This window comes from Camarhynchus parvulus, chromosome 10, assembly GCF_901933205.1.
Source record: "Camarhynchus parvulus chromosome 10, STF_HiC, whole genome shotgun sequence".
Lineage (NCBI taxonomy): Eukaryota > Metazoa > Chordata > Aves > Passeriformes > Thraupidae > Camarhynchus > Camarhynchus parvulus.
In genome coordinates, this window is record NC_044580.1 from 6,438,160 (window position 1) to 6,644,390 (window position 206,231).

The 206,231-nt window shown below is 38.9% G+C and overlaps 4 protein-coding genes across 4 annotated transcripts; 2 read left to right on the forward strand and 2 right to left on the reverse strand.

Annotated features, from left to right (window-relative positions):
• Window positions 1-6,642: 6,642 nt before the first annotated feature.
• On the forward strand, window positions 6,643-30,596 carry SLTM (SAFB like transcription modulator). Its single transcript, XM_030955651.1, is given in 22 exon segments — window positions 6,643-6,676; window positions 6,679-6,824; window positions 7,461-7,548; window positions 14,147-14,220; window positions 14,513-14,698; window positions 15,257-15,304; window positions 16,316-16,343; window positions 17,669-18,137; window positions 18,699-18,748; window positions 20,896-21,014; window positions 22,609-22,758; window positions 22,851-22,960; window positions 23,048-23,208; window positions 23,526-23,617; window positions 23,841-24,004; window positions 25,089-25,263; window positions 25,850-25,974; window positions 26,493-26,663; window positions 27,429-27,743; window positions 28,164-28,302; window positions 29,470-29,627; window positions 29,947-30,596. Coding segments are annotated over 22 exon segments (3,111 nt in total). The 3' UTR covers window positions 30,056-30,596.
• Window positions 30,597-32,134: 1,538 nt separating this feature from the next.
• On the reverse strand, window positions 32,135-64,215 carry MINDY2 (MINDY lysine 48 deubiquitinase 2). Its single transcript, XM_030955652.1, has 9 exons — window positions 63,476-64,215; window positions 56,353-56,410; window positions 54,091-54,155; window positions 51,400-51,558; window positions 50,457-50,559; window positions 49,763-49,905; window positions 42,232-42,405; window positions 41,149-41,322; window positions 32,135-39,751 (listed from the first exon to the last, which is right to left on the reverse strand). Exons 1-9 carry the CDS (start codon window positions 64,133-64,135, stop codon window positions 39,632-39,634), a joined length of 1,656 nt encoding a protein of 551 aa, XP_030811512.1. The 5' UTR covers window positions 64,136-64,215; the 3' UTR covers window positions 32,135-39,631.
• Window positions 64,216-65,660: 1,445 nt separating this feature from the next.
• On the forward strand, window positions 65,661-108,341 carry ADAM10 (ADAM metallopeptidase domain 10). The gene is made up of 16 exons (XM_030955022.1): window positions 65,661-65,972; window positions 74,176-74,326; window positions 85,999-86,117; window positions 87,319-87,477; window positions 94,373-94,476; window positions 96,317-96,466; window positions 97,540-97,632; window positions 98,238-98,421; window positions 100,124-100,287; window positions 101,312-101,495; window positions 102,376-102,526; window positions 102,837-103,020; window positions 104,168-104,276; window positions 104,554-104,774; window positions 105,476-105,602; window positions 106,074-108,341. Exons 1-16 carry the CDS (start codon window positions 65,918-65,920, stop codon window positions 106,166-106,168), a joined length of 2,250 nt encoding a protein of 749 aa, XP_030810882.1. The 5' UTR covers window positions 65,661-65,917; the 3' UTR covers window positions 106,169-108,341.
• Window positions 108,342-112,488: 4,147 nt separating this feature from the next.
• LIPC (lipase C, hepatic type) lies at window positions 112,489-127,239 on the reverse strand. The gene is made up of 9 exons (XM_030955464.1): window positions 127,227-127,239; window positions 126,675-126,862; window positions 124,928-125,107; window positions 122,418-122,535; window positions 120,665-120,898; window positions 119,081-119,323; window positions 115,715-115,835; window positions 114,802-115,020; window positions 112,489-112,619 (listed from the first exon to the last, which is right to left on the reverse strand). Exons 1-9 carry the CDS (start codon window positions 127,237-127,239, stop codon window positions 112,514-112,516), a joined length of 1,422 nt encoding a protein of 473 aa, XP_030811324.1. The 3' UTR covers window positions 112,489-112,513.
• Between the last annotated feature and the right edge of the window lie 78,992 nt (window positions 127,240-206,231).

The following is a 206,231-nucleotide window of genomic DNA, read 5'->3' on the forward strand; positions in this document are numbered from 1 at the left end:
CCACACCAACTAGTTACGTATTTGCCTATTTATGTAATAATTGGTTTGAACTCTTGTGTCAAAGGTGACAGAAAGGTAGTTCTTGGTAGAGAAAATGTAGAGTCACTCTCTGCTCACCAACTGAAAGACATACAAAAGATCATTTCAAAAACAAAACCAGGTGGCTAAAGTTTTCAGTTCACAAGTTAAAAAGCAAATGCAGGCAGTCTTGATTTTCTCCCAGTGAGAAGCCACAGCAGCCAAATGATCTGTAAATGTTCTGTGTATAATTCTGTAGAACTTTCTGTAACATAAGGCAGAATTTCTAGTATCTTTATTGGCTAAGATTTCCTAACACCTATTTCAATATGGACCAGCAGCTGATAAGAATCTAGTAATTTGTGGGCCAGTCACCCTTAAACTCTTGATAAAAATTAGTTTGTCCATTATTGACTGGTTATTAATGTAATTTTAAAAGAAAGGTGATGTAGAAAATACTTCAGTGCCCAGAATGATTCACTATTTTTAAAAAAACAACCTTCTATCTGCGCCCTTTCATGGAAGTTTTTTCTGCCATTATCTTAGTATCTTGCAGAGACAGACAGTTGTCTTGAAATTAGATTACTGATTCCTTGGAACAAGCCAAAACATTCTCCTTCTCACACTTCTTAGGTACAGAATACCAAAAGATTAAATGCAGTAATTCTAAATCACTAATGCAAATTGCAGAATGGCTTTCAGGCTATGGTATCATCAGTTCCTACTGAACTCTTCAACTTCTTCTAACTACAGCTGAACAAAACCATTTATATGCACACCCCAGGGCCTGGCAGAACTAAAGACATGGAGAAGAAACGATTTTATCCCAGATCAAAACATGCCAGCCAGCAGGAGATTGCACTTTACATTTTTGGCAAAAGACAAAAAAAAGTAACCCCCTTATCCTGAGGTACCTGCAGCAGGTTACTTTTTTTTTGGACACAGCTCTGTTCAGAGCTTTTGTCTCAGACACAGCTCAGTGCAGGGCTGTTGGAGCAGTTTGCTGGCCCAGAATGAAAGCAAGGCACAGCTTTTTCCAGGGCTGAGCAGCAGCTTCTGGAACAGCCCCACGGGCACGGGGCCAAGGGCCGAGCTGCACAATCACAGAGGGCTGGCTCTGCTCTGGGCCCTGCTGGCTGAAACCTGGCGCTGGCCAGGACAGGTTGGAAGGTGCCCACCTCTAAAACTCTGCCTGTAGCCAGGGGTGTGGCTCTGTCACTCACAGCCAGGAGTGTGGCTCTGTCACTGCTGGGGGAGCTGCCACTTACACCAGGGTATTCATCGGGCCGTCCTTGGCATTTACATCAGATGTACTTCTGTAGACTTAACATGGACCACACTCAAGCATACATTTAAATATTTGCACAAATTAAGTCAACTTACAATTATTAGTAATATTAATAAAATGTAAAGCCCCTTGTAATATGTTGTGGGATGATACAGAAAACCAGATAGTACAGAAACATTTCTGTGTTAGGTCACAAAAACTCTGGGATTGATACTTGGATGATAAATAGTCACAGTTCCAGTTAGCCCAGATGAAGATCTTAACAATGAAAATTGGAGAAATAGGGAAAAGATAAAAAATCCTGAAACATTTATGTTATGAAAAATTGCTACTAGGAAACAAGAATGATCATTTGCAGAATCAGAAATAAAACCTGATGGCTGTCTGTGCTATATATTTTCTGATGGAAATTTTCAAATGGGATTAATCAAAGAGTTTTCAAAAGCTCTGGAAAATAACATGCAGCACTCAGGTAATTTATATTTTCAAGATATATGGAAAACCAAAATACCCTGCATTACATATAATATATACACATAGTATATACATATATAATGTTGATATAGAAATGACCCACCAGTCACTCATTGGATTTCATGCTGTACAGCCTGATAGGGCTCTGTAAGGTTGGAAACAGCACCTTCATAACACATGACTTCAGAAATTATGCAAATCCCTACTAAGGTCCCACAGTATGTTTCTGAGATTATCTGATAGCTTAAGTATTTAAGTTGCCATATAATTAAGAAGGTGTGGTGCATATAATTACTTGGAAATAGCTAGTTTGTTGACAGTATTTTTAATAGTTCTTTTTCTTATTCAAAAACAAGTATGTCACCAAGCTCTTAGTAGAAAGATCACGATATTCCTATTTATTCTTTCAGTGCTTGTACAATAATGGGGCCAAATATATTTTTGTGTTTTAATGATGCATCAGTGGCTATTTTTAGAGCAATTAGGTTAAAAACAAACAAAAGCATCCTGCATTTAATGATCTGACTTTGTACTAAGAAATTCAATAGCCATTTCCTAGCCTGTATGTATGGTTTCAGTGGTAAAATATAAGATGTTTGTGTTTGATTTACAATTGGATTGATGTTCTTTTCCTTGCTGTTCTCTGGAAAAATTATAATGAGAGCAATTGAGAGATCAGAAATTCATTTTTACAACCTCCTCTGACTGCTCATCATGCAATGCATCAATAATACATCAAAAAGAAAACTATACATTCAGAGTGGGAAAAGCTATTTTTTATAGCAGTGATAGATATTAAATTATCAGTGATTTTTATCTCAAAGTGTATCTATTGTCAGGCATTCACTGAAATGTCCCAAATAGTTGCTCTGTCTGCAGTCCAGAAAAATAGTGCAGTTTAAAATTGTAGCAACCAGTCAATTTAACATGAGAACTGGGACAAGACTCAGTGTCTTTCAAAGGAAAAAGGATCCTTCCTGCTATTTCAGTTAGACCAGTATCAGCCTAGCCTCACTTTTTAAAAGGCTTAGACTGAAAAAGGAACTGAGTCACTGCATCATATATTCCTGTAATAACTAGCTTTCATGTAGTCAGCCCCCAAAGTAGATCCAAAAATCTGTACTAGAAACTTGGATTTCAGAAGCAAACAAAGAAAAGTTTTAGAGTTGTTAACTAAAGAGTAAAAACACAGACTGCAAAGTCAGTTTTTAAAGAAGCAATATGTTAAGCAGAGAAATACATAGATATTTGCAATAAAAAAGAGACATATGTTTCAAATGAGACAGGGTTCTGTTTAACTGTGGAGACTGTATTTGGAGGTGACCTTGCAGCACCCCAAACCCCTCCCCTTTTCCTGAACCAACATCTCTTTTTCTTAGAAGGGAATATGGACAAATGGGTGGCTGTGTGAAGAGAAGGAAACTGGGACAGCCTGTCGATTCTAGCTGAATGCTCTAGCCAGGCTTCCTTACAGAGAAGAGGCAAGAACCACTTCTCTATGTTTAAAAACACTGAATACCCCTTTATTTTTACAGAGCACACACTAACACACTAAAACTGCAGTTTTAATTAATTTTAAAATTCAGGTACTAACTGTATTAAGCCATTAAAGAGATGAGGAAGCTGGTGTTTGCTCCTGCATTGTGCTTCTGTGTCAGGCTGGGAATGGACTGGGCACAGAAGCTGGAACTGGGATAATTTACACAGAAAAACCCCACCAAGGAACAAAGCCCAGGGGAAAATGTGACAAATCTAAGGATATTCACAGCTTCCAGCTGTCTCACATACAAAGTAGACAAAAACCAATTTACAGGAGCACAGGTCTGTACTTGTTTAAATACTAATATATGGGCCAAACATTTCTCCTCTTTGGAAGTCTATTACCATTTCCTAATCAAACCTTTCCACAAATTTCAGAACCTAATGGTAGAAAACAACACGTATTTTGAAAACTGGCAGATGTGTCAAGAGACTAGTACAGGACAGAGTTTAGAAAAAAAACCAAAACAACAGAACAATCAAACAAACAGGAAATTAGAATCCAGTCAACTTGACTAAAATTCCCAGATGAATTCAAAAATATTTGTAGATACCTGAAAAGTAACAAAGTTATAAATACCAACCAACATGATTTGTTCATAGCAGTCTATCAAACCAACCTAGTTTTCTATGTCTGGTTCTACAAACATAAATAAATTGAAGATCTTCACTTCAGCAAGGCTCTTCTGTTTCACTGACATTTTTGTAAGAAATATGGAGATTTGATCTGGACAGAAAATCCACCAATTTGATGCAAAACTGGTTGTACTTTAAGGACCACTATTACCAGTTTATATCAAAATGGATAAATACTAAATTTCCATCAAACAAAATTCCTTGTACACTTCTATATTGTAATCTGTTTGCAAAAGGCTTAGAGACCACACTTACAAACCTGGAGCTGACCCCTGGCTGGGAGGTGCTGCAAAGAGGAGAAGCAAGAGTAGAGTTTGAAATCATTGCAACAGGGGGATGATGATTCTACAAACACTCAGCAAGAAACCAACTGCACAGAGAAGAGTAATTGTTGTCATGAACTTGCAGAAAAGAAACCAGTGGGCAGAGTGGATCCCAAGCAGAACACAGCAAGTTCATGAGGCTGGAGAAGGCATCCACAGGCTGAGATCAGAAGAGTGTCCACCAAGATAACTTTGGGAAGTTGTGAAAAGATTGGGTGGGAGCTAAAGGGGTACAGCACCAAAAAGTCTTGTATTTCAGAACTGATTAAAAGAAAATATATAATTTGTGCTTTTAATAAAAACAACCCAAAAGAGAAAGACTGAACAAAAATATGGTAACAGTCTCAATTTGTGCAAAAGGGTGCTGCAAAAAGAGAACATTGTCCATATTCACTTGGAATAAATCAGCTAAACTGCAGCAAAAGGTATTTAATCCAGACATTGGAAAAAAGAGTGTTAAGGACTAGACTAGACTGCCTGAGGAATGAGTGGAATCTCTGTTTAGGGCTTTAAGAACAGGTTATGCAAACATCCTTTGAGGTTGTTTTTATAATAGTTTATTGTGCCTTGAGGCAGGAGGATGACTGAGAATCCAGGTAAGGTCACTTTTGGCTCCCTTGGTTGCTTTTTATTTGGGGAGGGGATGTGTTAAGTGCAAAGCTTTAACATCTCCATGACCTCAACCAACAAGCACTGAGGTTTAGGTATGCCAAGAAATCCCTAAAAACCACTGCAGGTGCTGTATTTGTTATCCCTCTCATCTTCCTTCCAGAAATGAGACACACTGAATTTGCCTTCACTAATTCTGGAACCCACACAGTGGGTTTTGGGTGTATTTGTACAAGTTTACCACAGCAAACCTGACAGCCCTGATTAAAATTTTGTTGCAGTGCTGAATTCAAGGTTAGGTGAAAATAATATAGGTTTTTTCCATACACCCACCAAAATGTTTCTGTAGTCTTAAGTTAAGCTTGCGTTCATCTATTAACCTCAAAGTCAATCCTGTTATATTTTATGCTAATAAAAGTGTTGTCACAAAAGACAGTATAATCAAAAATATATAGTTTTATTTAAGATTGTTCTTTTAATAAAAATCTTGGTATCAACTGCAACAGCAGCATAACATAACTTAGACATGCACGCAATTACCAGTCCAAAGTGTGCTTTAAGGCTTCTGTGCATGTCTACTTCTTACTTTTAAATACATAGATTTTACCCTTTGTCAACTGATAACTACTTAATGAAAGTATTACTTCAGGTAATTTTGAAGTGCACTTCCAAGTGCACTTTGAAAAAAAAAAAAGAGAATGGTGTAACAAATCTTTTAGGATTCAGAACTTAATTTGCACAAAAGGTTGTTCAACAAAGATTTGTTAAATAACACGAGCATTCATTTTTTCATTTTTATCTATATGTAATTTCTGAATGAAGACATCGAATAAGGGGACTGTTGTGACTTCAATTTATAGGTACTTAAATTCTGCCTCATTTGAAGATTTAGTAGGAGTTTAACATCTGTTGTTGACAAAATAACTTCAAGCGTTTCCTACAGAAAATGAATGAAAGGGAACCCAGAGGTAACATTTTCCATTACCTGGTACAAGTACAGCTTAATAAATCATAAGAGGTACTTTGGTAAAAATTTAAAACATTAGTATCGTACATCCGGAATACTTCCAATAACAAACCGTTGCACAAAGAGATAAATTGTTCATTTCCTAAACTGTGACAAGTCAGTGGCCAGAACACGCAGGAATCACATTTGTACTTAGGCTGGAAAAGACCTCTGAGATCATCGAGTCCACCCTGCGGCTGAAATCAATGTCAGCAGGACCACGGCACCGAGTGCCACGTCCAGTCCTCCCCTAAACACCTTCAAGGACAGTGACGCCATCACCCCCCGGGCAGCCCGTTCCGGTGTCCAATCACCTTTTCGGTGAAAAAAATTCTTCCTAAAGTCAAACCTAAACCTCCCCTGGTGCAGCTTGAGGCCGCGTCCTCCCGTCCTGTCGCTGTTCCCTGGGAGAAGGGACGGACTCCCGCCCGGCTACACCCTCCTGGCAGGGAGTTGTAGAGTGATAAGGTCACCCCTGAGCCTTCTCTGCTCCAGGCTGAGCTCCTCAGCCGCTCCTCACAGCACAGGCGCTCCAGACCCTGCCCAGCCCCGGGGCTGTCCCCGCACACGGCGGGGCCGGGACGGGGCACCCCCGCTCCCCTCACGGGCACGGCGGGCCCCGGGCGGGGCGGGCGCTCCGGGCCAGGTGCGCCGCTCCGCGCCTGCGCAGAGGCGCGCGCCGGCCGCGCTCCATCCGGGCACCGCGCTCATTGTGCGCGCGGCCGCCGCGCTCGCCCGCCCGCTCTAAAATGGCCGCCGCCGCCTCCGCTCCCGCCGCCGCTGCTGCGGGGCTCCCGCGGCTCCCGCGGCGCCGCCCACCGAGAGCAAGAGGATCAGCGACCTGCGCGTCATCGACCTCAAGTCGGAGCTGAAGCGGCGCAACCTGGACATCACCGGCGTGAAGACGGTGCTCATCGCCCGGCTCAAGCAGGTGAGCGGCAGGCGCAGGCCCGGCCCGGCCCGCCCCGGCGGCCGCTGCTGCCGCCCGGCTCCGGCTCCGGGGGCGGGGCGCCGGCGGCCCTGCCGCTGGCCCGGTGCGGGGGCGGGACCCGTCCCCCCGCGCCGCCGGTGCCCGGGCCGGGGTCCGCCCCGCCGAGCCCCCGGCGCTGTGCGGCCGCTCCGGGCCGGGCGGGGCGCGGTGTCCCGGCTGGCGGAGCTCCCCGGGCCGGCTGTTGGAGCTCGCCCCGCGGCCTGGCGGCCCGCCCACCGCTCGGCGGGCGAGCCCCGGGGCAGGCTGTGGCTGAAGGGTGTCCGTGCTCTCGCTGCCCTGTTTTTGAGCTGCCCTTAGTGCCATTATGGATGGCGGTGTGGCCTTCTGGTGTTACGTTTCCAAAGAGAAACGTGCGGGTCCTTGATATCCCGTACTTCCAAAGTGGCATTTTAACAGCTGAAACTCTGCCGTCGTCCTTACTGTTCCCTTGCTCTTCTCCAGCTTTAACACAGAGTGTTTTGCTAAATATTTTTGAGATGCCGAAAGAACTGTTTGGCTTACAGACTTCTGCTGAAGTCAAACTGTCCAGCTTTCCACCGAAAGCCATTAAAAACTGTAATTTTTTTTCTTATTTAGGCTATTGAAGAGGAAGGAGGTGATCCAGATAATATTGAAATAAGTGTTTCAGCTGACACACCCACCAAGAAGCCAACTAAAAGCAAAGGTTAGGATCTGTTGATATACTTAATATTCTTACATAGGGGTATTTTTGCATGTATCATCTTAAAGAAGAACTGTTGTCTATATTTTGGGTGCAGTTGTAGCTTCTGTCATATAAGAAGTCCTTTGCCTTGCATGTCTTGTCAGTCACTGTATGTAGACAGTGTATGGGCATGCTGGAGAAATGTATATTGAGAGAGCTATAGCTAGATAGAAAATGGCTGGGTTAGGAGATGTGTGTTCTGAGGTATTGGCTGTAGTGCCCCCAGCTCCTGGAGGGCTGTGCTGTGTGTGCTCAGTGCTGTAGGTGAGCTGGGAGGGGTTTGGTGTGTGCTGTGCTTGGAGATCCTGAACGTGGGGTGCTCCAGGTGTGGGTCCTGGCCACGAGGATCTGTGTGACAGCAAGGTTCTTCAGCCATGAGCAGGTGCTGGACCTGGCTGGGGATGAGGGCACAGCAATAGGTGATGGGGGGTCACTCCCTGAAGAGGGCTGTGTAGTGTGGGTGTGTTAGCATGCTCTCTACCGAAGACAGGATTTATAAACATGAATTTTCCGAATATGCATTGAAACCTCACAGTGGAATGCCTAATTAAGAGATTTTAGTGTTTCTATTATGAGAAGTGAATGTTTAGATTTTGTGCTGATCTGTTTGGCAGAGATTTGTTTCAGATTTTTCAGCTCTGTTTTCTTTTGCCTGAGAATTTAAATACTGTTTTGTGAGTTTGGAGTCTGGGGGATTTTAGTTTGTGTTTTCAGTTGTTCTGGGAGCATCTGTGGTCTGTTAGTACTGGGAAAGAACCTGTCTGCTTTATGCACAGCATTTTTCATTGAACAGACACACTGAGAATGTTCACACATGTGCTGCAGGGGCCTGAACAATCTTATAGCACTGTCTCTTGTCATGGCCTAAGTTTTGTGGTGAAAGTGATTATTCAGTCAGTCTGGTGCTGTGAATGGTGAAATTAGTAAGAAAATCCGTCTGCTTAGAAAGTTTGAATAACTTCTTTGCACTTTTTACACATTAGAGAAGTGAAAGGAAATAAACTTTCAAATGTGGTTTCATTTTTTTTCAATCACATTACTTTATTCCCTGCTCTAGAGAGGTAGGTGCTGATTAGGATAACTACATGGAAGCTAAATAAGGAAACTCTTCCACAGTTTTTCATGCAGAGATCTCAATGGCTCCATGTTCTGCTGTGACAAACACTTCTCATATCTGCTGCTTTTTATCCTCCTAGTCTCCAAACTAATATCATGATATGCATCGTGTTCTTGAACTGGTTTCTTGGGCAGTTAGGCTGTTTTGTTTCTGCAGAGGTAGTTTGCCAACCAGTGCTGCTGCTGCCTGGGGCAGGGCTTCAGTAGCTCTTCCTGCCACCTCTCCTGTGCCCCAGATCCTGATGCATGCATATGACATGTGTGATCTTGGTAAACCTCAAAGGAAAACACAGTTTGTGAAGTTCTTATCAGTTCACTTTGCAGGCTCAGGAGTTTCTCCTCATTACTTTTTAGATTACAAAAGTCTTATGAACAAATTTTGTGCCAAATGTATGGGAAGCTCGTGGTGGAACATGAAAAATTTCACTGTTTAGTCTAGGGGAAGTGGTTTTTTTATGGTATTGGTTTATTTCTAACTGTATGAGATAATACATTGTTTGATTTTTAACTACTCACTGTGAGGTGTTTTTCCTCCTTACTAATTTTGCTGACAGATTGATCCAGGCCTTTTTGCTAGTGCTTGTTGTCCCCCCACCCTACAGCTTCAGACGAATACTGATGGGTCTTTAATTATTTTAATACTGGACAGCAGTAAAATTAATGACATTACTAGTTCTGTAGTATTTTTCCTTGTGCTGTTATTGCTGTACAAGGGAGAGTAGGAGTATTAGGTATTCATTTACAAGGAAAATACATCTTCAGGAAGGGCCAGGGAGTGGAAGTGATGATTAAACCTCTACAGAGCAGCCAGAAGGGGAGGCCAGTGGGAGGGAAGGAAGCAGGTTGTCCTTCCAGAAAGTCAGAGTGTGTCTGGTGCCTGTAGGGTTTAGATGTGAAAGTGTTCTGTAACCAGTTTTACTGGAGCTCTTGAGGTCTGTGGAAAAAGTGTGATTCTGGTTCTCTGGCACTGTCTGTTCAGTAACCTGGTCTGGAATATTGATAGAGACCAAATTAGAGTGGGAATGGGGTGTGTGTATTGGGGAGGGAATGATACATTTGTCTTTCCTTGCTTTTTTTTCCTTTTTTTTGGTGTGTATGTTTACTAAAAGGGAGGACAGTACTCAGAAGATTAGGAGTGAGACTTTATTTCATACAACTTAAAAATGCTTGCAGAAGGATTCTGTAATCCAGCAAGAATCCTTGATCAGTCCTCATGCAAAGTTAGTAGAACTTTAACACTTTTTCCAGATGCTACTTTAATTAAATAATTAGGGTAAAGAACTGCAGAGCAGCTGATCAGGAGATTATACAGGTATGTAGGTAAGATCAGTTGGTTTTGCCAATTAAAGTTTGAAAGGAACAAATGCCAAGTGTTCCTTTTTTAAGTGCCTCAACTGTGCCTCTCCACCCTAGCATTTAAAAGCTATGGAGAAATTTCTCTTTTTATAAAAAGATGACCGTTTTTGGGAAAAGCTCATCTTTTCAAGCCTGACCATTCTGCTGCCTAGTCTGGTGTCTAGAGGAAGTTACCTTACTACTAATATGAAATATTTTTCAAATGCTTCTGATGTGAATGCTCCTTTGAAGGATCTGCAGTCAAAAATGCTGTTGAATATTGGAATATTAAAGTTGGTCATTGAAAGTTACTCTCCTGATGAGTTTTGGAATTAGTGTGGGTGAAGAACAGATTTTAGGCTGATAATATTTAACTTTGGGGAATTAATGTGAGCAGAGATGTTTATTTGCCTCTCTACAAGCTTCTGAGGCCAGTTATATACTTGTTAGTTTGTATCTCAAGTACCCCTCTAGTTTGCAACTGAATTTCCAGTTTGACAATACTGTTTCTTGGATCAAAAGCTGACAGCTGACAGTGGCTGGCTTGTACTGTTGCACAAATAACTTTGACTTCTATATTAAAACTGTTTAGTTTCTTAAATATAAGAACAAAAACTAAGTCAACTAAGTTGTACACTTGGTTTTCACAGACCTTTCTTTCTGAAAGCAATGAATGACTAACAACTGTATTTTTTAGACACAGCAGAAGACTTAAATATTCCTGTACCTCATGGTACCATTTCAAAATTAGAAAAGGCTTGTTTACTTTTGTTAATATTGTGGCAAATGATACTTTTCAAGTTGCACTGGACCTCTTAATGCTATAGAGGGTTTATTCCATTGTAAGGATTTATCTCCTCGTTCCCTCTTATCCCGTTTTTGATGAATCTTTAGCATTAGTGTGACCAAACCCTGTTGGGATTTGCAGCAGGAATACCAGGAGAAATACAAACACTAATTCTTCCAAAATTTTCTGATAAGTATGTGTCACTCTGCTTCTGCCTGAGATGCAAATACCTACTTCAAGAGTTGTCCAGAATACACCCTTCTGTAATTCTGTAAACACTCAGCCTGAATTTCTCACATGGAGGAACATGAATAGGTAGAATAATCTTGTGCTACTGTAAGGCTTGTAAATGAAATGAAAGCTAAATCTGCATAATGTAAAACCAACAAAGATGTTCTAATTCTTCTACTTACTTATAAGGAGAGTATTTGTTCTCTGTGTAAGAGTCTGTTGCAATTTTATGGTGTGTAGCAATTGCTGTTGCCAGAAAAGGGTTTGAGCATGGCTTGTAAAGGAGTGCCATCACTGCAAGGTAAATGAGTGTTTGTGTTGTTGAGCCCCCAGATCTGTGGTGAATGCTGCATACACACTGACATTTTCAACAGCCACTGCTTGGATAAACCTGTACAGAAACTTGGGTGTTGACAACTTGTGTGACTGGAGACCAGCTGTGCCTCTTGTCTGCAGAAGGCTCAGCTGCTCTGGCTCTGTTTATTAACTTACCCTTCAATCAGGCCAGCACTGGTCTCAAATAAGTTCAGAGCAACAGTAGTTTTCTGCAAGGTGTGTGTTGCAATCTGATTTTAGTTATGAGAATTTAATAGCCAAGCCTTTGAGCAGCCCACTGTAAATGAGTGTCAGTCAGACAAGTGTTGAATTTTTTGTGGATGCTGGCTTTTTGGCAAGTTACTGTACCAACATCTGAGAACTGTCTGTATCAGGACCTTGAAATGCCACTTTTGAGTGGCATGGTGTAACTCTAACTGAAGCAAAGTAACCTGAAGCACAGAACTTGAGAGGGAGAGCAAACTTAGACCACTTTCTGGCTTCAAGCTGAAAAGTGAAGGTCGTTGTTCAGGTCTCATGCCTTGGAATACCTCTGGTACTCAGAGTGAATGGGACTTGCTACAAAGACAACAGACATAGTATAAAAGGGCTAATGAAATCATTACTTCATCTAGTAGCAAATAAAAGATAAAACAGCTTCATTACTGAATGCTGTTACTTGCTGTTGATGAGGAGCAGTCAATAAAACACAGTTCTCTAGCTGCTATTGCATAATGGTGGGGATAACTTGAGGCAGCTTTGCCATTGGTTTGGTTTCCTTTTCTGTTCCGTATAAAGTCTTAGTTTTAGTCCACCAGCCATACCTCCTCAGGCAAAATGATATAAATGATTAAATGATTTAAATAGCTTTCATGATAGTCTATGCTAGAGAGTTGCTAAATGTGTTGGGCATCTGCCCTGTGTGCTTGCCTGTCTCTGTGTATGCTTACCTGGATATGGGATTCAGGAGAAACTTGGTCTTTCAGGTTTAACAAACAAACTGAAATGTGAGAGGGTAAAACAGAAAGCAGTGGAATTTGTGTAGAAATCCTTGCTGTTTCTCATTGCTTTTTGTGTTGAAGATGTCTGGGATCTGTAGATTCTATCACAGAATGCTAAAAAACTAGCACAAAATTTGAGTTAGTCTTTGTTTCAGGCATCAGCTGTGATGCACATCAGAAACTGTCCACTGACCTCTTCCTGTGAAGAGCTGGCTTCCCTTAGCATACCTGTGCAGGGGGCTTTTTGCACCAAAATCTCACAAATCTATTGCATTACAAGTATAAAACAAGACTTTTTGGGGGTTCTGGGGTTGTTTGTTTGTTTGTTTGAAGTGAAGTAGAAACAGTGACACTGACTTTAGATTTGGAAGTTTAAATCTCATGTTTTGCAGTCACAGAAATAGCTTCTGCCATGTGCCTTTTCCTGGAGATCAGTGTGTGCCTGTACTGAAAACAGCAATGTGCTTTTTCTAGGAGTATGGTCAGAGTGCTGCCTTTCAGGGAAATGAGTAAAAGCAACTGGAATCCGAGCAAACCCAAAACAATAGTGTTGCTTCTTGCCCTGTAGTTCAGTACTTTCCAGCTTTGAAGTGCATTTAAGAACTGCATATGAAAGACCACAGAAATTAATGGCTGTAAAAATTGAGTATTTCAGCTAGCAGAGATGTCCATACTGTGTAGAACTTTGCCTTCTGGTTTTCTTTTATATCCCTTTGTAATAACTATAAAATTGGTTTAGCCATTCATTAGAGGTTGAAGGGAGGAGGGAAGATTCTATGCCAAAAAATGAAGCATTAAGTGTAAATTATGACTGCCATCTCATTTGCATTTGAATTGACACTGAGTTTCAGTAGAAGATACAGTAAAGACACTTCCTAACAGAGCTGCTTTTGTACCTTGTGCACTGAAAACTGTTGCATAGGCTAATCTTTGATAGACTGAATCAAAGAGACAGAATGTTCTTCAAAGGCTGTGTTTGTGTGGAGATGTTTCTGTCTAGTGTTCTTAGGTCTTGTTTTTAGAAGAGTAAGGAAATGCAGTGGGTTCCAAAGGGAACTGTGTCTAGTCATCACCCCCACAGAGACATCTCTAATAGAGAAAAGTGTGCCTGTGCTGGAAGAGCAGAATTCCTCAATGGAGCAGGCACTTAATACAGTAAAGCATATGTAGAAAGCAGAAGTGCTGCACCTATTCAATTCTTCTGCCTCGCTTCATCCTCTACTGAAAAAGGTGGCTTGGAGAGGCTTGTAATTGCCATGCTTGTGGATATTCAAGGATGCAGCTAAATAAAGCCCTGGGACATTCTGTTGTCCTTGGAACTTCACTGTAATTTTCAGCAGGCAGTTGGGTGGGCTGGATGACCTTTAGAGGTTTGTTCTAACCTAATTTCTCAGTGATGTTAGTTACCCTCTAAAGCAAGACCTTTCCAAAGTCATAATGTCTAGTTAACCTCAGTAATTCTGGAAATGATTCGTTTCTAGTTCAATGTTCTCCTGAATTCCATTATCACTCAAAGTAGGAGGATAGGTATTAAGATCACGAACTTAGATGTAACCACTTGTTTATTGAACAGCACTGATTGTTCATTCTTACTCAGCTGACATTTTATCTCCTTATCTTAAAAATTACTCAGTTTTTGGAGGGCTATATTACAGTGAACAATCCAGCTAAACTAGAACAAGTAGAGAATACTGAAGTAAGGCCAAACACATAATCAGTATTAAAAGTGTGCTCTACATAGCAGGTCTAGCCACAGCATATCCCATCATTTCAGGTAAAAAGCAGGAAGCTGATGAATTGACTGGTGATGCTTCAGTGGAAGAGGACTCCTTTGTCAAGGTAATAAAAGTATGTAAAAACTTTTCCCATTTTGTATTTAAGGCCAGTGTTTGACTTCAGTTAATGAAAAAGCTTCCATTTTCTTTGTGGGAATTTCTGTGGAAATTTGGATCATTGCTTTTACTGTATTCACAGTGTGATGCTTAAGGGTATGAAGCTGGGGGGTTTTTAAAACATGATATGAATTTTATTGTGCATGTGAGACACAGATCCAGCAGTGAAACACTGACTCTACCAGTGATTTTTTTAGAATAAAGCTAATACTTTTAGTTATAGTAAGTATTTGTGTTCACACCAAAAGGAAAGTGAATTGGAGACTCAAGATGCAAGTGATCAAGATGGAAATGATGAATTGAAAGACTTCAAAGAATCTGTTGAAGATGAGAACTTGAATTCTAAAGAACTACCATCTTCAGAAAAGCAAAGATACCATGACCTGGAGCCAGTGGAGACAACAGAAGATGTGGAGAAAGATTCTGAAAGTCAGGTACTTGGCTATATTTTACATGAACTTTTATCAGCAAAATGTACATATTTCTTAGTGTTTGTTACTAGGAAGTCAGAACTAGTTTTGCAGTTTGTCTTGCTTACTCTAGAAGATAGGGTTTTTTCTTTCTACTCTACTCTACTCTACTCTACTCTACTCTACTCTACTCTACTCTACTCTACTCTACTCTACTCTACTCTACTCTACTCTACTCTACTCTACTCTACTCTACTCTACTCTACTCTACTCTACTCTTTTCTACTTGCCTTGATTTGTATTTGAATAGTCCTGAAACAAATGTGGCACTGATTGATAAAATTGTGCCAGAGTCCATCCAGAGTTAGTTCCTAAGGGATCCTTTTCCCTTGTACTGGCAGTGAGTTGTGCCTTTCAGTTCAGTGTTCAGATCCTTACATCAGGAGAACTGCTCATGGATGTTCACATTGATGAGAGTGTATCCACTTAAATGTTTACTGATATAATGGAATCTCTTGACCTCTGAATGTTTGAGTGTCTTGTAAATAGTTTGCTTATCTTGTCCCTTTTCTATTTCTTTAGGAAAATGAAGGTCCAGACATAGAAGATTACACTTTTCCAGCTGTCCATGTGAGTTCTAAATCCATTCTCTTAAGCTGATTTTCGTCTCTGTTTAGTTGGAAAAGATCACTTTAGACTGGTTTTTCTGTTCCAGCGTGCATGTTAGAGTCAGATGATGTAAGACTATAAAGGTAAAACTGTGTGGGAAGCTTTCATTCAAACATTTAGTAATGCAGATTATTGTGATACCAACAAAGTATACCTATTTTAAGACATAATTCACGTCTACAATTTAGGAATTATTCAGTGCGTAGACTTCACAAAGAATATGTTTCACACTCCCTTAAAAACATACCAGAGGGCTATGCCAGATGCTGTTGTAGTGTGCACAGTCTGTACAGGAGTTTAGAACTTCCATTTAATGTAGAAGTTTGCCCGTGGAAAAATTGGGGAGTGTGGAATGGGGCATGGTTGTTTAGGGATACTTTTGGTGTTAATACTGATATCTGATATCTCTAAGTTCAGAAATTCATTCTGAGTTCCATGGAACTGATGTCTGGAAAGTGACATCTCATACGGCATCTCTTGCTCTTTAAAGCTAATGAGAAATAAGTAAATACCCATCAAAATCAGAGTTTCATTTTTAAGTAGTTACTGGAGGGAGGCTGCCTAGTTTCTGACTTCTCTTTTGAGCTTTTAAAGCTAATGATGGACTGCTTGCATTTCTCTGAAAGCAGTAATCAGCAGCTTGGCATCCATTCTGAAGGCTTTGGTAAGACATGGAATAGTTTAGAAATGTCCCACTGAGTTGAGGGGGTAAGACAATTATCTGCATGTCCCAACCAACTGCAAACTGCAAGCATTGCAGATAAATGCCAGGTTGTTTCATAAAGAAGTTTCATAATGTTTTTTAGTGATTTGACAAGGGAGGTGCATGAGTTTGGTTCCTGGATAATCTTTGGACACAGTTTTCATTTCAGCGTTTGCCTTCATACAATAGAAATGTTATGAAAAATACAAACTGTTCTTCTTAAAGTTTCAAAATAGGAGACATTTAGTGTTGGCTTCCTTTTCTTGCAGGATGGGGAAGATGAAGAAAATGAGAAAGGTATGTCTAAAGTTTAATAGAGTTCAGAGGTCTTAGTAGAGCAGGCAACTTTCTCTTGTAACATTCAATCTCTACTAATACTAGGCTTATCTCCAGCACTAAGTATCAGTTGTCTCCTCATTGAGTTCAGCACCTGGAATCACTGCAGTCAGTTTATTTCACTCCTAAGAGTTACTTTACTCTTAAGAGTTATTATAGTACTTATCAGTTACTGTGGTGGATGTATAATCTAGTTGCAATACTATGATTCTTAATAAAAGCCATAGTATTCAAGGACTGATTTTAGTACACGGTAAGTGTTGATGCCAAAGCCTCCAACTTGCACTGCAGTAACTGATGTTGAGTGAAATGCTGCACTCTCACACTGAAGTTGAGCACCCCACAAATGTATGGACCATCATATGCTTGGCTTACTGTCACTTAGAAATACCACTTGTACATAGGATGGTAAAAGGTGTTTGAAAACCTGTGGAGTGGCTACCATTTTTTATGCTCTGCTCATTAGTGAAACTATAGAAGGAATCTAATGCATTTGGGCAAACAGACTTCCTGGACAGAAGTCATAAGGATTCTACATTTTGTGGACTCGAAAGGACATGGGACACCATCACTTTCCACAAGGTGGAATGAACACATTACTACAGGATAAAACTACAGACTCCATGTTTACGAGGGACCCCATGGCCGAAGTGTCTCACCCGTGCAAATCCAAGAAGATGGAGATGTCTCTGTGGGACTGAGATGGAAAATCTTTCCAGTGGATGAAGATTGAGACGATTTATCTACGGACTCTGGATTAAGGCTCACCCATCCATGCTCTGCAGCAGCCTTGTACAACTCACTTGACTGCCAAGCAACTGCTTGGGAAGGAAAAGAACAGCGAACACCGACGTGGAAGACTGGCTGGAATTCTCCAAGACTGTGATTCTTTCGGATTTGGGAAGGTTAGAAGTTCTGGAACCAGGAAGATTCAAAGACAGATTAAATCAAACTGTGAACATCCAAAGCAACTATGTTCTTCTGGAATGCTCAATCCTAAACTGGAAAATGGATACTTCTTATGAAGAACGGGTATCTCCAGGATGGAACCGTATTCTCCCTCCTAATGTTTTGGTATTTGTCTCTAGAAAATGTGTTTTGCCATGAAGAATAAGTGATCCTGGGTAAAGGATTTATATTTGTGTTAATACACCTTGTGTTTTTTTCTAACCTTCCATCAGTGCTAATAACTGGCTTTGTATTTTCTAGGTCCTATTCTAGCTTATGCATATGAAATTGTTTAAACTTCTTGTTTTGCCATATTTATTCCTGTTAAATCCTCTTAGATAAAGCAGGTTCTGGTGATGGTACACAAGAAGTATCTAAACCTCTTCCTTCAGAAGAAAGCCTAGCTGAGGCTGATCACACGGCTCATGAAGAGATGGAAGCTAACACCTCTGTGAAAGAAGCTGAGGATGATAACATATCGGTTACAATCCAGGCTGAAGATGCCATCACTCTGGATTTTGATGGTGATGACCTCCTAGAAACAGGTAAAAATGTGAAAATTACAGATTCTGAAGCAAGTAAGCCAAAGGATGTGCAGGATACCATTTCACAGAGCCTGGAGAAGGAAAGCAAGGACTATGAGGTGACTGAGAACCATAAAGATGGTAAGAAGGAAGACTGCGTGAAGGGTGATCCCGTCAAGAAGGAAGCCAGAGAAAGTTCAAAGAAAGCAGAATCTGGAGACAAAGAAAAGGATACTTTGAAGAAAGGTCCCTCGTCTACTGGGGCCTCTGGTCAAGCAAAGAGGTTTGTTTTTCTATGTCAGTTCTTTACGATACTGAGTACCAGCATTCAATAAGATCACTCTACATTAAGGGGGTAGCAGCAAGAATCTTATAATTAGTATCCTATGCTCCTGCCTGTAGGTTTTTTGACCGCCATAAGTTACTTTTTAAAATTCAAGATCTTCGTATAGACACTATGTCCTACTGATTGCATTGTCGAATTGTCAGCATTTATTTATTTTTTTCAAATTGACGATTTTTTTAAATGTCCTTGTGATGATGGTAATGAACAGCTATCAGTTCTAAGAACACAAAATGAAGTCAAGTCCCCGTCCTGAAATCTGGAGAAGATTGCCATATATCCACTGAATAGAGTTGTCAGAAAATCTAGATCTTCAGGCATCTTGGGGAAAATCAGTGCAAGAATCCATAAGGGAATCATTTGTTCAAATATACAGTCTGGCCCTTTTTCATTTTTATTTTTTGAAATGTTAACTTGTCTGTTAGTACTAGTAGTATAAAATGCAACACCAAATTCTGTAGTTTCAACTTTCTTCTGATTTTTTTAAATTTGCTTCTCTAGCTCTACTAAGGAATCTAAAGAAAGCAAGACGACATCAAAGGATGATAAAGGTAACTATTCTGAATTAGAGTAGTATTTCTTGAACTAAATGCTTTCCTGCCTGAGAAATTGCTTGCCACGTAATAAAATGGTTTATGTGATTGAACTCAGCCATCTCTAGTAAATTGTGCTAGAGGTACAGTAGTCATTTGCTATATGTATGGGTCCATATATTTTGTTTCTCCTTATGCTAGGTTTGTCATAAGATTAAAAATACTTATTGTAAAGACTTGATCAAAATATATTCTTCTATTGCAAAATACTTTTGGGAGCAAATTCATTTAATGTTTCCCAAGTCTTTGTTTTGATGAGAAGCTATAATTTTCAGATAAGCCTGCTGTAACTGACAGCAAAACAAGCAAAAAATAATTGCAAGTACTTAAATATAATGCCAATTAATTTTTTTGTCTTGTTTGTAATTCTAGCTCCGTTTTAAATAAACTGAACTCTCAAACAAGTACTATAGCTGAGATGCCAGCTTGCAAAATTGCACTTGTGGCTGTCTAATGTATTAAATTTGAACCTATTTTTTTGCCTTGGAATTTCCACCTGTTTCCATAAAACACTGTGTTAAGATTACAAATTGAAGAGTGGAGCTCGAGAGCACATTAATGTCACCAGCTATACTGATGCTTCATGGTTGAACAGATGCATTTGTGTGACGTCATGTGTCTCCTTATTTTACCTGGTTCCCTTCTGCCAAAAACCTTTGTCAGAATCTCTGGCATAACACTAAGGAACGAATGAAACTTTACCTGATAAATGAATTTGCGAGGAAATTTTTGTGGCAGACATAATTGGGTCTTCTGTAGATGCTTACAATGAAACTGAAAGCAGATTTGCTGTGTCCTCATTTGTGTAGCATGTGTGATAACTGTGATAGTAACTGTTGTAAGGCTTTCTTAATATACACCGCCAAAGCCAGGATAGTGGCTGATTCATGGTATTTATTGGTGGTCTAAGTGTATCATAGAACCATAGAGTATTATGGGTTGGAAGGGACCTTAAAGATCATCTTGTTCCAATGACCTGCTGTGGGCAGGGGTGCCTTCCACTATCCCAGGTTGCTCCAAGCCTTGTCCAGCCTGGCCTTGGACACTTCCAGGGATGGGGCAGCCACAGCTTCTCTGGGCAGCCCATGCCAGGGCCCACAGGGAAGAATTTCTTCCTTATATATCTAAACTAATATCAAGATAACTTTAGTATGACCTCAACTGAGAGATTGCCTTTTGCTCTTAGTTAATCTTGATGCATTGAAGAAACAAAGCTATCCTTTTTTTCTCAAGATGGGTAAATTATGTTTTAAAACTCTTCATATCACCAGATTTTCCAGCTGTCAAGATGGAGACTAGTTCTGGTCTTGCCTGTAGGACTGGCTACATTTTAACATATCCCAAAGCAGTTCATTTATTTAGCAGCAAACAACAACAAGCTGAGCTACATAACTGAGGACTGAAAGATACTGGGAATGAGATGACATGAATCTCTTTTGAGTTCTAATTGCTATGTTGTTGCAAAAATACCTAATATATGGGGTGAGGGGAGTATTTAAGGCACATAGCGTTTTTCCAGCTTTTATTTAGTATTTTCTTTAGTATGTGGGAAATAATTTTGGTGGGTTGTATCTAGTTCTGCATCCAGTAGTATTTTTAAAAAACTGCTCTGGATGAAGCCAATGCTCTGAAGTTGTGGAAATTGACCACATTATTTTGGAGGCTGGGATTATCCAAGTCTCCTGTATTTGCCTTTCTGCTGTCTCTGGTAAATTGAGCACTGTACAGACATCATGATGGAGAGCAAATACTGTGTGCAAAAAAAACCTTTTTGTGGATGGTAGCTAATGATAACAGCCAGATGTTGAAGCTAAATGTACATACCCAAATGAAGAGTAAAGCATGCCTTTAACAAAGATTTGTATTATTTTTCTGTCTCTGTCCTTTGGGTACAAGCTAACCAAGCTCTTGGTGTCAGTGGTTAAATGAATAAAATCTTATGGCATATATTTTTTTTTCTATAGAAATCTTTTCAAGAAAGGTAACCAGATAAACAATTACTTAGAGGTAACAGGCTAAGTTTCTCTTTTCAGCAACACTTTAGTAAAATATTCATGGTACCTTTGTCTCCTTAATTTTTTGGCTGTTTGTAAAACTTGTTGCAGGAAGCACGAGCAGTGTTAGTGGTAGCAGTGGAAGTTCAACTAGAAACCTCTGGGTTAGCGGACTGTCTTCCAACACAAAAGCTGCTGACTTGAAAAATCTCTTTGGCAAATATGGAAAGGTATTTTATGGGGTGTGATACCATGTGTGTGGCGTGTGTCTATTCCCCCTCCTCTATTCAGTTACAGAAATAAATCCTTGATTTAAATAAAGGTTTGAGAGGAAATGTCTGACCAGTGCAATCTAAAACCCCATGCTGCAGCAGTAAGAGTGTATGCTTACAGGAAGAGCCATCTATTAATTTTATAAGAAGTTTTTCTTCCTGTGGAGGTAAGATAAGTACAAAAGAAATTTCACAAATACTTGAATATTCTGGTCAGAATTGGCTTTTAAAATAATGATGGCTATGTTCCTTTGTAGCAACTGTATTTAACCATGAGTGCAAGACAGTGTACTAACTGATAAAATTGTAACACAAATAGTGTTTCTAGAACGTCCTGCTTTGGGAGATTGTTTTTAAAATGTGTTCTGAAGGCTTATGAATAGGAAGAATTGGTAAAAAGATGTCACATTTAATGTATGATGCTTTAGGGACTCTTTCAATGACTTGATATTTTTTTTTACAGTCTGCCTAAATTAGGTCTCTTTTCCCAATTTTGATTAATTGAAACTTACAAATTCCATAGAACAATGTGGAAATCTTGAAAGCTAAGCAGTCTTCTAAACACAGAGTTCTCATTTCCCCAAAGGAGTTGCTGAAAACTCTGAATTTGTAGTGTTAGTGTAAGTCTGTGCAGGTATGGCACTATTGTATCTTGGGAACTAGTTAGAACCTGAGCACTGTGACTATCAAATATGTGTATTGATTTTGGCATATCTGATGTTTCCAATGAATTTAGTAGGTGATTTTATTTAATGCATTCACAAGTGTGGACACCTGAGAGTGTATTTTGTTGAAACTTACAGTTACTTGGCTGTTTTCACTGTAAAGCTGGTTGGTACTTACTTTTATGTAACTTCCCAGTTTTAAAATTGATTGGGAAATACTTCATGACTGTACCATGACAGTCTAGACAGCTAGAAAGATAAAACCGATGACAGCTAGAGAGATAAATTATTGCCTTTAAAGCATGACTATGGCAAAAAGACTGGTTCCAGTGGCTGTAGAAATTCTAGCAAGGAGGAGCACAAAGGTTAATACCTGCTCAAGAAGCAGATGTCAGAGCTGACTGCTAAAATGGCTTAACTGACACACTTGCTAGATGACTTTGAAGAGTTGGCTCCTTATTAAGTCACTACATAATACTGCTTATACGTTCCTGCCATTAATTGGCAGCTGCTGACTTTTTTTGTAGGGGCTCATCTGTCAGAGATGAACCATCAAATTCAGGTCAGTGGTGTTTCTGTGAATGAATTTTGCCAATAACTGAAGAAAAGCATTTAGATAATGGGCATGAGGAGGTGACTGGTCAAAACAGGATGCAAGCAATAATATGCCTTGATGTACAAGCTGGGATAAAGTTCTCAAAGCTTTTGAGAATTCGGGAGTGTCAGTCAATCTTTCTAGCAGGGTCGGAGTTATGTTGCTGGTGAATTGGGGGGGTTGGGGTGAATTTGTTTTGTTTTCTTATATACTAGGGTAAAAAACTTATTGCAATACCATACCTTCCTTAGAAATGTCTCTCTCAGAACCTGAATTCTTCCTGTTTGCATAGGTACTCGGTGCAAAGGTGGTCACAAATGCACGAAGCCCGGGGGCAAAATGCTACGGCATAGTAACAATGTCCTCTAGCACAGAAGTGGCCCGGTGTATCGCACACCTGCACCGCACAGAGCTGCACGGACAGCAGATCTCTGTGGAGAAAGTAGGTTTCATTCCATGAAGACTTTACCCAAAATAGACCATCTTTTACAAGAATCTGTATTAACCTATTTGCTTTTGGGAAAAAAAAAATAGGTGAAAGGTGATCCCTCCAAAAAAGAATTGAAGAAGGAAAGTGATGAGAAATCTAGTTCGGGTAGGAGCGTAGGAGATAAGAAGACTGCATCAAGTGACAAAGCCAGCAAGTAAGGAATTTCACATCTTCTGAAATTGTGAAAATCCTCTAAGCTGAATTTCCTTAATTGGATTTTTGTGTTCTTTTTCCTAATAAGAACTCCGTCAACCAAAAAAGAAGAAAAGAAATCAGAGAAATCTGAAAAAAAAGAAAGTAAAGAAACCAAGAAAACAGAAGGTAAAGATGAGAAGAGTGATAATGGAACAAGTGGCCCTAATCAAGAATCCACTAAAAAAACTGAAGAAAAGAAAAGAATAAGTATGCCATATAGCCATATTTCCTCCTGTTGAATCTGTGTGTCTGACTTGTCTTGGGGGCATGTTCTTGCTCTTACTGGAAACCAGACAATTAAACAACTGTTCTTTTTTAGACTCCAGTAACACATTTATTACTTCCATACTTTATACTAATCTTTAATTACAGGCATGTGCTGGTATGTTTCTCCTACCAGTACCAGTTCACTTCAGAGATTTAGAAATTTCACTAAGGAGAATTTTTAATAGGCAAATAGAGATAGCTGTTTGTGTGTTTTTAAACCTTCTTTTATTTTTTTTTTTGTTTCCCCCCTCCACTAGGTGGTAAAAGCCCAGGTCAAGTTGTAGTTTTAGACCAAACAAAAGGAGACCAAGGCCACACTAGGACAGTTAGAAGGGGAAGGTTTGATAAAGTAAGTATCTATAGATTTGATGCAATCCTTACCTGATTTGATCCTGCCTTGCAGTTGATATTTGCACTGAAGAGTCAATAAACTATCACTAACTGTTAAGCTTAGATAGAAGCTTTGTATGCTTTGGGATTGCTAAGTCATTAATCATACTTGAACGTAGCATCCAGAAATCTCCCTAAATGAATGAGACTTCTGAAATAACCATTGTAATCTCTATCTATAGCCACAGATATTGAGGAACAAAGAGCGTATTATTCAAGAGAAAGTGAAATTCAGGGAATACAGGGGTAGAAAGGATATCTTGCCTTTTGAAAAGATGAAGGAACAGAGATTGCGAGAACACATGGTTCGGTTGGAAAGGATACGACGAGCTGTTGAACTGCGAAGGTAGTAATTCAACTTTTTGCTAAAGGCTATTGTATACATTAATTGATCAAATACTATATTTAGAAATCTAATCAGAATGCATTCTGCCAAGCCTTCTAACCAGATGTTAAAGTCTGGGACTCTGTCTAACAGCATCTTTATGGGAATTAACAACTCCAAAATTTTTTTCTAATCTTTTAATAGCTGTATATGTACACACACAGCTTAGAGTTTGTTACAGTGGGGGGTGTATCTCATAAGTGTTACTGCATGCCAGTTCTTTTTGGAAAGGTGAGAAGTAGACTAAGAGACAGGGCTAAAAGTAGTGTTTGGTATTTGCTTGTTTGTTTTCACACTGAGAATGTTGTATGTCTAAATGACAAATCAAGCCTAATACAATCTTGACACTTTAAATAGAAAGACCAAATGGCTACACTGTTCTGTTCTGCTGTTTTCATATGGCCAAAGCTTGCAAAGAGCAATTAAATGAGCTGTGTTGTTAGCTGGGTTTTCCAAAACAATGGGAAAGAATTCCTAAACAAAGGAATTCCCAGCAAGCATAAAGCTTAAAGGACAAAATGCCTTTTGTGCTTCCTTATGGCAGTATTATGGGAGGTAAAAAGAAGAAAGCAAAATGAAGCTGTTCATGAGTCTACTAACCAGTGCAACTCAGAGTGGTCATGATTGGCTGTCTGTCTTAATTTTTTGGACAGAAAACCCAAAGTAAATGTTTTGAAGAAGACTTAGCTTGAAGAAGATAAGACCTAAAATAGCATTTATTTTTTAGGTCAAATCATATTCTTGGCGACTGAATACTGTTGTTACTGTGTGCCACATAACAAATGAGAAATCCAAATTAAGAATAAAATACATCAATAAATGATTCTTGAAATAACTTTACCTATCAGTTGTCTGCTAATGGTTCCGTAGATAAGCTAAAACCACTTTGGCTACTTGGGGCTAAAAGGAGTAGACTTGTGGTGCAAGGGCTTCTGTGAAGAGCTTACTCTGAATTAATTTTTGAATGTCTATGTTTAAGGTGATGTTAGTTTTGGATGACAAAATTTTTCAGATGAATTTCTGCTCCCTCTTTTTTTTCCTTCAGGCGAAGAGAAATTGCGGAGCGAGAGCGGCGTGAGCGAGAGCGGATCCGGATAATGCACGAGCGAGAAGAGTGCCTGCAGAGGGAAAGGGAGAGACTGGAAATTGAGAGGCAGAAGCTGGAGAGGGAGAGGATGGAACGGGAGCGCTTGGAGAGAGAGCGTGTTCGGATTGAACAGGTGGGCAGAGCTGTGCTCTGGACTGTGCAGGAGCTGTTTGGGGCATGGCCCAGTTTGCTCTTGCAGGGAATTTTGCTCTTCACTCTTCTACCCGATCCTTTTTGTTTCCTAAAACCCAGCCAAACATTACATAATTCACACTGTACAACAACGGGAATCTTCATCTTGTTTGCTTGGGAGTAATTTGTTGTAAAATGCTCACTACTGTAGCAGCTATACAAGTCAGTCTCCAAACATGAAGTACAATAGAACACTTTGTCTATACCACCCTTCCATAATTTACTGGATTTTTCCTATAGAATACCACTGCAAACTTGAAGAAGTGTTTCTGGGCAATAAATACAGTAGTAATACAAGAAATTACCTGGAGACATTTCTATGTAACAGCCAATAGCATCTTCAGATCTGTTGTCTACTTTTCTAGAGAAATATTCCCTATGCTCTTTAATCTTAGATGCTACCCAAGGATGAATTTTATCAGATAACCTTTAGCAGAAAACTGACAAGGGATAGGTCTGTATCCTTGCTAACTGTTCTCTGGGTATCTCTAGTAAGACCTGCTCTGGTTTTGTTCCTTTGGTGGCAGGAACGTCGGAAAGAAGCGGAGCGAATCGCACGGGAGAGGGAGGAGCTGCGGCGGCAGCAGCAGCAGCTCCGCTATGAGCAGGAGAAGAGGAATTCTTTGAAACGGCCACGGGATGTAGATCACAGGTAATTCTCTAATTGGTTATTTGCAGTGCATAATAAAAAGAAAGAGCTGCAAGCCTTGTATCAGATTTGAAAATGCATTTGGACCTGAAGCAGCTCTTCTTCACAGAAGAACTGGATTTCTGGTATTGGTTTGGTTTGACATTAGTTTAAGACAAACATGAAACACTCCTTATCTGTTGGAGGGAGCTTTGAAATTAGAGAAGCATCCCATGAATTAATTCTTATTTTGTGTGGAAAAAGCCACAATCTAGAGCATTTGCTGAGAAAAGCTGTTTTGCCTTAATGGTTGAAGCTTCTACTTTAGGAATTCATATTTCTGCTAAATGGATGGTTAGTTTTGGGTGTGTTCTTAAATGATTTTGTCTACTACTCTTTAAAGAGTCTACCTTTGTCAGTGGCTTTCCAAAGGTCAAATGAGCATCTCCTTAAATAGACAACTGACTCTCAACAATTTTCTGCATATTAGGCCTTGATTTGGCTACACATGACTGATGAGGGTTCCTTTGTTTTGGCTAAAGGAGAGATGATCCTTACTGGAATGAGAGTAAGAAGATGGCTCTTGATACAGATGCACGTTTTGGCCACGGCTCAGATTACAGCCGCCAGCAGAACAGGTTCAATGACTTTGATCACAGAGAACGAGGCCGATACCCAGAAGGTTCTTCTGTTCCATCCTCTTCTTTTGATAGGTAAGTTTAGATAATGGAGCAGGTATTTGTGTGCCAGCATCTCTGTGGATTACACTCCTGACTGTTCAAAACTGAACATGGTGCTAAAGGCTTTACACAGTTCTGATATAATAGAATTGCAGTACTGTCCTGACATTTGTTTGTTTCTTCAGGACTGGCCACTTTTATCATGGAATCTAATCTGCTTTTCTCTGAGGACTTTAAATTAGCTACCTGGTGGCCTTTTTTGTGAGACATTTCAAAAGAATTTTTGCAATTATTCCTTCCTCTTTAACATATAGTCACAAGTTCCTGTGGATTACCTGTGTAATTTACTGTGCAGTAAATGCTGGTTCCAGATGGAATGTCATGGTTCCAGTAATCACTAGTAAAGCTAAGACCACATAATTGTGCCTTCTGGAATTCTGCTTTTAGGTTGCAGTGAAGTAGAATTGTACTGCAATTCTGACTTGAGAAATACAGCATTCCCCATTTCACAGTGGGCAAAAAGGTGGCCCTGTAGTTGCTTAAATTACGCTGACCAAAATGGGAACAAATAAATGCATAAAGAAATGTTAAACTGGCTGTTAGAACTCAAGCTCAAAATTATAATTGTAGAAATAAATACAGTTTGGGGTGGGAAGGATTTCTGTTCCACATATATAGTAACAAGCAACTAATGCAAAGATGGGTGATATTTTATATCCTCATGCATGTGCTTACATGTGCAGAGAAAGGTGAAAACGGGAAACAAGCAAATGATTCTTTCCTACTTTAACAACTTAGGCGAGATCGTTTTGTAAATCAAGGTGAGGCAAAAAAGACTCGCCCAACAGCACGAAGAGAAGAGCCAGGCTTTGAGAGATACCCCAAGACCTTCAGTGAGTCCAGAAGAAATGAACCACCACAGGCAAGAAGCGAACTGCGGGACACGGACAGGCGCGAGGTGCGGGGAGACAGAGATGAGAGGAGGACGGTGATCATTCACGACAGACCAGAAATCCCTCACGGCCGACACCCCAGAGAAACCGCTTCCAACCCACCCCGGCAAACCAACTGGAAGGGCGAGGGAGGCATCAGCACAGACAAACGGGATGGCAGGTAAATGTGCTAACTGACCAGGGAAAGTAGTGATTCATGTAGAATTCATCTATAATTCCTCAAGAATTAGTGTGTAAAGAGAGAATAGACCCTCTTCTCCTAAAGAAATGCATTGGAAGAAATATGTAGAATATCAAATGCTAAATCTCATCTAGGAACTAGTTGCTGACTCCCAGCAGTCTGCTCTTAATCATGAATACTGACACAGAGTTAAGGAGGCTTTTGTGTAGAATGCAGATGTAAACCAGTAGCACGTGAGCTTGAATTATTTAAAAAGCCACACAGATCTAAAGGAATGTTTCTAAGAAGTCACTGCAGGTTACTAGGAACTACAGGAATTTCTGCTGTCTATATGTGCTGTGATGTGGTACCAATTCAACGATACTGAAACCAAAATTTTGATGAAAGCAATTTTTACAGAGGCGAGCGGCCGGAGCGGTCGGGAAGGGAAGTGTCCGGCCACGTGAGGGGAGCGCCTCCCGGGAGCCGCAGCAGCGCCTCCGGCTACGGGGGCAGGGAAGGAGAACGGGGCGTGATGGGAGACAGAGGTGGAGGACAAGTGAGTCACCTTCTTGTGTTTGTGTGTGTGAAGGAGAGGCTGGAAAATGCAGGCTCATGCTGGAAAAATGACCACATAACATCATCAGAGTGATTCAAAAGTATTCTGCCTATTTTCAACTTAGTTTTCTTTATGTTAAAGGCTCGTTTTTAATAACACAAAAAATTACAGAAAAATTACCCTATTCTTCTTGTCTGGCATCTTTATGTTACCATAAAGATAACTTTATGTTATCTTTATGATAACATACATATTGTTCATTATTCTTATGAACAATACCTGAGAGAGTAGATGATTAAGCTTTTGAGAATTTGTTGTCACTTTTTCAGGGTTTTAACCATACACTCACTGCCTGCTATTTTCAGTGCAGTTTGTAATTGTAATTTGTAGTGTGATACAGAGTGAAAATCCTTCTGCAAGACTTGTCTTTGAAGACTACAGATTAACTCACTCCTGCTGGTAACTCCTGAAGTATTAAAAAGTATTAATGTGTGACCGTGTTCACAGGGGTCTTAGGATGAGGGAAGAGATGAGGATCTGACTCTGTTTCAGAAGGTTTGATTTATTTTTTTATGATATATATTATATTAAAACTATACTAAAAGAATACAAGAAAGGATTTCATCAGAAGGCTAGCTAAGAATAGAAAAAAAAGGAATGAATAACAAAGGCTGTGGCTTGGACAGAGAGTCTGAGCCAGCTGACTGTGATTGGCCATTAATTAGAAACAACCACATGAGACCAATCACAGATGCACCTGTTGCATTCCACAGCAGCAGATAACCATTGTTTACATTTTGTTCCTGAGGCCTCTCAGCTTCTCAGGAGAAAAATCCTAAGGAAAGGATTTTTCATAAAATGTGTCTGTGACATTAATCTTCTTCATCCTGAGTTTTATGCCAGTGATAATGAGTTCAGGGCAGAATTGGGAGTAAAATATGCGTTTGTGGAACCTCACTCACTGCATACCCACACAATTGTCATTAAGTTTGTTACCTAGAATTCACAGGAATATTGTAAACGTGTGTGAGCAGCCTGTGGACTGAAATCTTGAAAGACTTATGTTTATTCTATCAGCTGTAAGCTTATCTTTCTGCACAGGCCTGTTCCTTGTAGGTAAAAGAGCCCATTCTTTGTGAGAATGACCTTGTGTCACTTTCTCCCCAGCACTACAACGAGGACAGACACGTCGTAGAACGCCACAGTCGTGAAGCTGGACCAAGGAAAGAGTGGCATGGACCTAGTTCTCAAGGAAGTGGCTATCATGACACAAGGAGAATGGGAGATGGCCGTGGAGGAGGGGGCATGATGGCTCCACATACAAGGTACAGAAACCTCTCCTTCCTCTCCATTCCCTACTGAGCCCCTGTGAGCTGTGGTGTCCTTAGGAGGTGCAGCAGTGTGGGGAGCAGCAGGGTGACCCCGTGGCACAGCCCCAGCCCCACCTGCCTGGCCAGTACAGGGCTCCCCAGGGGTGCTGCACAGCACTGAGGGACTTCTTCCTAAGTCTCTGCTCCTGCATGTTCTCAAATCTCTTTTGAGACTTACAGTTTAACAGTTGATAGGAGATGTAAGAATGTTATTACCTGTGCACCAGGAGTTTAGGTATGTATCATAACACTTTTTTACAACTTCTGTTTCCAGTAACTCTTCACCCATTAATAGAGTTGTACAGATCACAGGCAATTCCATGCAGAGGGGAAGTGGCTCAGGATTTAAGCCATTTAAAGGTGGACCTCCACGAAGATTCTAAGATCTACAGCTGCTTGGTTTCAAGATAACTTATTGAAATTTCTTGTAAACTTTCTCTGATTAAGAACAGGAAATCTTGTCTGGAAATCCTGGTTAAATTTTTTTAATTTAACATGATTATTTTCCTCTCAATTTTGGAGGCATTTTCATAGTTACGTTGTAATTTTGGATAGTTTTTGTGTATCTTTGATAAGCATTTTCCCTGAGGCACTAGAGCTGTGTAAAAAGAAATTGGAACCAAAATATTTGTTAATTCTGTACAAAAGGATAGTTTGCAGCTGTGTGCTAGTAGTTTGATTTGCCAACATTAGCTCTGTGGTGTCATGCTTTAAGGTTAGCTACTTCTCACAACATCCACAATAACCTCCATTTTGAAGGTTGTCCAGACTATTATCTCTGCTTTTTAATTTGTAGAGAAATAAGATTTGTTCTTTCATTTCTGGGTATTATGTAACCTATTTTTGCAGAAGGTACTGTTACATTGAGTGCATTTACGTGTATTCTTGCAAATGTATTCTTTTGAAATAAACCTTCATATTCTGTATAGCTTCTAGTAAGTCTTTAAAGCAGTCTTTGGGGAAGGCAGGCAGAATTAAACAGACAAGTTGGTATAGCCAATCAAAGCATGGGTGCCATTAGGTTCTAATTAAAACTTGTCTCCTTCACTGTTACTGAATTGAAAAACTTGAAGCACATTTGCTCACAGAAGAAAGATTAGAACCAAAAAATAACAAAATACTCAAGCAAGGCCCAAAGAAATAATATTAGTTTGCTCTTTGTGTTCAGCAGAGCTCTGTGGAAGTTTGAAACAGCTGGGGTTTGACACCAGAAATCACAAACTCTGCTTACAGGGCTCTGGGACTCCTGCAGCTGCTCCTGATGTGGCCCTGAGCAGAAGGCTGCATCTTGTTAAACTTTTGGCTTGGGTCAGGATGGAAGGGTCTGTGTTAAACCAGGCCCAAAGAGAAATGCCAGGCAGCCAGGCCTGGACTCATTTATCACCCAGCCAGGGTAAGGGTATAACTACAACCCTGCTCTTCAGCAAGGGAGAAAAGAAATGAATCCCACTTGGGAAAGCTGGGTGCTGGATGGTTACAGGGCACTCCTAGCAGAACAGAAGAGCTTAGAAATAGTCCTTGAATAGGAGCTGGAAGGGTTCTAATCCAGATTGCCTGTGAAAGAAGGATTTCAGTTACATTTTTTAAGGCATGAGGCAGTAAGAAGGTGCTGATTTCTGCTTGCTGTGTGGAAGAACTGCTAAGCACCTGCAGTATTCTAGAGGAATCAAGAGCAGAGAATGAATTCAACTAAACTGGTTTTGAAATAAGCAGCCTTTCAGGAAAGATGGAGAGAGAAACTGAGAAACCTGCTGTGCAACAGCATTGTCTCTAATTAATCCTGTATGGATATTCACATCTGACAAATACTTAGGTTTAAACAAAAGAAATGCACTGTCTCAGCAAATGTGTCACTTACCTTGATATATTAATACATCTTATTCAATTCTTAAAAATCTAGGAAGTTCAATTTACTGAGTTTTGTTGCAGGAGTTTTGAAGAGAAAGTACAAATTCCCAGTGCATTTTCCAAAGTACTTGTGCATTTGGCTGCAGTCTGTGCTTCATCAGGTGTGACAACACACACAAAACAAATACCTGCTCCAAAATGAATTAATAGTGGCTAATGGATCAAATGGGCAATTTCAAAGTTTATAACCTTAAAAGACAAAGCTATAGAGAATTACAAAAGTAAAACTTGAGATGTGCTTGGTTCCCTGTAAAAGTCTAGATATGCATTCCAACAGTTACTTAATTAAATTAAAAATGTGATTGTGCAGGTGGAATCATTTCACTTAAAATACTAAAACTGAGACAATGGGGAAAAAAACTGTTTTAAAACAAATTGCTGAAACCTTTGAATGTATCAAAAGCTGACAAGCACCAGAAGTCTATCCTTTTTTTCCAGAGTGAGTTTTTGTTGGGTTATTGTTTTTTGGGTTTTTAAGTGTATTTTTTAAAGTATATCATCCAACCTTTATCATTAGGAAAGAACTTAAATATCTAAATGAAATATTTATTTAAGTTTGCTCACTTAAATTTATTTACATACAATGAGTTTCAGAAGACTGTTAACCAAAATAAATCTCAGTTGGGTAAAGACCTTGAACTAGAGAGAGGCTGATAGCAGGAGACACTATTTAAAAGGTAACAGATTTTAACAGCTTTGTGGTACACAAACAAAAAGGGGTATTAAGATACAGAACTGGATTTCTCTGAAAACTATTTGTGTTCAAAATTATTTTAACAATTTACAAGGAAATGTTATTTCCTTATAGTCTTTAAAAACACATTAATACAATATAAACAATTAAGGCTTTTAAAATGCAAAACATTCAGTAGTTGAACTTGTAGATGCCATTACAGTGCTGGATAATGGTGTCACATGATGAAAAGTATTTCATTCACATACATTGGTACAAATGATACTGCATGACGAGATTTAATTGTGTCATGCACCTCTAGAACACAAGTTAAAAAATTTAACTTCTCCCCTCTCTTGATAAATCCAGAGTCACTTGCATCAGCTTTACTTTGCATTTCCTTTTAAGAGAGATCAAGTAATCATGGGGTGACTAACAGACTCACAGCTAAACTGCTGATTTAACACAGGAATTGCACAATTCTGATGGCATCTTGAAGACATTACTAATCTGGAAGTATTTTGGAACTTTTCTAAAATATGTCAGGTTTTGTGGGGGAGGCTTTTTAAAGAAACATTTCATTGTAAAAACACCCAGTCAAGGCAGTTAAGACAACAAATATTTGACTTAGCACTGGAGAACTTGGGGCAACTTCTGTAGGATTCATTTTTGTATGTTCCATCAGTCATTTCTTCACTAAGCTTACATGTGTGTGTAAAAGGTGATTATCACAAGTTGTACAAATAAGGGCTGTGCAGCTGGTGACCAGATAAAAGGATAATTGAAAATTATTTTAAAAACCCAAACTTTGGTAAGAACTTGTTTTGCTGAAAGCTGTAATATAATGTTAAATGGCAGAGTTTTGGTTTAAAGCTCTATCACTGACACTATTTCTCACTCCCTTATAAAGAAGTTGCTGTAAGGAATTTAACATAATACTGAGCAAGATGTAACAGATTTAGAATAGATTTCTGTGGCACAACTATTTGATACTTCTGTAGTTCTGAGAACTGCCATCAAAGTTGTAAACTGTGACTACACGCTGCAGAAACACAGGGAAAAGCTATTCACAGGTGCTGTGACCTGTCCAGTCCAATCTGATAGCAAGCTGCATTAACTGGGGATGTTTTTTGAGGTACAGAGCCTATCCAAACCAGAACCTGCTTATTTCATCAATGTCTGCACTGTAACTCCCTCACCAATCACACTTTTCAGCAGAATGTTACAGCACTGGTCATTTCAAGAGTTAGCAAAATACAAGTGAAGAAACCCTTGCTACAACAGGTTTGTCTCTTGGAATCATTGTACCTGTGATCACTTTTTTAAGGGGTTCTCTAAAATTATTTTTGCTTGCCAATCCCTAAAAGAAAGCATGTAAGAAATCCAGAAATGCAAGCATACCTGCTGTAACCCAAGTATATGGAATGCAAACATGTAATTATTGCAACTATTCATGATGAAAAATGCAAAAGCTGGATTACAAATAGTTTAAAGTCCACAAGCAGGTTCCTTGGTTCAGTTGAAGATACCACCTACTACTATGCTTTTCCAGGCAATGGAAGGATTTTATTTCTACAGCAATACTTTTTTTTCTGTATTTAACAGAATCACTGGTAATATATACCCATGCAATTGGCCAAAATGCCCATACTGTTACTTCACAGAGAACCTGGTTTCAAACTTTCAGTGTGAAGGGCTTCACTAAAACTCAGTTGTGAACACAACAGTAACTAGGATAAACCAGTTTCTGGCTCTGGTTAATCTGCAGTTACAAAAGCCCTCAAATTAACAGACCTATTGCTGGCCTGACACCAAAATACTGGAGAGAAAATTGTCTGTTTTTGTAAATATTTTGGAGTCCCCCAAAACAAGAGATGAGCAAACCCAAGGGTGTTCCCATTAGTCAGTTGATTTAAGTTTTTAAAGTGATTTAAGACACACTGGTGTTTCTTTTAATTGCAGCTTTGACATTTTCCTTGGCATGTGCTAATAAGCAGGAACAAAAGCCATCACAGGGCTTCTGACAAAAATACAAGTTAACCCAGCTTTTTTGGAAACACATTCAGAAGAAATCTAAAAATGTTAAACTCAGGTAAAATTTTCAAAACTGCTTAGCATAAACTTAACTTTCAAAAGTTACAGCTGAAGTTTTAACTTAAAAAGCCCATCCAAATTTTCCTAAAGGCTTCAACAAGAGAACATGAACTTCAAGACAGCCAAGTACCCCATTATTTCATCCAGCTCTGTGATGGAGAACCTCAGTTTGTCTCAGCCAAAGGCTTTGGCTCATGAGACACTATTAGATCAATTCCCCATGTGCTTCACAACAGGTGTCACTTATGGTGTATGGGACCTAAACTCAAATTGGGTCAGCACTAAAAGAAGTTCAAGAGAGTAATTAAAAAAAAAATAATAAAATTTAGCTGAGTTTGTGTCCCTGTGCACCCCCAAGGTGTCTGTACATTTGGCTGAGAGTTTGACTCTATCAAACATCCCCCATTTCACTCACTGCCTGTTGAGGAGGGCAGCACAGGCAGTGCCTCAGCTCTGACCAGAGCAGCAGCTGCCTTGGATTCCAGCAGTAGACTGAGCTGGCAACATTTCAGTTCCTCTGAGTGCTAAAACTTCATCTGAATCATTCCCCAGGATTTCCCAAAAATAACACTATTTTGGTGCATGTTTTTCTATGCTGTTGAGACAAACATGGGATCTTGACTTTCTAATGATAATTAACTGAGTATTTAAAGGTTTTAACCTTGAAAAACAAGGAATTGCCCATTTCAGCACATAAAGCTTCTCCATGAACACAAGTAATCCCACAAAGCAGAAAAGGAATGAGGAAGGCAGATTTCAGCAAGTTCTCTAGACAGCTCTCCAGCAAAGACAGCTCAGAGTGATTGGAGCTGACATTGACCAAAACTGAACAGTAGGCAACTGACATTTAATAAGAATATTTGGAGCTATCAGAGGATCAGCACAGCTAGTCCTGACTTTAAAGCACAGTGAGAGTGAAGAGCAGTGTGTCCAGGGACAGACACTGCCAACCTGCCAGGAAATTAACCTGCTGGGCATTACCTAGGTGAGAAAATGTGGCCACTGCACGCTGTGCCACAGCTATTTGTGTCCAAAATAACAGCAAAATTAAGGACAAAGCCTTAAACAATCTCTAGAGGTAGCACGGGGACTTTTTTGCGTTCCAGCCTCTCTTTCCTCCTTAGCATTCCCCTGTGGCACTTCTTCCCCATCAAAGCAGATCACAGCTGAGCTTGCAGCCACTGCTTTCCTACTGGGCAATCTGAAAAGAGGGAGCTGTACAGGAGCACTGAACATCAGACAGACTCTGTCCATGCCATGGTGTGAGAAGGTGTCACTCACCTCTTCCCCTTTTCCAACTCAGCACTAACAGTCTGGCTAGTTATGCTTGATAAAAAAAGATGTGCATTTGTCAAGATGAAATGCCATTTTCAGGCCTTGCACATGACATTTGCTATCCCTAGACTGAATTAACATTTTTGAGAGTTGGATTTTTCTTGCTCCCAAGGTGTTCATCATAGCACAGACGGAACAAATGGGAGCATTCTACTGCAACCAAACTACAGCTTGTTATTTTTGCTTTTCTGTAATATGCTTTCTAAGGAGGATTCTCCATCAATTAATGTGCATTTCCTGAGTCACCTGTTCAATGCTGCAACCTTTAAAAATCTACTTTTATATAAAATAAGCTCTCAATTCAGTATGTTGTATTGAAGGATGCACTTTGTATAGATTCTGTAATAAGCATCCTAATGCAAAGAGCTGATCCAAGCAATGAGCTGTTACAGAACTAGTGGAGCAGGAATGAAGAATGGTTCAGTTAAAAATACATCAGCTTTACCTTTCACTTTAGTATTTCCTGCTGAATGCACAAGAAAATTCATTTCAAGAACTCAAAACTGCCTTTTATTACATACTGGAAAGTTTTTTTCAAGAGCTTGTGTGTACAAGTTTGAAGAAACATGACAATAATGTGCCCTACCAAGTGAGTCAGAGCCTGCCTGGCAATGGCAGCAGAGCCTGTGCTTCCCCTGGAGCTCGTGTGACCTCCTGGGAGCCACAAGAGCAGCTCTGCACAGAAACTCTGAACACTTCATTTCTTATATGAACAACATGGACAGCTAACAAAATGTAGTTTTTGCATTGTGTTTAAGTGAATTTTCAGGAATGCTAATTTCATTCTCTGGTGTCACAACCCTCTGGATCTGCTTTGCTGGCTTGCAGATTCCATGAGTGTCACAAGAAAACTGGTGGAGTTGAGCATTTACAAAGTGCCTTATAGAAAAACATTTATCTCTACGGCAGTGCTCTGGTTTTTACTAATCTTAATAATACTTGTATGTAGCTTTTTTTATGTCACAACTATAATGCAACAACAAAAATTCTATGATTCTGTTTTCTGTGCTAGCATTTATCTAGTGGAAAACAAGTTCTACTCTACTTTTCTGGACACTTTCATATATATTATGTAGGTATTTGGAGCATGTACATGCTAAATTGTATAAATAGATTTAAAGTATAAATCTATACCCTTTTGCCAGAACATGAGCTGGAGGAAAAAAAAAAAAAGAAAAAAAAAGGCAAATTAAGCAAACAGAAGTAGATATTGTCTTCCTGGTACTCCAAGACTAAATTGTGCAATACTGTTTTCCAAGCTCACTTCATATAGATAAAAGCAATTCTGTTCAGGTTTTTTGATCCTCAGATACTGTCACCAGCTGTGACAGGTGCTTTTGGAATGGTTACTCCCAGTAGGGCATAAATTAAGCTTCCAGGTAAATTTCATTTTGGGTATTAGGAAGCTCAACTGCTTATAACTTTTGCCACTAACAAGTTCAACTCATGCAGCCCTAGATTTCAGGAATTCTTTACCTTTTTTCCAAAGCTTCAAGACCTGTAAAGAAAAAAGGACATTAACAGAGGACTGTTTTCATAGCATGCCTTCCATCTCAAATACTCTGAAGCCTTTACTCCTCTATTGAAAGAAACTGAATTATCTGGGAGTTGCGTCTTCATAATGAGCATCGCATTTAAATCTTCTTCCTCTGTGACCAAATGACCATAATTCCTCTAACTACAGTATATTAAGTTTCAGGCACATCTTTCTGAATCTGGAAATGTTACATGAATTCTTCTAATATGAACAAGTATCTTAGGCAAAGAGATAAACTCCACAGCCACAATAGCTAGATTCCTTCCAAAAGGAGTTAAAGTGGCAATACCGTCACTGAAAATAATAACAAACACTTCGCTTGACATATTTATTTTCCAAGGTCAATAAATAAATGTAAATACACAAAATTTGGAAAAATCTTAGTAACAGAATGTTTTTAAACAACATTCTGGCTTAAAGTCTCTGTTATTGACACTATTGGAATATTTTCTCATCTACTTAAAGTAGCTAAGTCATTATGTTGGTGATCCTCCATCACATTAATTTTTGAAGTTAGGCTGCTGCAAAGGAAAAAAAGACATCAACCTTTGCTTTGACATAGAAAATTATCTGAACTGCATACATTAAGTATTAAAATTACTTCTCTGGGCATGACTTTTCTAGAGAAGATATTTTTAAATTTACAGTTTACATATTAGAGACCTCCTACTGTTCATTACTTCATCATTATAAAAGGGAAATCGTAACAAAAATGGGAAAAAAAAAACAAAGAGGAAAAGGCATGGAAGAAAAGTGATACAAATTGGCCCTTTAGTTGGTAAGACATTCTTCCTTTATCTCATTTTCATTCTAGGTTGGTAACAGATGTGTGTGATGACTGGTTGCCAGCAGTGCAGCCAGTGCAGCTTGAAATAATTGTGAAGTGGCTTTTTACCAGTGGACTTGTGTTAGACACCCACTTTTGCAGACATTCTCCAAACACCTGGAAGCAGGAATGTCATATTCCACCTCTTGCCCAGGTTATTCTGTGTGAACACTAAGGCTTAGAGCACAGATACAGAACTTGTCCAGGAGAAGCAGCCTTTTTCAAAAGTATCTACAAATCGCTAAATAGAAATTGTTATCAAAAGGTTCAGCAAGAACTAATTGTTACTGATTTAATGAAAGTGGAGGAAGATTTGTGGTTCCCTCAAAATTCATCAAGTGTTCTGTTTCTGCATTCTACAAATACTACAAGATGCAACATGTTTATTTGGTTCCCATAAATTAGAAAAATCTGGTTTCCAAAAATTCTAAATTAGTGATTTAAAAAAACAAAATATTACATCTGACCACCTTTCAAACCATCTCAAGAGAGGGAGCTTCACTCCTCTCTCACCCCTTCAGAAGTGTGCTTTTTTAAGAATACATGATTTATAAAACAAAAAAGTGTGTTTTTAACTGCAGTACACTTGCTTAAATATACAAGTGGACATGTTAACGTCATGTTGAAGTTCAAGGTACTTCTGGATAAAAGGCAGATAGTTAGTTATTTTAACTCTGCATTCTTATATAGAATAACGATTATTATAGACTTTAGTTCCCTCTCATCATTCCTCTATCATATGGAGAGGTCAATAAATAAAAGCTTATCTGGTCCAGTTTACCTACAAGAGAAAAAAATGATAAAAGAAAAAGAAGTTACCTATAAAATTACTTGTTTAACCCTGATAACATCTGAGTTGCCATACCCAGTTTGTAGTTGCAAGAAAAGCAAACAATATTCATCTTGCTTTTTAATAAATGCCCCATTTTCTTCATGACAATTTTCGTATGCTGCCTATCAAGTCACATATTCTTGGGGCAAGAAAGCTGGCCAGGAGATGCAGTGATAGCAGTAACAAGTATAAATCTGGGTTCAAAAAAAGAACATACCAGATCCAGAAGCAAAGAAATCTGGACACACTGAGGAGGCAGTGCCCAGCTGTTATGTGGGCTCTTGTGTCATGGAGACTATACCCAGCCTAAGATATAGTTTCATACTAAGGAAGTAACACAGAACTCCATTGTGCTCGTGTACAGACTTCAGGAAAAAGCCTTACACAAAATGAATTACCTTTGTTTAGAGTAGAAGATAAAATAGCTTACTAACTGATATAATGAGTAATGGATGTCACTATGACACAGGACTTGCCATGAGTTGTGTGTTCAGCTACAAGGTGCAATATTTCTTATGACTAACTCAAAGCACAGCCGCATCCAACTGTGGTTTGGAATTCCCTCTTGAGCAGCTCGCGCTATGACTTTGAAGGAAGTCTGATTGGTACAAAGCCATCCATCCTCTCTTGGAACGTGAACAAAATCCATGGGGTAATCAGGCACAGGCGGCATGTAACAGGTTTGTCTTCCTTTCTACTCCTTGTTTTTGCTTCTGAGGACATGCACTTGGCTCCAGATGGAATCCATGCTCTGTTACAAGAGAACACAGCTGTTCTTCTCTTTCTCCCTCTCCTTCTCTCGTGGCTCTTTGCGTTTGCGTTCGTTACTCCCGGATTGTCTTGTGCTGGCTGGAGAGGCAGCACCTTGTACCTGCTGTGTAGGGAAAATAACATGGGAAATAAACCCAGCACCACTGCACATACAGCCTGAACTCCTCCTGTGTGCTCAAGTTCAAAACAAAAAGTTTAAGTATTATGCAAACCAGTAGAGTTCGGGTAGGGTTTTTAGTATACCTACTCCAGGACCTCCACAAAGTTGTGTATTTCTTGAAAATTAACTCAGCTGAAAATATATTTCAAGTTTCATGTGTCCCTTTTGTTGTGTCCACATATACAGATCAGTAGTTTCAATAAAATACGGTTTCAAGCATTTTCTGGCACTTCTGTATTATTGCACTGGAATTTTTTCTTGGTTTCTCTTATAAGTACATAATCCACGTTTCACTATTTGCAGAATCAAAGTGCTGGTATGGACAGCAAGATAATGGTAAAGCAGCAGCTTTTTGTGACTACAAACTGTTTAATAACTTGGCAAGGGGGTTGGTATACAAAGGCAACATAAGTTTTGTTAATTCATCATCTATTCCCGCTGTTACCCATTCACAGCTGCAAACGAGCAGGCTCTCAATCCTGTTCAGCAGGTTCCTCAGTTCCTTCTGCCTTTGGCAGGTATGAATCTGTGTCTTAACTAGGTAGTGCTGGTTCTATTAAAGCAACAAACAGTGCAAATAACACAACCTTTACCTGTCAAATTTCTTTTTTCATGCTTAACAAACTTAGCAGTTAATGGTTCTGAATTACTTCAGGCCGAAGATGTAGACTTTATATAGATTATTTCTTATATATATTTGTAAATAAAAGCAGTTCTGAAAACCCTCAGTGGTTAAAAACTCTCTTAAATCCAAAACACCACCTTAAATAAATATTGTCTCTGGCACAGAAGGTTCAGTTAAATTGCATTTTTTGATAGACATGTGCATGAATCACATTTTCAGAAGATTTTGAAATCAGCTGTTTATGGGTATGGGATAGAAAGGTGTACTGGGAGAAATTGTGAATTGCCTAATTTGGAACAAAATAATAGATTCACATGAGACCACAGTCTGAATCACCTAAAAATGTACAGTAACAAACTTCTGCAACATAAAATAAGGATAAAGCTTCAACTATTATCAAAAAGGTTAGCTCAATGGTCTTCTGCAAGTAATGTAAAATACTAGCTAATACCATCTTTGTAACCTGACATATTAATTCATACTATAATTCCAAATCAAGTATAAATGAAACCCTAATTTAGAAGGCTAAGCCTGCTTTAAAGTATTTAAATGTCTGCAGTTTTCATATCTACATGCATACTCCAACAACTGTAGTGTATTCCTAAAGATTCCTATATTCACCTCGGGCTGAAATATGTACAGGCACAGATGTATCTATGCAATTATTCATACTTTCTAAAATTGATGATCATATTCTGTAGTACTGTTTTCTTACCTGGACCTGAGCAGCTGCTTGTTCTTGTTCCTGATAGTACTGAGAAGCTCTCCTGTCCTCCTCTTCCTGGAGCTTCTTTGCTAGCTCCAGATCACTGATTCCTTCTGGGATCTGTTCCCAGTTAATCTCTTGATTCTGCTGCTCTTGTTGTAGAGACAACGCCATCAGGTAATCCTAAAGAGTAAACCTGTGAATTAATGCTCTTTCACAGAGAAAAGAGTCATGTCATACCAAGGGAATTTTTCAGCATGTAAGCTACACTGTACCATCACTTTTCTCCCAGCCTTATCTTCAAATGGAGATCAGGAATTTGTTTCAGAACCTGGGCATAACCTCAACTGCAGGAAGGCTGACAACAGTTACTTTACATGTCTGCTTTCACAATGACTAAGCTGTAGCACAGAAGACACAAAAACTAATTAAAAAATGTTGCTTTCAGGTTTAAATTCTATTACCTAGACACCAGCAAATTATCTTGTCAGATTTTTATTCTGAGAGAATGATTAGTTTTCTCTCAGTATTTAAAAAAAATTAATGGTGATGACTATAAACTTTATAGATTTTCAAGGAACTTAGTCTTGCTCTGCATTTGTGCATTACCTGGTACAACTCAGCCCCACCTCAGACATGACTTCTGCAAACTCTGTGTCTCAACAGGAATAACAAACACCCACCAGACACACAATCTGCTGTGGGGTCTGTCCTGCATTCAGCCAAGTGGGCAGCAGAAGGCAAAGTTAAGCTATGACAATCTTAATTAGCTGAAGGGAGATTGTTGTGTAGGAAGAAATTCCACAGTCTGCTTCTGTTTCCATACACAAAACAGAGTGAGGACTTGCCAGAAGTGGATTCTGAGAGATTAAAATCCCATTTTCCAAAATACTCAGTCTGTCTTACTTTTCCTCCCTCAAAACCATATTAATACATTCAAGTGGCACTTTTGGGAACCCTAATCTAATTACCTAAAGGAGTTTTATAGTCCCAGATATGCATGAGTATACACACATACACATCTGTGGAATTACACATAAATATGACTAAAAATCAGTACTAACTCACAAAGGAAAGGCAGAAATCCAATACCTGATCTATTTGATCCTGCTGCCCTCTGTAGACAGTTTCAGGGTCTGATGGAGGCCTCAGGTGGAATTCAGAGTCACAGAAATTCCCATCACCATCCACATTGTGTAAACTTTCCCACACAACCTTCTCTTCTGTAAGAAAGCCCTGGTCTGTCACCAGCAGGTAAAGCTGACCCTATACAGAAGAACAAGGAAAACTTGTAAAACTAAAAAAAAATACTTTTTACGATATAAGTAGCAGAAATGATACAAATGTTGCTTTCCAATAAAACATTCATTTAGAGTTTTTAGCACATTAAGCAATTAAATAAATCAGCATACAGCATTAAACCACCAGATACTAATATTCACTGCTAAATTAACAACCACACCATTTCTGTATGCCATCTTGCAACTATTCATTCTTAATGGAAGTTCATATTGACTAGAAATTAACATATATACATGAATGAATATATCAATATATATCAATCTGTATTGGCAATACCTTGACAGCTTTTTAGAAACATACCTAAGAAGTAGTCTTAAAACCTGGCAACAAAAACTTTAAATCCTAGGAATAATCACATTAAATTCCAAAGGCAAGGTATGGAGACAAAGGTGACCTTTCCAAACAATCCAAAAGGCATTACCTCAAAATGGCCACATCTCACACTTCATCTTTCATAATGAGTTTTGATAGAATTTGAGGTCTGTGTCAATTGAAAGCTCTAAATTTAAGATTCTTGCTATCACTTGTTATCAGTAATTACTTTTGTTGGCATTTTAGTAATTTTACAGTTCCATAAGGCCAATTTTCTTGATTTCAAAGTCTGAAATTATAAAATGGGCTGGTCTGGAGTGAAGGAGACAATGCTAACAAGGGCAGATACCAAGGTGGAAGGATGAAAGGCAAGCTTAGGATGAGGGAGTGGGAGAGGAGCTGAAATCAAAGGGAAATAACTGAAGTAGGCACCAAGTGAAAGGAGATGGTGCTGCATGTCTGAGGGACAGCAAAGCAGCACAAAATACCTGTTTAAATTTCCATTTTAATTAAATCAATTTATTTAATCCTACCTTTTTTATCATGTTTTTAGGATTATACTCCAAATCAAGAATGTTGTTACTGACCATAGAGCATTTTAAGACTGAAGCTCCCATTACTATGACTGAATGTACCAGATCAAGACACTCAATACAAAACTTGTAGCAGTGGTTTAGCCATAAAAATTAAGACAGTTTATTGTGACATCCACAAAAAATTGGTATTTGTATTCCAGCAGCACACAAAGGGTTCTCAAAGATTGCTGTGCTGAAGTTGTACCAAAGCAAGAGGCAGATCCTGTTCTAATGATTTCTAAGGCTAAACAGGCAAGAAATGGAAACTCTGTCCATACTCAACACATACAGAAGGAGTTCCGACTCCTCTGAAGTCATGAAATAACTCTAAGGGAGATGTTGAAATTCCACTCACGTCTTGTCAATCCCACTCTGTTTACAGCCGCCCCTGCTGGGGCTGGGAGGTCACTTGATGTAACAAAAATATTATTTGAAGACTCACATACAGTAATTATTCCAATATTACCTAATACCATAACATGCACTTATACACAAGGCCAAACAGAGTGGATAAAAAACCCAAACCAAAACCAAGCAGGTAACACTACAGTATGTTCAAGCTTTGGAATGGGAGTTAACCAGCACAGGAGGGCTTCACAGACATAAATACAAGTGTCAGCAACAAGTCTGATCACATTACATGATCTAAAAAATCATCTGTCCTTTGGAAACCTCCCTAAGAACTGAATGATACTCCTGACACTTAAAATTGCCTGAAGAAAATAAAAGGAAGTAATTTCACAACGTTTCCAGTTTGCACAAAATACCTATTTCACAACTTTTTGTATACAAGAAGTCTTCAAAAATATATTAAAAAATATCCCAGAATTTTAAATAAAAAATGTATTTGGACTTTTAAGTTTTATTTTTAACACTACATTGACTCAAGCAAAACCTAAAAAAGGGGGTGGTTTGTGTGTCTCCAAGGTTTTCCTCTATTATGCCATACATTTTAATTACAGCCCATAAACTGTGCAGCTTAGTAATACTGAAATTGTGAAAGTACTAGCTTTCCTATCTCCAAACTATTATAAGCTTAATTTTTCCACACACAGATATTAAGGTATATAATTGCCTTCATGCAATTAGAATCTAGCATCCAAGCATGGATTAAAGCTAACAATTGCTTGAAATGGAGACTTGTTTCAAACCTTAAATTCATATTCTTTGTAAGAATTTCTCAGCTGAACACTGATTGTAACAATGTCACATTAGAGTAAATAATACAAAAGAAATGTAACACAGCTCCCTAATGAAAGACAATAAACTGCATTACATATCACCACATTAGCTGAACACCACCACTGCAATTCCAATACCAACTGCATACCTTCAAACATTCTGCTTCAATTGAACAAAGCTTAGCAAACCAACAAACACGGGCTCCCTAGGACCTGATAAGGTACCTGATAAGGGACAGAGTTCCTGGTCACATTATTGGAATGAAAGGAAAATGGGAAATCACAGATCAGAGATCCAAAGTCATCTTTCCCTTGTTTTTAACCAACTTCTCTGATCTTTACATCATATTAGTATGATTAAATTGGATTCCCCAAAAAAAAAACCCAACCAAGGACCTCACAATATTGCTAATATTCATGGAACCTTTGGCAATAATTTCATATAAAGTAAGAGAAGGTGGCTCTTTTGCTGAGAGCTGTACATAGCCTCTCATCATGGGTTTATTCCTCACTTGCAACGAGAAAATAGAGGCCCTATCTAGACTGGCTCTGCGGGCACAGTTTTAATGCCAGGCACGTTCTCTTCCCCACGCTAAAGGCACAGGCCACACTCGGTGGCACACCCCGGCCCCAGCAAGGGCTGCCTGTGAGCCGACAGAAGCTTTTACCTTCCGACCTCCGCGCTGCCCCGAGCCGGCCCGCACCGAGCCGGGCGGGCGGCCAGGAAGGAGCCGCCCTTCCCAGGCACTTCCACAGCCGGGCCGGGGCTGCCTGAGAGGGACAGGGACACGGCCCCGGGGCCTGGGGAACGGGGACGCGGCCCCGGCGGTGGGGGGGGAACGGGGACACGGCCCCGGGGCCTGGGGAACGGGGACACGGCCCCGGCGGTGGGGGGGGAACGGGGACACGGCCCCGGCACAGCTGACCAGGCCGAGCTCGGGACACTAAGGTAGCCAATACACACAAAAATGGCTTTCAAATACCCCTCACTCTCTAAGAACAGCTGTCTGCTTTACAAAATGCTTCTACCCTCAGAAAAATCTTAACTGGCCATTTCTAGAGCACTACCAGATTATCTTTTAGATTTGTTTTCAAATGTGGGGTTTTTTTAACAAATACCCAGTCTCATAGGTTAACACTGGCCACAAAATACCAGCACATAATAGACAGCACAAGTATCTACTACAAACTATAGTCAATAGGGAGTAAAACAGTGAAAGTCCCAAGTGCATAACTACTGTAAACACAATTTACTTTAACAGAGTAATGACTAATTATTTATCCTAAGAATCGATATTTAGATATTGTAGACCAATGCCCAGATTTTATAGTTTCACATATAAAAACCTTGAAATAAAGCTGAGGATAAAGCAATATTATTCTCCCAAACAGGGATCTTTCAGTCTTCTGGTTTACACAAAAAAAAAAAAAACCTCTCTGAAATGCACAAATATAGGCTACAGGGGATGTTACTAGATCTCCTTTCCTTAGATAATTTCATAATCAGATTAAATAATTAATGTTTTTAAACTACTTGTTCTAATGCCAATTACCAAGTTTCCAGCAATTCAGAAAACAGAAAAAGAAAACCAAACACCTGTCCAATAGCATTGTACAGTAAAGACATTTTAAGCCTTAAGTTTTGAATAGTATGTAAATATTCTCTTGGGCTTCTGGATCAGATCCCTTTGTTTTTGTGAAGGTGTTTTAAGTGGATAAATGAATGTTGTTTTAATTTTCTCTGTTGAAAATTAAATTAAAATTTCAGAAAATTCAACTAAAAATTCAGTTGAAACATTCAGATATACTAACATTAAAAAGATGTTTTTAAAGGAAGTATGTACTACTGAATTCAGAGTAACCCTCAGCATAAGAACTGTATACTTACTAAGAAATTAAAAAATAAACATTTTTAAAGCAGTTATATTCATTGCCTCTACTGTGCCGATCTGAAATGCTCAAGGAAAAATGTGCAATTACGGTTATAAAATACACTTGGTATTGGAATGAAAGTATCTGTTGAGTTCTGAAGCAGAAACACAACATCTATAAAGTAGAAAACACACATACTTAAAAATCCAGACAGGTAAGTGTCTTGATACTTTTCAGTAAAGAACACAGGTTCTGTTACAAACACGTCTGTGGGAAAAACGTTCCAACTGAACTAAGATCTTACCAAACTGATCCCCTCTTTACAGTCCTGTTTTTCCTTGATCTAGGGAATTATCATTTGATGTACTTATTATCTGCATAATGAAAAGCAAAGGCAAAAAAAAAAATCACATTTTTAACTGTTGAAAATTATTACTGTATAATCACATGAGCCAAGACTATTAGTATGCAATGAAAGGGAAAGGAAGTAGAAAAAACTATTACTTGGGCAAATGGACAAGGTTTGGAAATCCAAGTCCTTTCACTAAAATATCAGCCTTAAAAAACCCACACTGCACTTAAAAATATCCCCAGTGTACAGGTCCTTGTATCAGCTGCACATTAAAGCTGCCAAATAAAAGTTTAAGCATTAGCTTAATTAGAATAATAATTGCTAATTACTTAAGCTGTGTTTCTAAAAATACACTGATTTTATTACACGGACAACTTAATAAATGTGTAATTCCCTTTTGATTAACTTTATAGCTGCTTTATTTATACATTTCCATGTATTGGTTTGGAGGGGAAAGAAATAAAGGCAGTATTAGAGAAAGAGAAAAAATAATTGCATCATTCTTGCCCTAGAAGTTCTATACCTCCATTTTTCCTGGCATATGTTGTATCTCCAGTTTTCCCAATGGACAGACTTTTCTCCATAGTCCAGCTCCTGCTGACTACTGCTCAAACTGTGAGCAAACTCCATCTGCAGAGTGAGCATTAAACCCAGGAGACGGAAAGAGTGGAACAGTTGAAAAACATCTCAACTCTTCAGCAACAATGCATGTGGCACTCACAGGAGTATCCTGGAGGGCCAAAAGATTCTGGAGAGCTGATCTTGGCTAAAAGCCCAAGTTAAGTCTATTTTTGACTTGATGCAAAAGACCCCCTAAAAGCACAGCTACTGCAAACAGCTGGGTAGGTAGGAGCCAAAAGAGTTACTGCTGGTCTTTAAACATCAATTTAAAACTTAACTTCTGTCTTTATTTAAAAGTTTCTTGGTATCTCAAATTCTGCCATGTACCACTCAACAGAAATCCAAATCAAAATGGACACTGTTTACAAGCTATAACCTCAGGAACTAAAACAGGTAAATAACATGGAAATTAGACACTAACTACAAGGTCATTCCCCATAATGACTGTAAAAACAAGAATAATGGCCTGTATTTCAATATTTAGCATTTCAGAATTCTAAGAATTTTCAAAAAGCACACGATTAAAACCACTGTGACTTAGCAGCAACAAACCTTAAATATACAAACCACACTCATTTTCAAATATTTTAACTTAATATTTCTTAGGACTTGTATTTAGTTCTTATAGATAAAAGTCAAGACATTTTTACTCACTGCCTTAACCTGTTCTGTATTATTAATATTGGCTGAGGATATTTAACTCATTGAAGTATTGCATTTTATTTCTATAAGGAAAAAGGATCTCAACTGAGAAGTAAATAAATGTTTACAAGTATGAAGCAGCTAAAGTACAGACACACACCAGTTTCTACCCTTTAATGTAATACTGGGCTGCAAAAGACTACAAAGAGACTATGTTTTACAAAACTAATCTGTATTTATAATTCACAGGTCAAAGTGATACTCACTGACTGTATTCAATACAAATAATATTTTAAAGGATTTAATAATAGCACAAAAATGTGTTATTTCCAGGAGGATTCATGTGTTTTATCTGGAATTGCCTTTAAAGAAAGTAAAAGAGCAGCTGCACCTCTAGATACCATTTGTACCCACAAAGTACAGCTGTACTTTTACTATTTTCTTTTTTAAAATCAAACCCTACTCCATGTAACAAGTGTAAAACAGTGTACAGGCTTGCTTCATGAGCTGCCACCAGCTAATCCAAGAACTAAACTTAGAAAAGCAGAGAGGGGAAAAACTATACTCAAAATTATGATTTAAATGAGCTGCATCAGGTAATATTTGACCACACACAGATTTATGTCATAGCTCTGGGTTATTTAAATGGAAGAAGGGAGGAGAAAGAGCCTTTTGCTTGCTCTACTGCTTTAAGTGAGTGGCATTGTATACACAGATTTAAACCAGGTCTCAGATGTACTCTAATCAGAAAACCAAACGTGTTACCTGCTTGTAGAGTCAATCATTATTTATCAGGACTGTTCAGACCTTTAGCTCAGCTTATGAGCAATTATTCAAAATGCCAAAGATTAGCACTGACAGTCAAGATTAACAGAGCAATGGAAGTGTCATTCACATGAGGTAGATGACATCATATAATGGCAAAACCAGGGGTTTCTTAACTTTTTTGCATGTTACACAGCTCTTCCTTTTTTTGCTTTTATTACCATTATTCATAAGCACAAGTGTACATGAAATTAAAGTCTTATTAAAGAACAGATAACCAAAACATAATTTTAAGAGTTCTATACAAGGGTAAAAATCACACACTACCTCCCAGCAAAAGTAAAGTTGTTTTAGCATGAAGATGCTCCATAAATGAATGTAAACTTTCCAAACCAGATTCTCCATTCCATGGAGGAAGGAGTCCCAGAAGCACTAACCAAGCTGACATTTGCTTTTTGTATCCTGGAATATTCCTTTCACAACTGCTGCCATATTGCTTCCCCAGATACATATAAATAATAATTAAAAGAAATTCTCTTCCCTAACAAAGGGAACCAATATTGTAGCCCATTTCAACTTCTCAAAACATTTGGGATTTTGCATATGGACCTATTCATCTACTAGCCCAACTGTAATGCAAACTTTTAGATACTCAGAAACAAGAAATTAAAGTAATCTTATCATGCCAACCACAAACTGCAAGAAAATTTAAGACATGTAAGAAGTGTACATAACTATACCTAGCCACAAAGAGTTAACACAGGGAGTAAACTGAACATAAAGGGAAAGGCTACAAAAAGATTTAAAGTAGTAATGGATCCCAGTGACTAAACCACTGTAATCAATAATTCCTAAGTAACATTTGCTACAGACCTTACATTCACTGTAAGCCATATTTATATATAACAACCTGGAATTTAATTCTATTTCAAGACAGTAAAAAAGTGTGACTTGCTTTGAAACACAAAACACAACAATAAAGACAAAAATGCTAGATGTACCTTGTATTTGGTCATGGTGCTAAAATGGTTGTTCCTGAAGAACACACAAAGCTCTCCCTCCTGGACAGCTGAAGTCAACTCACACAGTCCATGGTATGTCAATTGTGTAGCTGTGTTATTTAGGAACTGCTCAGCTACGAACCCTACAAAAGCAAAACATACTGTTATGTGTGTCTATTACACACTTGCTAATATAACACCTGGAAACAACAGTAGTATTTTTCCTATCTTCCCCCTATGTCCCCATACTGCCACAAGCCTTAGGGAACACATAAAAAGAGGGGACAACAAGTTTTAAAGTTCTAAAACCACAGCACTGCAAACAAACCTTCCCATGTTCAGAAATGCTATATCCACTTCTAATATTTCTCATATTTTCCCTTGTTGTAATAGAGTATATAATCGATATTCTAATTACAGGAGATAATACATAGCTAAGTTGAAAACTGAATGCTGCCGCAATAGGGGAAGTTCTTAGCAGCTTTTTAAAAAGTATTGAACAGATCAAGAGCATGCATGAGAGAAGTTGAGAAGACAAGCACAGTGCTGTGTGCCTGCCCAGGGAAAGCAGCTCAGCGCACAGAATGCAGCTCTTCCCACTTGTATCTCTACTCAGCATCACCCACATGGAAAATATCTAACTTAGACTGGGCAGGACACATACTTTGATAAAATACAGAAAAACATGACTTACCTTCACTAACCAGTTCACTGTTTTCTGACTGTTTACAAGAAATTATCTTCTCCACCAGCTGATTGTAACTGCAGTTACCAACTGCTTTTACTATGTCAGCAACCTGCAGCAGGAAGGAACAACATGGAGAATTTACCTTTGAGAAGAACAGAACACAGCTGCAAGCCAGTGGCAATTATTGATAAGACAATAAAAATTCAATAAAGAGAGGATGTTATCCCCTAAAAAAATGTAGGCCAAAACACTTTTGCCCAGAGTGTTACACATTTTGCTATTTCAGATCCTATTTTAAATCCTTCAGTTAACCCTTAGCACCAAAAGCTAAGGCAGATGGAGAACACTGCATGAGTTGGATCAGCTGGGCCAGGGGAAGAGAACACCAACTCTCACCAACAAGGCATGAAAAGAAAAACTCTTAGGCATTATTATTGCAGCCAAACTCACCAGTTTCCCCCTCAGCAAACAATACCACTTTAGTGTTTATTAAATAATATAATTAAAAATAAATTACATGTTTGCTAAAGCTGCAGTTCTCTCCAACCAGTTCCACCATCCTCATTTCTCAATAGCAGTGACTAAGAAATCAGAATTAAAAGGAAGAGGAAAGTAACTTTGTATGCCTTCCAAGTGTTCTCTAATAAGCTTTCAAAAATGATGACTGGGACACTGTATCTGGGGCAACTTGCTACTTCCCTCAGAAAAACAATTCTCCCTTACAGAGTCATAGAAGGCTTTTAAAGTGGTTTGACTATAGACCCAGGCTCCGCAAAGTTCCTGCACTAAAAAGAACACACAGTCTGTATTCACTCAATTTTTCTGACTAGATTTAAAAACTTCATTACCGTATTCATTATTGACTTGTTAAAATTCAGAAATACCTCCCCTCCCACCAATAACATTCAGGATAACATTTTTTTTAAATAATTGAAACAAAATAGGTTACCTGAGGGTCCACTAACCATCCATGGTACAAGGGAATATCAAGCAGATCAAACACTATGCATTCAGGAGTGTATTCAAATACTCGGACACCTGTGAACTTCACATTGACATCCAGACCCGTCTGCAACTTATGCAGAATTGCCATTGCATCACTCATATTCTGACAACAGAAAGAAAAGAACAGAACAGATCATCCAACACAGCTTTGGACACTTGGTGGTTACTCTTGTAAACTATTCATCATTTAGTACTCATCGACTTAACACTTAAAAAAAATAATTTAAAGGGTAAATTACCTAAACAAATGTTTCAATGCACATTTACTTCACATATTGTGCCAGGAGATAACATGAAAAAAAAGAATCTCCCTCCAATCACCTCTTCTACACCCATAAACTACTTTCACGCAGTTCTGACTGCTTTGAGGTCTATTTCCCAAAGCCACAAGCCAGATGTTTGCAAGAAAACTGAATTATAAAGGAATCTTCAAGGGACTTTTCTTGAGGTTTCTTCTCCCCTTTTAAGCCTTCCCTTACAAGTTAGGCTGAAGTACTTGTCACTACATAATGAATGAACAGTAAGATGTACACAGACCCACTTGCCAACTCTAATTTCATGGTTCAGTACTGAGAATCAGAGTCTTTAATTGTTCACCACTTTTTTTCTTTAATAAAAAAACATTTTCTATCTTATTTTGGGCATACCTTTAAATGGCTTGTAGATTCTACTGTTAAGTCATGAAAGTAGCAATTATTATAGTAGAGATTCCAATGGAATCCTAAGGAGAATTATCGAGTTATGAAGTTCCAATCACAGAAAGGAAAGATGAGCCAAAGAAAACGTGCTTTGTGAGACAGTTTTCTTGAACCAACAGATAAAAAAATTCCTGACTTGCAGGAAGAAGAATTTCCCATTAAGTGAGAAAAGTCCACAAGAATATGGTCAGAAAGTCCCGTGCAAAAGATTTGGGGAAACTGAGGCACTTTGGTTTTTTTTACGGGTTTTTGGGTTTTGCAATATTCTGTTGTTTAAGAGGATTTTGGGCTTACAGCAATGGGTAAGTAGCACGACAAAGACCAGAAATACAGACTGGACAGGAGATGGAGACAGCAAAGACTTACAGACCAAAACTACTGATGGTTAAAGACAGCTGCTTCTGCTGTCCTCTGATGAGAATGTGCACTTGAGCATGGCTGCTACAAATGAGGGTTTTAATGCTTGTAGCCCTTTAACCACCCTGTTCTGTCAAATTTCCATGATCAGGAATGGAACAGCTCCCACTGCCTTACTAAAAGTTGCTTCATCTTACTGACAACTTTGCTGTCATAAGGTTTAGAATTTAGCAAGATTTGGAAGCAATTCTCAAGACTGGCTTCACTTTTTAAGTTTTTATCATTTTAAAAGCAAACCAAGCCACCTTAACAAGAGCATGTCATTAGGAGGGGTCAGACATCAAATACAAAAACCTGTCTGTTTTGAAAGAAATTTTGCCATAACTTTACTCTGCTGAATGAATAAGAAGTCCACAGTAAGTCAGCACTAGCCATCCACAAATTCAAACCATACATCTACAGACAATAGCTGCATTTATTTTGTTAATGTTTACTTTGCAAACAAAGCAGGATTACATCAAACAGACCAGAAAACCACAGAAGTTTCTTGCTGCAATTTCAACATTGTAAGTTCGACTTTAACTACTTACGTACCTTCAAAGCAACTTAGAAGATTTCTAGAACAGAAAGCTTCTTTGAAATTACATGATTAAAAACTTCAGGTATGTGACATTTATGTTCTAAATCCATATATCTGAGCATAAGAAAGCTATAGAGGTTGTACTTTCACCAGGCATAATAGTTTTCATCACCCTCCTACAAGTTGATTATAGCTATAACCTCCTACAACACAGAATTGTATGGAAAAAAATAGCCAATTTCATTATTACAAAAGTAATTCCTATGATTTGATAAAAAAATCAATCTCAAGTTACTCGATTTGGCTTTCAACACTGAATGAGAACAAGAAAAAATGACCTAAGAATAAACAGAACTACCTGAAACCTTATACCTATTAAAAAATTCAAATTCACTTTTCCATGAGCAACCAAAAAACCAGCTATGACTACAGACAGAGCTCAGAAAACATATACTAAATCAACAATTTTTAAATCTAATAGCATTATCTTCCATACAGAAAGAATTCTGTGATGACATATAAATAGTGGCCAGTGCAAATAACATTGCCTTTCATAACATGGGATCAACCTCTTTTTGTCCATCATGATTAAGAACACAGATCACTCTTACTCAGTTTATATCCTCAGAGAAACTGTGGCAGGCACCACTGAACAGAGCAACTGAAGGACATGCAACACAGGACTTCAAAGAGCAACCACCCTGTTACATACTTTTATTAGTACCTCTGCGTTACACTTCCTCAATAAAACCTGTTTTACTTCATTACTGTTATTTCATAACAGGGGAAAAAAAAGTGTCTTCTGTTAATAAATACCGAGTTTTTCTTCACTAATAGCACATATATAAAATTATTACTCTACATCAAGCCCAGACAAAAACAAACTACAAACAATGGTCTGTATGGTTCTGGTTTTTAACAAGGTGACAAACCCTAGGTGAGAAAAATAGTTTTAGTTTCTTCAGACATAAGTAACTATGTCTTAGGAGCAGCTCCTTACCTGCTCATAATTAAGTCGCTGAATTTCAGATATCTCTTTAGGTTTTGCGTCAAGAATGTAGTCTCCTAAAAGAAAGCAAAAACGAAAATAAATTTGTTCTACAATCAAAGATTCAACATTTCTATGAATGTTTCTGACTGAACCTGACTGATAATGAATACCACAACTGAAGTTTTCTACCAAATTAATGAGATCACATTGTTTTATAACCTGAATTAAAATTATGGAGTAAAATATGAATACAAAAACTTAGTAAGAGCATATTAGGAAATAAAATTCAAATGGTCAACTATTACTAAAGCAACACTTCATAATCTCTTGCGGTATCGTACCAATCTCTTCAATATTCAAAAATTAACCTCCCTCTGTGCCTCAGGTTCAAAATATAAAAAGGTCAAACTGTTCACAGTAAAGTATGTAATTCTGTACACAATTTTAAAAAAAGACAACCACTTCTCCTGACTGATACTGTGAAAGTTTTGCCATATTTTATACATCAATAAGTCTATAAAACTTGTTGCGCTGGTTTTGACTGGAATATAGCTCACTCTCTTCACAGTGGCTGGTGTGGGGCTGTGCTCTGGGTTTGTGCTCAACACAAGGCTGATAACACAGAGATGTTTTTGTTATTGCTCAGCAGGGCTCACTCAGAGCCAAGGCCCTTCCTGCTTTTCCCAGGGCCACAGGAGGCTGTGAGGAGACACAGCCAGCACAGGTGATCCCCAATGAGCACAGGGATGTTCCAGCCAGGTGACAACATGCCCCAGTATATAAAGTGGGGGGTAGAAGGGAGAAGGGGAACACTTGGAGTGCTGGATGGTGTTTTTCTTCCCAAGTGACCACGTATGACAGGGTGCTGCTCTCCTGGGGATGGCTGAACACTTGCCTGCCCGTGGGAAGCAGTGAATTAATTCCCTGTTTTGCTCCGCTTTCCTTATATTGAGTCTTTAACTCAGCCCACAGGTTTTCTGGTTTTTACCCTCCCCATTCTCTACCTGATCTCACTGGTAGGGGAGTGAGCAAGGGGCTGCCTGGGCTTAAACCACAGCACTTGTATTCTACCTTTGTCTACAATGCAAAGGTAATAAATTAGTTAATAGTTAATCAACACACTGAGGTTCAAGACTTATAACATCTTTAGAGACTAATATCCACCTTCCAGATTTTATTTCAATGTTTTTGTACTTATTCCCTTGATCCATTACTAAACTCAGAAAAATATCATTATAAATTTCCTAATTTATATCCTTTAACTTGAAAGTGGTTGAAGGCTGTTCTGCTGGTTTTGGCTTTTTTTTTTCAGCTGTAGAAGAACTGCTAATCCTGTTGAGTGAATTGGAACCTAAATAATTTGAACACAGTTTTATTATTCAATTTAGTAAGATAATTCCAGAAGCTAAAATACGCCTTCAAGAAAGAATACACATTTAGACAACTGGAATTATGTAGTGACTTCAGACAGTCTTGTGTCATCAATGCAATTAAGAAACACAGGGAGCAAGATTTCTTAGTTTTTGGAGAAAATTGTGTAGGTAACTTTTTTCTTCAACCAGAAGACTCAGCAATTTGCTTCTGAAAAGAACAAGCTACGTTCTTTACAAGCAAAAATAAAGAAAATATTGTAAGGGTTTTTTCCTCCTGCTTAAGAAAAATCAAACCTAGGCTACTAAGTTCAAACATTCTATATTTGTCAGGCTACAAGGGAAGGAAAAGTGGTACATATAGCGTAAGTACTATCACAACTGCACTTTTAACACCTGGATCATCAGGGTTATTAAAGTTCCAGCCCTGTCAGATACACAGAGCTGCAGTTTTGTTGAAGACTGAATATGATACCAGAGTAGTGCCTGCAAATGGGACCCCAATCACTGTGAGGACTACATTAATTTTTCTTGTTATTTTAATTGGGTCATACTTCCAAGGATTAGAGGTACTATAGACAATTAAAGACAGAGTTGACTTACTACATTCTGTCAACTATAATAAAATAACACTTTAAGAGACATGAATAATTTTAAATCTGTGAATGTGCTGGTGCACTGAGCCATACCAGTGGCATGAACTAGACCAATCACTTTGGAAACCAGTGCAGAAAACTTCTAAAAACAGTTAAGCAAAAGCATGAGTAGTTGAATACTTTAAGCAGTTTTCTGGAATCAAATAAAAAGCTGAATAAAATAGTAAATACATAAAACAGGTCTATGTTGCTATGCACTACAAAGTAGAACATACAAGTGAAAGGGATTTATTGCAGTTACTAACCTAAGTATTCCATCAGCTGTTCAGCCGTTATGATTTCCATCATCGGTGGCAGTTTAATCTGTCAAAGAAAAAGTATATTCTCTTTAAAACACCAAAACACCACAATTTAAAAAGTATTGTATTTCTAGACAGAAGACTTCTAATTACATTTCCCCCACCAGTTTATAAGGCCATTAGCATACTGGACCTCTACTAAATAGCAGCCACAAGAAGAGATTAAAAAGGCACTTTGGTTTTTGAGAAACCACACGCATGCAGCACTTTCTCCCAGGTGCACATCTGTATAGTGCTCCCTTCTGCCACCAAAACATTTCTCCAGCACCCCCTCCACTTCACAGGAACCCACACCACTTACTGCAGTGGCTCAACTACAAGCACTCAGAATTAACAGACTGGGAACTGTTAAGAAAACTTCCCTCAAGTCTTTTACTCCCTACCTTCACTAAAGTTCTTAACTGAGTATTGAGTATTAAGAGTAGTCACTTTGAGTATTAGCTCAAAAAGTTCCTGTGTACAAAGTCTCTAAAGGATCTAGTGTCAGTAGCTGCTGGGACAGGGAAGACAAAGGTGCAGGTGCAAGGAAACGACCTCCCAGCCTCTCATCCCATGTTCACATTCTAAGGTTTAACATTTGATTTAACCTCACACAGAGCAGACTAGACACACAGAACTCTGTGGTGAATATTCTATTCCCCTCTTCCCTGATCTATTCCCACCATCATCATGGCTAAAACCAACCACCCTGGCAGAGCTAAAAGCTTCCTGCATTCTCACCTCTTCCAGCATCCTGGGTAAACAGTTTGGTTGAGCACTTTGATTTACTGCAGGAAGCAATAGGCAAAGCACAAACACATACAAGGACATGCTTCTGGCAATCTGAAGAAATACCACAGGAGGATGCGGACCTTTTCTCTGCAAAAATGTGAATTTTATTTTTCTAGGGTTTGGGGTTGGTTTGTCTTGGGTTTGATTTTTAAGCTCTCTTCAGTTTTAAATTTTCTCATCCTATCTCCCTCCAACATATTGCCATTCAAAGTCTACAAGAGGTATTTATTCTATCAGGAATTTTTTAATCAAGTTCCTCAATACTGATCACTGCTGTCCTTGACACATATAGAAAGACATGACATGAGACTGTTAACTCATGGTTGAGATTTAATAGGTTCCACCTACTTTTCTGGTTGTGGAGAAGGAAGAAGTAGAAAACCAGAGGATGGAAGAGCCATCTACATCTACAGCAAGCCTTTGACGCAGCACCCCAAACTCAAATATACAGTATAGCAACACACCACTTTGTTTGCACTGTGATGGAGAGGGTTTTCAGTATGAAAACTGAGCTATTTTAATAACTTTGCAGGGAAAATGAGGTGTGATTTGGCTACATCTGTCTTATCAATTTTAATTATATTTGACAAAAGGTAAATGTGTTAAATATATGTAGTCACAAGAAATTTCATTAAATGTGGAAGAAGAAAGAGACCCAAGTTTATATAGCTTTCTTATTTACACTCTAAGAAATATGTCCCTACTTAGGTTAGAGTTGACATTTGCCACACATTGATCAATGCAGAGATGGTGGGCTTATAAAGAAGCTGGTAGTACTGGGATCTGGGAAAGGAATTAAAGAAGAAAAATCAGGCATGCATGGGTACATGGTTTGTTTAAAATATTAAATGAATGACAACTGATTGTAACTTACAGAACTTCCCAACTCACCAACTCTAAAGCTCAATTACATAGCTTACCTCTACTTAGGCTCTATATATAGAGCTTAAAACAGCACAACATATTATTCATATCACTTGTTAACAAATGGAACTTTCCCTCACAATTGTAAAGCTAACCATTTATTTTTTTTACTGCAGAAAAAGCAAAGTGGTTTTACTCATATTTCCAGGATCTCTCAAAGCTGGATATTTTAGCAAGCTACATCTCAAAATTAACTGCTTGATTAAATGCTAAGCAAAGTTAATTGGTTACTTCATGGTGTAATTTTAGGGCTGGCATGTGTAGTGGGACCTTGATCACACCTTTGAAGTGGGCTAATGGGGTTCTAACACATTCTAAGTACTTCTGAACAGGGCTGACTTAGGGATATACAGAGAACATGACATTTCCCAGCTGTTCAGAGCTTCATTGCAAGCACTTAAGCAACAGGAAATGCACAGTGAAGAGGAAATGGGAGAGAAAAATACCTTAGGAATTAAGGGAGAGCAAAACATCGTACAGAACCACAGTCATTATCCAGATAAATCAACAGAAGAAAATAATGTAAGCAACAGTAGTAGAAGCTGCTGTTGTCCATAGCAATCTATTATTTTGAGGGACATATTTTTGTGATAGGTATCAACATTTAGTTGCTAGATTTCACATCAATTCCACATTTTAGGAAAAATGCATTTCCTCAACTCCCACCCACTTCCGGTACCCCTCTACTGCAGTTTCCTGGTCCTTTGCCCTGATGGCCCTTTCTAACTCTAGCTACATTTTACTTCCTACACTCAGGAGTGGGAAACTTAGTCCTTCTCACACGACTACAGCATGACATACAGTTGAGGCATACTTTAATTAAAAGACAAGAGCGGTAAAGAAATTTTCATAATAAATAAATAATAATAAATAAATAATAAATAAAACTTACACAGTTTGTATGAATTAGACTATAAACCCCAAAACTACATAATACTAATTTTCCACTGTATTCTTCCACACTACAGAAGAGCTTAAAAAAAAAGTGATATAGTCACACACAGAGGATAACACTTCTGAAAATACTATGAATATCAAAAGGGTCCAAGAAAATTTCTAATAGCTTATATAATAAGTCTTATATAAGACTTAAAGTCTCAAAACATGTTTATCTAAAACATGCAACTCCTCTGAACACAATGTTCCAGAGAGGTATGGGTAGATTCAAGCAGCTTTGACAAAAAAACAATTAATATTCTCTGCAAATAAGCACCCCTGGCCTGGCAGTAACAGCTTCATGAACCTGTGACAGGTCAGTGTGTGCTGCCACTCCGTTTCCTCCGCGTCTCCCTTTAGCCAGGTCACCTCCAGCCCCTGGGAGTGGGCTCGTTGCTGTGCTGGGCACGGCTCCAGCTGCACCTGCGGGCTCAGCTCATCCCACAGGTGCCGGAGGAAGGGAGGCTGCCAAGCCCCGCTGAGCAATCTGTGCCAGCTCCGGCCGGGCAGAGCGACAGCGACAGGGACAGCACATCACGTGTGAGTGAAGGGCCAGGGCCAGCCCCCGGAGCGGGCAGAGCCACTGCAGCCTCTGACAACCGAGTGGGATCAGCGGGAGGGTCTGAGCTCAGCTCCTCCCAAAAGGGCCATTTTAATGAAAACCTAACATTAAGAATTTCTAAGTAGAATTTTCTATTCTATCTCTTATCTGAACAGTCAGTTTGGATACATCTAAGCAAGAAAATGGTTATATAACATTTACTTACATAATTGTTATGATACCTAAATAGGTAATTCATACAGTTCTAAAAGTTTCCAAAATTTCAGTAGAACTAGGTGTGTAGGGAACATAGCTCCTTCCATTTGTTGAGAGGATTATGACACAAAAAACTTTCAAAGACATTTTCAAATATGCAGCATCACTGTTCTACATAAGGACACACACTTCTCAAGACAATATTAATATTATTTATATTCTAATTGTATAATGTTTTCCCTTTGCTTATTTTATGTTTCACAATCTTCCCTGGACATTTCAGATATGTAATTTCTGTGCAACACATTAAGGTACAAGGTTCTTCAGGTACAAGACATCATATCCTACCTAAGAAGCACAGAGCAGAATCACATGGCACCCTCACTAAGCTTTCAGCATCTGATGATTGCCACATTCCCCCTGTCCCAAATTACATCTAATGAAATGCCAGAAGTTATCAGAAAGTGTAGCATGAACTACATCTAACAAAGATCACAAAAGGCACTTAGGAAAGCCAACTTTGCATTGCTAAGCTTAACCACATAGTGAGCCACAGGCCTGAGCTAAAACTGAGCAATCTCCAGATTTAAATAAGCTGAAAAACAGCATGCTACACTAATACACATCAGAGGACATAACTCATGCTTGTACGTACATTTAAAAATGCTTGTTTCAATCTCTACTTCTGCTTCATTTCCATCACACAAGTCTAAGTAGTTACGACACTGTTTTGCACAACAGCTGTTCTGCACAGCAGCTACTTTTCCAAGTTGATATCATGCTTTTGTTTTTCTTCTTACAACATTTCTCTAACGCTCCTGTAGCAGAACTCCTTGGCTCTCCCGCCTATAAGCTAAACTGCAAGTTACACTTAGACAGGCAGACTGCAAAAACACTTCAAAAGAAAAGTAATTTCATAATTTTAATATTTAAAATACAGCTTCTGCAATCTGCCACCTCAAAGTATTTTGTATCCTTTGAAAGTGGTGGATAAAAGAGAGGCAGCAGTTTTATCACAAGCTTAGTTCCAAAACCTGGTATTTTCAAAATGGAATTTGAACAGTCACAGTGGGTGCTACTATTTCAGAATTTCCAAAACCCCAGCTGCCAAACCAGTACTGCAATTAAGCTGGCTGAGACCAGATCTATCTACAGGATGACCAGAACTCTCAACCCTGTCAGGAAAGAGTTCTAAAAAGGAAAAATGGTGTCTGATACAGAGAATAGAACCCAAAGCATAACTATTTAACTTGTTATTCCCTGCTGTGATTCTGGGTTTTCCTCCTCATCTCCTTCTTATGCTCTTTTTTCCCCATTACATGTAGCTTCTTTTCACCTAGTATGTACTATGGTATTCTCAGTCTACTTTTTCCTCTTTCATCTTTCAGTCTGCCTTCTTGTTCCCAAATTAAAATTACTTGACCCAGCCTAGTGTTCATGCTGGTTCAGGAGGAGTGAGAAAGTGGATGTCCATCCTCAGCCCTCACACGTGGCAAGCTTGTCAGTAATGTACACATGAGCTGCCGCCCCAACCGCTGTGAACGTGGTTCTTGACTATGAACTGGGGAAAAGAAAGGCCAATTTGTAGAGGCAGTAATTAGGAAAATCAATTACAAGCAACTACAATATATAACCAAATAACAGGAAAACCCTCAAGCCTATAAATAATAACTTGTGATGACAGTTTCACCAGTTTAGCTGCTTGTCTGCAACTCATGTAAATTCTGCTAGGGTTTTACATAGACAGAACTATAGAAAACTTCCTGTAATATGAGCAATAAGAAACAGTAGGGCACTCCCAAGGGGTATTTTGGTTTTTGCCTATTTATAAAAATGGGTATTACCTTAATTCTCACTAATGTAATATTTGATCCCAGCAGAATGTCAGTTAAAATTCTGGTTGGAGAGCAGCAGCACAGGGAAAAGGAAAAATGTTAAGGAACAAAACCTCCAAAAACTTGAATTCAAACAACAGGGCCAGTGCTGTCCCATTTACATCTTTCATTAAATCAACGATTAAAAAGTAAGATCCTGTAACTAACAGTTTCTTTTAAAATGTCCCCCCCCCAAAATGATAAGGAATGGCAAGTTTTTCAAGTCACCCCCAGATGCTAAAGAGAGAGCAAAGAAAGCAAATGTTCAATACTGAAGCCTGTGACAACATTCACACCCTCCTGAGGATAGTAGAACCTACATAAGGCAATACCTTAAAGTCACACCCAACTTCCCTCTACTGCTTTTACTGATGCTTAAACACCAACATCACTGCACCCAGAATTTTCTTTCTGATGTCTGAGCTATTCTGCTCAGAAAAATGTGTACAAATTGTAACTCAAACAAGAGCATTAATCTTCTGCAGTTACCTGCATCTAAACAAATTTCTTCTCATAATATATTTCCATTTTGACCTTTTCCTAAGTCACCTGTCACACTGCAAACAACCTCTTACTCTTCCAATACCAAATTTCTTCCCCTTGCTACTACAACATAAAAGCTATTCCTGTAAAGCTTTCCTATTTCAGGACTCTGTTCTATCAGCTCTTCAGTCTCCGGGGCTGAATTGCCAGCATTTCCTGAGACGTGCCCCTCATCCCTGTTTTGCAATGCACACAACCTTACAGCTCTCCTCCAACAGATACTCCTTTCACAGACACATGTTAATAACTACATTATGGCTCAAATTTTAATTACTTAAAAGATTGGGAAAAAAATTACTTTAAGACTATGGGAAGCCCACATCCACAATGGCTATAAAGAACAAGAACTTCCAGGTCTCAAAGGTACACTTGATCACTACCTGATTTATTCATTAATTTAAATACAATCTATACTGCATAACTGTATGAATGTGTCCCTATTACTCAGGCAGCTACTCGTACAAATCCATATTTTGTACAATTCTGCATTTCGCACAACTCTACATACGCTTTATTATATGAAACTAACCTATTTTCCAAAAATATCACTTATGTGCTCAGTGCTATAAATAGTAATCTTTACTTACTAGAAACCTGTACACATTAGTAAACTATTATATGTTATATATTGTTCAGGTCATCATCGAGATATTTTATTTCTGTTTTAAGACAACAACGAAGTATGTCTATACATGACAGCAGCATCTAAGTAGTATACTGGCAACATACTGCACGGCAGTACTTGTTTTCCAAGTTCTATATGTGAGACATGTGCTTAACAGCAGAAATAAGCTTGAAGTGTTTACTGAAAGAATCACGGAATGGTTTGGGCTGAAAGATACCCGAAAGATCATCAGGTTCCAGACCCTCTGCCATGGGTAGGGACACCTTTTAGTAAATCATGTCGCCCAGAGACCCAACGAGCCTGGCCTTGGACACTGGTAGGGATAGAGCATCCACAGATTGCCCGGGTAACCTATGCCAGTGCCTCACCACCCTCACGGGGCAGAATTTTTTCCTTGTATCTAAACTTGCCCTCTGCTAGTTTAAAGCCATTCCCCCTTGTCCTATCGCCGCATGCCCTTCTCAGAAGTTCCTCTCCAGCGTTCTCGACAACGTCTCCCGTTTGTCCTACACAGCACAAACTTCCCGCGGTGCCCTCACGCCGCGATCGCTCGGGAGCCGCGAACGCCGCCGGCGCCACACGAGCCGCCCGAGCGGCACCGCCCGCCCGGCCCCGCCATGGCGCCCGCCCGCCCCGTACCTTCCAGGCCAGGAGCAGCACGTTCATGATGGCCAGCAATGGGCAGGGGCCGTTCTCGTTCTGGGTGATGACGGGCGTGTTCTCCTCCTTCCAGCGGACCCACTTGATGTGATAGACCGACTGGCCCGGGAAGCGTTCCTTGGAAGCGGAGAGGAGCTGGGAGCCCGCCGCCGGCCTGTCCCCTTCGGGCTCCGGGGCCGGGCCCCCCGAGGAGGCCCCCGCCACTACCGCCTCGTCGGCGTCGCTGTTGAGCTCGGAGCTGCTCGGGCAGCAGGAGTGCAGGTTGGAGAAGGACTCCAGCGAGTCCAGGCTGCGGGACTCCTCCCCCGGCGGGCTGGGAGCGCCGCTGCTCCCGGAGCCGGCTCCCGCGGGACCGCTCTCCGAGGCGGGCGCCGCTCCGGGACTCTCCGACACGGCCAGCCCCGCGCCTTCCGCCGCCGCAGCTCCCTCCGCGGCCCGGGAGGGGGACGCGGTCTGAGGGGCCGCGGCGGGAGCGGGGGCCGGTGGAGGGGAAGGGCTGCGCCGCCCGCCGCCCTCCTCGGCCTCCCTGCAGCCGCCCTCGCCCGCCGCCGCCTCTCCCAGGCGGAGCCGGCTGGCAGCGCCCCCGCCGCCCGTCTGCAGCGAGCCCGGGGGCGGCGGGGGCTGCGCCAGGCTCTCCATGCCCGGCCCGGCCGCTCCGCTCTCTATTGGCACCGCAGCGGCTGCGCCTCCGCCCGCAACGCCCGCGACGCCATCACAGCAGCGGCGGCAGCTCCGCCCCGCCGGGGACGTGCGGGCGGGGGAGCGGCCGCGGGTCACGGCGGGGCCCGGGCGGGGGGGCCCTGGGGCGGGGCGGGGCGGGGCGGGCCGCGGGAAGGGGAGGGAAACAGGTGAGCCCGGCTGTCCCGAGCGTGCTCGGCAGTGCTTTTCCTTGCGGTTTCTTAGACAGTCGTACTACAAAAAACACGGCTGTGGCGAGTATAATAGATAACTTCAACAATTTGATTGTATAGACTAATTGAAAGAGAGGAAATTTAGGTTAGGTATTCGGAAAATATTCTTTACTGTGAGGGTGGTGAGGCACTGGCACAGGTTGCATAGAGAGGCTGCAGATGCCCCATCCCTGGAAGCGTTCAAGTCCGTGTTGGATAAGGTCTTGAGCAACCTAGTTTGGTGGGAGTCGTCCCTGTCCATGGCAGGGGGCTGGAACTAAATGTTCCTAAGATCCATTCCAACCCTTTAACATTCTGTGATTCTGTAAGATTTAATGTGGGTGTATTACTCAGACTTTACCCCAAGGAACCTCTCTTCTCCCTACAGAAATCTTCAGCTTTTAATAACAAATTTTAAATACTCTTGGGATAATAAGGATTTACCCTGTCATTTTATTCTCAGCAGGTCTCTAATTTGAAGTCTGTAAACACTTGCATCAGCTTCTGCAGCCTCACCTGAGGTACATTAACTGTAATTTTACATTCTATGTGCATTTCCATAACACCTTCTCTCACCTGTATCAGTGACAGATGGAAGTTGTTTTTTATTCTGACACGACAATAGGAAAGGAAAAGCACAAATATAAAGGGCTGACAGTAAATTGAGAAACTTGGCATAAACTCTAATATAAAAAATAAATCTTTGAGATGGCACAGTTGATAGAAGAATCAGCATAAGGACAAACAAGAGGAAACATTTTGCTCAGATGTCTCACATTTGTATTTCTACGGGAAGATTTTCCTGTACCCTTGAATTGTGAAGAGACAGTTTCAGAATGCCACGTCCCTGTTCAGTGGGGACACTGCAACACTTCAAACATGTAGAGCATCGGGAGAAGTCGGTGATGTAAAATAAAACTCTGAAAGTACGTAAATTAGTTCGTGCAAGGAAACAATGTGTATCTGGTAAGGGGATGAAGGAAACCAAAGCAAAACTCTAAAAGTGAATTAGTCCTCTGCAGGGAAAAGCCATGTATCCGGTGAGGGGACAAAGGACAGCATCCCGCGCACTCTCTCAGTCTGTCCGTACTCCGGGGCGGTGAAGGCTCCGTAGCGCCGGCCCCGGAAGCGGCGGGAGAGGCCCCGCCCCTCGCGTGGCCCCGCCCCAGGGCGTGTTCACACGGCCCCGCCCCTTCCGCCGAGCCCCGCCTCCTCGCCCGTGGGCGGGGCGGGGCGTTCCGCGCGCTTTGGGCGTGTCCCGAGGCTCCGCCCCGCCGGCGGCGTCTGGCGCGCGCGCGGGCGGAGGGAGCGGCGGCGCGCGGAGCGGAGGGAGGGGTGGCCCCGCTGCCGGAGAGCCGTCGATCCTCCCGGGCGATCCGCGGCCGTTCCGTGGGCGGGAACAGTCCTCGGGAGCGGCGGGGGACAAAGCGGAGGGAGGCGCCCAGCTCGCCCCTCCCCATCCCGCCCGGCGCCGGTCTGGGGCGGATGTGCCGTGGGTAGGCGGCGGCGGCGGGGCCTGCGCCCGGTGGAGATGGATCTGGCGGGGACGATAATCCTGCTGTGCTCCTGCGCGGCGGGCGCTGGAGGTGAGGAGCCGCCTGGCCTCGCGGGGCCCTGCTTTGGGGCTGTCTCCCTTCCTCTCTCCTTCTTCCTCCTCTCTCTCTCCCCCATCTCCGGTGCTCGGGGCCGGGGGCGGCGGGCCCCGCTTTCCGGGGCGCCCCGGCGCCAGGGCCGCGGCTGGGCCGCCAGCCGGGCTCCCCGTTCCGCCCGCCGCTTCAGCCCGCCCGGGCCTCTCCCCCGCCGCCCGGGGCCGGCCTGGCGCCCCACGCCTTCCCCGGGACTTTCCCCGCCGAGGAGCGGGTCAGTTGTCCTCCGCTCTTCTTCCCCCTCGGGTCCTTCTCTCTGCGCTCGGCTGTGTTTGTTTGTTTTCCCCTCCCGGCTCCGCTTCCGTCCCTCAGGACTTCCCTCCCGGTCCCGGTGGCCGCTTCCCGGCTCCCTGCCCTCACGGCCGCTTCTCTCTCCCCGAATCCGGGAAGGACGGGCAGGCGGAAAGTTCAGCTTAAGGAAATAAAGAGGAGCCCGGGTTCTTCCCGAAGTGTGATCGTGACTTCCAGGAGGGTCTCCGCTCTGCCAGGCCGGGGCGAAACACGCTTGTGTGTATGGGGACGTGTAACTGTATCGGCTCCCGTTAGGAGTTGTTCCTCGGCGTTTGGAACTGGGCAGTTTCTCCACTGCGCCTGGTAATGTTTAATTGATCAAATCATGGCAGGGAAAATAGTTTCGACTTTGTACAGAGAAAGAGTTTCGGGAAGTGTGGACTTGGGAGGGTGTTTCTAGAGAACTGTGGGTGGAACAACTGATAAAGACTTGTTTCCTCTGTTCCATTTGGCACCTCTCTGATTTTTCTGGGCTCTGCCTCTGTGTGCATCAATATGTAGGTTTTTTAACAAAGAAGCTAGCGCTAAATGCTGGTCTTCCACACATTCTCAAAAAGTAACATCAAACTATGGGAAACTTCGGTAGCTTGTACTTGTGGCTAAGCCGTGAGAAAAGAAAGCAGGGTGATTTGCGTGGTCAGAAGCCATCCTGTTATTTGTATGATTAGGAGTGGGATGCACCAAAAAATTTACGTTTTTCTTCGTGGATTTTTGTAAGCTATCGAGATATTTCAGACTTAATTGTTGGCATGCTTTCAAGGCGTCTTTGTTTTCTCATCTAAATGGTGCTGGCACAGAACTAACTCAAAATAATTAATTAACCAGGGTTAATTTTTGAGGGTTTTTTTCACTCTTTAGTTCCAGGCAGGCAGTTGTGCCTTAAAAATTGTAGTAAAAATGTGAGGTGCAGTCCTCTGGATATATAGATGAAACATATTTCAGAAATTCCTGTTAATTTTTTTCTTTGAGAGAAGAACAGGCATCGTCAACATTTCTGGGCACTAGGAAGCACACCTCACTATTAGTTGGTAGAAGTGCATGGCTTTGGTGTGTAACAGTGCAGGTAAATCTTTAAAGAAAGATTGATAATGCTGGATAGAAATCTAGTGATAGTTCCCATACACATCTCTAAAATATCCAGTAGAACGTTTTTGGTAAAATTCTGAATGTAATTATGAAAGATTCACCATAGTTCTGTGTTAAATTAAAATTAGACTTTTAAGTTTAGGAAGGTCTATTTTACCTGTGTTCACATTTCTAGAGTTTAATATATGCTGCGAATATTTTTATTTATTGAAAAATAGGTTCTTCATTTGCATATTTTTCCTTCTAGGCAGGCACTAATATCTGTGTGGAAAGGGCAAGTTCATGATTTTTAAAGAAGTTACTGTGAAAACAGTGCAAAGGAAAGGCCTGATGAGAACCCAACAATTTACATTTCATTTGTGTGCAGTGCATCTGGTCTCATTAATCTTACACAGATCTTGAAGCTAAGTTTCATTTATCTGTAAAGTTGTCTGGTTTTAAGCCACATAGGTATTACATAGTAATCATGCTGGAAATTTTATTAATCTGCACTTTAAGAATAATTAGGGGTATGTATGTTTGGTCTAAGATTGGAGTATTTTTGTGGGATACCCAAGTTTGAACTCTTTCAGAATTACACAAGGCCTTGTGCCTGTGTACTGTGCAGGCACTCTACATATTCTAGATATAAAGGTATAGATTAACAGAACCAACTGTAGCATTAGCTCACAGCTAAGTATGAACCATAACATCAGCTTCTAAACAATGGTGCAGCATAATTTGGATGGTTTATTTGAAAAGGTTCAGTGAAATCTCTTTGTTTTCTTAAAAAAAATATTTTCAGTTGTCATTTATATTGTTCTTAAAATTATGAGAGGGGAATGCAATCAAAAGCAATCAGTAGTGCTGCTGCGCTGTGAAATGTACTGCAGAGTCTGTCTTGGGCTGCTTCATGGTTTTGGTAGGTTGTGTCTGTGTGGTTAAAGCAGACACGTTATCAGAAGTTTGGCCTAAAAGGCCCAGAAACATTCTTGATCATATTCTGGTATTAGGTCACTTCTAGTGTTTTCTTCTGCTTTCTTTGCTTCCACTGCATCAGTATCACCTTCATAAAACCAAAGGTCCAGCAGGTCAGTTTGAATACTGTTTAAATAGTATAAGAAGGAAAAGCCACACCATTTATTTTGTTTTCTTTCTGTTAGTAATTAGGGAGAGCTAGAGTTTAGTCTCTGGTATATGGTGTCTACTTGAGATAGGGTATACGTACCTTGACTTTTAAGAATTCTTTTTTTAAAAGTGAATCTCAGCATCTTCCCAACACCCCTGGAACTGCTTGGCTTAAGGCATCTCTTCACTCACTGCTGCTGTCATGAATTTTGATGTGTGTGGAGTGGTGCTTCAGTTGGGTGATATTATTGGCAGCTTTTTGCAGCATGCTTTGTTGCATGTGATGAAGATGCATGCAGGTATATTAATCAGTACTTAATTATCCATACATAATGATGTTCGTAGAGGAGTGGAAATAGCTAATTTAACCTCTCCTTCTACCTAAGGGTCATTTAAAAAAAATAAAAAGGGAAAAAGCAATAGCAAACACAAAGGAGAACTGTTGAGGTCTCTGACAAGCTTGGATTTAATAAGAGTGACCATGCTTTGGCTAGACTGATGAAATGCTGGATATCATTGCAAATCTATGATAAATAGTTTCTTGTCACTGGTACAACATGCTCTTTTTATATTGCTAGGATTTCCAAGTTGTATCTTAGTGTCTTGTGCTGCTGGATGTTGAACTGCCTATTTCCCAGTGAGCATGGGAGAAATTCTGCTTTTTTTCTGGACACATGGGGGAGTTGTGGGAAGGCATTTATGAGCTATCAGCATCTGAGTGATTTAGTTGTGTTCTTATTATAAATTGAGAAGAACAGTAGCCTTCATAAATATGGCAGCATTCAGCCTCCAGCATTTATTTGGAGTTGAAAATAAAAATATTATGGCTGAGATAGTGCCTAGTCAAGACAGCTGTCAGATGGTTGTTTCAGAAATGTCTGTGGTAATTAAAAATAAATAAAATCAGGTGTTTAGGTGATTGCTTTGAAATACTGTTACCCAAAAGCCTCAGAGTGCAGTTTGTTTATACTTTTAAAAGATGCAAAGGTTCATTTTGCAGTATGGCAGAGCTGCTGTACTGAGTTACTGCTGTCTGGTGGTCCTGCCCTGCACTCCCACCTCTCCTCCTGGCATGAGAAGTCAATCCAAAGAAAAAAAATTCATCAGTTCCTGCCAGATGTGTAACTAGAGTTACTTTATTGAGCAAAGCCAGGGCTGATGGGGAAGAAGAGCTGGGACTTTGACAGGGTGGAGGGGAAGAAGGTCAATAAAAAGCAGACATCTGCTGCCACTGCTGCTGCCATACTGTCTGACCATGCCCTAAATGGAGGCCTCAGTGAAGGGAAATGATCCTGACTTGACTTCTTGATTACATGTTTTTCTTTCACCAAAAACTCACTTGACCAGAAAAGAGAGAATATTTTCGTCAGCTGAACCTAGTGCCAGTGCAAGGGAAGAATGGAAACAGAGTAGATGTAAAAGGGCAGCAGGGCCTGCCCTTCTGCTGGCAGTTTGGAAACAACAGTGTGGATAAATTCTTCAGAGAAATCCGAGTCAGGAGGTACACAGTAGAATTTCTGCCTTGCTGAATCCAAATGCAGTGTACATTCTTTAATGTCCCATGTAAATGGAGCTTTTTTGTAAGATAGATAATGTTGAAAATAACTTGAAGCAAAAGTTGCTTTGATTATCTTAATTGAAATTATAATAATAATTCTCTACAAGATGTTTATCACATGCTGGCATTTTAAATCTGCAAGTTAGTGATGATGCTTGCAGTAATAAGACTTGTCTGGTGAGTTAGCTTGGCTTCTGAACAATTTCTGATACTCTGTCAAGTTGTATTCTGTGCTTTTTTCCACCCCACTAACAAACTTGAGTTGTGCTTGAGCTATTTGCATTTGTCATGCAAGTCTTAATCTGAGTGGTTTAATGCAAACTTCATCTTTTAGAACAGTGCATGGTTGATTTATCCTCTTATGGGAAGTTAAATGTTGTTCTGTTTTATAATGATGTGTATCAAATTAATAGATATTTATATTTACATGGGTAAACTTTCAGTACTGTTTATTACTAGTCATTTTTTTGTGCATGGAGCTAGCTTCCATAAAAATGTCCTCCAGAATCTTCACAGACACTGAGATTAGTCTGACCAGCCTGTAATTCTTCAGGCTCTGCTCCTTGAAGATGGGGATGACATTTGTCAGGCGTTCCCCTCTATAACAGGAACTTTTTAGACAGGTGATGGAAGCCTTGAAGTGGTGTCAGGCAGCCCCCTCAGCACTCCTGGATGCATCCCTTCTGATCCCGTGGGCTTGTGGATATCCAGGTGGCTGAAGTGTTCCCTTGCTCATGTCATCTGCTGCAGGTGCAGGCTGGGAAGGGTTTATCTGGGGGGAAAAGCTCTTCATGGTTTTCTCTGGGAAAATAATTGACCAGGGAATCATTGAGCACACACCACCAGAGAACTGCTACATGTGTTTGCTCACCTTGTCACAGGAAGCTTACAGCTAAAATCACATGGATGATCCAATTTAGCCTTTGCATAAGGCTGGTTAGAAGGTGAGAGTACATGTCTCAGACTCCATACCGGTCCAGTGGGATTTGTTTGTTCACGACAACAACAACAACTGTAGATGCTTCACAGCTCTCTAGGGATCCTGAAGAGTTGTATATCCTCACACACAAAACATCTTGCACAGGGACAGGCACACTGAGACATTTGCCTAAATGCTCTGCTGGATTCTGCTTTAAGTCCTTCCCAGTGTTTGGTTCTAAGCTGGTGAGAGGAAAGCTTCGTTCCTGCAGGGAATTTGTCACAGGAAATGCCACATCTAGTTTAGCAAGTCTTTGGAAGACTATACTGTCAAGTTCAAAAGCCATCCCCTTGTCAGTCTCTGATGTCTGTATCCTAAAGGGTTTCTGTCTCCTAGCTTAGTGTTTAGGTGGAGTGTAATGTTGTTTTATTCCACCAGATTGCCTGAAAGGCATCACACTGTTTTGTTTTGTTGATGGCAACATGACACATGGAATTTGTAGAGCAGTTCCCATAAACTACATTTAGGTGTTCATGGTTCAGTGTTTCTTACTGTGGGCTTCCTGAGTGTATCCTTAATTGAAAAGATCTTGGTCATGTAGTCTTTGTTAAAAACCCCAAACCCCTAGTTTTTCATTTACAGAAAACAGCAGCAGTAATTTGTAACAGAGGTTGGGATCTGGTGTGTGCTATTGTAGTGATTTCTTGGGGTGTGCCGCTTCCAAATTCTGTGAAAGACTTCTTCCTTTTTGATGCAGTCTTATAATTACAGAAACTGGAGCCAGCAGTTCTCACTGCCTCATGTACCTCAGTTTAATGAACTTTTGCCTCAGAATCCTCTGTAGATTCTTGTGTTACTATGGTTGAGCTACTTATTCAGCTACCTTTGCAAAGAAGATAATCCCTTTTGATAGGTAGCTGGTTTGACTACCAGGAGAGTGTGATCAGTTGCAGACTTTGAATGCTGTAGCAATGTTGATGTTATAGAGGTTTCTGGAAGTGAAACTGTTAATTCTGAAGCATTAAGTCCCTTTTTGGAGAAGCCATAATGCTCTAGGTGCTGTGCAGCTGCTCTGCTTAAGCAACAAGAGAGCAGCAGGAGTGTTTGTGTTAAGTGTTTGCTATCAGAGTACTTAAAACATAAGGAGTTCTTTAAGTTTTGGAGAAAGGGAAGAGAAAGTGTTGTTTCCCTGTGTGATCATACCAAGTGTATTAATTTTTTGTTGTTGTTGTTAAGAAGAAATATCTTTGCTTAAAACCCTCTGCTTTTCCTTAGCAGAGAGAACAGTTATAAAACTTCTAATGTCAGTAGTCTTTTGCTGTCTTGTCACAGTAGTTAGCACTTAAAAACTATTCTTTGTGGCTCAGTTAAACACTGTCTCTCATCTTTTCATGTGATCATGAGACCTGGATCGAGTGCCAAGTGTTATTGGGTCTTCAGTAAGTTGTCACACTTCAATTTTTTTTTCCTGGGTGCCTGAAGCTGTTCAAAGTGTATCTTGCAAAACTGAGAAGAAAAATGGTCTGTCACATTTTAAGGAGTGCATTATTACAAGCTTCCTACCACAGAAAATTTAAAGATGATTCTGTAGCACAGAAGTTTACACATTCTGCAGTGTACTTACTCTCTAGTTTTGATCAAGTTCTTAAAGCAAGTTTTTAATATAATATTCTAGATTCAGGTTAATTTAACAATTAAAACTTTTAAGTTTTAGCCTATATCAATTAATTTTGAAGCTTGTCTTCTTAAATGTTGACACTTCTGGGTTATACACCTGGAATTGGACAGCATGTATCTGTAGTCAGGCACATGTATATATTGTGCATGATCTCAGGCCAATTTGATTTGGTACCCAGAAGTTCTTGGGTTATAGGAGGCTCATTTTGGAGGGGTTATGTTAGAAGTGATGAGAGAAACAACAAACACAAACAACTTTCTGCATCCTCACAACTCCTGCTAGTTACTGAAACTTTGTAATGATTCTGTGTCTTACTGGGATTAGAATTAATGTAGACTTTCTTGAACCACACATTGTAAACATTTTAAGGCGCCTAAGACACTTTCCTTTCTGAAAAGCTGAGTGAGAATGAACATGTATTTTGAGACTAAGAGTGAGAGGAAATTAGAATGAAGTTTTGTTATTGGAATGTATTTGCAGTTAACAATGAAGAGTCAACATTTGCAGAAGCCTACAGTACTGTGAGTAAATTTGAATGGGATTTCTCAGCAGTATAGCATTAATTGAATTTTAAACAGATACAGCAATATCATCTTGTGCACATGGCTGCTAAATGCAAGCAATGCACTTGAAAGTATTAATTTACTTGGCCATCTTTTTAGATCTCTGAAGAAAAATACCACATGTAGTGCCTGAGAACTAACATTTAGATTGGTTTGAAGTTAAATTGATTATGAGATAGTATTGTTTCTTCTTGCATAATTCAGAGTTCTTCTGGTTTTCTCCACAAGTTGTATTTTGGGGCTCTTTTAGTGATTAGTGTCTCTTCCTCCATCAGGATAGGAGGGTAAAAATCTTTGCCCTTTTCTGCCATGAACTCATTTTAACATAAGGCATAAATATTACCCTAGAAGGAATTGTACAAAATAGACTGAACTGAATCTACATCTCTGGAGATAGATTTTAATAAAACTTTTCCATGTGGTAGAACATTCCATGTGATAGAAAATCTGTTGCTAGGTGTTATGATTTGGTCTTAATTTCCCTGGATATTTCACATGTAGACTACAAACATTCTGAGCAGATAGTGTGGTGTCATGATTGCAGAGTGAAGTTGGAAGCACAATTTCAGGAAACCTGAAGAGAGATATTCAGCTGTTGCAGTTCTTATTTTGAATCAGGAGTGCTTTTCTAAAACATCTCTCAAGCATTTCTGTTGACAGCGATATAGTTTGCATTGTGGGGTAGTTTTGGAGTAAATGAACTATACTTGGATTGAAATTCAAGTAGAAGATGCTTTCCAAGGCCCATCTGATGCACTTGTAGCTGCAGATTTTGTGTCCTGTCTGTGGGACTAGAGTAGAATGAATCTGATGTGTACAAAGGAGAAAAAGAAGTTAAAATGATATAATGTGGAATTTGGGTCCTTGTTACCAACTGCTTTGCACCACGGGTCTGCCATGCCTGGTAGTATGGTTATAACCTGGTTGTCTCTGTTTTCCAGGCCAGTATGGAAATCCTCTAAACAAGTACATTAGACACTATGAGGGGCTGTCCTACGACGTGGATTTGTTACACCAAAAACACCAGCGTGCCAAAAGAGCAGTGTCACATGAAGAGCAGTTCTTGCGCCTGGATTTCCATGCTCATGGAAGGTTAGTGATATCTTAAAAGGTGTTTGCTTTAAATATTTTATTCATGTGTTTTAATTGGAGTGAAATGGAAAGGATGAAATGCAACCACCAAAATAACATCAGCTAGAATGCACCACATTGCACTGTGTGCAGTTTCTGTGAAGTATTTTTTCTCATGTTCAGTTTAGGTATGAAATTGTTACTTGCAAGCACTTCTTCAAACATCTGATGGTAACTGTTAATGCACTCTGAAGCTTAAATAATGGAATCATACTCAAAACAGAATGGGAATTGATTCTGAGTTTATAATGCAATTTTGTGTTGCATATATAATTGGTTTTTTCTTCTTTCTTTTTTTCCAAGAATGGTGCCAAACTGCCTGAGAAAATGTAATTGAGAAAAAGTAACATTTCAAATTGCATTTGAAGCTGCAAGATAGGCCAAAAATTCTGTTATGTGTGTACTCGTGTTGTCTGATTTTTTTGTGCTATTGGGAAATTTAGAAATTATTTGACATGGGGAAAGATGGTTACTGTTATAAGACATGCTTTGCCTTGCATTTAACATGTAAGATCCAGTATGAAGTTAGATATTCAGTGTGACCAACTGAAGTATAATTTCTGGGTTTTCACTTATGAAGATCTCCTTGCAATTTGGAATTGCCTGCTTTTTATATAACCCAGGATAACAGAAAGAAAGTTATAATATTTGTGTCTGAGTCTTAGTTTCTGTGACTCTCTCCTTCGCAGCACCACTCTCTTAATATATTTCAGGAATGTGTAATGCCCTTCTTTTCCTTGTTATTTCAGTTACAATTGAAGTATTTAGAACTTGATAAATAATTGTTAACCATATGTGAAAACAAAAGTAGTTTAACAGAGAAATGTAAACCTGGGTCTCCTGAATCTGTTTGGGATATTGTTTTTTGAGTAAGTGTTTTGGTTTTGAGCCAGCTTGTCATTTCTTCAGGGAATGAAGTGTTGTTCCTGGAGGTTTCTGATGTAATGACGGAATTTCAGTACATGCTCCCGGAAGGTCAACATTAGGGCTGTATTTCTAAATGCTGTGAAACTACAACCCAAATCCTGATATTGAAGGCCTGTCCTTAAAACCATGTTTTCAAGTGTGATTTTTAGTCCAAGGATTTTTATTGTTTAAAGAAGAGTCAGTCACAGTGCTGCTGTCTCTGCTGTAACCTCACTGGCAGTGTCTGGTTTTCCCTTTTAAATTGTTCTAATAAACAAGCCTGCAGAGTAGAATGCTCCAGAGGCTCCCCACAGTGTAAACTTTGCTACTTTTAAATCTCCAGCAAAGTTGCAAGGCAGTGAAGTTCAGTTTGAGCCTAATGCTGCCACTTCTAAGCTGCGGGCTGGTTGATAATTTAAGCTCACTGAAGTGTGCACTGCTGCAGAGAGAAACAGGCCTAACCACATTCCCAGCATCATCCTTGTGCTAGCACTGCTAGTGTTAAAGCTATGCAAGGAATAGCATCTGGACACTAATCTGTCTAAAAATTATTTGGGGAAAAAAATACCAGTGTAACTTGAAGGAGTGATGGAAGAAGGATGGAACCACTCTTGCTGGGACCAGGCCACATTTCAGGCCACTTGAGCAGTTTCATCTTCTCATTGATAAATATCCCATAATAATCTTCTGTAAGATAGAGCTGCTAGCTTAGGCTCTGAGTTCTCTTTGTGGTGAGAGGGGGGGTAGAAAATCCTTATCCTGTAAAAATGGGAGTTGCACATAGGATAATGTCTAAAAAAACTTTCCTCTCTTACTTCACAGAGGAAGACCATGCTTTAGTCAATTGGTAACAATTGGTAACACCTACTGTTACTCATGAAGAAAAATGTTGGTGTTTATACGTGGAATTGATCATAAATCCCTTTGGTTTGGGGCACAAATCCATCATTAACTGAGGAGGCTGATTGGAAACTGACTGTAAGGTCAAACCAGTCCATAATCTAGGAGTTGGGTAGTTTCCTGTGGCACATCTAATGCTTCCTACCAAAGAGAGGGTAGTTGACAGGATGTAAATTTAGTCCAAAGTTCCTGTTTATTAATTTGGATGTGTTCTTACAAAATATTTTCATTTTGCTTTAAATATGAATTAGGAAGGATCAAGTGAATTGGTTTTACTTCACAGAGTTTGTTTATTTGCTTTGAAGGTATGTAGCAGTTTGAGAAGCTGTATAAATAGGATTGGTTTTTTGCAGTTGCAGCTGGTTTATTGGGAATAACTAAGTGATTTATGTCATCACTGAGAAGGACAAAAGTAAAACCTTTCTATCAAGCATTGGAGTTACTTTGTGTGAAGGTAGGAAATAAAGCTTTTGCAGAACACTTGAATGATGAAGATATAGGCTGTGGGCTTTTAAAGTGCTGTGGCATTTAGATGGTGAAACTTAAAGGCATTCAGTCAACATGAGAGTTGATATTCTGAAAACTTTTACCTGATATTTTTAATGGCCTTTTACCAAATGGATTGTTAAGGTTTGTCCAGGTGTGGTGGTTTATTGGCACACAGCTGCCCAACTTGCATCCCCTTAACTTAATAAATATAGTAAACAGCTTCTGCTTATAAGGACTGAAATGACAGTCTTGTATTTTGATTTGGATTCTGGTGAAATGGCTGTGTTTTGTAGCCAGGAAACAATGGAAAAGCTGTCCTAATATTTACTGCTGTTCTCTGCTGGCAGCAGCAAGTGAAGCTGGGCAACAGTGGTTCTCAGGCTGTGTCTCTGTGAGCAGTTGGAACTTCTAAACTTCATCTTTTGGTGTGTGCCAAAGGAAGCACCTGCTGCTCATGTGGCCAGTCAAGATGGGAAAGTGATTTGGCTGCTTATTTTTCACTGAGGTTAATTGGTTCTTCTGTTCAGTGTAGAGGCAAATTTGCTTTAAGGAGAAGGAGTGCAGAACTAAGCAGCAGTGGTGAGAGGGAGGATGCAGTACCAGCCTTTTCAGTGGCAGTGCTGACATATGCCAGATAAGCATTCATCAGACTTACAGTTTCATTGTCCAGAAAATAGCTGGCAGCTACCAGTATTTTAGGATTGTGTTAGTAGCATCTGTTCTTTTCAGTGGGCTGTTTAGATTTAAGAACTATATCTCATAGTATCCTTCTGTTGAAAAAGGAAAAAATAAAACCACAACTTAAATATTACATATTTGTACCAAATGAAAGGGACCATTTAACTATGGGCTAATAGTTAAATAATGAAATAGATACTGAAATTATTGAATTAAACCCAAAGCTACCTTTTTTCATACCACATTTAGTAATTCTACAAATGAATGCCATTTGTATAATATGCCATCACTCAGAAACCTTCTCTGTTTAACTTTTATCTGAAAGTTAGATGCCACACAATATACTGCTCAGAATAGAAGTTTTTCAAAATCATTGTTGTTTGGTAATATAAAATACAACTTCTTATGGTAGGTGCGATGAACTAGACTGAACCAGCCACACTCTTCAATGCTGAAATACTAACTTAGCAGGACAATTAAAATTGCTGAAACTGAGCTACAAATCCTTATTAATTCTTTTTTATAATAAACCGTGTATTAGATTAATCAGCATTATTGCTTCCCCAGTGGTGTAAAATGTGTTTATTTCTGTAATGCTTCAACTTGGAAGGAATATGAAGGTTTGAAATGATCCTGGGTGTGTATCAGAGCTCTTCCACCTGCCAGTTCATATTGAGTGTTCTAGTGTGATTTAATTTAAGGCGCCCTTTGAGTCCAGGAAAGGCTCACACAAAGTTAATGAATGCCCAGTATTAATACCAGGAACTTGGTTAATATAAAACAGTTTTTGAACCCATCTCACAGCCCTTCCCCCCAAAAAAAGCAAAATAAAGCACAGACTCCCCAAAATACATGGATTGATTCAAAGAAGTGCCTTTGGCACTGCCTTGAGATACAGTGAAGCATTTAAAATAGAGTAACTTCCTTTTGCATGTCAAGGTAACATCAGTAGCTTCAAAAAGGAAGTTGGGACATCACTCAAACTGACATTAGATTTTATACAGTTTGCACCTGATCACAAAATGTGCACTTGCTATGGTTCATTTCTGGACACAACGCTTCCCCTGCTGAGAAACTGAAAAGTTTTCTTCCCTTTTTCAGTAGAAATATTTGCAATATATTAATCGTAGAATATCTTGACCTGAATTTCTATCCATTGTAGAATGTCAGAAATATGCTGAATGCTTCATAGTGATTTTGAGGACAGAGCTTGAAAAACTTGGATGATGTCTGATATTCTAACACTGCTTTTTACCTAGTGACAGAACTGGGAATTCCTGAGATGCTAATGCATTCAGAAGGGAAAAATGATGTCTGTATTGTTCAACTTTGTTTTCATTGAGCTTTTTATTTAATACGTTGCTAATAACTTATGCTTTCTAATTCTTTGCTTGATCCTGTTAATTGTCCATCCACACCCACTTTCAACACTCCTAGATTAGTTAATGACTCTTGCTTGGGAAAAGTGCCCACACAACTTGAGTGAACAGTTGAATTTTCAAGTGGTACTTGAACACATGATAACACCTGCTTATTATTAAATTAAGGATATGTCAATAATTTCTTTAAGATGTTTTACAGTTTAGCTACATTTTTTCTGTAGATTTTACCTAAAATTCTATTTTTTGAGAAATACTGTAAGTTGTTCACACATGTTTGTAGGAATGTATGGTCTGTACATGGTCCTTATAGGAAAAGTGTGGACCACAAAATTTCAGTTCTTATTTAAGTCTGAGAGTTTTTTTTAAATTCTTGATTCTGTAGTAATCTGTAATCCTTCATATTGCCCTCATTACTGAGAACTGGTAAATGTGTTTAAACAACATAATTGTTGGCCATATTTGAGTAGTTTATGAAAACAAAGGAGGATACCTGCAGAGAAATAATACTTGATAAGCTGATTTTAGAAGTGGTGTTCTAAGCGTGCTGCCATGCTGAGATGGACTGAAGTTACTGAGCCAGTTACTGTTGCATTAAAGAGGACTTTTTATTGTCAATCTAAGGTTTTTATTACACTAGATGTTCTTTTTATGGCTTTTAATTTAAGTACTTTTTAAAATGTCCATACAGCACAGTGCTCAATTCATAAAATGGATCTGCCTTCTATGTTCTATGAGCCTGTCAGAACAAAAAGCAGATTCAGTATTACTGGACTAATCTGAAAATATATGTTGTGTCTCTTTCAATTCCATGTGCACTTAAACACACCCCTGAACAGCTCAACTGCTTAAGTAGGTTGGTTCAGCAGTAATCAAATAGAGCCTACTGGTTGGCTGTGTGAGACTTAGGAGAATTATTTTCATGAATTTTACCAAGTGAATTTTTTTGCAAGATTCACTTACTACAACTCATTTTAGGCTGTCCAGAATTTGAAAAGGAAAAAAAGATATCTTTAGTTCTTACTGTAGTCTTCTTAGTATTATTCACTGCTCTGTGGTAATTTTTCAATCATTACCTATCTATTGGACCTTTTAAGTTATATACCTTGACAGATAGCTTGTCAGACAAGACACCTGTGAATCAGGTGTCACTTCCTACACCTGTTTGGTCAAAAAACCCCCAAAACCAAACCCACCCTATGCTGATGCTTGTAGGTAAAGCAGTTTGATCTTGCAGAGAATTGGGAAGCAGGGTCCTAAGTTCTTACACATTTTTAGCTGAAATGAAGTTAAAAAATTCTGGGGGCTGAATCTGTGGGTTAAATGTCTTGTATTTTATGAATTTAAATACAATGAGCTGGATTATGTGTAGCCCTCAGGAAAAAAAGGCATTTGATGTTTGACTTGGGTTTGTCTGGGAGACACGTGGTACAGTAGTGTTGGACTGGTTGGACAGCTTGGCTGAGGTGCAGCATTTCCAGTGTACTGCTTAAATTGGTATTAATGGTTTACAGCTCTGCTCCCTGGCCAACACATTTCGGTAGACACAGCCCAGCTCTGAGAAAGTCATGTTCTTAAAATGTATATTTAAATGAATGTACCTAAGCTATGTGCTCTTATTATCAGCTAGTGGGTTTATCTTCTGTGTCTTTACTTGTTTAAGTAAGAAAGCTTCTTTCCTAACTACGTCCATAGTTTGAATTAATGTAGTAACTTTGCTTGTGCTTGTATTCTAGTACATCTTTACCTGTTTTCTGATTTTTGATACCTTGTTTTCGTTAGAACATGGCATTGCATATGAATAGCCAACTTCATGTAAATACAAATGGGAAGGTTATTTTCACTAAACAGGAAACCTGGACGTCAGCTCTGTGCTGAACTTCCCAAAGTTTTACTGAAAGGAGGGGGGAAAAAAGTCAACCTTGGGTAAAGGCTGTTCTGCCTTTAAAATCTGTACACTGTCCTCTTCAGGACAGAGAGATACTTTTCTCGGAGTGTAACTTAGCAAACATGTAGCTTCTTGTAATCCTACTTGGATGGTTTCTGTTATCTGAGCTAGCTTGTGTTTGCAGCTATGCATATCAAGAGTAATCAGCGGCAAATGGTTTGGAAAGAAGGCTGCATCCTCACTCTAGTGTTCTAGAATACCAAGTTTAGCAAGTCTGACTTCTGAAGGTTGGGAAAGACATCTGAATAACCACAAGTGTCATCCTAGAGATGCTAATAGAAAACAAACATAAGTTGCAGGCATTCTAGCTGAGATGGCTGAGTGTTGAAATACTGTAGAGATTGGGATTTACATAAACACTTACTAGGGGATGATTTTGTGTGCATCTAGGTGGATCAAAGAAAGAGTGATAAACCTGGAGGCCCTATCATGTGCTGCTTCAAAGATAAGTTTTCTTTAGTGTAACTAGCAGGACTGTGGGAATTATCAATTAAGTGATAAAGTATGTGATGTGGGTTTAATTGCGAGTTAAAACAATGAAAAAATCTTCAAGTGTGATGGTTCTGTAGAATTGTGGGTAGTATAAATCCAGTATTAGGTTGTTAAGCTGCCTTCTATTTACTACAGTTCAGAGCTGGAATGAGTCTGACAGTCTTGTGGGAACTGAGTGGATTGTGGCATGCCTCATGGAAGCAGTTAGAAAGAAGAACTCAAGTTATTATCCCTGTCCATTTATAGGCCCCCCTTCCATTTTTCCAAGAAGAGAGTCTGAGTTCTTAGATAGGAAAAGTGAGGATAAAAGACTTGCACCTCAAGCAGAACAGTATTTTCTAGATGCTGACTTGTGAAGAGGGTGATGAAGCCACGGCTGTGAGGATTTTTCTGGTTCCTACTGGGAGGAAAAGACTGTGAACCTAAAAATGAACTCTCCTTGTACTGAAGTCATGTTACATACTGCTGCCAACTAATCCCCTTCAGTTTCCTTTCTCCAGCCACTTCTTTCAGCTGTGGAATAACTTCTCCATCTCCTTTTTCCCCTTTCCCTTTTCTCAACAACCTCCTCTGGTCACTTAATGATTCTGTGGGCCTGTCACCAGTTACAGCAATTTGGCTGAGGAAAGGCAGAAAAGGGATAGCACCAAGTGCCCTTTTTGTATGCCAGATAACAGATTTTTCTGCCACTTGTGTGCAAGTCTGCAGACTTGGTACCAGTTACCCAATATACTGGACATTGCTTTGTGGTGAAAACACTGATCTTAGAAGGTAACTCATATTAAAAAGAAATGGAATAATAGGTTATGCATTAACTCTTGCATGTAAGTCTTTATATACCCTTTACCAAATGTTGGCAGTATATAAACATGGCTTGTTTGTTTTTTGGTTTTTTCTCTCGAGTACCTGCTCTGATTAGAGCTTAGGATAACATAACTTGAGCCCATGGCAAGGTACTGGGTCTTAGCGAAGTGTGATGCTCTCAACTATAATTTTTTCTTTAATTATGACTGAATTGCTGTGTTACTCACAAACTGGACATAGTCTCTCTGAGTTAAGCTATAGAGAAATAAAAATCTACCTCTTGATAGTCTTTTGGGTGCTACCATTAATATATAAGATGTAGTTTATTATCAAAGCAGATTATATAATTTTATATGTGTGTAAAGTTTTTGTCAAAATTCGATCTACAACCAAGTGGGCAGCCATACAGTAACTAATATCAGTTTTCAGATCTGTGGAAAACAGAAGCAGTAATAAATAAGCAAGGTCAAAACTGGGTCTTAATTGATTTAATTCTGTTCTAGAGATTGCTACTGCTGGGAAGTGTTTTTTGTGAGGTAGAAAGTGTGTAAATAAAAGAGGCATTATTTTTCTGAAATTAGTTAATCTTCTGCCTGGTGTGTTTCTAGGCTAAGGAATAGCTTAGCTTGCACTAAGAATTTGGTGCATGTTGTACAAATTGTAATTGTCAAAAGGCTTATTTGAAGCTTCTTGTTTCTTCCATTGTGGCTAATTTAGAAACCATATTCAATAATTGTATAGACAGATTCATTTAACTTCCTCAGTGTTTCCTGTCCTCAGAAGAATCATGAAGTTACTGAGTTTAAGCCAGCGTAGAATTTATGTTTGAAGTTTGGTGATGTGCTAAAGTTGTTAATTATTGGAAGTAGAGATGAATAGATGCTTGTTTAGTCCTCCACCCTCCCCAGCCCTTTTCCTCCCCACAGTCCCAAGTTGTCTCTTCCCTCCTTTGGTGGGGGAGAAGTAAAGGAGTATTTGTCAATTTTTCATTATTAAGAAGGTGAACAGTTTGTACAGATTATCCTGTTCTCATCAAGCATGCTTGAATGACGAAGAAAAGACCTGTTTAAAAATAGCTGAGAGATGATCAGGTTATCTAATAGTTTAACTAAGTTAAGAAATCAAATAGAGAATTGCTAGTGTGAAGCACAGCTGAGTTTTTTGTATTTGTAATAGTTCTCTAATCCAGCATATAGAGCTCATTTTATTAAAAGATAGATAATCAGCAGCACGGGTTAGAATCTTTAGCGTTTATTATGTAGCAATGTAGAAAGCAAGGAGAGGGTAAAAATTAAAGGAGAATAAATAGAGGCTTCCTAAATTTTAAACTGGTGACACTTTTATTTTGCTACATATAACTTTTAACAGTCCATTTTGAAGGACCTACAGATGATGTTGATGGAAAGGTACCCCAGAGAAGGAACAGTCATTCCCAGCTTCATTAAGCTCCCTGTTTCCCCCCAAAAGCAAGCCCTGGATGTGTATGCAAAGCTCAAGGCTGGCCCTAAAGCGTGGCCAGGTGGCCACCAAGGGTAGCCCATGACTGCACCACAATTGTCCTGCTGGTCTGTAAGGGTGAGAGCAGCAAACTCAGGATTCCCTGGCTGCCTGCGTAAATCAGGCCTGGGGCTCATCCGTCCGTGGTTTTGGGGTTACACCAAGCTAAGCTTGTTAAATTACCAACTGTCAGGCTGAGATCAGGTCCTGGGTTTTTCCCCCCACTTTGCCAGTATAGATGGGAGTTAATAGAGCAGAGGTCCTGCATTCTGTTGCACTGTGTACTTCAAAGCCATACGAAATTGCTGGTGCAGTTGAGTGTTAGAGACAGCTTCTACTCAGTTTTATTTGCAACATACACGAATACAACCAGAAAAATGTCATTTTAAAGAAATTATGTATACACTTCTGAAAGGAAAGTGCTATATAGGGTGAGGATTTTTTCCCAAAAAACTTTCTTTCATGAGGAAAGGTAAGAAGTCTTCTATCAAATACTAGAGAAGTGAGGAGAGATTCTAATGGGTCCCAGATCTCTTGCCATTTAACTTCTGGTTCAAATGCACTGAGAGTCTGATCCATCCTTGAGTGTGACAACTCAGTCACAGGGAAAGCTCAAACTAAAATGGAGCTCAAATCTGTGTAACACCCTGGGCAGTGTATTACATCCATAGAGAGTATAACTTTTTCAAGTACTTAAATAAAGTTTGTCATATTCTCATCACTGTTGGTTTTAATTTCTTTCTACCTGTTCATTTTTAACTTCTGCCCAGGAGAGCCACATAAAGTGGCTGCAAGTCTCCATAGTGCCCACCACCCCACCCTCAAAAAGCTTGTTGGGTAATCTTGTAGCATTCAGTCTTACCGGGTGTCTCTGGGTTGCTTGTTCGTGTTATTTCCTCTTCCTCATGAACTTCTGGGTTGAAAAAGGACTGTTGTGGCAGAGGTAGTAAAAATATGATTTTATTATTATAATTCTTATTTCTTGTCTGAGTGATGCCAGTATCCGGGTGCACAGTGAACTGTTCCTTCCTTTGTAACAGGAGGATCTTCCTCATAAAATACATCTCTGCTGAGCTGTGGTAGGAGCACTGCTGGCCTTGGCACAAAGCCTGAGTCTCAGGGAGTTGCAGAAGTTAAACCTTCCCCATCCACCAGCCACATCTCAGTTTCATAACCTCGTGGTAGATACCTGCGATGCATTCCCAGAGCAGGGTACTTTCTTTGAAGCTTTATTAACACTGTGGCAGTAATAATAAATACAGTTTGATTGTGAAATGCTGTTTGCATTACAGAATAGTCAACATGAGTCACTATAGCCCTTCCCAGGCTTTAAGTGTAGGCAAGACTTTTTTTTGACCTTGAAGTTTGCATCTTAATGTTTCAAAATACTTATAACTATGGTGTCATATTTAATGTGCAGGTGGAAACTGAAGATACACTTTGTGTATGCTTCACTCATTAGTAAAAAGTAACTAGATTTAATCAACTTTACACTATGGCTCTTAATTGCCTGGGTAATTTTGTTGGTTGCATACTTGGATACTCACTTTCACTGTGAAGGTCAGCTCTGCTGGGTGTGGTTTTTAGATGACTCATATCCAAAAGTACTCGACTTACCAGAGTTACTTTTTGTGTAACAAATTGGTGACATAACTATAATATTCCTTCAATTTCATCATTGTGCGGAGAAGGAAAATATAGGAAGAAAATCAAGACTAAAATTGGAATGGCTGAAGTTTCAATAACTTTTTGATCTGTATTTGCACAAATGTTTGTACAAAAGTTAAACGAATACCAAATGAAATTTTAAACAAGCTAATGGTTGTCGCAGGTATGAATTCATATAATGTCAGGTATTTTAAAACACTCCAGTTATGTTGCTTGCTTGAATGCAACTCCTGATGGAGTTGCAAGGAAGGAAACTGTTTCATATAAAGATTGGCAGTAGGATTTGCATTAAAGTATGTAGGGCTGCAACTGAGCCCAAACAGAGTTGTTTCCATAGCTGTTCATGTAACTCTACCAGTTTGGGTATATTTATTAGATGTTGTTGGCCATCTTACTTTTTGAGTTTCAGTTGAAACATTCATTAACTCACCTACATTTCATTTAAGTTATTTAAATCTTAGGTGTCATCAAAAAAAGTAAAAGAAGTGAAAGCTGTTTTAATCTGTTCTACTTCACAGTGCTGTAAAGTAAAATAGTTGCATTTTTTCTAAACTACTCGAGTGTCTTCTGAAGGACTGGGAACAAGTGTGTAGTCCAAGTCAGCACTTCAGAATTAAGTGTTTAAGTCTAATGTGTTTTCTGGCTTAAACCTTGTAAGCATAGCTATTTATATAAAAAGCATCTGAAGAGTCTTGCTTTAAAAATCCTTCTAGGCTCTGATCTAATTCTTGTACAGTAAAAGCATTTTCTACAGATAAATTTTACAAGGTCTGCAGATTGTTCGCGCAAAAATGTCGTTCTGAAGTACTTTATTTAGTGCTCTTGTAGCTGAAGCTCAAAGCCAATTTACTATCTTGTTTTATTCATTTTAGACAATTCAACCTTCGAATGAAGAGAGATACCTCTCTTTTTAGTGATGACTTTAAAGTAGAAATATCGAACCAAGTCATTGATTATGATACCTCCCACATTTACACTGGACACATTTATGGTAAGTATAACACTTTAAAATGGATGAAAGTGCAGCAATTTTAAACAGGAATTTTCTAATAGTATGTGGAAAAAATAGTATCAGTATTATTAGATTATTGTTAAACTTTAATAGTGCATCTATCATATTTGAGCTCCCATCTGCTTTTATAGTAGTCACACTTAAATGAGTATTTTATCTAATAATTTTCATACCCATAAAACTTGAATTTCAAATCTGTTTATAAACATAGTCTTCACAGAAGTCTAATGCATTAAAAAAAAGATAGAAAAGTTGTATACATTGAAGAAAAAAGAAATCAGGTGCCATTTTTACTTTAAAGGAGTAAAAGGAATAGAGAGTTACTGTCACTAAGGGTAATATATCTGATTTTAATAAATACAATGGATAAAATTGATTAAAAATGAAGAAGAATTACAGAATTAAAAGCAGATGGAAAGAAGAACTGGATTAAGATTTACTCTGCCTCTCTTTGTACTGTTTGTTTGGCTTTCTTGAAGGTCTTTCTTAACCATGTTCTGCAGTCTTGAAGTGAGCATTTTCAATTTTGAAAACTAATAAACACAGGGCTTCATATGCATCTAGGCAGACCAATTTGCCACTTAGTTTGAGTAGGTGAGAAAGCTTTTTGATAGTGTGATTCTGAATTTTCCTCAATGGAGGAGTATATAAATATTGTTTTAGCAGAGTAATCTTTCATCCTTTATATAGGAAGGGCTGTGGGGATGCTGCATGTTGTAGCAGTCAGTGATTAAAATTTGACAGTTTGTACTTTCCCTGATTGTCACTGTTTCAAATACAAATTCATTTTATGCAGATTTAAACCTAGCTACAGTTTTAAGAGGATTATGCTTGAAGAGACCAATGGATGTCTTGAATATAGGGAAGTCCTTCTTTGAAAGCTTTCAAAGTTCTGTATATGCTCTGTTTTATTGTTTATTATTTCTAATTGTATGAAGGGATGTGTAAGGACAGGATTTGACTATAGAACTGCATGCTGTGTATGGACCAACTCTAAAATACAGAGTTGAATTCTGCATTATATGGTTTTTAAACATTTCATTTATGCACCTGATTGGGAACTGCTGAACTTAGTGACTGTCATTTTGCTGTAACTGTTTGTCTTAGTGATGGATAATCTTAGTCTTAAAAAGGATTTTTGAAGGATATAAAAAAGCTAATACGCTTTGTCCCTTCACAGGTGAGCAGGGAAGTTTTACTCATGGGTCTGTTATTGATGGAAAGTTTGAAGGATTCATCCAAACTCACAGTGGGACCTTTTATATTGAGCCAGCAGAGAGATACATAAAGGACAGAAACCTACCATTCCACTCTGTCATTTATCATGAAGATGATATCAGTGAGTACTTCCATTTTGTGCTACAGATGAAATATTTCTTTTATTAAATGTCAAAACCTGTATGCCATTTGTAAGCATCAAATGAGACTTTGGCTTGTGTATGACACTGTAAATCATGCTGTCCTCAAGTGATTCATATACAGTTAAGGTGTGAGAGAGATTTATGGCAAACCAAAGTCAGCTTTTATTCTGCCATTTTAAGAAATCCTTAGCAGTCAGGCTTTAGTGGGCAAGCAGTGCATTTCCTACCCAATTGATGCATGTTTCTTTCAAAAATACCTTCTTAAAATGATCTATACTGATTGCTCTTCCATGTGACCTGGAAAATAAAAGATAATTAAAGTTCAAGTCACTCAATGATTACATACATCTTATGAGGGTGACATTTGTGTGAAATAAAAGCTTCCCTGCCTGTGTCTCTCACATGTGCATTCAGAGAGCTCTTAAGAGATGGTGGCACGCAGTAAGTCCCATTTTACACAATAGCTGATGGAAGGCTACAGAGAATTTAATTTGACAAGTATAGCCTCAGAAATCTGGCTTCAGTTTCAAATGCTCAGAAGGATGAAAAAGTACCATGAAATACTTCTGTGTCTTCAGAACTGATGCACCAGAGTTCTCCTGCACTTTACCTGCCTATTTATCTATGATCAGTCTTCAGATGTAATACAAATCAGTTTTGTTTGATGCTTAAGTTATATTGAACCTCAATAGTACTGCAATAAAGTTGTGATTCCAAGTTTGAATCCTTCAAGGATCAAGGAGGTATCAAAGGTAAATGTTAGCAGAGTCAGTTTAAGACTTAACTTTTGGTTATTGAAGCTAACAAAGTGTCTATCCAGCTGACTTCAGGATGTCAGTCTTGCTTAAAAATCTATTTAAACCATAACTTCATTTAAAAACATGTCCCATCAGGCCACTGTGCAAGCCCTAGAAGACTTGACTTTGAAATCTCATTTGGAATTGCATGAGGAGGCTTGGATTAAATCACTAGAAATTACTTGAACCACTCTGTTAATGATATATGTATAAACCATTTTCAAAGTATGTCATAATGAGACTACATTGTGAAAAGAAGTGTCAAAGAATTGGAAGTTAGATGAGGTAAATTTCTGATTGTGACTTTGTATATTATAATTTTCTCGGTGCTGTAAGCCAGTGAAAAAAACAGGGTTACTGCATATTGCTCTCCTTGATTACTTCTCTTGTGTGAATGCAGTGAAATGATCTTTCTCCACTAAAAACTCAGCAAATTTGGGTGGGATTTTTGTATTTTACTTTCAGTGGCAGTATGTGTGCTGTCTCTGAGTATATTAAAATTGCTGTGAGCTGGCAAATATGTTTGTCATTCCTGTTATCTCATTCTGTAAATATGATTACTAACCCAAAAGCAAATAGAATTTCCATAATTTCAAAGAGCTTGTGAACGAAAGCGTTTACTGGATTTGTGAACAGTATTTGTTTTCTGACTAAGTGTATATTTTCCTGGTGCTTACAAGACTCATGCTTAAGAATAATTTTACGGGATAACATTCCATATTTTTGATTCTCAGAGACAAGCTGCAGCATGAGCTACATTTTCATCTCTACAGAGCAATGCTGGTCAGTTTAGCTGGGGGAATCAGTTCAAAGGGGAGAAGGCAGTTTTCCCTGTTAGCTGCAGTTGGAGTATTACTGGCTTTGCTGCTGTAGCAGGAAAGTAGTGAGGGAAAAGTAATAGAAAAGTTACAAAAGTCTGGTGTGGAACTGTAAGATACATCTTTCATAACATTTCTGTGAATAATTCACACGTACTTCTAAGTTTTGTGTTGCATCTTACAGGTCTCATGAACAGTTCACTGCTTGATAGTGGGAATGTTGGGCTTCCACTTATGTAGGACTTTGTGTAAATAAGTCACTGTCAGCTTCATAAAGGGTTTTATTAACTAACCCTGTTGTTGAAAAGAGGGGGAGGAGGAAAGTAAGCAACATAAGGTAGTGATGTGCCCAGTTTTCAAAGGTTGAGACAAGTAAGAAGATTGTCTCATGTCCCAGTTCCTTATGCTGTAAATAGTGAGTGACTAAAAATACTCTTCACTGTTATTGAATACTGACAGAAATAGAACTGTGCCTTAAAGAAGCAGATAAATTGATTTTATGAAAGTTACTGTTGCTGTTTTGTAGGAGTGATCTTTGTTGGAAGAGTAAATGGAATGCTTTGGGAACTGGAGAAAGTAATGTTGAAATTGGTTCTTACTAATGTCTTATAAAGTGAATGGGAGCAGGGTATGTTGGGGTGTTTTTAATTATTCAGGTATGGGAATGGTTTATATAATTTTTCCTCTTGAATCTAGTGCATCAAACCCATGAATTAGAAACAAAATCAGATTGTCAGAGGGGAGAGTCTAAATCTGTTCTGATGAGGCACATTAAAGCAGCAGTACAGTATGGCTTCCAAGTCACCAAGTGAGTGAACATTGCTGCTTGCTCAGCAGGGTTGAAAATAGCCCATCCTGGAGCAAAGTCTAAGCAGCACTATTTAAAAACACATCACTCCTCTTGGCTGCTGCCAGAGCAGTCTGATGTGCCTGTGTTCTGATTGTATAGAATCACTTCAGTCATTAGGATCATAGATGCCTCTAGGATTTCTGTTGTCTGAAATATCTGGAGTATACAACTGCTTCTGTCTCTTTCTGACGAGTGCTTTCGAAGCTAAATGATTTTTGTCTTTCGTGAGACCTATTTTTGCATTGAACTGCAGCTCCAAAAAAACCCCACCAACTCAGAAAAGCTAAGCTTTGTAGTAGATTTGTTGTTAATTTGTTACTGCTCTAATCTAAAGCTAGCACTCATGAAACAGAGTCAGACTGTCCCACTGTCTTATGTAGGACAAAAGCAACAAAAATGGTCACATTTCTGACTCGGGAGAGACTGAGGAAAAAAGTCATCTTTGCTTTAATTTGGGTATTTTTTTGGTCACCCATGTTTCAGCCTTTTGAAACAATATGCTTTTTAGTGCTTTTCAGAAACCACAATGCAACATATGATTAGCATCTCAATGAGTTCTTTCTCAGTAGTTAAACAAAAGTTGTTTTGTAAATGGGGATTATATTGTCAACTTTATAAGGCAGCTTTTGTCTCTTACAGTGGATCTGGTGACCAGTGGAAGGCAGCCTTCTATTCATGACTTGAAACACAAGTTGAATGATTTTAGTTTCTAAACCAGTCTTGATCAAACTGTTTATAATTTACAGTTAGAAAGATGCAAATTGCTGTTTACATTGAGATATTTAGGAAACATTTCTTTAAGGATGAGGATATATTTACTTTATTGAAATCATATTTGCTTCAAGTGTATCCCTGAGTTCATACTGTAAAATACAAAATCAGTGTTTCTTCAGATCAACAGTATACAAGAAAATCCTCTTCAGACCTTCCAGAAAATTAACATGGTCACTTAATTGTGTTTATGATCCTGGAAGGGGCATACAACTAAGAACAGAAAGTGAAGCGGTTTGTAATTTTGCAAAGCCCTATCTGCTGAATAAGGCTGACCATTGCAAACTGTGTCATTAATGAGAACCTGGTTTCTTTTTCATCACACTGTGATTACAGTTGTCATGGCAGTACAGCATCACAGAGTGCTGTAAATTAAATCTGTAATAAGGATTTCTTTAATTCTTTTTTGTATCTGCTTATATTTGAGTTTTGTTCTGCCATTATTGCTTTTGCTAGTATTGGGCAAACTTCTGTGGCTCTTAAAGAATTGATTTTTCATCATTTGTAATGGAAGTTTGATGTCATCCTTGCCCAAGATGCCTAAATTCAGTAATTATTAAGTAGTTAACCTAAATGCTTAACAGATCATACTATTAACTGATAAGTAGAAGAAGAAAAACCAAATGTTCAGGAATGTCTGTGGAAGGTGGTAGTGCATCTTCTTGAAAGGAAAAAAATCTTATTTTGAGCATCTGGAGTATATATCATTAAAAATCATCTGCCATCTAGTTAGAGTAAGACATTGTAGTCAGAAGGTATGAAATGACAAGATTTTGCAGGTGGTTTTTAGATTCATTGTTATATTTTTCTACTCTCTATTATTTCTTAACATTCTGCCTGGATATACAATAGCTGAAAGTGGACAGTACTGGAAAGGAAAAAGTTGGGGATTTTTTTGCCTAATGATTATTCTAGTTAGAAAATTGAACCTGTTAGTAACCTCTTCTACAGCAGCTCTGTTGGAAAATAGTCTTCTGTTTTCTCAACTCTGCATTCACTGTAAGCAATCATTTCATGGTGAACGCAGGTTTTTTCCTTTTTACTTCTCAGGGTTGTGGTAGGGATAGGCTAAGAAGCTCTTGATCCCAAAGGCTGCACAGAAAGCTGGCACATCTCAGAGCATTGAAAAGCCTCACAAGAGCATGGACCAGACTTGTGTCTTGTGGGTCAAAACTGGCCAAGTCATCTGGCACCATGCAGTTCTTGCTTAGTTTCAGGCATTTAAAACTGGAACTGCTGCAGGGGATGATGGAAATAGGAAGTCTCAAAAGATGACAAGGGAATGGTGCCTTCACAGTTTGGAGGTAGTTCAGCATTTAGCAAATAAAAACTTCATATGCAACTTCCCCTGGAAGTTAGAAATGGTTCCAAAGTGAACTATCCTGTATTACCTGTCTCTGTGATTAGCAGGGTGGTTTCAAATCTGCCTCTGGGGAAATTGTCTTTTCCAGCACATGCAAAATCTTGGCAATTGCTATTACAGGCTGTTTTGTGTTCATTTTTTTTGTAATTTTAACTGTCATGGCTTTGAAGTGTTTCTTACTAGATTATTACCTTTGAAGTGAGAAATATTTGAATTGCAGGCAGTCAGTATAAAAAAATGTGTTAAGGGATTTCCTAACATCTTTGTGAAATAAGATAGAAAGAGAGATAATTTTGTGTAATAAACTGAGAGCATTTATTTCCAGTCCTGTTCTGTCAGTTGTCGTAATGCTTCAGAGTGGGGCTCCTGCAGGAGTTTCTTTCAGGGTACAGTGGTTTCTGCAGGGGCAGTGTGTGGGGGAAAGGCAGATTGGGCCATTGCTGTGCCCCTGGGTAACCTGCTCTTGTTGCAGAGATAAACTCTTGGTGCTGTGAAGTCAGGTAGTAGGTGATGAAAGTTTGCATTAGAATAAATACAGTAGAATTTTCTATACTATAGAGAGAGGAAAAAAGGGTGGTGAAGATGGAGACGGGAAGGATCATATCCACAGTCCTTTGCTCATAACTCCAATCTAGTGATATTAAACAGGATCCCCAAAAGTAGAAGGTGACTCCAAGAGTGGTGCCTTTTGTTTAATATTGGTTGTAGCCAAATCAGCATTCCACTACCACGCTGGAGCAAATTGTGTGAGGTGACTTGCAGTAAAAGCATATTTTTCTCTTTTTCTCTCCATTCTTCTGGCACTGTACTAGGGCTAATTGTGCTGGGAGGAATGTGATGAGATAGCAGTTCAAAAATGGTATTTGTGTGGTGGTGGAAACTGAAATGAGGGAAACCAGTATGTAGAAAGTAATGAAATAAACTTAGAAGGTAAGCTGTATATTGAAATAGTTTAGCAGTATCATGCAGTATGACTGTAAGAAACAGCCATAAGAGTCAAAGATAAATGAAGGCAGCTGTCAGATGAAACCATACAGAGCCCACACTCCAAGGGAGCACATCTGCTGCGCTCCAGCTACTGCCAAGCCTTGACTCCACAGCCCAGACTAGAGCTAGGCCAGGGCAAAATCACCTGAAATGCATAGAATGTGGGCATCAGGTCCTTGGTGCCCAGGCTTTACAATTCTACTCTTACATAGCTGTTCTATTTACTCTGTGAATTAGGATCTCCACTCTTTAAAAAATAAAGTCCCCTCACCAAACAGAAATAAAAAGACAAATGAATCAACCAAAAAATCCCAAAACACAACAAACCTTGGAAAAGGTTGTAGATTTCTGACAAAAGTGGCACGCTCTTGAGATGATGCTGAAACTGTGGTTTGCCCTACAGAAACTGACATGTTAAGTATTCAGATCTGTATTCCATTATTTCTTACTTGGGCATCAATTTATGATGGGGTTGATGCAAAGAAATCAAAGGGAGAAGTGTTCAGTATTTCTCATCTCTAGAGGAAGTTTCTGCAAATACAGGTTAGAAATCTGCAGTAGGTACTGCCAGTAAAAGCTGAGCACGTGTGTCTGAAACACATTCCCTTGTGCAGTGAGGTCTGCACTGGCAACTATTGCAGGAGTTGGCCTTGATAAACAGGTGATTGTGGGATATTCTCACTAGTTTGGATCTCCAGCATTTTTAACTAACATGTAGTGGTTAACTAAACCATGGTTCTATTCATTAGCATTTCCCTTCTTATGTCTTGGTAGTTATGTAGCATAATGTGAAAACTTCCAAAAAATCAGTGGAAGATGAATAAAATAATAAAATCCTGTTAGAATGTTGGCAAGGTTTTTTAGTTTGTTTACCAAGTAGCATAAAAACCCTTTCTCTTACCCAAGCAGTCTTTAGTATACTTGATATCCAATAACTTTCCATTGTGATGTCATATTTTGAAGGCTGCTTTTAGCTGAAGTAAGTTGGTACAGATGTGTAAATAAAAGCTCTTGTTCTTAAGTTAGGCACTGCTCATCTTATTTTCTTGTGCTGCCTGAGAAAATAATGTTAAGAAGCAAATGTCAGTTTTGTTCTGTTTGTGAAACTAAGAATGTGTTAGTAGAAATGTTAAATGAAAAAAAGCTGCATAGACCTTGCATCTTCTAATGCTTCCCTCAAACCACATGCACAACATTGGACACCAACTGAGTAAGTTGCACTGATGCAGCCATATTTTGGACTTGTACTTGGAATTTGAAAACTCAACCTGGGCTTCCTCTTTTTAGAATATCCACATAAATATGGACCACAAGGAGGTTGTGCAGATCATTCAGTATTTGAAAGAATGCAGAAGTACCAGATGACTGGTATAGAAGAACCAACAACAGAGGTACAACAAAGGCTAATGGATTATGTTGATTAGTACTTAGTGTGATAACTTCCTATTTCTTGTATGTTGTCTCTTTTACTTTTGGTGAGCTATCATCCCTCCACATTGTGAGATACTTAAATAATTGCTGGAAGTTTCTTTTTAACATAATTTTTCTAAATTCTTTTTCTCGTTGCTTCTGTAGCCCAGATGTGCTGCTTATAGTCTTAATGAATCCTAAGTGATCTCAAATTTTTCAACAGTTAGAATTATAGATGGATGTGGAAATCAAGCTTGAAATGAGGAATATACTTTACTGCAATTGAGAAGGAAGAGTTTCAAGATCCCTTGATCTCCAAGTAATACATTAGTTCTAAAGAGTAATAACTTCTAGATGTTCAAGTTATGTTAATATAACACACTTGGGATATCTGAGTGCTTTCAGTGGAAAATTAAGTGATATTGGTGGGAGGGTCTTCGTAACAAGCCTGAAAGCTTGTGGGGGTTACAGCATGTTGCACATTGGCTGCTGTGAGAGGTAAGTGTCCTGTGGCAGGAACTTGTGTACCTGAGTGGGGTCCCACAGTGGGTTTGCGCTCAGGTTTGCACCACATGTCACAAAATATTTTTTTTTCAACAGCAAGTTACTGAGTTTCTTTTAGACTTAGTTGTGTTCTGAGCTGTTCCAAGTCTTGGCATAATTTTGTGGTGTCAGCTAAATATATACCCAGAAAAGGGTGCAATATGCCTTGTTAAATAGCATCAGCAACTTAGTTTATTTATGTTGTGACTCCAGAAATTGTCAACATTAATACCCTTTTCCACCTCGGTAACAATAGCATGCTTTCCCAGAAATGTGCTTGTAAAACTTCATGGGGAGAGAGAGAGAGGGTCAGCAGCCAGTGAGTGCTGTAGGGCCAGGGTGCTGCTGCTGCCTTGAGAGGCTGCCTGGGGCAGAGGCCAGACAGTGTTACGGGAATAAAGTAGGGATTTGGTAAAAGGCCTTTAAAGGATACACCTTGGGCAGTACAAGAACTCAGCTGTGGCTCTACCCAAGATGGACTTTGAGTTTTCACACTTTTATAAGTTTTGGTCCATTTCCATACTGGGGTTAATTGTCCAATTACAGCTTCGGGTTACTAAGTCCCATCCTCTGTTTGCTCTCCTCAATTCACTGTTTACGCTTTTTGGGCCCGAAGCTGCAATGCTGTCCCTGGTTCTCAGGCTGGAAAAGGATGGTTTTGTCTGACTAAACTGTGAAGAGAACTTGCTAACATTTTATATGAATTCAGAGTTACATATTAATGCAGTACAGATTCTGGAAAATACGGAAGCTAAAACTTAAGGCATCACTACCAGATACCACTCTGCCTAACCAGTGTTCCTTTAGCTTCTTGTTCAGTGCCCCATTTGTTCCATGCTGAAGTGCTTAAACATTTGTTTGCTGAGGTAGCTGACTAAGGTAATAACAGTTTGAAATAACTGGTGTTAGGGAAGGTGCAGCCAAGTCTCACCAGTGCTGATTTTTTTCCTAACCTACCGTTTGTTTAGCTTAGAAAAGGATCATAAAGAAGAAAAATTCCAAAGATCACATGAATAAAAAAATCTATGTAATGTTGACTGCCTTTTGTAATATAAAATGAAGTGCAGAGAGAGCTTTTGCTAAGATTACATTCAAAGTATTCGAAAACTGAACATAATGTACTTAATTCAAGATTCATCAAACTTTGCAAGTTAAAGAAAAAGAATGAAAATCTGTTTGTATTAGTGGAGTATGTTTAGAACCATTGTTATTTTTAGGTAATCTAGTGCAGCGTGTAGAACTACAAAATTAATGTATTTCTTGCCTATGCATGTGTAGAAACCTGTTGAAGAGCCTAAGAAGGATGATCCACAGCTTTTGAGGAAAAAGCGTGCCACTCAGGCTGAAAAAAACACGTGCCAGCTGTATATCCAGACTGATCATTTATTCTACAAGCATTATGGAACCAGAGAAGCTGTGATTGCACAGGTATTTCCAGTCTCTTTGTTTTTAATTGCCTGCGTTCACTTTGGTAGTCCTGATAAATTTCATGTAACTTTTCTTTTTGTTTTACTTTTTAATGGCTTGTTTCCTTTGTTAAAATGGTCTTGACATAATTGAAACAGCATTTTATACTTTGCTAAAAAGATGCTGTTTCTGTGACAAAAGTCCTGGGCACTTGTGCCTCTTTAATGGCAGCTGTGGTGTGTTTAGCACCTCTGAGCAGGACTTGCAATCTGACTGTTCTCAGTTCTTACTCAGAAAAAGAGTATTTCCTGAGGAGTTCTGTCCTGTTTGACAGCCTGCCAAGCCTCTGTTTTAACACTTGCATAGGCTTCCCTTTGAAATTCTAGCTCAAAACATCATGAGCTAATAATGCTGAGATCTATTCCTGTAGTATCTAATAGAGTGGATGGTAAAAAAAGCAGTGGCAGGTAAAGGCAGATGCTTTTCATTTGTCAATATACTATTAACTGAGAAAAGGGTTGATATGATTTGCTAAAAATATCTAGCATTTTAACATACTTCTAGTGAAGTCTGAAGTTTCACTGCCACTTGCAGGTCTGAATTTTACTATTTATCACGCTGTATGTAGGCAATTCAATGTAAGTAGCATTTTTCAAAGCTCTGAAGTCACCTTTTAGTCACCTTTAGCTTTTTAGTGAGTTAACATTTCTGTGTACTCATATAAAAGGTAAATGATTAGTTTTCCCACATTTGTGTTCTACCAGAAATGAAAGAATAAATCTGTAACAAGTAATTTTTTTTTCTGAAAAAGCAATACAGTGCTTTGAATACATAGCAGTGAATAAGGGAATATTGTAAACAGCTATCTGAAAGTTGATAGAATTGTGTTAATAAAAATCAAATGGCAAAATCCTCTGGTGGTATCTGGCATGGTGATGATGCAGGTATTGATTTTAATTCAAAAGGCCTGTTAAAAGTTCCTACAGCACAATATCACATATTGTGGGAGTGTAGGCATCGCAGCTATTGCTGTTAAGATAAGCTGTGGTGTAGTGCATGGATCTCTGAACTGTAGCTACTTTTGTTTTTGACAGATTTCCAGCCATGTTAAAGCAATTGACACCATTTACCAGTCAACAGATTTTTCAGGGATCCGTAACATCAGCTTCATGGTGAAACGAATCCGAGTAAGTTGGGTTGGAAAGGCTTTCAGCTTCACTGATGCTGCTGGGAGGCTGTGTTCTTCAAATGTGCTGCTCCTGTTCACTTGTACCCATTTATTGTTTTATAACAGTTCTTTAGCAGAAGTGTCTCTGCAGGAAATGGTGCCCTAAACCATTTATCTGAATTGGTTTTAGTGATTATTGTCAAAAGCCCACTCCTGCTGTTATTGAGCTGTGGTCAGTTTTTCTATAGGAATCAACTTACTTTGTTTCAGCACTGTTGTTGTGTGGTGAATAGATTGTTGCTATTCTCCAGTAACTTTAATACTACAATAGAGAATGACTATCCAGGTAGGGACTCCCTTGTAAAAGTTTAAATTTAGGAGGATAAATACAAATTTTTGGGTACTCATGGAAAAAAAAGAGAAGGAAATAAGAGAATGGGGATTTACTACACAAATGCAATTCTTCATTTATTGTAGTGCTTTGTTTTCCAATTATTGGGGTGGTAATTTACGGTCAAGGCTTTTAAATTTTAAACATTTTTAACTATGCAACAGTGAGCCTCCTAGCTGGCATGTGCAAGTGGAAATGATCCTGTCTTACATTTTGTTTCAATCTCCTTTTAGATTAACACGACCGTAGATGAGAAGGACTCTTCCAATCCCTTTAGATTTCCTAACATTGGTGTGGAAAAGTTTCTGGAGCTGAACTCAGAACAGAACCATGATGATTATTGCTTGGCCTATGTGTTTACAGACCGTGATTTTGATGATGGAGTCCTTGGTCTGGCTTGGGTTGGAGCCCCTTCAGGTAATTCTATACAAGCCTTCAGTGCTGTGAGATAAAGTAGGTAGGCACTAGAAAAAAGGTAGAAACCACATTTTAAACTGACAGCAAATGCACAAAAATCTCCTAGCTTTTTACTATTTTGGTTCAGTATGGTTTAATTTTATTTTTAGTATATTGTGCCATTTCAATTAATCTTTCTGTATTTCTGATGAGCAGGATATGAACAGTAAAGAAAACATATTTATTTTGGTATACAAAGGTGATATTACTTGGATTGCTTTTTATTTATGGTAGGTGTGAGTGACCAGGAAAGTGACAGGTGAAACAAGTATTTCTGCTCCATATAAACAGAGCTTACAGCTATGAAAACTACACTGCAGAACCTTTAGGTTTTCTAGGTGGTATTGAAAGAATTTTTTTTTTTTTTTTTTTAAATCAGTGAGATCTTGTTCTGGGAGATAACAGAATAATTGGGATGACTCTTCTTGAACTGCTTCTCATTAGTTTCAGTCTAGTTGTGTATTTTGGGTCTAAAGTATGTCCTTTGATGGAAAAAAAATCTCAATCAGTGAGACATTGCAAGAGACAGGATACCTTAATGAGAACATAATTGAGAGCTTTAACAGAATTGAGTAATGGTGGAAGAAACATGAAGCTGTTCATATAAGAGGTAAGAGATCAACAGACCCATGACTGCAGTTGGTATGTTAGAGGACCAAATTTAGTGACTGTGGCAGAACCATAGGAAAAGTAATGCCCAGAAGGTGAATAGAAATGAGAAATTGGGTCTGTGATGACTATTCTAGTGTACACACTGAGCAAGGACAGGAGGAATTGGAATGTGCAGTCCATAAACTGCTTTCAAAACTGAATTTAATGGAGAAAAATGATGATCTTTGAGATTGTCATCCTTAACACACATACTGACATATATTAAATGGGATATGTCACTAAATCAAAATTCTACTTGAGACAGGAAAACTTCTTTAGACTGGTCTTTAGACACCATTTACATTAGCAGTAAAATAGCTGGATTTTAGAACATGAATAATGCTTCAGTAGAAACTCAAATTATGGAAAAAAAATTGGTGAAATTAAAGTCAAAATTTTGGGAATTTTCCAAACAGGAAGTATGATGCGCTTGACTGCCAACCTTCTAAACATGGGTCTCATTGGCCACCACATCAAAAGCATTTTCAGCTTTAGATTGGTTTTTTTCTGACAATGAGATACACACACACACACACACACACACACACACACACACACACACACACACACATATATATATGTACTTATTCTGACAAGGACATTTTATATAAATGCTCTTGCTGTGAGAGAGGATCTCCAAATTTACCATGTCCTTTTTAACTTGGTAAAATCGAAATAAGATATAGATTGAGGCTGCTTCTGTTGGGCATTGCACCCTGCTAGTCTTGTACTACAGGTATGGTGAAACAAGGGCTCATCCATTCAGGGAGTGCCCAAAATAGCTCTCAAAAGCTATTCTAAACAAGCTGACTTCTTGTGTGAATGTATCCAATCAGTGTTGAGAGCATTTGTGTGAATAAATCTAATCTACTTTCAAGGTTGTGTTCATATTAATTATAGAGAGCTCTTAGTCTGTAAACCTGCAGAGGCAAACTGATTGTTGCTCTGGATGTCAATAGACAACACAACAATTTTCCCTAAATGTGTGACTTGTACTTTTGTCTGAATGCAGGGAGCTCTGGTGGAATATGTGAGAAAAGCAAATTGTATTCAGATGGTAAGAAGAAGTCTCTGAACACTGGAATCATCACTGTCCAGAACTATGGCTCTCACGTGCCCCCCAAGGTTTCTCACATTACTTTTGCACATGAGGTTGGGCATAACTTTGGTTCCCCTGTAAGTATTACTGGTGATCTGTTAATTCACTCTCAGCCATTTTATAGGGAGTGATTTACAAATAGAGGCTTTACTCCTTGTAAACAAGGACAGCAGAATCCTGACTCCATGTGCGTATGTGCACATACGTTTATACAAACAAAGGGATGGCAAGTGTGCATTTTGTGAATTGTTTACTTATATTAGTTCAATCCCTTACAAAGGTACTTTATTATTGTTCCCTAAATACTTCCCTGACTTTATGAAGAGTAGGGTCACACACATCTTGTTAAATGTATTGTACTTTATCCTGGAGAGGAGGAGGAAGCACTGCAAAATTGATTAAGATGACACTTTATTCAGCAACTGGCTCACATTTGTTAGATGATTTATACTTACAAGTTGATCTAAGAAAATAGTGGAGGGAATTAGGATTCCAAGAAGAATGTCTTTGAGCAGGACTGTTTCACAGCCATTTAGGGAAGCAACTTGTTTGTGGTAAGCTTGAAAGCATGAGGCTTTTTGTTTTGCCAGTGTGTAATGCATTTCATTCCTCATGCTGGATATTGTAGATGTAATCACTGGCTGATTCCTGCTCTGTTTTGAAGTTCTCTTTGTACCTCCCTCAAAGCAAACAAGAAGAATGGACTGTGGTTTCTGTTAACTCCTCCTGCTTTTATTCCACAGAATGCTGATTACCCTTTTGTGAGCATAAAGCCACTCTTTTTAGGAGATGGCAGCTTGTCCAAGTCAGTATTTATTCCAGGACATGCACTTGGGGGTAAATTACCAAGAATGCAAAGATTAAACTTAAGGAATTAGATCCTTGCTACTGTTGTCTTGGGGGAAACAAAAACAACAACAGAACAAAGATAATTCAAAACCATACGTTGGGTTTATATACACAGTTTTTGTATTGCAAAGAACCTGAGAGTGTAAGATGGTGGTTTATTTTTATTTTATTTATTCTGTGTTAAGGCTACCAAATCCAGGTTACTTTTGCACCCGCCATCATTGAGATAGTTGTAAAATATTTGTTTTGCAGCATGATTCTGGAATGGAGTGCACTCCTGGGGAGTCCAAGAACTTGGGGCAGAAGGAAAATGGCAATTACATCATGTATGCAAGAGCTACATCTGGGGACAAACTTAACAACAATAAGTTCTCTATCTGTAGCATTCGAAATATCAGCCAAGTTCTTGACAAGAAGAGAAATAATTGTTTTGTTGGTATGTATTTCATCCTCCTGAAAGCCAAATAGCTAAAATATTACCACAATGCTTAATTTTAAAAAAATTATTTATTTTTGTTTATCTTATTTTTTAAAATTTACTGAAAGATTCTGCAAGTAAAGAATTGAATTTGATATCTCCAGTACGTGTCAAGTTCTGGGCTGGCCAGCACAGAAACAGCAGGACACACTGGATTCAGTCCAGCAAAGGGCCAGAAGGATTATTAAGGGATTGGAGCTTCTGACATAGAAGGAGAGTCCAAGAGAACCTGTTTAGTGTGGAGCAGAGAAGGCTGGGGAGGCTCTTCTCTGTCTTTGTACATGCCTGGTGGGAGGGAGTAAGCAAACAGGGTCAGACTGGTTTCAGTCATGCTCATTGTGAAAGGACTAGAGGTAAGGAGCCCACATTAAACTGCAGGGAAATCCTATTTAGACATGAAAAAGAATTTTGCATGATTTTTTCTTTCTGGAGTCTGATGTATGAGCGCTCACAAATTTTGTGAGCTCACATAGGTTTGCACATCTGCTCAGTAGGTTTGGATTTTGGAGTAGTTGACCCCAGTACCATCAGTCTTTGCCTCAAGGTCCTCTGACTGTTAAAGGAAAGGATGCAGCTCCCTGGGAGACTGAGCAGAAAGCTTGTTCTTATACTCCCACTCTTATACATCAAAACCTTTTACTCAGAGGCTTAAAATTCTATGAATTTTGGGAATGACTAAGCTGGGTGTCAAGCAGTAATGAAAGTGACTTGAGCCCTAGTCTAAAGTCCAGTTTGACCAGGCTCTTTCAGTCATGATTAGCTGGATGCTTGTTAAGGTTTATAAGTATTTGCATATTCTTTGTACTGCTTTGTACATAGATATACTGGCATTTTTCAGAGTCTGGGCAGCCCATCTGTGGTAATGGACTGGTTGAACAAGGAGAACAGTGTGATTGTGGATACAGTGACCAGTGTAAAGATGACTGCTGTTATGATGCAAACCAACCAGAAGATAAAAAGTGCAAGTTAAGACCAGGAAAAAAGTGCAGGTATTGTGCATGTGTTACACTACACTTTAATTTTGGGCATTTATTGGGAACTTTAATGGGGATTGCAGAATCTGAATCTGCTTACCTGCATCTTTATAAAAGTACTGATTTTTTTTAAACAACAACTTGTTTAAACAACAAGTGAGACGTACATAAGCATAATTATGTTATGGGAAAAATTCTTTTCAAGTCACACTTGATTGGGACAAATCAGAAATTTGTTGAGTGCTTGAGTAGGCTTCAGGATGAATAGTCTGTTTGGAATGGTTCATGCTTTTTGTTGGCATCCACAATCTGTGTTTGTTTGCAGCCCCAGCCAAGGCCCGTGCTGCACTGCGCAGTGTGATTTCAAATCCAGGACAGATAAGTGTCGGAATGATTCTGACTGTGCGAAGGAAGGAATGTGCAATGGTGTCAGTGCTCTCTGCCCAATATCTGAACCCAAAGAGAACTTCACAGTGTGCAACAGGAACACACAAGTTTGCATAAAGGGGGTATGGTTTTTACAGCCTTATGTAACTGCTAATTATTGTGAATTGACGGTTTCTGTACTTACTGCACAGGAGTGCAAGCTCAGTCTCTTTTTCTGTGTAGATGTTTGATTTATTGATGTCAGTCAAAATAACATCTTAATCCTTGATGAAGGTACATCAAGGATTAAAAGTACATATCAAATCCCAAGGTAGCAGTACTGTCTGAGAAAGTTACTCTTAGTTTTTTTGTAAAAGTCAGGATTATGAAAGTGTTTTATTTTCTAGTGCCACCTTTTCACTTTTCTTCAGTCTTGGTCAATAATTCTGTTGCCTTAGAAAACTGGATATACTGTCAATAGAGGTTGAATTTGGTTTATTGGCAATACACAGTTTCTCCAAACATGTACATATAGCACGGATGTGCAAACATATGGAATTAGAATGATTCTGAACTGCAATTAGTTTCCTGGGCTAAAGAGAACGTGGCAGTTGCCATGAAATATTGATGGGAAGCCTCTTATAAATTGATCTCTGTTTGCTTGGAAGCAAACACAAGCAAAAATCATCCTCTTTAAGACCTGTAACTTTTTGTGCTGTTCGTTTTCCACAGTCCAGTGTTTTAATCAACTACTGCTTGTAATATTTTTCAGCTAATTTATAGCCATCTTAAAGGTGGAATGGTCTTCATATAGTTACTGATTTTGAAACAAAATTATAAATAAACTGAACTTGTTTGAAGGATCCTGACACAGTGAAATTAAATGCAGAATCTTTTCTGCCATTAATTTTTATTTTCCAAGAGAAATAGTTGTGTGTACATGTGTTAGATTTATTTTTTTAACCGTGATTTTGAGTAGTCGTGTTTCAGTGTGAACTGTGATGCTGTGGGTGTTTTGCAGGTTATAAAAGGGTTTAAAAGAAGATACTGTGTTAAAAAATAAAATCACCTTCTAAAAAACTACATAATATGCCAAAATATTGACATTGAATAACTGTAATAATTTTTTGCTTATAAGGTTTGGAAAAAAATTGAAGCAGTTGATTTATTGATCAGCATCTTTAGAGCTATAATTATGCTTTCAGATATTAATTGTTAATATCTTTCCTAATGTCAGTGTAGTTGAAAGTGAAATTGATTTTTGTGTTGCTGTGCTTTTGTCTCCCACAGCAATGTGCTGGCTCTATCTGTGAGAAGCATGGCTTGGAGGAGTGTACATGTGCTAGTTCAGATGGCAAGGATGATAGAGAACTGTGCCATGTCTGCTGCATGAGAAAAAGTAAGATTTACCTGAAACATAAGTGTAAATAGAGCAGGAGAGGTCTGAGGAACCTGCTCATGGTGTTTGCACTTGAGTTTTTGTTAACTTTGAGAGCATTTTGTTCAAACATAGTTTCAGACAGACATTGCATTGTATTGTGTAGGAAATAAACAATACACTCTGCATTTTAACAGATTATTAGAGAAGCATTTTGAACCATGAAATACTAGAGTGGGTATTCATGCATGCATGTTTTAATACCATAATGGTTTGATGAATTTGTATTCACTTTCAGTGGACCCAGCTACTTGTGCAAGCACAGGCTCGAGCCGATGGCAGGAATACTTTCACCTTGAAACCATCACTTTGCAACCTGGATCTCCCTGCAATGACTTCAAAGGCTACTGTGATGTGTTTATGAGGTGTCGGCTGGTGGATGCTGATGGCCCTCTAGCTAGACTAAAGAAAGCAATTTTTAATCCAGAACTATATGAAAATATTGCAGAATGGATTGTGGTAAGTATATTTTTATATTACAAGTCTAACATGAAATGTTCTTGGTAATCAAGATTCACAGTTGATAAGTGTTTATATGCAGACTGCTTCAGCATTCTTCAAAGTACAATTAGCCCTTGTTTTACTAGATTTTCTGTAAGCACCCTGTGTGCAACAAATAAGTTTGCTAGATGGAAGGAAATTGAAACAAACAAATAAATAGGATCTGTTAATACTTCTATCCATTCACATTTTTAATTTACTGGTTTTTTCATGTTTTGAGTCTTCATATTTGAATGCTCTGACTTCTTTTAAGGAACTAAATATTTTGATCTTTAGTATTCATCATTTTTGTTGTGCTAGGTGTCACTTTAAGAATAATAATAATAATATACTGAAGAGGAGCTAGAGTGAAACACCCTTAGAGAGCTGCATAGGCAATTTTGTGTAAGCTGTTGATTGTTTGAGGCTTACACTGCTCTGCTGGAGTGCATCTTGTGTGAAGTACCCTTCTGATTCTAGAATGGAAATATTGGGGCTTTTCTGTGGAAGGCCTTTGGGGACATTTCTTTCAAATGTTAGGCTGGATATTCTTGGTGATGTTTCAGAAAGCTTTTTGATGACTTCTGGAACACAGTGAAAAGCCATATTCAGTGTCCTCTGTCTCTTGTGCATGTGTGCCAGCCCCCTCACAATCTTGTTGTTGTGGTTTGGTTTTTTAGGCTTATTGGTGGGCAGTGTTGCTTATGGGAATTGCATTGATCATGTTAATGGCTGGCTTCATTAAGATATGCAGTGTTCATACTCCAAGCAGTAATCCAAAGTTGCCTCCTCATAAACCACTTCCAGGTGAGTAATGCAGCTAATTATAGAGATAGGTTTTCTCCACAGCTGTTTAGTTCTAAAGAGAAATTTCAGGTGTTTCAACCTACAGTTCTTAGGCTGGCACTGTGAAACTACAAATGGAATTAATGCCGGTGAAAAAATTAATGAAAATCTAATTCTTGTCTGATTTTCCTATAACATAATATGCAATCAAAATAAAGCTTTAAGGACTTTCTCCAGCATCAGAGTTTCTTTTATTTCCTATTCCATGCTACATTTTGTAAGAATTGGCCTGTTTAAGTGCTGTTGAGGTACTGAAATATATTCTGTGTGTCCTGCATGCAGTTACTCATCTAGTTAAAACTTTGCAGGTCTAAATCCAAAGTCTTCCAGACCAATAGTTGTATTTAATTTGCATGGCCAGGGCAACTCTTTTGGGAATAACTTGAGTTTTTAAAAATTAATTTTAATAATGGCTACTTTTCTTTGAAACAGGCACTTTAAAAAGGAGGAGACCACCACAAACCGCTCAGCCCCCACAGCGGCAAAGGCCCCGAGAGAGTTATCAGATGGGACATATGAGACGCTGACTGCAGCTTTTTGCCTTGGTTCTTCCTAGTGCCTACAATGGGAAAACTCACTCCAAAGAAAACCTAATAAGTCATTGTCCCCAGTCTAACTCTCAAAAATTGAAGAGGAAAAAAAATAGCATGATATGCCCTCAAAACAAGTGGAAGTGGTTAATTTTTAATGAGAGAATCTTCCAGCTCAAAAAGAAGAAAAGTGTTTTTCTTGAATATTTTTAATTTAGTGGCACAAAGTCCTAGCATATCATGGTTCTTTCCCCCTTCTGTGCTCTTCATTGCTGCATTTTCTTCACTTGCAGGCAAATATGGCTGTAGTAAAACTTTTACTCAAGAATTGAGAAAAAGATCTATTTTTCAACTGCCAGACAAGGCTAGGAAGCTAGACCACCTCAGCATTGGAGACATTACTTGTCAATGTATATACATTGTTATATGCAGACATGTATTTCTAACGTACACCCGTACTTGTGTGCAATTGTAAACAAGAGAATTGCAATATGGATGTTTCTTTGTATTATAAAACTTTTCCGCTATTAATGAAGAAATTACTGTTTAATTGACATACTCAGGATAACAGAGGATGATGGTGTGTAGTGGTCAAGGGTCCTGTGATGCTTTACACAGCAATTTTGAATCCAATCACACTTTTTTTATCATTATCAAAGTTGTTTCAAGCACTCATTTCATCTTTATCCAACAGCTGTTAAAATACAGCATACAAGCCTGGATGGTCTTAGACAGATTTAACAGGTGTTCTGCAAACTTTGCAAATGTCAGAATGTTTCAAAAATGTTTTATGTGTCTTCCTTGTAGCTCAGCATAAATATTTTTAATTTGTCTGATTATTCAGTGAAATAATGAATAGTTAGATCCACTATTTCCATGCTTTATTAGAAAAATTTGCCTGTTATTCAACTTGTTTTAAAAATTGCAACCACTTTATTTGGGCTGTTCAGATATTCTTACAGTTTGGTAATCAAGTTCATGTTCTAAGGGATGTGGAAAGAAAAAAAAAGCTGTAGTTTTTTATTTTATTTTTTAATTTATCAGGTGTTTGGATAACTTTTCAGCATGATACTGTTGATTGATAACCACTAAAGTAGAGTGATTTGCCTGGCTACTGTGGCAGAGTTAAAACTGTAGTTAGGACTACCAGTTTTCCCACATTTATACCAGTAGTGAAGTTCAACAGCACAATGTCCCATTCCAGAGTTTTTATTATGAATGTAAATAATTGGCATTTTTGAAGATGAATAAAAGATGTCTTAAGGTGCTTACTGCTATGCAGGAGATGAAAGGGGGCATTACAAAATGTTTAAGCTTGTGATGTATTTATTGCTTGTTTTCCAAAAGCACCAAGCTAATTAGAGATGCAAATGGCTATAATTTTCCTGGCTTTGCTTAGGAGAAAATTTACTAAGGGTTGGACAGGCTTCCTTTGTTTGGTTTTTTTTTTTGGTTTTGTTTTCTTTTTTAAGAGTATAAGGTTTACACAATCATTCTCATAATGTGACGCAAGCCAGCAAGGCCAAAAATGTTACAGAATATAATGGGATCTCTTCCTTGTAAACTTGTACAGTATGTGGTAACTTTTTCAAAATACAGCTTTTTGTACATGGTTTAGAGACAAATTTTGTACATGAAACCCCAAGTCCAATAGACTATATAAATAATTCTAAATGATCTTAACTAGTTAGAAGTGTATGTAGTTGCTTTTGAGTCATTTTAAATACATTTGTTTTAAGACTGTGCAAAGATTGGAAGTGGGTTTGCATTTCTAAAATGGTGACTTTTATTCAGCAAGAGTTCTTAGTAACTTCTTGAGTGTGGTAGACTTTGGAACATGTAAATTTTTTGCCTGTAATGTTATCCTGTGGTAGGATTTTGGCAGACAAATGCTGCCCTATTTTATTTTGAGTCTAAGTTAAATGTTTTTTGAAAACAGAAATGTGCACTGAACTCTCCACTGCAAGTCAAGATGTGGTAAAGCCGAAAGGAAGTTCAAGACAATGAAACAGAAATACTACTGTCGATTTCATGTCCACTGTGTTTTATACAGTCTCTTTTTTGTTCACTTTGGAAATTTTTACTAAAAAATGCAAAAAATAAAGTATTGTGCAAAGATATGTAAGGTTTTTTGAAACTTGAAATGCATTAATAAATAGACTTGATGAAATCATCTTCTGAAGATCCATTTACTTGTTGAGCCCTGAAAGCAAAGAGGAATACACACATTCCACTTTGCTTGATTTCTGGCTTTTACTGTCATGCCAAACTGTAGTTGTACTATGTCTGTCAAAGTGTCCCTCTCAGTTTTAACATCCTGCAGTTATATATAAGAATAAATGTGTGTAACCTGTTTAGAGAAAGCCATGAAATTAAATTACTTACATGATCACAGGAATAAAACTTTTCTTACCTCCAAAATGAAAAACTAGTTGCTGGTGGGATGTTCAAGCCTGGCATCATTGTTACTGATGGATACCTTTGGAAATATATTTCGAGAGGAATATTGGAATTAATATGCAATATTCTGAATACACAGTTGGTGGATGAGACAGAAGGAGCAAATGTGCTTTTTGCAAGGCTAAGCTGGGTCGCTGGGTTTTTGTGTGTGTTGCATGGCTGATTTAAGGGATAAGACTGCTTTTCAAAGCCAGGTCCTGCAAGTCTTCCATTCTTCAGGCTGTTTGTTGAGAGTGGCTGCCTGGACATCTGTTTCCCGAAGGGAGCAGGGTGGACTTTGATGTTATCAAAGCACACTCAGAGTTCCTTCCTCACAAAGCTCCCCCCACCACCCCCAGGACTTTTTATAGAAGTGCTTCTCCCTGGAGCTAAATAGCACTGTCTGTGCAAAGGGCATTAAAAGAAAATCCCTTGGAGCAGAGCTCTTCTGCAAATCCTCATAGAGGTGGTGGTGGCTGTGTTTAAATCTCTGTAAGAACACAGCCCAGAGGAGTGGAATAATGCCTAAGCAGCTCAAATGCAAGTTTTCATGTATATTTTAAAGTATAAGTGAAACAAACCAGTACATAATTTTTTCTAGCTAATATTTGACATAGTTTTATTTGTACCTATTAATTTATTCATCTTGCATTTTTTAATGTATACATTTACCTCATGTAGAACCATATATAGAGTAGTCAGAATGGTGTGAGCATGACAAAGGCATCAAAGTCCTCTTAAGCAATGAAACTTTATACCATACAATACCATTGATATAATTTGGGTTTTAATTAGTGTTCCAATATTTCTTTCAGGAAAAACACAAAAAGAGGAAGGAAGAGGCTTTTATTTCTGAACATTGGAAGTTCATTATTACAGAGAGGTGATGAAAAGGACAGCAGCCATTCTGTCACTGAGCTGGGTGTGCTCTGACAGGAGTAAGCACCTGGTGGCTTCCAAGGTCTCAGGTCAGCTGTATGGAGAGAGACAGGAGTAATTCCCATGAGCACAGAGTAAGGCACCGCCTTAGGCACTGGAGATTGTAGGTATGACTTCAGTTTTATGTTCAGGCACGGTGAGACTGAATGTATTACAGCTTGGGCTTTATTCCATGTTATATCAGAAATTAGTGTAACGGCTGTCAAAACAGGGACAGAATTTGTTTGGTATGATTTGTGAAAAATGGCATCAGAAGTATCTTCATATCTGCAGGAGTTCACATACTGACTGTTCTTTTAATTTTCCTACTTGGCTTTTTAAAACCTTTCAAATTGTCTTATCTGAGGATATACCATCTTCACTTAGTTGAGAACTGGAGAATGCTTTTTCACAAACACTAGAAGTCATCCAACACCCACTTCTTGGGTTTTAGCACAATATAGATAACTCTAAACCTTCTTCCACCTGCTTTTCCTGAAGTAATGCCTGCTTCTCCTGAAGTTTAGATCCCTTTATCAGCCTCCTTACCAAGAAAGTGATAGTCATTTGCAAGAAGTGCCAATTTTGATGTCTGAAATGTTTCTAAGAGTGTAGTTTCTGTACTGTTGGAGTACAGCCCAATTCTTTTTAGCCTTTCTCTTGCTTTGTCATCCTTCAACTTCTTCTGAAAAAAGATTTTTTTTGAGGAGTAGGGGTAGGATTCTGTTCAGAAAGCTTACAAAATTCATAGCTTAGAAAGTTGGTGATAACTGATGTAAATGCAATTTCAGTGACAGTATTAAATTCTCTAAATAGACAAGAATTTTATGAAAAAAGAAAACCCTGAAACAGAAGCAAGTCTTTAGCAGCTTTTTGCAAAAGCAACAATTCAATTCTAGAAACAATCTAAAGAGATGCCTAATTTGAGTTAGCCACACATACTTCTCTCTCTGTTTACTTTCATTTTCCATTGTGCTTTGGAACACTAAAATGGCCACATTGTCATTTGTTCCTTGCCTGTCATTCTGCAGGACGTGGTTCATTGTAACTTCATGCCCCTAAAAATGCTCTCACTAGGTCTCTAGCAATTGAGTCCCTCCAGTGGATTATAGCTACTGCAAATGTAAAAAATCAACCAAACAAAAGGCCTTGGTGCCTACCTAACTCGCTCACATACTTTTGGCTGAAGTTTCCTTCTGTGTACGTTCCTGATTGGACTCAGCTACTGATTTTTACACAGACACAGAATGTATTACAGAGCTCTCATAAAGTAATTATGTTGCAAAATTTAAATATTCAAGGTAGCAACCTGAAGCATGAAATTAATCACTTAAATTGTAATTTTTGACACAGAAGGTGGAAATACTTTTGTGTTTAAAAAACCAGTTTGCTTCATTGAACAGAAGCTTTCAAAGCACAGACCTTTATTTTCACTGAGGAACAAGGATCTTTTTGCATGGAATTTGTATTTAAATAGGTAAATATTGATCTAATCATGATACTACTCCTAGGAGCCATTTTAAATATTGGAACAGCTTCTGACATGTACACCTCAGGATGGACAACAATTCTCATTTGAGATCTAAGTATGCTTCAGGTCCTGTTGTAGTTTGTGAGCCTTTCTGATTCTGTATTGAGGAGTATTCCTGTTTGTTTAAAGGGATGATAGTTATTGAAAACAGCGTGTAAAAGGAGTTAATATTCTGAAGGGTTGGCAGAGAGACCTGCATTCCACATCTGATCACTGTTCACTGCATGCAGGATCTGCTCAGCTTCTTCATTTGTTGGGCAATCTAAATAAATCCCACTTTATTCCTGATAACATCTGGATATTTTGATTAAAAATTCCCTGAAGTATCTTGGTATTAAAAAATATGCTTTGCTTTAAGTCTTAGCACTTTCTTGCACATTTTTTTACCACTTAGAGAACATTTAACACAAATTACATTCCAAATTCAGAGTTCAAGAAACCTTAATTTTTAATTAATCTTGTGCTCAGCATTTTAGTGACAAATGAATACGTATACATTGATTTCTGTTTCAGTCTGCACAAACCATAGAATAAAAGCAATCTGAGACAATAATGTTCCTTTCTGTTGTTTATATTCTGACAGAGGAAACAAGGGAATTGTATATGTTTGACCTTACAAAGTTTGTTTATATGCTCTGAAGTTTTTTGAAGGTTTAACCATTTTCATTTGTTCTGGTAGTTTCAAGTCATGCCAAAATCTGGTATACAGAGATTTAGAATATAAAAATCTCAAACCTTACCTGAATGGCTAAATATGCTTTAAATGCAAAAAATTACCTGAACTTAATTGTGCTAGAACTTTGTGTAGTATACTAAGTATAATTCAAATAATTAAATTGCTAGTAATTTAAATCAGTTCTTTAATTAAATTAGTTAAATAGCAAAGCATTTTCAGAGAACAAGGTTTATTATAGAATTTTTAGATTATACTATTATTGGGGTTTTCATATGGTTATTACAGCTTAAAAATTTTCTATTTTTATATCTATTTGGTAGTATTTTCTTTTATGAACTATTTAATTCTCCATTAGGAAATAATTTAGCAAGGTTTTAACTGATAGTCATAGCTATTAATATTTCAATGCATACCATGAAATGAAGTTTCTTTTTTTCCCTTAAATCCAACAAAATTAAGTTTTTCAAAGGCTTATGACGATGATTTTGTCAAATAATATTTTTATTTCTGGCGAGCAGATTTTTTTTCAGATTTTAAACAGTTGAAAATTGACAGTTGCCTTGATGAAGCTGCTCACTGATGATTTTCAGAGTATGCTCCTAGATGAACAAAGAGCATATTTCAGTTTACTGCCAGATGACAAAAACTAAATATCTTAATGTATTTTTTTACCATCTCTGAAACTGCTAGGATATTTGACTGTGAATTTTTAGAACATTTTACTAGATGTATCATATTTTGAATATTTTGCTGAGGAGTTGCCTTTTTGTATTCTTGCTCATTTTCTCTTTTGGCTCTGGAAGAGATCTTCACAGCTCACAAATATCTTCTCTTGGGAAGGATGAAGGTGAATGTTGTCAGTGCTTTGGGGGCAAAATGTGTTTCTGGAAAGAAAAGACAGCATGTGAGTACAATGTTGGTTAGAAAGTTTAACATTAGTTAGAGTCTCCCAATCTTTAGGCCGTTCTTCAATCTGTCTTTTACAGGAAAGCAGCTTTCTGTTTTATAGGCTTGTCAGGAAAGAGTTGTATCTGCCTGCCAGACCACAGGGACAGAGGAGAAGAGCAGCAGGGAGCCCCTGGGTACTGAGGGCATTGTGCTGTGTCTCCCTGGTGTCCCTGTGGGTGTCTCCACAGCACACCCTCACAGTCACCTGGGCTTTCCTGTCAGGGGGGCATTGCTCCAACTCTCACTGTTACCAGCATGGTTGCCCCATTTGGGCTGCTGGAATACTGGTATTTAGCTGGTAGGTTGCTAAAAATCAGTTATGTAGGATGCTAACATCAGCAGCTGCATATGCTACAGAAATATTTGAAACCAAATGTTGGAATGGGGTATTTTATTGCTCATAATGGTCTTTTTCTTAATTGTTTTTTAAGTTTATGCTGTTACATCTCAAGTCTTTGCCATTAGATAATCTAACAAAGGAACTTTCATCATGTGTACAAAGATCACAAACATCTAGAGGCAGAGATACTAGATGTTAGTATCTCTAACATATGGATATAGATATGTGTATAACAATAAAAGATTGTCAGCTGTTCAAATACCTGAGAAAGCACAAGAGAAGTCAAAATACATTTCATGTTTACTACTTTTTTAATAATTGAATTTCCAAAATTGCTGATTCTGCAATACACAATGTTTGGTATTCTGAGGAAGGCAGAACTCTACATACCTTTTTTCTTTGAAGAAAATACTTTTCCTTGAGTGTTCTTTGTTTCTCCTTTTAGAACCACCTAATAATCTTTCATTCCCCCCTTAAACATTAATGCAGTATTTCAGTGATAATTGAATGTCACTGCCCAGATTGCAAAGAACAAAACCCAGCACATAATCAGTGTCCATTAAAAGCTTGGCACAAACTGCTTCCACTTGCAGCAAAAAAAGCTTCTAAGGAGCACTAGGTAGCTGAAGATACCAACATTATTTTTGTCAGTATAAGAGCCCCCCTCACTTAATAATTTCCTAGATAAGGAAAGGAATACATCAGCAGTAATCAGCTTGTGCCAGGTTACTGGCACAGCTGCATTGGATAAGAGCTTCCTGGTTAGGAAAATGACTTCTCACCTTCATACCTTTTATCTCAAGGTACAGGCACCTGCACCTAAACAGAGCTCCCTAGTTTGCAGTGTATGCTTTGCTTTAATTTGCTTTCAATACTGATTTTGGGTCATGGCTTTTAAAATAGCAGGAGATGTTAGAGGAACTCCTTTGATTTTAATGGCAGGAGCCATTAAAATCACGTACCAAGTGCCCGGTTCAGAAAACACCTCCAAAATACATTTTTAGGAGGATTCAACCTCGGAGAATGTGATCCTTCCTCTGCCCCCCAGCACACTCAGATTGTCTTATGAAAGGTCTCTTTAAATTGTCTAATTTGTTTTTGTGTCAATATTTAAGGAGATGCAGCTCTGCCAGTAAGAGTTGTTCTGCAGGAAGTCTGCACCAGTTGTGGTGGTAAGAAAGGGAATGTACCAAGGAAAATTGCCTTCTAGGACTGAGCCTCAGTTAAAGGTAAGGTGCTTTTCTCATTAACCTTAATTAAACTGCTCAGTTAAAATTTCTCAAAGGATTAAAGCAGTGGAGAATCATTATAAGTTTTTTTATTCTGTCTTCTGGCTGAAATTTCTCTGCATGAGTAGGCAGTTTCAAATGTGTTAGCATTGCTCAGACACGGTGATCCAGTTTCAAAGCAATAAACAAGCAGGGGAAAGAAGAACACCAAAAATAATCAAAGGACTCTGTAGTACAGCACATGATCCTTCCAATGAGTACTTTCAAGAATGGTGATGCTTTCTCTAGGAAGTAAGTATTGAAAGTCAAATAATTAAGATTTGGCATATTTTTTTGTAAGTAGGAATCTGAATATTTCACTATGTTAATGTTGAAATCATTATTTATCTTGCACAGTATCTTGTTTCATTGAAATTTCATATGGTCCTTATGGAGTGAGGTAATTACATTCATTGGTGTGACTGCTGGGGCTCAGATGTTTGTGTTTGAACTGGGATGAACTGGATGCCAAAATCCTGTGGAGTTACTGAGTGCTCTCATTACACTTACTTTTGCTGTGTTTCCCCTGCTTTCACTCTTATTTCCTTCACTATAAGTCCTGGTCGATGGGTGCCCTTTGTCCATGGTATTATGGTTTGAAATGTGTCCCAGATATTTCCCCAAAGTGGAGGTAATTCCCATTTGAACTTGATCATTATGATGTCACCAATATCATTGTCCAGGGTGATGAGAAAGGAGTAGGTTTTATTCCCAGTAATGCTTTCAACTCTACAGAAAACAAGATGAGAATAATGTTATCTTAATTATTATGAATTAAAGTGAAAAAACCAGGATTTTTTTCCTCTGAAAACCAGAGAAAGAACTATGTTTGCTTCTTAATGTCTCAAGGATGTTCTTCCTCCAGGTGCAAAAAAGTGATGAAATAATACAACGTGCTAGGAAAGAAGCACAAGTGGCAGAAGCTTGAACAGCTGATGAAGCAGTAGTGGTTTCTGACAGCAAAAGAAAAGGTGTCCCATAATAGCATCTATGTTACAACTTCTGCCTGCTAAAGCAAATGCTGACCCACACTCTTGCCTTTGCCTTCGTTAATACAGATAGGGTCCATCATGATAAATATCCAAACTTCTTTATCTTAATTACAGCTGATTTTCTAATTTGTGTTTTAATTGTTTATACCTCCCTGTCTTAGCTATGGGATGGACCAAGGTAAGTGGACAGAAAAATTTCCAAATTTACTGTTTGTATTCCAACAAATTTTTTTCCGCAGAAACTGCACCATCATTGTAAGAACTTGTGACTTTCAGGGAGTATGAGTGAAGAGAGGACAATTTCCAGTTCATGTTCACTTAGCTGTACTAAACCATTTCCCTCATAGCATGATTATCAATGTGGTATGATATTACAAATTGTCACATGCATCTTTTGTCACATGCACAATTACATGTGGTACAATACTCACAGTGGGATGTGCAGGTTTTTAGCATCAGCCTTAGTCCCTGTCAGAGACATGGTGAAAGCTGGGTCTATTGGCTTGCCTTGGATTTCATTGATGATGTGGATCTTGAACTGATAATGATACACTGTAGGAAGGAAGAATTGGCAAAAAGTGGAAAAATTAATGGTCAAATAATCAATAGTTTTCTGAGGCAAAAGAATTTTGCCTTTCAGAGCAGAAAGTTGATGGTTATTTCATTTTTCAACCTAATTTGTTGAAATTAAAACATTGTCATTTTTCCTGGTTGTGCTGTGCTGTTAGCATTTGTGGTCCTGTTGCTTTATTTAAAGGATAGAGAAAAAGGTAATTAGTGTTGAGTTTCTTTTTGGGATAAAACATTCCTCTGTGGGAAATAGTTCAGCTTTTCTGAAGTTTAGTTGTCAGAATTTCTGGCAAGCCCTCTATCTAGTGACCAGGCAAATCCTTGTGACTGGGCATGACTAGAGATGTATGATACAGATCAAAGACCTTATGCAATGTGGTCAGGCTGTTTCTCTGATCAACTGGAAAATTGCCCTGCAAAACAGATGACTCTCAAACTTTCCTTGACTGCAAAATGATATGTTGTGCTTAACACACATCTGTTAACAATGTCATTAATGCTTCAGGGTCCGGGGAGTTTCTAGAACAACACTGTTAAAGAAAGTCTGAACTGAGTATTGTCAGCATGAAAAATGCCTAAGAAGTCATCAGTTTGATATTTTGAAAATTATGAAAAAGAAAACCCCAACAATATAGATTTCAAGCATGTGCATACAGATACTATCAGCCACATTTGAATGTCCAGAACTCTTCTATCTGGTCATTCTTCCAGCAACTTTCTAGACAAAACTGATAGATTTAGATATGAAGGAACATTATTGCATGCTAGTTTTTGAGTAGAGCCTCTTCACTCACTTCAGTCTTCACTACGTCTGAGAATGGCTCCCACACCTCTAACTGAATCATCTTTTTATGCACATGCACACATAGGGGTTTTTGTGCAGCTCAGAGTGCTCATGATGGAAAGTATTTGCTGGAACAGCTGTATCCTTTCATTGTTTTATAGTTCTTGTATGTTAGTGAACAGTGTATTCTGAGAATGTGTCCCTCAGTAGAAAACAAAATGGCTGATTCTGTGCCACAAACCTGATGAGGACCAAGGCAGAGCGGGTTGTTTACAGATCACTTTTATAACTAATCATTCTCTGGGTTTTCTCTCTGTAAAAACTGATTTTTCAGTATATGATCAGACACAGCCCAAGGTTTTGCTGTGATTATGGTGTTTACTTAAAGGAAAAATCATATAAAAACTCAGAGTCCCATCACAGCTTTATTATAAATGTTAACTTCCGTGTAACAAACTGGGGGTTTTGTTTGAGCTGGACTGATGTATGCTCCAGAATATTATGTCATTAGCTTGAAAAGTAAATGTTAGATTTTGTGACGACACAGAGGATTGTGAAGTGTAATGTTGAGTTTCTCAAATTTCTTCTATTTGTGCTTCTCACATGATCTTTTTTTCTTAAAGCATTACAAAGATGACTTTGTAAGCACCTTCCCACAGCTGCTGCTTTGTTTAGGAACTTTTGTGAAAGGAGATCATTGTCTGGGGTACTTTATCCACATATGTGCCAAGGATGGATTTTTACGCAAAACCAGCTCTAAGCATAAAAATGCAACATGTTTGATTGCAATCAAAGCCAATAGGACACAGATATTTTACCCCAGACTGAAACTAGCTCCATATCCAGAGAGGAACACAGCACGGTGATGACATCTCCGTGCCCAGGTGTGGGAGCAGCAGGCGACGCATCCCAGAGTCTGTCATTCTCTCATTCTGGTGGGGTCCTGGCCCTGACTGTGCTGGAGCAAGATAACGTCAGGAACTAGACACAGCCTCTGGAGTTTTAAAACCTGCTCCAAGTATCTTCCTGAGCCATTTTAAACTGTATTAAGAAGAAATTCAGCAGGTTCAACTGCTCTGAGTATCATTCAGGGCTCTGCAGACCCCTCTGGAGTCATCACTGAATATTTCACAGCTGTGCTAGTGGAAGACTTCCAAAATTATTTTAAAAGTACCTGAATTTTTTGTTTGGTTTGGTGGTTGGTCTTTGTTTGTTTGTTTTTGTTTTGGTTTTGGTTTGGTTTTTTGTTTTTGTTTTTAATCTATGATAATGCATCTGAGTAACCGGGCACTGTGGGAAGACCAACTATATAATGCAAGCAGCCTTTGGAAGCCTTTCTCCTCATCCCTTCAGTGTTCCTGCCGGGGCGCACGAACATATGAAACGCTCCCCAACCCCAGGGCGAGGGGCAGGCGGGGGCAGAGCCCTGCGGCAGGAGGGAGGCTCCGGCCTGGCACGGCGCGGCACAGCCCGGCAGCCGCTGCGGGGACGCGGGACTCCCGTGGCCGGGGCCGTGCCGAGGCTGTGCCGGGGCTGTGTCGGGGACAGGCAGTGCCTCAGCCGGAGCGGAGCCTCCTCCGTGTGCCCTGTGCCTCGGCTCGCGCCGCTGCTCCCCACACGCCTCATGGCAGCCGGGGAAGGAGGTTGTGAGGAGGAGAGCCGGGCGCCAGGATCCCCTGCTCCGACAGCCCCTCGGGAGAGGACTGTCCCACATCGTCCTGCTTGTTCTCACTTTTAAAAGCACGTGAACCTTCCCAGTGGCGAGAGAACGTTGCTCAACAGCAGCAATGGGCTCTGGCGGCGGAGTGCAACGGAGAATGGTAGGAAGGCCCTGCGCCCCCTGGCAGGCCATAGCCCCTCTGTCTGATCGTACCGCCAAAAATCCACACTGACTCGATAAAGTAACGTTGTAGAGCTAAAGCTAGAGTGCCAGTCTTAATTTTAGTGCTACAGTTCAGCCTTGCAAAAGTCCATGCTATTCTGTTCTCTGTCCATTGTTTGGAAAGTAGTAATTTATATGTCATTTCACAGTCTAATTGCAGATAAAATTTGGGCAAACGCAGAACAGGATGTTTTATAGGCCTCCCAGAGTAATTATGCTGCTTTTTTTGGCTTGGCTGTGTGCCTGCATATGTTACAACAAACCTGCATAGTCCAGTTGTAGGAAAATCCTGCAGATCAGGACCCTGGGCATCTGCGAGCCCTCAGCTCCACAGCTCGCCTGGGGCCAGCAGGCAGTGTGCTTTTTCCCACAGAAATGTGAGAGCCAGGATCTGGATGAAAGGGCATCAAGATAGCCTACTGGGACTCTCAGTTGTCTCTGCAAATTGATTATTCTCACAGATTTTATAAGCTGTAATGAATGAGTAAATAGGATCACAAAGCTTAAGCTTGGACTTCCACTTAGTGATCAATCTGGACACTAAAAAGTATTCCCACAAACCTTTGAAGGGCATATGGGCTCTTGTTTTCAGAAAGAGTCGTCTGCTTTTGGGCAGACTTTCCTCCCTGATGTTGTAGCCCAGGGTGTTACAGCGGTTCTTCTTACAGCTGAGGCACAGCCCTTTGTTGAAAGTGTTGATGTCGTTGCACCAGTACGCTGTGCTTTGCTTGTCCTTGTGCAGCAGAGAGTCGATGAACAAATGAACTGACCTCTCATGGGCACATTTCACAGTTTGAGTGATGCCTGAAAAAATGCAACAACAAAATTTTACATGTCCTTGGTTTTTTTTTTTTACCATTTCAACTGCAGAGTAGTATTGTAGCCAACTATAAACTATAAACATGATATTGTTTCCCCCCACACACACCTACCCTTTGCATCATGGTTTTGCCTCAGAAGTTGTACATCGTAGCAATTTTACTTTTAGGATCATTCAAAAATAGAATGGCTGAACTTCTATGATAATAAATAATTTTCTGCTTAAACTTCTCTAGCCCTGACTGTATCAGACTGTAAATATGAACTTTGATTTCAGTGTTATGGTTGTTTTTGTTAATAGAAAATACAACCTGAGTTGGTGCGCAGTCTTTCAGATCATGCCACATTAAAGACAGGAGTCTCATTTGGAATGGCTGAACACTCTTGGATTTGGATGCTTAGGCAGAAATACCATATTTTGTCCCTATTAGACTGACACACTCTTATGTTGAATTGAATTTTTGCTGCTTGGAAAAAAGGAGCAAAAATTATATTAAACTCAATAAAAATATTTCATAGGTCTGCCATTATGAGAAGTATATTATTAAAATGCTATCAAATTTCAGAAATTATTTTGTGCAAATAGGATGCTTTATGTCTCTATTGATAAGCTTTGAGCTGATGCTTGGTTTCATGTTTGTCATGATTTATCTTCTAACAAGTAATGCCCAGATTTAGGCATTGTATGAGGATAATTGAGAAATACTTCTGCAATGTCATGTGCTGGGTGAGCAGGGCTCTTTGGGGGTTTTCAGCCAACACTTCTGGTTGTCACTGCACATCAGGACCTTATTCAGTATCTTGCATCAGTTTCTCTATAGGTTTATGTTTAGGTACATTGATAACAAGCTTCTATAAATAAAAGCTAGCCTGGAACACTGGCACTCAGGTCCTGGAGAGAGCATTGTCTGTGCTGCTGAAGGACATGGAGTTGGGAAAAGGTGAGCTGTGGAGGTGAGTAGTACAGACCTCTGTTTTGTTTGATTTGAAATAATTAATGGCACACTAGACAAATCTGGCTTAATTAGAATAAATTGTCTCATCTCTCCTACTGCTGAAACAAATACCATTAAATTATTCAGAGGTGCTTGACAGCAGGATGCTCATGGCCTCATTTTCAGGAGTGCTAGGCAGCTCAATTCCTTGCTGGTGTCAGTAAAACCAATATGAACTAAAGACATGTAAAAATCAGATAATTAATCTCCAAACAAGAAAATACCTTGCATATAAGGGTGATAATAATAATCCTTAGATGCTGTTTAAGACCACCACACAGACTCAGTACAGCTGCCCCAGTGCCTCCCACTCTGTGCCACTGGTTCTTACCAGCAATCCCCAGCTGTGCGATGTGGTTGTACACGTGCAGGATGTGACAGCCAGGCTGGAAGGTGCCTCCGTTGGGATAAAAGTCAAAATGAGCCACAGGCTGCTTGATGCCAACACTGAGGCCCATGTGCTGTTTGGTGAAGGTATGAATTGCATCCACAAAGTTTGCATCATCTGGAGATAAACGGTCTGTGGGTGACATTCCTTCAAACAGGGGACCAGCAGGGTCAAGGCCTGTAATAAATGTAAATAATTCTATTGTCATATCGTGTACAATGAATGTTCTACTTCTGTAAGTCTGGGATAAATGTCTGAAAACAGGCAGCACCTGGTGCTTTACAAGGTCTTTCTCTGATGGAAACAATAACAACACTTGTCCCACAGAGGGTTACACCTAAAGCAAACACAGGCACTGTAACAAACACTAACTGGGACCTGCGCAAGGACACAAGGACACAGCCCAGACAGACGTGTTTTTCAGAGACAAACTGTGCCTGCTGCCAGTGGCACTTGAGGGACCTTGACATAATTTTGTTCTTTCAAACTCCAGAGATTGTGTGTTTCAGAGGCCCTTTGGAAGACACCAGTCCCATAGCAAGATTGACTTTTAGCCCACATGTGGGACCTAAAACTTTATAAAGCTCGAATTACTGTTTAAAAGCCCTGTATGCCTGCTAGATTTTATTTATAATAATTCTTCAGCTTAAAAAATCTTCAAGGCAGATTTTTGCAGTATTCAGAGAAATAATACTCCACTTAAGGAGTCTTGCTGATTTTTGTTTTCTGGACTATTTTGCATTATGGTCTTCTCAGCTGGGAAGTGATTCAGGAACAGAACTTTGTGCTTAGTTTAAAGCTGCATTCAGCTTTGAGGACAAGCTTCTAAATTTGGTATTGTGAAATAATATAGTTGCATAGATATAACCAGACAAGACTAGTAACACAGGCAGCAGGTAAAATGTTTTCTCTGATAACTTAAATGTAGCTGATGTGGGTCTTGTGTAAAATGCACTTCTGTTTTCATTTTGTTTGGATTTTTTGAGCTGTCGCTGTGTATCAGATGAAGTACTGTATATAGTGTATCAATAATATTATAAATGTATTTTCATTGCACTCGTAATTAGTACAGTTAGAAACATTACAGAAGCCAATCAAGTGTTAGGGTTTCCTTTAAGCATTTACTAGGGGTACTCCAATGATATGCCTCTTGTAAAATGTAATCCAGAACTGTCATTTTTGCCACAGGAGAACTGTTTTGAATTCACTATATGGGCACTGTCTCACAATTTAAAGCTCAAGCATAGTCAGACAATTTCCTTAATATATTTTTTAAATTACTCACTAACAGTGAGCAGTATTTGAATGACTTTGGGTCGAGAAGTGGCCAAAGATCCAAGGTTAGTGGCTAACATTTAGTTTAAGGTGTTACTGGGAATGGATAAGAGATAAATTTAAGCAACCAGCAGCTTGAAGCTTTGCTTTATGATTTCTAGTCCCCATGCTTGTGTATTCTGTATGTCATAATTGGACTGAGGTGGGAAAGATCAAAGATAGAAATGCTATGAGACCTAATTTTCAAAAATATTTTCATTAAGCTTTTTAAATCGAATTTCTAAACCAATGAGATGAAACTTCTAAACTGTGCTGACTATTGCTATTCAACAGCTAATTGTTGATATGACATTGATATGTCAAATATCTTCATAACTTATTCGGTTGACTGTTACTTTTCTTAAAGGTATAAGTCTTTTACCTGTAATTCTTCCAATCTTTTTTGTACCGTTGATAAAACTTCCAGCAAATCCTGAAACATGAGCTCCCAGGCTGTATCCAATTAGATGAGCATTGCTTCTGGAAAATTGAACAGATTCCTGGAAGATAGTGGCAACTTGATTTAGATGAAGAAATGTGAAAAGTAAACAGTGAAATATCTATTACATGTTAGGAATACTGGGAATTATAACACAAGAAATTTGTATGTTGATGGTGGTCAAATGAGGTGCATGAATCATTTAGTAAATTCCTGTTGGAATGTTACTCCTTGATTCTTTTCCATGCAGCAGGAAAATGCCACACATTTGGGCACTGCCACTTATCTTCTATGCACAGGAAAACCATCAACACAGTGGAATTTTTCTTGTTGTTTGTTGTCAGTCGTTTGATGCAGATGTTCACTGCCTTTTGTTGGCAACATTTGGCTTTCCTGTGATTATAAAATGGATATCTGTTCTTTAACTTCAGGGTAAAATAATCCCCTATAAAAAGTGTCATTTTTTTTCCCTGAGATATCAGCACAAGCCAAACTAAGCCAAACTAAAGGGATCAAAATATTGATCAGACATGTTAAATGATACAGCAGTGATATTTCTTGTACAAAGATGTGGGTCTGATTCGTAATAAACCTATTGAAGCAGAATTGTCCTTCTTTCTACCTAATCAATGGTACATCTTAAGCATTTCACTTGAGCTTCAAGGCTCAAAGTTTATCTGATTTGTAAAGAAAAATGTGGCATATTTTGCTTGCAGTAAAGGCAAACCTCACTTTCAGTTTCTTTCTGGATGTTGCCTGTCCCAGTGGAGTGGCTGTGCAGTCTCAATATTATTTTCTTCTGAAGATGAGGTGAACTTGGCAGACTTCTTGTGAGAGAGACAGCTCTTAGAAATCACAAGATGTGACCAATTTTCTTGTCAGATGATACTGCAGTGGATGCTGTTGAGGCTGTTACTGATCGTGCCCTATTATTGGAATAAGAGCACTAATATTTACTTATTGTTTGTTCTTTATTAAAATGTTGTGTGGCACTGCAGGTTTTGTTGCATCCATTGAGAATCTTTGAAAGAATTATCTGCCTGTAAGCAGACAGAAGCACAGCAGAAAGATAGGTGTGGAGTTGTGGAGTAGGAATTGGGAGTTGGAATGAAGGAGGTTTAACTGTTAAAGTCTGGAGGGGTGCTTCTCAATATGAGGAACATTTACTGGTTGGAGACACTCAATGCTGTGAAAATTTATGGTATATTTAAATTCTGGAACACATCACAGCACAAGAGTAACTACCTATAATACTGGAGCAAGGAGTAATTTATTCAAGCCTTGGTTTGTTTGTTGACACTAGGAAATCACAGAATGTCTATATTGTTGACAATGTGGTGTGTGCTCCTGGGAACTGATCAAAGTCCACCATTTGATTCATTCAATAATTAAACAGCTTCAAAAAATTACTTTAGGCTCCAGCAAGTTAAACTGTACTTGACCAAGAGCTGAGGTTTCTTCTAATATCACAATGAAAAATAGTGACCCTGACTTTCCTGCCTCCTTTTGTGCCTTTTGTCCCTAACTGGGTGTGATATCTGACAGCTCCTTCTAGCCCTGCTATTCCTGCTTAGGCCTTTAATGATATTTGCTCCAAACCTTTCAGCCTTGCAGTAAATTTCTCTTCCACCTTAGGCCTCACCATATTTGAAGTAATGTACTCAAAAATTCATTGTCAGGTATAGAAGCATAATTTCATTTCAGATTAAGTAGCTTAATGTTAGAGATTGGTACAATAAGAGTTGCTTAGAGTTCCTGGTTTGTATGAGTGATTCTCATTCTACTGTTTGCTTTCTGCCTTTTCTTAAATTGTGCTGGAGCCCAGTGATCTCTGCAGACTCGGCTGCAGCCTTTTCAATCCAGCCATGGCCCTGCTCCCCATGTAGCAGGTGTTGATAAATAGTCACTGCATTAGTGTGGCTCTGTACTCACTGCTGCCTCCATGTCATCTGCTTTGTGAAGCATGTCTGTCCTCTTGAAAGGTCTCCCTTTACATTCTGGATCTCTAAGCCATTATTTTATCCTACTCTTTGGGAAACTGCAGCAAAAATCAGACACAGTGTTGGGATTGAATTCTGCATTAAAAGCAGAAGTTGAGCACAGATAACAAACTCATTTTCCTGTACTCACGTCTTGCAAATGATGATGTATGCCTGTTTTCTACATATGGAACAGTGTCAGCTGCCTACACAAATGGTAATGGAAAAGTCAAAGTAGCAGGAAACTATCTCACCTCTAAAGATATATAAAAATATTTTCATAAACAAGCTTTAACCTCCTGCGTGATGAGAGTTTCACAAAGTCATATGAAAGTTTATAAAAGAAAAATGTGCATTAAAGAAATGCGAGTGATGGAAAAGAAAGCATTAGCAAGCACAGTATTTCAGAAAGGTTGTGGAAGTATGAGAACAAAACATCTTTTCCAGAGAGACGTGTTGATGTGGCATTCTCACCTCCAGCCACTGCAGGAACTGCGCGATCTCGTGTCCTGTGGTGCGCGTGTTCCGTACAGCAATGGGATAGTGCTGGTGAGCCAGGGCCAGCCAGTCTGCAATGATCACATTCATTGGGTCATGGTGAGACTTCAGAGCTGCTGCCATTTTCCAAATCCAGCTTTCCAATATCCCATCCACCTGTTACGGTTGGAAAAAACCCCAAACAATAAGAAAAACATTGTTATGGGAAAGCAGTCTCTGCCAAATATTGGTTGTGAAAAACATGAAACAAAACCCCCAGTATGAACAGGGAGGGATTAATGCTGATAACTAGATGTTAGGGGCTCCAGCCTGCTTCAGTGCTGAGAATCTGTAGGTTTTGGTGGACTAAAAAAATAAGAGTAATAGAATAAGGGTATAATAGTGTGTGTTTTATAATAGGAACTCTTATAAGTGAAAATCATGTCCCCAAATACTTTAACTCATCCAGAGATAACTGGTTAAAAGACAGACAGAAATGCCCAGGAAATGTCTGATTTCATTCAAGAGCAGCTATCCCTGTAAGTATTAGCTAAGAAGATTGGAGAAGGGAAGCTGGAGGATTGCAGACCAGCAGGCATTTGTCATCTCTAGCCATTCCATTTGGAGAGCTGTTTGTTTTGAGTCATTCTTTTTTGAATACCTGGTTACAATTTTCTTGCATCAAAGCATGTTTCTGATTTTATGGACTAGAATTATTATTTAATCTATCAGATTTAATTGTTATTCTCATTGTATATATTTCCTCAATTGATAAAATAGCCTTATCTCTTCTAGTGTGTTACAATTTGGCAGTCTCAGGTCTGGGTTTCCACACACACGCCTCTAAGGGTCCAACACCTCTGCAAATTAAGTTAATGTGAATGATGAATTTCAATGGCAGCAGCTTCAGGCCCGCGGTTTGAGGAGGGTGTAGGTTTTGAACTAATTTTTTTTTGCAAGAGAGTTTAATTTTTTTTTACTAATGGAGTTAAATGTATCTCTCTCATTTGTTAAGGGAGTTACGTGCGTCACAGGGGATGTTCAGAGTTCCTCTGCATATTTGCAGATGTGCAAGAAAGATCCATTGTGCCACCTTATGTGATTCCATTGGTTCTATGAGAATTTAAGGATCTGTTAAAATTACTTTGTTTCTTATCCTGCCTTTTCTTTTGTTTCTTTTCCAACTGAGAAGCTGATGAATTGTCACTCTTACTATTGGCATGCTTTTGAGAAAGCTTTTTTTATGGTGAGTTGGTTTTTTACTGTTTAACTGGAAGCAGTTCAGTGATAATTGAAGTTGAAGGCTTTGCTTCCAACTGAAGGGGCTCATGGAGAAATTCTTTTTAAAGGTGTATCTGTGAGAAAGATGTGGGGATATTGTGGCCACTTTTCAAGAAGTCTGTAAATATCTGGCAGTGAACATATCAGAGAAATGAAACTGATGTTCTGCTCTCCAGGGCATAGCACATTAATTCAGCTACTTGTTCAAGCTCTGCTGGCTTTAAACCAGGGCTGAATTTAATCCTTGGCATGGGAGTCCATGTTAAAAATTGCGTGTAGACCATTCCTTCAGAATCTGTCAGGAATATGCACTTTGTATTTTTTCTAGGCATGATAGGTACCAGTGAAATCTATCATCTTTGTATCACAACCTTCCTTCTGAATTTGCTTCTGTAGCATAATGAGAAGGAAAGTATATCAAATCAGATGTAGCAAGAATTAAAAATAAAGTGTGAGTTCATACCGACCAGCCATGGACTATCATCACCAGAGGAAGAGAGGCATTGAAATGGCATTTGTCAAGAGTCTCCAGCTGATTAACAAAAATCTGGCAGCTGCCTCCAGCTCTGTCTGTATAGAGTCGAAATCTGGTTTTGAAGTTTTGCTGATCCTTCTTTCCTCTAGTGTGTTCACTCCGTGATCTCAGTGCCTCTGAAATGAAATTTGTAACAACAGTCATAATAGGAAGGAATTGAAAACCTGGAGCAGTTTACTAGTGCAACACAGTTTGTCAAACAGTAAATGGGTGAGCTTGGAACTCTTCCTGTATATAATTGTTGCTTGTTCCAGCAGGCCTAAGGTGTACATTTTGGGGGAAAAGAGTGATCTCTTTCAAAGTCTGAGATGGTCTGGATGTGCCTCTGAGTCCCTCTGAGTGAAAAAGAACAGTTACACAGGAATAGGGATCTGATTGCTACAGGCCTTTGTAAATGCACAAGGATGGTAAGATCACAGTACAGGTGTTACCACTTGACCATGGAGTCATGCACAGACAGGAACATTCAGAGGCTCTTACCTCTGCAGAGCATTTCTGCTAATGTGCATTTGCTAGTAATTGCTGAGCAAGCATCATTACACTAAAATAACCATTTTATTCAGGGCTATAACTGCTTAGAGACCTGAGTGACTGCTTAAAGTTATTAGACCACATCATAGTTCTGTTTCTCCTCTGAAAAGGCAAAACAACATGTTTTTATTTTAGTTGTAATATTTTGGATGACTTTGTTTTTAGGTAAAATAGCTTATTCAAGGTTTAATTTCAGTGTAATGATAAGACATGATAAAACAGCATATTTAATTTGTTTAAGTATGTAGCAGTTCTGGAAGAAAACTCCTAAACTGACCTGCATTGGATGTGCACTTTTTTCTATTTGTTGCTAATTTTTGTTCATTCCAATGGACAGGCAATATTATGTTTCACAGCTGGGAAACATTATTGAAGAAATCTATTCAGCCTTGTACAAGAGTTGGAATTTAAAAAGCTTCAAAGTTACAGAAGGTTTGGTTGATAAAATTTGTAACTTCAAAGTCTAATATTTTCCTTTCAGGACACTTTTAACTGCCATAGGACTAAGTCTGATCACTTCTTCCTTACAATGTCCACTTTAAAGAACTTCTCTTGGATTTTTTTTTCTCATGCAGAGGAACTTAGTTTCTGAAGTAAGTAATGTTGGGAAAGGGTGAATCTACATAAAGAACTGAAAATTAGAAAGAGCTTTAATGATGTTGATATTCTTATTGTCTGGTTTATTCAGCCTTTAGTGAGTAGTCTCTACACAAAAGTAAGCATTGTGTTCTATTTTTAGCACAAAGAGAAAAACAAACAAAAAGAAGTGGCTTGTGCCTGTTCCATTGTACACATCCTTTCTTTGTATAATGCCTTGTTTTCATTTTCTTTTTGCTCTCTCGGTGTTTGTGCAATGCAAAGGCGCTTTGTCACTCTGTACTGTTTGTACAAAGTACAGAAAACAAGTCTGATAAAAAGCTGTTTGCTTCAGACACTGCCTGGAAAGTGCTGTGGTGCTTTAATGGATGAGCATTGTTTTGCTGGTAAATCTGGGAGAGGGGATTAAAAATACTTCTTGAACTTCTTCTTGGCTGTCAGAAGTTAGAAGTTCCTATAGGATCAGATGTGTTATTCAACAAGGAACTGCTTCAATCTGTTAATCTGTGTAATGACTTGGAGAAGGAAATAATGTCTGAGGAGCCAGACTTCCACAACAGCCTCTTGCTGAAAATGTCATGGCAGTGGCTGAGTGACATGGCCACAGGGAACTGGAAAGTTTCATAGGTCAGTTTGCAAAACCAACACAATTCAACTGCTAAAGATTTTTTCATGGTAATTACAGTGAAGTGTGCAGAGATCTCTCTGAGCCTCCAAAGAGTTTTGCTTTGGAAAAATACCGGGTGAGCAGGTTGCTGATCAATTTCCTTTTCCTTAGACTATCCTACTCTGACATGGATTCTTTCAGCTGAGGCAATGCAGTGTGGCCACAGTGATCTGTGAGATTCCATAAAATGCCTTCCCACAGAGCAGCACAGAAATCACAAGCAAGAATGGCTATGGTGAATTCTTGACACCCCAAAGTAGGTTCAGCCCTTTACCTTTACTTTGTATTAACAATATTTCTGTGAGGTGCACTGGAGGCTGGGTTTGTAAACATCACTTCATTGCAACATAGCAGATTCTTGTGAAATGTTTTGGAGTTAGTTTTGGGCAGACAAACCAGACCATTTTTGTATTTGACTTGAGATAATAATGTTTTCTTATTGAAAAGTAAAATGAAGAGAGATTCTCAGTTGAACAAAATAAGCAGGTTAATCCAGCAGGCTGACTTGGATTGAATCACCTCAAAAGACAAGAAGGCATTCCTAAGTATAGAATTGTGGAGTCCCTTCTGAAATTTCCAGATGTGGTTGCACTGCTTTAAACTTGTTAATGAAAACTCTACTGGAAACTGGACAAAGGTGTCCTAGATGCTGTCCAGGGTTTGAAGCTATAAATATCCTATGCTTTTCTGGGAGAGAGATCCACAATTGAAATATATTTATGTATCATGTCTGATTAGGTATAAAAGTACAGCTACAAAATATCTGCTTCATAGCACAAAAATTGCCTAAACATGTAAAGTAATGAGGATGAAGTATAGTAGAAGTATCTAATGTTAAGAGCAAAATTTTAGTATTTACTAAGTTGTACATTTTAAATTCATCTTACAGTACAGCATAAAATTTTTGAGTAAATTTGGCACTTCCAAGTAAGGAAAGTAGCTTTTCTGCTTAAGAAAAATAATGTTCAGCATCCTTCTTCCTGTCATGGAGCTTGGGTTGAAGAGGATATTTCAGTGGGTCTCACCTAATCCTTAGACAATTGAAAAATTACATTAAGTCTCAACAGAAGTTGGAATTTGGGACCAGGAGAACACCTCTGTTACTTATGTGCATATCCCTTGGAACCATTTCCCATATGCTGATACTCTCATGTGAGGTGTAAATTTTGATTTTAAAAAATAGGCTGTCTTGCAATAGGTAAGACAGTTTTTGAGTTGTATTTTAGGGTAGCTATCCTGGAAGTGGGAGTTCATTTTCTTCCTATGGCCTTACTTTTTTTGTTGTGATCCTGCAGTGAAATCACTTTCCTGGTGCCAGCTTGCTATGTCAGAAATTCAGCATGGCTTCTGGATCACAGCATTCCATAGTATGAGAAGTTAAATACATGCACCAGGAACATGTGTTTAAAACACAAAACCAGAGGAATGAGAAGAGAGAAACATCAGCATCTTTAGAATATTAGCACAGGAAGGCATTGCTGAGTAAAACTCACTTGCTGGGCCATGGGACAGCCCTGCAGGGCAGACTGCTGGGTAATAGATTTATTCCCTGGAAAGTAGAGCTGAGCTGAGGGGGGTTGGTGTACAATAGTCACATGTACAACCAGCCTTGTCTGCACAAAGTTTAGTCAATTGTAGGTTTATTTACTTTTTTGTTTGTTTTTTGTTTATGAATTTTTGGTTGTGGCTATTCCAGCAAACTCTTTTTGTCGATATTTATGCTTGGCAGCCTTCTGGTACTCAGAAAGAGACAAATGAATGTCTCAGTTTGTAGAAGGGCAGTGGGGAAAATGAGAGGTCAGTAGGGCCTGGCAGATGGTTGAGTGCAAAGGGGGTAGGAAAAAAGGGAAAGTGGATACTCAAGCCTTGCTAAGTGGGGGAATCTGCCTGGGTTGAACATAATTAAATCTCAGGCTACCAAAGTGGCCTTTGTTCCATTCAGGGAATAGGAGTAAGCATCCAAAAATCTCATTCTAAGTGGTGACTTGGCATCTAGTCCCTTCAAATTTTTCTGCTTCCAAGAAACCTGTCTTAGAGGAAATATTAGGAGAATTTTAAAGGATATGTTCTATTTTGCTTTAATCTCCGTCTCCTCCCATTTTTCTTGTCTCCTTTTCTCTTGCCTCTCCAGTAAGTTCCTGTTTTTTTCCATTATGTCCTTTGATTTTTTTAATAATTATTTTTTAAAAATAATAAAATGGGTTTGTTTTGCTGTTTTTGTCTGAAAGCCTTAGTTAAACCAAAATAACTGAGGGGAAATCCTGTTTTTGCAGCAGATAAAAACTTTTTGCTTTGACAGTCACTAGGTGTGTTCATCTAAGCAAGAGTTTGATGGTTTCACTGATACGGTATTAAAAGGCTTTGATCATTTTAAGTGTATCCTGAATTTCTCCAAACTGATCTTTTACAGTAGATGCATGTAGGTATTTCTTCTAAACTTCTGTAGTGCACACTGTTTACAAAAGCTATTTCCATGCAATTCTGTCTAGAAATTAGACTTTTTATCAACTACTGAATGAATTTATTTTCAAATGAAACTCTTTAAGAGGAAGAGGAGTTTACTGGGGATGTATTTTCAGTACATTCTGTGTACAGAACTAGTCTTAGAACTTTTATTAATGCTGTTGTGCAATTTTTGTTACAATTTTCCTTGTATAGATGAGCCCAGAGTATAACAATTTGCCATCACTTGAGCCATAGTTCACAAAGAATTTCTCAAGTATATTTGTTTAGCACTCTAGTACAGGTCTCTGTTCTAATAAAAGGGGCCTCACAATGGTGTCTTACAAAGATTTGTCTCTGTAAGTTTGGGGTGAGCTATCATTAAAATGGGCAAATTGTTGCTGAGCTCTGCAGGCCTTTCCAGGAGTCCTGTGAAAGCTGTTACAGAAAATAGCATTTGGTGGAGTACTTGATACTATCTGCACAGGACAATGCAAAGTGCTACTGAAAGTATTAATAGCACAGAGAACTTTTAATAGGAGTTTAAACCCTTCTACCCATAACACCAGGTACCTCTGCACATTGATTCCAGTCATAGGGAAAATATGTATAAAATGATAAAAACTGCTTTTTAAAAGTCATGATGCTAAGGTCTACTGAGTTAGATTGCCAGACATGTGATTTGTGTCTCACTCAAAGCCTTAAATCTCAATTTTAAGCGAAATAAAGCTACCTCTTGGCAGCACTGCAAGGGCACACAGTGCTGCAATTTTAACCTATTACTGCAGTGACAGGGAGAATTCAGTTTCTGGGCCTCTGGCAGAATTTGAGATTTGGGTGCAGAATTCCAAATTTGAAAAGGGCAGAGAAAAAAATATTTGTTTCATTTTGTTTCCTGGTAACTTCAAAATTTGTAGGTTTTTAAGGTGTTCTGGGACCAAAACTCTGGAAACCAGTAGAAGTAAATATGTATTAGAGGGCAGCAAACTAGTGATATGTAATAGTATAATGATGTGTTAGAATATAATTTGTAAGATAATTATATAAATTACATAGCTGTAATGGACAATTATGAACCACAGTGTTGTGTAAAGTGCATACACACATAGAAAGTGTATATTTTAAAAAATATATGCACAGTTGTTAAATGCTGTTTATAATACTATGGTATTTACATGCGCTTGATAGAGCATGTGACATCCCCCCCATTATTACAGTATTTAATGTGAGTGAAACATTACATTGGGCATTTGTCTTAGAAGATTCAAGTGTTTAATATTCAGAGACCATATACATAAAATATCCAATTTCTAAATCTTTGCTGTGCATTCATGCATTGCTGAGCACTTTTTCGAGGCCCAGAGCGTGGTTCTTAATGCAGATGAAGGAGATGTGAGCCAAACATCTGCAGTAGGTTGGATAACCTTCAAAGTGCTTCAAGGCATAAGTCAACCACTGATTTTCAAGATATATTTAATTTTTTTTTCTAGACCATTCAGAATTGATATATCTCTGATCAGATTTTTAAGGTGTCTCTGGTTAGATCTGCTATTTCAGTTCCTGTAGTCCTAGATATTTGAATTTTATGACAGTATGTCACATTGAAGGAAAATTTTTAATATTCACTTTATTTATATGGGTTTTTTAGCAGTTGTAGACTGACATGAACCAAACTCGGAAGATTTAAGTTGCTTTCCACATTTTGAACACAAACAAATTGATGAACAAAATCACTGTGTTCCAAAGTGAGCAGCAGTATGATTGTTAAAGTGTTTGATTTTTAGGTTATCTGAAAGCACACATAACTAAACCTATCGTGCTAAACCTATTGCCAAACAACTGGGAAAATCAGTGTATGATCTGCAAGTATTATTTGGAAATTTGGAATTCCTGTTCCAAAAAGTGTCTCCCAGTAATTTGCACTGAGCAGGGGTGGACAGCAGAATGAATGAAAGCCAGGATCAGACAAAGGGTTCTGCAGGGGTAGAACACCGCCAGATGCTTCTGTACATGCTGGTTTTAGTCTGTGAACAGGAATTATCAGTCTTCCAGTCAGTCAAACTCTTCTTGTGAACAACATATTCCTGATGCTAAATACTAGAGTTCAAGCAAAAATACCTTCTACCCCATTTGATTTGTTTTCCTGCTTGGGATGAGGTTTTATTTTATAACTAGGTTCTGTACTTGGAAATACAAACTTTCTTATTTCATCAGCTGCCCTTGCTCATTCTCTTTAGACTTTCCACCTTCACAAGTTTATGAATATCAGAAGATAAATCATTCCCTGGAGTTTCTTTGATCTCTGCTTGTGATGTCTTGTTGATGAGAAATTTATCATAAACTAGCTGAACTATGAATGAGTTGTTGAAATTTTTCACACATTAGATTTGCTGGTGGATGTTTAATGAAGCAGCCTTGTGTTCCGTCTCCAGGAGCTGTTCAACAGAATCCAGCAGGGCAGCACCATGAAAGTTGCTGAGGCCAAGTTTGCTTTGCTTTGCAAAGCAAAATGGATCTGCTTTGGTGAGAAAAATCAACAATCATGGGCAATGTTAAATTTTACTATAAGCTTGTGGTGGTTTTAAGCATTAAACCTTTCCAAAAGGAGTGTCTATTTTGCTAAGTGAGGCCTCATCTTCTAGGAGTAGGGATTCTGATTGTAATATTTGCTGGGATTAAACCAGAAAATCCTCCACAAACTTAGAGGTGAGAATGGAATCATTAAACAATGGATGTATTAAATCTGACAGCCTGGAAAACAGAAGCAAAGTCAAGAATTCAGTTGCCAGATGCTGCAAGGGAAGATGTTCAGAATTGATCTCACAATGGCAAGGGTAACAAAAAGCCTGTAAATTTCTCTTTGAAGAGATTAATTAAAATATTGTGAGCAATGTGAAGAAGAAATGGATATGTTTATGCTACCTTGTTCTTCCTAAATGTTAATTTTTAGATTGAGCCTATCTATATTCTACTTGTGTTTTAGGATATTCATTTATCAGGACTTTCTGGACTCATATAAATAATCCATGTAATGTACATATTAGTACAGCAGAGTAATCTTCCTAAATCTAGTAACTGAGAGTTGTTATTTGCATTCTAGTTGTACCTAGAGGCCTGTTCAGGATAGGAGCCCCATTGTGGCAACTACTACCAACCATCCAAGATTAGGGGATGAGTTTTTGTGCCCCTGAGAATCAAAATGATTTAGCAGAATTTTTTATGAATCTTACTTGTGTCACTTTCGTGTCCTTACACTTCATTCACTTCTGGGGTCTTTAGGTATGTGTTCTTCTAAATCAAGTTTATAATCTTACATCTTTAAGATAACCTTATGTGTTTGGCTGGCATATTGGGGCTAATTTAAAGAAAAGAAATGAGCCTGGGTGTAGCAAGCCCCAGTGGGAGCAGGCATACAGGACTGGGAGTGGAGCATTCCCAGGGAGACTCTGCTGTTCCTCAGGGTGCTGTGGGCGCTGCAGCTTCCCAGGGCTGAGGATCCCTGCTGAGCTTTGCTGTGCAGGGATGCTCTGCTGCCTCTTGTAGGGTGTTGTGACCAAGCCGTGCCAGGCCCTGCACTGTCAGACTTTGCTCTGTAGGCACATGAGACTCATGAAGGTTTTGCTGGTGAGGGAGGAACCCCAGCTCCCAAGGCAGGGCAGGCCTGGTCCCAGGAATTGTACCGCCATGGAGGTGATAATGAGAAATTCAGAGCACCCAATTCCCCATACCTGAGCAGTTCAGCCATGATTCTTGCACTTTGATTCAGTCCACTCAGCCAACATGTGAAAATGAATTTTTCCTTTTATTGGGTTAGTTTGCTGTTGGCTTAGCAAGCTAAAAAGACTCCTGCAGAAACTGCATAAGTCAGCATAAGGAATAAGAAAAGTGATCACAGAACTGATCAGGCAAATTCTTCCAAAACCTCCAAATGTGAAAATCAAATGGAAGCAGGGTGCATCTAAAGACTTAAGCAAAAGCTTTGTCACCCAAAAGCAGTGATTGTAGAAAAATTTACATTTTAATTTACTCAAGATTGTTCTGTGAAAAATATCACAGCCCACTTAAACCTTTTCTTATTTTTCTATTAGCATAAGAAAAGGTATCTTTGAAAGTACCTGGAAAGCTGTTTTTATAATCCCTGTATTCATTTGCCTAGCACAGAGTATGTAGCCTCACAAGTTAAAAATTCTCCAAATAGTTACAGAACAATTGTATTTGGGCAACAATGTGAAAGTTTCTATGAAGTGGCTGAGAAAACCTAATGAGACATTCCTCTGTAGTGCTTGTGAGCACAGCACAGCCAAAAAGCCTCATGGATGCAGTGTGGGGGAAAGGAGCAGTTTGTTATCAGTCCAGAAACAGCCATCTCACATGCACCAGCCCAGCAGAGAGATCAGTGGCTCAGCTGAACAGCCAGTTTTGCTGCTTGGTGAGCAGCTGCCCTTGCTGAACACAGCAAACCTACAAAAGCACCAGGATCATGTCAGAGGGGCAGATTTTCCCAGCCCTTCTCTGCAGAGTGAGGATGTGACACATAAGGGTGTCAAGGAGCTGCATTAGGGCTTGCAGTAGGAAGGGGCAAGGCTGAACTGGGGGCTTGTTCCTGTAATTCTGTGGGCAGGGACACTCCAGAGGGTGCAGCAGCAGCTGGGTGCCACTGCAGATCAAAGTTTTGGAGCTCTGCTTCTCTGGGAATGGGGGGAGACAGCAATAACTAGGGAGCCAGAAACCCGAGTGCACAAATGTGGAGATCACCTTTCTGCATTGTTCTCTTAGCTACTCAAGTTTGTCAAAAGCTGCTTTACCATATTGTGCATAGGTGGTGCACATAACACCAGAGCTCATGCTTCTGACTTTGCTTGGCATGTTTTATCTAGAATCTGTCATATTTTGTAATGCAAAGAAAGTGGAACTGCTATTCATATGCAAAGAATTAAAGACACAAAATGGGAGGGAGTCTTGTGTAAAACGGTAGTTAAAGGTTCTTCCAGAAGGCTTCTTTTTTTTTCACTATATATAAATCCACTTTTCAGTTTAAAAACATCTCTTTTTTCTCTTTTTTAAAAAAAACTTTTGTAACAATAGAAACAAAACTATTTGGATGCGGACTTTCCTTTGTGTGTAAGAACCTAAATGTGCTTTAGAGTGTATTCATATTATAGGACTGGCGTCCTTGTCTGCATCCATCTGTACCAGCAAAGAGGTTACCACCTCCAGCTTTTTGTCACCTCCCACCTGCCAGAAATTCCCACCCTTACTGATCTGTTGTCAGTGCTCCAATGTTGCCCATTTGCTGCAAGGAAAATCGGCTAGGTTACCTCACATCACCTGTTTTAACTGTTTTAACTGGTCTCATTTATATTGCTTGAAAGAAATTTGGGCATGTTTATGTGAACTGATCTCCTACAGGAGTTGGATGAAAGTGGTAGCTGTCAGGAAATGATAAAAATGGGTGGAGTGCTACCAGCAGTAATCCTTGACTGACCAAGGATGTTGTTCATGGCCTGAGACACACACATGCAATCAGTTGTTAACTTCTGGAAAACTGCCTCACTGATAGTTATTCTTCATTCCTTACACTTTCAGCTGGAGATCAGGTGTATTGGCTTGTGTGTGATGCTCACTCAGTTTTACTGTGGACATTAGAATCTTTTTGCTATAGTATAAATATACAGAAATTAGCTATAAATAGACAGAACCCATGCATTTTATTGTCATCTTCTAGCAAGCAGTAATATCAATTTATCAAATTTTTGTGCCCAGAAATAATTTCTAATTGTTTGCTTTTATTAAACAACAGAAAGCTCTGTAATTACCCCAAGGCTTTCTTTCATCTCTAAGCCATCATTTTGTTAATCTCTAGTGACCAGCCTGGTAGTACAGTCAGAAGATAAACAGTACAGAGAAACAGAATTATTTGCCTCTTCGTGTCATGCCTGGAACACCAAGTAGGTGAATTTATCAGCCTCAGTTATTTGGCACCACATTTGAGTTCAACCTAGAATTCTCAGAGCTAAGTTTTTACATAAAAACAAAGCTATAATAGTCATAGTTTATGTAGCTAAGTCACAGAAGGTGATAATGTATTATACACTGCCAGAACATTTTGTTTTCCATGTCTCCTATCTCCAGTGCATTGCATTATTTCCTTTTCCCTCTGGTCCATCCCTTCAAAGCTCTGATAATATCCAGTAAACATTCATAGCAGATCCTAATTTTTAAAAACACATTGTGTTTAATATTTGCTTATGAAAATACAGCGTCCTGTTGCATTATGCTGTTTATATGGACTGAGAAAATCCACATGCCCAGACAGACAATTCAAATCTTCCCTGTCATATAGCAAAGCAACTGAATATAGCACAGTGACATGTGTAGTGCTGCACATGGGACATTAATCCTGTCCTCAGAGCAGCTTCTAGAGCTGGAGACTCTCCAGTCTCCCTGAATGTCTTCATGACTTGACACTGAAAAACCAAACCAAACCAAATCAAATTCGTTGTCACCTCTGCTAACTTCACCAGTAAAAGTCTGCATGATGCAAGAAGTGATCTCACAGTGGACATTGCTTTTTAGGCTGGGATAATGTGAACAGTTCAGTGCCAGCTGCCAGGACTGCCTTTGTCCACAGCAGGGTCAGCTCCAGCCAAGTTTATTCTCGTTCATGTCTGCATCTTGGCTGGAGAATGACATTTCTGGTTAAAAATAGGAAATAAGCTGAGCATCACCAGCGTACTAATGAACCCCAAATTCCCTTGCAGCTGCTGGTGGGCCAGTGAATCCTGCTGAATGAACCCCAGAGCACTGTGACAAGGGGGCTTGTGCCACAGTCCTCACCACCCAGTTCTCAGGCTCTCCTGAGAACTCTTCCTTTCTCTGTTGAAAAACACAGAGAAAAAATCTACAGGAAAAGCCATTTATTCCAACAGGGCAATGGTTTTCTTGGGCTTATCAAAAGCTCATAAGTGTAACAAAACCAGCATGGACAGGTGGACACACGATTTTCAGTTAAGGAAATGTGCAACAACTGCATTCTGAGCTTTACTGACAGGGAATAATGATAGCAGAAATATTCTGTGTCAATTCACTGTTCTTGTGCTCTTCATATGGCCACGAGGACAGGGATAATGTGCATCCATACTGATATCTGGGACAATGTGGGAATTAATGATAACAGAGAGGCAAAGGTCTGTGCATCCACATGCCCTGGCACAGCACATCAGACTGTTCTTGCCTGTGCTGCTGAGTTTTTCCTCTCAAAGATGCACATCATGCACCTCAGTTTTAATAACTATAACTATTTTCTTTCTATTCTGTAATGAGATAAGAAATGAACACAGGATGATTTTTAGCCAGGCCGTTATGGGTATTGTTTTGTTCTCCTTAAAAGCTAACATAGTATGTTTAATTTAAGAAAAACTGTTAAAGATCAATAAAATGTAAAATGTTTAAAAAAAATAAAGGGAAGAATGTTGCCAGCAATAAATTTTTTACTGCCTGATCAGACACCTGAAAATTTTATTTCTGGCAGAAAAAGAAATTCATCACAGAAATAGTTCTTGCTAGACTGAAACTAATAGGCAGTAGATTTGGAGGATACTGGGGGAAATCTTGGTCAGTGAGTCCTTTTGTATTGACTGAGCATGTGAGTTTGGCCATGTGACACAGCAGACATGACATCTAGCTTGGTAAGTTTACTGCTGTCTTTTCTTTTTTCCAAGTAATAACTTACCTCTGGTGTGGAAATTAAAAAAAAACCCAACTTTGTTCTAAAAGAGTTTCTGATAGCTATAGCTATGGTAAACAGACTGATAAAATATTTGAATTTTTAGATTTATAGAATTACTGATTTTCTATGAATTTTATGTAAATATTTCTCAGTAGCAATTAAGAAATTATGTTTATTTTCCTGTGAATGAAAATAATTCTGTATTTCTGCCAAAATGTTAGAAAGGTACTAAATTAGTAATTTCTACAATTATTTATTTTGTAGACCCTTAGTGATTAAAGTGACTTTACCTTAACCTAAAGAAAGAAAGAAAAATCAATAACTTCAATCAACCATTGAGGGTGTGACAAGCCAGTGGAAAGTGCCAGAAGATGGTTTAGGATAATTTAATTATAGAAAGAAAACCCCAGTTTATACTGAACTAATTAATGAAAGGAAAGTCAAAGACAACTTTAAAGAAAAAAAAGCTTAAACCCCCCCCAACACCACCACTCCATCCCAGTTTTAGTTCAGTGCTGTGATTGTTGTCCTCCCTACTTTGAGTGTTCCTGGTGCAACCTGGACAATGCAGACAAAGTGAGAATTTATAACCAAATTCAATGTGGGGCTCACTTGGGCTGCTGTCTCTCCCAGCAATGGGCAGCTGCCTCTGTTCTGCACATTCCAGGCATCATGTCCAATATTGCTGATGGGACATTGTTGGGATTGTATTCCATTATTAAACTGACATTTTAGACTTTGCTGTTTGTCAGATTGGTCTGGGATTTGGGGGTTTTTGAGTTTGCTGTTGTTCTTGTCGTTGTCGTTTGGGATTTTTTGGCCCATTGGGTTATCTTGTGGGGTTTGGGTTTTTTGTTTTGGTTTTGCTTTTTTTTTGAAACATGTCTCTCTGATAATAGATAATCCATGTACAACTGTGCTGATAGCTGGTGTGATACAGGCCCTGTATCTATCAGCTGGAGATACATCACACGTTTTCCATGGGGGCTGGCTTAGTTGGAAATGAAAGTGAAGCTCTTTCCTTTTTTATTCATTTTGTTTTGCAGCACTGCCATGGGTTTTATTCAGATTTATGGGAGACTGCCTAGACTACACAACTTCCACTGCAAGCAGCAAAAGTCATACTCTATTCCGTTCATTTTGAATTAGAACCATCTATTACCCCTCTACTGTGATTTTAATAACTCCCATATTTTTCTGCTATAGATTCACATAAAGGGCACGTTATTTTTAAAAGATAAATACATGTTCTTCTACCTGGACCTGACAAATCTATTAGCCAAACCTTCCATTAACAGAAGAAAGAGCTTCCTTTATTTTGCACAAGTTCTTTCCTAACCTTTAAGGTAATTCACTGTAATTATGCTTCTATGTAATGACAGGGCTGATGTTCCAAGTATTCTGAATTTTAACTTTAAGCAGCACTTACTCTAATTTCTGTGGTGCTGTGCAGACCTGAGGTAGTGCTCTGTGTTGTAGCCACCTTTGGATTATATTTGTTGAAATATGGGGAGAATTATTCCTTAAAATGAATATTCATTTTGTCCTAAGCATAATTCTTAGTCTCTCAGTTTTATTGCTTCTTTTATTAGCAGCTTTACAATTTACTTAATATTGCTTTTTGGGAATGGAAGTAGCAATTTTTTGGCTTTTATTAACAAATCTAATACTCTTACACTGGTATAAGATTGTTTTTGGAGGAGGATTATATTTGTGGAGGCTTTGCTCCACTCACATTTTGTGTCTGCACCCTATCTGGACAGAGCTCTTCAGGACAAGTAGAATAATTGGGTAACATAAAAGGTTTTCAATTGTTTGTACAACCTCTGTCATAGTGGTTCATTTTATAAAGCTGTCCTTGAGAGATCCTCAGCCACTCTTGTCAGCTGAACTTTGCTGGGCTGCCACACTGAACTGAGCTGTAATTTTCACATCAAAATATTTTGATGTGTATTTCCTGTATCAGACTGAACTTCAGAACATGTGCTGGAAGCATCCCAGAAATCCTGAGAGGTCACAAGGGCAGGGCAGTATTTCTCACAGTGCTTCAGTATGTTTGCAGTTCCAACTAGAATCAAGTGGAAATGAAGTAACAATACACTTATAAAAAAATGGTGACTTTTTAATTTAGTTTTTATTGTTCTTTATCTGTTAGAGTCTATTCAGTGATTTACAGAATGGTCTCTGTTTCCTTCACATATGCAGAATAATTCATTTATTCCCAATAGAGTTGTCTGAGCTCAGCTTTTCCTGGCAAATATAGATAATAAAATGTTACTTATCTGAAATATATGCCTAAAATATATGTGGAAGAGAAAATAAATATAATTTAAATATTTCCCTTAAATTATTCCCTTCAAATTCTGGATAGAATTAAATTATTCCTTCTTATTAGAGATGTGGAGAACAGTAGGACTATAAACATGCCATGAGAAAAACTTCTAGTCCACATTAGCGTATCTCTTTTGTCCCTGACATAAAGTTGAGAGAAACAATCCTTGTATTAGGTCAGAAGTTCCCAGTGGAGTTCTGATCATCCATTTATATTTCTGCTATCCTGAAGTCCAGGTGGAAACAGTACAGTCCAAAGTTGGTTCATCATCTTTTAAAGGCATGTTATTATCTACTGCAATAAGGAGTCCCCAGGCCAGTCCCAGCTGGGTCTGGAATGGAACTTGAATGGGGAAAATGATGAAAAAAATCTTAATGGATTCCTCATTCTTTTTCTTGACTAGGTTATTAATAAAACCTTAAAACTGTTTGAGTCATAAATTTGCTATAGTTCTGTTTTGAGCATATATTCCTCTGGACACAAAACATGGTCCATGGTGTGTCTGCAAAATCAGCCCAAACAGCAGAGACAGCCTAGGGTGAGGTGGGGGGCAGCAGCAACCACCAGGAATTCCAATAGAGGAATCCTACTAATTCCTGTGTTCCTTCAGCAGAGAGCTGCTCTGTTCTGTTCAGTGTAGTTTGGCTGTCAAACATACAAATCTTACAGTGGCATCTCAGCCTAGGGCAGAGAGCTGTTCCCTGAGGTACCTAAACCTCCCAGGCAGCAGATCAGAGTTGAGTCAGCCTTCTTCATCTTGTCCTTGGCTCTGCAGGATGGGGATGTGTCAGCAAACAGAGACTTTTGCAGCATGCAGGGAACATGCCCAGACAGTGGGGGCACACTTTGCATTTGCAGGGGATGTGCTGTAGGTGTGCAAACACTGATTCCATCAGAGCAGCTGTCCTGCACCTCCTCCTGCCTTCCCACGCCTACCAGGCTTGGCACTGAACTGCTGGTGTGCTTTGCTCTCTGCAGCTGGGACAGACAACTCTGTCTGGAGGAGAAATTAAAAGTCAGTGTAGCTTTGAGATATATGTAAGAGCCTTTATGAGTTTAAATGCTGCTGCTGCTGTATTGGTTTGGGACTAGACATGCCCAGGGCATGTTCTCTGAATATCATGCATTGGAACAAGAGGCTGTAGTGGTTGTGCATGTGATACTAAAAGTGAGTATTTAAGAAAGATGTTGCTGACTCATAGACCTGTCAGATAAAAGCAGTATTCAGAGAGGACACAGTAGCTGACCTTTTGCCAGCTTGAATATAAAGTTAACTTTCAGTAGGATTGTGCAGACTGTACTGAAAAGGAGGGCAGAGGATCTTGTGGAGAAAGAAATATGAAGTCTGGAGACAGAGACAAGCTTTAAGTGACTTATGGGATCTCTGATAAAACTATTGCTCAGCAAATAAGGACTTTGTTTGGAGGATTCTCTATTTGTATTGTTCTGTTTGGCTTTTAATCTAACTGCAAATCCTAAAAAATTGTGGATGAAATGTATTAGCACACCGAGTAATTTGTCACACAGCACAGGAACTGTTAGCTGAGGCCCGCAGTCTCTGTGGTGGAGGGGATAAAACACCTTGGGCAAGAAGAGAAAGAGAGCTGGAATCTGAGTCAGTGTTACTGCAAAATGGGAGAATAAACATCTCTTCAAACACCAAACCTTACAGTTATGGAGGATGCCTAAAATTTGCCTAGGTGGCTGGGCCTTCCTCTAAAAGCTGTCTTGCAGCAGATTAATTAAAGCAGACAAGCTTGATGGAATCACAGAATATGCTGAGTTGGAAGGGACCCAGCAGGATCACTGAGTCCAACTCCTGGCCCTGCTTGGGACCTCCAAGAATCCCACATTATCCCTGAGAGCATTCCCCAAATGCTTCTTGAACTCAGACAGGCTTGGTATCTTTTTTTTTTCCCTCTGGAGACAAACCATTCTCTTTGTAACAGCTTCTGATTTTCCAGACAGCCATTATGACAGGATGAAATACTTCTCTGTATTTAATTATCAAGTTTTTAATTTGAATTTATCAGGAGCCTGGTTGAGTAGAGTCTGCAAAATTGTCAGGCAAAGGAATCTTCTAAAAATAAAATGTTGTTAGCAAGATACTCAGTGTGCATAAGATGAAGGAATTTATAAATAGATTTGGGAAGAATTGAGCTCATTATAAAATAAATCAAAGATAGATTTTTTTTAGAGATATAGCCACGTTTCAAAGTTATTTTAAAGGAGGCTAAGTCTCCACTGTGGAGACTTTGTCTCATTCTTTCTCTGGCACCAGGTATTCTCCAGCCCTGCAATGAAAGGAGAGAGCCTGTGTGGCAGGAGGCAGGCACAGAGCTGTCTGCAGCAATCAGCAATCAAGGGATCTCATTATTAATGAACTTTTATCTCCTCCCACCTCCTTTTTCTTGCTGTTGTTTTTTGTGGTGATGTTTTGTTTTTTTTCAAATCAGAAGTGTCATAAGTAGCCTGCCTGGAAAGAAAAGTGCATCCATCAGTGGGGGTGGCTCCCAGGAATCTGTGGCTGGTTTGTGGCTCAGAGGAGGAAGGTTTGCAGTGCAGGCTGCAGTGGGAGCTGTGCCTCATGTGGGAACAAGGAGTAGCAAAGAGACAGAGTCGGTGTGAAACCATTGAGTTTTGTGAGGGCTCTGCTACATTTACTCAAACAAAAATTTACCTTCAAGGAGATGGAGGGTATTCTTTATAAAAAATTTTTCCAGATGTACCAGCAAGGGGAAGAAAAAAGGAAACAAGCTGTACAAATTGTTGTTAGAAAAAAAAGTTTTTTCTGTTAATGATAGTTTCTCAAAAAATTTAACAGTGCTGTGTAACTGTATTGTATCCAATTACTTGCTGCTTGTTGTATGTTTCAGCCACAGTGTAAAATTTGTTTAGACATTGTAAAAACCATTTACAAAGGCAACAAAATTATGCAGATTTGACATATCATCCTTTTAAAAGTGAAAGTCCTGCTCAGCCTGGCTGTCAGCCATTCATCTTAGCAATGAGACCATCTGAAGTTCTTTTGAATGAAAATATATCTGGAAATAAAATTATCTGAATTTAATTGCATTATTTCAATTTCCATTTCAAGACTCATGATTTACTAATTCCTCCTAATTGGAAAGATAAGCCTATTCTTATGTTCTCAAGCCAATTAGACGAAAAGAGCAATGCCTGGGCAAACAGTTTGTCTGTGTCATGAGAGGAGAACAGAGGCATTTTGCTCAAATGGAAGTACAAGAGAGATGCAGCTCTGAAAGGTTTTTGTTCACACCAGGATGAGTGAACTCTCCAGGGGTGCACTTGAAAGCAGCCCCCCAGTCTCCCCATGCTTTATTTTGTACTGGGGATTGATGTGAGCACACAAAGCAGCCTCCTTAAAGCTAATCCACACCGAAGGCTGTGCTTTTAGAGAGCAGCTGATGTGCTCCAGCTTCCCATGAATCCCCATCCCGAACGAGAGCAGAACCAGTCCAGAGTGCTTCCCAGCACTCCCCTGGCCCAGAGGCCTCTGTGGGCTCACCTTGGTGTTTTACACCAAATGTCTCACTGCTCTGCCCTGCTCCTATTGCACTGCAGGAGCCTCTGTGGGCTCACTTTGGTGTTTTACACCAAACGTCTCACTGCTCTGACCTGCTCCTATTTCACTGCAGGACATCTTGCAGTGGCATGATCTAAATGTGGTGAATGATGTAATTATAATCTATAGCAAGATTAATAGCTGCCAGTGAAGAAGAAATAGTAGTTAGAGCAAATGCAAAATATTTTGAAGATATAATAGATTAAATAAAACACACTTCTGCTGTCTTTCTTATATACCATATTCTTTTAGTATTTAACTTTATACTCTCTTGGAAGCTGAGGGAGGCTGTGGATTAAATACGAAATTCTTTGTTCTATTTTCATATTTGGTCACAATACTGCATTGGAGTGCACCAAAGCAGAAAGAAAATGTGTTTTTATTAATTGAATATTGGGGCATTTTTCTTGCTTATCAGATTTTGGGAATTTATTTTCAGTCTCAAGTGAGATATTTAATAAAAATTAGTTTTAAACCCAGTGAAGAAGTAAAAAACAAGAAGAAAATACATCTCTTAAATTGCTTTCAAATTCCCCTGTTGGCATGCCATTTTCTATTACTTTCATTCACATTTTGCCACCGTATTGCAAGCAGCACCAACAGCCTGCCCTTACTCATTACTCATTTTTTATTTGCAGTTCTATTTGAGAACATTAATATTTTATCTGACTACTTCACAAAGCAAGAAACTTCTCAGGGAATTGCATCATATAAGAACTTTGTTGGGATGTTAAGAGTGTAGTTTGATTTCAGGGGCCTAATCTTCATGTAATAATATGTTCAAGAATTGTCTTTCTGCTTTCTGACTTACTGGAGATTGTAGGGAATGCCCACATTTTAAAAAAACACCTAATTTTAAAAACTATCTGAATTTAAATCTCTTGAACAAATTTCTTTTTCTCTCCTTCCTTTGATGGGATTATTTCCTTTCCAGGAACAAACTTGATAGAAATGGTGAAGTCACCGAAGTTTGGATTACATGTGATTTTTATGGAATGAAGCAAACTGCCAAAAATCACTGGGTTGGAACAGATCGAGAAAACCAGAGTGGTCACATGAGAATCATTAATGTAGACTTTTGTGCAAAATTTTATCTGCTTCTCTTGAATGCTTTTCTCCTGACTGTGGAAAGATGCCTTGTTAAGAAAAGATTGTTGTAATTTATCAAGTAGATTGTTTTTGTGTAACTCCTAATAGGGAAACTGAAAATGATCATAGGGAAACATTATTTTTGGTTTGAAAATTAAGGAATTGGAACATTTGGTTTGAGTAACAGTGGAAACTGCAAACAATTCTTGCCCTTTAGAATCTTGCTCACCATCTTGTTCCATGATGAGTGCCTAATAATCAGTGTCCTTCCTTTGTGTGGTGGCTCATATACAACTGATGCACAGTAGATTACAAGATGTGTCAATGCTGATGAAAACAGAGAACTGGTTTTTCTATCAGAAAATATCACTAAGAGCAGTTAAGATTATATTCTTCTGATATAGGAGAGAGAATTTAAAGCATTATTTTAAACATGGCTACCTCAGCATTGTTTTCCTCAATTTTGCGTAGGTGATGAAGACAGGCTGGTTATATATCTTGACATTAGAGATTAAGTATGAAAAGCAAAGTCTGAAGTTCTTTAATTGTCTGTTTTCTATGTAATTTATAACAGCCTGCTTGTTACCATTGCTTTTACTGTGCTGACCCTCCCAGGTCACCAGGAGATCTGGCTGCCTGGGAACGTCAGGCCAACGTTTGGCAAAGTTTGCCAAAGCAGATTCTTATAGGGTCACATTCCTCCTCTGAGATGACAGCAGTTGTACTAAAGTATATTTAATGTCTTAAACACTTGAACTGATATATGATAAAAGGTATGGGAGAAGTTCAAATATACAGCAGCAACACATGGCTCTCAATTTAGTGGAAGTGATTTTAAGTGAATAATCCTTATTAAGTGAAATTGTGAGCAAAACTCCAATGCTCATACACAGCTTAGCTGAGTTTGGTTGCTTATAAATATGCATTGTACATTTGATTATTTCACTTTTCAAGTTCTTCAGTGAGCAGGGTGGTACACATGCCTTCTAGTCCTGAGATACCAGAATCACAATCCCTCATGTCACAACAACAGAGATTTTTGTTTTCAGTTCTCTAATTTTGCACAACTTTTTTGTTGAAACAGGCTGAAAAACATATATAATGTCTCCTAAAATAAGCATTGCCCTCATTCTTTGAATGTATCCAGCTCCTGTTTATTTGGTAAACAGACTCTCTACATGGATATCCAAGGCATCCCAGGACCCTGGTATACTGTCAGTGCTCAGCAACCTTTACTTGACTTTGTAACCTTATTAATGATTTGTCAATGAGCCAACTGGGTTAGAATCATCACAATGAGATAGAAAATTACTCTTTTTTCCTTTCTGAGAGTTAACTACGAGTTACTAGTGCTTGTTTCTGTAGAGAGGTTTGTCTCTGTGAAGGTAAAGTGGTCCTGGTACATTTGACATTAATTTCTGTCATAGCATTTAAAAGGCTTGATTTTTCTCAGATGTCCAGAGATGTAGGTCCAGAATTCCCATTATCCTAATTAGTTTACAGAATGAAACTACTCAATGCACGTCCAGGCAATTATTTTACCCTTCGGCTGCTGGCATGATACTGAAAGAAATAGATCACATCATTTATGCACTCCCAAAAATACACCTTGTTAGCTGTGCCCTGGAGTCAGGAAATCAAGTGTCTAAATAATGAAAATGGTACAAATGTGCATTGTTGAAAATTATGAAAAAAGACTGATACTCTGTTGTCAGCATCATGTCTCAGTTTGTGGCACTTCCTTTTCAAGACAAATAAAAAAGCAGTGACCTTGATTCATCTCCATAATGGTACTATCACTGAGAGAGTGCAGGCCAGAATTGTGATGCTATTTGTATATGAGTTTTAGAGGAAATGCATTGCTGTCTTTAGTGTGACTAAGAAAGCTACTCAAGAATGGGACAAGGAGGCTGAAAAGAAGGATTCCAGTTGTCACACTGAATACTCTCATAGCAGCTGGAGGCTCAGGGGGTTTTGCTGTCTAAAAGCAGAGGTAATAATACTGATCAGGCCAAAATTGTGACCATTGATGTTACTGGTGTTTCAGAATTGGGCAGCTGTTTGTTAAAATATTTAGTGCTACCTTAAGGATGGTATAAAAAGCAAAGGGGCTGGCTGACCAGTGCAGCCACAAAGCTGAAGTGTGGTGTCATGTGGGAGGGACTGATGCAAATCCCAGGGCCTTATTCCCACTCTTTGAGCTGACATTTGGCTGTATGAAGGTGTGGGAGAATGCATTGCCAGGTGGGGAAGCTGCAGCCTCTGTGACAGACACAAACTTGAGCACAGCTCAGAGCGACACAGGCAGCCCCAGTTGGGTGACATTGTCAGCTTTCAGCTGGTGGGTTGCATGTCCAGCTGCTGAAGAGCTGCCACTTGTCTGTCTGCACTGAGCTGGGCCTGGGAATTTTTTTAAAGCAGTGTTTGTTCTGTGTTTCTCACTCTCTGCTTTTCACTTTGAAAGGATTTGTAGCTGGAGACACATCTTGCTTATTGTCTTTTAAGGCTTCCTGTTGTTTCCAACTTCTTGCCATAGAGAGGATAGTGACTTGTTTTTGGAGGTGAATCCTTTAGGTGCCTGGTTCCCACATAGGAAGTTCTATAATAAATATTTGCTAGTTTTATTTTGGATGTATGTTAGTCTTTTGACTCCTGCTACAATTTTGCTTACTCTTTGTAGAAAATTTATCTCTAAAGGTCATGCTGACAGTTATATCATAGAGCCAAAATAGCTGATTTTAACACATTTCTTTCTCTCCTCTTTCAAGTAAATCCTGCAACTGCTCTGAAGCAGTGCTTTTGACTAATGAGAGCTATTGCCAGGCTTCCCTGTTATGACACATTGTTAGAAATGTGCCTGACATACAAAAGTGATGGCTCACTGGGCTTTCATCACTTCTTAGCCACTGTCACAATTAGGATCAGTGTTTTATTTGGAGCTCAGTGATTCAGTTCAGATCTCTCTAATTCTCAAGGGAGGTTGCTCACAAGGGCAAAAATTCAGTTTTCATACAGACTTGTCTCCAAAGTCTTACATAAAACACTATGTTAAAAGAACAGCACTGTAACTGAGTGGGGTATGAATTGTCTGTAACCTGGTAGAAAGGTAAAATATAGCACCACTACATTAAGTAAGACCAGATGTCTTCCTTTTCTGACTAAGGGTCTGTTTAGACATTTGTAGAATTCCTTTGTTTTGGAAGAGTTTCATCATATCTCTCCTTCTGTAGATAATTTGGTACATGGATCAGATACAATTTTATCAAAGGCCCATTCACATGCAATAGAGCAGTCTCGTGTTTCTAAAGAGGAGCAAGTTCTCTGATTCTTTCAAAGATGAGAGCAAATTCTGCACCATATTGAGTGCCCTTTGGCGGCAGGTGAAGAATTCAACAGCTTGTGGGAGTGCTAATTAGTGCTAATAATAACTTCAATGACCTGCCTTGGCTTTAAAATGCCTGACAGAAATTGCCCTGTCCTTGAAGGACAGAGATTTTGTTTCTGTGTGAGTCTGATTAGGGACACTCTTGCCTACATGTTTCTGTGTTTAGTGATCACACACAATTACCAAGTGAGTGCTTGTGTGTGAATAAAAAAGAAGTGGGTGGTGTGGAGGAATCAAGAGGAAAAAAAGGCAAAGACATCTCCCAAAAATACTATGCCAGAATTCCATTACTAAAGGGATTTCTCTTGTAGTCTAAATAGCCTTATTAAAACTAGATATAGTAATAGGAAAGCATTCGATTAGGAATTGGATTAGTCAAAATTAAACCTTGTCTCTCTAATTTTGGTACTTTTTCTGTGGTTACTCTGCTGAAATATGTATGGAGGGTCTGAGGAAAATGAAAGCAGTAATTTGAGAAGGTATACAAAAAGCTCCAAAGTATGAAATTTTTATTTCATCTGGATAATAGGTTGCTGATGGTGCAGAAAACAATTGTATTTTCAGGGATATTGCCCTAGACCTTTCTAATATATATTTTATTACCACTAGCCAGAAAAATGAATTACTTTATGAGCTGGAATGATAAATTAGAGGGTTTTCTGACTTTCCTTTCTTTTGCTAAAGTGATTTTTGAAAATCAGTCAAATTCGAGGAGAGGAAGGGGTTTTTAAAATACCAATAGAGGCTTACTTGGATGATGGAAACACAGGTAAGGTAGCAGATTTATTTATTTTTTAAGTTGAGGATAAAAATTTGAAGTTAAAAAAAAATGACTCAGTGTTTAGTTCCTAACTAGACATTTGGCTTCAGAGCTGCCCAAGCAACTCTAAGGAGACTTGTTCCCTATCCTGCTGCCACCCACCCACTCCTGACCTCCTGTAGTCCCATCACTGCCCCAGCACTGCTGGTCCCTTAGTTGCAGAGTGAACAAGATCAGGGAGCTTATCCAGCTAAAAAGGTGGGATGACCAAGAAAAAATAGGCTTGTTTTTCAGCTGGATCAGTTTCCAAGCTGACTGGCTCCAAGAGGAATTGTGGATCACTGTGTGGCTGCAGGGAGCTGTGCTGGCACCCTGGGAGCCCTCTGGGCAGCGGTGGCCAGAGCTGCAGCTGTGGATGCCACCACGAGGGTCAGGAACTCCAGTCCTTCCCTTTACATTAAAATGTCTGCCATCACCGTACACTGGTGAAGTACAAAGCACAAAAAGTCAAGTATTTGGGACCCTGGGAGCCCTCTGGGCAGCAGTGGCCAGAGGAAAGGGCTGCTGAAGCTGTGGATGCCACCACGAGGGTCAGGAACTCCAGTCCTTCCCTTTACATTAAGATGTCTGCCATCACTGCACACTGATGAAGTACAAAGCACAAAATGTCAAGTATTTGACACCTCGCTTTTCCCCAAAGCTGCAAAGGTGCAGAATGTCTTTAGTCTCATTTTGATTACTGTTAAAGAGTATCTTAGAAATCAAAGAGCAAAGAATATTCACATTTGATTGCCTTATTACAGCCAATTAAGCTTAGTCAGGAGCACAGATGTGTACTGAGGGACTAACTTGCTGCACAGCAAGAGGGAGAATACTGGTTTACTACATTTTCCAGCTACCCACACCATCTCAGAGGGTGCAATATACAACCAGTGTGGAAACACCCAAGGCAATGTCAGCTCACTGAAAGTCTGTGGGGAAAGCTGCCACATTTCAATGAAATGAAGAGACATGTGAAACAAGCAGCCTTCCATCTGGAGATTCCGGGGATCCGGAGTGTTCTGTAGTACAGCAGTTTAGTTGTGTGGCTGTGTTGACTTTGAAAAACAGAAACACCAGGTAGCCAGTAGCTAAATTGTGACAAACTGGATTACAGAGGAGCTGTAAAAGATCCTTCAATCAATTGTTAGAGACACAAGATTCATCTGTTTGGATTGCCCTGGACTTGGTCCAGAGTGTCTGAAAGGGAGAGCAGAAGCAATGAAGTGCTGGGTTTGCAGGGTGCTAAGTGCTGCTCTGATGCCTGTACTGTGAGAAATCCTTCTCAGCTCAGAGCACCAGGGCCTGAGCAGATGTCTGAGAATTTGGTTTCCTCCTGCACATCAGGATTATCATATTCAAAGTATCCAAAGTGATTTTTTTCTAAAGCCAGTTCAGGAATAGCATTGATACTTCATAGATGGAAAATAACTAATAATTTAAATATTTTTGGTAGGCCCATAAATATCAGCTCTTTGATGGTATTCAGGGGAGTAACATTTTATTGAAATGAATAGCAAGAGACATCTTAAAGCCAAGCAGTTATCATCAGTAGAATTAATTGACTAGCACTTAATGTTCTGTAAATTTGAACATTTTTAATGAATATACACAATCTTAATAGCCTAGAATAGAAAGATAGAAAGGGGCATGGGATCATAAGAGAAATTCTAATCCAAGGTCTAAATCCTATGAATTTACTGAAATTCCAGAGATGGGTTTGGGAGAAAGGATGTGCAGAAATTCCTCTCGGATGGAATAGTACATCATACTCCTGGTTTTATTTTTATTCTCTAAGAATCTCAGTGGTAGTTGTGCTAATTTCTGCTACCTGAAATTTCAGATAGAACACAATGTATTCAGCAGCCCTTCCCATTGCCACTTCCTGTGAGCTGATTTAGGGGGTTTAAAATAGTAAGCAGCACAAGTGTCTCCTCTGAAAGCTGGATCAAAGACTGTAAGTTTGCTCCAGGTCCAAATCTCCATTGCATTCTTTAGGATGACACTGACAGTACCAGGCCAGGTTCTGAGGGACACGTTTCTTGGCTGAAGTTTCTTTAAAAAGTTGCAGTTCCTTTAAATTAACGTATTAAAGTAAAAGATCACATTGTGGTTACAGAGCATGTGAGAAGAGACTGAGGCTGTTTAATGGCATGCATCAGGATCAGGCTGAACTCCCTCTCCAGGAAACAGTGTGGAGATTGCTCTTGGGATGAAGGTAGAGCTCTGACAGAGAGGGAAGGCACATTAAGTTTTTGGAAAGAGTGAATCCTGAAGGCATCTGTGCCCAAGAAACATGTGGAAACCTCACAGTGCTCCGTGGGACACACTGCTGTCCTGGTGTAGAATGGAGGCAGCAGAGTAAGCAAAATCACATGCTTAGCACACATTCTCTGTGCATTTCTCTGTGTTTGAAATGCTGTTACCTAGAGGATGCTTTCAGGGTTTCTTTTTCTCTGCCTACCTTGGTGTGCCCCAGAGAGCAGTAAGTACAGGTCAGCTGGAACAGGGGAGTTGTCTTTGTGGTGAGGGCCCAGCTGCTGTCACTGTCCCATGGCAGAGCGCAGAGCAGCTGTGGAGCCTGGGGATAATGAGGCTCCAACTGCCCAGCTGGAGGAGAAGTGACTGAATTGCACTGTAATGGTCAATAAAAACCAGAGGAGTAACTTCAGTACTGCTCACTGAAATGTTTAGTGTGGGAACCTTTTCAGAGTTGGGATTTTTTCAGATTATTGGGATTTCTGGTCAAAACACCTCATTAGTACCTCAGCTTTCATGGCACTGCTTTCTATTCCTGGGTAAGCAGAAGGTAAGCATGATGGGTAGAGACCACAGTAGATTTTCAGATGATGTGCCAGCTGGCTTTCTGTGCAGTTTCTAGTGCTGCAGAGATCCACGCGCTAATCCTTCATGCTGGTAGCTGTGTTTTTTCTTTATTTCAGTATTCTCTATTCCCTTATTTCTTCCTTTTAGGTCTAGACTCTAATTCTACAGTCCACTCTGCTCATTTCTGTACTGACAGTAGAGCAGAGCAGAGAATTAACTTTAATCCAGTCGCAGTTGCCTCCATTTGCTCTGTTTCTTGAAAATATACAGAAACTGCTTTGGAGTTATTTTAAAGTGTTCAGAGAAGACTCTAATTGTCTCCTGGTTGCAGTTGGTCCTTAACTTGAAAAGCAGATTTTGGGAATCCTGCACAGATATAGTCTGTGAAAGTCCTGTTCTTGAGGGTGAACCTCTGCTCTGGGTCATGCTTCATCCTGCTTACTGTCATTTGCATAAACACATAAAATGCAATTAGGGCTGTCAGGTTTCCTTGTAGTTTAGCTAAGCACTGTGGTGTAGGTGGCAATTTATATGTTGCCATAGACTAGCTATTTTAGTCAGGATCAGTTAAGAAATTGTTCAGATATTTGAAAGATCATGAAGGTGCTGGCTCTAGTGACTCCCAGAAGAGTGATACTGAAGCATTGATAGAGACTGTAGTCTGGGATGAGACATTAAAAAGGAGTTCAAGTGGATAACAAGGACTTGATTCAATACCTCAAGAAGGTTTTGGGCCATTTTTACGTAGTGTAATTCAGTAAGAAAGATGAACAGTTTACAGAGATGTATTTGGCACAATAAACTGAAGGTTAAGTCATGTCCTCATGTCCTAAGAGCACTGCTAATTCATATTGTTATTTCTTCCTCACATTTCAGGCACTGAAAGTAATATTCTGCTTCAGTAAATAGTAATCAGTTTCAGAAATGCAGTAGCTTTCATGTCTTTCGAGAAAATAATGATAAGGGTTTTAAATAGTATCCAGCATTCTTACAAATAATTAAACTTTTAAGACAATTTTTTGAAGATTGTAAGCTCTCTAGTGAAAGCATTACCTGGATAATACCACTTGAAATATTTTTTTGTAGTGAATAAATGTTGCCCAAATATTTCCTCCTCAAAAAGAAAATCAGAGCTTCTTCCATCTCCCTTCCCTTCCTTGTGTCAAAAAACCCTAAAAAGCAAACCTTGAAGGCATTTGTACTGTCATCCTAAGTCAAAAGTACAAGTGACATAAATATGAAAACAAGCAGTTTTCATATTCACCACAACACAAAAAAATTAAAATTAAATGGAAATAAAATCCTAGCCTCTTCACTAGGTATATAATTTTCTAACATCTTTTTTTTTTTATCAAAAAGTCTACATAATTTAATTATTTGTGTTTTTATAACAACTTATAGAATTCCAGTCAAAGGTAGGTTCTGGACAAGTTTTAGTCTCAAGACATGATAATTACCTGGACAGTATATTAATTATACAGTGAGTGCCTGGTATATAAATTAGAATGTATTTTGATTGTGTATATGTGTATATATATATATACACAGTTAAAAAATATATACTATATATATTTTTATATAGTATATAGTTATATATAGTATATAATTATATACTATAAATATATTTTTAATATAGTATATATATACTAATATATACTAACATATATATATATTAGTACAACTAAGGAACACACATACACAGCGCTGCCACCCCAATTTGACAGAATCTCTAATTTGAGTGACTTTTGGAAATGCAGGTTGGCAAACATGGAGTTAAACCTTAATTGATGTCCTCCAACATCCCTTCTGACCCATGCCTGCTGAAAGGGAGAAGAGTGGTGCTTGAAACAGTAAGTAAATTCTTCACTCTGACACTATAGATTACTTTGAGCCTGAGATGCATAAAGTAGAGCACAAGTGATCTAATATAGACAAGATTTCAAAATGAAAAATTTCCTCTCAGTGGTGTTTCTATCTAATGGTTTTCAATGGTAGCATTAAGATATAGGAGAGCATGCCAGTGTAGCAGTATTTTAGGGCACTTTGTCAATTCCAGACACAAAGCCAAATCAAACATATGGGTATGTTTTTATTTTTGTCCTTGGACTTGCTCTGTCACCATCTCCTCCATGGTTGAGTGCCTCCCTCTGTAAGCAATATAAAAATTTAGAAAATGCTTTTCATATCAAATACTTCAAAACAGTAGAACTTCAAAGGTTTGTCTCATAAAATTTGGGTTTTCAGATTGGACATGCTGGTTTAATTCCAGAGAGAATTATGTGTATAAACACCTTGTTTCCTCATATTCAATATTTCTACATCTCTTTTTTTGTCATTTGTTGCAGTTGGAGCAACACCAGGAATTCTGGAGGCCAAATAGGAACCCAAATATAAACAGTATTATTGATAAAAGATTCAAAAGATTTTACTAGACTGGGCAAGCAAGCCAGAGAATTTCAGTAATTTTAGCCAACAACCCCTGTTTGTGCAACCATCTTGTTTTAGAAGCATTTCAGCACCATCAAAAGCTTTTGTTGGCTGATTATAATGGGTATGTGGAAGGGTGTGCAATCCTATGCAGTTAATGCTTTCTGAGGATATTAGCAACTGTAGCAATTTTTTAAATATTAAGAGGAACAAACAAGAAAGGTATCATACTAATATAACTTTAAAACCAGTATATTTTTCTAGAAGAAAGGCTACAAAGTGTGAAAGAGGTCATTTTAACTTGGAGCATAGGCATTAAACAATTTTTTGCAAGAGTCATAATTCACATTTGGCCTATGGCCAAAGCAGTGAACTTTATCACCCAGTCTTGGCATGTGCAGATAGATGGGCCCTTCTGTCTCTTTTGCCAGTTATTGCTCATGTTGCCAGGAAATCTTAATCATGCTGCTTGGAAGTGGCTGCTGGCCCACCCCCCTGCTGCCAAGCTATTCCTCTGTGTAAGGAGTCCAACTCAGCTTCAGCAAACAGACTCTTAGCTCCCTCTAACATAGGAAAAAAGGTCACTGTGCTAAGGCCACTCAAGGGGACCATATGGTGGTAGGACTTACATCATCACTGTTGCACTGCTGTTGATGCAACCCTATTAATAACCCTGAAGTTCACACAGACTTGGCATAACTAGGTTTTCTAAAAGGAAATGTGTCATATAAACCTAGAGTGAACCACAAAATAAGAAGAAAAGAGAAATGCTCTCTTGAATAATGAGTCATGGAATGGTTGGAGTTGGAAGGGAGCTTAAAGATTATCTAGTTCCAGCCCTTTTGCCATGGTCAGGGATGGCTTTTATAGGTCAGGCTGCTCAGGGCCCCAACCACCTGGTCTTGAACTCTTCCAAGGATCAACAACCTCTTCCAGTGCCTCACCACGCTCTGAGTAAAGAATTTATTCCTACTATCTAATGTAAAAGTACCCTCCTTCAGTTTAAAACCACTGCCCTTTGTCCTGTCACTATCTGCCCGTATAAAAAGTTCCTCTCCCTCCATTTTATAAGCCCTCTTAAGGTACTGAAAGGCTGCAGTGAAGTCTCCCTGGAGCTCTCTCCAGGCTAAACAACCCCAACTCTCTCAGCCTGTCTTCACAGGAGGGATGCTCCAGCCCTCTGATCATCTCTGTGGCTCTGGACCCACTCTAACAGGTCCACATCTTCCCTTCTCTGAGGATCCCAGAGCTTGATGCAGTATGTTTTTATTGACACTTATTTTCCATTGAAATGATATATTTGTATTTAAAACTAATCCTAGCCTTCTCTAGTTTGAGAAGAAGGAAGACAATGAGTTAAGCAGTTTGATTGCAGGGCCACATTACCAGGAGCTGTTCTGTAAGTTCAGGTTTTTCTAGTGTCATATGCAAGCACTATTCAGGCAGCAATAGTCAGAAGAATTTAATGCTCAAGTCATACAAATTGCAATCCATTGGTGAATTTAAGCTCCTCATTAAGATGTTTAGTCATTTGCTTTAGTAGAAATATTGAAAGTTGTTTCATGCATGGATAGCTCCTTTGTCACTTGGGTTCCTGTTATTGTCTCTTTTCATGGAAAAGCAAAGGGCCTTCTGTTAGCTAAACTATATTTGTATTTTACATCCTCTAGTGATAATTTATATCTGAAATTATATTCATAGGTTTGTCCAGGTGACAAAAGGAAAAATAACTGGTTTAGATTGTAGAAATTTTGGTAGAATTTTAAGACTCTTGGGAGCAGTGCAAATCTTAAACACAGCCAGTCAGAAAATGGCAGCAAATAGTTTTGCAGAACTTCTTCTGAGAATATAATAACATAGATCATTATGTATCTGGTATATCTGGTATACTGGTATCTGAACTTCCAAATTCCAGGACTTCTTAAACCATTATTTTTGTATGTCACAAAATTTAGCTTCTGAATCCCTGTTTAAGTGATCTACCTAGAAGTGATGTGAATTCATACTTTGGAGGTGATCAGTAAGTCCATTGAAGTAAATGAGAAATATTAATGGTTTTTAGACCTTTTTCTATGGGCTAACTTTAGTTCTCTATCTATACAGTTTAAATGGCTTTTGAATTTTCTATGCTTTTTTGTGTTTTTAATAGTTTTTCAGCTATAAAGAGGTAGAAATTATTATTTTGGTAGTTTTTTTGATCTGATAGGGTATACCCCACACACTGCATTTTGTTGAGGAATTTTATATAGACTTTGATATATATTTGCTATACCAAACATCTCTTGCATCTGTAATCCATTTGGGGAATGAAGAAAACATAACAGCTATTGAGATTTTTGTATAGTCCATTCCTATGGCCAGTGTGTAATACTAAGGTGATGATAGCACTTAAAACATAGGAGAACTGGATGACAGCTGAGATGTTACCTTCTCTTTTGGGCAAAAAAAGTGCAGCTCAACTGCCAGCTGTGAGACTGTCAAGTGAAAACTGCTAGCTCAACAGCATGCATTTTCATGTCAGCTACTGTATAACTCTGCTCTGCACAAGGAAGTGGAATAATGGAAAATATTCCCACCTACTTTTATGTTTACAGGAGAAGAATCAAAATAAATAAGAGCTTATGTATTTTTCACATGCTTGTAGAAAGAATCATCTCGGCTTAGTTTCAGGAATGTTATTTTTAGGTGCTTATTTCTCATTCTGGGATTCTGCTTTTAGATAATGAACCTTTGGCAAAAATGCCAAACTTCTTTCCTGCTATATAAATGTACAAGAAAATCATGGCATTTCAGAAACCCGCTATAGTTTTTTTAAGAATAACCCTGTGTGTGTTTTAAATTTGGTGTTGTTTTTGCTTGGTAATGCACTCCATCTTATTCTACTATAATTAAGTATAAAATAAGAACCTACAATATGTATTTTTGTACATAACTTGATCAAATATATTTACAAACACTCATCCAAATTGATTTACCTGCTGCAGTCTAATTCCTATAAGTTCTGATTTTGTGATGTGATTTCTTTTACTGTGTTGGTGGATACAATGGTACAGAAAAAAAGAAATTGAAGCAGTTGTTTGTTTTCTGGATACAAATGAATGAGTAGGACTTCTACACAGTGAGAGAATGGCTCTTTCATAGGTAATTGCTTGTGCTAGAATTATGTACCAGACACTTATCCCTGAGGAGGCTTTGCACTCCTGATAGTTGTGCTGTTCTATGCTAAAACAAGAACAAGTGAGCTCCAAGGTGGAAGGATTTCCAGGTAAAATAGATTCAATGCTCATGGAAAGCTGTCTCCACCTGACAGCATTAAAAGGCCTCTTATGCAGAGCTAAAAGCTTCCTTAGTGTGAGGTGATGCCTTACTGTCACTTGCATCTGCCATTGTGGCAAATGAATCTGCCTCACTGAGAAGTGGAATAAGGAAAATGAGTCCCTGAGGTTACCAGGTACAGCCAGCACTCCCAGAACAAGCAGAGCTTGGCTGACAAGGCAAATGGGTACAGAAATAAGGCAAGGTTTTGAGAACTGGGGATTACATTATGTTCTGGCCAAGGCTGGTGTGGCTGAGGTTGGATTGGATCAGGATACCAAGGGAGTGAAAGATGCAGGAATACTCATTAATACAAATGGGCAGCTGGAATTGGAATTGCACTGATTTAAAAGTGACAAGGGATGAGGGTCTTAGTTCAACATAATGGAATGCCAGGGTCTTTAGCCTGGTAACCACACCCTGTAGCAGATCTAGTTAGGCTGTGGGGAGCCTCTGGAAGAAAATACAGTAGATTTTTTTTCATTTTAGAAATAAACCTTCTCTGCTTCTGAAATCAGTCTCTTGCCTCAACATACCATGAGCTGTCATATCTGCTAGTGCCAATATGACAAGTGACCTGTTGTTTGTGGCCCACAAGTAAGAAGCAATGAGCAAACAAGTGAAGTCCATGATACAGGAGTCCTAGGTTATGAGGGGAAAGGGGATGGAGAGAGTGAGGGACTGACCTTGCTATAAATGGTGCCACAGGTCGTGGGGGTGGGGGAATGTGAGCTGCATGAGGCAGGACCTGTGGCTGTGAAAGAACAGGGGGACAGTGACTTCCTCTCTCTGCTTTGTGTATCTCTGGGGAACTATGACCACACACAGTGTGGAATCTGAATAGATCTGAGCAAAGATGATGGGAGAAGCCTCAAACTAAAGTTAGTGCTTTTATTTTAGGTTCTCTCAAAAATACAGAATTGGTCAACTTTCCTAAATAGCTTTCTAAGGTTCAGTGACGGAAGGATGTGCAGGCCTTGTCTGGTAAACCAGGCCAAGTTATGGCATTAATTGAAGTTTCTCACAGTGCTTTAATTAATGGATTTTATATTGTTCAAAGTTAAACCCAAGGGGAAATTTAATGTGCAGGATAAAAGAAAGGTGTTCCTGCCTCCTGTAGATTGAAATCACTATATTTCATATAAAGCATTTGTGTAGCAAATGGTTTCTAAAACTATTACTATGAATTAACAACAATACAAAACACAGCTGCTCTAAGGGACCATAGCTTGCTTTATTTCCAGCCAAGAAGAAAACTTCATTTCTCCCCTCCAGGCTTAGAGTATTAGAAATGCAATTAGATAAGAAGGAAAACTAATGCTTGCTTTGTATACATCAATAATGAGGTCAAACATGGCATTGTCTTTGTCAATCACATCAGAAAGGTTTAAGAAATGCAGTTGTTTGAAGTCCTGTCTTGCTCAACAGTCACACAGATACTGACAGAATGTGCAGTGTCACAAATGCCTAGGAAATGCTTGTACAGCCATGCCAGTGATAAAGACCCCCCAAAACCTACTGCAGGTGTAGCTCTTTCATTCAAAGATCTTCATCCACTTGAGATGAAAGGCAGTCTGCATTGGGGCAACTCAGCAAATGAAAGCTTAAACACATTTGATTCATAGGAGGAGACTAAGTCTGTCACACAAAGTAATTCCAGCCCAAGATTATAACATTATCAATTCAGTGAATATTTTCAAATTAATACATTTTAGAATTAGGTTAATCAGAAGCTTTGTTAAAGGTCAGATTACCTTAATTCTGTAGCCTCAACATGTATGGGTTCCCCCTGGTAAACATTTATGGTAATTATGAGCAACTACATTTTCCCATAAATACAGACAGGTATAAATGCCATATTTGAGGGAATATAGCACCAAAACCCAACATCCTAATGATCAGACAGTCAACACTACTAAATTTTTATAGCATAAACATTTTTTAAAAGTTAAGGATCAGTATTTATATTGAATAGTATATTACCTTTTTTCTTTCCTTCATACGTATTTGCCGAGATGACGATACAAGAAAGCAATAAAAATGAAAGCTGCAAACTTCTCATTTTTTGTTTCTTTAAATGAGAGTTCAGCTAATTTCTGCCAAGAGATGGGAAAAGGAAAGAATTAGCAATGCTTTGCAAGAAATTCTTTGCCCATTAATCATTAACCTTGATTTCATCTGTCCCCTGCTCTGGTTTTTCCCTTTATGGAAGGGAAATTGGAATTTGCCTATTTACAACCTCTTCATTTTTATTTTATGCCACGTGTGGCAGAAATAATTTGGAACTGGATTGTCTTACCTTGCTCAACAGTGCTCAGCTCTGAACACAGACTTGAGGGCATTTGTTCTCTGAAATTCTGCTGAAGGCCAGGGTAACCAGCTTGAATTGAGCTGCTCGACAGCTCAGTCTAAACACATTGCAAAATAAGGGCAAGAGCTGAAGGTTCATCTAAATATTTCATTAACATAGACAAATCCCAGCAAGGCAATCATCAAAATTTAATATATATTAAACTCTTCTCTTATTTCAGTGATTCAGTCAGTACCAGATTTTGGATAATCACAAAGTCTTTCCTTTCAAATCAAGTGAATGATTTTTAACACATAAGGCATTTACTAATACAGTACAATTAACCAACATCTCTCTCCACTTCCAATAAAAGAATCATAAGAAACTGTAGGTACTAAATGTAGGACTCATTTCAGATGAAAAGTTTCTACTGAAATAGTATGGTTCATACTGGAAATCAGAGCAGAATTTTAATTACAGCACTGTATGTGTATATGCAAGGAGTAGGTACATATTGCAAGGTGTGAGAGGACAAAAATTACCCTTGGATAGGGAGCAGGGATCACACCCAGCTGGATCTCCCGCATGAGCAGGACACCATGCTGGCCCCTCCTGTGGTAGCATCAGTCTGCAGCATCACGGATTTGCCACACCAGTCAGGGGTGTTGAGAATGCTCTGGCTCATTTTGAAGGAGCAAAGTGCCAGCCAGGACACAGCCATGGCAGCACAGGGGCTGCAGGGGCTGCAAATCCACCTGCATTTCCATGGGTCACTGGATGGCCAGTTGATGTGGGTTAGTGCTGCAAACCTCCCTGGCTACCTGCCCACCTGGGCTAAGGTATAATTAGCCAGATAGGTGTACCATACCTCACTTACATGCTTTGCACCATTGTGGAATTTCCCTTAGAAACAGGTACAGGAAACTTTCTCCCACATTCTGAATCATTAAGAAGTCCTCATGCACAAGAATGGGTGATAGTGTAAATTTGCTAAACTTAGTTTATTACGGATTTGCTGTTAGTAATAGCAAATGGAGACAATTTTTTAAGAACTCTAGTTCTGTGTCAAATTAAATGGCTGAAACAGAGCTTATAAAGTTGAAAAAGTATCTTTTGAGCATTCAGTGAATGCCAGCTTCTTTATGAAGCCTCTTATGTTAATTACTAAATCTAGAATACAATAAATAATAGCCATACCATCCCAGCCTGAGGAATTTTTAATTTTTCTGTTGTTTTTATAATCAAGAACTACTTTAAACTGTCCCAGATAAAAGTATTTTTTTAGTCTTTTTTTAAAGACTAAATCATATGACCAATATGCTATACGTTAGACCAAAAAAAAAAGTCTTTTCAGCAGGGAAATTCAGCTGTCTTGCTTGATGCATTGTTCAGGCACATGAGAGCAGGCTTTGTGGGGAGAGCTCCATACTGCTGGATGCTTCATGAAGGCAGGAGAAAAGTGCAGATCACTTTCTTTCCTTGCTCATTCCAAGAAGCTGTGAGTCCAGGATATAGTAGACAGCTGGAAAACCCCCAAGAAATCTCTAAGGTCAGACCAGTCACTGCAGCTGGCAGTGGTGTTGGCACAGTAATATCTGAAGCACTGCCAAGACTGATTGATTAGTGTGTGTGAAAGTATACTGAAAAAGAGGACATACAGAAAAGGGGGTGATAGGATCAAAATGACTCTTGATAAATGAAAAATACTGATCACAGCAGTATTTTAGTGAGCAGGAGAAGGAGACAGGGGATAGAATTTGGACAAGAATTTAGGCTTTGATGCTGGACAGGAAATGCTGTATTTTAGTGAAGTTAAGACTGGTAGAAATTACTACTTTGATTTAGCAAAACCTTGAAGTGAACTTAGAATAATGTTGGCTGGAGATTGTGTGAAGATGACAGGTCTGACTGACAGGTTGAATGGTAACACTAGGCACAGTAATCAAGAAAGTAGAAAGCATTTAGAGGAGAAAGATTGCAAGTTTCACTTTCTGCAGACAGGAATTGTTCTGGAACAAGGTGGTAGATCTGTCAGGGACAGAATTGGCTGTTGAATCTTTGTGAAGAGATTGCCTGAAAATAAAATCTATAGGGATCAGTGTTTGTATTTACTTCTCACTATGGAAGCCATGTAGGAAGCCAGGATAACATTATGAGCAGTTTATGAAGGATTGCTTAAAGTGGTAAAAGGAAAACTGGGAAAAAAAGATGGAGGAAACAGCCTTCCTTTCACAGGTTTTACTTCATTTGGCAATTCTGTGTCAGCTATTGCTGATATTTATTTGTCTTTCCAGTATTCACAGGATGTCAGCAATAATGATGAGAACACTAAGCAGTGTTGTGGGAATAATTGTACAGGTTTGAATGAGAGGTTTCACAGTGCATGTTGAGATGAGTTTATGTAGCACTGAATTGCCTGCTATGGCACATTAGTCTGCAGAGAGCAGATGTGATTGTGTTCCAGGGGAAGGAGCTGCTCCCAATGGCCTCAACAGCATTGTCACACCATGTGTCTTCAGAGTGTGCATTTGGGTTTGCTTTTCTTCTCCATTTGATTTACATGAGTAATTCCAATTACCTTTATTGTCTGCTCAAAGAGAAAAGAATGGGTCTTCTGCAAATGTAATGATCATCAGAGGTAAGAAATTCCTGGTAGATAATTTTCCTGTGAATCCAAATATTGAAATTATAATCTTTGCTATTTTCAATATGTTTATCTGGTCAATTGATAACTACTTTGCTTGATATGCTCTTAGATGGGTTAATTGCCATTTGTATTGTTATTGCATATATAATATTCTATGAATATATAACCTAAATTATTTTAGGAATTAGTTACTCTAATGCAAAAAGCATAACAAGAAAGAGTCTTTGACACATTATGAGGATAGAAAAAGTGGAGCCAGGTATTTACCAGAAGCAACTGTGCAATTGCTACTCAGAGTTACTGGCAGCATGTTGCATCACTTACTAAAATGGCTTTTTCAGCCACATTCGAATCTGCATGAGGTGTAGTGAGTGGAAGCTGCAATATTCCAGGTGAAAATCACTGCAGAAAAAAGAGAATCCTCTGGGAAAATGAGGGTGCTCTGGGTCTTCATTTTATTCCGCTGTTATGTTCCCCATAAGAATAGTGAAACTCAATACCCATGAGACACTCCCCGTGTTCTGCCAGAGCCTTATGAGCTGTAAGGCTGCTCTGCTGCAGTCCTGCACCACTGGCAGGGACAAATGTACAACACAGGTATAGAAAATCAGGGAACAGACATCTCAGAGACTGTATAGAAGGCTGGGAGGCTGATGTAGGAAAATGACACCCGAAACATGCGAGCTGCACTGTGTCCTGATGTTACTTTCAAGAGTGAGTAGAAAGTTTAGGATTGGATATGTTTGCTACTCATACTCTGGATAAGGAAAGTGGATAATTTGGTATTTGCAAAAATCTTGATTCTTAAAAAATGCCTGAAAATAAGTTGTTTAAATTTAAGTTTTAAATATGGTTATGGTTAAATATGTTAATGTTTAAATTTAAAGGATGCATTTTAAAAATTCTGTAGATATGATCTCTCTTTTCCATAACACCCAGCATTTGCAATTACTTCATTTTCTGCATTGAGATCCCTCATACCTACTGTAGTGATCTGGATTCCAAAGTTAGAAATAGATATTCCAAACTGCTCTCAGTGAAACAGACAGAACATGTTTCATATTGCACGGATGCTACTGCTTTGTCAACTTCACATGAAACAGAATCTTTTCTTAAACACACAGTGGTCAACCCAAATTTGTAGCTTATGTCAATGTGTTTATATGTAGTTTGCTTGCACTGTAAGGGGGCTTGATAACCTTCTCTCTTCTGCTGAGCTGCTGCTTGTACAACATATACCCAGGAGGTAGACTCTCAATCACAGTCCCCATCTGCTTCCTGGCTAATGTTCCAGTTCCAGTTAGACCTCTTGCACATATTCACATCTAAAATAAAATTGATGGTTCACTATTGGAAGCAGTGTGTGACTAATGATGCATTGTACCAGGCAGCTTTTTGCTTGAATATATCTTTCTAATCAAGTTAAAGAAAAGAACACAGAGCAGAAATTTGTCAGGCATACAGTGCTGCTTTTTTTCCTGAAACCACACTGTTCATCAAGACGATTTTCAATCACCTGAAGACCTGTTATATTGTAGTACAAGATGTTCTTTCAGGTTTGGAAGAGATTTTATGGGCCAGAACTTCAGCTAGCATAAATTGGCTTCTGTGCAGCTCTAATGATTTTCGCCAGCTGAGGATCCGCCCTGTGTTCCTATAATAACCCCAGCATCTGAAAAAAGATTCATGTGATGGTTATGCTAATACATCTGAGGTTATAGAGCAAGAAAATTTTTATGTGGTTGAATTTTTAATGCACTTTTTAAATCCAAAATTTATTCTGCCTGTTTGATCTTTTCTAGGATTTTTTAATATCAAATAACTCTGAAGAGACATTTTTAGATGGACTTTTGTGTGTAGATTCATGGTCTATGTCAAACATACAGCAGCTGCACATGAGTCTGAAACCTCCTTTACAGCAGTAGCTATTGAGCCATCAGACTTTTCAGTATTAAATTCAAAACTAAATAATTGAGCAGCAAACTTTGTTTTCTGATATGAAAGAAAACCACTAATTTGCATGAGCATAGTGTTGTAAAATATGAATTTCTCATACAAGATGCATTTCATACTCTGTATCCCCTGATAAGGTAGTCTTCTTCCATGACTCATCACCCAGAATATTATCTGACTTTCCTTGGAAGCACATTTGGGAGTAGGAATGGAATTCTTGCAGTTTCAAATTTTCCCAGAAGTTTAGCAGATTGTGTATATTTCTGCCTTTCAATAATTTTGGAAATGTGCTGCACTGAGTAATTCTTATTATAAACAGCTGTAAACAAAGAAGAGAACCCAAATAGAATTGCCAAGCATAAATATAATGGTATAATAAGTGGGTCACGTACTTCTACTTCAATCTTTAAAAAAAGGCACTTTTTGTTTACTTCAATGTTCGTGGAGTGCTTTTCATAACAAAGCATTACTTGTTTAAGTGCCTTAGAAGAATGCTGTTTCTTCTGAGTCTGTCTGTCTTTCTCATGTGTACACTGTGTTCATGTGGGGCATGTCTCTGAAAGCTTGACAGATCAGAAAAGCACAGAACTGATGAACCAAATAAAAGGGGAGAACAAATCCCAGTACATCTGGGCTGCCCATGCTCTTCCATTATGTGTAGGATATTGGGAGTTTGCATATTACCCCTGCCTTAAAACAGGTTAGGAGCTGGTCTGTTCCCTGCCTCCTGTTACAATTGGTTCTGTTCTTCAGCAGGCAGGACTCAATTCCTGCATGATTATGCACTACTGGAAGGGGTGGTGCAGCTGCAGACCTTTTATCCACCTGGATTTTGTCTTATTTTGGATATTCTCTGTTGTCAGTGTCCTGTTTCAGGGATGACCTGTAAATGTTTGCATTGACTTTTTTGTTGTTAAAGCAGCTTTTACACAGAGCTGTAACACATAGGAAACTTTCCCCAAATCAGCACTGGGGTGTCAATAGATGTAACTGCGAAGAGCAGATGTGCTTTTGGAAACCTCAACGTGCCTGCAAGGGCATTTCCCTTCACTGCTCTGGGTAAGAAACAGCCAAACATGTGCAACAAAGCTCCTTGGAACACTGAGATCCAGCCCATCCCCTTCCCCCCGAGGACTGAGTTTATGGTTTTAAGCAAAACCAACACTAGAGCAATGCCTTTTGAAGCTGCCTTGCTTGTTCACCTCCCCACATCAAACAGAAGCATGTCTGAAACAGATGAACACACAGAAAAACCAATAGTGCTCTCTCCCTTGCTTTTGAGCTACTGTATTTAGGAGGGAGAATTTGTAACACAAATAGAAAGCAGACTTGTTTCAGATATTGATTGATGGCTCTTATGGATAAAGAAGGAAGCAAGAACAAGACAACCAGGGCTTCTTGTAGGTAACATATTTGAAGAGGATACACATGAAGGCACTTACACAAAAGGCAAAGAACCATGCCAAAGTAAAGAAACTTGAAAGACACTAAATATTCAAAGGCTGATTAATGATGTCTCTTAGAACTTAACATGCTCACAGGAGCAAAACTCAGACCTCTGTGAAGCTGCTGTCGTTAAAATTGAGTTTTCATGAAAAGGGAAGAACAAACCGACAAGAAAGCCAAAGGAGAAGAATAGGATTCATATATACAGAGTAGATGAGGGGGCAGCAGACTGTTTGAGGTGGTTAATTATCAACCCTAAATATTTTGTTTGTTCCAGGACCTGACACAGCTCTTGCTAGTCCTAGTAGAATTTAGATACTGGGGTGGATAGACCCTTGGATCTGATGTATTGTGGCAGTTCCTGCATTACTAAAAGATTAGAGGAGATTATAAGAGAGAAAATTGGCTTAGTTGAGGGATGAAGAAGCCTTAAATACTTTAAGCATCAGTTAGGATAAACATGCATTTAAAATCTTGCCAAACTTTCTGAAAATCTGGTCTGAAAAACTGCCTGAAAATGTTATAGATTGGTAAAAGAATTGTGGACTTTGTTCACAAAAATAGAAATGAATGTAGCCTACTAGAAAAAATTGAAATAATTGTTTCTGTGTTAGTTCTGGAACTGCAAATCTTTGATGTCTGGATAAACCGTAGGGTAATTGATTAAATACATTGGTATTCCAAAAGTTGTTGAAATGATTCAGAGCAACAAATCAGTCAGTATTAGGTTTGAAGTGACTGTGACCATGAATTCAAACAATTTCTTGGTAGTGTCCTGTAAATACTGATGTTCCACAACTGAAATGGGAAGAGCTACTAAACACTGTATTTAGCACAGATGTTTCCTGTTATAACAGATCAGTAAAATTTCAGTGTTCAGTGGGCCTTTAACACCCACCCTCCATCTGTGGTGTTCATTTTTAGCATTGTGGAATAGGCCAAAAGCCAGGCATGTAATTAAAAAGAAATCCCATCAGGGTGTTTTCTCTAGCTTCATTTTTTCTTTTTCCTAGCTGTATTCCTTCATTTGTGTGTGGAAACATTTCATGGGTGGCAAGATGGGTAAGACAAAGCTAGTTCTGCACCTGGGAGTCATAGCTATTGCACCAAGTACACTGCAAACCAGCCCTGGAGCATGTGCTGCATCCAGGAGTGCTCATTGAGAAAGGCTGATTACATCAGCCAGGGAAGAATAATATTCTTTGCCAAATGACCAATTTGTGCTTGTGGCTTTTAAGTAGCTGTGGTTCACCAAAGTGCTTGGGAAGTGCCTTTACTTGGAAGAGGAAGTTGAGGGAAGGGCTAGAGGCAGGCAGTGTTGAGGGATGGGATGGGCACTGTGGGAGTAACAAAGTCAATAACCCAGAGAGCTGTCACAGATCCACTCAAATAAAATGATGGTAAAGCCCATCTCTGAGTAACTTGCTGGGGAGACAAAAAAGGAGAAGGAAGCAAGCAGTAAAGTGACTCTGACCATAACATGCATTGCAAAAACCTTCAAAATTTACAGTGTGCACCAACTTCTCAAGTTTCTTTTGTGTATGTTTATTCCAGGTTGAATGTTCCAAAACCTTAACATGTGGTGTGTTATTTGTTGAATAACCTGTGGGACAGAGCACAGGTATCAATCTAGTGAATTTTCAAGTTAACTCCTAGGTTTGTGGTGATTGGGGAATAGGTAAGGAGTCTAAAATGTATTTACTATGGAGAAGACCAGTGCCATTGCAAGGGCCTCTTCCATGGGATGCAAACCTTGCTAAGCCTACACTGTGGCACATGGACCTGTACCTCCTTGCCTGTGTGTGTTCCTTCACTCTGCACTGTGGCATGAAATCCAGGGCAGCCACCACTGGCCTGCACTGCCCTCACACCACCCTTAGGAAGAGCACAGAGACAGGCAGCTGGCCTTTCCATGGAGATTTAATAGCTCCATATCCTACTCTGTATTCCTTGGTTTTCTGTGTTCTAATTACAGCTTCAAGATTATTACTAATTTCCTTTTAATTTCCAAATTCCATTTGGCATCTTACATTGAAATTTCCTGCAGAGAAAGAATTCAAACTATTGGATAGAAATCTTGTCATATTCCCCCACAGATGGTCCAATCTGCTCTGCAGTTCATGCCTGACAGCTAGTTAGTCTGGCAATGTAGGAATACACATTGAAAAATGCAGGCTTTGGCATCAGCCTCAGGCAAGCACCTCAACTATGCTCTGTATCCTGAAATTCAGGAATTCAGTCTCTGTTCTCCTTAAAGGTGTCAGGATTGTGTTTTCCTGGTATAAGGTATACTGTAGAAGATAACTCTGAAATCGAGATGTAACTAGGAATGTTTGTGCTGTTGCAGAACACTTACAATGTTTTCATACTTACCACTGGTAAGTACTTGCAACTGGCTTAGGGCAATTTCCTAAAAGTGACTGAGAAAAGCAAACTCATTCATGGTAGATCTGAATTTGTTACTCATGGACTTTCATCTCCTCTAGAAAACAAGAGAAGGAAGTAAAAAGAATGGAAAATGTTGCACTAAACAAAATGTATTTGAAACTTTGGCAAAGGATTGGATAAATGCTTTATGCTATGTATTTGTTAGGTCAAATTTTGCTCTCTATCTGGTTAAACCATTTTTGTACAAACTTTATCAAATATTACTGAATTGCATGTATATGTTTCTTGTCATGGACCCTGGGAAGTCTCATAAAAATAGAACAAGAAAGCAGAATACATTGTGGAGGGTTTTGTCTTAGCGGCACATTATAGGAATACACAATTTATTATAAGTACAGTAATTTCTCTTTGATACAGAAAATACAACAAAGATGCACCTTTGCTCAGAACCATGAATCTTAGGTCTGAAACATATTTAGAAATCAATTTGTGACTAAAAAATTAGGATTTTTTCCTTTATTTACTACAGGACCATTTTAATCCTCTTAATATTTTTAGATAAAGTTATTGTGTTTCTGGTGACCATCATATTGTTGTATTAAAAAAATGCATCTTCCAGTCTGTTTGTTCCAGATTAGTGAAATTACCATGTGAGATTCTACAACAGTTATTGCACTTTAAATACATCAGTTTTTATTAATGCAAAAGAGATAAAACTAATTTTTCCATTTGCTCTGAAATGACAGTCTGAAAATGGCAGCAAACAAATTTTGCAAAATGCTACCTCCGTTTTGTCTTGTCCATTCTGTGTGGTATTTGTCAAGAGATAATGCAAAAATTCATATATGTCATTTACTCAAACTTTAAGGCTAAGTAGTACATTTAATATCACATTTTCCATTCCTTTTTGATGCAGAAATAAGAAATCAAGAAATGAGGATGAGATTATGTTTTTATAGGTCATATATAATGTAAATTCTGAAATGGGTGCAGAACTTTTCCATAATTCTTTTTAGCAAAAAAGTCTGCTTAAAAGCTTTTACAGCTGTCTCTAGGGACCCCAGTGAGACGATGATAATTTTTGTTATGAATTAATCTTAGAAAATTTCACAGCAGCAAAAACTGTGACCATTTACAGAAATAATGAAACTTTGGAACAGTTTTGAAATACTTCAACTATCATAACCTAAGGGCTGGCTTTCAAAGAAGCTGTATATTCCTAATTTTAATTGTCTTCTAATTCATCTCCTCTGAAAAGAATCAATTTCAAATGAAGGAGAGATTCCCCAGGTAGTTTTTACAAGAATCACTCATTAAGAGGAACATTAGCATAACTCATAGAACCATAATACAGTCTGGGTTGGAAGGGCCCTTAAAGACCATCTCATCACAGCCCTGCCATGGTGGGTGAGGGGGTTCCACCAGAGCCCCATCCAACCTGGCCGTGAGCACATCCAGGGATGGGGCAGCCACAGCTTCTCTGGGCAACCTGTGCCAGTGCCCAGCCACGCTCATGGCAAAGAATTTCTCTCTAATGTTAATTTAAATCCTCCCTCTTTCAGTTTGAAGCTGTTCCCCCTCATCCTAGCACTCCAGGCCCTTGTCCCTGCAAAGTTCCTTTCCAGTTCTTTAGGAGCCCCTTCAGGCACTGGAAGGTGCTGTAAGGTCCCCCTGAAGCCTTTTCTTCTCCAGGCTGAACAGCCCAGCTCCCCCAGCCTGTCTGTCCTCACAGCAGAGGTGCTCCAGCTCTCTGATCATACTTGCGACCATGCTGTGGGCTTGCTGCAGCAGCTCCATGTCCTGGAGCTGGAGCCCCAGAGCTGGATGCAGCACTCCAAGTCTCTCACAAGAGCAGAGCAGAGAGGGAGAATCACCCCCCTTGACCTGCTGCTCCCACTTCTTTTCGTGCAGCCCAGGATATGACTGTCTTTCTGAGCTGCAAACACACACTGCCAGCTCATGTCCAGCCCTCATCCACCAACACGCCCAGGTCCTTCTCCCCAGAGCTGCCCCTGCTCTTCTCTCTGCCCAGCCTGTATTTGTGCTTCGATTTCCCCAGCCCAGATGCAGGACTTGTACTTGGCCTTGTGGAACTTTGTGAGGCTCATGCAGACCAACCTCTCAGGCCTGTCAGGGCCCCTCTGGATGCCAATCCTTCCCTCCATTTTTTTTCGATTAGACTTAGGTAGGTTGGTCTAAGTCAACGAACTGGTGTATTTTCCAGGTTATCTTTGCTTTAACTATAGGTTCTTGATATTCTTTTTCCCTTTCTCAAGGCTTTGTTTCATGCATTGCAGTACTTGTTCCCTCTGAGAAGAACAAAATACATAATGAAATTAAGTTCTTACTTGGAATTACAAGGAAAGTGTATAATTTTTCAGATTTCATAGCAAGGGATATCTGGGCTGTATCACTGGCGAATCACTTCAGCTGTAGTCCTTGGAGAGCCACTGGTACTGCTGTGGAGCATATCACATATAGCCAGTGTTCATCAGGAATTATGACAGCCCAAGGAAGGCAGGTTTTGACATGCCATATTTTGCTTGTATTATATTTTGAGCCATGTATCCCTGTATTTTGCTGACAGATTGTCAGGGAAGTGATTAGACTGGATTACATGGTGATGATTTCATTTTATAAAACAAAACAAAAAAAGCAAGCAAAGAGGAATTGCTTTTGGCAGAAGATGATTCCACTACTTAGAAGAAAAAAATTACTTGATGTTAAATTAAATGCTTATCAAAATGAATACAACAGAATATGAACAACAAATAATAGATGATAACTAGTTAATAACTCTGAAATAAGGATTTAGACAACGTTTTCTCTTCATTCAGTGCTAAATCAAAGCCATGTAAACAATGTTGCCTTGAACATTTGGCTTCATAGAAATAGCTACTGGTAATGCTCTACAGGGCCCAGCTACCACAGATGTGACAATAGCTGGCATTGTGTAGTGTTGGCAGTATCCTAATGTGTAAAATATCTGTGTATACCATAATTTCTGGAAGGCAGTGCTTCCCTGCAAGGCTGCTTATTTTCACTGAGGCTTTTGAATAGGAGTGGTGCTGTTCTTTAAGGAAGTTGGTTTGGCATTTTGTCCAGGGAAATTGGGTGCATTGAGACTGGTGGGGGCAGAAAAGGAAGCCTCCCAAAAACCTGACTTTTAAAGAGTTGAGCCTGTGTCCCAAGGACTGAAGGCAACATGCAGCTGGAGAATTGTGCTGGAATGCCATAGGTGCAGCACTGCTTGTTCCTCCTGGGAGGGCACCTGGTCCCTGACTGCACCTCAGGACTGCAGAGCCCTGGTCACCTTCTTCCCAAGCAGCAGCAAAATGCCATTATGATTGTCTTCTGCAACAGGCTGATTTATGAGGAGAAAAACTTTCAGTCCCAGAAGAAGGTAAATAAAATTTCTTAAAAATGTGGGCTGCCAAAAAAGGAACTACTATAATACATATAAGCCATAAATCTATTAAAAGTGTATGTGCTGCAGTGTTTAGTATACTGCCTTCTGGGAAATAGGGTTCATTTTTCTATTTCTTTCAAGACTTGTGCTGTTTTGACTGACAGAAGCTCAGGAACATTTCTGGAGTGAGTATGTTCTTTTCCCTGGGCAGGCACTCTTGGTCACTTGAAGGAACACTGATTCTGCTCCTTTGGTGATGACAAATCAGATGGCCTTTAAAAGTATTCCTAATCTATATTTCTATTGCAGACCTGCTGGGGAGCTGTTATGGTGGGCTTTCTAGATTACAGTGGTATAATATCTTAAGTAAAGGCAACATAAACATCACATCTTTTAACTTCAACTGCTAACTTGAAACCAAAAAGCATCCTTTGAGTACAGTTCTTGGACTTTGTTCAGTCAACCTTGCAAGAAAGAGAATGTACCTTTTGTATAAATCAGGACCAGACTTAAACACATGGGGCAATTTTCTCACTGTATTTGAAGTTAAAATTTGACATAACAAAGGATATTACAAGAAAGTGCAGTGAAGTTTAAAAAGATCAGTACTGAGCTAAAGTTTATTGCCAGTACTGTTCTTGCAGATCAAGGCTATGCTAATGTGGTCTAGGGTTACTTTAATATTTTGTAGCCTCTATTTCCCTTGGTGCATGTTTTAAGCATGCACATCACTCACTTTTATAATAAAATAACTTGGTAAAACCTTCTGCTTTGTGCTGGTCTCCTGAGGTAAAAAGTCATAGATATGTTAAGTCTCACATTGTTTGTTCCAGCTTCATTATATGTTATGAAATATATATATATCTTGGTAATATAGCATACAGTAATCCTCAGTAACTAGATTTCTGTAAGGAAGGACACTTTTAATCTGAAGAATGAAATTGTATCCTAGTTATTTCTCTGGTCTTCTTTGTAAGAGACATGTAGGAGATTGACAATGTTAACTACTATTGCACAGCATGATGGAAAACTTTGAATAGGACTTTTGTCTTTAGGGATGGATGAGTGGAATCTTTACAGTCTTCCTGAAAGATGTGCTGTGCAGCTTTTTATTCTCTGTGCAGGAAGAAGTGTGTGTATGTTCTAAATATAATTATGGGTCAGAGTGTAAATGTTAGGTTGTGTGAAGTCCATGACTGAAAGCAGACTACCCATTATGCCAGTGGGAGGTTACTGCCAAGATCAAAAGTAGATTATAGGCCTGGCTAAGGCTGTACTCACACAGCTTTGCTGGTGCCTCAGTGCTGGTGTGCTGTCCTAGCAAAGAGCGTGGCACTCCTGTGGAGGCAGCACATTCTGGTTGGCTGTGAGTAAAAGATGCTCCCTGGAAAATAAATGCTGTCCATATAAAGAAGTGCCTCTCTGCACTCAGCTTTTCCTGATGCAAACAGCCATGGGTCACTTTGGTCCATGTGCATGTCTGAAGCACTCACAGCTCTGACTGGTGATCAGAGAAGCCTTCAGCAGATGAACCAAGAGGGATGAGCCAAGCCCTTGCCCTGCTCCATGGTCAAGGGGTTGAATAATCATAAGATTCTCTGTGTAACATGGGACAGGGATAGAAACAATTATTTACCTGGGACAACCACTTGTAATTCTTGGCCATCCAAATTCCCAGTGAGTCATCAAGTTAAAATTAAAAAGGACCCTTTTCTTTCCAATCTTTGTTTTGGTAAGGAAGCAGAAGAAGCAGAAAAATCAACTCTTAAAAGAAACCTAATTTGGTCTAAATTAGATTAGATGGAAAGTTAGATTAGATGGAAAGTTCTTGATTTTCCTCATATATATAAGCCAAAATTATTAGGTTTAAAAATCAAGGCTTTTCAATGTACAAACTATACTAAAATTACTCCAGTTTCTTCACTTTGGCCTTACTAAATCATGGGGTTTATAACTAAGGGATTGCAAAGCACTGAATGTAAAAATATTGAGACATGATGAATGCAGAATCTTTGTTACACAAAGAAGTAGAAAGTATTGATCAAAAAAATGCTCTGAGGCAAACCAATTAGAGACCCATTGACAGCAAAATGACCCGCTCATCCATCTTTCAAATGAAATTTAAAATCTAGGTCCACATTATTTGTGGCCATTTTAAACTCTTGAGCATTTTTACTGAAGTCTGAATGCTGTTCATTTTGGTCTCCTGGACAAACTCCAAACTGAATAATTATTCTGCTTCTTTCCTAAATTACAGCAGCAGCTTCATTAGAAACAAATGCATTCATAGTTTGCTGACCTAAAGTGCTCTTATATTGCTATGCACTATTAACTGTTGCTGCATTTCCAGCCAAGGCTGGCTGCATTTCCATGATTAAATGACCTCTGGACAAAGCGTGTATATCTTTAGCTTGTTTCCAAGGCTGTGGGACAAAAGATGCCAGATATATAAATGTTATCAAAGAAATAATTTTAGGCCCAGAACATGCAGGTCTTGAAGTGTGTTCACTGAACGGGGGGACCTACTGGCATTCAGTGATGGGTGAAAGACACAGACTCTCTGGGGACAGAGGGTGTTTGCTTATGGGCTGGAAAGCTTGTGGCCACTAATAATCATGAAAAAGGCAGTTTCATTGAGAAGCATTGCAAAGTTACAGAACAAAATGGGAAGCAAAGGGAGAGTACAGATTTACTAAAACCAGAGGCTCAGTGCTTTCTGGATATGTGTTTCTGGATAAGGAGGTTAGCTAGCAAGATGCATGTTGTGTTCTTTTCAGAAGTAAAAGGGTTTAAAATGCTGAGAAGTCCAATAAAATATTCCAGACATTCTATGCATGGTTTCTTAAGGCTGTATATTTTGTTCTAATTATGTTGTAGCTTCTTTTAAAAAGGGTCCAGACTGGCTGAAAGGTGAGGGAAACCCTGAAACAGTGTGAGATATGAAGAGAATGTTTTACAGTCTTTATTTTTCTACAGTGCTGTTTAGCTACAGCATCACCCTTACTTTCCAGTGCTATCACTGTTGTACAGTGCCTGAATTAGTTGTCTAAAGTGGTTTTAACTACCAGTTTAGTGGGAGATGCTCAACTGCACAGCTGTTCCTAAAAAAAACCCCAGAATAGTCTAAACACAAACAGCTAACTGAAAATGTTGTTTATGGGAAATTGTTCCAGTTGTGGGAGAGCCACATGGCAAGAAAGCTCTCTAAGCCACAGAATGGTTACAGCGACAGCAAGGAACAGATTTGAAGCCCAAGGTCTTGGCTTTCATTAACCTTTGTCTCTGTGCTGTGAAGTAGAAACACTGTGTGATCCTTTCATATAGCTTGGAATCAGACTATACTGTAGGGCTGGGCAATTTTCTTTCTGTAGATGAGTTCAGCAAGTACAAAGCAGAACTGTGCTCCCATTCTCCTAAGTGTAAGTGGGTTCTTTCACTAGGTAGCAGATTCAAAGTCAGGAAAAATCACAAATTTCTTTCCAGCACAAAAGCTATTACTAAAAGACACTTTTATTGTCTTAGAAGTCAGAGCCTTGCATAAAGGTGCTATATTTGGTGTGCTCTATGCAGTGTGCTGTATTCAGGTGTTCATGGTAAACCTGAGTATGACTATTCAGTATCACCTAGTTGTTGTGTGACTGGTACCAGAACTCTAAATCCCTATGCTTATTCTTTCCTAACAGTGAAACATTTATACCAGAAGTGTTCAGTTAATTAGTTAACTGAAATTAATGTGATCATGCTTTGATACTTTATTCCTAGACTTCGTCTTTCTTGTTTGGATGTATTAGTGCTCTTTCTTTTTTATTTTCTCTCTTATGAACTGTAATGAAAGTACAGTGTTCTTTACAAATAGGAAAGTATCTATTCCCTCCAAAACACCAACATTTGTCATCAAGGAAAAGAACAAAAACCAGTTACTGCCATGCACATCACCAATCAAAGCAACTGCTGACCACTGTGGGTGGTCTCCTAATCTCTCTCAAATGAAGAAAAAGTACATTGAGAGAGACTGAAGCATCTTTGAACAGTCTGCTATGAGTCAAATGGGTTTGTTTTGCAACAGATTTTATTTGCTATGAATAATTTGATGAGCTTGATTTAATTGGCAGACACAACAATAACGACTCATATCACATTTCCCATAAGCTCCAAATCATGTTTGAGCCCTTTTGCACAGTTAAATGGTTACTAGTTTCCTTCTTTCAACATCTGTTTTGGTCAACCTTGCCAAGTATCTCTTCATTGCTGTTATAACAAGATGTTAAATATTTAGAATTATGAAACAGCTTTACAATTGTGCCTGGACACCTTTTAACTGTCTCATTTTGGATTTTGTAACTTTGTATATCATTTGCAGAACTTTAGGAGAAAAGACAGAAATATATTAATTAAAGAAAAAGGGAAATACAGCGAGTACATCATTAATAGTTTCAGCAGAATTACAGATTCTCACTTAGATTTCAGTAGAATATAGACATCTAAAGCACTTAGAAAAATCAGCATCTCTTAAAATCAAAACAGAAACAATCCACAGCTTTCTCCTGCCTTGCAATAATAGTCCAGTGCACTGATGTTGATTATATTGGAAAACCTAGTAAACCCAAGTAAAATGTACATGTCTGCATGTCATTGTTCTGATGTGGTGGAAAATGGAAACCAACACTGCAATATTTGAGTCACAGGATGAGTCAGTTCTTTTTGACTTGAAGGACCAGCACTGGATATTAAGAATAAAAGTATATTTCTAAACTTCTCATACAAACCAATTAGTCTTTTCTCTAATATTCTTAGTCATAAGCAACAAGAGATCTTATGTTAATTCTAAGCCTTCATTTTAACTCCTCTGTATAAAAGCAACTTAGTAAAAGATTTCAGTCTAAACAGAATTCAGACCACAATGTACTTCTCATTGTATACAAAAAACATGTGCTTACCCAACTTGGCCTTACTTGATGATATATCCCAGTTTGGCATAAACTATTTTATAAAATGAAAATTGAAAGCAGACGTTAATGAAGACTCTCTCCTTAGAAACAGTGGATAGGTTATATCACAAGCCAAGAATTCTCAATTTTATACCCCCTTCCACAGAAGGCACAGCTCTGTCACATATTTGAATGGCTTTTTTTTTCCAAAATTGGCATGTTTTTCAAAATGTTGCTAAATAAGATCATTGTGTACCACATTCTTGTGCCAAAATATACAAAATGCACTATATCAGTCACATGTGCAGCTAGGCATCCAGGACAGGACTCAGAACTGGCTTTTTAAAACTGTAAATAACAAGCCTCTATTATGACCTAAATGCTATTCTCTCTGTGAGACAACCATAACATTTATTTACCCAAACCTAGCAGAATGGCTTCCCTTAAATTATAGCAAACTGTCAGAGACAGAAGAGAAAGACAGAGAAGATTTAGGCCCAGACCATGGGCATTTTTAAATCAAAGGCTGATCTCTCATTCCCTAAGAGAGACCAGTATTTTGCCTGTAATGAGCAGTTACTCTAAAGCTGGCTTTGTGGCTGACTGAAAGAATAAGGAATTGTGTATGAAGGAGATCAGATTTCCTGCTATGACCAAGGATACATAAGCTGGTGTGTAAAAAAAAAAAAAAAAAATGCAAAATAGTCTTCTATATACTGGATCTTGTACTGGAACACAGGTCCATGTAATTTGATATGAATTTTGAAGGAAAGAGGATTCAGAATGAAGCCCTAATATGGGATTTAATTGATCAGATACACAGTAAAATACAAAACCACTGTTCAAGGAAAAGGTTTGTGGCTTTTATCTTACCATTAGTTGTGACTGAGAATATCATAAGTTTATTTTGCAGGATTTCATGAAGGAATACCCTGCAAAGCAGAATTTTGTGGAAGGAAATAATCCTGGGTTTCAGGCAGAAAGGTTTTGCCTCATTAGTTTTCTTGCCTTTCAAGGATACATTATCACAGCTGTGGCTGGTGTGAGTGATGAAATGCTGTGCTTGTGGAAATAGAAAGAAGATATTACTATGCCTTAGTAATAATTGCACAGCAGTAGAACGAGCATGCAATGGATAAAAATCCATCTTTGGACAGGACAGTGGGATTATTAAACAATTGCATGTTTCCTTAAGGGTATGAGAGTGAGCTCTTGTTTATCACTGTCTCTAACTACACAGGATTACAATATCAATTTTAAAGCAATAGCAGTATCAATTTTCAAAGAAACAATTGTTTATGAAACCATAACTGAAGGTAAAGAAATTGCAGAATAATACAACTATGTCCTAGGAGAGTTATCTATTTAAGTTTATAGAGGAGCTAAAGGATCAGTCAAGCACAATGCAGACAAATTTAATAATCTCAAGTTTACATAAGTACATATTGCATGTGTTAAGTACGTGTTCACAGTAAAAACTGAGTTAGAGGATTTTAAGAATTCTGGCTGCTTTCATCTTGAAAAAATTACTTGAGCAGCTTTGTCAGTGAGTTAGAGAACTGAACCCTGCAGAGGGTTTGAGGGGAAAAGAGGCTTAGCTTTCTGAAGAATAAATTTCCTAGCCTAGTGAAATAATATGAAAATTATACTTGTCAAAAGTCAAGGACAGTGGTCTTGTTTGCTTTCCTGGGAGAAGTTGTGGTTTGGGTTAGATGAGGGAATCCAGGGGTGTTTAGCCAGTTTTGGAGATTTTGCTCCAATACAAAATGCTTACCTCACTGAACTGCAGGCCTGACTTTCCACAGCTCTCACAATTTCCCTTCTGTTAGGAGCCCAATCTTCGAATGTTTGCAGAGCAGAATGTATTGAAGTCTCAACCTGTGAGACACTTCAGACCCACAGCTCTAGGAAAGAGAATGTTCACAGCAGTGGTGAAGGAAATAAAAGCAGGACAAAATACAGTGATAAGAAGAGGCTGAACAGAAGTGTTAAACTTTCCTCTGTAGTTTGTGGGGTAATTGCTGGCCACTCTATGCTCTAGACACATCTCTACCTCTCCAGATTTCATGAAGAGGCAGGATAATCAGGCTTAGAGTTTAATTTGCGTCCCTGGATTTTACTCACCCACTACACTGCCCTCGTGTGGTCTTAGTTCCAGCACAGAAACTGTGCTAGAAGCACAAAAGAATTTCACTTGGGGTTTTGGAGAAGTGTGAAGCAGTCACGTCATAATTTGGACCTGATTCAGGATGTTTTAACCAATCCTGCTGTTCTGGAGTGAAATCCCATGGTGCAGATGCAATTCTGTTGTTACTTCATTAGGACAACAGTTCTTAATCTGATTGTCAGCCCCTGTGCTCTAAGAGCACTGTGATCTAAATGCCAGTTTCTTACCTTTTAATTCTCTGATTTTATGTCTACTGGTTCTTTTTGTGGCTTATGTGAAATGACTGGGTGATTTCAGACCCGTGCACAGGAGATTGGTGATTATATAATGAAAATCAGTATCTCCGAGCAAATGGCATAATTAGCACTATCAGATCTCTGGAACAGGGAGGGGAAGGCTTTGGGGATAGTGGCACTGCACCACTTTCTCTCAGACATGACTCCTGCACTCGAGTCACCAGTTAGGTTAAAATTCCCCATAACTATAGAATGTGCTGGATGTGTTTCATTGATCTCCAGAAGAGTTTTGTCTCTAATGCACGAGTCCTTCCCAGCTCTGAATTGTCAGGAAGCATAAAGGAAATGTGGCAGAAGGCGACTGTTCATGGTGGCAGTGCCATCCCAGGGCAATCCTGTGCTCCCCCTCACCCCAGCAGTGTCTGAGGAAGGTGTGATTGGAGCCCACTGGAGCCTCTCTGTAGGATTGCAGGCTGTTTTCCTCTCTTAAGACAGAATTGCCTCGCTCTCTCAGTCCCCTCTTCTTTCTGCCTTGTGCTCTTGGCTGGGTTGCACCAAGTGCTGCAGAAGTAAGATCCATGTTTTGCAGGGATCAAGGCTCACGCTGCCTGCAGTATAGGCAAATGTAACTCTAAATGTAAATAGCAATGTGCTGTCTCATGCTGAATTGTGGCCTAAATACTTCCACACCAGTGATTTGCTGGGCAGAGTTTTGCTTTAGCTGCTGCCTTAACTAATACTAAAATGCAGCATGGAGAGGGCACTCAGCCAGAGCTCTGCGTTCTCTTCCTGGCTTGGCCACGCTCATGCTCCTTCTGATTTGCTGCTGTCACATAGGAACAGTAATGCTGAAATTCCCTTGTAAAGTGCTTATATAGCTACAACCATTAGGTACACATTATTATTACAGTATTATTATTACTGTAGACTTTGGGAGCCAAATTTTGACCTTTCCTTGCACTCATATGTCATCCTTGCACTCAAATTGCCATAACTCTGTCTGAAGAAATAATTTAACCAGCAGGCTGTAGTAGAGCAAGGGCTGCAAAAAATTGCTCACAACACAGATCTAATTGAAGGCTGTTGTCCTGCTATCAAAACAGAACAGGAGAGAAGAGATCTAAACAACAGCAGGTCTTAGGAACCATTTCCTACAATCCCTTATAGGAGAGATGAACTGATGGAAGTTCATTTGTGTGTGATTTGAAGAAAAAATCTCAAGAAAAGCAACAAGATAAAAGAAACAGCTGTGAAACTGAATATGATGAGGCCTGCTGGCCATGTGACCCTGGCTGTCTCCTCAAATGCTCTTCTGCTTGTTAGTGACTGCCCCTTTCCTTCAGTTCAGGCGCTCATCTGCTTAGGCAAACACAAACAACAGCTATTTACTCTTGTCTAAGACAGACAACTAGGAAAGCAGAAAGAACAAAAGTAACTTTGCCATGAGAAACCACAGTCTGATCTTGAACAGGCTCTAAGAATTCAGAGAACAAAGCAGCTGATGCCTCTGCTACCAGGCAGAGTTCCTATAGCTTTACAAGAGGGAAAAGGCATGGGCACTTTTTGGCAACCCACCCCATGCTCTGACTTCCACATTTAAGAAAAGGCAAAGGGTGCTGGTAGAATACGTCAGAGCAATACCCTTAGAAATTAGTAACAGAATGTGGAAAAAATCAGTTTCAGTTGTGAGTCATGATTTCTCAACAGTGCTTCCATTACACAATAAAATACTACCCAACATACCCTGATGGGCCTAGTTAATCACTGAGGAAACATTTTAACAGTAACAAAAAATGAAAGTACAATTATTTGAATATGAACTGATAATGACTGGTTTGTGGAAAGAAGGTTGGATATTGGCAACTCTTTCCAAAGAGGATTCCAACTGGAAAAAATATCATTTGCAAATAGCCATGATCTGTACATTGCAATTATATCAGAAAAGAAAGCATCTGAAATACATGGCTGTGGAAACAGAGATTTTACAGCTCTTCTTCTAATTGTTCTCCCTAATTTTCTGCAAATTTCATGTTATGACCAGTGTTCCCCATTGTCAGCCCCAGGCCCTTTTCCCACTAGCACTCTTAAGAGTTCCTTATTGCTCCCTCCATGCTAAATTATATGCAGGTCACTAGAGGTTCTTCTAGCATCCTTGATTATCCAGCATCAGAGTGATTATCAATAAATAGGAAAGTGATTATCTAGCATCACAGTGATTATCAATAAATAGGAGAGTGGATTATCAATGGTTAATGATTAACTGGACGCAGAAACATGAATAGTGCAGGTAGCAGGATAACTTCCCTGCTCAGGGAATCTGTGTGGAGAGATGCCTGAGATTTTTTAGCTAAACTATGCAGTGAATTATTGCAGAAGTTACATTTCATTCATTAGCTGTGGAAATAATCTGGTGGTAAAAAGATGAAGAGTCTGCCATGCATTTTGGTGTTGCCTAGAATTTTTAGATATTTGTGGGTTGCTTTTGTTTTACATTATAGTTTTTTAGGTGATGTGTGTAAATGTGTCTGTACCTTTACTCTTTAGAGATGGACACTTTTTTTTGTTTCCCTCCTCCTTCCCACTGGCCACTGTCAGTGAAAATTATCAATTCTAATGTAAAATCTCAGCTACCATGTATTGATTTTTGATGGCACCCCTGTGCCACATTGTCCTTTAAGCCTGTCCTCATTGTATCTGGAGACTTTTTTGCTTTAAGACCCCTGACAGCAAAGCTTTTGACAAAATCCACAACAAAGCTCTGTTTAGCACTCAGCAATCTGTTCTCCATTATCCAGCTGGACTTTTCCTTTGGGTTGTGCCCGGAAGTTTCACTGCAACTGTTTGGCCCTAAACTAGACATCAGAGTGGAAAGTAGACTTTGAGAAGGAACAAGGAGCAAAGAAAGATTACTACTTTTATTCATAACAGAGGTGGTTTTGTGTGTGCTCAGAAAGGAAAGGGAGCAATTTTAAATCCAGCTTTTCAAGGTGAAACTTTTCATGTTCTTTCAAATTTGGATCATACGTCAGTGTACTTCTAAGGCAGTCCCTCACTTTTATCAGAACAGCAAATCACTGCATCACATTCTAACTGTGCAGGTGGGAAGTTTTTCTGACACTTTGTCCCAGTCCCACAACAAATCAACAAGGCAGGTCACAAACTGACTTTTAGCTGCAAACCCTGTTGTGAAGTGGAGCTTTGTGCTCCCCAGCATGGGCTTGCACTGAGCTGTTTTCCACCAGCGAGATGATGAACTTACAGGGAAGAGAATGTCCCAGTACATTTTACCACTTGGAAATGGGTCAAATTTGCCTTGATTTCCCTGGTGTGAGTCAGAAATGGCTCAGTTACATTACTGTAAATTGGATAAACCTTACTGGCATCAGTGGAATGAATGAATTTGGCCCGTTGCTTTACTACTGTGCTATTAAAACAGCCAGTCTTCTGGCTGCAAGGAATAATATTAAAAAAATAAAGTTTACGTATGTGGGGATGTGCTCTGGATAGCAGTGTAACAAGACAGAACATCAGACTTAATCATGTTTTGTGCCACAGTGCTGACAGCATATGTGTGACAGCACTGCAGAAAAAACCAGCCTCCTCATTATTCTCAGTGTGTTTTGCAGCACACCACAGCATCTGGGCAAGGAGACTCTCAGAACCATGTCAGGGCTGGAAAAAAAATTGCCTGAAATGAGGTATAAAGATGAATAACAAATTATTTCCTTGTTTTAGCTTAAGGAAATGTTGTTGGATTTTTTTTTTCAAAAAAGCAGGAAAATAATTTGAAAAGATTGCATCTAATGTGAACAGTTCCATGTATCCTCAATTAACAAAAAAAAAAAAATCAAAATTTATAATGAATTATGTGTCTCCTTGATTCTGGTTGCATTATACGTACATCTGAAGTGGAACCAATGCCATTTATGAATAATTTAATTAAAATAACGACAAGTGTTATTTTTGCAGCATGGAAAACTGGAAGCATTATTGAATAAGGCTGAGAATCATGAAATGCAATCTTAATTACTAGAAACTAGAATAATCAGCTGAACTGGGGCAAAGAGGGCAACAAACTTTTTAGAAAGGAGTTTACAGCTGCTAGGGTGGAACTAACATCTTAGAAGAGTTAGCATAGTCAGTACTTTGAAGCACACAATATTTTGGAATAAACCAATAAAGTAGCATAGGATCTCTTAATTTTCCATGTTTTTTGAATATTCTACAGCCCTCATAGCTTCTTCCCGTATTTTATGTTCCTGTTGTCTGCCAGCCCCATGGCTCAGCAGTAAATCTCCAAGCTAGCCCTTCTTCCTAGTGGTGGCTGAGCAGTCATCAGGTGAAAATATGGAACAGATGCTGCCCCTGTTCCCTTGCAGGCATTTCTGTCCTGTTATCCCTCTCCTAGCTATAACCATCAAGGTCTGCTTAACAATGAATAAAGATTCCTGCATCTTGCACTCTCCTGGGAGGAACTTCTCTGGCTTGCCACACAGAAACCTTGTGGTTTCCTGAGTGTCCCCTACTTAACCATGGGGGCATTTTTTTTTCAGCTTCTTCTCTGCTCAGGTTTTATCCCTCACCCTGATGTGTTTAAAGAAAAAAATAATACTTTTTGTACTATCAGGATAAGCAAAGAAGGTGTTGACGCCTCCTCTTGTAAGATGGACTCAGCTTTCCCTTGACTATTATTTCTCCTTTGATTTCATCTTTCTTAAATATTGGTACCAAAATTGTGCAAAGCTCTCTGTCTGGCTGTAGAGTGGGACACTTTTCAAACTGGGTCACCCTCTGCAAGGCTGAACTTTTACTCCAAGTTCAAAGTCAAAAGCATCAGAAAGCTCAGAGTTATCACCCTGGGGATAAAATACACAGAGCTTTTAAACCATAAATGCCATCCATCACAGCATCTCTGTTCCTACAGCAAGCCAAAGTGACACTATCTGCTTTGCCAGTGACACTGCCTTTTCCTCTCAGTGCATTAGTTTCTCTGTTTTACAGTCTCTGATGCTTCATTTCTAACTCAGTGTATGAACTGAGCCAAGGAATGGGAGCAGGGAGCTCAGCTTGGTGTTTTCCTCCCATGCAACCCCTGCTTATTGGGATAGAGGAGTTTCCAGTTCTCAGAGTCTGGAAATTGCAGCAGAGCTACAAAACAAGCAAAAATGTGAACTGGGGGAGCTAAAATTCTGATCCCAAATTACAAACGTAATAGACAAACTATAGACAAACTTTGACTAATTAACACTCAGAAGAAATGGGGTGTTTTAATCATAATTTTTTAAGAGTTCAAATTTTTGAATACAGAATAATAATTAAATTAAGTAAAATATTCGCCAGCATCACCATTTTAAAAAAATTTAAAACTATTTGAAATGAGAACGAAATGAAGAGCTTGTTTGAAAAAAGCAATAAAACTCATGGAAAAAAAAATTAAATCTCCGTGAGGTGCCGCCTTGTGCCTGCGGAGCGCCGCGGCCGAGCCTGTGCGAGGGCGGGGCCGGGCCGGGCCAACGCCGTAGGGTTTGGGAGGGAAAAAAGCTGAAATAGGGCTTTAAAATCTGTGTGTTAGCTGGCACCTGTCTCTCAGGACAGTGCATCCCGGAAAGGGAAGACAAGTATTGCTACAACAGTTAAACCGAGTCTTTCTCCCTCAGAAATGATGCATTTGCACAGACTTCGGAGGGGACAGTTCTGATTTCCCAGCTGTCCCATGTGGCGTTTGTGAGCCTTCTTTTCTTTTCTTTTCTTTTCTTTTCTTTTCTTTTCTTTTCTTTTCTTTTCTTTTCTTTTCTTTTCTTTTCTTTTCTTTTCTTTTCTTTTCTTTTCTTTTCTTTTCCTTTCTTTCTTCCTTCCCTTCCCTTCCTTCCCTTCTTCCCTTCTCCCTTCCTTCCCTTCCTTCCTTCCCTTCCCTTCCTTCCCCTTCCTTCCCTTCCCTTCCCTTCCCTTCCCTTCCCTTCCCTTCCCTTCCCTTCCCTTCCCTTCCCTTCCCTTCCCTTCCCCCATCAGTGCACAGAGCAGTGGAATGCTGACAGGAATGGGAATCCTTCCCATCTTTGTAGTTCTGCTGAAAAACCATTTTCTTCTAGGTTTATTAAAAACTTAATTTTTATGGTTTTGTTTTTAAAACATTAGCACAAATTTTTCTGCTCTTGGCATTTTCTGTGTGTATCAAAGTTTCCCTTCTCTTTTTATTTTGTGATTTGTATTTTCTAAAAAAAATAAGTTTTTTTAATGCAATTCCAGCCTTAGGGAATACAAGCAGAGTAGAATTTGGTGACATGAAGTGCTAAATTAATACAAATTTCAGCAATATCTGAAATGTCTGTACTCTTTAGTTTGAACATATGGGATCTTTATTAGGTTTTATTTCATTCTGTATACATTCATCAGCTCAGAGTCACTTCAGCAATGGCAACTTACCATCACCAAGTCACATTTGCCAGGAGTACTGATGTTTGTATGCTGTCAAGAGAAGAAGATGGATATACCAGGGCTGTTAAACCACTAAAAATACAACTATCATTTTTTAAATTTGCTGTTCATGTGTAACATGTTTGTTGTGAAGATAGTTTCCATAAGAAAATGTGTGGCTTTTTGCCTAGAAACCAAAATATTATTGAACAACCTTGCATACTAAGGATTACATAAAAATTTCTGGTGGTTTATATGGTACATCTCTTATTTTAAAAAACTATTATTCCCATAGTGAGCTTCAGTGTTACTCAGTAAAGTCTGACAGTAAGTTTTAAGGACAGAAAATACAGTTGTGCCTTTATAAGGGCAGAGAGCTGATTTCCTGGTAGTACTGATGAGCTTGTGTTTGTACAGAATTGATCAGTAATTTAATTCAGACTTTGGCTCAGTTTGAAGTGTTTTATGCAACTGTGAATCTATGGCGTTTTTGAGATAAGAATGTGGAATCAGAAAAACACCCACTTTGCAGAAATGAGAATTCAAATTGTGTGGACTTCTATTTGCAAGTGTGAATCTAAGAGAGATGTTGGTTTTGATGTCCCCATCCTCCCCCAGCTCCTTCTCTTTCTCTCTGTCTGATATTCATCCAGTGTCAGATTATAAATGGAAACAAAGGCTTCATGCTGAGTGTAAGTAAATGCTCCAACTCCTGTTCTTCAAGAAGTCTGGGTCAGACATCAATTTTAATTCTTGGCTCTGCCCCATAGTTTGATGTGTTGGAGTGTGAAGTGACCCATTCACTTTTAACCAGTGCTATGAGCACAGAGCAAGGGCATCAGTATGTAAAAACTACCTACAGAATGTGGTATTGTGGTGGCCAGAGAATAATCTAAGGCTGGAAAACACATAGAAGTTGCTTTCTAGTTTATCAGAAGTTGTGGTGGTGTTCGCTGGGGTCATAGGATGAGGGAAGAGATGAGAATGTTGACTCCATGTTTCAGAAGGCTTGATTTATTATTTTATGATATATATTATATAATAAAACTATACTAAAAGAATAGAAGAAAGGATTTCATCAGAAGGCTAGCTAAGAATAGAAAAAGAATGATCACAAAGGCTTGTGACTGACTGAGACAGTCCAGACAGCTAGACTGTGATTGGCCATTAATTAGAAACAACAACATGAGACCAATCACAGATGCACCTGTTGCATTCCACAGCAGCAGATAATCATTGTTTACATTTTGTTCCTGAGGTCTCTCAGCTTCTCAGGAGAAAAAATCCTAAGGAAAGGATTTTTCAGAAAATATCATGGCTAGAAGAAGTCTTTTAAATATTGCTATAAAGCAGAAATCCAATGACTACTGTGTTAAGGACTCAAAGCATGCTGGCAAATTGCCTGATAGGGCAAGTAAGGACATCTCACAATCCAGGCTTCACAATCCATCTTAAACAAGAGGGAGCAGCAATTTCTTGCTTTCTGTCATTTGGCAAATATGCAGTTCTCAGATGTAACAGTACTAAGTATTTTATTGAAACTTTCAGACATCAGCCTGCACTCTCCATATGTTCAGGGTTTTACAAGCTGTTTCCATGACAAAATGAGATTGATTCTGGAGCCAGATAGTTAATTGGTTAAGTCCATTTTATTTACCAAAAAATGTAGGCAAAACACTGTTCTCTTCAATACAGTAGACAGATTCCTTTTTTATGCTTCCAAACCTTCTTTTCCAAAAACTACTCTGTTTATAAAGCTTTCTCTGAGGAAGATGGTTCCTTCACTAACTTCTTGTTGTTGTTTGTTGTTGTTTGTTGTTTTTGGTTTTCTTTCCTAATTACATTTCATTCATTAGGACAAGAAGATTTTTTTATAAAACTTCTAAATCCAGTCTTTTAAAATGCCTGTTCATTTCTGCTGTCTTCTGTAAGAGTGAAACTCGTAGCCTATATTTTGCATGAGATACTAATCATGGATCAATAGAAAGAACAATGTCCACTGTCTGTATCATTAATGCACATGTTGGGAAATTGCTGTAATCAGGAGAATATGTTCCCTTTTTTTGTTGTTTGGTGGGGTTTTTTTCTTTTTTCCTTCAGGATGAGTAAGACAGGAAAAAATACCATCCACTGACCAAGTGGTAAACTAGGATATGCAAATCCAGACATAAGTCACCCCATTACTGATCACAGTGGTGTAATTGCTGTTGTGAAGAAGCTAATTTTGGATTCTTTAAAATTGACATCATCTACCCTCTTTGACTTTCCAGGGCTTTATAGCCAGCAGACACAGAAGTGAACTTCAGGGAGGTAATTTTTCACTCATGCTGTTTTCTGTGAAGCCCAGATCAAAGCCTGCTCTGGAAAATGGAGTAGGCCAAAGCCACAGTACCAGCTAAGGTCTTTTCTCAGCCTCTTGTTACAAAGTCCGCTTTGAACACTTTTTTACCTCATCTTTTCAGTGTGTGAGGCATTGGAACAGATTTTCCAGAGAAGCTGAAGATTCTCCATCCCTGGAAGTGTTCAAAAACACTGGAAGGAGCTCTGAGCAACTGGGCCTGGTGGAAGGTGCTCCTGCCCATGGCAGGGGGTTGGAACAAGGAGATCTTTGAGGCCCCTTCCAACCCAAACCATTCTGTGGAATACAGATCATTATTTCCCATTCTTGTCTCTTGGAGACTGCCTCTGAAGAATGTCTGCATGACTTTTGAAGCTATAACTCTGCCCTGCAAAATCTGAAAAGAATAAGTACTCTGGTTTTTAGTTTTTAAATCAGTACCTGATGCTCCAGATAATCTAAGTTCTGCAGAAGATACTTTTTTTCACTAATTAATAATGGAGTGTGATATCTAACTGGCTGTTACAAATCCATTCATTGAAGTAAACTGGTTACACAGATATCTTAAAATTTAGGAGAAAAATAATGTATTTGTTGGCAGAATTTTAAATAATTAATTCTGTAAAAGAAAAAAGGGAAGATGGAGATTATAGTCATTCCTTTAAACTGACCTCTCCTGGAAAGTTTTTTGCATCACCATTTAGCTGGTTCGAACTGTGTGGAAGAAAGTTTTTATTTAGAAAGGTGCTGAAAGGCTCAGTTTATGTGCTGATAGGTGTGTGGTTTTATTGAAGTGAAGCAGCAACCTCTTAGACCACTGTAGTTGATGTTATTTCCCAAAGCCTACAGAAACCCCTCCATCTCCCACCCACTGTGTGTGTTACAGAACAAACAGGGAAAGCAAACAAAAAGTGCCTTTGACTGGTCAAATCCTGCAGTACTTGTTTGAAGTAGATGGCCAGCTCCACATCTCCCAGGATAAGTTATTAAAATTATATAAAATTATATGCTCCCAAGTAAGGAGCACCCAATTCCTCACAGGTCTGCCACTGTCTGCACTGATAATCTACAGAAGGCCACACTATATGAGATTTTCTTGCTCTATCTTTCTAATTCAAATGGAAAAAAATAGTTTGTAATGAATAGAAATATTTCTATGGATTTCAATGGTCTTTAAATTAGGAGCTTGTTGTGCAATCAAATTCAGTGAGGATGAGAAGACACATGGTAAACAGAATGTTTTTTTCTATAGCACAGAGACTGAATTAGATTTGAAAAAGAAAATGTGGTTGGCAGTAATATAAGACTATTTTATGATGTTTGTTTATGACTAGAAGCAATGTTTGGCAAGGAAATGTTTTGTCCTAAATCCTGGCAAGCATTCATATACCAAAAATGCTGTTTTGTCTACTTTTCATTTTTCTGAATTCTGTAGACAGCAGAAAATACTCAGATATGTTTGTGGACATATATTCTATTGTGACAATGTAGATTCAACATGTGAATATGAAATCTGAGGATTACAAATTAGGTATTGCAGCTATTTCACATGTATGTGTTGGAAACTTAAAAGTATTCTCAGTGTACATTCTGAAGAGAAAAATACACAATTCAGTAGAAATGCTGCCTTGATTTTCCATTTGCTTATGTGAGTTTTGCATTTGTGCAACCTTAATGCTTTCATTTGGCTTACTCCTGATTTATCACACTGCAAATGAAAACAGCATCAGGTCTATACACTTTTGCAGACTTTCACTGATTTTGATAGGTTGCTCATCTAGTTACAGAGCTATAATTGTAGGAGAATACTAATTAAATTATAATTATCAAAACTCTCTCAGTTCCTTAAAGACATTTTGCATAACTTATTTGGCACCTTGGCTGGTTGGTGTTGTAGGTTACAGTCTGCTGTAGACTAATACAAATGATCTGCAAAGAGGTGGAAATTAGGGGTTTTTTGAAATTTGAAATTGTATTTACTAAAGATAACTTTCTTAACTGCCTTTGCAAATACATCAAGAGCCTCATGATAATGACACTAAGCCATATCATGGTTTTCTAGATGGCCATAAGCAGAAGCTGCATTGAAGTGATTTTGTCTCTCCTAGAGCACCTGTAGCAAAGCTCAGTGAGAAGGACTCCTTGGGCAGATCTACATAAACAGTTTTAAACACCTTCCCATACAGTGTATGAACAGCTGCCCTCAAGAATATAACATCAAAGTTGCCAGAACTAGGAATTTAAAAAAAAATTTAGAAATACAACAATACAATAGTATTTCTAAACTATTACTACATTCATTACATTTTTGGTTTATGTTCTTGGTTTATGTTCTTAAGACATGAAAGTCCAAATTCATATTATAATAGAGGTTGAAAGCCTTCACAAGCAGTGCAAAACTTTGTTAGAACATTTATACTTCACATCCTAACAGCATTTTGAAGACATCACATGTATGTTAGATAGTTCACAGAGTCTGAGGTTTAAAGAAGCTGACAAGTATCTTTTGAAGGTGGTTTTAGTGCATAACACATCTCAACTAACCAGACTCAGGGGCACAGGAATTTTATGGAGTCCTGGCTTCTACTTCACCACTTGAGTTCCAAGAGCATTTGCAGTATATTTCATACTGATGGGCAGTGAATAATTCTGTCCTCTGTTGTAGAATTCTGTCTCTAGTAGTGATTTTGTAGTGAGAAATGTCCAACCTTTAGCATCCAACACAGAGTAGTGAAAATTATATGCACAAGTATTTTAACAGCTTGTGTAGCAGCTGGCAAATTATGTGTAGGAAGGTTTGTTCTCTTGTCTGTGTATGTGCTAAATACTTACTGGTTCCCACCTTTTACATATGAAATACTAAATAATGGAATTTAAAGAAACAGAAACTCTTAGGGAAAATGTGCTTTTGTGTAATATATGCCTCATATTTCTTTATGCAATGAGGATACACCTCAAATGTCAAGACTGCACTTAAAATTCATTCTTCACTCCCACACAAGGTATCAACTTGGACTCCATGTGAATCCAAGGGCTTTCAAACGTATTTTGAAAAACATTGGCTGGCCAGCTGTCTATATACAGCAAAGGAACTGAGTAACACATCAGTAGTAATAAAACTCATATAAAATATTTGTATTAATCAGCTTTAAACTTTAGCAAGTATAAGAATCCTGTAGTGGAACCCCTAATAATTATTTTCTACTACATGGAAAGGAATTATGAGAATAACTTTTAGTGCATGGTCTAAATATTCTAGTACCAGTAAATAAGTAATGTAGCAAACAGAAGAAAGTACAGCTCAAGAAGCCATACCTTTAAATTGAGTTTATGATGAAATAATTTTGCATCAAAGTAAATTCTTATGCATTTCCAAAGGGAAAAAGAAACAGCCCACATCCCAATTCTGTAATGAATTATAAATGGAAAATTCTGAAATTACCCTTCAGAATTTCTCGTGTTAAAAATTTAAAGCATTTCATCATTGTATAGAGAATACAGAGTTTCCAATAAGTTATTTTACAAAACATTGAATGCTTTTGAAATTATTCAACAAGAATGTTTGCTAATCCCCAAAATGTGAGCTACACCATAGAGGTGTGCCTGTTTCCAACCCTGTTTCCCACTGTTCCTGAATACTCATTTGGATTTCCTGGATTGACTTTGGATACCACTTGCTCCTTGCCTTTTTCTGGCAGTGTCTGGCCCATTGATGGAACACTGATGGAACAGCCACTGTCCCAGCTCTGCTCTGCTGGCCCCAAGAAGCTGCTGTGGGGCCCAGTCCTGTCTGCACTGTGGTTGCTCACAGCTTCCTTCACTAAGCATCCCTTCTCTTACTGCTGACAGGAGATTCTCAGAAATGACTTAGGGAAGTTCTAGAAAGCTGGAAAAAATAATTGAAAACAGGGAGAGAAGTATTAGAAAGCATCAGGAACATCCCCAGAAAGCAGCATGTGAATTCCTAGAATACTCTCTGAAAATTGTGTAAGAAAAATTCCCAGAAAACAGACAGGACATTCCTAGAAAGTATCAGAATTTCTAAAATGTAAGGGAAACCGTAGAAAGTAGTGGGAAAATTCCTAGGAAGCAGTGAATGAATGAATTGTTAGAAAGCAGAAGGTCAATTCCTAGAAAGGATCAGGTATGTGGATAAAATGGACTGGTGTAATTACCAGAAAACCCTAGAAGAAATCAAGAGAGTTCTTCCAGTGTTAAGGGTTTTGCAGAAAGGTGCAGGAAAAATGCCAGAAAATACCAGCATTGTTTAAAGATCCAGTTATCCTTATAAATCTTTGGAAAATATATTTTTTTACCTTCAAGCACCATATCTTGCTTGTTTTGAAAACTTGAGGCTTCCTTCTGGCCTTAAACAGTCTTCTTTTTTATTGTCTTATTGCAAATGTTCTCTCTTTCATCATGAGGAATTGCAATTTCACAGTCAGCAGCTTGTGGTTTTAGATGAAGGAGAAGTAATTGAACTTCAAGAAAAAAACAACCTTGCTGTCATCCAAATCTCTTTAATAAATAAATAATAGGGAAGAAGGAAAAAATACAGGCTCTCAGCAGACTCAGTGAGTGTTTTCCATGAGAAGTTACTGATTCTTAGTGAATCCCATGGATCTATTAAAATATACTCTCCCTTTTTCAGTGTATAATACCCTGGCTTGCATGCAAAGTACATGACTAGTCTGATTTGAAATTATTTAAGAGGATGCCAAAAGAGTAGTCATGTGTAGATACATCTGAAGGGGAAAATGAATCTCCAAAGTAGTGCCTGCCAAGACCTGAATATTTGTATCTATTTCTATGAAAGTTCATCCCTACCTTTGCTCTCCAAACTCCTGTTGGCTGAGATGTTTTTCCTTTTATTCCCAGCAGCTTGGGCTCCCTACCCCATCTCTGCCAGGCCCCGCTCTTGCTTGAGCTCTTCCAAGCACGAGTTTCCCTGGCTCACTTTACCTGTGTCTGCTTTCCTTTCATCCAGAGCTCTCCAACCCCTGTGGAACACTGGGAGATTTAGGAGCCAAAGGCACTGAGTACCTGGGGGTAAATAAATAGGAGGATACGTCCTTCAGGGAGAAATCCATTTCCGCAGGTTTTGTACCTGTGCAGGCCCTGCAGGTTATGCCCATGAGAACATTTCATAAATACATATTTCCTGGTGAATCTGATAACCATATTTTCATACCAATGACAGATGAATGCACCATAGGGCTTGACCTGACTATAAGCTTTTAAAATATTGGCCATATTGAATAGTTACAAGCAGCTGTACGAATCTGTTGGGCCATATTCCTTCTAGATAGGAAGTTCTCCACTGAAAATGGTTTAAATGCTTTAAGGCACCAGACTTTGAATTTAGCCTTTATAGGAAATGCATCTGGTTAATGTTAAATTAAAACACCCCAGGAAGTCTGTACTTTTCACTGTATTTATTATTTATGTAAATTTTTGGAGAGCATTCATTGCTCTAAAATCAAGTTAATTGGAAACAGAGTAAGAAGCATGAGCACAGTCCCAGCAGAACATTCTCTGTCTGATGCTGAACTGTTAGTTTTTATTTTTTTTCTAAGACATTGTCCAAATTTCCATCCTGTGAAATCTTCAGGTGCCAGATGAAGGCACAGTCTTTTACACTGAATCTCATCTTTTTTCCAAAGATTATTCCTGTTCAGCAAATACTATGTAAACATTGTAAGTTTGACATAAAGCTAAGTGTGCTCTGGTGACTTGAGGCTTTGGCCTGCATTTGCAAGGTTTTGAGGATATTCAGAGTTCATCTAAGGCCACAAATCTATGTTGATTTGTGGGGGGATAGAATATAAGAAAATAAAGATAGTGCAGAAGGTAATCACACCTCTGAGGAGTTGCAGCTGTACTAATCACCAAAGATTAGGAACAGGCCTGCCCTTAATAGGCCTCAGCTGTGTCCAATAAGAAGATGAGTGCTACAAAAGAGTTGGACTTAGCTGGTTGAGAAGGGAGTTGGAATTTGTTGGTTGTGTTGTGAAGGAGGAGTCAGTGCTGTGAGGAGCTGCCCATGAGAAATCACCAAGAAGGTGTGGAACTTTTGCAATAAGATGACAACATTGATTCACTCATCTATGGCCCATGGAATGTGTTTCTTTAAAAAAATGGCAACCTACCAGGCTGGTCTGTGGCCTTCTATGATGTTTCAGTGGTGCTGAATTCTGACATAAGGCTTTGTAATTTGCTCCCAAGTTTAATAAAAGGATAGCTCACTACATGAGGCCATTTTCCCCACTGCAGATTTGTGTAGTTTTGTCAAAACATTTTCCTGCTTGGCTGAAATTTGGCTGAACTTCTTTCAGCAGAAAGTGGCCTGACATGTTTGCCCAGGAAACAGCACAGCAGCATCAACAGCAGGCAACTGTGGCTACAGAGAATTTAGGAACTATCTCTTGGCTATTTTTTCCTTCTTGGGTGAAAATGCTTTTTCTACACTGAAATGCTTTTGCCAGCCTAGTTATATTGGTTTTAAGTTCAACAAATACAGGTTAGCGGCCAGCTCAGGCTCTAATGCTGCACACACCTTAAGCACAAAGGTAACCAGCTCTGTGTGCTCAAACTGTGGTGGGTGCTGGAGTATTTTGCTCAAGGCAAACTCAGGCAGAAGAACAAACCTGTGGCAGGGGTTTTTGAGGACTAATCTCTCCTATGTGTAATGTGCCACTCAACTAGCAGAATTGCTTGAAAATCTCGAGATTCTCTGAGACAACCTAAAAGTTGGTTTTAAAACATCATAAAGTTTTCCTTTAGTAGGCCATGGTGATGACAGCAAGGGAGGAAGTTTGGCTGCAGGACTCCTGTGGCAGTTTGCAAATGCTAATTTGCAGAAAAAGCAGTTTTCATGGGAATGCGATCTATTTGCAGAGAAGGACTTTTAGTCTGTGATAGTGATTTTGAAATCCTTGCAGGGCTGAGACCTTCCACATGCTGGAATCAGTAATTTCTCAGCCTTCAGTTGTTTAATCAAGACTTGTAAATAGTACCAACAAGTAACAGGATTTGTACTTTGTGATGGGAACAGAAAAGTTAGCTCAGGACAGCCCAGCCCCCAGCTGGGGCAAAAGGCTGGTGTGGGGAGGGTGCCAGCAGGTGTTTCTTGGCCAATTAATTGCAGGAACAGGTGGGGCTCATAAGCCCCAGCTGAAGCCCTGTTGATAAGTTTGTGTAACTGCTGAGACCCAAACCAGTATCTTCAGCCCAGGGTGCAAGGAATGTGGTGTTGTCTCTGGAGAACTGCAGCTTTTTTAGACAGCAAATCCTGCTCAGCTGCCCCCAGACCCAGGTATGTGCATTCTGCCAAAGGCTTTAGCATTTCCAGTTTCCAATTTAAGAATTTCTGCTCCTAGTTTTCTTTTCTCCCTTTTCGCCATAGCTGCATTTTGTTTGCTTTGCATTTAGGTAGTATGGCTGGTCAGGCTGAAAAAGCAGAGAGGCGTTGTCCTGATTTCACCAAACAACTGCCATGTCTTAGGGGGGTGTCTGCTTTGTGTGTCCCTGGGTTTGTATGGCCTCTTTCAAAATACATGACAGATTTTGAGCTTTTTCTTCAGAGGCTATCACAGTTTTAGTGATCCCTTTCTTTCCCTCTAGTTCCTGTAGATTTTACCAGGCACCTGACTCCTTTTTGTAGCTTGCCTTCTGCGGTATGGGCACTCAAACATGGAAGAGACATCTCTATTTTCTTCTTACCCTTGCTCTTGGGTAAGGGGTAGGCCTTTAAAAAGTGCCCACATTACTTCATTTTTTTAGTCACAGCTTGGGATAAATTTTTCATTTCATGTAGAACATGCAGTACTTGATTTGTGGTCTTGACTTTTGAAGAATTTTAAAGAATTCAAGAGTAAGCTATAGGCTAGTCTTCAGAAATCAGTTCGAACTAGGAAATGAGATATAAATTTGTATCACTTGTATTTGAAAATTGAATTGATTAGGTCTCTTGAATTTGAACTCAAAAAGACCTGAAAATTTAAATCAGTTCATAATCCTGAAAGTACTGGTTGGGTGTTTTCCTCAATGGGAGAGTGAATGTGGTATTTGAAAGTGTCTTGGAGGAGGTCAAATATGGTTTACGTATATAAGAGGAATTAAGTAAACTGTGTCAAGGTTTTCTGCAACATGTTTCACCGAGACTCAAACATGTCATCGTGTCTTTATGGTGTGATGTTTACAAAAGGTACAAATTGCCTTCAAGTGAGGGCTATCTGCTGAAGGTTAGCTGTTAAAAATGTTTCCCTCTCTGTTTATAGTTTTCGAAATCTGACCTGTTGATGGAAATGCTGACAACTACTCTAAGTATTGCACATTTCCCAGGAGTTTGACTGAAGCACCCTGTTCTAATGCATTCTTTACTGCTGACAGTGTTGGCTATTATCATGAGATAAACAGATTAAATATTGACTCTAGAATTTTAGTTCCCATGATGATAAGCACACCACTACTGAAGTATGCAATTAATTCATGTAAGTCTAGATCTAAACAATCCAGTAGGAAAGGAATGATCAGTTGTCCTTGAAATGTGCAAATCCCCAAGAAAATGCGTTATATCCTAGGAAGTATTGAGATGGATAAAGTAGGTAGATGATTTATGTGTGCCCATGGAGAACTCAATTCAAAACTTGCTAAAATCAGTGAGCTTGCTTTGACTGGTAGTAAAGTCCTAAGTATGAATTTCTATAGCAATTTAACACTGTATCAATTTCTATAGCAAATATATAGTCAATGAATTGTGACTGCAGTTCAAAATCATCACCCTTCAGCCAGCTCCAAATGGTTGGGCAGATTTTAGGGAAACTAAACATTCTAATGCATGGCTTGAATTTGGGGATATAATCAGTCAATTTGATATGATTCAAGTTCTAGAGCACTATTTTATTTTCTACTGTGAACTTCAAACCATGGGTAAGTGTGTTTTTTATAATTTGCAGAATTCAGAGAATTCTGGAATATGTTTTCATACTTTTGTGTGGATTTCAAACCATGAATATTTGCTTTTAATTGCTGTTATAAAAGTTAAAGCAAATTTGTGAGAATGTCTGTGATTTCATTTGAGTTTTAAGTCTTGCTCTGAACATAAGGCAAACAAAAGAAACTTCTGGATCACAAATACGCAGGTTGCATTGCACCATTATTTTCAGCTGTCCTGGGAACTCGTTAGTTTCTCATTATATCTTTTGTAAATGAACATAATTTTCTATCAAGTAATTAAGTGGTGAGTTTGATATGCTGCTTCTCATAAGCATATGCTTAAGTGTATATATAATTCTCTACTGGTAAAGGGGACTGTGGAAACATTGCTCTAATTAAAAATCATGAGCTGGTAAAAAAGGAATTAGAGTGACAGGAAACTTGTGGTCCCACAAGATCAAATACCATTTGTAGCAGCACTAGGCAATGTGCTAAGACTATACATTTGTATACTTTGGTATTTTATAGCTTTTGATATTAGTCTGCACAATTAGGCCACCTTTTTCTCATGGTGTAATCAAATCTTTTGGTAATATTTCATGTTCATAGTGCTCCTAAGCTGACAGGGATATAGAACACCTGTCTCAAGCGATCTATTTTCATTGCCTAGTTTATATAATTTTTATTCTCTTTGGTCTCTGGAAGATATTTTCTGGCCATGTGTTATTGTTTAATTCAGTGACTTTTTGATGGACTTGCTTTGCAATCCTGGGCTCCTAAATTTGCTTATTGTAACACCTGTCTATAAACTGCCTAGAAACCAGAAAATGTCAATACATTGGCATATTTTAAATACTTTGTGCTCCATGATGTAGCATTCATGTTTCCTCTACTGCTTTAAGGCAACAAGTTCAATACTGAGAAGATACAGAGTTTGCAAGGCTGGTGGTGAGGCAGTTAATAGGGGAAAACTGTAAAATATCACAGGTGTGCTTTAATTCTATTATTAGAGGCTCAAAAGAGGACAATTTGACATTACAGTTCTTTTTGAAGAACTGAACCGGACAATGTCTTGGTTTATTGTGGAACTTTCTAGTGAATGAAAGACATAATTCTGGGTGAAGACCCAGTTTTAAATCATCTTTAGTAGAGCCATAATTTTGGCCTAGCTATCATTTAAACAGTCATGCTTCCATATACTTCATTCATGCCAGCAGCCTGCTTTGTCCCTGCTGCTTTGTATTTAGTCTATTCTGCATGTGGCTATACAGAAAAACATCACTCAGGGTTCCTTGGAAAGTGCTTTTTCCAGAACAGATCTTGAGGAAAACAAACGTGGAGGTTTTCATAACTTGACTACCAAATTTGAAAAGTCATTGCAATTTGTCTGTGCCCATTAGAAATCCTTATCACAGCTCTGCCTGGTGGCTGTCTCCACCATTTTGTGGAGTACTTTTGCAGTATTCTGGATATGTAAATCATTTTAAGGGGTTGTTCTGTTTTTCCTGGGCAAACCTTGCCTCTCTAATTTTTTGGCCCTTCAATACTGCAATAGAAAAAAGTAGTTATCCCTTAGGAAAATCTCACATATTGACCAGGGAGTAAACCATTAGCTCAGGTCATTGCTGACCTGGGATATTCTGATGTGCTCTTTCAGTAATGAGCATTTGCTTTGCTGTCAGGATTTTTATTAAGGTTCCCAGGAGGACAAAACAACTGATCAGTTCAACAAGGAGCTCCCCAGCTCACTGTGGAGCATTTAGCTCACATTGCAGCATGGGTCACTTCCATGTTCTGGCTCCTTCCCTGCAGCTCCATTAGCTGGCAGCTGGTGGTGTGGTGGAAGCAGCCTCTTCCCTCACAGCCTCTTGCACAGAAGAGAACAGCTACCCTTGGATCTTTAAAAGCACCTCAAAACTGGCAGCACTTCTTTATATAAGCACAACAAATAACCTAAAAATAGAACTTTAGCTGGAATGTGAGCTATTCAACATGAATTAATGTGTTTGCTAAAAGTCTAGGGATTTTTGATGGTCTTGTGAGATACACATGACCTTTTCATGATGCTCCCCAGAGATACAGTCATCCTGTCCAAAAGCAGCATGAAGTTTTTCAGGCATACACAAACAATGTAATTAGGGCACTTTGGGCCTGGTAATGGGGTATGAACATTGTAGTCCTGCTCAGATGGTCTTTCCAAGCGCACCACAGTTTTCCAATATTGTAACTATTGGTACAATTAGTGCAAAGATCTTATATCTTTGGATATAACTAAGTTTTGTGCTTTCAGTGTAAAATGCAAAGAATAATTTTCTTCTTTTAGTAAGCTTATGCTATGTACTTCTCTAGGGAACTGAAAATGTGTGTCTGGAGCAGGGTGATCTCAGTTTACTGGAAATCCATCCAATCACCAAAATGAGCCTTCACACTCAGCATTAGTTATAAACTCTGCTATATTAGCATTCTCAGAGAGATCAGGGATTGCACAAATAGTGCAGGTTTATATATCTCTCCTGCATCAGAGGGCTGAGGTCAGGATTGAGTATTATGATGGGATAACAGAGGAAAGCTGTGGTCATTATCATCCCAGGACCATGGGGGCCTCATCATTGTGCTTAGCATCGCACAAACATGTAGCAAATAATGTAATCACTCAGTCCTTACATCTCAGTTACTGTCCTTACCACTTGGGTACAGAGGGCCTGAGTGACCCAGGGGTGCCATGTCCAGTGTGCATTGCACTTGCTCACTCCATTTCACTCTTTGCTGCTGACTGCAGAAGCCACATCTCTGTGAAAATACAATAGACCTTATTCTTACAAATTACTTTAAGAGCTGTTAAGTTTTTCAAAATGTCCTAATTAAGACATTCAAATAAGCAAGCAGCCAGATGAATACAGTCCATGTATTCAAGACTGAGATAAACAAAATGTTCAGAGTTATTGTGATCTTGTCATACTCATCACACTTACAATGTATATTTTATGTCAAAATAATGTTTCTCTAGTGTTTATAGCACTGTGTCACAGTCTTGAAAAAAATAATACCCTAAGCAGTGGTGATAAACAACATCCTGTCCAAATGAGACTTAAAAAGGCTTTGCTTTAAAAAATCTACTTGTGAGTGTGGGCTATTATTAATTCTTACAATGCTGTGGCTTTTGATACACAACAGACAAAATAATCTAGATGGTGCTGCAGTGTTGATACTCTGAACAAAGTGTTCTTTAAAGGGCTGCCTTGCACCAGGAACTTCTCTTTGATGGATAAATGCTTATGGCAACAGCCTTGACAACTTCTATTCACCTCTTCTGTGTGTGTCTTAATACCTCTCAGCCAGAGATGCTCAGCAGACAAGTTACGTGCCTGAGGAATCTCCTTATGCTTAAATGCTACAATAGATTTCTTTTTTTTCCAGTCTAAGATTTTATCTGGCTCTCAGAACAGCTGGATACCTTTAGTCAGCACTGAAGCCCTCCTAGGCAGGCTGGTGGTCCTGTTCCTCCATAGCAGTGAAGCTGAGGTAGCCCTAGAGCCTTTGTAGTAGACACTGCTTTTGATAAAGCTGCCTTACAGAAAAAAGGAGTGTTCTGACAGTGAAAAACTTCCCAAAGTCACTGCAGGAGGAGGGTTTGTGGGATGAAGCCCTCCAGAGCTGACTCAGCTGCATTTTTTTAGGAGCCTGGTGTGTGACACTTTGCTCTCCCACAGCCCAACACCCCACATGCCTGTGGGGAGCATCACTGTGTTTACCAGGGCACAGGAGGGAGATGATCATGAAGGAAGATGTGTTTATTATCAGACCAAATAAAAGCACACAGGAAAGGGCCTCCTTTGTGTTTATTTAAAAATAAATATTGAAGAGCTGGAACAGAGGAGAACAGCCTCAGGGGCCTCAGTGAAAATTATGACAGTAGCAAAGTTCATAGCCAGAGACTGATAGATTATAAATCTATTAAGAAAAATAAGTTTGAGAGTAAAACAAGCTAGTTATTTTGGGGTATGGTTATCTCAGTCATGGTAACATTGAAACACTATCAGAGAGGCTCAGGTCATAGTTCTTTTACAACTTTTCACTTTTCTAAGCTGTACACAGCTGCTATTTGGGCATGCAGTTAGGTTTCTACATGCAAAGAGAGCTTCTAACACTCCTTGTTCTCCCTGGATTGCTGTACTCAGAAGTTCACTTAATATCTTTATTAGGAATATGTTTGCCTCTGGCTTTCTAATTGCTAATGAAATTACCTGAAGCCAGATGTACAAAGAAGTCTATTCAGCCTAAGCATTTTCTGTCCCAAATCTAGAAGGCAAGCTGATTGTGATTTATGCATCATATCCTGTAATAGTGTTTCTCAGGGTCAATCTTTATCACAAATAAAATCCACCAATACCTGAACTATGTCTCTTGTTCTAGGATTTCCCTAGCAGGAAATCCAAATCCTGTGTACTGCAGATCTGCCCTAGTGAGATAATTATTGTTCTGCCAGGTTGTTGTAAGCAACACATCTGATCAAAAGCACGGGAAAGGAATATAATTGCCATGTGAATTGTTGGGAGTCCAGTTTGCTAGCAGTATATGTTTTGAAATTGCATGGGACCACATGTGTGTTGAAATCTGCCTCAATTTATTTTTTTTCTTCATGTCAATGGAATATTTTGTGTGGGGTCTGATGCTGACTGGATCTGAAAGACCTAAGCAAGACAGGAGCCCAAGAGACAACCAGAGGCTTGCTGCCAGTTGTATCAGAAAAGAAGGTGAAAAACTATGAAGAAGAAAAGGCTATAGGTCCACTTTCAGGTGTGGTAAATATTTTAGGTAGATTTTAGTTGTTCTAAAATATATGGCCGACTTCCTGTGTTGAGTTTCAGAGAACCACCTGTGATAGCAAATGGGGCTTAAAATGGCTTCCATTTTAAGGAAGGATTTTGTCTTTTTGTGTCAGAACAGATTGAAATGTGTGTGTGTTCATATCCATATTTTGTTCAGCCATCATGTATTTTCTTGGATTAGAAGCCTCTGAGGTGCTAAGGGTATTTGCATATATGTTACATTTGCAAATGGCCTGTGACATTGAAGCATTCATAGCTGTGAAGACAATGTGGTTCTGAATCAAAGCTTTTCTCTTCTGCTTTCCTCCTCCAAGATTGCTGGAGGAGCCTTTGCGCTTGCCTTATCCCCTGAGATTCCATGGAAATCTGGCAGCTGGATTCAACTATTTTTATTTTTGTTTCTGATAACTGTTCTACAGTGCAAGCACCTTCAGAAACATGTTGATTCTGTACCCTGAAAAACATGACCCCCCAGGGGAATACATGTGTATGGGTATGTATGGGATGAAATTAATTATGTGTATGGGATGAAATTCTGTCTGCACTGAAGCCAGACAGCCTTCCTGCCTTGGTGGCAGAGTGGTTGTGTAGCACAAGTCTCCTGCAGAGTGCTACCATCAGTTGCTAATATCTTGAATATCTGAGATGGAAATGAAGTTCAAAGTTCTTGTCTTTATAACTAGAAATTGAGTGAGTTACTACTGCGCTTTACCTTTTCTCCAATGAGATTTCCATTCTTCCCCCTCTTTGCCCCACCCTTGATTTCCCCCCTGGTTTCAATGATTTAAAGATGTTCAAATCATCAAATTCTGTTCCTCAGCTCTGGAAAACACCACCACCAAAATTTAGTCCTTTTATACTAAAATAAATTAATTTTGTAAGTCTATTTAAGAGTCATTAATAAAACACCTGCCTCTTTAATTTAGCAGTGCTTGCTGCCAAGCATGTGCTGCTGCTTGGGCTTCATGTTTGTTATCTGATGCCTCAGTCATGCTACAGAAAGTGTTGCATCTGTTCGGTTCTGGCTGAGATTGTTCATTTCCTTCTATTCAGATGCTGACTTTTCAAGTGTTAACATATTGTTTACTTTGCTGCTTTTTCATTCACAGCCGTGTTTGTAATGGGAAGGCAGGCAAGGTTTCCTGAGAAGAGTTGTGCAATGAAACAAAGTACTGTTTTTTCTGAGGGTGTGGAAAGTATTCTTCGCCTATTAGACTATTATGTGCCTAATGCTGAGGAAATAATAGTATTAATGTGCTTAAACTGGTCCTCTTAATGCTTCTGAGAATGTCAGAATTTATACCTAAGATGTGTGTCTGATATGTGATCAGAAATCATTGCTGATATAAGCTGCTGGTTATTCATATTCCCTGTCTTAGAGACACCTTTGGAAGGAAGTCATGGTCAGCAAAGAGAGAATAATTATATAAATGTGTCATGTCCAGCTTAGTACTGTATTGATTAATATTTGATTCGAATAAACAAAAACTCCATGGTAAAAATATTTACCTACTACTTTCTCCTCTGAGACTATGCTGTTAGACTGTGCAAACAAGCAAAGGCACTAACACTCACAGAACCATAATTAAATATATTTGTTTAACAAGTTGTAAGTGCAAAATAGAAGACAAAAATCCAAAGTACTAACTGATGGGTGCTGCATTTTCTTTCCAGGATTATCCAGATTTGTTTTTAATAATGGTTTGAAATAGAAGTTTTTTTAAAATTGTGCATGTTTTGAAGAAGTATTCTCTGATGCAGAGAATTGTACTAAGCAGAAAAAGAGCAGCTGTTACTGGAAGTTACAGTTAATTGTTGTATTTTCCAGCACAAGGTTGTTTGGTGGGAACAGTGGGGAAAAAAATGCAAGCAACTGCCAAAAAAACAAGCATCTGAGGTGAAACTTGAATGTGCTCTCATGAGAACTTTCTAAGATTCATAAGTAACTGAGGAAAGCAGGCTGTATTTAAATCTCTGGAGGATGTATGTGCTGTATGGAGACACAGCACAGCACACAGAGGTGGCAGGAGGAGGGAAGGACAACAGAAAGTCACAAAGACTGATATGAGAGGAGGGTAAGGCTCATCAGGATGGACAGAGGATAAAATGCTGCTGCCACTTCATATACTTTTATTAGGGGTTTGGGTTTTTGTTGGGATTTTTTTGTTTGTTTTGCTTTTCTTTTGTGATTCTCAGAGTAACTTTGAAGCACGTATCCTTTCCCTTGCTCCCACAGCACAGGTTTTCCTGTGCTTTTTAAATGAAACAAGCAAAGCACGCCCCTGTTACAAATCTGTAGAGGAAAAGATGGATAAATTAGCCAGGGGCATTTTGTGATCCATGTATGCCTAAGAGCAATCTCTGGAGAGGGACTTTGGCAGAATATGCCACCTGGGCTCTGGCTGTTGTTAGAGCAGTGGGAGAGCTGTGGCAGGAAGGGGAGATGGGGCCCTGTGGTGTGGGTGCTCCTGGCCTGGCACTGCCCCCTGCTCTGCTCTGGTGCTGTGCTGAGCTGCAGAATGTGCCACAAGGGCTGTGCTCTGGGAATCCAGCTTGTTAGTCCATCTGTTCTTCCAGCACAGGGCTGTAAAACATTGTAGGTCATAACAGGCAGCTATTTATTAAGTCCTTAGGTGCCAGAGGGGAGGTTTCTGTTATATATGTAAAAATAGCACTGGAATGCATTTATTAGGAATTGACTGTATTTATTTTGAACCACAATATTTGAACATCCAGATCCACAGACAAAACTCCAAGAAAATACAGTTTCTGCCATACTCTGAGTTCAGTTCTCTGATCACTTATCCTTGCCTGTATTGCCATCCATTGTGAATAATTTCACTGACTTCAATAAAACAACATGCAGTAGCCAACTTTTAACTCAGTACTATTTGCAGCTTTCCAAATTACTCCAGTACTCAGTTTAGCTCTAAAGAACAAACACATTGCTTCAAAAAAAACCCCAAAATGAAAATTGAACAATACCCTGAAATTAATTTCTTTCAACATTAAAATCAAGACTGATTACTATTAATTCATTAATCAAAATATCTTTCAGCTAGAGAAAATGTTGCCAGCTGTTATTATTATTAGTTTAATGTGTGACCACTGAATATCAGTTGATATTAGGAAATTGCATGGTTCAAGCAAAGTCAAAATACTGTTTTGTTTCTTATAAAACAGCAAATGTCTGTGTAAGTTTATGGAATGAGGTGATTGTTATTGTTCCAATTACATTATTATGTTTTTGTAGTAAAGAATCAGCTGAGGTTTGTCCCAAAAGCAGGAATTCATTCCTTGAAATTTAAATTTTCAATCACTGACTGGTCTATAACATCTTGTTACTGAATGAAATTATGGCTTTTGTGAATCCAGGATGAATTGTGGTATTAATACCATGTGTCCCTAAAGAATTTACAAAATATCAAATGTTTAATTAAAAATTCTTTAAGCAAACACAGAATTGACAATAATTTGAGAGCATATTTAAGACATTGTTATGCTAGCACACTAGTGTGTCACTGCTTAAGATTTGCATGTTAATAACTTCAGGCAAGTAAATGTCACTCAGAAATTCTGTGCATAGGAATGGCATGAGTAGGAGAAACAAGGTTTTATGTTTTCTAGACAGAACATGTTGTGATCAAAAGGATTTTGAGAAAATGAACAACTTTATGTACCTTGGCCAATGCACAGGCATACAGCAAGTGTGGGCTAGTCCCTGAGTAGGCTGGATAAATAAACTGTCTTTTTTCTCATTCCTGACCTGTATTCTCCT

What these genes read in the sequence shown, in the direction of transcription:
- MINDY2 (XM_030955652.1), bottom strand. Translation starts at nt 64,135, where the DNA reads ATGGAGAGCCTGGCGCAGCCCCCGCCGCCCCCGGGCTCGCTGCAGACG. An exon ending in TGCTGCTCCTGGCCTGGAAG is followed by an intron (nt 56,411 to 63,475) that starts GTACGGGGCGGG and finishes TTTCTTTGACAG; the next exon opens with ATTAAACTGCCACCGATGAT. An exon ending in AGCGACTTAATTATGAGCAG is followed by an intron (nt 51,559 to 54,090) that starts GTAAGGAGCTGC and finishes TTCTGTTGTCAG; the next exon opens with AATATGAGTGATGCAATGGC.
- ADAM10 (XM_030955022.1), top strand. Translation starts at nt 65,918, where the DNA reads ATGGATCTGGCGGGGACGATAATCCTGCTGTGCTCCTGCGCGGCGGGC. An exon ending in CTGCGCGGCGGGCGCTGGAG is followed by an intron (nt 65,973 to 74,175) that starts GTGAGGAGCCGC and finishes TCTGTTTTCCAG; the next exon opens with GCCAGTATGGAAATCCTCTA. An exon ending in TTATCATGAAGATGATATCA is followed by an intron (nt 87,478 to 94,372) that starts GTGAGTACTTCC and finishes TCCTCTTTTTAG; the next exon opens with AATATCCACATAAATATGGA.
- LIPC (XM_030955464.1), bottom strand. An exon ending in TGATAGTCCATGGCTGGTCG is followed by an intron (nt 125,108 to 126,674) that starts GTATGAACTCAC and finishes CAACCGTAACAG; the next exon opens with GTGGATGGGATATTGGAAAG. An exon ending in GCAGGGGAAACACAGCAAAA is followed by an intron (nt 112,620 to 114,801) that starts GTAAGTGTAATG and finishes TTTTCTTTCCAG; the next exon opens with AAACACATTTTGCCCCCAAA.